The 288,358-nt window shown below is 36.4% G+C and overlaps 2 protein-coding genes and 1 pseudogene across 2 annotated transcripts in view; 2 read left to right on the top strand and 1 right to left on the bottom strand.

Moving 5' to 3' along the window:
- Positions 1 to 220: 220 nt before the first annotated feature.
- LOC150099284 (cGMP-dependent protein kinase 1-like) lies at positions 221 to 149,237 on the bottom strand. Its single transcript, XM_090404514.1, has 18 exons — positions 148,755 to 149,237; positions 121,021 to 121,208; positions 113,911 to 114,077; positions 112,218 to 112,331; positions 112,003 to 112,108; positions 101,357 to 101,420; positions 59,223 to 59,300; positions 58,845 to 58,939; positions 40,932 to 41,000; positions 40,557 to 40,631; positions 37,326 to 37,479; positions 36,947 to 37,086; positions 26,519 to 26,608; positions 26,233 to 26,374; positions 24,670 to 24,833; positions 22,110 to 22,295; positions 12,151 to 12,217; positions 221 to 884 (listed from the first exon to the last, which is right to left on the bottom strand). Exons 1-18 carry the CDS (start codon positions 148,980 to 148,982, stop codon positions 789 to 791), a joined length of 2,223 nt encoding a protein of 740 aa, XP_090260640.1. The 5' UTR covers positions 148,983 to 149,237; the 3' UTR covers positions 221 to 788.
- An 8,408-nt stretch (positions 149,238 to 157,645) lies between these two features.
- Positions 157,646 to 157,763, top strand: LOC150099285 (U2 spliceosomal RNA; annotated as a pseudogene).
- A 109,927-nt stretch (positions 157,764 to 267,690) lies between these two features.
- Positions 267,691 to 288,358, top strand: part of LOC150099286 (uncharacterized) — a 623,534-nt gene continuing 602,866 nt past the window's right edge. The window contains exon 1 of the mRNA XM_090404213.1: positions 267,691 to 267,819. The gene's annotated coding sequence lies outside the window, so the exon portion shown is untranslated. The remainder of the gene's footprint in view (positions 267,820 to 288,358) is intronic.

The following is a 288,358-nucleotide window of genomic DNA, read 5'->3' on the forward strand; positions in this document are numbered from 1 at the left end:
AAACAAGGACTGGCTAATTTACATTTTACGAAGATGAATTATTAGTTAATTTACGAAGATAAATTATTTAGTTTATCCCACAAATAAAACTAGAAATTCTCCCCATAAAAAAAAAAAAAATAAACATGTTTTCTTTACTGAAATTGACTTCTGAACTAGATAATTAATTTCTGGGTACTTTACAGAAAATGCAGTTTTTTTCACTTCAGTAATATTCTAATTTGACGCAATGATATTTTTATTTATTGAAGCTTAACAACTATTATATCGTTTTATACATATAAAGCAGCTGTCAACAGTAAAAATACAGTTCTCAATAAATACATGAAATATTTTGGCATTGATGATAATTCCTGTAATTATTTCTTTGATTCTAATATTAAATATGCTGACGCACAGCATCATGACATACTCATTTCTAATTGGTTAACATGGTTTTTAAAACAATGAGGTCATTTCTCATGAATTTTTCGTACGAGTGGAGGTTCTTCATTACGCCACCAGGATTTCCAATGTCGATTCACGGTTCCGCTGGCAAATATCACATTGGGCAAAGATCACAGTAGCGGCCATTATAACAATATCAGGAAATGTTTATTTACGAAAAAATATATTATCATCTCTAATGGCGTCATTAAATATTTTTAAAATCCTTTTCGTGTATTCTTCCATAATGGATGCTCCAGAAACTCTATGGACGTTTTGATGAAGATAGTTAATTATGAAAAAAGCACCACCAAAAAGTACTTTGTTTTGTTATTGATCACAGTGTATAAATGCTGATAAGTTCAGAAATCTTTTTCCCAACCAGATGTTTCGTCTGGAGGTATTTCATGGTTCCTTGGATAAATATCAAAATTTGAGGTATCTGTGGGTCCATTAACCTAAAAACAGAAATAAAATCATATTGAAAATAAAATCATATAATATAAAATAAATTCGTATAATAGAAAATAAATTCATATAACATAAAATAAATAAAATAATAAATCATTAATATTTAATTATTTAAAATAATTTTAATAAAAATTCGGAATTATTACTTTTTTATTTTAACGGTCATTTTTATTTTAATCATATTTTATAACGATTTTTTTATCTAGCATTTATCAGAATTTTATCTTTTTACCAGAATTGAAAAGAGTTTCGCTTTGGCAAGGATGGACGTGTTCACTTCTTTCTGCTAGATATCTTCATTCTTTTAGATTTTTACTATTCTGCCATCGAAGGTATTTCGTGATTCTTGCACTGCACTGGCCCCAACCCAGCTTGAACTCCTACTGTCTCTCTCTCTCTCTGCACAAAATGTATACGAGGTGATTGGCCGTAGGCTCCACACGCTAAGAAGACCAGTGGTGGATATTTGGTTTATAAGGAGGTAGGTAATTCGAGCTGAGCCAAGTAAAGTCACGGCATCACTCTCCCACCCCCATAACGCTACAACACTTTTTTGATTTCTCTTCCATCATTTGCTACTAGTAGACTTCTCCGACCTACAGGACTGTGCCGGCGGGTCCCCGGACCTGGGAGATTTCATTCACGACTAATCTCGCTATTAACATCATGAGTGAGATTGATCCAGACACCATCATAGAGTCGCTCGACAAACGGATGGCACTCTGTTTTTTTTAAAAAGTTTCACCTCGAGTGGCCCATCCTTCTCAATTTATACTGTATGTCTGGAGATGATGATGAGGAGAAACTAGATTTGGTAAGTCACCACTCTCCCCCCCCCCACAGCAGAGAAACCTACGTTCGTAAAAAGCGCAAAACTACAGATACAGAGTCACCCGTAGACATCGCAATGGAAGACAACGGTCCCATCTCTGATTCCGCTGCCTCTCCCAAGGAGAAGGTGCACCCGATCGTTCTCCATGAGAAACCAAGATGGACATCTTTAAGGTTCACCATGACTAAACTTCAAATACAATAGACTTCAGCAAAGAATGTGGACGATGGCGTTCAGATCCAGCCCGCCACCGTGATGGATTATAGAAAACGTACCAAAACATTAGACTCCAGTGGTACGCAATACCACACCTTCTCCCTCGGCTCGCAGAAGAATCTGAACGTAGACCTCCGAGGTGTTTCAGAGAACATAACTACAGATATGAAATAACTGCTGATCTCTGCTACTAGGACCTGCCATCTATTAAGGTCAGCCAAATGATTAGCGCTAATAATAGCTCGATATCACTAGTCTTAGTGGAGATCCATAATGCTTACAAAAGCATTTATGAGTTAAAATCAGTCTGTGAGCTTCAAGTTACCCCAGAATCTCTGAAAAAAAGGCCTCAACTGGGAAATACCAGAGGTGCCAGAGGTTTGGTCACGCTCAGAAGTTATATAGACCGGAGTACAGGTGCCTGAAATGCGGTGAGAGCCACCCCACTAACACCTGCACCAAGCCAAAAACCACCCCGGCTAGGTGTGTTAACTGCGGTCTCACCCTGCCAACTATAGAGGATGCACTCATCACCCAAAGAATAAACATGCTGAGCCAAAGAAACAATCTACCTTTATCTAGAATGAGATCTCCAGATGCTCCAACTCCATAGCCCTCCATTATTCAATAGAGAGCTACAGATGCTCATCTTCCACTGTGACTGAGACTTCCAAGAGATTAAATTCTCATCAACAGTCAAGGACAGATGCTAACGTGGCCCGCTCAAAGAAGACAACACAGGAACAGAATCAGCCAGCAGCACATTCAAATATTACATCTATCATCATTGCCTATCTGGCAAATATGTTACAAGAATTCAGCAAAACTGACCTCAGTTTTGCTGAAAAAAAGATTCCTACACGAAACACAATCCACCCTCATTTGCACTCCTCGATGAACAGAATTAAATTCACTCCAGACTCTCTGCAGATTATCGCGGGGAAGAACGCGAAAGCTACAAAGTTCTTCCTAAAACCGTCTAGACACCCCAATGAACTGGTTCAGCAAGCTGTAAACTACAACAAAACGGATCTATCCAAACACAAAAGACCAAAAGTCATATTAATTTCTAGTGATGATTCATAATCTCCATGCCCTTTAAAATAAATTTCTTCCGTCACTGTATCCCTATTAGATAGCAGGGAATATGAAAAGCATTAGCTTCACTCTTGAAGTCAGTAGCGTTATGAATTATGATTTTAATCTACAGATCTAGAGAATCGTACAGAAATTATCGTTGATTTTAAGCCTTCCTTATATCCTTATAAGGACTGGCTTAAAGGGGCGAAGCAAGAATGCTTTTCATCTTCCCCGTTATCTGTAGAGGACAGTGTAGGGATAAGGTGTTATTGAGCTATTAAAGCTCTGATCGTGGCAGGAGGGTAACAGCAATAGCCAAGCGTCAGTTAGAACTTCATTGGCTACAGCATTACCATCCATTACCCTCCAAGGGTATTAATCACTGCATCTCACGGTCGATTAACCTGCTCTGTCATTCCAGATTTTAAGCCTCTTTTCTTAACTACTTTATGATTTAAAGTGATTATGTTCTGCGTGTGGTGTCTATTGTGATAATATTAAAAATCATCTTGGAAAATGTTTACGAACTTTAAGTGTTAGGCTGCACTTTATTTTTTTGGGAGAAACTTTAAAATTTCAGGGCAACAAATGGATATTTTTCCATTTCGTCATAACATTTTCCAAGGGAAGGTGGGTTAACTGGTTTCATGTGGTTTTAATGTAGATGTGATTTCCGTTCAACGTCTTTTGCAAATTTCTATCGATAGCCAAGAATATTACAAGAAATTTAATTATGTTTTCAAGAGTGAGCACAGTCCATCAACTTAAATATATCTACATAATTTTTACTAATTTAAAAAAGTTGGTGGATGCTAGTAGAATAGATTCTCTACAGTTTCAAATGCGTGGCATACTTCGTAAAAGAGGTCAAAAGGTCGAGGCTGATTAGTGATTTTACCAGGAGTCACAGTAAGCGATTCTCCAAGCCAAATTTCAGTTTTTGATATTCATAAAGAACCTTTTCATTCGTGCCTGGATCAGGGGTTTCGAAACCAAAGAAATCGAGACGTTTCCAGTGCAACTGCTTTGGCTAAGCTGAAGCCTCGAAACCCCATCAGTAATAAATCTTTTTAGTGTTTTACACATTGTATAGTACCAATGTGGCACCATCTCCGCACATGGTCCGGCATGGCCAGTGGCCCCAAACAGGATAGGAAATATTCAATAAAGTATTTAATTAGCTTGCCAGATGGGTGATTTGATGCCAATGCCTTCCTCATGGTTCGAACAGTGTTAGTGAAAGAGGAATATTTCAAGATCAATAGGACAAACCCTCCTTGCGCGAGGGGGGGTGGAGAAAAGTCCTGCGTACCTCGTGTGTCCTGTGGCTCCAGAAGTCGTTGATAAACTGCCTGTAAATAACTTTATCTTGTGCGTCCGTGATATTTGTTATGTTGATGTAACAGCATTGGTATTACGATGGTTTTGATAACTGTTGCTTTTCCAGTGAAAGATTCAGTAGCTTAAAAAGGGATGAGTTTATCACGACAGGAATTTCGCTGTTTTTATGTTGGTAACACAGGGCTCTCAAGGAAGAGGATTCGTAATATTGTTACTCGCCAGGTTAATGGTGTCAAACCATACGGAAGATTGGCAGGGCCGAAGTTTTCAAAACTTTTGATATTTGCACGAAAACTGCTGAACACCCTACACTCGTAATATGCTGAAGAAAATGTAAATTGTAAAGGAATCTCGAAGGGTTTTGGCAATACCATCAGCACCACAGTCTTCTCCGTTTCGAGCTTATTAACGCCAGTTTTATTAAACAAAAAAAGTTTTGCACGTACTGGCTATAAATTAGAAACTTTTACTTAATACTGTTGGACTTCCTTTAGCCCGAATTACAGCACGTATGCGGTTTGGCATGGATTTCACAAGGTATTGGATTGCACCTACGTCTACAGCATACCAGGCGTTCACCAGACAGTCCTTTAGTTTGCTCAGATTGATGGAAAAGGATTTTGCTGGGACCTGTTCTTCTAACATACCCAAAACATTCTAAATGGGTTTTAAATCCGAGCTTTGTGTTCGCCATGGAAGACGGTGGAAGTGGCTGTCATGCTCGTTGAAACCACTGTTGAACAAATTTTGCGCGATGGGTAGTAGTAATATGGTTCCATGCTGTATAAAAACTTAACATTCCCGGAATGTTAAAAACGTAACTTTCCGATCTTCCAGCAATATCAATAAACCCATTGCGTACCAACAGAACATGCCCCACACTATGACACCACTTCTAAAATCTTGAGTTGTATCTAAAGGCAACCTGGGTTCATTACTTCATAGGGCTCAGCCAAACTATCTGCCGACCGTCGGTACAGACCAAGGTGTACCGTGAATCGTCGGACCACATGACTTTTTTCCAGTCTTCCAGTGTCCAATCACTGTGTTCCTGACACCACTGTAGACGAACTTTCTGGTTCATCGCAGAAATCAGTAATTTCCGTATAGGCATACGACTGACGATACCGATGCTGTTGAATTCTCTGTACCATGGTTAGGTGAGATATGACTTGGAAACAGTTTTCATTAAATAGTTTTGTACGCAGGAAGTTCTGTTTGTCTGTACATGCCTTTCATATTACGAAGATCTCTTTCCTGACAGATTCACCGGAGTATGAGATTTTCCCTTTTATTACACACCACGGATATCTGACCTTTTAAACTCTGCTGTTTTGAAAATCGTGGTTTCAGCCCAGAAGGGCACTCACAACAAGCCGTTTATAGAACTTCGAAGGATCCTTTTGTTTTTCTCCATTGGGATCAAGAATTAATGATTGCTGATGAGCAGCATTCTAATTCAGGTGACTGGTATGTGTGTGGTGGGGAAGGGTGGGGGAAAGCCTTGACGAATCTCCTCTGCCTACGAGAATGGGTTCAGAAAGGAGCACATCCATGGCAATACATGTTGTTCTATTGTAGATGCTTTTGATTATTTCCCTTACGCAAGAAGCTATATCGACTTTTTCTAGGACATCATGCAGAATCCATGCTTCGCGCTATCGAAAGCTTTTTCTAAATCCGTACGAGTGGGCTTTCTTTGCTCGTCACGAGGCGAATAAGATCTCTTTTCAGAAATTGGTTAACCTACACGTTACACGAGAACTAGTAAGCACATTTCCCAAGCCCAATTTCAGATAATTACGCATCACTTTTGTGAATAGCTTGTAATCCACATTCGTCAAGGAAATGGACCTCCAGCTATCAATATTAATCAGGTCTCACTCCTTTTCGGGGATAAAAATCGTGGACCTACTAAGAAAGAGTCAACACGCACTTGTCCAGTTGACAAAAATCTATTAAAAATCGAGACAGGAATAGGTAAGATGAAATTCCAGACAGAACGATGAAACTCAAAAGCTAGCCTATCCAGGCCAGTAGTTTTTCTGAGCTTTACTTCTTTGTAAACTGTAACTTCTTCCGATGTTATGGGTCTGTATTGAAGTGCGCTTAGGTGTTCAGGCATACTTGTTAAGTTCGAGGCGTTATAAGTTGCCTGTTATCCCAGAGTCATCGGAATAGGCTCTAAATTATCATATCATATATCAATTATAATATATCGTATCATATATGATCGTATATGTAATACTGTATTGCGTGAATTCGAGTTTATAAGTTTTATGTAAATTTCAAAAAGTTGTGAAAAGATTATTTTAAATAAATAAAGACATATTAGTCATGTTTATATATCCGAATAGCAAATAAATTCTTCTTTTTCTTAAAACTATTATTGTATATAAAATTGTTCTCATCATTTTTCATGGTACAAATATTATTAGATGCTGGAACTCTACAGTATATATTTACTTTCTCTATTAATGTATAATATAATATAAAATAAATAATGATAAATCAGCTAACATCGTTTTGTTCCTGTATACGGAGTATATAATATATATATATATATATACATATATATATTTCAAAAAATAGATTTAATGACTCCAAGACCGAGATAACATATAAAGATTTTAATGATAAATACTACTAGTTTCGGCATATAGCAGCCTTCTTCAGGTATTTATAAAGGAAAGGAATACTAATAAACATTGAATTATTTAAATAAACAAACTGGAAATTACAGGTATAAATTGCCTCACATAATCGATACATAAATGAGGCAATTTATACCTGTAATTTCCAGTTTGTTTATTTAAATAATTCAATGTTTATTAGTATTCCTTTCCTTTATAAATACCTGAAGAAGGCTGCTATATGCCGAAACTAGTAGTATTTATCATTAAAATCTTTATATGTTATCTCGGTCTTGGAGTCATTAAATCTATTTTTTGAAATGTATAACAACCGAGTAAAAACTAATCGCCACATATATATATGTATATAGACATTTATATATATATATATATATATAGACAGACAGTTACTGTATATATATATATATATATATATACAGTAACTGTCTATCACTTTTAAGACTAATATATAATCCTTTGGAATTACTATATACTGTATATAGTAATTCCAAAGGTACAAATTATACTGTATATAATTTGTATTATATTATACTGTATATAGTAATTGAGCTGAGGAAACAGCCAGAAAAGAAATCGCACGGTACGAGATCAGGACTGTATGGAGGGTATGGTAGGATATCTGTGTTGTTCTTCTGCAAAACGTCCACTACACAACCAGCAATATGTGGCCTTGCATTATCGTGGTGCAATAAGAAGCCATTCTTCAGCAATGGACGCTTCCTTTTGACGTGCTTGATGATAATCGCTGCTGTGTTGATCATTGTCTCTGTGATGGACGTTGAAGGTCTTCCCTCACGTTCAAGATCTTCCACATTTTGCCTTCCTTCCTTAAAAGTTTTATGCCAGCGAAAAACACTTGCCCTCGACATTGCTTCATCGTGGAAAGCTTCGCGTATCATGTTAAAAGTGTCCGATGCCGATTTTTGCAAACGCACACAAAATTTAATCGCATAACGCTGTTCCAAGGACGCTTCCATTTCGAAGACTGGTCGCACCTCGTAGGCGCGTCGATGAGCAGTTGCGTTTAGTCACGTGACACTCTGGCACATCAGCCCGTATACGCCATCTATCAACCTCTTTTGTTAATACATACAGCAACGTTTCTTTATTCCACAGAAATTAATATTCTGATGAGTGGTTTCGCCACAGTAAAATTAGGTCTCATTACTTCTTGAACAGCCCACGTATATATAATAGAAATATGATTACCACATAATTATATGAAGTAATTATATATTTGTAAAAATAAGATTACTGCATTATATGAAGTTTATAGAAACTTGCAACAAAATTATAGTCCTTATAAGGACTGGCTTAAAGGGGCGAAGCAAGAATGCTTTTCATTTTCCCCGTTATCTGTAGAGGACAGTGTAGGGATAAGGTGTTATTGAGCTATTAAAGCTCTGATCATTGCAGGAGGGTAACAGCAATAGCCGAGCCTCAGTTAGAACTTCATTGGCTACAGCATTGCCATCCATTACCCTCCAAGGGTATTGGATTGAATGAATCAATCCATACCAACTTCTTGCAACAAAATCTTATAGTCCTTATAAGGACTGGCTTAAAGGGGCGAAGCAAGAATGCTTTTCATTTTCCCCGTAATCTGTAGAGGACAGTGTATGGATAAGGTGTTATTGAGCAGTTAAAGCTCTGATCGTGGCAGGAAGATAACAGCAATAGCCGAGCCTCAGTTAGAACTTCATTGGCTACAGCATTGCCATTCATTACCCTCCACGGATATTAGATTGAAAGAATCAATCACCGCATCTCACGGTCGATTGATTGCAACAAAATGCACAACGCTGTGATTATTAATTTTATTACATTCAAACATAATATAGGTGTTGTAATATATTTGAAGGTTCTTAAATAAAATTTAAGAAAACTCAAAGAACTTTTAAAAATTTATAAATAAAATTAAAGTTAAAAATTATTTGTATAAAATATTTTTAAAAATAAACATATTTAAAAATGTTTGCTATAAATTACTGCTATAAATTTATAGCAGTCATTTTCATTCGATGAATATGTATCTGCAGCTAAAATATTGATGTCCGTGAATATATTTCTTTAACACATTAGACTAACCAATATTTTTTTTTTTTCATTGCACTCAGATCATAATGATTTCTGAACAAACTGCGTGCGTGCGTGTGTGTGTGATTTAACTTCATAATTCAAGAAATCGACTGCAGAACCAAGTTGTTTCAGACAATAATATATGTCAGGGTTAAATGGTATAAACTGATGGCCACACTCTCTTTGGAGAGTAAAATGAGTTAAGGATTTTTCTTTCTTTATAACACTCGCTTACAAAAAGAGTCGAAAATTTATTTTGTTTAATATCTTTTAAAAGGACGTAATTTTGAAACACAAAATGTACAGGAAAACCTTCTGAAGGAGTTAACAGAGAGCCATTTTAAGCCAAATAACTCCTTTTAGATACTTTCTCGGAACCCTGGGATACCAGTCATTGATGAAGTCAGATTTCTTTTGTCAATCACTTTGGATCATTGCAGATGATTTCACACTTTGGACTTCACCAATGCAAGAGTGTCCAAGACTGTTTTATTTCCAATCATTCTTATTTCTCTTTGCTCTGACAGATAACCCTATCCATAGTTTGCTAATGACAGTACATTCCTTTCTGCCGACTCATTTAACAAATCTTGCTATGCTCCAATGTCCAACCCATCAAAATCTTCTACAACGTGTCTTAAACGCAAACCTTCATGCTATTCTTCAGTGGATTATGGATAATCTTGAATTCTAAGAAAACCCAGTTCTGCCTTTTATCACTCCAAATAACACAAATCACCGACGGGATCAGATTTCTCTTTTTGAGATGAAATTTATCTGTGGCCTTTCTAGGCATAAAATCATTACATCAGTAATCTCCTCGTCCTCAATAACTATTGCCATCATTTTTGATGAACATACTTTCCATCCATCCATTTACTAACTCTGTACAAATCTCAAATCAAACAACCTTAAAATACTGTTCTCGTGTTTGTGGCAGTGCTCCAAAATCTCCCTCAAAATTCTTGTTGTGGTTCAGAATGGAGCAGTTTGGCTGATTAATGACTGCTCAGTGACTCGCTTCAACCACTGCCTCTTTTTACAGACTGCTAAATAACCACACTTGCGTTTTTTCATCCCCCATCTTTCATTCTATTAAGATCTGTTCCAAAACAATTTTTACCACGGAACCCTGGGCTTCTTTCTGCGAATGAAACTGAATCCTAAGCTTTGTGGCTGATGCACTGTAGTTTTTATTTCTTGCATAGTTAAAGGATCGCTGTGCAGCACTCAATGAGTGAATGAGTGTTGCATGCTTGGAATTTATCCCGACCGCAAATATAAAAATGGAAGGAAAACAACGAAGTCAGAAAATTAACTTTTTTATAAATACAGATTAATGCAAAAGTACAAAATTCCAAGTACAAAAGAGGTGTTGGTAAATTTAGATAAAAGTCATGGCTAACAGCTTTCGCATGAAAGCATACACCATGGCTACCATATTGGTGACATGAAGCCAGTTACTTGCTTTTGGTTTCAATCTTATACGAAAGTAGAAATTTTTTTTTTTTTTTTTTTTTTGTAAAATCTGATTTTATTTATCCGAAAAACAGGAGCCGAAACTAACCCCAGGAATATACGTAGTTAAAAGACGTAATTATACTGACCTCATTGGTAATTCACCCAACAAAATGCCCAACTCAATCCGACTCCTTCAAAATCAGATTTCGATGTGTTCATGATTTGCTTCCAAGCATTTTTAGCTTTAGTGAACCGAGAAAAAGGAAGATGGCAATTGCGATGAAAACCAATTGGGATAACCACATGGATTTTAAATGTTTCCATACCGATGAGAGTCATTACAGTGCGCATTCAGTGCAAATGTGTGGATCAGAAAACCGAAAATAGCAATCTAAAAAAATGAGAAGTAGAAGTCAGCGAGATCATCTTGCTTGGGATTCTTATAACGCCAGAGACAACCGTGTGAGATTGTTGTTACATGGGGGAAAATCAGCATTGAACTGTAGTCTAAATCTCCTAGAGGACAACATTTTAATAATATACTTAAAAGAGTGGCGTAGTTAAAGTTATCTGATATTCTGGTGTGTGAAAAATCTGCGTAGGAGCACAAGAAGAGTAAAATCTCCAAGGAAGATGAATTCACACACACACATGCGCGATGAAAATGATGAATCTATTTCTTTTCTTGACCTTTCATTCTTGTGGTTGTTTATGATGAGTTACCATCAGGAGAAACATGAAATATTCAGTAACGGATTCTTCACTAGGCCACACACACATGAAGCATTTTACCCAACTCCTGCGCCGAACGTAGCCTCAGCAGTTTCTCTTCCCCCACGATACCATTCATTGGACTTCCTCACATACTTATCAGAATAATTGTAGCAAGAAGATTCGCTAACTGACCTGAAGTCTCGCAAAGGTTTATCATTGGATTCTCAATATACTATAATTATTTGCAACGAAATTTTGTTTCCTATATTAGATACGACAAATAAAATGTCATGAAACAATGATTACATAGGAGATACATTGTAAGCCAAGGCATGTCCGAAATATGGCTGCTCATTGAGTGAAGTATTTTTAAAGCGTCATTTTTTTCTGAGCTCCATGATCGTTTTTGCGAATGGTGAAAGAAGCGTGTTTTTTTGCTACAGTGTGGCATTCAAATATTGGATTTTAAACATGGAAGAATGATCTGCATTCATCTTTTGGGCAACTTCTCAAAGAACATCAAGATTCTCTTCACGTATGATAAAAGCAGGTCATCATCAAATCGAAGAGGCTGTTCTAATGTCCATCATCATCACATTCCATCTGCTCTCACCAAACAGGAAAGTCTGGAGAAACCACTGATATCTCCTCGGTTTTCTTTACTTTAAAAGTTTCCCATGTGCTAAATATTTAAAATTTTACATTTATTTTATTTAATATTTCAATAATAATATTTTATATTTAATATTTAATATTTTATTTATTTATATTTATTTATTTTTTATTTATATTTTTAATGAACGAACGAAACAAACAAAAAAAAGAATACTAGTGACATGCAACTAAAAATATATGATATATTATAAATATTCATACCTTTGGAATAATAGGTGGCGTTAGAGTTCTTGCTCGTAAGCCATCCCAGTCAAAAGACTGAAACCATCTTTGGAGAGGAATTTTTAAAAAAAAGAAATGATTAGTAACATTACATAAAAACTGTATCGTTGAATTTGTGATAAATAATACATATAATAAATAAGAATTACTGTTTTACTTTATTAATAAAATAAATAAAATTTATCATTTTATTTATTTTTATTATTATTATTTTATTTTATTTTATTTTTCTCCCGGAAACTCGGGTTTTTCGTCCCGTAAACTCAAGAAAATCGACCGCAGAACCCACATTATTTTCAAACATTAAAAATATTGTGTTATGGTCAGGGACCACGAGATGGCGGCACTTGTTACCCGTCTCTTCACTGTGTGCCGCTCAATTAGTGATAGTCTTGGGCAAGCTATCTCTGATTGTGCATCAGTGGAGATTGAGCTTCCCCTCAGTCCCCAAAAGATAAATAGGGATAAACGACCTCGCCTACTCCCTATACGGGATAAACGGCATTAGAAGTTTTTAAATTATTTTTTAAATTATTTTATATTATTATATATATTATTTTGGATTTTATTTTCTTTATTTTAAGATAAAAATTGCAAACGCATTTTTGTGATGCAGAGGCATTCCTGAATGAATACAGGAATACAGATCAGGATCGAAATTGAGAAGCAAATTAAGTGCGAGGATAGTTTTTCTTTCTTTTAACTTCGAAATTAATATACATGTGTGTATATAACACACACACATTTAAGTTTTTATATATGTGTGTATATACACTTTTATATATGTGTATAACACACATATATAAAAGTACACTATTAATGCATTGATGAATAAAAAACATTCATGAATTTCATAATTTATTAATTAGCATAGAAAATAAATTACGTATTTTATATAGAATATGAAATAAAGTTTAATATTAAATTTATTTCTTTTCAAATACTTAAAATAATTCTTATAATAAATATTATAAAGTAAATTTTAAAAGCACATTTTTTTATTGATATAACTAATATTTATATTAAGGTTCTGTTAGTAAACCAAGCAGCAGCGGCTTAGTGATTATGGAGGACGATGTGAGTCCTTTTTAGGACTTCCAGGGTAACAAATGCAATGCTGTAGCCAATGAAGTTTTAACTGAGGCTCGACTATTGCCGTTACCCAGCCATGACTAGAGCTTTTTAGCTCAATAACACTCCATCCACACAGATTATCTTCATTCAGATGACGGGATAAAGAGTCAAGGACTCAGTCCATCGCCCAGTTCTTATAAGAACTAAGCAGCAGCAACCGCCATTACGCACCAGCCGAACTTCGTTTCTTGACCTGCTGCTTTTCTTAAAAAAGCAGCAGGTCAAGAAACGAAGTTCGGCTGGTGCGTAATGGCGGTTGCCAAGTGTTTATATTAGTGATTTAAATAGTTGTTATGATTTTCTGAAGAAAAATTTATTTTGTAAAATATTTGCTACTGATGCTGGTAGATCGATTTGATCTACGGGATATTTATATATAGAGGTAAGCGTTCTTCATTTTGTGAAACATTTGCTACCTATGCTGGTAGATCGATTTGATCTACGGGATATTTACATTGGGCTCTAGGACCCATTTCTCAAACTTTATTCTAATAGAGTTGTTGCCTTCTATCAGTCATGACAAAACCTCTCAATGAAAGCATATTCGAAGAAGTTTACAGAGAATTCCTAAGATTAGGAAAACTATTGAGCGACAACTGGCCAGGGAAAGTAAAGCTGTTAGATACATTCCCCCCTACAGCAGTCACAGAAGATAGGATGGATGATTTTAATGAAGGAAGCATGTTGACTGAACCAGAATCAAGTCACTTCACGAATATATAGAATGCTGCATCTCTGGATAATACTCCGCAGTTTTTGGAAACCAACACAGAATTCCAAACAGTCAAAAAGAAAAGGAAAATCTCCTCTACTGCAGATACACCCAAAACAGCGGAGATACAACCAGATAATGTAATTAAAGAAAGGGTACCCCCAGTCGTCCTAAGGGACAAGGAGCACTGGACGTCCGTTGCATCCACACTGAAATCTTCAGATATCACCTTCATTAAAGCCACAAACACAGAAGAAGGGATTCGCATACAACCTAAAACATCATCAGACTACAGAAAAATGACCAAACTTCTAGAAAACAACAATTTGCCATACCACACTTTTGCACTCAACAGTGAAAAAAATTTAAAAGTAGTGTTAAGGGGAGTAACTGAAACATTACAAATAGAAGACCTCACTGCAGACCTCCAACTTAAGGGATTTAGCCCAATTAAAGTCAGCCGAATGCGGAGAGCTGATAAAACACCCTATCCCCTAATTCTAGTGGAAATAAGTAAAGATCAAAAACATATATACAATCTCCAAACCATCTGTGATCTAGTCATAAAAGTTGAGGCATTGAAACATAAATCAACTACAACCCAGTGCCATAGATGCCAGAAGATTGGGCACGCACAACGATGCTGCAAGGCTGAATTTCGTTGCGTGAAATGTGTTGGCAAACATGCATCAAATGAATGCTATAAACCTCGTACACTTCCAGCAAAGTGTGCAAACTGCGGAGGACCACACCCGGCAAACTATAGGGGCTGTATAGCATTTCCCCAAAACCAAAAATTACAACTGAAAACCTCTTCAAGAACAAGCGTCTTCCCATCAAACTATAGTCTCCAGAACGGATGGAAGATCGTATGCTGAAGTTACAAGAAGACCCAAAACCAAAGCAGTCACAGCAAACCAACAAACCTATCCTACTGAACATAACAAGTCACTTAGGTGAAATGCTTGCTGAACTCCAACAAACCAACCCAACTCAAGAAGCCAAAGATATCATCTTAAGGCATACACAATCACTCTTTAAGGAAATTCTTAATGGATAAGTCTAAAAGGAAACCGAAATCGTTACAAATTGTTTCATGGAATGCAAATGGTTTATCTATCAAATTACAGGAGCTGCAGGAGTTTGCAGCAGAAACTCAAGCAGACATCATCCTCATAAATGAAACACATCTTCGTCCAAGTGACAAAATCAAAATCAATGGTTATAGCACTTACCGTACAGACAGATGCTTTGCTAGAGGTGGAGGCACTGCCATCTTTGTGAAAAGAAACATAAAACATAATTTAATAGCAGAACCCCAAACAGAACACATGGAAACTACAGGAATAGAAATATATATGGAAAACACAAGCAGCATTACGATATATGCAGCCTACAACCCCCCAAATAAAAACCTCCTTGAATCTGACTTAGAGGTGATACTAAATACAGGCAGAGCAGTGATTATAGCCGGAGATCTTAATGCCAAACACTCAATCTGGAACAGCAGAAACTCAAATATTAATGGAAGAATACTCAACTCTTACACCACTTTAAGAAATATAACAGTAATAGGACCCACTGAACCCACACATTATGGAGCTACCGGTCGTCCTGATGTACTAGATATAGCTATATTAAAAAACATAGCGCACAGCTATCAGATACAAGCAATCAACGATTTAAGTTCTGATCATACCCCATCATATTACAACTAGGCACCATACAAGATATAACAGAAAACACCACCACATTTATAAATTGGAAACAACTTCCCTCAGCCTTCCAGGAAAACCTTGGTCCAATACCGCAATAACATCTGCTGAAGATGTAGAAAAAGCAGTGAAGACTCTTGAAAAACAACTGCTGACAGCTATAACACAGGTAACAAATATAACCAAATGTACACCATCAAATAAACTTCCACAGGATATAAAACGTCTTATCCAAGAGAAAAACAGATTAAGAAGACAATATCAGAGAACAATGGACCCAGCGGATAAACAAGCAGTGAATAGAGCAACCAACCAGGTTCGATATGACCTAAAGAACCATCGTAACCAACTCTGGAATAACAAAATTCTCCAATTAAACACAGAGGATCAATCAATATGGAAAATGATGAAATCACTCCGTTCAAAGCGTTTTACATTTCCTCCAATCCAAGGTGAATCTAATGTTGTCTACAACAACGAGGAAAAAGCTGAAGCATTTGCTGACAGTTTAGAAAAACAATGCAGCCCCAATTATATCAATACAGATATAAATTTCATAAGTAAAATTCACACCCAAGCGCGTAAAATAACTCAAAATGCCTCATTCCAATCCAATAACAAATCCGTGTCACCAACGGAAGTATATGAGATTTTAAGAAAACTAAATAACAAAAAGGCTCCAAGTCCAGATGGAATAAGAAACAAGGTACTCAAGTTAGTTCCTCGCAAAGGGGTTATGCATCTAGTAGCCATCATTAATGCCATCCTCCGGCTAAATTATTTTCCACAACGATGGAAAATTGCCGACGTTTTCCTAATTCCCAAACCTGGGAAAAATACACAGTTTCCTAAAAATTACAGACCAATCAGCCTTCTTTCATGCATAGGTAAGATAGCCGAACGTGCTATTCTCACACGGTTTCAAGAGGCAACAGATATCAATCATATAATTCAAGATGAACAATTCGGCTTTAGGAAATATCACTCCACAACGCTACAAATTTACAGAGTTATCGAACATATAATCCAAGGGTATGAATGGCACCAACACACTGGCGCAGTTTTTCTAGACATCACTCAGGCATTTGATAGAGTATGGCATCATGGACTAATTTTTAAACTACACGAAGCTGGTATTCCATTGCCACTAGTGCTACTTATCAAATCATATCTACACAACAGAAAATTTAAAATAAAACTCAACGGTATCAGATCAACAGAGAGGAGAATCACGGCCGGAGTACCTCAAGGCTCTCTACTATCTCCCCTACTCTTCTCCATATACATGGCAGATCTCCCCAAACTGTCTCCAGCTATCACCGCTCTGTATGCCGACGATACAATCATTATAGCCAGATCCCTCCGTCCACACCTGGCCACAATCAAGATGCAGAGAGCAGTCAACGAATTGGAGGATTGGTACACCAAGTGGCGTATCGCAATTAATCCAAACAAAAGCTCTGCAGTACTTTTCACCAGACGTAAAGCAGAACCGAATACAAGCATACAATGTTTGGTAAAATCATCCCTTGGCGCAATTCTACCAAATATCTGGGAATTCATCTTGATAGACGTCTAAACTTCAAGTCACATATGGATAGTGTTGCCACTAAGGCAAGTCAGACTATAGCACAGCTATATCCACTTTTGAACAGGAACAGCTTCCTAAGCATAAGCAACAAAATTCTCCTTTTCAAATCGGTAATCGGACCGCAACCAACTTATGCCTCTCCAATCTGGGGTCACACGACTAAAAGCAACATCAACAGACTTCAGATAATACAGAATAAATGCCTAAGAATGGCATTTAATGCCCCATGGTTCATCAGAAACATCCAATTACATCAAGAAGCCAATCTTCCAGATATTAAGACCTACATGACAAGCATTGCAGAGAAATTCTTTACAATCACGGATAATCACCCAAATCAGCTAGTTCGACAGGCAGCGGACTACAATCCCTCAGATCGTTTCAAACATAAAAAACCGAAATCCTCCATCGCAAGAGAAAGCTGATACAGCCTCAATGCTCACAATGAGCGGGTAAATTACCCACAATAATCTCATCACCCACAATCTAAAATCCAGATGAAGGATAAAGAGTCAAGGACTCAGTCCATCAACCAATTAAGTTCAAAGTTCAAAGTTCAAGCAGCAGGTCAATTAGGGCTTCTAATATTTCTTTATTGGCTAATAAATTATGTATTTTATATAGAATATGAAACAAAGTTTAATATTAAATTTATTTCTTTTTAAATACTTGAAATAATTCTTATAATAAATATTATAAAGTAAATTTTAAAAGCACACTTTTTTATTGATATAACTAATATTTATATTAAGGTTCTGTTAGTAAACCAAGCAGTAGGTCAATTAGGGCTTCTACTATTTCTTTATTGGAAAATCAATGCAGCCCATCTTATGCAAATTTAAATGTCAATCTTATTTACAAAGTTCATCGTAAAGTTAGAAATGCACTAAGTCAGCCTAAGGATGATTCAGAAACCATCACCCCCCACATCACCAACAGAAATAATAAATATCATTTCCCATCTGAAGAATAAAAAGGCCCCCGGCCCTGACGGCATTACCATTAGAACAATAAAGCTACTCCCACGGAAAGCCATAATTCATCTAGTTAATATTACCAATTCCATTTTAAGATTCCAGTACTTTCCCACAGATTGGAAAATCACGGAAATTATACATCTGAAAAAGCCTGGCAATAACCCACAACTACCCCAAATCTACAGGCCCATCAGTCTTCTTTCCTGTCTTGGCAAAGTAATAGAAAAGGTCATCCTATCAAGACTACAATCAGCAGTGGACCAACAGAAATTAATCCCAAATGAGCAATTTGGGTTTCGCAAAGCTCACAACACAAAGTGCAACAAATTCACCGACTAACAGAACATATCACTCATGGTTTTAACTGGTACCTTCACACTGCTGCTGTGTTTTTGGATGTTGCCAAGGCCTTTGATAAGGTCTGGCATCAACGCCTTATCTTCAAACTAATTGAAAACAATATCCCAATTAAACTAATGAAACTCATATATTCATATATCAATGAAAGATACATGCAAGTAAAACTCAACGGAATTGTTTCTTCAAGGTGCAAAATTCTGGCGGGAGTACCCTCAAGGTTTTCTTCTGGCCCCAATACTTTTCACAACTTACATAGCAGATATTCCTCTCAATCCAAGAACAACTACCACGGCCCTTTATGCCGACGACACCGCTATTCTAGCTAGATCACTCAGCCCTCGCCTAGCAATAACTAGACTCCAAGGAAGTATCAATGAGCTAGCAAACTGGTTCACCAACTGGAGGATTCAAGTGAACCCCCTCAAAAGCTCAGCCATAATGTTTTTGAGAAGAAAAATCTGCAACAAAGAAGACATCCTGCTCTCTGGTCAAAAGATCCCATGGCAATCGGAGACCAAATATCTTGGGGTATTAATGGATAAGAAACCTTTTTCAACAAACATCAATCTCATTTGCTCCAAATCTTCCAAAGTCATAGCTCAGCTCTGCCCATTGATCAACTGTAAGAGCAAATTGAACCTACATAATGAATTGCTTCTTTACTGGATGGTAATACGTCCAGTCATTACCTACGCCTCACCAGCATGGAGTCATTTCAAGATCAAACACTTCAAAATTACAGAGAATCCAAAACAAATGCCTTAGGATGATCCTGGATGCACCGTGGTTCGTCAGAAATTCACAGATTCACCGAGAAACCGGCACTCCATACATCTCCTCCATTCTTCGTGATCTTGCAGAAAAATTCTTCGTGAAGTCAAGTTCACATTCAAACTCACTAATAGTACAAGCTGTCAATTACAACGAGACTGATTACTACAAACACAAAAGACCGAAGGCTATTCTTCTCTCAACCGATCATAGCTAACACAACTGTCCTCAGAGGGCGAGCTTAATTGCTCACAAATCTCCCATTCCCAAACAACTCTCATTACAGATAAAGGAGAATATGAAAAGCAATAGTGCTTCACCCATCATGTCAGTAATGTTATTGGTATATTGGTATTGAAGCAGCAGGTGGTTACATCATGGAGTGTGATTGTGAGAGTGGAATTCGATTATTTGTTCAGGTAGTCGAGGTAGTGTTTTTGACTTGTGAATTCGACGTCATGGAAGTACTCAGTGAATTCGGAGATGCAATTTGATTGATGATTGATATATAGAGGTAAGACTTTGATTTAGTTGCAATTTAGGAATTGTAGTGATTTCTGAAAAGAAAATACGTCGTTGGATTTTAACGGTAGCTATCGCAGAAAAGCTAACTTGTGGAAAACTTTTCCAGTTGCATTCGATACAAAGGAGTGCATTTTGATTGAGATTCACTCAGCGAAAAGTAAGGTTTCGCTATTAATTCTCAGTTTTAGTAATTGACCAACTCCGAATCAAAACCTACTAGACCAACTAAAATACATAAACACGATATACCTCTCGGTCTAATCGTTGATGGAAGATCATCACCAACCTACCTTTTGGCAAAGCATCTTGCAAACTGATCAAATAATAAAATACGATCAACAGAAGCCTTTATCAAGAATAGTCAACTTTTGTAAATAAACTCCAAGCCATTAAGATTGCACCAACAGACATCATGCTAGCCAGTCTAGATGCTATATCCCTTTTTACCAATGTACCAGCAGAAGAGGTAATAAACATCATCCAAGATCTCTTTTCTCTAGACATCACACAGATGTTTAGACACTGCCTTCAATCTAATTTCTTCAAGGTTAACAACACCATATACCAACAACTAGAAGGCCTAGCAATGGTAAGCTCACTATCACCATCTTGTGCAGACCTTTTCATGGAAAAACTTGAAAAAGAAATACTCTCCACAATCTTCTCTAGGCCATCTACATGGTGGAGAAATGTTGACGATATCTTCATTATATGGCAAGACAGCTTAGAAAACCTAAAATCGTTTGTGGATAAAATCAACTCAATACATTACAAGATAAAATTCACTCTGAAAGTGGAAAACAACAACCAAGTGCATTTTTTAGACATCTTGATAAAGAAAAACAATCAAATAGTGTCAATTTCTCTATTTACAGAAAGCCCACAGATAATGGATGATATCTTCATTATACTTCAAATCATCACAAGACACACAATCTGACCATTATCCACATGTTGAAATATAGGGCCAGAAAGTTTATATCAGAAGAGGAGGATACACAGACTGAACTCTCACTAATAGCCAACACATTATCACAAAATGGATATCCTCAAAGGATCATCAAAAAATATCTATACGGTGACACCCCAGATAAGAAGAATCACACTCCCAGCACATATCTACTGTAGTGATCCCTTTCATCAAGTCAATTTCTTATCAAATAGCCAGAATACTAAGAGCCTACAACATCAGAGTGGTCTTCAAACCAACCACCAGCATCAGACAAGTTTTAGGGTTCCCAAAAGATAAGGTGCCTTTCTACAAATATCCAGGAGTATATTACATTCCTTGCTCCTGTGGTCTTGCCTACATCGGACAAACTTCACGGAGTTTAGAAATCAGACAAAAAGAACATGTTGGTGAAGTAAACCACAACAGAAGTATCTCTTCCGGCTTAGCACATCATTTCTGTACAACTAACCACACGATAGAGTGACAAAACAGCTCCATGCCATATCTGGATGACGACTACAGACATCATTTATTCAAGGAAGCCACAATAGTGTTAATAACCGGTGGAAACCTCAATAGAAATCAGGGTGCAATCTTAAACAGTTCGTGGAAAAACCTGATCCTCTCTCTAAATCAATGTGAACTACAGCTAGCCAGTAATCACATTACATGTTTACAACAAACACGCATGCGTGATAATGAATAAGAACAATAAGTCCTCTCTGTCACGCGAACGTGTAACATTAGCTACTATAGTTGGTTTACAACAATTTTTATGTTCCTTTCAATTTGCATTTACTAGTTTTTATGTCTCTATAAACGCCTTGAAATAGCTAGACAGTTTGCTGCCGAAACTGGTAGGCTCTAATGTAAGTTTGTTTTGTAAATGGTCAGTAATAAATAAGTTCGTATTTTAAACTTAATTCATCCTCAATGATACAAAGCTGGAAGCTAGTTTGAACCAAGATAAAAACGTTTATAAGCATCCAACTATTCAAGGCGAGATCAGCGCGCCAGAATAAGGAATCGGTTGAAGAAAGAGTTCTTTAAGTGGGCGATTAGAATCGAACCTATAACGGTCTTTCGTTGGATTGCCTAGCGCAATGGACGCATGCACCCTCTCCAGAGGAGTACACAGGAACGTTACTAAATTTGTTAAAATTAAAAAATATATATATTAATAAACAAATATTCAACCTACTTGTGTTTTTTAATATCTATTATGCCTCCTTTTTGATATCCTAAACGTTCGGCAGGATTTTCTCGACACAGGCGTTTGATCAAAGCTAGAGCTGTTTTATTTATGTTGCGAGGAAAATCAATCATATCAATTCCTTTCAGAATTATGTTGTAGGTTTTCATCGGATCAGCTGCAGAAAATGGAGGCCTAAGAAGAAAAAATTAATATTAATGTACGCATTAATAATAACTCAATAATAAATTAACAATAAAGTAGAGCCATTCTTTAATTAAATATTAATTTCAGAAAATTAAAAAAGCATATGCATTTGTTAAAAACTTATAAGCATAATGTATTTATTAAGAATATATTAAAGATTAATTAATATTTCATTAATTATAACACATTTAGATGATTTAATATTAATAAATTGTAGGACGTTTGCAAAATATTGTAAATAAATGTGGTTTATGATATATAAAAAAAAGAGAATAAAGTAATATTAAATGCAAAAACGAGAATAAACTGGAAGGTTCTTTAGTGGATTTTTATTATTTATTATTAAATCATTAATAGTAATATAAATTATTAATAATAATTAATTTTAATGATGTTGGAAATGTAGTAAACAGACGTTATGAGGCGCTACATGCAGCAGATTTATTTATTTCAGTTTTTTTGTTGGAAACGTTGCGTAGAAGGAATAAATAAAATAAACTTTACAATAAATAAATAAATAAACTTTTATTACGAAATATAGGGAGAATTTAGTGATTTAACTATGGTTCAAGACATTGTTTTCCTATGATAAAAATGTGCATCATTAACAGAGCGTAACACAATAAATATTTTTATTGTGTTACTAGTGTTGTAAATAGTTAACACTTGATCCATTGTCCAAATAATTACTCTAGTTAGATGATCAAGAAAATAAACATTCATTAAAAATAAAATTGAAATTTTTATTTCAATTTTATTAATTGAAATAAAAGTTTCAATAATTGAAATTTTTATTGAAATAATTGAAATTTATGTCAATAATTGAAATTCAAAATAAAATGTGAATTGAACTTAGATACGAATTCCTCATGGTGACATTAAGAAGAATTACAAATAATTAAAAGATTTTCACAAATTTAGCTATTCATGCTTGCATTGCGAAGATTGAAACTGAACAATGGTGACCAATAACAAGAAATAGTTAATCTAGACGTATTCTGGACAATCTTTCAAAAGAGATATCTCACAACCTGATGGAGTTCAAGGTCATGACGCTTTACAAAAAGTTCTAAAGTTTTGTGCTAGATGGTATGTTGTCTTCAGCCTACAACACTCATTAGGTAGTATTAGTGATAAGTTGACCATGATTGAATACGAATAGTCTCGTCTAGCAACCTCTCCCACTTGGTATTCAGCCGTTTTTGGTTAAATACAACTTTATATTTATTTAACATATAGCAATTGTTGATAGATTTTGATTTTTGGATAATCAGGATCGGTTTGAAAGAGCAAGTCTCATCTGTTCACTGAAGTTAACCAAGCTTGAGCCCAATTAGAACTTGGGAGGTTGACCACCTGGGAACCCTGAATGTTACTGGCATGGAAATTTCTGTTGAGCTTGTATTGCTCAGTGGAAGTATCGCGTGCGTCCACAGCGCTAGGCTGGCCGAAGAAAGTGCGTTCTAAGTTTGATTCCAGTCACCAGAGGAGTTTTATTTCTAAGCCTTTCTTCGACTGGTTCCCGTCGAAGAAAGTCTTAGAAATTTTTTTTCGTGTCGTCCCGTAAACTCAAGAAAATCAACCATAGAAACCACACTATTTCAGACACCAAATATATTGTAAGGATTAGGGATCACGAGATGGTAGCACTTGTAAGCCGCCTCTCTCTCTTTTATTTTTATTTATTCATATGGAGTTTCCTTCTTTTTCTCCCCCGTCCCTAGTGGGGAGAGTTGAGCCCCCTCAAGGGGGGATTAAATATTTATGGCTGTAGATCCGTGTGTGTTCACGAGGCCGGTTTACCTGCTTGCGGGATGAAAAACCCCAGATAAACTGGGGGGGGGGGAGAACCCTGCTGTCCACGCCCAAGACCGGCTAACTTGGCTATGGCTGAGGAAGATCCTTAAGCTCCTCACGTCGTGGACGGGAATCGAACCTAGGACACTCCTTCCCCAGGCATATGGTTGCGAAGCGCAAAGCCACTAGGCTAACCGCGCGGACTCTCTCTCATTGAATGGCGTTTATAATTGGTGATGGTCATGGACCAGCTATCTCTGATTGGCCATCGGCGACGACTAAACTGTCCCTCAGTTTCCAAAAGTTGGATAAAACTAAAACATCTTGTCTACTTCCTGTTGGGGAATAAAAGGCGTTAGCAAATTTATTTCTTTAATCGAAAACACTGCCTTAAACGATACACAAAACTTTTTCAAACCACTTCAGATCAATAATATGCAGGGTCATATGCTGAGTTATGAAAATGATTTTCACTTCTAAATGAAAAAAAAAATCCGTGTTTTAATGATTATAGAAAGAGTAATGAACTCGAATTAAAACAAAATAGTTGCATTGCAATACTTACGTTCCAGTGAATAACTCATACATCATGACTCCTATAGACCAAAAATCCACTGCTCTGTCATGACCTTTGTTGAGTATAATTTCAGGCGCAACATACTCAGGGGTGCCACAGAAAGTCCATGTCTTCTTACCGTTCACCAGTACCTTCGAAAAACCGAAGTCCACCTGGAGGGGGAGGGGAGAGGGTAACAGAACGGTCTTGAAAATTTCGCAACTCGACTTTATAATAACTAGTTTAATAGCTATTTTGCCTTAAATTTAAGTTAAACTATTTTCTTCATATTTGTTGTATTGGAAACAATTATGTAGAAAATTCAAATTGAGAAATTTAAAAACTCCAGTATTTTTTTCGATGACCATAAGTGTTCCTTGTCAGCCGATATTTATATTGATTTATATGCAGTTTACAAATTTTATCTTTATGCACCTTCTCTACACTATTACGTAAATTTTATTATTCTGCACACATTAACATTAACACATTAGCAAATGTAAAGAAGTACTCCATACAGAAGTCGGCAGGAGATGTAGCATTTGCTTTTCATGGGTTGAAATTTATTTATTTTTCTCAAAATTAGGCACACGATCAGATGGATACAGTAGTGTGTTGTATGCAGCACGTTAATGATATCTTTCTTGGATGTTGTATTTATTATTGTTGTTGTTATTCCGATGGGATGTTTGTTGAAACAGTCTTCATGTTAACTATTTGATACATTGTTGATATATAATAAATGTTTTCTCATGAAAATATTTAGCTAGTCCTAACGAAAGACGAGATAATATTTATAGAAGGTGAATACATTCTGTGTGAAGTGTGACCATTTTCAACAGTTCTGTAGTTTAGTATGTTCCTGGGTGTAGGAGAGAGAGAGAGAGAGAGAGAGAGAGAGAGAGAGAGCGAGAGAGAGAGAGAGAGAGAGAGAGAGGCTACAAAACTCTACCACCACAAAGATGGTAGCATTTTCCAGTCTGGATTCTCCCTAATTTTCCCAGCCATTCACAATTTGCATGATTTCTTCATTGGCACAATGAAGTGTCTAATTTTGTCTTATTTGTTCATTTATTTAAAAGTTAAAAAAAAATCACATTTGATGTCCACAGACGCTGTTTGGTCACTCCCATACCTTACATGGTTTTGGGAGTCAAGACTTCTGCTAGAATAAGTGGAAGGGTCGCAGATGCTCTTTCCAGACAGAGTTAGTAGGACAATTACAAACATTCATGCCCTTGGCAGGATTCAAACGCGCAGCCTCTTGGCTGGAGAGCGGATACGCTAACCACTCGGCCAATGGCGGTTTTAAAACTTAGAGACTCATATATCCCATCTAGACAACACATCATTTGCATAATTTCCTTTCAAACACTTGGATTCAACACAGAAGATAGGGTTTCTATATTTCTGGACAATGGGATAATAAATTATAGCATGGATATGTTATAAAAATAATTTAAAAATAGTCGAAATATAATAATATAATGCCTATCAGGGTCTCTCATTTTTAGTATGAGGTGGAAGTAATCTGTCAAAAATAAATAAAGGCACATTAGTCTAAATACTAACTAGTTTAACGTAGCCACAGTTGTCCAGGAGAAGATTTTCTGGCTTTAAATCTCTGTAGACAATGTTCCGCCCATGAAGATACTCCAACGCTTCGATCACGCAAGCAGTGTAGAATCTTGTGGTAGGGTCGTCAAATGTTCCCCTAAAAGGAATAGAACATTACAGGTTTAACAAAAAAAAAAGAATGAGAGTACTTATAAAATAAGGCACAGTTTTAAGTGGAGATGGAGAGGAAAAAACAAAGAAAGGAAAAGAACACCTAGATAGTATGAGAACTACAACTTACCTATCTCTTAAAATACTCCAAACCTCTCCACCAAGACATGCTTCCATCATCATATAAACATATTTCTGGTCCTTAAACGTCTTATATAACCTAAATAAAAATACAAAGAAATCAATATAGTAAATGTGGATAGATCACCTCATGGGTTAATGCAGTGTTTCTCAAAGTGTGGTATGCGTAACCCCTGGGGGTACGCGAAAGGTCTTCAGGGGGTTGTGGCAATTTTCGGCTACGCATCATTAACGCATGGAATCAATATATTTCTCAACAAATAGTGCAATTAGAGACAACTGGAATAGAAACGGCACTAACTAATGAATCACATCTCCCCTCCAACAGAAACTACTGTATAGACTTAAGCATAACCACACGCTGCCGGTGCAACATATGGTTTTGCTTGACATCACCCCCTCATGAACGTGTTAAAACTAAGAAATATATAGTGAATGTGTTTCAGATATTATGGAATTCGATTGAGGGGAATTAGCATTTCAACTCAACTGTTGAAATGCTTATTTGTCTTTGGTTCGCGCGATCTTTTGTTAATACCTCACCAATCATATGCACTTCTTCATAGCTGTTCTACATATCTCAAATCTTGTAAATTACTGGTAATTTTTGCTTGAAATAATGGGAAAGAAGATGAAGCTATTTGGACAGATGACTTTCACGATGCACATAAGAAAACTGTTCTCGATGCCAAAAGTAGTGATAGCGAGTAGGAGCTTCTTCGCAAGTCGCACCATTTTCAGTTTTTTTCTGAAAACTTGAGTTTCCGAAAATCCCCGCATATATCTCGCACCACGAATTTTTAGCTTTAATTTTGGGAAAAATGAGCGAGTTATATTCGTGTAAATATGGATCAAATTTCAAATTTGATCCATATTTCTTTCAAATTCTTAAGTATGGATCATTGGTTAAAGATTGGATTTATAAAACCCACAAAAGAGAGCAATATAGCAAATACAAGTAGCTGTAAGCAACAAGAAAACGTTGATACTGCATCTGGATCAAATGAAATTGATAAGGGTGTGTCGTCTGATATCTTTAGAGAATCAACTAGGAAGAAGATGAAAAAAAATCTTCGTAGGAACGATATGAGTTACTTGAAATGTGGATCTTCATGGACGGGAAATGAAGAGGAACCTATTTCAAATTCAATTAAAAATAAATCACAGTTTTTGTTTACATGAACATATAAATTCAAATAAAACAGACATTTACAATGAAATATACTTTATTATTTATTTGTTATTTGATAAGGGGGTACTTGGTAATAATGAAAATTTAAGAAGGGTACGCGGATATCTGAAGTTTGAGAAACACTGGGTTAATGTATCCCAAGTCGAAATCTTTATTTTGACCATATAAGTAAATGATATTTTTACGCCGAAGTAGGGGCGGTACCCGGCTTTTTAAATTATAAGTATATCAGGCTTTGGGAGGAATACAGAAGACAACTGCTGCCATCTCGTGATCCCAAACTCTAGCAGTTATACACGAGTACTTATACCTGAAAATAATACCAGTTCTACGATCGACGTTTTGAGTTAAAAACACAAGTTTCTTGAAATAAAAATAAAATTCCATTTCCCGTCCAGAAATAAACATATAATATATGCATTATGCAAATCTATATTATTTAATTACGTATTTTGTGCTTTTTATTTGCTTTCACCTTTATAACCATTCTTCTATAATATAATCATGAAGCATGGTGAATAAATAAATGAAACTTATGCATTTTATATATTGCTTATTGTAAGGGTTCTTGGACTCCTTGGAGGTGTCACGTAATAATAATATAATTTTCTCCTAAAATGTAATTTTTTTTCTCACAAATAGAAAAACTTCAATATAATATAATCCAAAAAACGAATTTCAATTTATTTTTAAAAGTTTGTTTTTTTCTGCCGCTAGATGACAGTTTAATTGACAGTATGCGAAATGTAACTTTCAATAAGTCAAGTTTGTTGCCTAGGCAACGTTCTCTTATTTACTTGAATGACGTATATTGCAGGACGACACAAATGCAATAAAATATAAATTCCAGTTGATGCCTTTTGAAAAACTAGTTTTCACTTGGCATGCAAACAAGAAGATTTTATGCCACATATATGAAACAAAAACAAGTAGAAATGGATATAACAATCTCATTTACGTTCGCATAAGAAAATTTAAAGTCGAAGATGAGATTTTTATGATGTAGTTGAAAAATGAAAAGGTAGTGATAAGAGCCGTCAATACGGAATTATTTTATTGACGTTTGTTTAGGCAAGTTTATATAACTTGGTTGTAATCGAAAAACTATAGCTAAATAATGGTACAAAGTATGTGTAAGACATTTGGAGGGTATATTTTAATAATTTATCTTGATTAAATCATAAAAGTTTAATATTTATATAACAAAATATTTTAATGAATTACATTACTGTAATATTTTAATCAATTACTATAATTATTTAAATATCATTTTATCAAAATCATCATTTAAAATCTTTATTAATTTTTTATTATTGTTTGAAAATAAATATTAAGAAATATGTTATAAACAGAGATGTTTATAACACAAAGGTGCTTAAGAATTTCACTTTAAAAAGTGAAATTCATAAGCACCTTTTTTATTTTTGAAGTTATTTATTTTAAATAATTTTAAAGTATAATTTAATCTAGAAAATATATTATAGAAAATATATTATAAATGGGGTGAGTAGAGTATGAAAAAAAAGTCCTTTTTAGGACTTCCAGGGTAACAAATGGCAATGCTGTAGTCAATGAAGTTTTAACTGAGGCTCGACTATTGCCGTTACCCAGCCATGACTAGAGCTTCTTAGCTCAATAGCACCCCATCCACACAGATTTACTTCATTCGATGACCGGATAAAGATTCAAGGACTCAGTCCATCTCCCAGTTCTTATAAGAACTATTAATCTAGAAAAGCCGTTAGCTGATTTAAAAATAAAAAAAAAATTCCGAGGAATAAGCAGAATTTGCATGCTAGTGATAAGTAGAATTACTAGATGTTATATGTTTCGTTTTGCTAAGTTACATCGCCTAGGGAATGGAAAAAAATCAGTTTATTTATTATTTATATACCTTTATCGAAGAAAGGCAATGCAAGAGAGTGCGAAAATTACGGAACTATGGCAGTGATTTCTCATGCAAGTAAAGTCTTACTTAAGATCATTCAGAAAAGACTGAAACCATTCATGAAGAGAGAAATGGCAGATGAACAGGCAGGATTTCGAAAAGGCCAATGTGAGATGTGAAATCGCCAATGTGAGATGGATAATAAAAAGAACACAGAAATATCAAAAGAATGTCTACCTTTGTTTCCTCGACTATAGCAAGGCTTTTGACTCTGTAGGTCATGTGAAACTGTGGAATGTGTTAAGAACAATCGGAGTACCAGAGCGTTTCATTATCCTTGTAAGGAATCTTTATTATGAACAAGAAGCTACTGTCCGAACAGATCTTGGAGAAACTGAGTATTTCACGATAGGTAAAGGGGTGCTACAAGGATGTATTTTATCTTTATACCTGTTTAACTTTACAGCGAATACATTTTAAGAATGGCAGGGCAGGAGGAGTCTTCAGTTGGAATTAAAATTGTTGGAAGAAATATTAATAATTTGAGGTATGCAAGTGATACCACCTTGCTAGCAGAATGCAAAGAAGATTTGGAAGAACTTATTATGAAAGTTAAAGAAGAAAGTTCTAAATATGGACTTAAACTTAACCTCAAAAAGACAAAAGTTATGGCAACCTGTGAAGTTAATGATTTTGAAGTAGATGGAGAGAAAATGGAAGCAGTTAACAATTTTGTGTTCCTAGGATCCCGAATTGATAAAGATGGTTATTGTACCGAAGAAGACTATTACTCGGGAAAAAAAACAATGACAAATTTAAGCAAGATCTTTATCTTTAAAGATATTAGCCTCACAACAAAAATCAGAATCAATGGTATTCCCTGTGGTGCTGTATGGATATGAAAGTTTTACCCTGAGAAAGAGTGAAAGAAGGAAGATAGATGCATATGAATTATGGGTTTGGAGACGCTTACTAAGAATACCACGGACTGCTAAGCAAACCAATAAATCAGTGATAGACAGAATAAAGTCAAATTGCTCCCTTGAAGCTATGATCATCAAGCATAAATTGTCATACTTCGGACATATTATGCGAGCAAATGACAGTTTGGAGAAGATCATGATGCTTGCTAAAGATGAGGGAAGCAGGAAGAGGAAGACCGAGAATTAGATGGGTGGATGGAGTTAAAGAAGCAACTGGAATGCGCCTGGAAATTCTGAACGATATGGCCAGGGACAGATTTGAATGGAGAGCGTGTGTTCATAGAATCACCAGGAGTCGAAAACGACTCGATGATGATTCTCCACACACACACACACACACACACACACAACGTTACATGGCATATTTTACAAGTACAATTCCATTACATGTTTATAATACAGTTCTATGTATTATGTGTTGGGGTATGTGGACCGTACAGGACATTATGATTGTACCTATGATACGTTTACATTATTACTAACTTCCTATCAACATTTTCCTTCGAATAAGTCTTAAGATGCAAGAACTATATTCTTCTCAAATCTCATATTTCGTCTTCCAAGGCGCTTCTAACTGCATCAGTCCATCTGGATCTTGGTCTCTCTGAGTCTTTTTCCTGGCATCGTGGATATTTCCCCCATCAGATGGGACAAAAATAAAAAGCAAAGCCACTACATAGATTCCGGTTTAAATCACAGAGACTGTTCCTAGAGGCGGCTCGTGTGGTATAGAAGCCATCAAACTGTAGCAGAAATTATAGTCCCTATCCGCCAGCCTGCAACAATCAGAGAGGGCGCCAGTGTCGTCTTTCATTACATCATTGTCCTTGCTCTAGTGCTCATTTTAATTTTGTCATTACTGACTGTGTATCTTCAATATTCCTTTGATAATCATAGCTTGAGCTGACGAAACGTCCATTTGAAATATTTCGTTTATTCAATAAACGAATATAACTACAGTATTTCATTCCTGTTTCCATAGTTTTAACACAAAAACTTCTGCATGAAATTATCTCAAATAGTCAATATGACGTCATTTTAACATTTAACATTTCTGGCTAGATGGGTGAAGCAAAATTGCTTTTCATATTCCCCTTTGTCTTGTAATGAAAGAACTTTGAATGGAGTGTTAGTGAGCTATATGCTCGCCCAGTGAGGGCAGTGAAGTTAGTCGTGTTCAGCTGAAATTAAGATAGGCTTTGCTCTTTTATATTTGTTAATTTCTGCTTCATTATATTCCGAGGCTTCCTTGATTAACGGGTTTGGATGGTTACTTGTCTTGGTAAAGAACTTCTCAGCTAGATTTATGAGAAAGGAAGAGATATAAGGGATATTAACTTCTCTATGGATCTGGGTGTTTCTTATGAACCAGGGGGCATCCAGAATCATCCTCAGGCACTTATTCTATAATCTCTGAAGTTTTAGAATGTTAGAATTTGTGGCTCCAAGCTGGGGATGCATAAGTGATAACCGGTCTAATTACCATCTTGTAAATTGTTAATTTTGTTTGCATGTCCAGTTTACGTTGTCTGTTAATTAAAGGATAGAGCTGTGCTAATACGTTGGATGTTTTTGAGGAAATGTAACTAATATGTTTGCTGAATAGGAGTTTACTATCAAGAATCACTCCAAGATATTTAACTTCAGTCTGCCATGGAATCTTTACTCCCAATAAATAAATATCCTCCATGGTATGGATTTTCTTTCTAGTACACAATATTGCTGAGCTTTTCTGGGGGTTAACTTGGATCCTCCAGTCTGCCATCCACTTTTCTAAAGTGTGTATGCTATTTTGTAGTCTTTTAGTCGCCAGTTTCGGGCTCAGTGATCTTTCCCTCAGTGCAGTATCATCTGCATATAATGCAGTTAATGTTGTTCTTGGGTTCAGAGTGATGTCCGCTACATAGATCGAGAACAGGAGAGGTGCCAGAAGAGATCCCTGAGGTACGCCTGCTGAGATACTGCGCCTGGTCGAAATCGTTTCGCCGACCCTGACCTGCATATATCTGTCTTTCAGGTAAGAATGTATTATTTTTATTAACTTGACTGGCAAGTTAAATTTTATCAGTTTGTAGAGAAGGCCTTGATGCCATACTTTATCAAACACCTTCTCTGCGTCGATGAAGATGGCAGCTATGTTGAGTTTCCAGTTAAAGCCTTTAGTAATGATTTCTACCAGCCGGTGCACTTGTTGAGCTGTACTATGGGCCTTACGGAAGCCGAACTGTTCATTAGGCAAAATTCCTAACTTATCTGTTTCTGCTTGAAGTCTTGAGAGGATCACTTTCTCTGTCACCTTTCCGAGGCCGGACAATACGCTTATGGGTCTGTAGCTTTCTGGAAGGTGAGGATTTTTTCCTGGCTTCTTCAGTGGCATGATGGTGGCTGTTTTCCATGAAGTAGGGAAATGCTGGAATCTAAAGATGGCATTTGTAATGTTGACGAGATGGACTATGGCCTTTCTTGGAAGTAGTTTTACTATTCTGTTGGTTATGCCATCCGGTCCTGGAGCTTTTTTACTGTTTAGATGGGAGATGATATTTATCATTTCTGCTGGATTTGTAGGAGTGATATGTTCGGAGTTAACAGTGTTCTGACTTAAGGTTGTCCTAACATGACGATGAATCTTGTACATAAGGTTGATATTTAGATTTGTATGAGATGGATTGCACTGAGATTCTAGGTTATCTACTAGTGCTTCGGCTTTCTCTTCATCTTTGTGAACTGTCCTTTTCTTGGTTTGAATAGGGAGTATGAGTTGCATTTTGATGCGGATTGCTCTTAAGAATTTCCATACAGAATGATCTTCAGTATTGATGTTGGCCAATTTGGTTTCCCATTGATGGTTTCTGTGTTTTTGAAGAGATTTTCGGACCTGCCTGTTTAGATTGTTCAATACTTTTTTATCTTGTGGGGGCTCTGGTACAGTGGTATCTCTTTCTGACTCTATTTTTTGCTCTGATAAGCTCCATGATTTCTTCAGGGATACGGTTGGTTGGGTGGAAGACAGTGGATTGTCTGACTGATTCTATTGCTTTCTGAATTTGTATGGTTAAGTTATTTATTGCTGTGTGAATCTCTTCCATTTTACTGATATTGGGCACCGGACCAATATGATAGGGAAGAACCTTGGCTAACTTGTCCCATGGTATGAATGTGTGCAGAGGAGAGAATTGATCTGATGAACCTAGATTAAGCACTAGGACTGTGGTCAGAAGATAATTCGTTAACTGATTCCAATTTGAATTGGTATCTTAAATTTTTAAAGATGACAATGTCTAGTACATCCGAGTTACATGAAGGGCTGAAGTGGGTGGGCTCGGTAGGGTCAGCCACAACAACAGAGTTTAGCATTGCAAAGTTGAAAAGTGTGTGGCCTTTAGTGTTAGTTGATGAGCTGTACCAAGCGGTGTGTTTTGAGTTGAGATCTCTTACTATTATTATGGAATCTTTCGGACCAAGTATGGAGTCCATATCTGTTGTCAGCAGAGGAATGCTTGGAGGGTTATAAGCAGCATAGATCTTGAGACTAACAGTATTGAAGGTATCTACCTCCACACCAGTCACCTCTAGGTTTACTGTTTTGGGATTGTCTATTGTATTATGATTCAAATAACTCTTAATATATATGGCTGTGCCTCCACCTCTTGTGCCAATTCTGTCGTTTCTGTACATAGTGTACCGATGGATTTTTGGGTTATTAGCTGGTATTAGGTGTGTTTCACCAATTAAGATGATATCAACACTGAGACGGGTTGCACATTTTTGAAGTTCCAAAACCTTGTTCATCAATCCATTTGCATTCCATGCGATTATCTTAAGAGCTTTTGGTTTGAATTTATTACTCATGACAGATGGCTGTTATAATGTTTTGAGTGCCTTTCAGGAATCTCTTTCTGGAAGATGTTGAGGGGCATGTCTTGCTGAATTTCTGCAGCGTAGTGGCAAGTGACGCTGTTAATACGGATGTTATGTTGGAGCTTTCTAGCTCCCACATTCCTTCCTGTGAGGTTAAAGGCGAGGTGTTTTGGACTGGAGGACGATTTGTTTGGTTGCTTAAAACGTTTTTACGTGGAGGAGCAAGATTGACTTTTGTTGATTCTCGATTTTTTGGATTGGAAAGGCATCCCTTGTAGTTGGCGGGATGAGGTCCTCTGCAGTTTGCACAGCATGCGTGGTGTGGTGCATGTGATGGTCTGGTGTCCCTCGCCGCAGTTCAAGCACCTGAAGACTGCCTTACATAATTTTTGGGCATGACCAAACCTTTGGCATCTATGACACTGACTAGCAGATGCTCTTTTCCTAAGAGGCTCAGTTGCAATCTTGAGTCCGCATACTACAGTCAATTTATAGATCTGCTTTTGTGTGTTGCTTATTTCCACCAGCACCAAAGGCATTGGTCTTTTATCAGATCTGAGCATTCTCTCACTTTTACTGGGGACAGGCCCTGTCTGGAGAGATCAGTGTTCACATCTCCAGGAGTGATACATTCGGCTATCCCACGTAGAACTACCTTCAGGTTCTTTTCGCTGGGTAAAGTGAAGGTGTGATATGGGAAGTTAGCATTGTTCATAAATCTGGTCATCTGTCTGTAATCCGAGACAGTAATGGGTTGTATTTTAACTCCCTCATCTGAGTTTTTAGCCTATGAGAATGAGATGTTTTGTTCTCTGAGGGCTGATGAGACAGGGATCCATTTTTCCTTATCCCTTAATATGACTGGTGGTATCTTTTCTTTATGACTATTCCCTGTTTTGGGTTCTTCCACATTGGTGGAGATTTTCCTCTTCTTTTTCACCAATTGGAACTCTGTAGCTGTTTCCAAGTTATGATAATTACTGTCTTGGGATGTAGCATCTTCCACACTTGGGGAGTGTGCTAAATCTGATTGCGTCTGAGTTGTGGGCTCTTCACTCATGTCAACCATATTATCGTCTGTGACTCCTGTGGGGGGAATGTGTCAAAGAGCTTGACTTTTCCTGGCCAATTATCACTCAGCAGATTTCCTAGTCTGAGGAATTCCATGTATACTTCCTCGAATTTGGCCTCATTCAGAAGTTTTGCCATGAAAATAATTTAGAAATGTGTTAAGTCAAGGATGGAGAAAGAGTAGAGATTGCTCAGGTGTTCCGAGCAGGTAAGGATAATCCTGTGGACTTTTGAGGGTCCACTAGCAAATCCAGTAGACACACTAAGGTATCTACCAGCAATAAGATGTCACGATATAAAATACAACAATGGCGATACTAGCGGTAGTAGGCCTAGCGTATCGCCCTTGTAAATTCAATTGACTTACCTGGATGAACCAGTATGGAAAATAAAGTGCCTGTTTATGGCAGCAAGCAATTAACTGATATTACAAATGAATAAGCATAAATCTCTAAAAACATATATCAGTCAAATTCACAATTCACCATCAAAAATACACGACACGAAACACTAACATACACGACACGAAACACTAACACGCGAGCCGCCATCTTCGAGGCTAAGTGGGTACCTCGATAGCCCTAAGAAAGTTTTATGGGACGAAGATATTCACATGGATGCGACAGAAGCCCGATGGCTCAGAATCACGTCATTTCCACTTTTATTATATAACATATCAAGTGCATTTTAAAATGGTGTAGGAAATAATTCTTGTAATTAATTGTGATCACTAAAATAACTAGAAATATTTTTTCCATTTCATTCAAAAATAATAAATTACAAAATGTTTTATTATTTTAAATGTTTTATTTTAAAAATAAATGTTGATAAACAGTAGTTTCCTTTTATATAGAAGTCTGACCATAGTTTTATATTGATTAAAGACTTAATATAAAAGAAAATGCTAAGCAGCTTACTCAATATTACCTAATATTTGACTGAGATTTGTGAATAAATGGAACGTAGGCTTCCACATCATTCGTTATTTTATAACTGGCTTAACGGTATGTAACATAATATCAAGAATGAATGTGGCAGTGATTCATTGCAGAGGATATTTATGTAATTCTGCTGATTCAATGCCAGTATTGTGTGAAAACAGAATTTGACAAGAATTATTCATTCACTTCACAGCTTACATAATCGTTTGCGTAATAAAGCAAGCTCTATCAAATAGGTTGAAGTGTTTCTCGTTGTTTTTTGTTAATCATCTCTCGCCTCTTAACTTCGTGTTAGGTCAGAGCCAAGAAATCTTCCTTTTTTTTTCTTCACTAGAATTATAAAGTCTTTTCAAGAACTTAAAAGTACAGTTTTCATATATTATAATACGAAACTTTGGGATTTATTTCCCTTTTATGATGTTGATTATATCAAACGTATTAATTACGTACCAAAAGATAGAGATAGATGGCAGCACTCACCTACCTGCAAATAAAAGAATGTCTGCATGACATCATTATATTTCTTTCACTTAGCACGTGCTCTTGTTGTTGGGTTTCGACGATGTGTTGTTTTTGAAGACATTTCAGAGCAAAGGCTTTTCTTTTGTCAAATACGTATTGAACCTTTAATAAAGAAAATAAAATAAAAAAAACAGAAATTTGATTTAGTATTCATTTTAATTACAGTCTGTTTCACTGCTTCATATAATTGGCATATTAGTATTGAACATGCTGAAATTACATTTTTAAATAGTTAATTGATAGAAATAGTTAAAAATAGAATAGCTTATTTAAGAAAATAAGGTGTCACAAATGAAAAAAATAAATAAATAATTCGGACTAAAATTGCTCCACATTCTTACCAGTTCTACTCTTCCAAATCCTCCGATGCCTAACGTAGCAACGATATCTAAGTCATCTAAAGTTATGTCAGCAAATTCGGGATCTTCATCACCACTCTCTTCTTCTTCTTCTGCTTCTTCCTCTTCTTCGAACGTCGGCGTTCCTGTCAAGGATCTAATAATAATTAGGAAATAGAATTACATTTTTTTAAAAAAATTCCAACGTCTTGTGATGCATTGTAATGAGCTCTGAGCAAAATTTGGTAACTTACAAACTAAAATATATTAATTAAAGCAAATAGCATTAAACTAGAAAATGTTAACTTAATTGCAGTATTAATGCTCTTGGTACCTTGGTACCACTTGTACCGAACAGAGGGAGGTTTCGTTTGTTTACCACCATACCATTTTATGGTGGTAAAGCGCATAGTTCAATCTTTCACAAGATTGAACTATGCGCAACCAACGAGAAGTACAGGAACCGAAATCGATCACGTGACCAGAGTCTCAACAATGACGCTATTATGAAACTCCATGGTATGGCCACTTTGTTTTCCATCAATGCAACTTCAAGATTCTGTTTTGCGTAACATATACCTAACTACACTGTGTCCTTTTCCGGTATAATATGAACATTTTGCTTTGTTATTAACATGGACTGATTTCAATCCGGATGATACTGGTCATAATTCAATCTTGTGAAATCGGGTGAAATCACACACACACACACACACACACACACACACACACACACACACACACACACACACACACACACACACACACACACACACACACACACACACACACACACACACACACACACACTGTCCAACGCTTTCCTTCCAGTTCATATATATTAATCTGGAGTGAATGCTTCTATTTCTTGCATGCCAAGCATGAGACAAAGTCAGATAATAACTGCAATGTTTATTTTTCTTTTCGGATTTTTTTTAAAAAATTTATTTATTCAAGGGTTCAAAAAAGCATCATCATCCATCTATCACTGACGAACAACCAGGGCATTCATTCCCTTTAACACATCAGACTTTGGGACATACATTGCTTGAGTCTAGACTCCCGCAGGTTTTACTAAATTGCACTGTACAGATATAATCAGTTTCAATTCAAGAGAGAGCTAAAAATCAACTTTGTCTTTTGACGGAACTGATAAAATGGAGATCAAACCCACGGTTTTTACTCCCTTAATTAAATACGATAAATTAGTTGGTTGGAATAGTCGATGGTGGGTAGTAAGATTTGTATTTTAGATCTAGTTCATGAGGTCTGCTTTAGGACTTTTGTATTTTACCGAGTCATGTTCATCATAATCTACTGCGAGTCGTATTAACAGATTAGGATCGGTAACATGATGTCAAGTGAAGTTGTGAGTTCGGAAATAAATGACAAATCCGCAAACGTGGAGTTTAAGACTATCAGCAAAGGCTTCAGATTTGTCTTCATCATGATACACCCCTCTCGCCATGTACTGGTAGGAAATAATTTTGGATCCCACAGAGAGAGATTGGAAAAATGTCTATAAATATTGGTCATCTGGTTACAGGGATCAAAGCTTGCTTACCCATTGATGTTCAGGGAAATCTTTAAGGGCGTATCGAGCCAAATTAGGAGCTCTGTTGAGTTCTTGATGAGCTAGAGTTTTATGGTAGTGATTTTGTTTTTATTTTGTTAGTATTTTGTTTTTAGCACAGATATGGTTTAGAATCGCCTCCGATAGCTGATTGGGTTTTTCGTGAGCTATCACAAACCGGACAGTATTTCCTTTTCGAAGTGCATCACTACAGGGTCGATTTTATCTTTCGAAAATACAACCAGAACAGGGCCAATAAAATCGAAAAGTGCCGCAGGAAGCTTTGCCCAATTGGCAATGGATGGACTAGCAGAAGTGCCGTTTGAGTCTACACTAAATTGGAGTCAAGCTGTGTGATGATCTGAACTAAGTTCATCAATCGCTTTTATTGACAAGGTATTCCTGCAAAGTTTCCCGTTATCTGGATCACTGGATGGCACTCCATAAGTCTTTAAAGGTGGAGACTTTAATTTTGATTACTCCCTGTGTTAATATTCTTATTAAATTAATAATTTAACTGATAGGTTAAACAGTCTAAATAATTTTAATTATTTGTCACTTTAACAGACGTGTTTCAGTAGTTGGCAAAGTAAGAAAAAAAATGATATCTCTCATTATTACTTCTGTATGTTACTAACGCCAAACTATTTATTCAAAGCAGGCCTAAGTGAGTGCACATAATACAAAGAATTTGAATTATACACATTGGAGTCAAGAGTCAATAATTTGCCATTCCGATAATCTATATCTATACATAATGATATTCAAAAACAATTACATACTTTTAATATAGCTTAAGAACTTAAGCTACATCTATTGAAATATATAGTAGGTGTCTTTTCTATATGTTAAAATAGAATTGAAAACTAAAGTATTTAAAGGTATTTCTGTCTAATAACTCAAGAACTTAAAACTTCCTATAAATAAATTTAACTAATTATAAATAAAATCCCTTCTGTGACCAAATAATGAATTCAATTAGCTTTTGCTAATAGTACGTTTTCTCTTTGATAACTGAGTTTCTTTATAGAATATTAAAACGTGTCAAATTACTTCAGTAAACAAGCAATACAGAACTGTTAGTCATCATTATACACACAGTAAGATGAAGCTTTACTCAGTAATGAACTGAACTAAATATTGAACCTTGTTCTGTTAATTAGAAACGCCTATGGAGCTCTAAATTCTCATTGTGGAAGAACTTAGTTACTAAACCTACCTACAGATAGATCAATATTTGTCTCTTTGTAATAATTTCAGCAAGAGATCGTTTTATGTTCGAAATAGTTTCGAAAACGTACATTTTAAAAGTTTTAACATAGCATAACCTGCGCGTTTGAGTTCGATATTAAAAAGCACGTAAACTTGTAACAAAGATCGTCTGCCTTTCGACAATCGAAAATTCAACAGCATTAGGAGTTAATGTTTTGTCAACTTAATGTTATTGGATGAATATTTTTATTATTCTTTCATTTCGTTCTTCTACATATTAATAAATTATCACAGCGATTTCAGTTATTTTAGATTATAAATAGGAAGTTAAATCTACCCGACCATTTATAATTTCAAAGCTATTTTAAAACCATTAATTATTCTTAATAACTTTCATCAAGCACATGATTATATATATATATATATATAAAACAAAGTTTATTCTTCACCTTTGAAATCTCATTACATCATCGTATTCTTTATCTTGTAATTCCTGTAGATCTCCGATAAGGTGATTAAAAGATCTAAAATAGAAGACATCATTATGAAAACTCAGAATAAATTATATTAATATTTAAAATCAGTATTAATATTTAAATAATTTATTTATTAATTTTAATTCACTTATCATATTTATATCCCATATTCAAAGTATATGGATTAGTTTTAGTTTCAGCTGAATAAATATAAATGGAAGACTTCAAATGTTACAGTGAACGCTGTAATAGTAATCAATTTTTTTAAGGTTATAATTAATAGTTTAGTCACTAAATGCATATTATAATTCCGTTATAAATTTTATAGTCTAATAAATAGAAACATACTCTCTAGCCAGCGTAAGACATTCTACTCCTGGATGTAATGCTATGACATTTGCTGTTCTTTTTTCTTCCCTGCAAACAGAAATTTATTTTTACTATATATATATATATATATATATTATGTACAGGGTGATCAGAATTAAATTATTCCTGTTTAAGGCCTTTTCACTCTGGCTTACGCGAAATGTTCTCGAAGAACCTCTTATATGGATCGACCAATGTGTGCAGGGGCTCCCATCCCATCCTGCATGAAAATGATTGAATTCATGCACAGGGGCTGCTGTAGTTGTGGCACAGCAAAATTGTTTATCATTTCGCGATATCTGTCGGCAGTAACTGAGCAGGTCGCAGAATCCGAATGGCGAAAATCTTCTAAGAATGGGCCAATATAAAATGCGACTGTAAACCTGCCTCCAGGCAGTAACTTCGGGTGAATGCAAAGGAATTTGTTGGATTGGAAGCGAGTTTTGCGACGTTGCCCACACCCAGCCTCCGTTCACGTGAAAGTGAGCCTCATCTCCGGACAACATCATCCACTGACACGCAGCATCCAAATCCACTCGAGCAAGGAATGGTAAAACAAATGTCAGTCGACTTTCAATGTCTTGCGAGTGCAACTCCTGTGTTGGGGTTACCTTGAACAGGTCAAAATGAAGAATCTTTCGAATTATCTTGATAGTTGTGTAAGGCACATATATATATATATATATATATATATGTCTTCCTGAAGTGCACATACAACGATCCCGTTTCTTCAAAACGCTTCATCATTCGTTGCAGAGCACATGGAGATAGTGGACACCCCCCCTCCCAGAGTGCAGCAATAGCATTGCAATTGTTTAGGTAGTACAGCTTCACGAGCAAAGCACGTTGGGGCAAGGTTAGAGCCATCACTGTGCACAGTAGTAACAATCACAATGAATGACAAAATCTCATTTCCATCTTTTTCAACCTCCTGGCACTTGTCGAGATGCATGATATGAAAATTCCTCGCATTTGGTGTTTACAACGCTCCTTGTGGGGAATATTGGAACTAGTTTTTTTTTTTCTTAAATATCTAGCCAGCCTGGGCGGGTTCGAATCCCGCCATGGATGTTCGTGATTGTCTGTGAAAATATTACTGGTGTTGGTCGGCGGTAGATGGCGTTGGTGTAGATGATGGTAGTTGCGGTTCATTGTAGTTGGTGGATTGAGTGGATGGATGGAGAGGGAGAGTTGTGAAGTAGCTGCCTTCCCTCGATGAGTTCTTGGACTCCCTGGAGGTGCCACGTAATAATAATAATAATAATAATAATAATAATAATAATAATATCTCTTCAGCATAACGAACAATGTATTCCTGTATGACGCTCAACAAGGCCTTAAACAAGATACTTTAAAAATGAAATTTAAAATTATATATATATGTATGAATATAAACACAATGATCAGGGTCGTATACTCCAGGTGTGCTAGATGTGAGGTGCACACCCACGGTATAGAAATATCACTGTTATTACATCTTTGCATTCATTCCTGTTAAAGATTTCCCTAGTTGTTTGCTGGCTTCGCGTGATTTCTAAAATTAAACACATTATACTAATGCTTCATGAAGAGAACACTTTTCGATACGTAAACATTGCATCACATTTCGTGTTAATAGCCCTGGTGTGCGGTCACGAATACGCTCAGCTTTGAGACCGTTGAACAGATGGATATATGGCGCAGTGAGTCAAATTCCTAGCATTCCAGCGTACCACCCAGCAGGCGAGAAAATTAATGTGCAATTTTCGATAAATTAATAACTTTTTAGCCCACATTTACAATGGGGAAACAGTATTGTAGTCAAAAGAGGTAACCCTGGTCTTCCTCTTCCAAATTTTACACCTTTGAGTAATTCAAATAGACCAACCAAATAGTGCATTTTCCTTCGTTATTGTATTCTAATATACAATACCTTAAAAGAAATATATTGACTTCCACTCTACGCAGACTTGGTTTCAATTAACTGATAATTTATAGTATTCAAAGTTATCCTACAATTAATTGTATTCGACTAATTAAGATGAGCACTGATGTGCTGTAAACTCTTAAAAATTTCATACATCGAAAAAAATGCAATCATATGGTCAAAATGACTTTGCCGGCGAATGTATTCCGGTAAGCTCTCTGATCAAAATTTCAAACGAAACTTAATAGTTTCTATATTCAGCTCTGAAATAATGCTGGATTTAATATTTATTCTGACCTTTATTTAAGAATTACTTTAAAATAAAGTATTTTATCTCTTTATTTTAGTAAATGTTAAAACACCATTTATTTTTTATAATGATATTTATTAATATTAGATGAAGTAAACTTCAGTAACTAATCCAATCCAATGGGTCGATAGGATGATGATAATAATCTTTTTTTCTGTATACGTTAGTAACGAAGAAGTGATTTTTCGAGTCTGGACTATTCTATTCTTTAGCGAGATAGTGAAGTGAATCTGAAGATTGTACCAGCACCCGCCCGGTTAAGAGGTGAGCTTTTCGCTTTTCACGCAAGTTTCTCGGACCCTTTCCTGTGCCCGTCAGTTTTCTTCCGCTTCCCGAAGGAGATCTCAACTGTCGGTCTACAGTTGGTGAAAGAAAGGGACAAGGCAGGTCCTTACCCCCCCCCCCCTCAAAACCTACTAGACATAATTATGAACGAAATAGACACCGACGCCATGACAGAAACACCAGACAAAGGACTAGCGCTAAGCCTACTTAAAACATTTGAAGTGGAAAAGGACAAGACAGGTCCTGAATCCCCCCTCACCTCCCTCAAAACCTACTAGACGTAATTATGAACGAAATAGACACCGACGCCACGATAGAAACACCACGTTAAGCCTACTTAAAAAATCTGAAGTGGAATGGCCAGGCTATTTGAACCTGTACTCCACAAGGGACGATGAGAAAGCGAGAATACTGCCAACACAGACGAAAAACTGGATTTGGTGGTATCCAATCCCCCCCCCCCAAGACCAAGAAGAGACCCACACGCGGAAAAAACGCAAAACACATAAGACAGAACCACCCACGGATGAAGGTACGGAGGAAACGGACACAACTCTGACTCCCCTGTCTCCACTAAAGAGAATCTTCCCCCAATTATCTTAAGAGAAAAGAACAGGTGGATGGAACTAAGGGCCACCCACGACTAGTCTACAAATAGCGTACACAACAGCAAAGAATTTAGACGATTGCATAAAAGTCCAATCTGCCACTATAGTGGATTACCGAAGACTCACAAATGAGCTAGACAATAAAGGTGTACAATACCACACCTTCACCCTCGGCTCGAAGAGGAGCCTGAAGGTGGTCCTCCATGGAGTATCAGAGCACATACATGCAGAAGACAGCCGCCGATCTCTGCTACCAAGACCTACCACCCATCAAGGTCAGCAGAATGACCAGAGCAGACAAAGGTCCGATGCCACTCGTCTTAATAGAGATCCACCAGGCATACAAAAACATATACGACCTAATATCAATTTGCGGGCTAAAAATCAGCCCAGAACCACTAAGAAAAAGGCCTCATCAGGACAGTGCCACGGGTGCCAAAAGTATGGTCATGCCCAGAGATTATGTAAAGCTGAATACATGTGCTTAAAATGCGGTGAGAGCCATCCCACAAACACCTGCACCAAGACAAAATCTACCCCGGCTAAATGTGCAAACTGCGGGCCCTCATCCAGCAAACTACAAAGGATGTATGCAACACCCAAAAAACAGATGATCTGCCTCCTCTACTAGTCTACAAAAACCAGTAGCAGTAGCCCCAGCTCCTCAACCCACCAGATGTCGACAAAACACAATAGAGAACCAACTGCCGCAACCAGAAGCCCCGATCGAAGCAAACGGCACACGAAGACATACGCAGACGTAGTCCGCTCAACAAAGGACACACAGGAACAATTCCATCCAAATTTAGCAGCCGTCATTACAAACTCCCTCGCAAATATGCTGCAGGACTTTAGTAAATCTAACCCCACGTCGTCGGACTCCAGAAAAAGATTTCTACAAGAAACCCAATCCATCCTAGCAGCTCTTATAAATGCATAAAAACAAAATCACCCCAGATTCCGTACAGATCATCGCGTGGAACGCGAACGGACTTAGAAACAAGGTTCTGGAACTCCAAGAATTCGCAGTGAGATACAACCTAGACATCATCCTCATAAACGAATCTCATTTAAGACCAGCAGACAACCCCAAACTCAGAAGATACCTCCTCCACAGAAACGACAGACTAAACTACAGAGGAGGTGGCACCGCCATTTTCATGAAAAATCACATCGATCACCACCTTATAGCCAGAAATCTAGGGTTCACAGGAACAGTAGCACCCACAACCTCAGCTGGGAAACTAGCATTTTATGCAGCTTACAACCCTCCATCGAGGAATCTGATACATTCAGATCTGGATGCCATCCTGGTGATTAAAGAGCAAGTCATCATTGCCGGTGACCTAAACGCAAAACACCCTGCACGGAACAGCAAAACCACCAACAGAAACGGCTACACCCTCTTCAGCTACTTCAGTTCAATCTAGGCAGTGGTGGCAGGCCCCCACCGAACCAACACATCATAGTACGTACTGCACAGCCGACATACCTGACATTGCTATCCTACAAAATATTAAGCTACAGTATAGCCAAAACATCATCTAATGGACAGGAATAACATAACAAGCATAGGAACATGGAATGTAAGAACTCTTCACCAGGAAGGAGCATTGGAAATATTACTGCATGAATTAGACAACTACCGATGGGAAGTGATTGGACTCTGCGAAACCAGATGGACCGGAAAAGGAGAATTCCACCATGGACAGTACAAAATCTTAAATTCAGGCACTGAGGACAACAAACACCAAGAAGGAGTAGCACTTATATTAAAACCAAAGGCTCAAACTGTCTGTTGTCCTATAATCCTATCTCACCTAGGATAATTAAAGCAAGATTTAAAACATCAATCGGATCACTAACTATTATTCAAGTATACTCACCAACTTCGACATCATCAGTAGAAGACATTGAGGAGTTCTATATAGATTTGCAACAAGTAGTACAGCAGATATCAAGTCAAGATCTTCTAATTGTGATGGGGGACTTAAACGAAAAAGTAGGCAAAGACTGGGATACCTGGCCAAGAGTAATCGAAACGTTCGGGTATGGAGAAAGCAATGAACGTGGCGAAAGACTGCTAAACTTCTGCTCAAATAATAGACTAACAATAACCAACACTCTCTTTAAACATCCAAAACCCCAAAGAAAATGGACATGGAAATCACCAGACAGACAAACCAAGAATATGATAGACTAGATTATTGTGAACTAAAATGGAAATCAACTATCCTAAACTGCAGATCCTTCTCTGCAGATTGTGGATTAGACCATAAGCTAGTATTAGCAAACCTGAGAAAAAAGTAAAAATCTGGAAGCATTTTCGGAGTCAAAAGGAGTCTGAATGTAAAAAAAATACAAGACAACAATATTCTAAGAAAATATCAACTAGAACTAGACAAAAAGCTGAAGGAACTACCCAAACAGAATATAAACATCGAAAAACATTGGCGCAAATTAAAGGAAATAATATTAAATTCGGTAGAAAAAACAATAGGTTACACAGAAGGAGAAAGTAAAAAGGATTGGACCTCGAATGAAGTAAAAAGGTTAAGCGATCAAAGGAAAAGCATGAAACTAAAACAGAAATATAACAGAAATAAATATAATAGCTTAACCAGAGAAATTAGGAAACTAGTTAAAAGAGACAAGAATAACGGGTTAGAAGAAAAATGCCAAATGGCAGAAAAGCTATCAAAAGAAAATAACCTTCATGGATTATGTAAACAAGTAGGCTAAATTAATAAGACAACAAAAATGATAATGATCAAAAACAAAGAGGGACAACTAATTGGAAGTAAAACAAAAAAGAATGGCCAGATGGGAAGAATGCTTCAAAGATTTATATAATAAAAACAGCTCCCAGGATATTACGATTCCAGCCACTCAAATGGAAGAAAAAACAAATATCTTTACCAAGGGAATAATAGCACACAGCATCGAAAAACTCAAAACTAGGAAAGCACCTGGCATCGACCAAATACATGCAGAATTCTTAAAAGCAGGAAAGGAACAACTTTTGGAACCATTAAAAACATTATTTGAATGGATCTACGAAAACGAAGCAGTGCCTACTGATTGGACCAAATCAGGATCTACATAACTCCCATATACAAAAAAAGAGATAAAACGAATGCAAGAATTACAGAGGCATTAGCCTCCTCAGTATTCCAAGTAAGGTTTTTACGAAAATACTCCAAAAACAAATTAAGCCATATACAGAACTGGCACTAGGAGAAGAACAAGCCGGTTTCAGACCAGGGCAAAGCACAATTGATCAACTATTCACCTTAAGACAGCTAATAGAAAAGACACTAGAGTACAACGAAAGTTGCTACATAAATTTCATAGACTTTCGTCAGGCATTTGATTCAATCCATAGAAGAGAACTATGGAAGAATTTGGAATTCCCAACAAAACCATAAGAATACTAAAGAATCTGTATGAGAAATCTGAAAGTGCAGTAGGAATGGAGGACACCTTAACCAACTGGTTCCACACAAAGAGCGGAGTAAGACAGGGATGCAATCTGTCACCAGACCTGTTCAATCTTACACTGGAAGAAGCAACCAATAAGGCCTTAAACAATGAAGATTCCGGAATCAAAATATATGGGAAAAATGTGACAAATTTAAAATTTGCAGACGACATTGCATTACTTGCAAGCACAGAAGAAAATCTACACCGAATTTCTGATAAAATAAAGGAGGAGTGTATAAAATCTGGATTAAACATAAGTATGGACAAAACAAAAATTATGCAAATAGGAAAAAGAAGCACCAATCTGAAAATTGAAATTGATAGTAAGAATCTAGAACAGGTAGAAAACTTCACCTACCTTGGAGGAGTTATTGAGTACGATGGTGAAATTATAAAAGATATAAACAGACGAATCAGTCAAGCATCCTAAACTTTTGGACGACTTAATAAAATATGGAAGTTGAGAGACATCAAACAAGTAACAAAAGTAAGAATCTATGAAACAATGGTCCTCCCAATACTCTCTATGGAAGTGAATGCTGGAATCTCAAAAAGACTGAAGAGAAAAAATTATTACTTACTGAAATGGGTTGGCTAAGAAGATTACTTGGAGTATCTCTGCTGGATCGATTAAGAAACGAAGACATAAGGAAACGACTAAAACAAGAAATAACAATAATAGACAAAATCAAAGAAAGAAGACTGCGATGGTTTGACCATGTAAACAGAAAGATTACCATCTAAAGCCATGAATAGAACGATGGAAGGTAAAAGATCCAAAGGACTGCCCTAAATTAGATAAGAGAGATACTAAAAGAGGACTGAAAACCAAATCACAACAAGCGACACCAAACTGGACAGAATTGTTCGGACTCTCCCGGGACAGACAGAAGTGGAAAGAGTTCATTCGTCCTCATCATCATCCACATAGATGATGGAAGAGAGAAGAAGAATAGCCTAGACTCTTTAACTCTTTAAACGAGCTGACATCCGATCACAACCCAATCCTGCTCCAACTGGGAAAGCAAGAACAACTACTTGCCTCCCCCCCCCACTCCTTCATCTCATGGAAAAAACTATCAGTAGTACTACCAGACCATATTGGACCTGTCTTTCACATCAGCTCCATAAAAGAAATTGAAAATGCTGTCAAAAGTCTGATCTTAGCTTTTACCTAGCAGCGCTGTGTTTATCACAGTGCTGCTAGCATCTTTCGCTGAGTGCTACAAGATGGATTTTTATTAATTTTTATACAACATAAGAGAATTGTATAGGATTGTTGATGATAAAATTAAATATTACAAGCAAATATAAATAAATTAATAAATATATTTATATATCGAGAAAAATTACGGGTGCTGCAATTCCGCAGTGCGTATGCACGAGCCAGCCCTGGTTATAAAGATTCTAAATACTCTAAAACTATAAAAATCTACCCCAGTATACTATAAAACACTAATTTTCTAAGTTAGAAGCACAATAAAAGGTAAAACTCACCAATTTTACACGAGCGCTAATGAGAGTAATAAGTTGATACTTTGATGGTAGACAATTTATTTAAAATTCTTTGGAATAGGTTGACTATTGGCTTATATCCAAGCTGTTAGATGAATGGCAGCTGACTGTAATAGTATGTAAAAGATGGACAGGTGTAAGACACATTTTGTATACAACTAGGACGTTACCATCAGGAATACGAAGCCTTTTTTTGTCATGGTTATTAAAGATTCTTTTGATGTATTTTTGATGAAAAGCCAGAGTAGGCATAGGGCATATTGTTCATGATATGGCTGGAGATGATTTGCCATGTCTACATCATTCTTTTCTTGTTTCCAAGAAAAGAATGATGATAGGAGGCAGGTTTATCTTTACCTGTGTTAGTGGTGTCATCTGAATGAGAGAGGGGATCAGAGCCATGCGGAATTAATTTCTTACATAAACTCCATATACATAACAAATTCTTTACATAAAGAAGTTATTAGTTTCGTAACCATAACCATAACATCACTCGTCGGGCGAGTGATGTTATGGTTATGGTTACGAAATCAGATTCCCCGTTGTCTGATAGGGACGAATTGAAGATGAAAGATTTATGAGCTGTGAGCTCGCCCTGGGGGGAGGGGAGGGGCACGGAGATTACTCGTCGTTGCTAGTATTTAGGATGGCATTTGGCCTCTTGTGTTTGAAGAGGTCAGTTTTGTCGTAGCTTGCAGCCTGTTTCGCTAGATGGTTGGGGTGTGTAGAGATCTTTGAGAAGAATTTTGCCGCTGTATTTGTAGGAAGCAGTAGATGTAAGGGATGCTTGTATCTTTATGCAGTTGGACGTTTCTTACAAACCATGGTGCTTCTAGGATTATGAGCAAACACTTGTTTTGAACTCTCTGTAGCTTGAGGATGTTGGTGTTGGATGTGTGGCTCCAGGCTTGAGATGCATATGTAGCTATGGGGCGGATCGTCAGCTGGTAGAGGAATACGTTGATTCTGGTATTTAGCTTGCTGTTCGTGTTTATTAGAGGGTAAAGTTGTGCGATGGCTTTAGATGCCTTAGCGCATGAGGTTTTCATGTGTCGGTTAAAGGTTAATCTTTTGTCGAGTATTATCCCTTTTGTATTATATCTTTTGGTGAAAAGTATCGCAATGCTCTTTTGGGGATTCACTTGTAATCTCCATTTGGAGAACCATTGTTCTAGTTTTAGTAGATTTTCTTGCAGTTTTTTTTGGTGACGAGATGTGACTGTAGAAATCTGGCTAGTACTGCTGTGTCATCCACATAAAGTGCTAAGATGGATGACATTAGGTTGTGAGGGGTGTCTGCCATATATATCGAGAATAAGATCAGTGCCAGTAGGGAACCTTGGGGAACTCCCGCTGAGATCCGTCGCTGACTTGAAACTGTTCCGTTTATTTTTATTTGTATGTGTCTGTCCTGGAGGTAAGATTTAATTAGGTTGACTATTCTTGATGGTATGCCTGCTGAGATGAGTTTGTGTAGTAATCCAAAGTGCCATATCTTATCGAAAGCTTTTTCTATGTCGAGGAAGACTGCTTCAGTGTGCTGGTGCCAATTGCAGCCGGTGGTGATGTACTCAATTAGCTTATGAATTTGTTGAGTAGTACTGTGATGTTGTCGAAAGTCAAACTGTTCCTTTGGAAGGATATTTAGGACTTCATAGATTTCCGCTAGTGAGGTGTTTGCAGGTTTGTTGTTGCAGGTGTCGGTGAGTTTTAGTGCATATCCAAGTTCTTGTATGCAGGGCTACACTTTTTTCTAGGCTTTTTTGCTATCTCTTCAGCTTTTTCTGCGTCCGTTTGTACTAGCTCCCTGTCTGACTTGAGTGGGGTAAGAGATTTGTTTATGTCATATTGTTCGTAGCAATATGACAGTGTCATATTGCTACGCGGGCAATATGACGCGCGTCATATTGCAAACGTATGCACGTCATAGTGAGATGCCAGCTATTAGCGTAATGCGGCACTGTCCTTCGCACAGTTCCACTGTTGTTTATATGTAGTTTGCGCTAGTAGTAGAGTGTTCGTAGTGCTTATCGTGTTTACTCCGTCTCTTTAAATATTTGGACATTACAATTAAAGACATAACATTTGTTATAGTTTTTATTTTAGAACATTATTAGGGTTATGATAATGGCTTTTATTTGTAACTAATTTTGAATTATACTAAACTATATAATTTTATAATATGTTAGTTTAATATATGAACTTTAAAAAAAATTTTAAAAAATTGGAAAGGTATTTACGAGTAAATTTGTTGGGACCTGGTCCTCATCTTACAAAAAAAGAATTTAACGGACGGCGGTCTCACAAAGGTTGAAAACACTGCAACAGTTGACTCTCATTGCTATTGATGCATTAAAAAAACCCGTGAATATTTGGCATGTGTGCAAGAGATTCATTGGTTACATTTCTAGAAAATTCGCACTCTATTTTTAATTTTATTAATAAATATTAATAATAAAATCAATTTCATAAAGAAATTTAATTTCTTTTCAAGTAAAATGTTATTAAATCGTTAATAACATAACACACCCATAAATATTTATAATATATACCATATAACTAGATTAATATAGTTGTATTTTGTATCATTCAAGATCCTGCTAAAATGTACTTTCAATTTTAAAACGGGAACTTCAAGATGGCGGCTCGCGTGGTAGTGTTTAGTGTCGTGTATTATTGATGGTGAATTGTGAATTTGACGGTTATGATTTAGTGATTTATGCGTATTCATCAGTAATTTCAGTTAATTGCTTACTGCCATAAACAGGCACTTTATTTATTTTCCATCCAGGTAAGTCAATTGAAGTTATAAGGGCGATACGCTAGGCCTACTGCCGTTAGTATCGCCATTGCTGTATTTTATATCGCGACATCTTATTGCTGGTAGACACCTTAGGGTGTCTACGGGATTTGCTAGTGGACCCTCAAAAGTCCACAGGATTACTTTTACCTGCTCGGAACACCAGAGCAATCTCTACTCTTTCTCCATCCTTGACTTAACACATTTCCAAATATTGTCATGGCAAAACTTCTGAATGAGGCCAAATTCGAAGAAGTTTACTTTGAATTCCTCAGACTGGGAAAGCTGCTGAGTGAAAATTGGCCAGGAAAAGTCAAGCTCTTTGACACATTCCCCCCCACAGCTGTCACAGAGGATAATATGGTTGACATGATTGAAGAGCCCACAACTCAGACGCAATCAGATTTAGCACACTCCCCAAGTGTGGAAGATGCTACATCCCAAGACAGTAATTATCATTCCTTGGAAACTGATACAGAGTTCCAACTGGTGAAAAAGAAGAGGAAAATCTCTACCAGTGTGGAAGAACCCAAAACAACAGGGATAGAAGTACTCAATGGTCCTAAAGAAAAGATACCACCAGTCATATTAAGGGATAAAGAAAAATGGATCCCTTTCACATCAGCCCTAAGAGAACAAAATATCTCATTCTCATGGGCTAAAAATACAGATGAAGGAGTTAAAATACAACCCTCTACTGTCTCGGATTACAGACAGATGACCAGATTTATGGACATTGCTAGCGTCCCATACCACACCTTCACTTTACCTAGCGAAAAGAACCTGAAAGTTGTTCTACGTGGGATAGCTGAAGGTATCACTCCTGAAGAAGTGTCCACTGATCTCTCCAGACAGGGCCTGTCCCCAGTTAAAGTGAGCAGAATGCTCAGAGCAGACAAAAGACCAATGCCTTTGGTGCTGGTAGAAATAAACAACACACAAAAGCAGATCTATGAACTGACTGTAGTATGCGGTCTCAAAATTACAACTGAGCCTCTAAGGAAAAGAGCATCTGCAGGTCAGTGTCATAGATGCCAAAGATTTGGACATGCTCAAAAATTATGTAAGGCAGCCTACAGGTGCTTGAAGTGCGGCGAGGGACACCAGACCATCTCTTGCACCAAACCTCGCACAACTCCAGCATGCTGTGCAAACTGCAGAGGACCTCACCCCGCCAACTATAAGGGATGCCTTTCCAATCCAAAAAACCGAGGAACAATAAAAGTCAATCTTTCTCCGCCACGTAACAATGTTTCAAGCATCCAAACAAATGGTCTTCCAGTCCAAAACACCTTGCCTTCTACCTCACAAGAAGGAACAACCAGGGACAAAACATATGCTGAAGCTGCAAGAACTAAGCCTCCTACATCTCCCGAGCTAGAATGCTCCAACATAACATCTGTCTTAACAGCCTCACTTGCCACTATGCTGCAAGAATTCAGCAAGATATGCCCATCAACATCTTCCAGAAAAAGATTCCTGCAAAGCACTCAAAACATTATAACAGCCATCTGTCATGAATAATAAATTCAAACCAAAAGCTCTTAAGATAATAGCATGGAACGCTAATGGACTAATGAACAAGATATTGGAACTAAAAGAATTTTCAACTCGTCTCAGTGCAGATATCATCTTGATTGGTGAAACACACCTAAGACCAGCTAATAACCCAAAAATCCGTGGATATACTATGTACAGAAACGACAGAATTGGCACAAGAGGCGGAGGCACAGCCATATATATTAAGAGTTATTTAAATCATAACACAATAGACAAGCCCAAAACAGTAAACCTGGAGGTGACTGGTGTGGAGGTGCATACCTTCAATGCCGGGAGTCTCAAGATCTATGCTGCTTATAACCCTCCAAGCATTCCTCTGCTGACAACAGATCTGGACTCCATACTTAGTCCAAATGACTCCATAATAATAGCAGGAGATTTCAACTCAAAACACACATCTTGGTACAGCTCATCTACTAATATCAAAGGTCACACACTTTTCAACTATGCAATGCTCAACTCTATTGTAGAGACCGGCCCTACTGAGCCCACCCATTTCAGCCCTTCGGGTGGCTCGGATGTGCTGGACATTGTCATCTTTAAAAATTTAAGATACCAATACAAATTGGAATCAGTCAACGAATTATCTTCTGACCACAGTCCAATAGTGCTTAATCTAGGTTCATCAGATCAATTCTCTCCTCTGCACACATTCATACCATGGGACAAGTTAGCCAAGGTTCTTCCTGATCATATTGGTCCGGTACCCAATATCAGTAAAAAGGAAGAGATTGACACAGCAATAAATAACTTAACTATACAAATTCAGAAAGCAATTGAATCAGTCAGGCAATCCACTGCCTTCAACCCAACTAACCGAATCCCTGAAGAAATCATGGATCTAATCAGAGCAAAAAATAGAGCCAGGAAGAGATACCACAATACCAGAGCCCCACAGGATAAAAAAGTATTGAACAATCTAAACAGGCAGGTCCGAGAAGCTCTTCAAAAACACAGAAACCAACAATGGGAAACCAAATTGACCAACATTAACATTGATGATCATTCTGTATGGAAATTCTTAAAAGCAATCCGCACCAAAAAACAACTCATACCCCCTATCCAAACCAAGAAAGGAACAGTTCACAAAGATGAAGAGAAAGCCGAGGCAATAGTAGATAATCTAGAATCTCAGTGCAACCCATCGTATACTAATTTAAATATCAACCTTATATACAAGATTCATCGTCATGTTAGGTCAACCTTAAGACAGAACAATGTCAACTCAGAACTTATCACTCCTACTAATCCAACAGAAATGATAAATATCATCTCCCATCTAAACAATAAAAAAGCCCCAGGACCGGATGGCATAACTAATAGAATAATAAAACTACTTCCAAGAAAGGCCATAGTCCATCTCGTCAACATTACAAATGCCATCTTTAGATTCCAGCATTTCCCTTCTACATGGAAAACAGCCACAATCATGCCACTGAAGAAGCCAGGAAAAAATGCTCACCTACCTGAAAGCTACAGACCCATAAGCCTATTATCCTGCCTCGGAAAGATAACAGAGAAAGTGATCCTCTCAAGATTCCAAGCAGAAACAGATAAGTTAGGAATTTTGCCTAATGAACAGTTCGGCTTCCGTAGGGCCCATAGTACATCCCAACAAGTGCACCGGCTGGTAGAAATTATTACTAAAGGTTTCAACTGGAAACTCAATACAGTTGCCATTTTCATCGACGCAGAGAAGGCGTTTGATAAAGTATGGCATCAAGGTCTTCTCTACAAACTGATAAAATTTAATTTTCCAGTCAGGCTAATAAAGGTAATACATTCTTACCTGAAAGACAGATACATGCAGGTCAGGGTAGGCGAAACGGTTTCGACCAGACGCAGGATCTCGGCAGGCGTACCTCAAGGATCTCTTCTGGCACCTCTACTGTTTTCAATATATGTAGCAGACATCCCTCTGAACCCAAGAACAACATTCACTGCATTATATGCAGATGATACTGCACTGATGGCAAGATCACTGAGCCCAAAACTGGCAACTAAAAGATTACAAAATAGCATACACACCTTAGAAAAATGGATGGCAGACTGGAGGATCCAAGTTAACCCCCAGAAAAGCTCAGCCATACTGTTTACTAGAAAGAAAATTCACACCATGGAGGATATTTATTTATTGGGAGTAAAGATTCCATGGTAGACTGAAGTTAAATATCTTGGAGTGATTCTTGATAGTAAACTCCTATTCAGCAAACATATTAGTTACATTACCTCTAAGACATCCAACGTCTTAGCACAGCTCTTCCCTATGATCAACAGAAAAAGTAAACTGGATATGCAAACAAAATTAACAATCTACAAGATGGCAATTAGACCGGTTATCACTTACGCATCCCCAGCTTGGAGCCACACCGCAAATTCAAACATTCTAAAACTTCAGAGATTACAGAATAAGAGCCTGAGGATGATTCTGGATGCCCCCTGGTACATAAGAAACACCCAGATCCATAGAGAAGTTAATATCCCTTATATCTCTTCCCTTCTCAAAAATCTAGCTGAGAAGTTCTTTACCAAGACAAGTAACCACCCAAACCCTTTAATCAAGGAAGCCTCGGAATATAATGAAGAAGAAATCAACAAATATAAAAGACCAAAGTCTATCTTAAGTTCAGCTGAACACAACTAACTTCACTGCCCTCAATGGGCGAGCATAAAGCTCACAAACATTCCATTTAAAGTCCTACCATTAAAAGACAAAGGGGAATATGAAAAGCAATTTTGCTTCACCCATCTAGCCAGAAATGTTAATGTAATGTTAATCTTTTGTATCATGGTATATCATGGTATGGATTGATTCATTCAATGCAATACCCTTGGAGGGTAATGGATAGCAATGCTGTAGCTAATGAAGCTCTAACTGAGGCTCGGCTATTGCTGATACCCTCCTGCCATGATCAGAGCTTTAATAATAGCTCAATAACCTTATCCCTACACTGTCCGCTACAGATAACGGGGAATATGAAAAGCATTCTTGCTTCGCCCCTTTAAGCCAGTCCTTATAAGGACTAAGGACTTTTGTATCATGATTTTTGAGTCCTTTTTAGGACTTCCAGGGTAACAAATGGTAATGCTGTAGCTAATGAAGTTTTAACTGAGGCTCGGCTATTGCCGTTACCCAGCCATGAAAGAGCTTTTTAGCTAACCAACCCTCCATCCACACGGATTTACTTCATTCAGATGACGGGATAAGGAGTCAAGGACTCGGTCCATCGCCCAGTTCTTTTAAGAACTCTTTTGTATCATGAGGAAGCCTGAACAATCGACCGTGAAATGCGGTGATTAATACCCTTGGAGGGTAATGGATGGCAATGCAATGCTAACTGAGGCTCGGCTATTGCTGTTACCTTCTTACCATGATCAGAGCTTTAATAGCTCAATAACACCTTATCCCTACACTGTCCTCTACAGATAACGGGGAAGATGAAAAGCATTCTTGTTTCGCCCCTTTAAGCCAGTCCTTATAAGGACTTTTGTATCATAGCTAGAGCTGGCAGTGAAGTTTTACGACCGGATGCCCTTCCTGACATCAACCCTCACCTATTGAGGCTAGCTTGCCTCCTTCGGCATAAGACGAAATGACTTAGCAACATAGGAAAGACTCACTCCTAGACCTCGAATACTCTAATAGCATCACGGGGAAGGAGCAAGGAGAGGAGAAAGAAGATGAGGTACCAGTCTACAGAATAATATAACAGATGTATATTACATAGTAAGGCATGGTCTAGCATTGGTACCTCGGGTTTGCCATGCCCGTACTCACTAAAGTGAACCCAGGTTACGGCAGATGATGGAAAAGTTTCGAGAGAAACAACGGGAGCTACATCTGGCATTTATTGATCTGGAGAAAGCGTATGTTAGAGTGCCAAGGCAAGAAGTCTGGAGGTATCTGAGGGAGAAGAAGGTTCCGGAGAAATATGTCAGGTTGGTGCGGGAGATGTACAGAAATGTGAAGACAAGTCTTCGGACCTGTCTGGGACAGTCAGAAAGTTTTCAAGTAACAGTTGGCTTGCATCAGGGGTCAGCAGTAAGTCCGTTTCTGTTTAACATTGTGATGGAGGTGGTGACGGAGGAGGTGAGAGAAGATGCGCCTTGGACAATGTTATATGCAGATGACATCTTGCTTTGTGCAGATTCAAGAGAAGAAGCGGAAACTAAACTGGAAAGATGGAGAAAAGTAATGGAAGAGAGAGGGATGAGACTGAGCAGAAGTAAGAGAGAGTATATGTGTTGCACAGTGGGCGGTAGCCAGGAGACAGATCTGGAGCTGGAAGGAAATGTCATCAGGAAGGTGAGGGACTTTAGATACTTAGGTTCAACAGTTGAAGAATATGGAGGAGCTGAGAAGGAAGTGGGATGCAGGATACAAGCGGGTTGGAGGGAGATGGCTGGAGTGTTATGCGATAAGAGGGTGCAGATCAATCTGAAAGGCAAAATCGATAGGACAGTAGTGAGGCCAGCTATGGCTTATGCTATAGAAACTGTGGCCTTGAGGAAAAATAACATCAGCAGGATGGAAGTAGTAGAGATGAGAATGCTTAGGTGGATGTGCGGTGTGACCAGAAAGGATCGTCTGAGAAATGACCATGTCAGGGGAACAGTGAAAGTTACGAACTTAGGAGCGAAAATACTGGAGGCAAGGTTGAGATGGTTTGGTCATGTGATGAATAGGGAGGACGAATATGTGGGAAGAAGGGTCATTCAGATGGATGTGCAAGGAAGGAGGAAGCGTTGGCGGCCGAAGAAGAAATGGAGGGAGCTGGTAGAAGAGGACTTGAGGATGAAGAACTTGGATGTGGTGACAGCCCAAGACAGGAGGATGTGGAGGAGACTCATCATCAACAGTGACCCCACTTGAGTGGGAGAAGCTTCAGAAGAAGTTGTCTTTTGTACTCTAAGACTGGAGCTAGGTGAGTGAGAGAATCGACCGTGAGATGTGGTGATTGTTTCATTCAATCCAATATCCTTCGAGGGTAATGGATGGCAATGCTGTAGCCAATGAAGTTCTAACTGAGGCTCGGCTATTGCTGTTATCCTCTTGCAATGATCAGAACTTTAATAGCTCAATAACACCTTATCCCTACACTGTCCTCTACAGATAACGGGGAAGTTGAAAAGCATTCTTGCTTCGCCCCTTTAAGCCAGTCCTTATAAGGACTTTTGTACTCTAATTATATGTTCCCTACAAGTTTCGTAAGTGATTCTAATAATTGAAACCTACTGAAATGAGCTAAACACCTATTTTTTGTTAAAATATAATGACCCGTGAGTTTCTTTTTTAAATTGAAGTATCATTATTTCACAAAACTTATGCTTGTGTAGTTAGTAATACAAAGTTCAATAACCAGGAGTGTTCTAGTCAATGACAATTCACATATTCCTTATCTTCAGATAAAAATAACAATCTCACCTTAATAAGGATTGTTCTCCGAAATAATCTCCTCTTTGGAGTATCCTTATCAATTCCTCCTGTGCTGAACCAGGAATCTTTTGCGTCACTTTCACCTGTAGAGATTAAACTCAATAGTGTGTAAAGAAAGCAAAAAAAGATTATCAAAGCTTTTTTTACTATATTTTAATTCATTTGGAAACCATGCAAGCTTCAAAACTATCACAGGAAGTTAATTCATTCTACTGCTTTTCTTTAAAATAATTAAAATAAATAAAATTTAAATCAAAAGCTGTTTAAGCAAAAAAATAAATAAAACTCTAAATATTTCTAAGTAAAATGTTTCACATGAAAGGCATAACACATTCTTATATGAACTATTTATTGAATTTTACTCACCTTACCATTGCTAATAATATAGAACGTATCTCCAGTTGCTCCTTGACGAATTATGTATTCTCCAGCAGCATAAAAGTCCTAGAAAGATGAAGATATCAATAGTAAGATCTTGATTAACATGACACAATATAACATAAAAGAAATATCGCCTGGATGTTTTAATATTTAAACATAAAACATACATGTTCATTTATGTGTTGAAAAAGGAGCCTTGCAACTTTTTATAAAAAAACTTAAAAAAGGCTTGAATAATTTCTTAATAAAATATATAAGAAGTTAGAAAACTTTCTTGTCTTTCAGAAAACATGAAAAAAAGGCAAATATTTGAGTAATTGTTTTAAAAAAAATTATGTTATTACTATACACCAATTTCTTTTTATTAGTAAATTTAATATAACTTATCTGAGAGCAGAGCACGTAGTGATAGATTTGTTGGATCTGTACATTCTCTAAAGGTAGTGCCATCTAGTTTATTTTACAAGAAACGATTTCTGTAGTGTGTTAGCTCTCGGCTTTTTGGCTTAGATAGATCATATAGTGTATAGTTTCTGTTCTTAACCGTTAATTAATATCGGTACGAGTCCCATCGGGTTTCACGATATTTAACGGGAATTTGCAGAACTTCCTAAACCCCAGACTGGGGAAATATCAAACACTTGGTGGTGGGAATAGTTAGGTTCCCCCATCTGATCATGCCCTCCATTCTGCCGCGTGTGCGTACCCTCGGAATTGAGGTTGACGCCACAATACCGGCAAGGGCGATGGCGAAAGCTATCATAGACTGCGTCGGCGCACAGAACATTTTTGGATTTACCCCTTATGGGGGAGGAAGATACCAGGTAGTGACCAAAAATATCGAGACCAGAGAAAAGCTTCTCAAAGGGTTTGACTGTGGCAAAGTAAAAGTATCTCCCTTCATGGTTGGGAGCATCCTGAGAACCCTTAAGATACCACGATTTCCCCTAGAATAGGCAGAGAACAACGATATAATTCACAGCGTTTTCTCTAAGTGGGGAGTTGTACGGGAAATCCAGGTTCACAATGACTCAGACAATCCTGAGTGGAAGTCAGGGGAGGTAACCATCTCTCTTGAAATGAGGACCGAAGTTCCTAACTTTGTCCTCATAGGATCTGCCGGGTAATGGTAAATTACCCAGGCGTCAAAAAGCAGTGCTTTAGATGTGGTGCCTTCAATCATCTTGGGGCAGATTGCCCTCGCATAAAATGCAAGAACTGCCTAAAAATTGGCCACAACCAAGAAAAATGTGAGGCAGCTTGCCTGAAATGTGGGGTCACTGACCACAAAGTCGACACCTGCCCATCCAGAACGCTCGCAGAGAGGATGGGTGGTGCAGTCACATCAGCAACAAAACCAACTAATGAAAAGGTCACAACACAGGAAGAGTTTCCGCCTCTTGAGGCCACTCCTGATCATGCCGCCATGTCTAAGACAACGAAAAGGTCCCGTAAGGGAGGGAAACCAACCAGAATTGCAGAGACCAGCAATACGATCCCAACAGAAGAGACTGACAATGCAGAAACCATCATGGTAACTCCCACGGACGAAAGCGAAGCTACCACTGCCAATATAGACATCGCCAGTTCAGATACAGTAGAAGAAGCTGAAGTAGAGACGGAGACGAGCACCAAAACTTCCAAACGGCCATTAAGTCCGCAGGAAGAAGAGTTGACAAATCTCAAAACAGCAAAATTATCTGAAACCGAACACCCAGACGTCCCTCATGCAAAAGCAGGAGAGACTCTAAAACATCTCCTTAGAGGTATGCCCGGGGTGGCAGAAAAGTTTAAAGAGGCAATAGATAAAGTAGGAGAACCTGAACTCCTCCTCACAGGGAAATATGGACCCGACATCGTCAGTGCAAAATGGGGTGACCTCTTCATTGATGACATCAGCAAAATCACCCCTGAGCAAGTAGAGGTAGCCCTGGATATAGACGAGGAGGAAGCTTCGGCGTTCTACATTGCTCTCTGCAAACTAGACATGGCCAAGGGAAGTGAGGTGGCCAAAAGAATCATAACAGCCCACAACAAAAGAAAGGAACAGTAACCACCTTGTGGATTTCTGTACTCAGCTTCACTGGTTTTTAGCTCCCACAGGTTGGGGAGGACCTGAGAACCCGAGCGGCAAAGGCTTACAGCGAGGCGGTGCAGTTCCTTGTGAGCTGCATCACTCGGGCCAGATCCTTCCTCCACCTCTAAGTTTAGCTTTCAATTTCTGCTTTTCTCTGTACGTTTTTTTTTGTTTGTCTTGTTACATGTTTCCTTTTTAGGATTTTTCCTTTTTGTAAAGTGGAAAATCAACGACCGTTTTAGAAACGCTCCTGGGGGGCAAACAGCTAAAACAGGTCAACTGAGGCCTCTTTAACCTACCCTACCACTATGCACTCTATGTTTATTTCCTCTCCTACTATCTGCTGACTCTCAGTCTATCTTACTCTACAGGCCGATGATGAAGATTTGTTGAACTCACAAATTATTTATTTATTATTTAACAGACCCTTGAAATCGAAGTGGAAGCTGATCTACGACCTCGATGTTTGGCCAAAGCCCTCATCGAAAGCATCGGCGCTGAGCAGATTTTTTGGTTTACTCCCTTTGGTGGTGGCCGCTTCCAAGTAGTAGTAAGGAGTGAGCAAACAAGAGACAAACTACTTGCAGGATTCGAATGTAATGGAAAAACAATAGTTCCATTTTTGGTAGGGAGTATTACCAAACTACTTAGAATCCCCAGATTCCCTTTAGAATATATTGAAACGGATGTAAAGATCATCCACGAAATATTCGGGAAATGGGGCGTTATATACAAGGTGGAAGTCCTAAATGACGCAGAAAACCCCAAATGGAAGTCGGGTGAAGTCCACATCTCCCTCGAGATGAAAACGCCCGTTCCCAACTTCATTATTATTGGATCCGCCAGAGTAATGATAAATTACCCTGGTGTAAAAAACAATGTTTTAGATGTGGTGCTTTCACTCACCTTGGGGCGGACTGTCCTAGAGTGAAATGTAAAAACTGCCTCAAAGCAGGCCACAACCAAGAAAACTGTGAGTCAGCTTGCCTGAAATGTGGGGTCATTGACCACAAAGTGGACACATGCCCATCCAGAACCCTTGCTGAGAGGATGGGTGGTGCAATCACGCCAGCAACTCCACCAAGCAATGGAAATGACACAGCACAGGAAGCTTCTCCTCCTTTCGAGGCTGCTCCTGATATAACAGAAATCCATACCTCCACGTCTAAGAAAAACCGAAAGGGGAAAAAAACTTACACGAGCAGTAAAATCCAACAAGAAGGAACAGTCGCTATTGAAACCATCAATACCAATATAGATACTAATACAGGTGATATAGATAGGGAAGAAGGAAAGATGGAGGTGAACACCAACACCTCCAAACTGCCATTAAGCCAACAGGAAGAAGAGTTGGTAACGCCCAAAACCGCAAAAGTATCTGAGACCGCCCACCCAGAAGTCCCTCACGCGAAAGCAGGGGAGACTCTCAGCCATCTCATCAGAGGTATCCCAGGGATGGCGGAAAAATTCAAAGAAGCGATAAAAAAAATAGGAGAACCTGAACTCCTCCTGACAGGAGAACATGGACCTGACATCGTCAGTGCAAAATGGGGTGACCTCTTCATTCATGACATCAGCAAAATCACCCCTGAGCAAGTAGAGGTAGCACTGGATATAGACGAGGAGGCAGCTTCGGCGTTCTACATTGCTCTCTGAAAACTAGACATGGCCAAGGGAAGTGAGGTGGCCAAAAGAATAATAACTGCCCACAACAAAAGAAAGGAACAGTAACCACCTTGTGGATTTCTGTACTCAGCTTCACTGGTTTTTAGCTCCCACAGGTTGGGGAGGACCTGAGAACCCGAGCGGCAAAGGCTTACAGCGAGGCGGTGCAGTTCCTTGTGAGCTGCATCACTCGGGCCAGATCCTTCCTCCACCTCTAAGTTTAACTTTCAATTTTTGCTTTTCTGTGTACTTTTTTTGTTTTTGTTTTGTTACATGTTTCCTTTTTAGGATTTTTCCTTTTTGTAAAGTGAAAAATCAACGACCGTTTTAGAAACGCCCCTGGGCGGCAAACAGCTAAAACAGGTCAACTGAGGCCTCTTTAACCTACCCTACCACTATGCATTCTATCTTTATTTCCTCTCCTACTATCTGCTGACTCTCAGCCTATCTTACTCTACAGGCCGATGATGAAGATTTGTTGAACTCACAAATTATTTATTTATTTATTATTAACAGAAGGTAGATCCTGTAAATTAAGATCAGCAACTATATCTTCTGTATCAATATCTTCACAGATCAATATCTTTACAGGCGCCACGGAGGACCACTTTTAAATTTTTTTCCCGAGCTGATCGAAAAGGTGTGATATTGTACCTCTATTGTCCATTTCTTTTGTTAGTCGCCTGTAGTCTATCACCGTTGTAGGATATATCTTTATTCCTTCGTCCACATTTTTGGCCTTTACATAGCCAATGTGTAGGTTGGACATTGTTGATCTTAAAGCCGCCCATCTCTGCTTCTCTCGTAATATAATCGGAGGCACCTTTTCTTTGGGAGAAGCAGTGGTGTCCGAAACTTGATCGTGTTGTTCCATTATGTTGTCTTTGAGTGGTTCATTTGTTGTTCTCCGATTTTGACGTGTTTTTACGAAAAGCTGAAGCAGTGACGTTAGCCGGTTCTTACTGGTCTTCCATAATCTCGGCGTCAACGTCTGTGACACTTGCATGCCGTTAGCTCGTAGAGATACATAACATATATAAAAATATCTACAACTTGAAAACAATCTGCGGGCTCATTGTCACACCAGAGCCACTCCGATAAAGAGCATCTTCTGATCAGTGCCATAGGTGTCAAAAGTTTGGCCATGCCCAGAAATTATGTAAAGCTGAATTTAAATGTTTGAAATGCGGGGCAAGCCACCCAACCAATATCTGCACAAAGCCAAAAACAACCCCCGCTAAATGTGCCAACTCCGGTAGCCACCATCCTGCAAACTACAAGGGATGCATTCATGACCCAAAAAATAGACGGACGTAATCAGCCAAACAGTCCTCTTCCTCTAGTACAAGAAAACCAGAGGACCCTGCACCACAGCCAGAGGCTCAGCGTCCACAGTCAGAGACCTTCAAAGATAGAGTGAACCAAAAGCAAACAAGAAGTTATGCTGACGTGGCCCGTACAAACAAATCAGCACATACAAACTTAACAGCTGTTATTACAGCCTCTCTAGCAAACATGCTACAAGGCTTCAGCTTGTCAAACCCTTCAGCAACTTCCACTAAAAGATTTCTACGTGAAACACAGGCCATTCTCACAGCACTAATTAATGAGTAGAAACAAACTTATTCCACCCTCTCTGCAGATCATTGCATGGAATGCGAATGGCCTAAGAAACAAAATTCTGGAGCTTCAAAACTTCACTAACAGATATCAACCAGATGTTGTATTAATTAGCGAATCTCATCTAATACCCCCAGATAACCCTAAAATAAGGGGCTACCGCCTATACGGAAATCACAGATTGGGCCTATAGTGGTGGACAAATAGGTGGCACCCATATTCATTAAAAACTACATCAAGCACAGTTCTATGAACAACCCTCCAACCACTAATCTTGAAATCACAGGTGTGGAGGTGTTCACCAGCTCGGCTTGCAGACTGAAACTCTACTCTGCTTACAACCCACCCCTAAAAACTCTATTACACTCTGACCTAAATGCAAAATTATGCGTCAGAGACCCCACCATTATAGCCGGAGAACTGAACTCCAAGCACCCTACATGGAATTGCCACCAACAATAACGCTTCATCCTTTCCAACTTCATAGGATCACACAATGCTGTTGTGGCAGGCACCACCGAACCAACTCATCTTAGTACTTTTGGAACTGCGGACATCCTGGATATAGCTATCCTGCGGGATATTAATCTTCAATACAGCCTCAGATCATTAAATAAGTTGTCATCTGATCACAACCCAATACTACTTCAGATGGGAAGACGAGAATACCTGTCTCCTCCCTCTCACTCCTATACATCATGGGAAAGATTGTCGTAAGTGCTCAGGGATAGTATTGGCTCTGTTCCACACATTCGTACAAAAGAAGACATGGAATCTGCAGTTACTAACCTCTCCCAACTAATTAACTCCGCCACAACCGTAGCCACCTTCTACAAATCTATCCACAAGCCTGATCGTCTGCCTGAAGACATTATGAACTTGATCAGGGAAAAAAATAGAGCCAGGAAAATATTTCGTAACACTCGTGCGCCGCAAGATAAAACAAATCTAAACAGACTCAAGGCACACAGAGACCATCTATGGGATGAAACGTTAGCCTCTATCTCACCTACTGATCACTCTGTCTTAAAATTACTAACAAACATCAAAAACAAAGACAAATCTCTTCCCCAATACTCTATTACCATGGCCTTGTACACACTGCTGCGGACAAGGCGGAGGACATGGCAAGAAATTTGGAAGAGCAGTGCAAACCTGCGTATGGAAATCTAGACTTCAATCACATATACAAAATTCACAGACAGGTCAGACACTCACTCAAACTTCCTGATACCAGTACTGACCACATTGCACCCACATCACCTGGTGAAATATATAATATTATTAAAAACTTAAAGAACAAAAAAGCTCCTGGACCAGACGGCTTCTCAAACAGGGTGATCAAGCTGTTGCCTCGAAAAGCTATAGTGCACCTGACCAGTATAATAAATGCAATCTTAAGATTTCACTATTTTCCTTCCACCTGGAAACTGGCTGATGTAATCCCTGTACATAAGCCAGGCAAAGACCCACACTTACCGCAGAATTATCGTCCAATCAGTCTCATCTCCAACCTGGATAAGGTTGCGGAGAAGGTCATCCTCTCACGTCTCCAAACCTCAGTAAATGACCTAAACATCCTCCCTAAAGAACAGTTCGGTTTTCGGCAACACCATGGTACCGCCCAGCAAATCCACAGAATTGTGGAATACATCACCACCAGCTATAACTGGCGCCAGTACCCAGGAGTTGTTTTTCTAGACCTAAGCATTTGACAAAATTTGGCATTTCGGATTCCTACACAAATTTATCTCAGCCGGTACGTGACTAAAACGGTTCATCTAATCCGTTCATACCTTCAGAATAGATCAATACAAGTCAAAATCGACGGTTCTACATCGTCCCAGCGCCATATCTTTGCTGGAGTGCCGCAGGGATTCCTACTAGCTCCATTGCTGTTTTCTATATACATGTCGGACATCTCGCACAATCAGATGTCTTCCAACTTGGCCCTGTATGCGGATGATACAGCAATACTAACCAGATCTTTCCGATCCCATTTCATTACCAGAAAGCTTCAAGAAAATCTTCTAAAGTTGGAGGGTTGGTTCTCCAAATGGAGATTGGAAGTCAAACCCCAAAAAAAGCTCAGCCGTTCTTTTCTCAAAAAAGCCAATGTCTCCTGCAGGAGATGTGTTACTATTCAATACTAAAATTCCATGGCAGACAGAAACAAAATACGTGGGTGTAATTCTCGACAGAAAGCTATCTTTCAACCAACACATCAAGTCTGCTTGCGCAAAGGCATCTAAAGCCATAGCTCGGATCTATCCGATAATTAACAGAAATAGCAAGCTCAGCAACAGAATGAAATTGCAACTATACCAGATGACGATTCGTCCTATAATCACCTATGCCTCTCCAGCCTGGAGCCACACCTCTAATACCACCATTATCAAGATACAACGAGTGCAGAACAAGTGCTTGGGAATGATTCTGAACGCCCCATGATATGTTAGAAACAATAAACTTCATAGAGATACAAATATTCCCTACATTTTCTCTTTCCTACAATCCTTAGCATCTAAGTTCTTCCTAAAGACGTCCACACATCCCAACGATTTGGTTCAACAAGCTGCAGCATACGAGCCAACGGACATATTCAAATATAGAAGACCAAAAGCTATATTAACCTCCTGTAACGATGCATAATCTCCATGTCCAATCAGGGTGAGCAAACTGCTCATAAATTTTACCCTCATCGTAACCGCAAGAGATAGAGGGGAATATGAAAAGCATCTTGCTTCACCCCTAAAGACGTAAATATCAATTGTCAAAAACGTAGAGATAGATTAAAGTAATCTTAATAAGTTAGTCATTGTTTGCTAATGTTGTGAAGGACGTTGAAAAATAAAATACTTATTTATATTTATGTAGTTTTATTACAGAACATCATAGTAACAAACACTGCACGACGCATGCGCTGTTGCCGTATCTACTAGCGAGTTTTAAATAAATTATAATACCGGGATATATTCACGTAAAATATAATTTTATTAGTATAATTTTCGCCTAAGTATCAAAATCATCTCTAGTATATGTTAAAAGCTAATTGAACAATAACTGATATTTTCAAAAGACGCTACCTAAGAGTGAGTTTTTCAGACTGTGCTCCGCGAAGCCCCTAGATGGCATTATTGCATGCTAGTAACTAGCATGCATATGCTTCATATTTTTCATTGAATTTCTCCTCTGTATTATATCATTATCACCTGGATAAAGTGCCAACGTGGTTGTTCAACAACGAAGCTTCATCACCTACTGTCACTAATTTTGTCTAATGGACATTGATACAATGACACAAAAACCCTATCTCTACAACTTATATTTTATTCATAAAATGTAAATTACTTCTACATAAAAATTACAAATAATATTATTAGTGTTAAAATTTAGACTAATACATTAAAATTTTAAAATTAACTCATAAAAATTTGATAGAACATGATACACCTTAAAATATATAAAATAATGCTATTACTAGTGAGCAAATGTTTGCTCACTAGTAATAGAGGAGGTCTGTGAAAAGAAAAAAAAAAGTCCTTTTTAGGACTTCCAGGATAACAAATGGCAATGCTATAGCCAATGAAGTTTTAACTGAGCCTCGGCTATTGCCGTTACCCAGCCATGACTAGAGCTTTTTAGCTCAACAACACTCCATCCACACAGATTATCTTCATTCAGATGACGGGATAAAGAGTCAAGGACTCAGTCCATCGCCCAGTTCTTTTAAGAACTAGTAATAGAGTATCCACGATTACCCACAAACAAAATCGTCTCCCAGAAGAAATCATGGATTTAATAAGGGAAAAAAACAGACAAAGAAAAAGATATCACAACACTCGTGCTCCCCAGGACAAAACAGCCCTCAACAGATTAAACAAATCTGTCCGAGAAGCTCTCCAAAACCACAGGAACCAACAATGGGACAACAAGCTAACCTCCATCTCCACAGCAGATCATTCTATATGGAAATTCCTAAACAACCTCAGGATCAAGCGCAAATCCCCCCCCCCCTCTGCAAGCAGAACAGCACCTTGCATACACAGATGCTGACAAAGCCGAAACCATAGCAAGAAACCTAGAGAAACAATGCAGTCCTGCATATGAGAACCTAAACATCAGCCACGTATACAAGATCCATCGTAAAGTCAGGTTCACAGTAAATCGTCCCGATGTCAATCCAAGTCCTATAATGCCTACCTCACCTACCGAAATAATCGGCATCATCAACCATCTCAAGATCAAAAAAGCCCCAGCTCCCGATGGCATCACTAACCTAGTCATCAAGGCACTACCACGCAAAGCCATAGCACATCTGGCAAACATCATAAACTCCATCCTCAAATGGCAGCACTTCCCCCAGTCATGGAAAATAGCTGACATCATCCCAATTCACAAACCACGCAAAGACCCACACCTACGTGAAAATTACCGTCCCATCAGCCTGCTATCCAATTTAGGGAAAATAGCTGAGAAAATCATCCTCATCAGACTCCAAGTTCATGTCAACCAATTAAATATCATTCAAGAAGAACAATTCGGCTTCCGTCAAAATCACAGCACCACCCATCAAATCCATAGACTGGTAGAATACATCACCACAGGATTCAATTGGAATCAACACACTGGAGCTGTCTTCCTAGACATCTCAAAGGCCTTCGATAACATCTGGCACCAAGGCCTCCTCTACAAACTTATCATCGCTAACCTTCCACTAAACATGATACACCTGATCAAATCATACCTCTCCAACAATAGGATGCAAGTCAAAATCAATGAAACAGTCTCAACCCCACAGAAAATCCTCGCTGGAGTTTCTCAAGAATCACTGTTAGCCCCGATCCTGTTCAACATCTACATGGCAGACATCCCTCAAATTCCTCTCACATCCACCATCGCCCTTTATGCTGATGACACGGCTATTCTAGACAGATCTCGTCAACCACTTCTCGTCACCAAAAAACTACAAGACACCATCCTGAATCTAGAAAAAATGGTTTAAAGACTGGCGACTACAATTAAACCCCCAGAAAAGTACAACGATACTCTTCACAAGAAGATGAGCATCCCCCAAAGGAGACATAACCCTGTTCAACTCTAAAATTCCCTGGAAAACTGAAGCAAAATACCTAGGAATACTTCTCGATAAGCGATTATGCTTCAACAGCCCCATCAAGAGCATATGCACCAAAGCTTCAAAAGTTATCGCCCAGCTATACCCCTTGATCAACAGACACAGCAAAATAAGCTCAATCCGTCTGTATCCGTCCCGCAGTCATATACGCCTCCCCAACCTGGAGCCATACCTCCAAGACAAACATCCTCAAGCTACAAAGACTACAGAAGAAATGCCTGCGAATGACTCTGGAAGCCCCGTGGTTCATCAGGAACGCCCAGATCCACCGGGACATAAATATTTCCTACATCTCTCCACTTCTACGCTCCCTAGCAGAAAAATTCTTTATGAAGACATCTATCCATCCAAACCAACTGATACAACAAGCCGGAAACTATGACGGTAATGACTACTGGAAACATAAAAGACCGAAAGCCATCCTAACACCCAACGACGAATAACCACTTCTGCCCACTCAGGGCGAGCTAAAATAGCTCACAAATCTCTCCCATCACTGCTCCCGAAACAGACAACAGGGAATATGAAAAGCGTCAAGCTTCACCCTCTGCGCCATATATGTCCTGCGTCCTGCGTTCTACTAGTAATAGCGAGATCTTAGTCCTTTTTAGGACTTCCAGGGTAACAAATGGCAATGCTGTAGCTCATGAAGTTTTAACTGAGGCTCGGCTATTGTCGTTACCCAGCTATGACTAGAGCTTTTTAGCTCAACAACACTCCATCCACACAGTTTTTCTTCATTCAGATGACGGGATAAAGAGTCAAGGACTCACTCCATCGCCCAGTTCTTTTAAGAACTTAAGAACTAGTAATAGCATTATTATTAGTGAGCAATAATGCTATAAATATATATAATAGCAATAAATAGTAAGATGAGGGTATGAAGATTGAAACAAAGTCCTTTTTAGGACTTCCAGGGTAACAAATGGCAATGCTGTATCCAATGAAGTTTTAACGGAGGCTCGGCTATTGCCATTACTCAGCCATGAGTGGAGCTTTTTAGCTCAATAACACTCCAATCCACACAGATTTTCTTCATTCAGATGACGGGATAAAGAGTCAAGGACTCAGTCCATCGCCCAGTTCTTTTAAGAACTTTATTGATAGGTTTTCCTCAGAAAAATTGGGATTAAAGTTGAGTATTGGGATTGGGATTAAATTGAGTAAGAATAAATTGAAATTGGGATTAAATTGAGTAAGAATCAAAGAAATAGTCTTCGTTGCATTTATGCAATACTGTGGTAAGCCATGTCAGAAATTGCCTTATGGTTTCTCAAATTACTGTTGAACTAGAAACAAATGCTCCACCTCTCGATATAAAACTAACTACTGTAGCTGTCCTGAAAAGTTAAAAGTCTATTTAGAAATGTCCTGAAAAGTTAAAAGTCTATTTAGAAATAAAACAACACGATTGTATGCCTCCACGCTACTATAAACTTCAGAAATAAAGCATTATTCCAAATCATGGAACCAATGGTCGTTAGCATATTAATATTGACGATGAGTTAGGTTAAGAACTCCAGTTTCTTATTAATACCTTCCGATAAATCGTATATGTCAAATGACTCATCCAAAGATTCCTCTCCGATCGAGAGACAGTACTGTATATATATGTTAAAGATACCAAGAAATTTTACACTTGGTTTTAATAATTTTCCCCAGTAAGCAAAACAACGTTTTGCACTTGAAATATATTCACGTCTGAACTACTTGTATGTGAATATATTTCACGCGCAAAACGTTGTTTTGCTTAGTTGGAAAATGATTAAAACCAAGTATAAAATTTCTTGGTATCTTTAAAATATATATATATATATATTATTTTTTCATGTAAAGCACCCGATGAAGTCTTTTAGGAAGTATTGAATTAGAAGACGAACTATTGAATGTCACTCACAATTACCAGTAAAAGGACTAAATTTTCATGTAAAGTACCCGATGAAGTCTTTTTGGAAGTCGAAGTATTGAATGTCACTCAAAATTATCAGTAAAAGGACTAAATACATATAAAAAAATACGTATTTGTGTAAGTCATTGAATAAACAATAACAACAATTCGCACAAACACATTCCCAAACCTAATACATAAAACAGAAAAACATTACAAAAATTAGCTTATCTTAGAGTGCTAGAAGACAACTACGAAATGTATCTTACTCCCTTATAGTCCTTATAAGGACTGGCTTAAAGGGGCGAAGCAAGAATGCTTTTCATATTCCCTGTTATCTGTAGAGGACATGTTGGGATAAGGTGTTATTGAGCTATTAAAGCTCTGATCATGGCAAGAGGGTAACAGCAATAGCCCAGCCTCAGTTAGAACTTCATTGGCTACAGCATTGCCATCCATTACCCTCCAAGGGTATTGGATTGAATGAATTAATCAATCACCGACTATGTAAGTAAAGGTAAAATCTCAAAAATACGGACGATCTCTAGGCCACTCCATAATGGGCGAAAGACCGTCCTAATCTCAGCGTTGGTTCCACTCAGTGACGGGCTCCCCGACCACTGAGCAGAACCGCTCAAATTCCGAGGTAAATAATTCACCGACAAAGCCCCTCAGCGGGCCGTGCCGGAGAACACCTTACCCGGAGACTCAAAGTGCTCCCTTAAGGCAAAAACCTCAAGAGAGCGAACTCAAAAACTCATCGCCCAAGGGGTAACAGCAACAGCCGAACCTCAGTTAAACTTCATTGGTACAGCATTGCATTGCCATCCATTACCTCCCAGGGCATTAATGAATCAATCACCGACTATGTAAGTAAAGGTGAAATCTCAAAAATACGGACGATCTCTAGGCCACTCCATAGTGGGCGAAAGACCGTCCTAATCTCAGCGTTGGTTCCACTCAGTGACGGGCTCCCCGACCACTGAGCAGAACCGCTCATATTCCGAGGAAAATAATTCACCGGCAAGTACCCCTAAGCGGGCCGTGCCGGAGAACACTTGCCCCGGAGACTCAAAGTGCTCCCTTAGGGCAAAACCTAAGAGAGCGAACTCATTAACCCAGGATAACAGCAACAGCCGAACCTCAGTTAAACTTCATTGGTTCAGCATTGCTATCCGTTACCCTATATGGGCATCTCATATAAAATCTAAAATCAATCACCGCATCTCACGGTCGATTGATTCCTATTGTATTATATATATATATCCTGTATATTTATTAACAAGGAAATTTTATTTTAGATATTTTATAAAATTCTAAAAATGGTGTATAAATAAAATTCATTATAAATAACGAATTTTAAAAATATTTATTTATCTAAAAATAATTATAATCATATATTAATATTATATAGCTTATTATAAATAATAAATAAAAATATCTTTTATTCATTATTAATTTATAATGATGGGGGTAGTGACTAGAAAAATCCATGTATGGAAAATAGTATATCAAAGGTACATTTAACTCACCCATATATATTATTAAACGCTAACTTCAAATACTCAGCAAAGCAAAGGTATAGCGGGGTTGAGTAAAGATAGTAGAAAACAGCTTCATCAGATGTCCTACAAAGTAATTCGTCATAGTGGGAGAGATGGGTGACCCGATCGCTGTTACCTTCTATTTACTTAAATATTTTGTTGCTCTGAAGTAGAAAGAAGAGGTCAACAAAGTCTGAGAGAAAATCTGAGAAACTTCGGAGAATATTTAAATATTTAAAAAGTATTTTAAAAAGCCACCTTTGGTAGGGCATTTGGTAAAAGCTACGGATCGTTTACTGCAAATACAGTACTTCGATCGAGTAAGACATGAATATTTGTAAAATCCATCTATAAATGACCGTATAGCTTCTGAGTAGGTCTTAAATCATTGAATATTAGTATAAAAAAGGAGAATATCACAGAAATCGAGCAACCAAGCTGTAAAGGAAGTAAGGTATTTCGAAGGATATAGTCAGGTGATTCAGATTTTGAAAAATCCTACCAAACTTCGGTAAGAAGGCTTCCCTTTTTTTGTTTTTCTTTTTTTTTTTATTTGCCCTGGCGTCATAACAAACGATGAACAAAATCCAGGAGGATATAATTCCTACATGCGCGCTAGATTTTACCAGTTATAATTACATAGGGCCTAGTCATAGGCAGTCCTCCAAGCTAAGTGCAGGTAAAACTATTTTTATTTTTTGATGTTCGTGAAAGAAGTTCTGCGTCAGTTCCCAAATCCGGAGTTTCAGGAAAGAAATGTGAAGTAAAATGAATCGTTCAAAGAAGAATTATTTCCATTTATAAATATATATATAATTTAGTATGGTGTATTTATTCATTTTGATTTTATGATATAATTTTTAAACATTTTTTCAATTCTTCGAATGATTTTTATTTATTAATTAAAAGTACACAACATTTCAGAAATTATTTTGTATAGTTAGCGCTTAACTAGAGGACGAGTTGCCTTCTTGATGTCTAACAGCTTTAATAATATAATAATAATAATAATAATAATAATAATAATAATAATAATAATAATAATAATAATAATAATAAATAACTTAATATTGAACAGTAAATAAGAGCAACGTAGCCGAGGTGAATTTAAGAAAAATATACACCAAAATTATATTAATTTTTCTTGATTTTTGATGACCTTGAGCAACAAAGTTGAATCCCCTTTTGTAACCAAGGAGATCAAAGTCTAAAAGACAAACTAAATTGGAAGCTGTTTTAAATAATCCTTTTAAATAGGTTTGTTATGTTGTTATGCTTAGCGCAATATTGAGACGTTTTTTTATTATTTCGTCAAAAATTCTGAACACAGGGTGAAAGGTAAGAAGGCTTCCTTTTATTATTTGTCTGGTAAATAATAAACCGTGAACAAAATCAGGTGACATAATGTTTATATATGCTGCAGTATTGCGCATGCGCACTAGATAGTAACTTCCTTAATATCGTGGAATGCGGCAAATTTTATTTTAATAATCGAATGGCTTATGACTAGAGTAAAATTACACATTACAGAGGAATGAAGATCAGAAATATAAAATCAAAATTCTATTTTATATAGAAAGAAATTGTAAGCCAAATGAGTATTAAAAATTTAATTTATTTTTTAAATTATTTTAAATTTTAATATATACTTTAAATAAATTCATATATTTTTCTAAATATATAAAATTACTTTAAATGGAAACTTGCAATGTTTTTTTACTTATTTTGGAATATATATATATATATATATATATATATATATATATATATATATATATATATATATATATATATATATATATATATATATATATATATATATATATATATATATATATATATATATATATATATATATATATATATATATATATATATATATATATATATATATATATATATATATTGGAATATATATATATATATATATGTAAAAATATGTAGAAAGTTTTTTACCTTGGGTATAATATATATATATGTAGAAATATGTAGAAAGTTTTTTACCTTGGGTATAATATACGTTAAAGATACCAACTATTTCAAATATAAACCTGGCTGGTTTTTGCTTACTTGGGAAATGAATTAAAATCAGGTTTATATTTAAATTAGTTTGGTATCTTTAACATATATATATATATATATATATATATATATACACGTTAATTAATAAATAATGAAAAATAACTCAACTACTTATTTCTGTATGTATTTGTATTTCTTTCTCTCCATAGTTAATTAATTAAAAGAAGTTATAATTTAAGAATATACACGTGGTTGAATTCTTTCCAATTAAGCAGAGATCAGCATGAATACTGCGCAGAAGCAATGTCGCAGGCGTACAAAATACGAGATTGATACAAAACAACGTCAGACTACAGATATAGATTTGGCTAATGTCAGAAATCGATACTTTTAATCGAGTTTTTAAGTGATCTGTGTAATGTTAGCACAATTAGGCGTATAAGTTCAGTTTGTTGTGTTGAAAGGAATACTTTCCAGAGGCATCGGAATGTCAGACATTTTATGTAAGGATTCAGAATTTTGGTCCATGTACTTGGAATTGATATATTAGTCATGCATCCATGTTCCATGTGGTCGTCTTGAGAAATTATATTCCAGATAAGTTTTCAGATCCTGAGGAAGAGTTGGATGATTACATCCGGGGCATTCCCTTACTGCCTTTCCATGGTTGTTATCGTCTGCTGATGTAAGATGAAGTGCGTGGTAGTGTTTTTCATCAGTGATTAGGATGTATCTTGGGGCAAAAAAGCGAACGTCAAAATGCTCATTGCAGAAGATGCCTTCTACTTTCTGTAGAAATTTTAGGTCCATTATCAAGACGTGAATATGCATATATAGTTTTTAGCCAACTACTTTAATTGCTATTTCTGTGTAGGTCACTAATTTATCTTGAACTCTTGTTAACAGTGCGTAAAATAAACATCGTGCTATTCTCTGATACCTCTTCAATAGTCTCAAGTAACAGTTCATCTATACTTTTAAATAACTGGTAGTCTAATCCTCAAGATGAGAATATAATATTAACACATTAGATTTATAAAGCATTTAATATAAAAAGAACACAAACTTAAATAATAAAAAAATGATTAAAGTTTTTGCAGATAAATTAATTTTTGTCTGCAAAATTATTTAATTTTTTTAAAAAAAACGAGTAAATTTCCTTACACCAATAAGAAAATTGTATTTATTAATTATTTAAAAGCAAGTAAAAAAAAGCGTGAAATGAAGGAAGGATAGGAATTGATCGACCGTGAGATGCGGTGATTAATACCCTTGGAGGGTTATGGATGGCAATGCTGTAGCCAATGAATTTCTAACTGAGGCTCGGCTATTGCAGTTACCCTCCTGCCATGATCAGAGCTTTAATAGCTCATAATCTTATCCTTACACTGTCCTCTACAGATAACGGGGAGGATGAAAAGCATTCTTGCTCCGCCCCTTTAAGCCACAGTCCTTATAAGGAGCGTGAAATGAAGAGGAATTAGAAGAATGATTGAGATTGTTTTGGAGATCAGACACGTACTATCTTAGACTGTGCCTGATTGAATTTTATGCAAGGTTTTTCGGGAAACTTACATTGCGCTGGCGCTAACACAGTTTAATTCCTACTGCACCCCCCCCCTCTGCATGAAACATGCAAGAGGTCTGATGGCCGTGTAGGTTCCACCCGCAACGAGAACCAGTGGTGGATTTATGGTATTTTAGGGAGGTAGGTTTTCACTCTGTGACCAAGTGAGTTCTTGACATTCCTTTCCCCTTTTGGCAGGAAATTACAAACTTGTTTTACTTAGCTAGTAGACTTCCGCGTGAGTCTACAGGATCTGATACTGGGCTATCAGTCTACAGGATTGCCTAAACAGGCATAACTGAACAAGAGATATATCTACCAAGGCGCTCTTTATCCCAGTATAGACATTTCGGACAATATTGTTCAAGCCTTTAGCAAAGATCAGTTGCTTGACCTGTTCAAGAAGATATTAAAAAGGTTTGATACAGAATTCCCGGGATTTATAAACATATACGCCCAGGCCAATGATCAAGAAGAAAAGGATGAGGATACAGAGGGCGAATTCATAACGGTCCCATCGCCCAAGAATCCTCGACAGATCGACTCCCAAGGTGCACAGGCAACCAAAAGACGGAGGACATCTGAAGATCTTATGGAAGAAGATTTAACAGCAAAGTTTCAGAAGACATAAAGGAAAAGGTCTCACCAGTGATTCTCCGAGACAAAGAAATGTGGGCATCAGTTTAAAGGACCCTTGGTGAATAAAACATCAACTTCTCCAGAGACAGGAACGCAGATGAGGGAGTTAAGATTCATCCCGCCACTATCTCAGATTATCGCAAAATGGCAAAAATGCAACAATTCCAAATTGCCCTTCCACACCTTCGCACTAGCAAGCGAGAAAAATCTTAAAGAGGTCCTCAGAGGGGATGCCGAGGGAATCACAACAGATGAGGTCACTGCCGACCTCATCAGTCAAGGACTTACCCCAATCAAAGTTAGCAGAATGCTGAGATCTGACAAAAGTCCAATGCCTTTAGTACTAGTAGAAATCAGCAACACAGAAAAGAATATACGAAGTGACAGATATCTGAAGGCTCAAAATTACAAGCCTCTAAGGAAAAAAGGCATCGGCAGGCCAATGCCATAGATTTCAATTTGGGTATGCCCAAAAGTTTCACAGAGCAGCCTACGGATGCTTAAAATGTGGTGAAGGACACCAGACCAGCTCCTGAACCAAGCCAAGGAGTACACCTGCCTGTTATTGTAGAGGACCTCTTCAAAAGCAACGAAACCTCAATTGGGAAACCAAATTGACTAATCTAAACCCAGAGGACAACTCGATCTGAAAATTCTTGAGATCTCTTCGCACCAAAAGGCAACTCATATCTCCATTACAGACCAAGAAGGGAGTAGTCCACACTGACAAAGAAAAGCAGAAGCTCTAATAGACAATTTGGAAACACAATAACCCCTCTGATGAAAATTTAAACATCAACAAAATTCCTCAAAATTCCAAAAAACCTCATTTACAAAATTCACCGCCGTGTCAAGCAAGTCTTAAAACAACAAAAGGACAATTCAGAACCTATCACACCTACTTCTCCAGCAGAAATATCAAATATTACAGCCCATCTGAACAACAAAAAGGCTCCAGGTCCAGATGGCATCACCAATAGAATAATCAAATTATTACCCATAAAAGCTATTATTCATTTAGTCAACATAATCAACGCAACTCTCAGATTTCACTTTCCCACAACCTGGAAGACTGCCGACATCATCTCTATCATAAAGATTGGAAAGAACCCTCCAACTCCCAGAAAGCTACAGACCTATCAGTCTTGGCAAGGTCGTTGAAAAAGGCTACAATTAGAACCTCCATACAGCTGCAGTCTTCACAGGTGTTGCAAACGCTTTTGAGAAGGTGTGGCATCAGGGTCTGCTATATAAACTTATAGAATTCAACCTACCAATTAAGTTAACAAAAATAATAGATGCATACCTCAAAGACAGATTTATGCAAGTAAAAATAAATAAAATCGCATCAACTAGACGGAAAATCCTGTCTGGTGTGCGTCAGGGCCCCTCTCTTAGCCCTCCCCCCCTTTATTTTCAATTTATATAGCTGACATTCCCCAAAACCCTAGTATAACCATCACTGCATTATATGCAGATGACACCGCTCTAGCAGCAAGATCATTCAGCCCCCGACTGGCAATCAGTAGACTCCAAAGCATATTCATATACCAGAAAAGTGGCTGATGGAATGGAGAATTCAAGTAAACCCCCCAAAAAGTACAGCTATAATGTTTTCTAAAAAGAAGGTCCAGAGCAAGAAAGACATACACCTATTAGGGGTTAAGATTCCATGGCAGACCGAAGTTAAATACGTAGGCGTGAATCTTGACAAAAAACTTCAATTCAGCAATCACATAAAACACATTATCTCGAAGACATCTTAAGCAACAATCGCGCAACTCCACCCCATGATCAACAGCGGAAGCTAGCTGGATGTGCCTAACAAACTACTCATATACAAGATGGTAATACGCCCAGTCATCACTTACGCATCTCCTGCTTAGAGCCATACCTCGAATACAAATATTCAAAAGCTACAAAGAATACTGAAAAAAAATGCCTGAGGATGATTCTGGATGCTCCATGGTTCATAAGAAACTCCCAGATTTACAGAGAAGTCAACGTTCTTTATATTTCCTCCCTCCTCCACGATCTAGCAGAAAAGTTCTTCATCAAGGCAAGTAATCATCCAAACCCATTGATCAAACAAGCGTCGGACTACAATGAAGCGGAATACTACAAATATAAAAGACCCAAATCAATCTTACGCTCAGCTGAACACAGCTAATCTCAATGCCCTCACGGTCGAGCCTAGAGCTCAAATAACACTCCAATCAAAAAACTGCCCTCACAGACAAAGGGGAATATGAAAAGCATTAGTGCTTAACCATCAAACCAGCAATGTTCTGCGTTTCTGTGTGAAATGAAACTCGAATGTCTCGCATCGGCATATTGCTAACAAGTAATTCCCCGAACATGTGCGATAGCGTTTTGAAAATCTGTATCGGTATGCGACTTTTTTTTTTTTTTGCAACATGTCTAGTCGAATTCAATAGTTGTAACACATAAAATGGAAGCCCATATTCCTACTACTTGGATCTAATCATTTTTTTTTTAAATATTTTTTAAAATAAATCGCATTTCACTTTTTTCTTCTTTTTATTTGAATCCTATTGTGCTTCAGTTAAGGTAGATAAAGCAACCAGAACACCGTCCTCAGAAGACCAAATATGAAATTTTGTGAAAGTGCTTTAGACCTTCAATAAGCACGGAGATTCATTTGCCACCTAATGATAATTACGAACACGACGCAGTGGATTAATATTATCATTAATCTTAATATTTAATAATTTAATATTATTAAATATAATAATAGTATTATATAAGAAAGATTATAAGAAATGTAATATATGATACCAATAGTGAGATAAGAATTTCTTTTATTTATTTGTATTTTGCCCAATCGGAAACACCTGTCTAAAGCATATATATATATATATATTTATGAAAAAATTGAATGACTAGAACCGAGATTTAATTAAAAAGGTTTCAATATAAACACACTACTAGTTTCGGCCTGTAACAGCCTTCTTCAGGTGACATTATAAAAGAGAAAACACTAAACATTGAGGGTTAAAAGACTATGAACAACATAGACAGTCTTTATACATAATTAGCATGAAAACGTTGTAGTTGTATAGTTGTATTTGAAGCTGTTCTTTCATTTGTTGCATTGTTGGCAGAGTGCGTGCTTGCTGCATCACGTGAACGCCAGTACATGATTACAGCTGAATGACTATCTGGGAGGTGGTAGCTCAAGTTGTTATTTAGATGAACAGGATTGAAGATGATTTCTCTCGATTCCACAGTTTTTCTCTCTATTTCGTCACTGCAACGGAAGATGTTTGTAGATTTTTCCCAGCAGACTTTGTGACTTTGGTTATCATCATTAGGATTAGCCGAGAAAAGGATATGACTTGATAATGCACTTGCTCGCTGTCTCTTGTAAGTAATGTCTCTCATGTGTTCTTCCATACGCATTTCGACAGATTTGTCTGTCTGCCCGAAATAAGGAATATCGCAGTCACATAATATTTTATATACGCCAGGGTATTTGAGTTGATGATGACAAGGTTTTGGGTGACTAATTAAGGAACGGATCTTTGGAAGTGGAGTGAACAAGGTTCTGATATTGTATTTTTTTAGAACTTTTGCTAATTTATGTGAAACAGTACTTATGTAAGGAATAGATATATTGCTTTTGAATCTATTTGTTTCTTCTGAGTGATGTCTAGGAAGATTAAGAAGGAATTTGTTAATGATTTTCTTGGAATATCCATTAACTTCGAAAGAAGTTTTCAGATGGTTTATTTCTGTAAGCAGTTCATTTGGATCATCAAGAAGAGAACGGGCTCTATGTCCCAAGGTGAAAATTATTCCAAGCTTATGAAGAGGGAAATGATGGGACTGACTATGCAGATATCTGTTGGTATGTGTGGGTTTTCTATATATCGATATTTTTAGTTTATCAGCAGAAGAGCGAGTCAGTTTGACATCAAGAAAAGGCAAGGAATTATCCGTTTCAAGCTCAGCAGTAAACTTAATACTTTGATGTCGGCTATTGAGATGTTCGAGGAAAACCATAAGGGATTCATGTCCATGGCTCCAAACAATGAAGACATCATCCACATAACATTTCCAAACTTTAGGTTTTAAAATAAAGGAAGAGATAGCCTTGGTTTCAAAATCTTCTAAGTAAATATTTGCAAGAACCGGAGATAAAGGATTACCCATAGCCAGTCCATGATTTTGTTTGTATATATTATCTTGAAATTTGAAGTAACCGGACCTGATGCAATGTGTAAGCAAGGCTAACATTTTTTTGGATAACTTGTCCTTGAGTAATGTTAGGACTTCATCTGTTGGGACATTAGTGAACAAAGAAGTTATGTCCAAGCTAGCCATGATGTCATTTTCATCAACTGTAATATCCTTGATGTATGTAACAAATTCTGTAGTGTTCTTGATAAAGGATGGTGATTTCCCTGAAAAACGTTTGAGGTATTTGGCAAGGTATTTTGAAAGATTGTATGATTGATTTGAAAGATTATTAAAAACAACAACTGAATTATCCCGAAACGTCCGTTTATCTCTACGCTCTCTCCATCCGTTAATTCCTCGCATACATGGTGTTCCTAAAATCCATAAAGAGAACACCCCATTACCCCCAATAGTAGAAGGTATCGATTCTCCTACATACAATCTTTCAAAATACCTTGCCTAATACCTCAAACGTTTTACCACATTTTACCTCAAACGTAAAATGTGGTGAGACCCACAACACAAATACCTGCGCCAAGCCAAAACCACCCCGGCTAAGTGCGCTAATTGCGGCCGCCCTCACCCTGGTAACTACACTCTCTATAGTTAGCATCTCAAAAACAGGCAGACTGAGCCAAACAGTCAATCTACCTCATTATCTAAAAAGAACTCCAGGAACTCAAGCTCATCAGTCTCCCACCAGTTCGAACAGGGTGACAGGTGCTCACCCACTATGAACTGAGCTCCCCTAAGAAGATGAACCTTCAACATCAAACAAGGATATATACCGACGTGGCCCGCTCCAAAAACGCAATTCATGACCAGAATCTGCCTAATCCACATTCAAATATAACAACTGTCATCACTCCTCTGTTGCAAATATGCTACAGGATTTCAGTAACTCAAACCCATCACTAAGTACTACAAAAAGGTTTTTACAACAAACCCAGTCCATTTTATCTCTGATGTATAAGAAAAACCTTAGCCCATATTCTCTAAGGATTATTGCTTGGAACGCAAACGGTCTCAAAAACAAAATACTAGAAATACAAGAATTCAATGATAGATATAATCCGGATATATTATTAATTAATGAAACTCACCTGAGACCTGCTGACAACCCCTAAATCAGAGGATATCAGCTTTATAGGAATGATAGACTCGAATATAGAGGTGGTGGTACAGCCATCCTCATCAAAAATTACATCAACCATCATTCTGTAGCCAACCGTACAACCACTAATCTCGAAATCACAGGTATTAATGTCATCACTAACTCCGCCGGAAACCTAAAATTCTACGCTTCTTACAACCCACCATCAAAAACATTGCTGACCTTAGATCTGGATGCCATCCTCGGAGTTCAAGTGACGGTCATTATCGCCGGAGACTTAAACGCAAAACATCATGCCTGGAGCAGTAGGTCTAGAAATAGGAATGGCCGCATCCTCTTTAACTACTTAAGTTCCATTTGCGCAGCTGTGGCTGGGCCCTCAGTACCAACTCATCACAGTGCGATTGGTTCCTCCGACGTCTTGGATATAGTTGTCCTCCAGAATGTTAAATTACAGTACACCCTTGGAATCACTAAACGAATTATCCTCAGACCACAACCCTATCGTGCTCCAACTAGGTAAAGAAGGGACTTCCCTCTTCATACCTTGGGAAAAATTATCCCAAATGCACCCAAACTGCATTGGCCCTGTTCCTCGTATTAATTCCAAGGAAGTAGTCGAAACTGGAGTCAATAAACTTACTCCTCAAATTAACGCAGCCTTATCATCTATCACCTCAAATTCAACTGCTTCTAAGCTTAAATAAACGACTACCAGAACACATCATGAAATTAATCAGGGAAACAAATAAGGCAAGAAAACGATACCATAATACCAGGGCACACCAAGACAAAATGTTTCTCAACAACTGAATAGTGCAGTGAGAGATGCATTTAAAGCTCACAGAAACAAATTGTGGGAAGACAAATTAACCTCCATATCACCCGGTCATCAAACCATCTGGAAGTTGCTGAAAAATATCAAAAACAAAAATAAATCTCTTCCCCCTCTCAAATTTGATCTGGGCATGGTTCAAACAGATGCAGAAAAAGCCGAAACTATAGTTAAAAAATTTAGAAAAAAAAACAGTGCAACCCTTCATTACGATAATCTAAATTCACCGCCAAGTCAGATACGTGCTAAAACGGTCTAATACCTGTACCAGCAAACTCACACCTACTTTTGCAGCTGAAATTTATGACATTATCCAGAATTTAAAGAATAAAAAAAGCTCCTGGGCCTGATGGCATATCCAATAAAGTTATTAAACTACTTCCCCGAAAGGCCAATGTACATATTACAACAATAATAAATGCCATGTTCAGATTCGAGCACTTTTCCTCTGCATGGAATTTGGCAGACGTGGTTCCTATTTATAAGCCTGGCAAGAATCCAGGCTCAAGGCAGCAGCCTCAAAGTTATCGTCCCATAAGTTTGATTTCTAATTTGGGCAAAATTGTAGAAAAAGTCATTCTTTCCAGAATTCAAGTCTCTGTAAACAAGTTAAATATCCTTCCTAAAGAACAGTTTGGCTTTCGACAGTTTCACAGCACCACTCAACAAATCCATAGACTAATTTAGTTCATTACCACAAGCTACAATTAGCACCAATACACCGGAGTAGTTTTTCTTGACTTAGAAAATGCTTTTGACAAACTATGGCACTTTGGACTACTATACAAGCTGATTTTAGACGGCATTCCATTGGATCTAGTCCACCTTATAAGGTCATTTCTCAATGGCAGACGAATACAAGTCAAACTAAATGATGTATTATCTACCCAGCGACGAATCTTGGCAGGAGTGCCTCAAGGGTGCCCTCTGCCCTCCTGGCACCGATACTTTTCTCGATTTACATGACGGACATACCGCACAATCCATTGTCATCTATCTTTGCTCTCTACGCTGACGACACAGCTATACTAACCAGATCTATTAAACCGCATCTTGTCACCAAGAAACTTCAAGAAAACCTGCTGAAACTAGCGCACTGGTTCTCCAATTGGAGATTGCAAGTAAACCCTCAAAAGGGTATCGCTATGCTCTTCACTAAAAACTCAATATTTCCTAAAGAAGACATCTTCCTATTTAATATCAAAATTCCCTGGAAACAGAAGTCAAATATCTCAGTGTACTGCCGGACAGAAAACTAACCTTCAGCCCGCATACAAAAGTCTCATGTGCAAAGGCATCAAAAGTCGTAGCACAGCTTTACCCTCTTATCAATAGGAACAGTAAACTGGATACCAAAATCAAATTGCTCCTCTATCAGTTGATGATTCGTCCCACTATTACTTATGCATCCCCAGCCTGGAGTCACACTTCAAGCACAAATATCCTCAAACTGCAGAGAGTACAAAACAAATGCCTACGCATGATTTTGTGTATGCATTTGTGAGCCATGGTATATCAGAGATGTTCAACTTCATCGGGACGCAAATATCCATTATATCTACTCTTTCCTGCAATCTTCAGCAGTAAAGTTCTTCTCAAAATCGTCTTCACATCCACATGAACTAGTACAACAATCAGCAAACTATGATGAATCGGATTTCTCCAAATATAAGAGACCTAAGGCCATCCTAACGAGAATCTTTAACTCGCACCCACCTGGGCAGAGCACTTAGCTCATAAACGTTCCCCTACACAGTAACCTTATCAGATATCAGGGATTATAAAAGCATTTTTGCTTCACCCTTATACACAGTAACGTTTTTGCGTTTGCATATGATTATGTACTCGATTACTAATATGTGGGGTACGCGAACAGGAGTGTAAAAGTTAGACCAGCAGTGTGGACTCTGTTGACCTTTGGAAACAATTAATAGTTCGTTTGAGGGCGAGATCTACATATTCATCTTCACAACCTCCGATTTTCAACATTTATCTCTTTTGTTAACAGTGTATTGAAGTTTGTGAAGCAATTAGATATTCCTATGATGTTTGCAACATAGTGTATATTGAGACGTTTTAATAATGGTTTAACTTATTTATATGAACACTTGGAGTTTATTATTGACACTGTAGTTTAACTGTTTCTTCTTTTATTCTAGAATTCCACTAAACTAATCAGAAAAGTTAAAAGGATACTCTATAAATTATTCTTTCTCTTAAAAATCCCATTTGGTTTTGGAAATTCTCGTTATCTTTAAAAGACTAACACACAAGTGAGACCATGGACACAAAAGTCGTTTGGGAATCTTCGAAATTGGTCTGTTATTAATCTCGTGATGGAGCCTCCTCTCTTAGTACTCCAGAGAAAACTAAAACCTTTGAGTGAGACAAGTTAACAAAGAAACGTAATGGGATTCGTTGTTTTTCCCTCATGGATTGCGCGTTTTACATTTCAATTCGTGGTGGTTACATTGTTCAATGTAATCTCTTAGTTTTTGTCGTCTTTTCTTCAATATCTTACCTCTATCCTCCATCCTCCTTCAATTACTTTCTCTATCTCTCTAAGTTGCAGTGAGTGTGTGAAGGCTTCTGTAATAGCAGCTGAAAGGAGCTTGTCCTTTCGTGAAAAAATACTTTTCAAAGAAAGGGTACAGTGATGGTTTGAATAAAAAGATTTGGTTTGAAATAATAGAAAAATCCTAGCGTTTTTTTTCCTCTCAAAGACGCTGAAAACAAATTTAGTCAAAGGGAAGTTGGGTTATACAAACATTGTACGGTTTTTCGTCTCCAAATCAAGGTTTCACATGCAAGCTTATCAAAAATAAATAAATAAATAAATGCAACACGCGGGTGAAAACATCAATATCAGAAAATATAATAGACCCATTGGGGAACGAAATAACTGCTAAAATGCTGAGACTAGATTTAGGGGATTACATTCAAATTGGGCCTTAAATTTAGGGAGTGAACAAATTAAAATCCTGGATTTGGAGTGTTAAAGAGATCATATAACCTAAAAGTGGCAGGGAATAAAACTACACACGCATATAGAATATCTAATATTCCCAGTATGATTTACAAACTAACTAGCGACTGGACTACGTATCAAAATTATCCAAGCTTGCCATTTTTATCACTATTCGGTACAATTGAAAAATCCGGACTGCACAGTAAAGTGTAAGGGACGTCGAGTGCACCCTAAACGACTGTGATATGAGTTTTCTGACTCCATAGAGAAACGTGTATAATAATAAGCTTCTATATTAGTCACCGATCGCTGGAACATCAGGGAGCAGCTATGGGTGACGGTATTAAAAGTTCAAAGGGAACTTGGGAAATTGCATCAATGGACACAAGCATACATATCACTGTGGGACTTGAACTCACACATTGTAGAATGCAAGCGTAAACGCTCTCAATTCAAACTAATGAAGTGGACAAATTGGGTGGATTTTAAGTGCCTAATCACGGCTCGACTGTTTCAGATAGTGAGAAATAACAGAATGTTCTGAAAATAACTGAAAGTGACAGGAATTCTAAGTTAGAAACTTCTAATTCTAAGTTAGAAAATTTACAATTAGAAGATGGCATCAGAGATCTACCTGATGCAACTGTAGCTGAACAGCAGCTAATTATATGATAAAGCTCGCTAACATTTCGATCCCCAATCTTGAATAATCAAAGGAGAAACATGGCGATAATAGCTCAAGCAGAGACTCAAAGAAAATAATAAATTTTAAAAAAATATAAGTTTTTGATTTATATTTAACCCTGTGAAGAAGAAATGATTTTTTTTTGTTCATTTCAAAGCTCAGAAAAAGCAAGCACAGAACCCACAATATTCATACAGTAATCCTAGTTAAGATTTCAGACGCTAGATGGCATCATCCTTATTTTCGACACCTGTCGTTTAAACTTGATGAAATGGCAAAAAGTACAGCCATCGGATTTGCAAAACAGGTCTAAAAATTGTTGACTACTTACTCCCTCTGTAGGAATATGCGATTTTATATATTAACGAACTTTCTTATATTTGGTTTGGTTTGAATCAGAGTGGAACCAAATAAACACGAAAGTTAAATAATACATGATTATTTTTATTTATTTATTTATGAATTATTATTATTTTATTTATTATTATTATTTTATTTATTTATTTATTTATTATTATTATTATTTTATTTATTATTATTATTTTATTTATTTATTTATTTATTATTATTATTATTATTTTATTTATTTATTAATTATTATCATTTTGAACTACACACACGACATAAGCCATCTTCCCTTAAAAAGTAAAATCTTCCAGTACGTAGACGACACGGCAATAGTATCCATTCACAACAACGCAAATATCGTTTACACAAATATGCAACATGACATCAATCAAATCACTAACTGGTTAACCAAAAATGGCATATATATAAACCCTGGGAAAACAAAGCTAATAATATTCAAAAAAACCCAAACCCTGCCCATAGAAACTAAATATCTCACTATCCAACATTCATCCTCCTATACACAAAGCGCAGAACCTAAAATCACAACCATCACACAGGTGAAAACAACAGGCTATCTCGGACTTCACTTCGATGCTGATCAAAGTTGGAATAGCCATATAAACTACCTACATACCAAGCTTAGGATAATAGCAAGTAAACTATACAGATTAAAAGACATTGTCCTGATGCACATAAAAATACTAATCTATAAAGCATTGTGTGAAAACATTTTAAGATATGCAATCACATCATACGCATTCTGTGCAGACTACAGACTTAACAGGCTACAATGGTTGTAAGATAAAATGGTAAAACTGATATTCTGGGAACAAACCACACTTATGCAAGAAGCACGGACACAACACAAAATATTTAAGGTGAAACACTTATGTCACTACACAGTCAGTTAAAACATTACTACAGCCCAACCTATAGAGTAACCAGAACAACATACCACATAACAAGACTACAGTCAACAAACTACATAACATATGAGTACAACAATCACTACAGCAAAGCCACCCGAATCTTCTACGTACTTGATATGATAAACAAACTGCCGTTCAAGGACAGAAACCTAGGGACATACAGAGAGCTGAAACAGGCGCTATATAAATATTATAGCGAGAATGAAAATTAGAGAAATTCCTGTTTCTTTCTCTCTCTTCCTCACACACACACACACACACACACACACACACACACACACACACACACACACACACACACACACACACACACACACACACACACACACACACACACACACACACACCTATGACAAACCACTCTCAAAAAACACCACTACAAGGCGACAAACGAACACATGAGCAAATCCTACTTGCAAAAAAAAAAGTTAAACTGTGTAATAGCAGTTGAAGCCTTCCAAGCACGTACCAACAAACTGTAAAATCAACCCCTGACTTGCGACCAGTATAGAAACATAACCACGAAACCACCACCATCTACAAGGTGTCCCAAAATTCACGCAAGATTTAAATTTAGCGCCATTTGTGCGGTAAAGTGTTGCCAACGAGAAAAAAAAGACAGCGTGACAGCTGACAGTTCAGGGTTATTAAAAATCACCCCACACAGCGAAGAGAGTTTTCGTTGAATGGATTATGGAACAACAACAAGTGGATGCTTATTTTTCGAACAAAATCATCTTCAGCGATGAGGCTCATTTTCATCTTGATGGCTTCGTTAATCGACAAAATTGTCGCATTTGGGGTTCAGAAAATCCACGAGTGATTGTTGAGAAACAAATGCATCCACAACGTGTCACTGTTTGGTGCGGATTTTGGTCTGGAGACATCATCGGTCCATTCTTCTTCGAAAATGCGGCTGGTAAGGCAATAACAGTTAATGGTGCTCGCTATCGCGACATGATAATCCAGTTTTTTGTCCCTAAATTGCAAGATATGGATGTAGACGACATGTGGTTTCAACAAGACGGTGCCACATGCCATACAGCCCGAGAAACAATTCAATTACTGCATGAGTCATTTCCTGGTCGTGTAATTTCCCGTTTTTGTGATCAGAATTGGCCGCCCAGATCATGTGACTTAACGGCGTTGGACTTATTTCTTTGGTTTTTTGAAGTCTAAGGTTTATGCCAACAAGCCCACGACCACCCACGCCTTGAAGGAGGAAATTGAGCGCTGTATCAACGAAATTCAGCCACATTTATGCAAAACGGTCATGGAAAATTTCGACAAAAGAGTGCATATGTGTCAGCAAATCCATGGAGGCCATTTACCCGATATGCTATTTCATGCATAACCCTATACTGTATACTTTATGAATCAATAAGAAATTACAATTTTTAATTAAAAACCTGTGTTTTCTATCAAAATTACTTCTTGCGTGAATTTTGGGACGCCCTGTATTATCTTCCTCAGATAAGCTCTGCAAAGCTTCGAGGAAGAAATCAGAAAAGCCTTCCAAAATGCCTCCCAAATTATTATTATTATATTAGTTATTAAAAAAAAATCTGTATAATCATCACTGTTAATATTAGAACATGTGTTGTAAATGCATAATACAGAGGCAAAGAGCGTTATTAAAATTATTAATTGAAATCCAATGTAGAAACATATATTGTAAAATTATATTCAAGATAACTATTGTACATATATGTGTAAATATTCTAGCAACGAATAAAAATATTATTTATTTAAAAAAAACTAAGATGATGAAACTGGTATATTATACAGGTTCCTCCTGATGCGATTGCTTATTATTATTATTATTACATAACGCCTCCAGAGAGTCCAAAGAGTCATTGAGGGAGGGCACCTACTCTAAAACTCGCTGGCTCCACCAACCGCAATTACCTTCATCAACACCCACCACCATCACTAGTATTTTCACAGACAATCACATAAATACATCTTAGCTTACTGAAAGTTATTAAAATTAAAGTTTAATAAACTTTAATTTTAATGGAATCATTTAAGGCATCACATTTTAAAATAAAAACTATTGTTTCAATTTTTTGATTAATTTAGCTACACTTATAAAAATGTTTTTGCAGGATAAAAACCCAAGTCTATGGCAAGAAAAAAACCCTAAGTATGAATGAGTGCTAGAAAAATTGTGAAATTTAACACTGATCCCTCGTGCCAGGAAAAACGGTTGTAGAGTTCTTCAGAATTCCTAACAAATGGACAAAGTGTTCCTTAACGTAAGTATTATCCTTATAATTATGCCTTATCAATACCTTCAAGGTGTCCGAGGACTCATCGCAAGAGGTTGCTCCACATAACCCAATGTCTGCACTTCTTTCTATATACAACTATTGGTAGTATTTGTGGCAGAAATTGCGTGTGTTCTCTGGCAGATTTGCGTGTATGCAAGATGTAAAACTAACAGCATAATAGACTAACTCGCTTTCAAATGAAAATAAGTTAGCCGATATTAATATTTCAATTATCAGTGCCCATAAACAGATCCCTCTGTCGAAAATCGAATTCAGGTCTTTTCCAGTCAATTATGCCTAATTTCCCTTTTCTTTTTACGTGGCTGATGAAATAAATTGCGCAATCTTTAAAATACTATGCCCCTGCTGTAATTTTGGATACTTGGGTATGGTTTACGGTACCGTCGACAGGGTGTAGCATGCAGGCAGCCTGCCTCGCGGCGACGCTTAATAAGGGCTATATTATTAGGCAGAGTATTACGGCAACAAGATATTTTACATCTGGTGTAGATGCAATAGATTTATTATTAAGAATTAAACATTCTCTTAAAAATAATACGAGAAAAGTGGTCCTCACCAAATTTTATCATATATATATATATATATATATAAACTGATTAAAAATTATTTGCGAACAGCAATGACCCAAAAAAGATTGGTTGGTCTAGAAACTATATTGATTATTATTTAAATTTAGAAGAGCTTATAAACAGTTTTATTGCGCGATATCCCCGTAGAGCAAACATTTAATTAATATTATTATGTAATCGTTTTGCATTAATGTTTCTCTTGTAATAAAAACAAAATAGCAATTGGAGATTTTCTTATGTTTTTGTCTTATAATCCATCAGGAGCGATATTTAATTGTTTGCCTCAGGGCTCAATCTAATCTGGCAACGGCCCTGAAGGTTTTGAATAACAATCTGCGCTTTAAAATAAGTAATTAAAATCTTAACTAGAAACAGATATAAGGATACTGCAATGTGTAATAAATACATCATACTAAACATACTATCCTTAGATATTTATATGTCTACTATTATTCATAAAAAACGACAACGAATACGTAAATATCAAACAAGATACTTTCCTTAGTAGACATAAGGGCCTAAAATATTTAGTTCCGAAAGCAAATAAAGAAGGAATACACAAACATTATACTTATTTAGCGCCAAAAATATTCAACACACTACCTTTAACAATAAGAAATGAAACTAACCCAAACAAATACAAAACTCTAATCAAAGAGTATTTATTTTCCCATAGAAATGAGGAAGCTCTGTTCAAAATAATTGTATAAATTATTGGTCTTTAGCATATTTGTATTCAAAGATCCAGTCTCATGTGCAAAACGTAAAATTTAAATGCTATTTAACTGCTTTGTTTTATTTTGTTCCTAATTAATTGTTATGCACCTTTCTCTGTATGATGAAATTTTATTTGATCTGCGATTTTATTATGTAATTATATTATAATAATGTGTAATATGTATATTATATGAATATACATATGTGTATATAATGAAAATGCATTACATAAATTTTTGTAACTTTATGCATATCGTAACCTGGATGAGCTGTTGTTCTTAGGTTACACATATGATTGTTCAACATATTGTACTATTATAGGAAGCTTATAAATAAAATCGGTAATAATAATAGATAATAAAATTTAAACTACACAGTATGCTCGTTAAGTAATGAGGTAAGAATTATTTTACTGTTATGGAATATTCTTATTATACACACTGTGTATATTTAATCATTTACTCCGAATATCGATCACTCAAATAGTGAAAGTTTGTATCTTTTACCAAGCAATTATTCAGGATAATATTAATTTATTAATAGTATATTAACGCAAAAGAACTTTTATTATGAAAAATAAAATTTAATAAACTTTAAGTTTATTTAGTGGAGTCCTTATTATTTTTATAAGGACTGGCTTAAAGGGGCGAAGCAAGAATGCTTTTCATATTCCCCGTTATCTGTAGCGGACAGTGTAGGGATAAGGTTATTGCGCTATTATTAAAGCTCTGATCATGGCAGGAGGTAACAGCAATAGCCGAGCCTCAGTTAGAGCTTCATTAGCTACAGCATTGCTATCCATTACCCTCCAAGGGTATCCAATACCCTTGGAGGGTAATGGATAGCAATTACCCTCCAAGGGTATTGGATAATACTCCAAGCAACTTAAAGGGCAACTTAAAGGGCAACTTAAACTCCAAGGGTATCCAATACCCTTGGAGTTTAAGGAATCGTATTTTTCAATAAAACTATTCTTAAATTTTTTTGATTAATTTAGCTACACTTATAGAAAATGTTTCCAAACTTTAAAAATAAGTAAATAATTAAAATATGTTAAGAATTATTTAGTTTGCCATATGATTTTATAAAAATAGTATTATTTATTTTAATTATATTAAAATATATTTCCCGGTTTTCAAGATATAAAATATATTTCTCAACTGCAGATAAGACTTTGCAGTTGAGATTAACTTGAAAATGAATTACAAAAATAAATGTTGAGGAGTGAGTAACGAAACAAACTTGCGAACCATAAATTTTTAGCGAAGGATGTTATCTTTTCTCAAAAAAATAAGATACATATAAGTGAGGAAGAATGCAAGCTTCTTTTAACTGCTTGAAAAACGGACAGTTAACGGTTAATGTTTGAAACTAAAATCTGTGAAATCTTTCATCGTAAGATCACAAATTATTAGGTTGAACAAATCGAAAGTAATGAAAAACTTCATTTTTTTTTATGTTGCTCCCATCCATGAAAGGCTATTTCGGGATTCGGCGACCATTGGTTGAAGAGTTGGTACCCTAACCCACTCGGCCAACCAGGCCGCCAAATTATGATTCCAACTTACTTCCACAAAAATTATAAACTAAGTCGCTTTTTCTTTTTTGGTAATGAAAAGACTGAAAAGGACCAATTTTCAGCTGGTTGTCGAGTTAGTCGATCTCTGACAAGGACAAGTAGTTTAATTCTCTTGGAAACGCGATTTTTTTAACCCTCAAAAATCGACTGTAGAACTCACATCACTGCAGAAAGCAATATGAGTGTTGGGGGCACCAGGTGGCAGCACTATCGGTGAAAGCTAAAGGATGTAGACTGGCTACTTAGCCTAGCTTTCTTCGAAAAAAAAAGATGAGATAGGGCTAAAAAAGCTCTTAAATTTATGTATAGATTGAACCATAATACCTCAAGGACTGATCACTGGGGTACACCGCTGGTCACATCAAACAATGCAGATTCAAGCTGATATCTGCCTGTCGGCAGATAATATAATATACCGGTTCCTTCTGTCTGTCGGCAAAAGAAATCAGTGGCGCCACCTGTTGTATATTTTTGTTGTCGAAAGAGGCAACCTTCATTAGTGTTGTGTCAACTGTTTGTGATATTTGTTTCATTAGAAGCAGAGTTATAGCGCCAAGAGTGACAGTGTGTTTTGACGAACCGTCGGTCGACACGATATTCATGCCGTGCGCGACAAATTCTCGCGATCAATCGCTTCAAAACTTCGAGATAAAACTCACCATTGACCGATTGACCAGGCGGAACAAATTCTTTGTGGATAATGCCCTAGGAATCGTAGAAACAAATCAGCATTGTCTTTACTTTTGACTTCTCCAAGCGACTTTAATTCGGATGCCGCTCTTCTGGTGGTCTCCACTCAGCACTCTGGCGCTTTGTTTCGGACTCATACTTTGGGACTCACCAGTAACGATCGTTTCAAGGAAGTTTGAGTCCTTACGAGTGCAGTGTTCAATTCGATACATTATTTGGTCGTCGGTCAACTTGTGGGGAACAAATCGGGAATTCAATTTACGAAGGCCCAAATTCTCGGTCAAAATGTTGTGCACAGTTGATTTTGTAATCCCCAATTCATCTTCAATCAATCTCACGGACCATTTCGGGTTTTCTTTGATAAAATCACGCACTTTTTGGATGTTAACGAAACTTGAGTACAGGATAAGCATTCATCCCCGCATGCTTTTTTGAAGCATTTGATGCGTTTGGATAAAATGTTTACCAAGTTTAACACAAAAGTCAATCGCAGCTCTCTGTTTGAAACTCATTTTCCGACCGTTCGTCAAATCACACTGTCACTCTTGGCACTATAACTCGGCTTCGAATGAAACAAATGTCATAAACAGTTGACACCACACTAATGAAGGCTGTCGCTTTCGACAACAAAAAAGATACACCAGGTGGCGCAACTAATTTCTTCTATTTTCGAAAAGTTCGGTTTCTTTTTGGACAGAGGATGTAAAACGTTAAGATTTTAGAAGGCAAATTCAAGGGTGAAAATTTCTTCGCATTTGATGTTCAAAAATCTGCATACTTGTACTTTTTTAAAACATTACGTTACCAAAAATATTAGTAATCCCTATCAGTGGCTTATTCTAGCGAAAATCTCAACTAACTACACTTGTTATGTAATGTTGATTAAGGATATATAACGAGTGCATGTGTATTAACATAACCTGCGATGATGTAAAAAACAACCTTGCGAAGTACGTTTAGATGCATGAATTGAAACACTTCTATCCATTCTCTCATTGTATTTTGCTGCTGTACATGATTTGCTATAGTTTATCTACATGTACATTTCCTAAAAGGAAACTATTCATTTGTTTCCATATGACAGATGTCCATTTTGTTCATTGAAATAACCACGTAAAAATATCTCTCTCTTTTAAGTATATATTAGGTTACCGAGCTTGTCTAAATATCGCGTCAGTAGAAATTTCAGTATGTTACAGGGAGTGATTGTTACAACGAATCCGGGTAATTACCACTTACCCACGTGCATAGTCGTTTTCCTGTACAGTTGAAAAGAACTGTTTCAGATGAAGTAATGTTAACGAGCAGTGTACAGTTGCGATAAATGCCCCATTAAGGTTTGTATTTATTGCAACACAGCAACGATACTATCGAGAATATTGAAATAATAAACGTACGTGAGATCACATCGCATCACAAAAATGAATGGTATTAAGTTCAGCTTCGATAGCAAACTGTATTTAATTCTTTCCATAGCAAGCTATCAATAATTATAATTTTTGAAATTCTATTTTATTAGAACATTTCTATTACTGTTGATTAGACCAATGTTACATTAATTTGTGAGTTCAACAAATCTTCAACATCGGCCTGTGGAGTAAGATAGGCTGAGAGTCAGCAGATAGTAGGAGACGAAATAAAGATAGAGCGCATAGTGGTAGAGTAGGTGAAAGAGGCCTCAGTTGACCTGTTTTAGCTGTTTGCCCCCCAGGGGCGTTTCTAAAACGGTCGTTGATTTTTCACTTTACAAAAAAAGGAAAAATCCTAAAAAGGAAACATGTAACAAAACAAACAAAAACAGTACAGAGAAAAGCAAAAATTGAAAGGTAAACTTAGAGGTGGAGGAAGGATCTGACCCGAGTGATGCAGCTCACAAGGAACTGCACCGCCTCGCTGTAAGCCTTCGCCGCTCGGGTTCTCAGGACCTCCCCCACCTGTGATAGCTGAAACCGGTGAAGCTGCGTACAGAAACCCCACAAGGTAGGTGGTTACTGTGTCTTTCTTTTGTTGTGGGCAGTTATTATTCTTTTGGCCACCTCACTTCCCTTGGCCATGTCTAGTTTGCAGAGAGCTATGAAGAACGCCGAAGCTGCCTCCTCGTCTAAATCCTGGGATACCTCTACCTGCTCAGGGGTGACTTTGCTGATGTCATCAACGAAGATGTCACTCCATTTTGCGCTGACGATGTCAGATCCATGTTCCCCTGTGAGGAGGAGTTCAGGTTCTCCTATTTTTTTCATCGCTTCTTTGAATTTTTCCGCCATCCTTGGGATACCTCTGATGAGATGGCTTAGAGTCTCCCCTGATTTCGCGTGAGGGACTTCTGGGTGGACGGTCTCAGATACTTTTGCTGTTTTGGGCGTTACCAACTCTTCTTCCTGTGGGCTTAATGGCCGTTTGGAGGTGTTGGTGTTCACCTCCATCTTTCCTTCTTCCCTATCTATATCTGTATTAGTATCTATATTGGTATTGATGGTTTCAATAACGACTGTTTCTTCTTGTTGGATTTTACTGCTCGTGGAAGTTTTTTTCCCCTTACGGTTTTTCTTAGACGTGGAGGTATGGTTTTCTGTTATATCAGGAGCAGCCTCGAAAGGAGAAGAGGCTTCCTGTGCTGTGTCATTTCCATTGCTTGGTGGAGTTGCTGGCGTGATTGCACCACCCATCCTCTCAGCAAGGGTTCTGGATGGGCATGTGTCCACTTTGTGGTCAATGACCCCACATTTCAGGCAAGCTGACTCACAGTTTTCTTGGTTGTGGCCTGCTTTGAGGCAGTTTTTACATTTCACTCTAGGACAGTCTGCCTCAAGGTGAGTGAAGGCACCACATCTAAAACATTGTTTTTTTACACCAGGGTAGTTTATCATTACTCTGGGGGATCCAATAATAATGAAGTTGGGAACGGGCGTTTTCATCTCGAGGGAGATGTGGACTTCACCCGACTTCCATTTGGGGTTTTCTGCGTCATTTAGGACTTCCACCTTGTGTACAACGCCCCATTTCCCGAATATTTCGTGGATGATCTTTACATCGGTTTCAATATATTCTAAAGGGAATCTGGGGATTCTAAGTAGTTTGGTAATGCTCACTACCAAAAATTGAACTATTGTTTTTCCATTACACTCGAATCCTGCAAGTAGTTTGTCTCTTGTTTGCTCACTCCTTACTACTACTACTTGGAAGCGGCCACCACCAAAGGTAGTAAAACCAAAAATCTGCTCAGCGCCGATGCTTTCGATGAGGGCTTTGGCCAAATATCGTGGTCGTAGGTCAGCTTCAACTTCGATTCCAAGGGTCCGCGTACGCGGCAAAGATATGGCTAGTGAGGGGGGGGGCTAAGCTATTCCCACCACCGAGTGTGTTATTCTTGCCCCAGTCCGGGGCTTATTTTGTATCTGCTGCTGTAGTTTATTATCAAGTGCCTCTATGAGACGCTTTGTTGATAATAACTGGGCTAACATAGACTACAATTTGCGCTTAGCTAAACAATTTGCTAATCACCTATGAGTAAAGTACTCAAAAACGAACGCTAACCACACTACAGAAATGATCCTGTGAAATGATAATAATAAAAATAAATAATTTGTGAGTTCAACAAATCTTCATCATCGGCCTGTAGAGTAAGATAGGCTGAGAGTCAGCAGATAGTAGGAGAGGAAATAAAGATAGAGCGCATAGTGGTAGAGTAGGTGAAAGAGGCCTCAGTTGACCTGTTTTAGCTGTTTGCCCCCCAGGGGCGTTTCTAAAACGGTCGTTGATTTTTCACTTTACAAAAAGGAAAAAATCCTAAAAAGGAAACATGTAACAAAACAAACAAAAACAGTACAGAGAAAAGCAAAAATTGAAAGGTAAACTTAGAGGTGGAGGAAGGATCTGGCCCGAGTGATGCAGCTCACAAGGAACTGCACCGCCTCGCTGTAAGCCTTCGCCGCTCGGGTTCTCAGGACCTCCCCCACCTGTGATAGCTGAAACCGGTGAAGCTGTGTACAGAAACCCCACAAGGTGGTTACTGTGTCTTTCTTTTGTTGTGGGCAGTTATTATTCTTTTGGCCACCTCACTTCCCTTGGCCATGTCTAGTTTGCAGAGAGCTATGAAGAACGCCGAAGTTGCCTCCTCGTCTAAATCCTGGGCTACCTCTACCTGCTCAGGGGTGACTTTGCTGATGTCATCAACGAAGATGTCACCCCATTTTGCGCTGACGATGTCAGATCCATGTTCCCCTGTGAGGAGGAGTTCAGGTTCTCCTATTTTTTTCATTGCTGCTTTGAATTTTTCTGCCATCCCTGGGATGCCTCTGATGAGATGGCTGAGGGTCTCCCCTGCTTTCGCGTGAGGGACTTCTGGGTGGGCGGTCTCAGATACTTTTGCTGTTTTGGGCGTTACCAACTCTTCTTCCTGTGGGCTTAATGGCCGTTTGGAGGTGTTGGTGTTCACCTCCATCTTTCCTTCTTCCCTCTCTATATCTGTATTAGTATCTATATTGGTATTGATGGTTTCAATAGCGACTGTTTCTTCTTGTTGGATTTTACTGCTCGTGGAAGTTTTTTTCCCCTTACGGTTTTTCTTAGACGTGGAGGTATGGATTTCTGTTATATCAGGAGCAGCCTCGAAAGGAGAAGAGGCTTCCTGTGCTGTGTCATTTCCATTGCTTGGTGGAGTTGCTGGCGTGATTGCACCACCCATCCTCTCAGCAAGGGTTCTGGATGGGCATGTGTCCACTTTGTGGTCAATGACCCCACATTTCAGGCAAGCTGACTCACAGTTTTCTTGGTTATGGCCTGCTTTGAGGCAGTTTTTACATTTCACTCTAGGACAGTCCGCCCCAAGGTGAGTGAAGGCACCACATCTAAAACATTGTTTTTTTACACCAGGGTAGTTTATCATTACTCTGGCGGATCCAATAATAATGAAGTTGGGAACGGACGTTTTCATCTCGAGGGAGATGTGGACTTCACCCGACTTCCATTTGGGGTTTTCTGCGTCATTTAGGACTTCCACCTTGTGTACAACGCCCCATTTCCCGAATATTTCGTGGATGATCTTTACATCGGTTTCAATATATTCTAAAGGGAATCTGGGGATTCGAAGTAGTTTGGTAATGCTCACTACCAAAAATGGAACTATTGTTTTTCCATTACACTCGAATCCTGCAAGTAGTTTGTCTCTTGTTTGCTCACTCCTTACTACTACTTGGAAGCGGCCACCACCAAAGGGAGTAAACCCAAAAATCTGCTCAGCGCCGACGCTTTCGATGAGGGCTTTGGCCAAACATCGAGGTCGTAGGTCAGCTTCAACTTCGATTCCAAGGGTCCGCGTACGCGGCAAAGCCATGGCTGGTGAGGGCTAATTCCCACCACCGAGTGTGTTATTCCTGCCCCAGTCCGGGGTTTATTCTGTATCTGCTGCTGTAGTTTATTATCAAGTGCCTCTATGAGACCCTTTGTCGATAATAACTGGGCTAATATATACTACAATTTGCGCTTAGCTAAACAATTTGCTAATCACCTATGAGAAAAGTTCACAAAAATGAACGCTAACCACACTACAGAAATGATCCTGTGAAGATCATACTTCACAGGATCATTTCTGTTACACTAGATGTTACCAATGTTACACTAGAACAATACTTCTATTACTCTTGAATTTTATCCTTATAAGGACTGGCTTAAAGGGGTGAAGCAAGAAGGCTTTTCATATTCCCCGTTATCTGTAGAGGACAGTGTAGGGATAAGGTGTTATTGAGCAATTAAAGCTCTGATAATGGCAGGAGGGTAACAGCAATAGCCGTGCCTCAGTTAGAACTTCATTGGCTACAGCATTGCCATCCATTACCCTCCAAGGGTATTGAATCAATCACCGCATCTCACGGTCGATTGTTCTTGAATTCATCTGCATAGCAAACTATATTTAATTAATTAATATAATTTTATAGGTGTATTAAAAGAATTACTTTTATTTTTTAAAATTTTAAGATTATAGAAATTTTTTTAAAATTACAAAGATTTATTTAAGGTTACATATGATTTTATATAATTAAATTTTATAATAATTTACTTTAAGAGTTTGTGAAATCTCGATATTGATTGATTAATGTTTTCTCTATACAAAAATGGTTCCAATTACCATTCGTAATCTCTTATCAGATTACGAATTAATAATTACGTTGATTTTAAAGTCTATATTGATTGAATAAAAATTCAAGTTTAATATTTAAAGTGAAAATGTCAAATAAATGTTCTAACCAAAACATTTATTTGACATTTCATATAGCTGCGATAATGACATACTGCTGGTCAGTGGGGTTACATGAAAATTCATCAAAAAGGCAATTCATCGAGCAAATCAGTCCCATGAACAGTTATCGGACAAGAAAGACAATAAGAAACCATATTGTTCTATAATTATTCCCTATTAAAGTATCATTGCTATCTCACTCTGCACGTTCACTATTTGTTCTAAATGGATCACTTTTATCATAACATTTTCTAAAAGTTAAATTTTTCGGTGAATTGTTTTTTCGATGAATTGTCTTTCGATGAATTGCCATTTCGATGAACTCTCCGGATACCGGTCAGTGGTCATTTCGTGAAAAGTTATCATGAAAACAACATGCTGTACCGCTCTTACTGAAATTGCTGTTTAATCCCATTCATAACAGATCATCGCTTATGGTATGTCTATTTTCGGGTCATTCAGTTTTACTCTTTGCATTGGTTCATCCTGCCCTAATTATTGTTCGATAAATCATTCTCTACAATCGATAGATTTTCCATTTTTACTCAATGTAAAGTGCTTTGTGAAACAACTTTTATAATAATAATAATAATAATAATAAAATTGCGATATTATGCTTTCCTATCGTAATACCGAATGCTCTTAAAAAGTATAAGCTCTATTTTTAGAATATTAGGAGATATTTTAACCATTTAAGGTGTTATAAAAATCAAATCAGTGCTATTTTTGTATTCTTTTTTTCCTACACACACACACACACGCACACACTTAGATACAGAAGGAATACTTACCACTTCTAAGACGTCTGCCATTTTAGCTAGCAATTCATTGGACAATGTTTGTAATAAAGGCACACTAGAAGAAGAAATGTAAGAAAGAATAAATGTATCTTATATTTCATATTAAAGCATTCTAAAACATACTTATATCGAGTAGAGGAAAGGTTAAAAACGATCTTATAGTTAAGTAAGGAAACATGATTTTTTTTTTGTTTCATTTTTCGGAAACAGAATGTTGAGATACGTTGCATTGTCACTTATTTGCAAACGTACAATGAATAAAATAATAAAAAAAAACATCAACAGTACGAGACTTCTTCAAACACACACACACACACACACACATACATATATATATCGAAAAAAAAAATAATAAAATTAAATTAAAAAAAAATCCGATTGAATGTATACTGAGTAGGCAGTTTATTAGTATACTATACAAAGGGAATACTCAAAACAATCTCAGCATCGGTCGGAGAACAATAACTGCGTGGGTTCTCCTACCGATTTGCCTGTATGACATGACATTTATTTACTCCGGGTGATGGACTTTATGAAGTTTCGGAATTGTTCCACAGTTATCCGAAACATTGACACAATACATTTCAGTTATTTCATCAGATCTGCTGTCGGACGATTCTTTCCATTGCAAAATTCTCCATGGAATTGAAATCTGGTGACCGTAGGATCCAATCCATTGAAGAAAAGCGAGAACATGTTATAGCCATTCATGGATGATATGGACTGTTAATGATGACGAGTTATCTTGTCTGAAGTGTCCATCACACACACAGGAATGAATGAGTTAGTAACTTAAATTGGTTCTAAACGCTGTTCAAGTAGGCTGGATCTTTCACTCCTGGCTCAGTTGGTGTCAAAGAGCGAAGAAATGCCACAGAATCATACAGCAGATGATCACTCATCCACCAAACATGAAGCATCCATGACTTCGTCTTGTTATTTTTGTCACCATATTCTTTTTTTTTTCCTGTATAAAACAAGATTCCTCACTCCTTGGACCTTTCTCTTATCTTTTAATGTATTCATCGTTGCTATTCTATCAACCAACTTAGCCGCAATTACTTGATTTTGTTATACAGGAGTTATAGCTGTTGAACTCATTTGGGTGTTAGTGGTTGACGAATAGTGCATTCAGATACATTCCATGATTATATGGCACGATGATGGACGTCACTGTCGGCTTTTACGATCCTAATGATTCTTTGTCTATCTGTCGTTTAAATCGATGGGTTATTTTCGACAACATACAGGACGTCTACTCGAAATTTTCTGTTTATCACACCATTTACACACTACATAATTCACCATCCATACTACACCGTCTACCGATCACTAATAACATTTTAACTGCGTGTGTTCTGCGACCGATTTCCCTGTATGACATGAAATTTATTTAAATTGAAATTATATTTTTCAATAACTTCTGAATTAAATTTTATGTAGGTAGAGAAGAAGTTCATTGACGCTTCCAAATTCTGATCACGGATACATTATTTTACTCTGAACTCTTGCGACTTTTTTCACCCCTGGAAGTTCCAAAAACTTTGAAAGGCTACTATAGGCTGCTGCTTGAAACTCTTAAAGGATATTCAATTAAGATAATTTTAATTACGAAGAAAATTAGGAATTAATTTATAAATTAATAAATACAATATCACATCACGAAATTCACCTCGTCTATAAATAATAAAGAGCAATATATTAAAATGTTTAAGTGGTTAACCAGTTAAATATTTATAAATAATTTTGCTGTTTAATTGTTTTCTTACACATGGTCTTATTTTGTATCCTACAATGAATCTCACATGATCTTTATTTTGTATACTACAGTGAATAGATCATAAAAGCAGACTGGATAATTAACATTTGGGCTATTAATGGAAATAAACAACACACTTCAAAAGGTTTGACAAACGAGGTGAATTTCCTGATGTGATATTGTATTTATTAATTATTTTCCATACTCATTAAAAGTCCGATAAAATCGCAGAAAGAATGGAATTACACTACTTGGAAGACAAAATATGCTAGAGGGCGCCATTAACGTATTTTAATTTCGGCACGTGACCAACAACGTACGATGAAATGATTATATATACGTATTAATAGAAAAACTTGGTGTTAATTGAATTGGAAATAATGTTTTCTAATATCTAATTGTAAATATCTAAGAATGCCTCTAGTCAACGATAATCCCAGACAGATTAAGGGATTATGTCATGACCTGAGGCCATTGCAAACGCTAAGGTTGACACTGCTAGGGGGTTTCCCGTCTAAATGCACCGATCGACGAGGGTGATGGGTGCAGAATATCAGGGTATCCAGGGGTTTACGACGTAAGAAAAACGAAGGTCATCGGAACCATATAAATAGGAGTTTATATGGCGAGAGAGTTCTATTCTAGCGAGAGAGTTCAGACTCATGAAGGTATCAAGGTTATCATAAGCTGAGGAGTTTAGAGAAAGTACGATGTTCGTTAACGGCAGCTGAGCTTCAGTAGAAAATCGTGGGTGACGAATCGTTGTCCTATTCGGAGACCTGTGTTTAAGAAGGAAAGGCCAGAAGGACGATGCAACTAAAGAACGTCGAATTAGGAGGAATCAGATGCCAAACTTCCAAGCCGTAGGAATCAAATTGTCCGCTGATACTAAGGAAGAAGTCTTGAAAATTACGAAAAGGATGTCCTGGTCCAGGGATGAGGTATAACGGGAATAAGAAGAGATAATCGTTTGTTTAATTTGATGGAATTAATAAAAAATTAGAGTTGCAGGACTTGAAGCCTTGAGCTAACTATTGACTCAATTTACTCTATGTAAGAGAAAGTCTAGCTGAATTGTATTGTGAATCTACTTGTGTTTATTGTTGTGGCAATTCCTTACACCTGAATGAGTTTTTATATGTTGACGATCGGGTTATATGGAAAGTTAAGAAAGGGGGGTAAAATTCTAGACACGTAGTTCTGCTAAGATTCAGATGGTTGTGGGAAATGAAGTTGTTAGATATAGCGTACATAGTAGAATTAAGTGAAATTAATTTGCGTCATTTGCGTATTTGTTGTTTAGTGATGAATAAATTGTTTTCTTGTCAAAATAACTTGCCTGATCTCTAAATCCAATGCACTACTCATAAAATCGAACTTATGTTTGTTTCTTGAAGTAGATATTGCCACGACTGCAGAGTAAGAAATATGTGTCATTTGGTATAGAGATAAGTCAGAAAGGAAGGAGCTGTGTGTCCTACTGGGTGTTCTGTTCTTCGGAGGGGAGATACTCCTCTTATCCTAAAATTTTGGTGGCTGAGCTGACTATCAAACAAACTTACATCGGTAAATCAGACAAAGAGATTGGCTCCATCCCGAGCACTTTCTTTGTTGTTCACGTCTTGCACACGAGTCTTACTATTTGCAGCCACAAGATAGAGGTAGCGTAACTGACGATAAATCAGAAGTATAGTAAAAGTTAAGAAGATAAGTTTCAAATGAGATGACATAGAAATTTACAACGGCTCAGCCGAACAAGATTTAAAATAAGATAATAAATAAGATGACCACGAGATATTAACACTATAGCTTTGTGTGGGAGAGTTTGATGATTATGTTTGTGATGCAGTCTGGACCTTGGGCTTTTTTTGTTGTTGAGATGTTTGATGATGTTAATTAATTCTGCTGGAGAAGAAGGGTTCATCAGTTTTCGCAGTTGTTTTTGGATTGTCTTAAAGTGCATCTGACATGTTGGTGAACCTTGTCGACGAGATTGATATTTATATTTTCATATGCTGGACCGCACTGCTTTTCCAGATTGCTGACGAGGCCTTCTCTGTATCTGCATATACGATACCGTCCTTGGCCTGCATAGTTTTCAAATATTTCGAAATTGAGTGATCTTCAGAACTAAGAGATGGAAGATTATTTTCCCATTCTTGATTTCTGTGGTTTCTGGGAGCTTTTCTAACTCGACTGTTCAATTTATTAAGAAGTTTCCAATCTTGTGGAGCACGTGAGTTGCGGTACCTGGCTTTGTTCTTTTTTTCTGATTAGTTTCATAATATCATCCGGGAGACAGTTGGGTTTACAAGGTAGTTGAAGTCTTGGTGACTGCTGATAATGTTTTTTAATTTGATTTGTGAGGTTGGCTATTGCTTCGTCTATCTCCTTTTTTTTTGTATGGTGGACACTGGACCAATGTGTCTGGGGAATAATTTGGATAATTTTTCCTAAACCATGAAGGAATAAGGAGGGGAGAATTTTTCCTGCGTACCTAATTTAAGTAAGATAGGGTTGTGGTCTGACGACAGCTCATTAATCGTTTGCAGCTGATACTGATATTTCGTAGGACAGCAATATCTATAACATCCTGACTGCCAAAAGGACCATGATGCGAAGGTTCTGTAGGACCCGCTGCTACAATATAATTGAACCTTATGTTCAGTATACGATCGTTTTTATTGGTCGTTTTGCTGTTCCATGCTGAATGTTTGGCATCTAAATCCCTTGCAATGATGGTGGAATTTGTGGTACCTAAGATGACGTCTAACTCCGCCATCAGTAAAGTTTTACTCGGTGAGTTGTAGGCTGCATACATTTTGAGTTTTCTGGCTTTGTTGGTGTAAACTTCAATGCTTGTTATCTCTACATTTTTGGTTTGGAAGGTAATGACATTATGTTTAAGATAGTTTTTGATATAGATGGCAGTACCGCCACCTCTGGAATCAAGTCTATCATTTTGATACATAGTGTATCCTCTTATGATAAGTCCCACTGATTAGAATAACATCTGGGTTGTGTCTGAGTGCGAATTCTTGCAGTTCAAGGATTTTTTTGATCAGGCTGTTGGTATTCCAAGCGGCGATCAGGAGTGAGTTTGGTAGAATTTTGTTTCTATTTATTGCTTAGTGCAGTTAGAATGGAGTGGGTCGCTTGCAGAAATCTTTTTGTAGAAATCAAGGATGGGCTGGATTTGCTACAATCTTGTAGCACTATAGGTAGTGAAGGGGTTAAAACCACACTTAGGATGGAATTTATTTGTTCACGGCGTGTCGATTTCTCGGAATGCACTGCATCGGCTTAATTTTTGTTCAGTGGTAGCTTTCATTCCTGATTTGTAGAGTTTATTGGAGTTGGAGGACGATCAGTATGATTGGAAAGGGTGGACGAATGGGAGAGAAGCTGTGTATTGCTTCCCATCCATCGATTTTTTTGGATATAATTACATCCTTTGTAGTTGGCAGGATGAGGTCCACCGCAATTGGGACAGGAATTAGTTGGGTGATTTCCAGCACATTTCAAACATATATAGTTGGTCCTACACAGCTTTTCTCTTTCTATGGGGATTCGGAAGTAATTCTGAGACCGCAGATTGACTTTATTTTTCTAAGTTTGTTTTTGAATGTTGTTCATTTCCACCAACACTAGCGGCATTGACTTTTTGTCCGATCTGTACATCCGATTCACCTTAAAGGGAGTCAAACCACTCTTGCGATCTCTTCTGAGGTGAAACCTTCAGAGACTCCTCTAAGTATAACTTTTAAGTTTCTTTTAAGAAACTTAAAAAACTAATACTACCACAAATGTGTGGTAGTATTAGTTTGTATTGTCCATACGTTTGGTTAACTGACGGTAATCGACACCTGTGTTAAGCTGAATTTTTCTGCCTTCAACTGTATTTTTTTCCCACGAGTAGGCAACAGGTTGATCTTTAATGATTTGTGTGACCGAAGTCCACTTGTCTTTGTCGTGTAAAACGACTGAGCGAATCCAACTGATGAAGCTCCTTAGATGAGGAGACCATTAAGTTTATATTTTCATCCTTTGTATCAGCATCGTCAGCTTCCGGGTCACTTGCCAATGAATATAGATTTCAATATCCAGGCCACTCGGCCTCAAACTTCTTCAACAACTTTTTTAAAAAGATCAAGCACTTGATGTCGGTCTAAATTTTTCATTAATCTTACCTGTTCATCAACTACTGATGTTTAAAAACACAAAAGTAAAAATCGATCGCTTTCGACCAATCACTACGTAGTATTTTTTTTTTTTTTTTGCTAGATGGGTAAAGCAAAAAGCTTTTCATATTCCCCGTTATCTCTAGAAGAAAATGTATGGAATGGGTAATATAGATCTATAAGCTCTGATCATGGCAGAAGAGTAACAGCAATACCGAGCCTCATTAAAACTTCATTGGCTACGGTATTGTCATCCATTACCCTCCCTGGGTACCCATTTTAGTCGCACGACATGCATGGGCTACAGTGGGGCAGGTATGTAAGTAAAGCCCTCTCTCAAAATTAAGACAATTCCTCGGACCACTCCCTACGAGTGACCGAAAGACCATCCAACTCAGCGATGGTTCCACTCAGTGACGGGCTCCCGCCACTGAGAAGAACCGCTCATATTCCAGGGAAAAGCATCCAGACAAGGCCCCTCACGGGTTAAGCTGGAGAACACCCTCCCCACAGACTCAAAATGCTCTCTCAGGGAAACCCTCTGAAATCTAAGAGATTTTGGGGGATTTTCTAAAACTCTGTCCCATTTTAGTCGCCTCTTACGACATGCATGGGCTGGTATGTAAGATGTAAGTAAAGTCCTTTCTAAAAATTAAGATGATCTCTGGACCACTCCTCACGAGTGGCCGAAAGATCGTCCAAATCAGCGTTGGTTCCACTCAGTGACGCCCCCCCCGCCACCGAGCAGAACCGCTCATAATCCAGGGAAAAGCATCCACCGACAAGGCCCTTCACGGGCTACGCTGGAGAACACCCTCCCCAGAGACTCAAAATTTTCTCCAAGGGCAACCCCCCCACCCCTCACCAGGAGCAAAATTCCGGAAGAAACCTAAGAGAGCGAAACTCTGCGTCCCATTTTAGTTGCCTCTTACGACATTCATGGGCTACAGTGGAGGCTGGTATGTAAATCTAAAAATTAAGATGATCCCCGGATCACTCCCTAAGTAGCCGAAAGACCGTCCAACTCAGCGATGGTTCCACTCAGTGACGCCCCCCCACCACCACCACTGAGAAGAACCAAAATTCCGGAAGAAATCTAAGAGAGCGAAACTCTCGAAACTTTGTGTCCCATTTTAGTCGCCTCTTACGACATGCATGGCTATAGTGGCGCTATTCTTATCCCAGCCACGGCACGGGGTATATTCTACGTAGAATTTTTTTTTTTTTTGGAGAGAGTCCTTGACTGTTTATCCCTTCATCTGATTGAAGAAAATCTGTGGATGGGATGTTATTGAGCTGAAGGCTCTGGCCATGGTTGGCAATAGCCGAAAACTTCATTGGCTACAGCATTGCCATTCGCTCACCCTTACGTAGTAATTCTTCTCATACATAATTTATAAATAATAATATTACAGTATAAAAAAAGTGTTTGATTTATAACAAAAGTTTTAATCAAGTTCTAAGAAAATTTGCATACCATGCTAAAATTCGACACATTATAAAAGTTTAAATAAAGTGTTATTTTTAATTTTCTATTTGCAACATAAAAAGGGAAGAAGAGAGGGGAGAGCCAGTAAACGACGTTTTGCTGGAAAAGCACGCACGATCTTTTAAGGAGGAAATTGCAGTGTCCCGTAGGGCTTCATATTTTCATGGACTCGCCACAAGAGAAAAGGAATGTAAACACCACGAAAACTTCTATCAAAACCGTGAGTGAAGACAATTGGGATGTTTGTTTGCACGTGACTTGAGAAAGACTTGCTGCACACGGCCCGACATACGCTTAAGGCTTCTCAGCTCATTTTACGCGAGCAGACAATAAAAAAAAAAAAAAATTCAAGTGAGTGCTTGCGTCACAAACTAGAATCTTTCAGAAGCCATAGACAAACCATCAAACGCTGATCACAGGACGGAAATAAACAGACCGATGAAAGAAAATCTTTGCGGTCTAAAAACTGCAATGACTACAACAATCATTTTCGTAAAAAAAAACAGTGCTTTTTCGTCATATTATTCTGTTAAGCACATCCAACAGGGGAAAAAAATAAAAAAAAGCAGTCCAAAAATACACGTAACTAAAAAATCTCCCACTGTTGAATGACTTTGCGCACGCTCTAAAAATAATCTAAAGAACATAATTATTAAAAATTAATTTTCTTGAAATAATTTTGCCATTTGATCAAATTATACGATGTCGTTAGCCAGATTTATAATAAGCTAAATAAAACCAATACTATTTCTTCGAATGGCCGCTAGATAGAGATGGAAAGAAAAACACTGTTTATAACTTTACACACGATCCAAAAATAATCTCAACGAAATAATTTAAAAAAAAAAATTAAACAATTTTCTTGAAATAGTTTTGCTATGTAATCGTATTATACGATAAGTGATAATAAGTAGACTTAAAGTTATCGAGATTTATAATAATCTAAATTAAAAGAACTATTTCTTCAAATGACCGCTAGATGGAGAGGTCTGTCAAAATGTTGTAATAGCTTTCAAGTAAAGTTTTTTTTGTCATTTCATTACAATATGCATTTAGAACTAGGCACGTTTATGATGGTATATTTATATTTAGTTACATTTGTTATATATTAAAAATGCTTAAATTTCTAATGTAAAATATTTTAAAATTTGTTGTATTTTTTAAAATATTTTAGTTGGTTAGAATGATTCAGATTCGTATCCATGATGGTGCATTCGGACTTATTATAAAAGAAACTTTTATTTTCTGATGAACCATCCCGTGATAACCAGAAAAATTGATTTAGATTGTTTATAAGCGGTGGTGCACACATTTTACAGTTTAAGTTAAGGTCACGAATTCTGGTGATGTAAATATGAAAGTATTTTTTATATGAGTTATTTATTTATTGTTGTTGTTGGTTGTCAGATATTTTTTATTATTATTCTGTACCTTTAATGGTGGTTTTCATGGTCGGTGACGTCAGAAAGTTCATGACAAATCAGGAGTGTGATGGGAAACTTGTCTGCATGGCCTTAACTGCGTCGGCGATAACTTTAAATAAATCAACTCAACTCAGCAAATTACATTAATTCTTCTTATTTGATATTTTTATTAACATTATGGAAAACCATAGCCTTCCCATTGGGAAAATTAGAGGCATTTTAGGTTCTGTCCTATATAGAACTATATGTCTCCCTCTCTTTGTATATTAATAACACGGTCTTGTTTGATTGGCTATGATACTTGTGACGTCATAGTTTTACGTTCTCATGGTAACGACAACAGACTGCACTTAATGAAATATTGTCATAAACGAAACTAAATAATGGCGATGATTTTCTTTCTTGACTACTTGTATAAGAAACTATAACACATTTTAGGAATGTTAGTCAAGTGAGTAATATTTATTATCCTACTAGTTTCACCGATTTTTGCTATCGGCATCTTCAGGGATACAATTGGTAAGCGATATGAAGGTAACAGACTAGGTTTTAACTGACAGTTCTAATTCATACAAAATCAGTACTGTGCGAGACAATGCGCGTGTCTCGGGAACATGATTTATTTGTTACGAGATAATGTATGTAATTGGCGTGAAAGTTCATTTTTTTGATGTTTAGTGATCTAATTAAAGTTTTCCAAATTTCCGGTAGGATTAGACCAGTGATGGCGAACCTTTTTACCCAGGTGTGTCAAACATCTTTTTTTTTTTTAAATATTGACGTTGTTGATGTGCCACTTGCATACATGCATTATAAATTTAACTACTTAATCATAGATGGTGACTTATACATATCATATTAGGCTATTTATTTAATAGAACATTGATATACAATCTATGAATTCATATTATACAATTAATTTAATAAACTGAAATTATTGAAATTAGTTTTTTCATCAGAATACCAATATTTTTCAACATCAAAGGTGTGTCACCTGAAACTCTCAAGTGTGTCAGTGCTGACACGTGTGTCATAGGTTCACCATCACTGGTTAGACCTTGATTCTTATTTAGGTTTCCTGTTGAACGGAGCGACTATAGCAGCCTCCTTGAAGGTTCTAGAATGGTAGTTCTCTTCTATATAGGGCATATGACTCTGATCCCACTCAATAAGATGGTTGGTAGAGGCAAAGTGGGAAGAAAGGCCTGAGATATCTTGTCTGTAGTTTCTAACATAGCCTATGTGTTCCTTCTGTTTCGTTTCGAAGCTTCTAGAGGTCATTCTACAAGTACTCTGGAGTATATAATATACCTTGTTCCTGTGGTGTTAGTTACATTGGTCAGACCTCTAGAAGCTTCGAAACAAGACAGAAGGAACACATAGGCTATGTTAGAAACTACAGACAAGATATCTCAGGCCTTTCTTCCCACTTTGCCTCTACCAACCATCTTATTGAGTGGGATAAGAGTCATATGACCTATATAGAAGAGAACTACCATTCCAGAACCTTCAAGGAGGCTGCTATGGTCGCCCGTTCAACAGGAAACCTAAATAAGAATCAAAGTGTTATAGTTTCTTAAATAATGGCGATTTTTTTAAACAGTTTCTCTCTAATAATAATGTAGCATTTGCTTTTCTACCAGGCTTAATGTATAACTGATTAAATTATAGATTGAATACATTAAATTATTATAAATATTATATAATAAGTAACCTATATAACATAATAGGTTAAAATCATATGAAAACATACAGATAAATACTTTGTGATTTTATTGGCTTACCTTCGGAAAAAGTTGATATTTTCTTCCTGTCTTTGCAATCCACTCCTCATCATGATGGCTTGAAATATCCGTCTATCCAGGACCCAAACTTTTGCAGGTGTCACCGCTAAAGTATATTTAAGAAATGACTTCGAGTTATTTTCTTTCCGTGGAAATATTACTTACAAAATCTTAAGAATTCAAATTAAGGAAAAATGATAAGAATTCGTTTATACCTTTAACACTTGCTGTTCTTGTGCAGTTATAAAGAATTGCCAATTCTCCAAAAGCCTTACCAGGTCCCATTCTACCTAGAACTTTGCCGTCTTTGAGCACTTCTAGTTCCCCTTCTGCGAAGCAGAAAGAAAGATTTAATCACATATTAACAGTATTGGTTTAAATTTGCTTCTATCCGTAATTATTTATGGATTATTGCCAAAAAAAAAAAAAAAAAGATGGGAACTCACACTTTATTGTCATTCATAAGTTATGCATGAAGTGGACAGAACCAAAATGTTATAGCCAGGGGCGGCTCGTGCATAGGCACTGCGGAACTGCAGCATCCCCAATTTTTCTCGATATATAAATATATTTATTCATTCATTTATATTTGCTTGTAATATTTAATTTTATCATCAACAATCCTATACAATTCTCTTATTTTGTATAAAACATAATAAAAATCCATCTTGTAGCACTTAGGAGGGCGAAGGACGCTAGCAGCACCGTGTTTACCACAGTGCCACATTGCTACGCACACAAGCACATGCACGTCATAGTGAGATGCGAGCTATTAGCCTAATGCGGCACTGTCCGTCGCGCAGTTCCACTGTTGTTTGTATGCAGTTTGCGCCAGTAGTAGAGTGTTCGTAGTGCTTATCGTGTTTACTCCGTCTCTTTAAATATTTGGACATTACAATTAAAGACATAACATTTGTTATAGTTTTATTTTAGAACATTATTGGGGTTATGATAATGGATTATTTTTTTAAGTAATTTTATTATTAATCGATAATAAACAATATTTTTTCATGTTTAATTTTTTTTCTAAATTTTTACCATAATTTCGATATTTTATCCAAACACGTATACACTGTACTTACAGTGTGTATGAATATTTCGAAAGTTGCAGCACCCCCGATTTCAAGCCACGATCTGCCACTGGTTATAGGTGTTCCTATAAGAACCAAAATGTTATTTTAGTTTTGTTCAGAGCAAATGGCAACTATGAAAATATCGTATCAAGTAGGCTGTCATCTTAGACCATTTCAAGTCTTAGAATATGCTACACCACTATCAACCATAAAGTCTCTGGACTGACTAATGGTCCTGAAACACTCCACTTTACTATGTGCCTGCTACTTATTAGTGTGTATTGATCCAGAGAATCTTCATTTTACTCCGAGCTATTGGTTTTCCCAATTTTACTCTCTGACCCCCTTACGTTATTTTTTGCACGCTATTCCAAGAGACCTACTTCATTTTAAGTCTCTCAAGTAGAATATGGGTCCTTACCGATATTCTACTTCAGATGCATTCATCTGAACCTGAAATTCATTTGAATACTTGCTAATAATCGACTACACGTTATATATATATATAAGACCAGACAGTGGTTGGTTCATTATCAGTTGTATTTGTACATTTCGGCTCATACAATCTATTGCGATCATGAGATTAATTAAATTAATAAACCCTAAAGCTAAATCAGAAGCGAAGTCCACAGTGAAAAAAAAAAAAACGTATTTGAAACCGCAGTGTATTACATTTACAAAGTGTACTTTGCCAACTTATTGGTTCTGAAGTTAGTAATTTTATTCGACAGAAAAGCACTTTAATCTACGTATCAAATTCACTGAAAAGCCTTTTATGTAACTTAACTTTCCCCATTTTCTGTAACAACAATGAACTAATGGTAGCTCATCTTACCTGCAGAGACAAAAAGATGGCTGCCAACATCTCCTTCTGTTATAACTAAGGCATCTTTCTCGAAATCTTGGACGTACATGCAGTCAACTATTTCGCGTACCTGAGAAGACACCAAATTCTTAAGGAAGTCATTATCCATAATGGCATCCCTGATGAGCTGCTTAGATCTGAAAAGAAATAATTATGATGCAGTTATAACGGCAATTAACCTTGATTCAGATATTTAAGGGGTTTAGTATTTCCTGATAATTAAATGTTACTGGTAGTAGTTATAGTTCACGGCATTTATTTTGGAATAATAAGACTCGGGTAAAGAAAAGGATAATCAGTTAAGAATTAATGATGAAAACGTCCATCAAATTCAAAAATAGAAAACAATGCAAATAATTCCAAAGATGTTTACCGATGACTTGGTTCCAATTTCTCATAAGATGAAAATATTTATTACAGAAAATAAAGAAATCTTTTCCAAAGAAACAAAATCGGTCTACCACATTTTCTTGGTAGTGATAACAATATTGTCTTAAACTCTAGGTATATAAAATCATCTTTCAAATGCTATTCGAAACCAGTTTTCTAACATACGTAGCATACCTAAAAGTATCTCTAAATTTCTTTTTGGACATAGGCTGTATATTTGACAGTTCTCTGCACTTCTCCCGCACTCTCTCATTTTCCCTTATGTACAGAGCATGGTTCACTTTGTAACCCTTCGGTCCAAAAGATCTAGGTTCAAATTTTGTGAGTTTAAAATCAGCTAACGCCTTTTATTCCCTTATAGGGAGTAGTCGAAGCTTTTCCAATGTCTGTCTAATTCGCACTTCGATGCAAGCAAAGAAAGCTCGTTCTCTCTTTCAGCATTTCAGAAAAAATATATTTGCAAAATCTACATTAGAGTTTAGGATTACGAGACGGCGGTAGTTGTCGGCCATCTCTCCCCCGAAATCTCTAAAAATTATTGCAGGCGTGAGCTCAGTTTTTGATAGTTAAAGATGGAGACCAACTGTTTCTCCTAATTCCAAACATTACGGAGGTTTAAAAGAGTTTCGTTTACTTTCTTTTTGAAGAACTACAAAGAGATTACAGGAGTTACTTGATAACTATCTTTCACTGTTGAGGAAGCACAAAAATACTTTCAATTTAATTACATTTTCATTGTGGTAACTAGTTATTTTTGTGTCTCGCAATATTTGGGTCCTAAGCGACATCAATTATACACATCCTCCAACTAAATATTCTTATTTTTATTATTTTTCATCTAATAAAAACATAAATATAACACTTGTCTTCGTATTTCTCTTCCCACCCCCCCTTACAAACTGTTGAGCCCCTGACTTGCTATATCTCGAGTGAATTCTTCACGTCTTACTGCATCCAAGTCACTTCACTAAGCATTATTGCAGAATTTCTGCTTTCTACACCAGTCAATATAATTGGAGAGGATCATCTGAAGTTTCGGTTTCGTTCTTGCATTCGGTTGGTGTCTAGGATACGACGCCTTTTTATAGAAAAGAAAACCACCGATCTTTCTACACTTGTGAAAAAGGGTCCAACTTATATGACACCATAAAGCTCTCGCCATATTCTGAGTCTAAATACCCACAACATGATTTTTTTTATTTGTTCGGATTGATTCATTCAATCCAATACCCTTGGAGGGTAATGGATCGCAATGCTGTAGCCAATGAAGTTCTAACTGAGGCTCGGCTATTGCTGTTACCTTCCTGCCATGATCAGAGCTTTAATTGCTCAATAACACCTTATCCCTACACTGTCCTCTACAGATAACGGGGAAGATGAAAAGCATTCTTGCTTCGCCCCTTTAAGCCAGTCCTTATAAGGATTTTATTTGTTCAGGTAGGAGAGTATTTCTTTCATTTTTTGGTCTGCTTCAGTTTAGGAGTGCCCCTGTTTAAATGTCATTGGCATATCACAGGATCATTTCTGTAGTATGGTTAGCAAGTTCGCGTGTTCTTCGTGAAACAAACAAACTTAGCATCTGTTCATAACCGTTGATATCGGTACGAGTCCCACCGGGCCTCATGATATATTTAACGGAGATTTACAGATCTTCCTAAACCTCGGACCGGGGCAATAATAAACACTTGGTGGTGGGAATAGCTAGGCCCCCCTCGCCAGTTATGGCCAATGTTTTGCCGCGCAACCGGACTCTCGGCATCGAGACTGACGCTGATCTAAGACTCCGACTTTTGGCTAAAGCCCTGATGATTGACTGCGTCGGTGCGGACCAGATATTTGGATTCACTCCTTTCGGTAGTGGCAGATACCAAGTTGTAGCTAGGAGCGCCGAGACTAGGGACAAGTTGCTCAAAGGCTTTCAATGTAACGGAAAGGAAATTTTTCCGTTCATGGTGGGGAGCATTATCAAACTGCTCAAATTCCCCAGATTCCCCTTGTTCATGGTGGGGAGCATTATCAAACTGTTCAAAATCCCCAGATTCCCCTTGGAATATATACAATGTGATGAAAAAGTAATCCACGAAGTGTTTAGGAAATGGGGTGTTGTTCGAAACACACAAATCTTAAACGATGCAGACAACCCCCAATGGAAGTCGGGGGAAGTAAACATCTCGCTCGAGATGAAAACAGCGGTTCCAAACTTCGTCAGCATCGGATCCGCTAGGGTAATGGTAAACTACCCTAGCGTTAAGAAGCAATGCTTCCGATGTGGATCCTTCGACCATCTAGGAGCGAACTGCCCAAAACTGACATGCAAAAACTGCCTAACGACAAGTCATTCACTAGACAAATGTCTCATGGCCTGCCTCAAATGTGGTTCCAAGGACCACAAAGTTAACACCTGCCCATCAAGAACGCATGCAGAAAGAATGGGAGGTGCTATTATACCAGTCACAGTCACCTCAGTAGAGAAGCCTACAGATACTACAGAACAAGAGTCGGGAAACACGGATTTTCCAACTATAAACGAGGCATACGGCAAAATAACGACTATAGAAGAAAAGGCAGCCGCCACAGAAACCATAGCCTGCACACCCAAGAAAGAGAAGAAGCGAGAAAGAGCCAATAAACAAGCTTTGTCACATGATGAAATCACTGCAGAAGGAAAAGTAAATAAAACAGAAAACATGGAGGCAAGCAGCGCCCCCTTCAAAAGACCTCTGAGTCCAGAGGAAAAAGAGATGAAAAAAATAAAACCAGCAGAAACAGAAGAATTGGAGACTCCTCATGCAAAAGCAGGGGAGACTCTAAAGCATCTAGTTAAAGGTATCCCTGGGGTGGCAGAAAAATTTCAAGATGCAATAGTGAGAATAGGGGAACCTGAGCTCCTCCTCACTGGGAAATATAGTCCAAACGTAGTGCAAAATGGGGTGACTTATTTGTTGAAGACATCAACCAAATCACCCCCTGAGCAAGTACAGCTAGCCATGGACATAGACGAGGAGGTGGCATCGGCGTTCTTCATAGCTCTCTCCAAATTAGACATGGCCAAGGGAAGTGAGGTGGCTAAAAGAATAATGACTGCCCACAAAAAGCGACAGTCACAATAACCATTCCATGGTTTCCCGTCCACAACAATAGTTCTCTAGTTCCAACAGGTAGGGGAGAGCCTGAGAACCTGAGCGGCGAAGGCGTACAACGAGGCGGTGCAGCTTCTTGAGAGCTGCATCACTTAGGCCAGACCCTTTTCTCCCCACCTTTCTTTTTTTTTTTTTTTTTGGTTTCAGTTCTTTCTATAGTTTTATTTTCTCTGTACTTCATGTTTTTGTTTTTATCCATGTTTCCTTTTTAGGATTTTTCCTTTTCTTCTAAAGTGAAAAATCAACGACCGTTTTAGAATCTCCCCTGGAGGGCAAACAGCTAAAACAGGTCAACTGAGGCCTCTTTTACCTACTCTACCACTACGCACTCTATCTTTATTTCCTCTCCTACTATCTGCTGACTCTCAGCCTATCTTACTCTACAGGCCGATGATGAAGATTTGTTGAACTCAAAAATTATTATGTCGAAGAAATTTTCCTTTAAAAATAATCTTTTTTTTTTCAATTACTAAATACTAAATAAAGGTTTGGTTGATTAATTAAAATTACATGAACATTTCCGCTGTAAAAAATCAAGTCCTAAAGCTCATTGGTATTTGCTCTAAAAGCTCTCTTAAAACTGCTAACAAGTGGTTTTTGGAACCAGCGACTGTAAAATTAGTTTGAAAAAAAAATTATTAAATAGTTTAATTGAAATCCGATGTAGAAAATGAACCACATATGCAGCTGAATTTTGTAAAAATTATAAGTTGGAATAATGTCACTCAAGATGATTATTGTATATGTGGAAATATTTCAGAAATCAATAAAAAAAGTATTATTATCATTATTATTATTATTATATGAGACGTTGCAAGATACTTCGATTTTGCGAAGAGGCTATCACTCTCATGCAGCCGATGTACGGAACTTTTTATACACAACTTTAAGTATTGTTCTGTTTTATTTATTTATGATTTTTATACCGTACAAAAGAGTAGAAGCGAGTATTTGCAAAACTAACCATATTTAGGCATTATTTTTCCAATATGGTGACGGTAGCTTGACTCAAACATTTAAAAACGTCTTGTGTATTAATCAGAAATCGCTAAACAGTAACTATACTAATTTTTTAGCTTCTATGATTTATATCCCTATTTTTAAGTGTCAGGAGCCGCCATAGCTCAATATCTCCAGCCAAATTGCTATTTGGCTGGAGACCATTGAAATAAACGACGAATTATTCAGAATATTTCCATTATGTACACCTAGGCGGAGATAAGTTGCACTAACTGCCTCCTGACGGTCAGTCCGGAAACTTTAACTATAATTAGATTAACGCAATGTCATGTCATAGATTATTTTCATTTTATTTATCTCTTTATTATTCGCTAGAGATGAAATCACTAATAACTTCCTGTTATCTAAAGTTTTCGATATATACTGTCTTATGTAAAATGAATAAAGAAAAATTAGTTTATTATTGTTCGCTGTTTAACAAATCGAGCAGTTCGTTTAACTGTTTGCCTTTTCACTGTGTAAACGATTACAATGATCATAGTATTATTTTAGAGAAATAATAGAATTTTCAGAGAATAACTAAAAATAAAATCTTTAAAATTTAATAAACTTTAAGTAAATTAGTAAATATACAACTTTTATATTCATTTTTTTAAAATAATTATATAATAAAAAATAAACTGAGAATATAGGTACACACTATTTTATTTCTTGTATATTAAAAGATGGCATGGCTGACGAGCTGAAATGATCAGAGCATTAATAGCTTAATTTGGGATTTAATTTGAGATCTGAGATCTAATATTTACACGAGAACCTATTCCGACGAAGCTGAGGAGACAGGCGACTTCGGAGTGTGGAACACTGACAACATGCCTGAACACCTCAGAACTCTTCAAAAGAGACCAATCACTTCGGAAGAGGTTACTCGAGCCTATAAACAGCTTAAGCTACGGAAAACCCCTGGCCTGGATGGGCTAGGCGTTGAGCTCTATCGCTCAGCCTGGAACTTCATCTTGCCTATCCTGGTCTCACTATTCAACAGCTTCCTATTCACTGGTGACGTGCCTGCTGACTTCGTTAGCGGGTACACAATTTTCATCCCCAAGAAAGGGAGAGACCTAAATAGCATGGGTAGCTGGAGGCCCATTTCCTTGACTAACACAGACTACAAATTATTCGCAAGAGTGATTTGTAACCGTCTGAAGTTGGGCATTGGGAATGTGCTAACCAGCACTCAAGTATACGGAGTTCCGGGAAGATCGATGGCACTCAACCTCTTCCTGATAAGAGACCTTCTTCGCTTTGTGACGAACAAGGAACTCCCACTTGCACTCGTATCAGTAGACTTAGATAAAGCGTTCGATAGTGCAAAGCACTACTTCCTGCACTATATCCTAGAGAAAGTCGGAGTGGCGGCCTGCGTAAGGGAAGCAATCAAAAGCATGTACGGTAAAACAACAACGCACATTGCGATTAATGGGTTTCTTTCAGAACCCATTCCCATACGCAGAGGGGTTCGGCAAGGCTGCCCCCTTAGCCCCCTTCTTTTCTCTTTAGTACTAGAGCCTCTTCTAAAAAAAATTGATGAGACGCGCGCAGTAAGAGGAATACCGCTACCCTTAGGCTCCAAACAGAGCAAAACTGTCGCATATGCCGATGACATTGTCGGAACCCTTAGGGATTCCGAATCGATTTACATCTTCTTCGGCATACTGCGAGAGTTCAGCGTGCTCAGTGGTCTTCACACCAACCCAGAAAAAACAAGAATCAAAATTTATGGGAAATTCGACCCTGCCAGTCTTCCGTATGGTCTGAAACCCACAACCGACCCATTAACAATACTAGGAATTCCCTTCCTAGATACCCCAGTGTTGCAAACACAACACTTAATAGAAATGTGTTGCGAAAAACTAAAACCCTTCAGTCCCAACTACCTATCATTCGAAGGTAGAGCAACAGTTATCAAAACAGTCCTAAAACCGATGTTACTGCACACCATTAACCTCACAAACATAACAGACACACAAGACAACGCCATTCACAAACATATCACTAATTTTTTCTGGAACAACAGGAAACACGAGGTGCGCAGGGCATTTCTCCATCTTCCCCCCACACAAGGGGGATTCGCCCTGCCAATCCTCAAATACTGCCACCTAACCAACGCTGCTCAGACCATACGGAAAGCACTGGCATCAAATCACCCTTCCGGCAATCTGATGAAATACTTCTTAGGATTTTTCCTACCCTACTTCGGGATCACTGGCCACGCCGGACCATGTGCAGAGACGGTGCCTGAGTGGTATTACACAATATGTAAACTTTTTAAAAAATTGGCAACGGATGGAGTTCGAGTGCTTCAGCTCAGCCCAAACAAGCTGTACTGGAAAATTTTTGACAGCTTTGACTGGGAAAAACCCGATCTGGGCACAAACTATATAGTATAAGATTCCACGAACTGAAATTATTGAAAGCGATTGTTGTGGCATAAGATTCCACAAACTATAAAGCAATTTAAACTTTTAAAGGGAAAATAAATACCAGTGGTATATATAAGGGATATTTAAACAAAGCTAAAGTAGTTAACCTGAAATCTTTCTCATGGGTTTCGATCTCCGACACGATCACGTGATCCCTGGAATGAGCGCTCTCCCCAGACACGCCTTGTTTCTTGGATAGCGAGCCCTGTCCAGCCATGGAGTGATGCTCATGGATAGTGGATAAGATATCGGCCACCCCATCGCCAGATTTGGCAGCTGTGACTTGCAACACTGACTGAAAAAAAATTAACATCCAAATTAAACATTCGCTAAATAAAAAAAAAATGTGCATTTAAGTAATTTTATTTTATTTATCCGGTAGATATGCACAATGATTCAAGTAATTCATTATCTTAGGGCATATGGTAATATATTAGTCAAGCTCATCAAATGAGGAGATAGACTACAAAAATAAAAAGTGAAACTTTCGGTAACGAGAAAAATTTAAATCTTGCATAAATAAAATGTTATTCACACACCTTTTTGTTTCTTAAATCAGTTACATATAACAATATGTAACTCGCTTATCCCTACACCGTGGTGGGGACGAGAATCAATCGACCGTGAGATGCGGAGTGAGGCGGGGGAGAGAAGGAATCAATCGACCGTGAGATGCGGTGATTGATTCATTAATGCCCTTGGGGGTGATGGATAGCAACGCAAAGCTGTACCAATGAAGTTTAACTGAGGTTCGGCTGTTGCTCTTACCCACTTGGGCGATGAGTTTTTGAGTTCGCTCTCTTAGGGTTTTTGCCTTAAGGGAGCACTTTGAGTCTCCGGGGAAGGTGTTCTCCGGCACGGCCCGCTGAGGGGCTTTGTCGGTGAATTATTTACCTCGGAATTTGAGCGGTTCTGCTCAGTGGTCGGGGAGCCCGTCACTGAGTGGAACCAACGCTGAGATTAGGACGGTCTTTCGCCCACTATGGAGTGGCCTAGAGATCGTCCGTATTTTTGAGATTTCACCTTTACTTACATAGTCGGTGATTGATTTTATTATGAGATGCCCATATATAGGGTAACGGATGGCAATGCTGAACCAATGAAGTTTAACTGAGGTTCGGCTGTTGCTGTTATCCTGGGTAAATGAGTTCGCTCTCTTAGGTTTTGACCTAAGGGAGCACTTTGAGTCTCCGGGGAAAGTGTTTCCGGCACGGCCCGCTGAGGGGTACTTGCCGGTGAATTATTTTCCTCGGAATATGAGCGGTTCTGCTCGGTACTCGAGTTTCACTGAGTAGAACCAACGCTGAGATTTGGACGGTCTTTCGCCCACGAATGAGTGGCCTAGAGATCGTCCGATATTTTTGAGATATCACCTTTACTTACACATACGGTGATTGATTCATTCAATCCAATACCCTTGGAGGGTAATGGATGGCAATGCTGTAGCTAATGAAGTTCTAACTGAGGCTCGGCTATTGCTGTTACCCTCCTGCCATGATCAGAGCTTTAATAGCTCAATAACACCTTATCCCTACACTGCCCTCTACAGATAACGGGGAAGATGAAAAGCATTCTTGCTTCGCCCCTTTAAGCCAGTCCTTATAAGGACTATATAAGGATCCCTACACCGTCCTCTACAGATAACGGGAAATATGAAAATATGAAAAGCATTCCTGCTTCGCCCCTTTAAGCCAGTCCTTACTTATAAGGACTATAAGGGTGATGATACCGAAAGTCCTTTTTAGGACTTCCCGGGTAACAAATGGTAATGCTGTAGCCAATGAAGTTTTAACTGAGGCTTGGCTATGGCTATTGCCGTTACCCAGCCATGAGTGGAGCTTTTTAGCTCAATAACACTCCATCCACACAGATTTTCTTCATTCAGATGACGGGATAAAGAGTCAAGGACTCAGTCCATCGCCTAGTTCTTTTAAGAACTTAAGAACTAGTAATAGCATTATTATTAGTGAGCAATATGCTATAAATATATAAATATCATATTTATATTTATAGCATTATTGCTATAAATATAAATATGATATTTATAAGGGACGAAGCATTCTTGCTTCGTCCCTTTAAGCCAGTCCTTATAAGGACTATAATATAATGTTTTCGTGGTGGTTGATGTATTCAGATCCAATCAAAAAGATTGGATCGACCGTGAGATGCGGTAATTAATAATGATTAATAACACCCTTGGAGGGTAATGGATGGCAATGCTGTAGCCAATGAAGTTTTAACTGAGGCTTGACTATTGCTGTTATTCTCCAGCCATGATCATAGCCTTAATAGCTCAATAACACCTTATCCCTACACTGTCCTTTACAGATAACGGGGAAAATGAAAAGCATTCTTGCTTCGCCCCTTTAAGCCAGTCCTTACCTTATATATATATATATATATATATATATATATATAAGTACGTTCTCGTGGCATAACACTGTGTTATGCTATGTAATAAGACTGTTAGTATGTTAGTTTCCATATATATTATGTTTATTAAATATTTTATTGTAGTGACATGGATGAGAGGACAGATGTACAGTTGACCCTTGAACAATGTGAGGTTTAGGGTCGCCGACCCTCCCCGCACAATCGAATATCCGCGTATAACTTTTGGCTCTCAAAAAACTCAACTACTAAAAGCTACCGGAAGCCCTACCGATATCATAAACAGTCGATTAACACACATATTTTGTATATTATATGTATTTTATACTGTATTCTTACAATAAAGTAAGCTAGAGAAAAAAAAATCTTATTAAGAAAATCATAAGGAAGAAAGAAAAAAACATTTACAGTACTGTACTGTATATTTATTGACACCGTAAGTTTACTTTTGTTTACAAGATGAATTGTCTGTCATTACGGTAAGTTTTGATAATTTTTAACTTTTTATAATAGATCTGTGTATATTTTATGGTAGTAAATGATGAAATAAACTAGTGTCTACATACATTTTATGCATTCACGACATACTTAACTTTTTCGATATTTCTAGGCTACGCAGTTCGTCTGCGAATTTTGACGCAAATTGTCGCAAATCTCCAAAAAAAGTTTCCAATATATTTATTGAAAAAAAATCCGGTCATTGGAATACGCGCAATGAACAGACAGCATACACTGGCTTAAGTGTATGCTGTCTGTTCATTGAGTTTCGTCTGCCATAAATCTAAATCAGCCATCCTTCACTGGAAAGCCCTTACAAAGATTCTTGGCGTTATAGAAGGGATTCGAACCCAGATCACAGACTAACTATAGTAGCTCTGATATACAGTTGTTTGCTAAAGATGCAACTTTAGAAACAGTGATAAAGAATGTTATAATTATCCTTTCAGAATGATCTCGATCGGTTGGTAGACAAACTGGATTTGTGTGGCGCAAACAATAGAGAATGCAGAAGATCACAATATTCAGACATTATCAATGGAAATGGTTTAAAATCGTAAAGGACAATACAAAGAACTAAAGTCCTAATTGATTCTTTTGTTGACTAAAGAGAAATTAACAAATATCAAGTGGATCTTAAAATGAATTGTGGTCCAGATTTTGATAAATTCCCGATCATATTTGTGGAGGTGTCAGGAACATTTCATAGCTGTTACTGATTACAAAAACAGTTTCTCCGAGGAGGTCAAACAAGGTCTGCCAGTTCTGACTTGCTGTAATTACAATTGTTATTGTTTGCCTACTATGACTGCTTGGGTTCAAATGTAGGGTATAAAACTAGCGAAATTTTAGCATCTAAATAAATAAATGTTATTCTTTTTCTTTGTGTGTTATGAATCAAAATTGAAAATATTGCAGATGAATAACTGCCAACATTTAAGCTTTATTCGTGAGAGAAATATAAATATTTATAGCAGATTTTTTTTCAGAGAAAGTAGTCAGTGAATAGAATAAGTCTTCGCGGCCAATACATTGACAGTGAACCCATCTCTCTCTCGAATTTAAAGGAAATATAAAACTATGAAATACAACGGATTTCCATAATGAGTACTGGCATTTTTTTATATATGGACATACGAAAGGCCACAGTACTTATAGTACATTAGTGCCGTTTGTTTGAACAGCTGAAGGTTGTATTATTTGGGGAGGGAGGAGACGATTCCAAACAACAGAAGTAGATGAAATGAAAGAGAAGACCATGAAGTTGATTCGGTGAACTTCAAGATGGACTGTAAAAGGATGTTGATTAGCAGTGGCCCTTGTTTTAATGATTTTGGAGGAGAGTGGAGGAATAATAGTGGCCAATTCAGCAGAACACTATTCATGAAAGTATTATCTGTAGAAGAGACAAGGCAGAAACTGAATATCTGGGAGGGATCATTAATTAGCTAGATTGCCCTCTTCTGGATAGAATCGAGCAGTCTTAGAGAGGATTTTGGTGCACCACCCCAAATATGGGAACAGTAGTCCATGGGTGGTCGGGGTTTGGGTTCTGTATAGCGTTAGCTGCTGCGAAAGTGTGAATTAGCCTTGGTGAAAAAGTACACCAAGTTTTTTTGGCAGCTGCGGAAGCTATAGCTGAAATATGGTTGTGCTAGGAAAGGTCAGAGGTGTAGGTCATTCTGAGTAGAGAAATCTGATCGTGTTTGGATATCAAAACTGTATCACTTATATACTCCATTAATAAATCCAGAGTAACCTGCTCTTTGTAGAGTTTCACGTTATCATAATAATTTAAAATGAAAGAGCTTACACTTGACGAGAATGGATGATGTTTACTGGTTGGTTGCGGTCCTTTTTTCTGGGGCTGTGCAAGAGTAAATTGTGTAGAGTGGGAGTGAATAGGGGAAGTGGATAACAAAGGAAAAAGATTAGATTATGAAATCGGATATAAAGATCTTTCGGTATCTTTTTCGTTATATCAAACCAACGCAGTAAGGGGAAGGGAGATAAAGACATCATACGAGGGTGTGCTGAAAAGTTGTGATAATCACCATGAAGGAATTGAGATGTCTGAGACATGTCTTCTTATATATCCTAAAAGGAAAAGAACATAAAGATTATTACAATTTGTTGAAACATGGGGGGGGTAAAGGGTCTTAAGATGTTCTTTGTTGTGGTTATATCATTTGCTTTAATATCAATTTTGTTCTAGGCGTTTATCAGAACTTTCCACATAACCCCCCTCGCATGATGATGTGCAGTATTTTGATTCCAAACCTGGATTGTTTTGAAACCCTAAACAAAAAGATGTTTGACCCATCTCTAATAACACGTGTGCTTTCTGTTTGCATTTTCTCTCTCTCTCTCTCTCTCTCTCTCTTTGTTCTTAAAGCACGATTTGAAGAAACGATAGTAAGTTTTTAAGACATTTTTGCAGCCTCTAATAGCTCGGTCGGTTTCACCTGCACCCTTTGAATGGAAGGGTGGGGAGAGATAATAAACGAATATGAGTTTGTTTTCTCCTACAAAGGAAGCTGTTTTTTTTTTTTTTTCTTCTGCTGGAAAGTCGTTCAGTCTAACCAATGGCCAATAGAATATACGCAATTTTTACACACACAAAAGTCGTGTACTTATGCATATGACTTAACGACCTTATCCTAAAATTATGGTACGACAGCCAAGCCTGGAAGACTGTGAGTCTTAAAGCCGGTGATTATTATTATATTCATCGAGGGAGAACCTGTTCCTTCCTCGCCAAACAAATCCTTTATCTCCACTTTTCCTCCATTTTCATCAAAAAAAAAAAAAGACTGCGGGTTTGAATCCTGCCGTGGGCATGGATGTTTTTGATTGTCTGTGAAAATACTAGTGGTGGCGGTGGGCGGTAGATGGCGTTGGTGCAGATGAAGGTAGTTTCGATTCGTTGTAGTGGGCGGAGACAGTTGTAGAGTAGGTGCCCTCCCTCGATGAGTCATTGGACTCCCTGTTGGTGTCCCGTAATAATAATGAAAGTGCTAATTCAGATGCACACAATGTTTAAAAGATTTTCTTATTGAATTTAAAATTATGACCTTAATTAGTCCCAAAAGGAGAAGACTTTCTGACTAATCAGATTGATAGAATGCAACCTGATTTTATCGCATTTTAGTGCAGTATTTTTGAACTCAACGTAGTTTTTAGAATGGCTTGATAGTATGTTTACGTGTTTTGTTTTGTTTTTCCTGAAATATATTTAATACTTCGGCTCCAATTACAACAAGCAAGCTTTTCACTCAGATTCTCAAAAATAAACAAAATAAAAACCTAAAATATTTTCGCTAGATGTTCATTAACTTAATAAATCACATGATCATCATTTTTATTGCCTTTATTATAGTATAATAACATTCCTCCTCCTATGCTCATCCGTCTATGACGGATTGAGTCCCCTCCTAATGAGGGGTTTACTTGCGTATTAATGCAGCCGGTTCACCACTCCTCTGCTGCATCCCCTAGGAGGTATATTTCCGACTGTATCCGTGTATGTTTACGGGACCGGTTTGCCTGCTTGCGGGATGAAAAACCCCCGAATAAACTAGGGGAAAAAACCCTGCTGTCCACGCCCAAGACCGGCTAACTTGGCTATGGCAGATCCTTAAACTCCTTGCGTTGTCGATGGGAATCGAACCCAGGACACTCCTTCCCCAGGCATGTGGTTGCGAAGCGCACAGCCACTAGGCTAACCGCGAGGACATAATAACATTATATTATATTACTGACCACCTTTCACATACAACGTCTTGAGGAGTGGTTTAAAAGATAACCAAATACTGAAGAACCAGAAGATAATATTAGGATGAAAAGGCCTTTTATAGTCAATATCTTGAAATTTAACAAGTCAATGTGCTCTAACAAGAACGCCCTGAACTATAAATTCACTACTGAGCGCTTCATGCTTCAGAGCAAAGTCACTGTCATTCAAAAAACGAGTCAAGTCTGAGCATATTTTGTGCAGAATTAAAAAGAAAAGGGATATAAAATATACGAATTTTTCTTCTGCAACTTTCACTTCGCAAAACGGGGAAGAAACTAAAATCACTAATCTAACATCAAAGCCTCAATATGGCATGAGTGACAGACATATATGTAGCATATAACATATGTTCAAAACAACAACTTACAACATTACTGACCTAAGGGGTGAAGCAAATGCTTTTCATATTCCCCGCTATCTTAAGGGAAGATGTGAGTAGGGAAAACTTTATGAGCTAACTGCTCGTCCTGAGTGGGCTTAAAGATTAGTCCTCGGTATCGTAGTTCAGGATGGCTTTTGGTCTTTTATGTTTGAAATAATCTGCAGCCAGTTGGTTAGGGTGCACAGATGTTTTTGAGAGGAATTTGATTGCTATAGTCTACATAAAAGTGTAAATATAGGGGACATTTGTGTCCCGATGAAGTTGCGTAGTTCGTACGAACCATGGGGCGTTCAGGATCATTCTGAGACATTTATTTTGCACACGTTGTAACTTAAGAATATTAGTGTTAACGGTACAGCTCCAGGCCGGAGAAGCGTAGGTGAGTATAGGACGAACCATCAATTTATATATGAGTAGTTTGATTTTCTAGTACTCAGCTTACTGTTCCTGTTAATTAGTGCATAGATCTGGGCTATGGTTTTTGATGTTTTTACACAGAGAGTCTTGATATGGGAGCTGAAAGTCAGTTTTCTGTCTAATAGTACGCCCAGATATTTGATCTCAGTTAGCCATGGAATTTTTGTGTTAAATAGGAGGATGTCTCCTTTAGGAAGCATTAATCTACTGGAGAATAGCACGGCTACGCTCTTCTGAGGATTCACTTGGAGCCACCATTTGGCGAACTATTGTTCGATTAGCAATAGGTTTTCTTGTAGTTTCTTGATGGCTAGGTGCTGCTTTAAAGATCTGGCTAATATCGCTGTATCATCCGCGTATAGAGCTTTGATTAATGACAATGGGTTGTGCGGATATCACGCATGTATATGGAAAACAAGTATCGGTGCCAGTAAATATTCGAAAAAAGTCGTTGTCAATATCTAGAATATAACAATTTTAATATTCAAAAATATCTAGAATAGCTATATATAAAATGTTATTTCAAGTTATAAAATGGTGTATAAATATATTCTTAAAAAAATAAACAATGAAAAAAAAATTATTTCAAAATATTTTATTTTTCTTTACGTTGATCTTTTCTAAACATTCAAAATTTATATTCTAAATTTACGTTGATAACTATTCTAAATATTCAAAAATATCTAGAATAGCTATATATAAAATGTTATTTCAAGTTATAAAATGGTGTATAAATATATTCTTAAAAAAAATAAACAATGAAAAAAAAATGATTTCAAAATATTTTATTTTTCTTTTTGTTGATCTTTGATTTTATTTTTCATAACTTATATTAATAAAAATTTAAATAAACTATATTTATCTGCCTTTCCCTTCCTTACAGTTAATAAGCATTACGACATTACAGAATATAATAGCCCATATTTTGTGTAAATTTATTTATTTACCTTCAGAAAAGAAAAGGGAAATAAAATATACGAATTTTTCTTCTGCAACTTTCAATAGTTTCAATATCTTGTATTTACTTGTGTCATTTTATTTATTTATTTATTTAATTTTACTTCTAAATAGTTTCTTTTAATTAGTCGGTTTTCGTCGCCAGGTGGGAGATCATTCGTGGGTTGGATATGCGTCGCATAACTTACACATTTCAATAGTTTCGGTATTGAAGAAATAAAATTGCATGCCATCACATTTTAGAAAGAATAAAGAAATCACTCATTTTGGGAAATTACTTTAAGCCATTTTATTTTTTATTTTAATTAAATATTTAAATGAACCTTGTTAATTAAAAATATCGATATAATTGCGATTTTCGATTATGTTATTTTTTTTTAAACTAATATCACTTTTAAAAGATTTCAGAATAGTCCGCAAACAACAAAAGGGAACAAAATACAGCACAGTTGTGTAAAATAACCTCACAAAAAAATCTTGAAAGATGTCTTTAGACATATTTCGAGTCTAGTATGTCATATCGTTTATTGACATACTTAATAATAATTAAGTATGTCTTATTGTTAAGTTATACTTAATAATAACAAAACAGTAAAATAGAATTATAATTCTAATTAGAATTAATCAGAATTTAATTAGAATTTTTAAATATAATTATAATTTTAATGAGAAAGGTGAATTGCGCACACGAACAGTACAAAGCACAGGCCAGAAGGGTAATGAGTGTGGTAAGAACCATGCAGGCTAAAGAGAATCCCAAACAGTTTTTTCGATATGCTACAAGTAAAAGAAAAAACGTACACGGCAAAATATGATTCTAAGGAATGCCGATGGTAGGGAGGTAACTGAATCAGATGAAATAGTAGAATTACTAAGCGAATAGTTTGCAAGAGTATATCGTCCGGACGGTGATATTGCAGGATGAGAGAACGAATGGGTGACACAGGAATTGTGAATAGTATATTACATAACCTTAATGTAAATACATCTGTGGGATTGGATCGTAAACCAGCTCGAGTCTTACGTGAAGCAGCAAAGGAATTGTCAGTTCCCTTGACCATTTTGTTTAATTTAAGTCTCGGGTTTGGGTTAGTCCCGAGGGGGTGGAAAGAGGGGAAAATAATTCCATTGCATAAAATAAGTTTCAAGACTGCTGTTGCAAATTACCGACCGATCAGCATATCAGGAATTGTTGTCAAGGTCTTGGAGAAAATAGTCAAGAGGAAAATACAAGATTGGATAGATGAAAATGGGATACTGTATGGGGGACAGCATGGTTTTGTGAAGGGTAGATGATCATGCCTCACTAACGTGCTCACGTTTTATAATACAGCGACAGCTTTTGACAGGATACCACGTGGAATTCTAATCAGTAAACTGCAGCACATGAGGATGGATATAGGGTTGGTGAGATGGATAGAAGGGTGGTTGATGGAGAGATATCAGAGAGTAGTTTATTTAGGAGTGGAGTCCAAAAGGCCTGTGACTAGTGTTGTACCACAGGGTTCTGTTCTTGGACCACAGCTATTTAATTTGTTCATCAATATGGGAAAGGATCTGAGAGGAACTGTTCATTTATTTGCTGATGATGCCAAGTTGGGTAGAGCAATAGTGAATGCACATGATGTCAAAATTTTGCAGGATGATTTGGATAGATTGGCAGTCTGGGCTAATGAGAATGGATGCCAGTTTAATGTAGCAAAGTGTAAGGGTATGCATTTTGGGGTGAAAACATTAGCAGCAGTATATCACATTGATGGAACTGTACTCCAGGAGGTTGACGAAGCCAGAGATTTGGGTGTGTTGGTGGATAGGGAGTTCAAGTTTAGGGAGCACATAGCAAAAGTGGCTAAATCAGCTCATCAGATCACTTGGTTACTGAAGAATACTTTGACGAGCAGAGATAAGCAAGTTATTGTTCCTCTTTATCGAGCCTTGATAAGACTCCATCTTGATTCCTGGGCCCTGGGTTTCTTCTTGATGGGGAGGAGGTAGAGAGGATCCAGAGGTGAGTGACCAAGATGATATCTGGTCTATGGAATGAACCTTACGAGAACAGGTTGAAGATACGTGAGTTACAGAAATTGGTTGATAGGCGGAAAAGGGGTGATATGATTGAGACATTCAAATTACTGAAGGGTTTCTATAAGATTAATTCAGAGGATATTTTTGGGAACAGGACTGGTGGTAGGAGGGCTAGGGGCCATCCATGGAAACTGAGCAAGAGTATAGTTAGCAAGAGTGTTAGAATTAGGTTTTTTACTTGGAGAGTGGTGAATGAGTGGAATAAGCTGCAAGAGTCTGTTGTGGGTGCATGACTGTAAATGAGTACAAAGCAAAGTATGATAGATACTGTGCGAATGCCGAATAGTTGTTCTTGATATGATCGAGGGCCTCCCTCGATGAGTCTAAGGACTTCTTGGAGTTGCCTGTAATAATAATAATAATAATTTTTAAATTTTTTTAATATCAGTATCTTCATTATTGTTATATACTTTACTGACTGTTTTATTACATAATCTGCATTCTTTGATTATAAGGATTACACGTAGATGAGTGAGGCGAGTTAATCCCACCTACTTCGAAGCTTGGGTTAGCTTTTATGAAGAGAGTGGGATTTAGCCTTCACTATTTATGTTGTTGTTACTGTTTATGTATGGGATGTAGGCATTGGATGCTGGTGATTTGTGATGTGTATATTAGTGTTAATGGTATATTTTCCAGAGTTGGTGTTTTAACGTTCTGTAGTTATCTATTTTCTTGGTAGGTTGTTGAGCTGCATGGGTATCTGATGTGATCTCACAAAAGAACCGTATGAGTTGTTGAAGGATGTAGGGATGGGGAGAGTTGTTGTAGGTCGTGCTATACGATATGTGTTTCTGTTGTTTCGACAGGTGATGTTGAAGTAATTCCTTGTTAATGTTATGTAGTGTTTCAGGTTTTTAATGCTCAGAATTCTGTGTGTCGCCGTGTGCTTATCGGATATTGGTTGTTGCGTGTAAGTGTCCAAATCACTGTTGACAGAATTTTGCTATGTAATATTTCTAATTTTGAATTCTAATTTCACAGAGAGCCTGTGTAGCTCAGTGGATGTGGCGTTTACACACCACGGCGCTTGGCCGCACGAAGGAAGACTTGGTTTCGAGTCTAGTCGGCGACTAGAGGAAATTTTTCTAAGCCTTTTTTCGACCGGTTCCTGAGTTAGTCGATCTCTGGCATGGGCAAGCGGGTTTTTCCTCCCGGAAACTCAAGAAAATCGACCGTAGAACCCACATTATTTCAGACATTAAATATGTTGTGTTAGGGTTAGGGACCATGAGATGGCGGCACATTTGAGCCGTCTCTGTTCGCTGCGTACCGCTTAATTAGTGATAGCCTTGGGCCATCTATCTCTGATTGGTATCAGTGGAGATTGAACTGCCCACTCAGTCTCCAAAAGTTAGATAGGGCTAAATGGCCTCGCCTACTCCCCGTATACGGGAATAAAAAGGCGTTAGATGATTTTTTTTTTTTATTTCTAATTTTGTTAGGTGGCTGTTTGATGTGTTTGCATAGACTGTTATACCGTATATGAGTAGGTATTCGTAATAATAATAATAATAATAATTCGAATCTATTGTTTTCTCTTAGCTGTTATTCTGTTATTCTCTCTATCTATTATTATTCTCTTTTCTTTCTATTATTATTATATTCTATTGTTTTATAACATTTAAAAATTTTTTCAATATAATAATTATAATAATTTTAAAATAAAAATATAGTTATTTTAAACTATTTTGCATATTTTTAAAAGATTTTAATTTGATGAGTACTTTGAGCTCATAATTTATTCTAGCAGCACAAAAGAATTGGATCTGCTGTTAATTTTGTGTTGCACATGAAAAACCGACTTTGTACTATTTTAATCACAGTTAATTACCATGCAATTTCGCTTATTAACAACTACATACTTCAATAGAAAAACTTCGTTTACTAACGGGGGGGAATGAAATTCTACCAAATTTGAAAGAAACCGAATTTAAAATACTCGCTGCATAGGGGAACAAATTAAAAAAAAAAACGTATTTGTTGTTCATCTAGTGGCATACAGCACTAATTTAAGTCTTTTTTTTAAGAATAAAAAAAAAAGAAAGGAATAAATTACTGTTTTTTACAGAAAGGAATAAAAAGAATAAATGTTAGCAAAACAAGTGTTTGATGCCAAGAAACTTAAAGCATGAGGGGATTTATGTGACTTAATGCAGTTATCAGTTTCTTAGAATAGTGAAATACGAGAATTGACAGTATTGGAGAAATAACAAATAAAATATTATTTTGATAAAAAATTGTAGACAGCAAGCTTGTACTAGTGCAAACTAAATAATGTAATATAATCATAATGATATTTTTTGGTTGCTATTGACATCTCCGTGTCAGAACCTGTTTTAAGTTTTTTTCATCTGAGGATGAGTTAACCAGTCTGATGCAGAGGTTGTAACATTTACATCTCGCGAAACTGACAAACTGGGCTATAAGAATGTTAATAGACATACTACATTAGGCTACTATCCTTAAATACTGATCAGCAACTGACTGGTATGAAAACCAATACCAATTATACAACATCAATACATGGTCGATTAATTTCCAATAACAGTAATACATAAATAAAGTGTCTTTATTTATTTCATTACGGGAAAGCGATTTATTTGTTAAGTTGATATACTATCGGATACTCTAGATGTTAACTTAAGTATAAGATAAATATATATTTTATATTATTTTTGCATATCATAAAAACCTACTTATATCATTTATGGTATGGAGGATATTATTTTCTACGTTGAAAACATGAAATTTATGAATTTTTTTATGAAATTGCCAGTTGTAGAAACAGTGAATTGTACTGTCCTAAAGCGAAAGCGATGTACTCAGCAGTCGGTTCCATGTTTATTTTAGCCTTTTCTCAGTCAGCTCTCTGATTTAACATCCGCCATTTGCTCACTTCCTTATCACTAGAATGAAATGAGGAGACTTGTTGGTTCTGACTCCATCTAACAATAGATCAAGTACTGTATCTAAAAACTGGAATATACATCTGTGTACACACACACACACACACACTGAGTTGCTATGCCCGAGTTGCTGCTGTTGGAAAACCTTGACGAAATACAAGTAAGAAATACGAAACTTTCTGCCACTGATATTCAGCTGGGAAATGGCCAAGGAAAATATTATAGGATGCAGTCTATTAGCATCTCTCTTTCCCGAACCTTGACATTTCGTTATTGTATAAAGTGAAGAGAAAAAGTGTAATGAGATATAATTGTTCTACTTATAGCTCTATATTTATCATTAGGAAGATGCTAACTTCATTTGTAACTAAAAGAGCTTTCAAGTCCTCCTCTTTTTAACCGGCTTATCTCTTGTGGAAATTTTGTAAAGTATGTGATAGAGTTTTTTTTTTCCGAATGTAAAGAGCACTGTAACTCGATTTCACAAGAAATATATATTTTTTGTTACAGGATCGTGTTGAAAAAAAAAAAATTAACTCACCTCAATCAGAGGTTTCCGACCCTTTTTTTTTTAGCTGAAGCTATTACAAAATTATATCATTATTATTATAAATTAATTAAAAAAAAACAAATTTTTAACTAAAATGCAATAATTAAAATTTAAATATTTGCATCAGCAAGTCTAGCACCGGTTTTCATACCAAAAGTATTCGCATATACTTACCTAATTTTAATGGCCTCGAACAGCCAAGTTGTATTTGGAAAATGGTTGGAGAGGAATCAAATCGACCGTGAGATGCGGTGATTGATTCATTCAATCCAATACCCTTGGAGGGTAATGGATGGCAATGCTGTAGCCAATGAAGATCTAACTGAGGCTCGGCTATTGTTGTTACCCTCCTGCCATGATCAGAGCTTTAATTGCTCAATAACACCTTATCCCTATACTGTCCTCTACAGATAACGGGGAATATGAAAAGCATTCTTGCTTCGCCCCTTTAAGCCAGTCCTTATAAGGACTATAAGTTGTATTTGTCATATGATACTCTTGGAGGGTAATGGATGGCAATGCTTTAGCCAATGAAGTTCTAACTGAGACTCGGCTATTGCTGTTACCCTCCTGCCATGATCAGAGCTTTAATAGCTCAATAACACCTTATCCCTACACTGTCCTGTACAGATAACGGGAAAGATGAAAGCATTCTTGCTTCGCCCCTTTAAGCCAGTCCTTATAAGTATAAGGACTAAGTTGTATTTGTGGATTTCGACCATCGTTATCCTTCCATATTTTATATGGAAGGATAACGATGGCCGAAATCGGTCATCATATTACCCTTGGAGGGTAATGGATGACAATGCTGTAGCCAGTGAAGTTCTAACTGAGGCTTGGCTATTGCTGTTACCCTTCTGTCATGATTAGAGCTTTAATTGCTCAATAACACCTTATCCCTACACTGTCCTCTACAGATAACGGGGAAGATGAAAAGCATTCTTGCTTCTCCCCTTTAAGCCAGTCCTTATAAGGACTGTAAGGAAGTTGTATTTGTATTAAGCCGTCAATAGCATGTCGTCGATTGTAATCAGTCATACTAGACAAATGTTTTGAGCGTAATACTAAAGAATACGATTCATTGCGATTTCTATGTTGATTTATATTTTCAGAAATTTTAAGTTTTTTTCTACCGAAACAAATCCGAAAAACATAAGTCAATTGAATACAATTATATATATATATATATATATATATATATATATATATATATATATATATATATATATATATATATATATATATATATATATATATATATATATATATATATAGTCTAGATCAAATGTATTCCCCGTGTGGTGGCCGAGATAAGAATAGCTCCACTGCAGCCCATGCATGTCGTACCAGGCGACTAAAATGGGTATCCAGAGAGGCTAATGAATGGCAATGCTGTAGCCAATAAATTTCTAACTGAGGCTCAGCTATTGCTGTTATCCGCCTGCCATGATCAGAGCTCATAGCTCAATAACACCTTATCCCTACACTGTCCTCTACAGATGATGGGGAATATGAAAAGCATTCTTGCTTCGCCCATCTAGCCAAAAAAAAGAGCCAAATTCATGAAATAAAAATGTGGTACACAACAGTTATTTTCCACTTATGTCCATGAATATATTAATAAATACCTCTGTTGTAACGAATGTTAATTTATAACGGTTTTACATTCTCAACCATAAATCTATTATTACAAATGTCAAACCTTGCTACAAGTGTAATCTTGTAGCAAGGTTTCTGATTTCAAGAAGGCTAGATCGTCATAAGAAAGATAACTTCGATTCCAGTCACTTTTTTCTACTAGGCTTTTTTCTTATCCTGTTTCTGAGTAACTCAGTGTTTGGCAAAGACAATTAAGATTTTTTCCCTTCTAGACATTCAGGTTTCCAATCTCATTATTCAGAAAAATTAGCTGTAAAATTGAAGCTATTTCAAAAAAGTAATTCTGTTAGTTTAGGAACACTGAATGGTTGGACTTGTCTTCTGTACTTCGCTCCACAAAAAAAGATTAAAAAAAAATTCTCTGATTTTCAATCCCCAAAGAGTATGCAGAACTCCTTCAGACCTAACCACCTTTTGAAAACAAGGCTTTTGGGAAGTAAAAAGAGAGATTACGTATGAGTGGATTTTTGAGATGCGAGGTTAAACCATGAGTTTCTGGGAGTGAAATCCAAAAACTTGCAGGTGTCAGCAATAAATTAACTCGGAAACTAGCCAAAGACGGGTCCAGAAAATAGTTCCTTTACTAAGTGATTGGATCGAACTTTTAGGATTCTTTTGGAATGCCTAGCGTTATGGGGACTACACAAGATTCTTTCGCTGCAATGGCGTCAGAATCTTCATTAGCTATGAACTTAATTATCGGTATTGAACACGAATAAAGATTGACTATCCAGCTTTTGGGAATAAAAAGGATTAGAGGATTTATTTAATTATTTTTATACTGAATTTGTTCTCATAATTATGATTTAAATTGCATTATTTTAATAGAAAATATCGGTACTCGTTGCAGCTGCATTACATTGATACTGCATACTGGATTAAAGTCCCAATACACTGTGTTAAAAAAAAAGGACCAAAAGACATTAATCAGGCTGCAGCTGGATTACATACGCACTGTACATAATCCCATTAAGCATATGTTCATTAGAGTTAAGCCAAAACACACCTCTTTATGATCCACAGATTATTTCCTTGCTTAGTCTACATGATTGTCATTTTTCTCCTTTTAATATCTTACAAGAACTAGGTTTTTTAATCCTGAACAGGGATCCCCATTGTTGTATTTATTGCCAACTTGATTCGATCAACATCGCACGGTGACCTGCATCTCCAAAGTACGCCGCAGGCAGTTAGCTGTTACTAGCTATAATCAGAGGCAAGTAATAACTAAAAGAATATGTACGTACACCTTTCTAAAAACCCAGAGCTATGAGAAGTTGATTTTACATCTTGACAACATTTATCAACCTTACTTATTAGAATTTTAATTAACTGTCCCATTGTAGTAAGGTTGCAACAAAAACACAGCAGGTGTCGCCACGGTGCACAAGGTCAAATGACAAAACTTCGTCAGCTAATTGTATTTTGCATGTTGTTAGTTGGCTAAGGATTTAGTCTTTGGCAAGTGGAAAGACGATATACAATACAGAACGCAATGATAAATCTTTACTAGATCAATGATTATGATTAGAAATTTCAACCATAGAAAAAATCAAAAGTAAGTTACGCAGAATTTGTATACTTAAAAATATTAATATTATTAATTAACATTTTAATTAATATTTTATTTTACAATGGAACGAATTAACAGTAACAATTTTTCTTTATAGATATTTAAATAACCATAACGTATAATTTTTTTGGTGTTGTTAGTTAATGAAAAATATTTACATTTTATTAAAAAAATAATTAAAAATTTCTTATATATAGTTTTTTTTACATTCTTTTCCCATGGTTTATTTAATGAAATAACAGAATTAATGAAATATTCTATATTAATATACTCGTTAAATTAAAATGCTATAAGAAATAGCAGATAATGGCACAACTAACTTGAATTTTCATTTGTTCTATCTTGTCACATATTCTCAGCTGTTACTATTTATTCGTCCGATGATTATTTGCACTAAGGTGATGACAGTTTCATGCTAGTTATGCTAGATAATTCTATCATAACTGTCAGTAGAAGGATTCTGGAGGGATAAGTCTAAAAACTTTTGGATGCTTCTAGACAATAACTGTTTAAGGAATACACATTCTCTAGAATTATCTATTATCTAAATATGATTTAAATAATCATAAAAATAAAGAAGTAAAGTATGCCTGAAATCAGTATTTCATTCTTGGAGGATATTCAAGATGAATATGATATTCATTATCCCCCCCTTCAACAAATATTTTTATGGTGATGTTTGATCCCTATCTATACTTTCAATCTATTCAATTATCAATTATTTTATATTATTTTATATTAATAATAATGTATAATTAATTTATTGTAATTTAAATAACAATAAAATTTCTTAAAAGTAAATCTGCATACTCTTTTTATTACTCAAAGTGAGTAGGCGAGGCTGTTTAGCCCTAACGAACTTTTGAAGACTCGTGGGTAGCTAGCCTCTACCCATAACCAATCACAGAATAGCTGACCATAAACTATTAAGAACTTTAACTGGCACCCAGAGAGGAGAGTATGGCAGACAGCTGCTGCCATCTCGTTGCCCATAACCCCAAAACTATATATTATTGTCTGAAATAGTCCGCCTCCTACGGTCAATTTTCATGTGCTTACGGGATGAAAAATCCAAATTTCTAGGGAAAAAAAAACTTCTTGCCGGTTCCAGAAATCAATTAACTCTGCAACCAGTCTGGCTTAGAAAAAGTTCCTCTAATCGACGAGTAGAATCGAACTTAGAACGGTCGTTCTTCGGGAAGCCTAGTGCAATGTATTATATATATCATTTCCACACAGCTTATAAGGCTTGTAAAAATTACAAATGAAATAAATAAATAAAATTTTAGTAAATACAATAAAATCATATTATTGTGTGTGTGTGTGTGTGTGTATATATATATATATATATATATATATATATATATATATTTATTTATTTATTTATTTTATATTATATTATTTTATATTAATAATAATGTATAATTAATTATAAATTATAATTAATTTATTGTAATTTAAATAACAATAAAATAACAATATATATATATATATATATATATATATATATATATATATATATATATATATATATATATATATATATATATATATATATATATATATATATATATATATATATATATATATGTGGAGGTTCATTTACTCGGTTGTTAAACATATTTTTTAAAAGAATTGAATGACATGAATCAAGGGCTCACTTTAGTGAGTACGGGCATGGCAAACCCGAGGTACTAGATGCTGGACCATACCTTACTTCATGTAATATACATCTGTTATCTTATTCTGTAGACTGGTCCCTCCTCTTCTTTCTTTGCTTCTTTCTCCTCTCCTTGCTCCTTCCCCCTGATGCTATTAGAGTATTCGAGGGCTAGGGGTGAGTCTTTCCTATCTTGCTAAGTCATTTCGTCTTATGCAGCCACCGAAGGAGGCAAGCTAGCCTCAATAGGTGCCGGTCCCAAGCCCGAATGAATGCGAGGGTTGATGTCAGGAACGGCATCCGGTCGGGAAACTTCACTGCCAGCTCTAGCTATGATATGAGTCAAAGAGAAAATGATATAAGGGCTAGGGCGTACCCCTTAAGCGACGTGCAGCCACATCCCTGCGAGAAGTGGACGAGGGCTACCGCATCAAGGGTGGGTGCAGTTAAAGAAGCGAGCCCAGCAGGTGAAGAGGATGTTGCAGGTGGGAACACTGAATGTTGGCAGCATGACTGGAAGGGGAAGAGGAAGAGGAAGTTGAAGGAACATGATGAGGAAGAGGAAGTTGGAATTTTATGTGTGCAGGAGACAAGGTGGAAGGGGAGGAAAGGCAAAGGAACAGGGAGATAGATATAAATTGTTCTACTCTGGAGTGAATAACGACGGAAGAAATGGTGTAGGAATTGTGGTGTGTGGTAGAATGAAGGGCGAAGTACTGGACGTGGGTAGAAGGAAAGGAACGACAGGATCATGCGAATGAAATTGTCTTGGAAAAGAGCGGGTGGTCGTATTATGTGTATATGCCCCGCAAGTTGACTGTACAGCAGAGGAGAAAGATGAGTTCTGGAACGTGTTAGATGAAGAAACGAGGGAACTGGAAGAAAACGAGATGGTGATTGTCGGAGGAGACTTGAACGGACACATAGGGAGACAGAATAGAGACTGTGAAAGGGTGCATGGTGGCCACGGAGTGGGAATGATGAAACAGGAAGGAGAGAGGGTTGTTGCAGTAGCGTTTGATCTGGCAATTGTGAACTCGTTTTTCTACAAGAGGGAAGAACATTTGAAAACATTTAGGAGTGGTAACAACAGTTCACAAATTGACTACATTTTGACTAGAAGAAAACATCTTAAGGTTGTGACAAATTGTAAAGTAATTCCAACAGATCACGTGGCACAGAAACACCGGCTGCTGTGCGCAGACTATAAAATAAGATCGAAGATAAGAACCTCTGGAAGCCATGGGATGAAGACAATTAAGTGGTTCCGCTTAAAAGAAGAGAGTGTGAGGAACCGTTTTAGGGAGGATGTTAGAGAGGATTTCGGATGGACTGGAAAGTGTACAAGATTGGTGGAAACATAATTCAAAAATAATCCTGAGCTGTGCTTGGAATCGAGGTGCTTGGTGAGACATCTGTAAAGATTAGGGAGAAGAAGGAGGGTTGGTGGTGGAATAATAATGTACAAGTGGCAGTGACAGCTAAGAGGAAGGCAAAGAAGAAGTGGGATGAGTCAAGAGTGGAAGAGGACAGAGAGGTGTACAGAGAGAGAAAGCAAGAAGCCAACAGATTTGTGGCACAGGCGAAGGCCATGGCATATCAAGATCTGTATGATTAATTAGAAACAACGGAAGGGCAGATAAAAATTTACCAACTAGCGAAATGTAGAAATAAAGCAGCAAAGGACATCTTACATGTGAAGCAGATCAAAGACACTGAAGGAAGAGTATTATGGGGGGATGTGGACATAAGAAACAGATGGAGAATATACTTTGAGGGACTTTTGAATGAGGAAAATGCAAGGACTCACAGAGAAGATGGGCAGCCTTCTGAGGCGATGGTGCAGAACATCAGCAGAGTGGAAGTGACGGAGGCCATGAAGAGGATGAGGAATGGAAAATCGGTGGAACCAGACAGGATTCCAGCAATTTCACGAACAGGTCCCACTGCTGTGGGACCTGTTCGTGAAAGTTTGCCAACAGGAAAATATACCCGAGGAATGGAGGGAGAGTACTCTTGTCCCCATCTTCAAGGGTAAAGAGGATGCACACGACTGTAAAAATTACAGAGGAATAAAGGTGATGTCCCACACAATGAAAATCCTAGAAAGGAGGGTTCTTGATGGAAGATTGAGGAAGGACGCGGAGATTGCAAAGGAAAAATTTGGCTTCATGCCTGGTAGATCAACAACAGATTCTATCGTTGGGTTACGGCAGATGATGGAAAAGTTTCGAGAGAAACAACGGGAGCTACATCTGGCATTTGTTGATCTGGAGAAAGCACACGATAGAGCGCCAAGGCAAGAAGTCCAGAGGTGTCTGAGGGAGAAGTAAGTCCCGGAGAAATATGTCAGGTTAGTGCGGGAGATGTAAAGAAATGTGAAGACAAGTGGTCGGACCTGTCTGGGACAGACAGAAAGTTTTCAAGTAACAGTTGGCTTGCATCAAGGGTCAGCATTAAGTCCGTTTCTGTTTAACATTGTGATGGAGGAGGTGAGAGAAGATGCGCCTTGGACAATGTTGTATGCGGATGACATCTTGCTGTGTGCAGATTCAAGAGAAGAAGCGGAAACTAAACTGGAAAGATGGAGAAAAGTACTGGAAGAGAGAGATATGAGACTGAGCAGAAGTAAGACAGAGTATATGTGTTGCACAGTGGGCGGCGGACAGGAAACAGATCTGTAGCTGGAAGGAAATGTCACCTGGAAGGTGAGGGACTTTAGATACTTAGGTTCAACAGTGGAAGAAGATGGGGGAGCTGAGAAGGAAGTGGGATGCAGGATACAAGCGGGTTGGAGGGAGATGACTGGAGTGTTATGCGATAAGAGGGTGCCGATCAATCTGAAAGGCAAAATCTATAGGACAGTAGTGAGGCCAGCTATGGCGTATGCTATAGAAACTGTGGCCCTGAGGAAAAATAACATCAGCAGGATGGAAGTAGCAGAGATGAGAATGCTTAGGTGGATGTGCGGTGTGACCAGAAAGGATCGTCTGAGAAATGACTATGTCAGGGGAACAGTGAAAGTTACGAAATTAGGAGCTAAAATACATCAGGCAAGGTTGAGATGGTTTGGTCATGTGATGAGGAGGGAGGACGAATATGTGGGAAGAAGGGTCGTCCAGATGGATGTGCAAGGAAGGAGGAAGCGTAGGCGGCCAAAGAAGAGATGGAGGGAGCTGGCAGAAGAGGACTTGAAGATGAAGAACTTGGATGTGGTGACAGCCCAAGAGAGGAGGATGTGGAGGAGACTCATCATCAACAGTGACCCCACTTAAGTGGGAGAAGCTGCAGAAGAAGAAGAAACCAAGAGAAAATGAAAAAAGATTTAATAGTATAACACGACTAGTTTCGGCTTTTTACAGCCTTCTTCAGGCGTTTTTATACAAAAAGGAAACATCGAACTTTGAAGATAAAAACTGTGAACAGCACCGGAAAGTCACTATACATATTTAACGTGAAAACGTTGTAGTTAACGTTTTAACGTATTCAAACAGCTTTGAATACGTTAACTACAACGTTTTCACGTTAAATATGTATAGTGACTTTCCGGTGCTGTTCACAGTTTTTATCTTCAATGTTTAGTGTTTCTTTTTTTGTATAAAAACACCTGAAGAAGTCTGTAAAAAGCCAAAACTAGTTGTGTTATACTATTAAATCTTTTTCCTTTTCTCTCTGTTTATGTCATTCAATTCTTTAAAAAAAATATATATATAAAGTTTTATTTTTATTTATTTATTTTTTTAATCCAGAAGGAACAAGTTTCCCATCAAGTGAGAGCCAATACTATCACCCTACCTTGCAGAAGTACATACATTATTATACTAAACGAACAAATTCCTAATAATGCAAGACAACGAACTAAATATTAATTATTTATATACTTAGAGAATGGATCGTTTGTACTTCCACGTAATTAAATGCGTCATTTTGGCCTATTTCTAATCTCTCATTAACTAACTCCTTTTCTTCCAGTGAATGGCTCCGATTACAACAAAACAAAACATCGAAATATATGAACTCGCGTTCAAGCAACATAATCTGTAGTGCCGATATAAATAGCTAAACAGCCAATCCTGTTATTGCTTGTTTAGCAACTTCTATTCGGTTATGTGCGCAATCGCAATACAAATTCTTACGGTTCCATTGTCAACATATGAATCAGTTTCAGGTACACGTTACATTTCATATCTAACATCTTGTATTAGCGTATCTGATTGGATCAGCTGTGTAGATAATAAAAGACAGAGCTCATTTCTTTTATAGGCAAAAACGAAATGCCTTTGGGTTGCTAATTATAATCACTTTAAATGTCTTTTCATTAATTAGACCCGATTATGCTAAAGTAGAATACACCATGAATCTAAATAAAACCCGACAGCAAATTCACTGCTGTTAAACATATGCACACTAAATACAATCTTTACACAGAATTGATTTTTCTGTGTACTCATCTGTAACGCTGCCAAAAAAAAAAAAGAAAAAAGAAAAAAGAAAATTGCACGTGGCAGATGTGAGCGTGCTTGAAGTGAAAATAGCATCAGGAGACAAAAGAATGCTTTAACTTTTCCCTCCAGTGTCGTTGGCGATTTTCTTACAGTACACAAAGTGAATTATATCACCGTGCTGTCACGGACATGAGATTGTAGTCTGAAGTGACTGCAATTACAAAATACCTATCTTAATTCGTACAGCATTCAAAGCCAAATGATTTCAAAAAAAAAAAAAAAACGGAAAGAAACAATCTAATGCTTGCTTTTTCAGTTTAATTCATTAAAGTCTTGAACTTCTCTGCACGCCATCTTATATAATAGCTAAATTGACATTATATAATATTATAGATTTCTTTGGTGAAAAACATTCTCTACTGTTTTAATATTTATCAGATCAGTAATTATTTATATTGGCTATAAAATATGCATGGATCTGTAATGTTCTCCATCTTAATATATAATTTATTTAATTTTACTTAACTGATTTATTTATTTATATTTATTTTTTGTAAACACCTCTTAAATTTATTTATATTTTTAACAATTCGTATTTATTTATTTTTAGCCCGTCTAAAAATTTATTTTACTTTTGTAACGACATTCAATTTTTCTTTTATTTTCCGTTCTTAATGAATTTCAGATTCCCTATTATTTTAATGTTCTACTTTATTAATAAATAAAAGGTGATGTTCAAAAATTATTACATTCATTATTTTATTATCCCTAGCATCCTTAAATTGTTACTGTTTTGATTTTTACTAATTAATAAATAAAATATGTTTACTGAATATTATTTGATGTAATATATTTATTAATTAACGTGGCTATGACAATTTTTATTTTATTTTATTATTTTTTATTTTCAATTCTTAATTATTTGATAATATTTATAAATATAAATATATTTATAAAGATTATCAAATAATAGAAATAAATATATTAATAAATTAATATTTATAAATGTTATCAAATAATATTAATAAATATATTAATAAATTAATATTTATAAATGTTATCAAATAATATTAATAAATTAATATTTATAAATATTATCAAACGATATTAATAAATTTATTAATATATTTATAAATATTATTAAATGATATTAATATACCGTATATACGATGAGCATTGTCATTTCTAAAAAGGAAAAAAAAACAGTGCTTCATTTCCGACAATAGATACTATTATTTAGATTTATATTTAAAGAGTTTTGGTTAGATTTGTTATTTATATGCGAAATATGTTGGGTCTTTTAACTTTTGAGCCAATCTTTGATAGTTTTTTTTTAATTTCTCGCAGTATTAAAACAGTGTTTATTTAAGTGACTCTTTAAGACGAAAAAGTCATTACAGATGAGTATTGATTGAATAAGGCATGAATATCCGACCAAAGTTGAAATTTTCCTGGACAGTCTGGCAAGCTATCATAAAGTGATTTTTTGATGATTTCTACGTGTTTTAGATTGTGGAACTATTTTTAGTTTTTAAAATCACTCATCGCAAAATACCAATAATATTAATTAAATCATTAACACTACCAACCTGACTTCCCCGTGTTGCTAAGCAACTTTAATTTTTCCCAGACTTTACTACTTGATTTCGTGTTGCCATGGTAACTACTTATAGCGTAATGCGCCAGAAAGAACTCGGTGTGCTAAGAAAATCACGGATCTGGAATATGCTATTTTTATAAGCATTTGAACAAGAAAGAAAACTGCAGGTCACAAAAATTATGACCTATTATTTATAAATTAAAGTACCGTTGTTGGGATTATTCATTTTTTTTATTACTCAAATATTATTAAACATTATGAGTGTTAAATAAGTCAGTTGTTTTCTTCAGTTTTTCTGTTTTTGTAGGATGATTAGGAAAAATAAAAGTTTGCTACAGGAATAAACTTCCACCACCGTATGAGACGGGCTAATACGCATTTAACTGAAAAGCCCTTATAATGTTTTTTCGTGACCTACAAGATTTGAACACAGATTTTTCTAACTAAAATCATCCTGGATGCCCAGTTAGATATGGAGGTGCTTTGAAAACATAATTATACATTTTACTGTATAATAAAATTAGAATTTAACACTTTTGATGACTTGCCAAAAGATTTCTATTGGTTTACTATGGCACACGTCCACCAGCAATGTGTGGGAGAAAGTCTATCAAGCCCATGATGGGGAAAATTATTCACGTATTGCCAGTGAATACTAAAATAAAAATTGGAAAGAAAACAGAAGATAAATATAAAGGTCAAAGTATGACATTTAACCCAAAACGCTCAAATATGCAGGTATAAAAGTTTTACAGTGGCTCTACACTGCATAACGGCCTTCTAGCAGGATCGAATTCCAGATTATTGGAGTAGAGCTCTCGTGTTACTCGTCTATAAAAAAAGGAAAATAAAACTGATTGAGAATTACAGAACAATTTCTCTAGTGAATGTTCTAAGATTTATGTTTGAGAAGAGGCCAAGAAAAATTATGGATGGAAACTTGGAGAAGAACAAGTTGAGTTCAGACGAAATAAGGCTCTCGGAATGAGATCTTCATTTTCCGACAAGCTGAGAAATTATAGGAAGATAAGATGCATTTTCTAGAACTGGAAACTCAATGGAAAAGCTGTTCGAAATGCTAGAATTATATGGCGTAAATGAAATATTATACAGAAAAATGCACATAACCTATACATAAGTTGTAAGTAAGGTATTAGAATAAAAGAAGGAAGATTGTTTGATGAAAATCGTCTTAAAAGGATGTACTTAATCTCATCCCAACTCATATTCATTATCATATCACACTATGAAAGAAAGTTGCTTAAATCTGACATTTAAACGTGAAATATTTAACAAATCCCTTTACTTTATATACATTATGTTGTCTTCCTAAATAAATCTAGTACAAAAAAGTCTTTAGGAGCCTTTGGCTGGGCAAGATATAAAGCAGTTGATCAACGATTAAAACACCACAGATATAAGTTCTTAGGAAAATTATAAGAAAGAAATGGTGTTGGTATTAATTACATGGAACCTCCTGTGTGGTGGCCGGGATAAGACTAGCCCTCAACAATGTAGCTAATGCATGTCTACGAGGCGACTAAAATGGGTATCCAAGGAGGGTAATGGATGGCAATGCTGTAGCCAATGAAGTTCTAACTGAGACTCGGCTATTGCTGTTACCCTCCTGTCATGATCAGAGCTTTGTATAGCTCAATAACACCTTATCCTTACACTGTCCTCTACAGATAACGGGGAATATGAAAAGCATTCTTGCTTCGCCCTTTTAAGGACTTTATTTATTAATTACATAAAATCATATTCATATATTAGAAATGAAATTGATAATTAGCATTCAAGAATGAATAATAGCAATTATATAACAAAATAAAAAATGATTAGATAAATATTAACAAAAAATCAAATAATACTGAAAATATTATACACCATAAAGTTTTTAGAGTGAGTGATCCTCGTTAAATTTATTTATTTATTATTATCTTTTTATTTTTATATATGTGTGTGTATATATATTTATTTGTTTATTATTTTTTTATTTCTAATCTATATATATTAAAAAGGATAATAACATAAGCTTAACTTTAAAAAAATTTGAACGAAGTTTTGGAATTAATATTATAGTTCAGGCATAGTGTATTATTATTTTCTATTTACATTAGAGTAATCACCTATCATAATTGTGCGAATCAATCTTCTATTTTACTTTCTTTCTTTCTTTTCTTTTTTTTTTTTTTTAAATAAAATACTTTATTGAAGAAGTATTATTAAAATGTCAATAACTTGCTTCGGTTTAATTTCTCATGAAAGTATTCTTACACCAAATAAGTCTGTTTTAATATTAAAAATGTTTAAAAAATTATTAAAATAGTTTAATATTGATTTTAATTGATTAAAATTAAAAAATGATTAAGATATTTTATAGCTTGTTAAGCATATCAATAAGTAGCTGATGCCTATCGAAGCAAGAAAGGTAAAGAAATCTATCTAAGAAAAAGAAACTTGCTGAATACTGACATCATCATTAACTTCGTAGCTTTGACAAATTTGGTGATAAAAGTAATGATATTCTTTGAATATATTTAACCTATTAATGATAATAACCATTTAATTCAGCTGTAATCCAAACAAATAATATTATACTTATATGAAATCAACGCGAATTTCAGTTTATCTTTGCTTCTTTATTTAAATAAATACAGTGAACATTATCTTTCAAGGGTTCATGTGAATGAAAGTATAGCTGGCTAAACTTTCATTCACATGAATGAAAGTTTAGCCAGCTAAACTTTCATTGATATTAAACCACGTGACTGAAAAGTAAGTAACATATTATTGCGTCACGTTGTGTAATGGGTATTTTCAACTCTCGTAATGAAATCACAGTTTAATACTTTTCATGATATTTGAATGCTAATGAAGGAAATAAACTTAGCGGAAGTGATAGATCACATGACTTACTTTGAGTTTGTGAATCTCTCTGCTAAGTTTCAACACTTCGTCTTCCTTTTGCTTTAGCCTTAGTCGCACCTCGTGTAACTCCTCTTCCAGTCTTTCGGCATGCTCTTCCTTCATCTTCATTTCTTCTTTCAGAAGATAAATTTCTTCTTCCATCTCGCGAGATTCGCTCGTTGTGTTTGAGGTAGTCACCGAACCCAGAGAGGCCACGGAACTCCCCGCGTTGCCCATGTCGCCTCTTTTACGCCAATTGACGTTGAACACTCGCCTTGCACCTTTCACCAGCCAACTAGTTCTGGGAGGAGTGGGCTTTAGGATCACCACCGCTGATTTTGATCGCCGATTTCCATCTTTGCCGTCAGCGCGTGCACCCGAATCGTCCTTCCCATGGTTTCGCGACTCGCTGCTAAGTTCCGGAGCAGAATGACATTCGTCGGGAGACCTGCCGCTCACCGAACATAAAAATTTTGTGGTCTCGTTAGCCTCCTGTTCACTTTTCGCGCTGCCCGCCGTCATGTGTCGCCCCCTGGCGGAAGCGTCCAGAAAAGGCATCGTGGAGGTTATCTTCTCTCCTCTTAATCTTCCGAGGGCTGTTTTCGATGTGCAGGTGCGGAAAGCACGTTACAGGATGCCGTACCGACACCAGTTGCTTGTTTTCGTGAACTGATTCTGCGAACACCTGTAAAGAAACAAAATGCCAAAAGAGAATCACAAAAACACACACCTTTCCGTTTTCACCCACGAAATAATTACCCATAGTTAACGTTAATAAGAAGCGGAAATTGTCGTATACATAACGTGTATTGTTTCCTGAAATTCTGCGTTATTTGAATAACGATAATCACCACTTAATATTTATAGCACTACTTCAGCGCCAACTAGCGATAAAAATATCTTTTTACTGTTCATTTCTTGAGCCTTCAGCTACGACAAATCTTATCGTTTGTATCATTTTCGTATGTTAATTACTATCCATGTCACTTCACTACTTGAACGCCACCTAATTTTCTGAAATTCTTTACCTTTTCTTTTTTTTTTTTTTTTTTAGTCGACATAATTTTAATACGCTCTATATATGTGAAGAGTATGTGTAGAATATAAGTGAACTATTTAAGAATACCATATGAAAATTAAAATAACAAATTCGTAGCTAATATTTCACTAATGGAAAATAAAAAATGAATACCAGTATTCATCAAGATCCAACAATCGCTTTATTTATATTAGGATTATTATCATATGTGTAAATGCTTTTTATGCCAATCAGTTCAACACTTCAACAATGGGAATTATGAATACTAAGCAATTAATCTGAAGTTATTAGCCTCTATATTGAACTAGCTTAGTGGTGAAGGTATTCCATGATCAAAATTTATTCATATATACTTAGATAAACAATTAAAAAAGAATATAATTTCTTAGAAAGTTTAAAGTAAAATTTGATATATTTTCTAAATAATCCAAAATATTTTAATAATAGTATAAAACACCTTTTTATTATTTGTATATAAGGAATATATGAAATCTGCATTTGAGGTGGATTTTTGTGGATTTGGGAAGTATTATCCATGTCACAGAAATGTTTTTTTCTGAAATTCTTTTTCTTTCCTTTTTTTTTTATTTTATTTTCAACCGATGTAATTTTAAAATATAATTCTAATAGGCTCTATTCACACACACACACACACATTATATATATATATATATATATATATATATATATATATATATATATATATATATATATATATATATATATATATATATATATATATATATATATATATATATATATATATAATGTGTGTGTGTGTGAAGAGTATATATATATATATATATAATGTGTGTGTGTGTGAAGAGTATGTGTATATATATATATATGTGTGTGTGTGTGTGAAGAGTATGTGGATGTGGAGGATGTAAGTGAACTATTTAAAATATAATTTTAATACGCTCTCTCTATATATAGAGAGAGCGTATTAAAATTATATTCATTAAATTAAATATATATATATATATAGAGAGAGAGCGTATTAAAATTATATTCATTAAATATAGAGCGTGTAGGACAGTGATGGCGAACCTATGACACACGTGTCAGCACTGACACACTTGAGGGTTTCAGGTGACACACCTTGGATGTTGAAAAATATTGGTATTCTGATGAAAAAACTGCGATAAATCATGTAAGATCGCTCTCAGTTTAGGCGAAGGTAGGTTTTGGCTTTGAGAATAAACTCAAAATATTTCAACGCGATTTAGAAAGTAACAATTTTAAGTATTTCCCAAGAGTGAAATTTTTTTTTAACCAAATTTATTTTAGCCCCAAAAATCGTGAACAACATATCAACCAATCTATCGAAGTTCTAAAGTCAGAAACTGAGCAGTTTTCTTCTAGATTTGAGCAATTTCGAATGTTGGAACAAACAATCCAATTCATAAAGTATCCTGATGAAACAGAATTCATGGATCTTAAATTAGATGGCTTTGAGTAGTTGGATTTAAAAGATCTAGAAATGCAACTAGCCGACCTTCCAGTGTAATCCTATCTGGAAAAGAAAGTTTATTGCTCTTAGAAATGAATTAAAAGAACTTGAGCGGTAACGTCTGCATCACAACGCGTGTGAAAATTCAGACTGTGAAATTCTAAGCGTGTGGAATAGCCTTCCCGGAAACTTTCATCTCTTAAAATCTTTGCTAAAGCTCTTCTAACAATTTTCTCTTCTACATACTCTTGTGAAACTCTATTTTCTCCCTTAAATAATATCAAATCGAAAGGGAAACATAGATTGAGCAATGATTTGAGCGCTGCCTGTGTAGCATTAAAATGTATAGCCCTTCTATAAAGCAACTTTCTAACAGTACTCGGCAACCGAAAGGTCATTCAATATGTAAGTTTGTAATTTCACTTTATTAAATTAATTGTATAATACGAATTCATAGATTGTATATCTATGTCCTATTAAATAAATAGCCTAATATGACATGTACAGGGTGTTCGGGATAAATTTGACATATTTATAATTAATTATATTTTTCCGTAAGTTACATGTATTAACACACACTTCTCTTCATTTAAAAGTTTGGACCCTTCTTCATTCATATACAAGATGTCAGAAAGGATGGATAGCTGGAACCCACCTGAATCATGGAAGAGAATAACTTGTATCATGATGATTCGTGCCCGCCATCAAAATAATATTACGACTGCTGCCCAATGCTCCCTGAATACAGTAAAAACAATCAGGCATGAACTAGAGACTTGCAATGGTGACTACGAGGATGTAGCAAGAAGAAAGATCCCTAGCAGACGATCTGATTGCGTTCGTACAGCAGAATTCCTCGCAAATCTGCAGGAACAGGTGTTGAAGAACCCTGGCATTGGAATTCGGGCTTTGTTCGTGGAGTTGCTAACTGTAGTCAAGCCCTGGATAACAAGGGTAGCCAATGGTAGGCCGTATGTATGGCAGCAGGATTCGGCCCCTTGCCACACCTCTGGGAAAAGTCAAAAATGGTTGTCTGAAAATTTCTACGACTTCACCAGTCCAAATGTTTGGCCTCCAAACTCCCCAGACCTTAACCCCATGGATTATTTTGTATGGGGCGCAGTTGAAAAAGACACCAATCGCACTTCCAGTAATACAAAAGCCCAGTTAATGGATAAAATTAAAACAGTTTTTGCGGCCCTTCCCAGGGAGACTGTAGCATCAGCTTGTTCGAGGTTCCGAAGCAGAATTGAAGCTGTGATCGATGCTAATGGTGGTTATTTTGAGTAAATCTTGTTGATAGTATTGTAATTAACTCTGCCTGTAATGTTTTTTTGTCAATTCATTAAATTTAATAGATACAAAGAAAATTTTCTTTTTCCTTACGAAACTGTCAAATTTATCCCGAACACCCTGTATAAGTCACCATCTATGATTAAGTAGTTTAAATTTATAATGCATGTATGCAAGTGACACATCAACAACGTCAATATTTAAAAAAAAAAAAAAAAGATGTTTGACACACCTGGGTAAAAAGGTTCGCTATCACTGGTGTAGGATAAAAGTGAACTATTTAATGAATACCATATGAAAATTTATATTAACGAACACGTAACTAATATTTCAGTAATATTAAAACAGTGAAAGTGGGGGGGATGAATACCAGTATTCATCAAGATCCAACAGTTGCTTTAATTATATTAGGATTATTATCACATGTGTAAATGCTTTTTATACCAATCAGTTCAACACTTCAACAATGGGAATTATGAATACTAAGCAATTAATCTGAAGTTATTAGCCTCTATATTGAAGTAACTCAGTCGTGAAGATATTCCATGCGCAAATTTTATTTATTTATAGATAAACAATTAAGAAAAAGATATAATTTTTTAGAAAAATTTAAAGTGAATAATAAATTTTGATATATTTTCTAAATAATCCAAAATATTTTAATAACAGGATAAAACACCTCTTTATTATTTGTATATAAGCAATATATGAAATCTGCATTTGACAGGGATTTTCGCGGGGATTGATCAATCGACCGTGAGATGCGGTGATTGATTGATTCATTCAATCCAATACCCTTGGAGGGTAATGGATGGTAATGCTGTAGCAATGAAGTTCTAACTGAGGCTCGGATATTGCTGTTACCCTCGTGCCATGATGATATGATCAGAGCTTCAATAGCTCAATCACACCTTATCCCTATCCAATACCCTTGGAGGGTATTGGATTGAATGAATCAATAACTGAGGCTCGGATATTGCTGTTACCCTCCTGCCATGACATGATATGATCAGAGCTTCAATAGCTCAATCACACCTTATTGCTATCCAATACCCTCCAAGGGTATTGGATAGCAATGCTGTAGCTAATGAAGCTCTAACTGACGCTCGGCTATTGCTGTTACCCTCCTGCCATGATCAGAGCTTTCATAATATAATAGCTCAATAACCTTGTCCCTACACTGTCCGCTACAGATAACGGGGAATATGAAAAGCATTCTTGCTTCGCCCCTTTAAGCCAGTCCTTATAAGGACTATAAGGATTTTCGCGGATTTAGGAAGTGGTCCTATGGTCCTATGTCATAATAATATGAGATAATGTCATAATCATAGTAATAACTATGTCATATAGTGGAAGTCAGGGGAGGTAACCATCTCTCTTGAAATGAGAACCGAAGTTCCTAATTTTGTTCTCATATCCTGCCCGGGTAATGGTAAATTATCCAGGCGTCAAAAAGCAATGCTTTAGATGTGGTGCCTTCAATCATCTTGGGGCAGACTGCCCTCGCATAAAATGCAAGAACTGCCTAAAAATTGGCCACAACCAAGAAAAATGTGAGGCAGCTTGTTTGAAATGTGGGGTCACTGACCACAAAGTCGACACCTGCCCATCCAGAACCCTCGCAGAGAGAATGGGTGGTGCAATCACATCAGCAACAAAACCAAGTAATGAAAAGGTCACAACACAGGAAGAGTTTCCGCCTCTTGAGGCCACTCCTGATCATGCCGCTATGTCTAAGACAACGAAAAGTTCCCGTAAGGGAGGGGAAACCTACCAGAATTGCAGAGACCAGCAATACGATCCCAACAGAAGAGACTGACAATGCAGAAACCATCATGGTAACTCCCACGGACGAAAGCGAAGCTACCACTGCCAATATAGACATCGCCAGTTCAGATACAGTAGAAGAAGCTGAAGTGGAGATGGAGACGAACACCAAAACTTCCAAACGGCCATTAAGTCCGCAGGAAGAAGAGCTGACAAATCTCAAAACAGCAAAAGTATCTGAAACCGAACACCTAGAAGTCCCTCATGCAAAAGCAGGGGAGACTCTAAAACATCTCCTTAGAGGTATGCCTGGGGTGGCAGAAGAGTTTAAAGAGGCAATAGATAAAGTAAGAGAACCTGAACTCCTCCTCACAGGGAAATATGGACCCGACATCGTCAGTGCAAAATGGGTTGACCTCTTCGTTGCAAAATCACCCCTGAGCAAGTAGAGGTAGCCCTGGATATAGACGAGGAGGCAGCGTCAGCGTTCTACATAGCTCTCTGCAAACTAGACATGGCCAAGGAAAGTGAGGTGGCCACAAGAATCATAACAGCCCACAACAAAAGAAAGGAACAGTAACCACCCTGTGGATTTCTGTACTCAGCTTCACTCGTTTTTAGCTCCCACAGGTGGGGGAGGACCTGAGAACCCGAGCGGCGAAGGCTTACAGCGAGGCAGTGCGGTTCCTTGTGAGTTGCATCACTCGGGTCAGATCCTTCCTCCACCTCTAAGTTTACCTTTCCATTCCTTCTCCAGATTTATTCTTTCTTTGTTTTGTTACATGTTTCCTTTTTAGGATTTTTCCTTTTTTTTAAGTGAAAAATCAACGAAAAACCTCAGTTGACCTGTTTTAGCTGTTTGCCCCCTGGGGGGGCAAACAGCTAAAACAGGTCAACTGAGGTCTCTTTTACCTTCTCTACCACTATGCACTCTATCTTTATTTCCTCTCCTACTATCTGCTGACTCTCAGCCTATCTTACTCTACAGGCCGATGATGAAGATTGTTGAACTCACAAAAATATATATATATAATGTAAGGAAGTGATCCTATATTATAATGTACCAATAGCTGATATTGTCGGAATCCTTCGGGATTTCGATTCCATTAATGTTTTCTTTAGCATACTGCGACAGTTTCGTGCGCTCAGTGGTCTTCACACTAATCCCGAAAAAACAATAATCAAAATTTATGGAAATTTTGGCCATGTCAGTCTTCCGTATGGTTTGAAACTCACACCCGGCCCCTTAACAATTCTAGGCATTCCCTTCCTCGCAGCCCCTTTAAAGCGAAAAACTCACCCCTTTCAATCCCAACTACCTTTCATTTGAAGGTAGAGCGACTGTTATTAAGACAATCCTGAAACCAATGCTGCTACACACCATCAACTTAACAAACATCACAGACAAACAAGACAACGCCATCTACAGACATATCACAAACTTCTTCTGGAACAACAGGAAACACGAGGTATGCAGGGCCTTTCTTCATCTTCCCCCACACACAAGGGGGGAGGGTTCGCCCTGCCAATCCAGAAATACTGCCACTTAACCAAGACAGCTCAAACCATACGGAAAGCATTCGCATCGAATCACCCTTCTAGCAACCTCATTAGATACTTTATAGCAGTGGTCGCCAAAGGGGTCGATATGACATTGTTAGGAGTCGATAGAAAAATATAAGACATCATTGTATGGGTAATATTTAATTCGGTTAACTTGGATTACCTCCATGGCAAAAGACATGGAGGTAATGACAACGCAATTAAGAGTGAATCGTGGGATCAGTACCTTACAGGTCCATGAATAGGACCTGTAAGATGGAGTAAGGTCTGAAAATAGTTACTGAGGCCAATCAAGTAGGCCAAAATGACGTATTTACCAATAAACGGATGTTGGTGGTTCCTGCCGGCCGGCGCACTGGGAGCGAGATTGCAACACGTGCGTGGTTCTTATTTACTGATACTTACAAGTATTCGATTCCAGTCTCATTTTTGCGCCTCGACATACAAGTGAGCGTTAATGTTTTAAATTCATCAACATACATATTATAATTCAATCGTTATTCATTCACGAACTAAACTTCTCTATGTTGAAGAGTTGAGCAGCGCTGGTAATAATACCAGTGATATTAATACCAGTAGTTTATTAATATCACTAGTAATACCAGTGATATTACTAGTGATAGTAATAGTAGTAGTAATATAATAATATATACTATATTATACATACAGTAAACACTGTAACTATAAAATAAACAATCTAAAAACTCACATAAACGTCTTTTTTTTTGCTTGTTCTATTATAATTACGTAATAGTAAAATAGAGGGGGGTCGATAAAAAGTCAAGAAACTCTTGAAGGGGTCGACAGGCAAATAACTTTGGCGACCGCTGCTTTATAGGATATTTCCTACCGTACTTTGGGACCACTGGCCACGCCGGACCATGTGGGGAAACGGTGCCGGAGTGGTACTATACAATCAGCAAGCTATTTAAAAAACTGGCAACGGATGGAGTCCGAGTACTTCAGCTTAGCCCAAACAAGCTGTACTGGAAAATATTCGACACATTTGGCTGGGAAAAACCCGATCTGGGCACGAACGAAGAGGTGCTCTTTACGAACATAAAAAACAACTGGGGACAACCCTTTCACCGGGAGAATTGCCTACGGTAGACTCCCGGTGAAACTTGTCAAATCCGTCTACAGCTCGCGACCATGTACTCCCGTCTGCGTCGCGGTAGAAACCGTAGGGCACCTCTTCTATCACTGCCCGCCAGTACAGCGTGTTTGGCGTAAACTGACCGAGGTGCTTGCGATCCCGGTGCTCACACACGCTAAAGTAGTCTTGCTACAGTTCTCGCCCCCGATAACCAAAAAAAGGAAACACCTGATTTTCCTAATAAATGTGATTAAACATCACATCTGGAAAAAACTCCTTCTCACTGAGGAGGACCGCATTATCTCCGTATTAGGAACTGTCTCTCCTCCGTTTCCTGGAGCAGGAAAGGTACCGGCTGGGCGAAGACCGGTTGCTGAGGAGATGGTGCTGCCCACCAACCATCTGCAAGATCACACAGGGGGGAATACAGGTGTGCGTGCACCTATAACCATTTCGTGTTGTAGGTGTGGGGGGCGCTTTCGTACCCTCCCCCAAACCAACATCTATGTTATCGATTTCTATCCAGCTTTCCATTCCCAGTTTAAGGCTTCTGTCCCTAGGTCGGGGTTAGGTTGTTTCAAAGAACCAAAGGTAAAAACGGCAAGATACTCCAAGAATACTCTAAGAATGTAAGAACTGTTTCGCAAAACTATTGAATAATTCACCAATGAACTATGTTATTCACTACAGATGCTTCTCGGCCTTTTGGCTAAGATCAAAGTGTAGTATCTGTTCTTACAAAGTTTACCAAGCTAAGTGAAACTGTAGTATCTGTTCTTAGAAGTTAATATCGGTTACGGATCCCACCCGGCTTTCGCGATATTAACGGACCAGCGACAGATAGAGCAAACCCCTGACTGGGGCAATATCAAAACACTCGGTAGTGGCGAGAATAGTGTAGGTCCCCCTCAACAGCTATGGCCAATGTTTTGCCACGTACCCGGACCCTCCGCATTGAAACTGACGCCGACCTACGACTCCGACTTTTGGCTAAAGCCCTCATCGACAGCGTCGGTGCGGACCAGATGTTTGGTTTCGCTCCCTTTGGTGGTGGTGGCAGATTCCATAAGGAGCGCGGAGACCAGAGACAAACTGCTTGAAGGATTCCAATGCAACGGAAAGAAATAGTTCCATTCATGGTGGGGAGCATTATCAAATACTGAAAATCCCCAGATTCCCTTCGGAATACATAGAAAACGACGAGAAAATCATCCACGAGGTATTCGGGAAATGGGGTGTTACTACGCAACGTATAAGTTCTCAATGATGCAGATAACCCACAATGGAAGTCGGGCGAAGTCAACATCTCGCTCGAGATGAAAACGGCCGTCCCGAACTTTGTCGTCATTGGATCCGCCAGGGTAATGGTAAACTACCCTGGCGTAAAAAAGCAATGTTTCGGGTGTGGCGCCTTCACTCATCTTGGGGTGGACTGCCCTCGAGTGAAGTGTAAAAACTGCCTCAAAGCAGGCCACAACCAGGACAAGTGTGAGGCAGCTTGCCCGAAATGCGTTGCCATAGATCACAAAGTGGACACCTGCCCATCCAGAACCCTAGCAGAGAGGATGGAAGGTGCTATCACGTCAGCAACTCCACCAAGTAATGGAAATGACACAGCACAGGAAGCTTTTCCACCTTTTGAGGCCACTCCTGATGCTACAGAAAGCCATACCGCCATATCTAAATCAAAAAAAAAATCCCGCAAGGGGAAAAAAAACGACCTTCACTGCAGAAACGAGCAATAAAGTCCCAACAGAAGAAACAACCAATGTTGAAACCATCATGGCAACTCCAGCCGAAGGAAAAGAAACTACCAATGCTAATATAGATAAGCAAGAAGAAGATGAAGTAGAGGAGATGGAGACGAACACCAACACTTCCAAATGGCCATTAAGCATCACAGTATGCCTACCAAGAATTCCCCCATGCGAAAGCAGGGCAGACTCTAAAGTTTCTCTTGAAACTTTAGAGTCTGCCTCCTCTATGAGGGCGACCTCCTCATAGAGGATATAAGTGAAGTCACTCCAGAGGAGATACAGGGAGTTCTGGATATAGATGCTCAGGTGGAGGCGGCATTTTTCAGTACTCTCTGCCTACTAGACCTAGCCCGGGGAAGTAAAGTGGCTGAACAAATTTTAACAGCCTACAACAAACGAAAGTAGGAAGACCTAAACCTCACCCTACTCATTGCCTCCTTTGCTTAGATTCACCAGGTTATTTCAGTTCACGAAAGAGGGGGTGGGGCTCAGAACCCGAGCGATGAAGGCTTACATCGAGGCGGTGCAGCTCCCTGTGAGCTGCAACACTCGGGGTAGGCTCCTCCCCTTCCTCTAAGTCCCTTTGCTCCTATTCCAACCATAAGAACCGTTTTAGAAGCACCCCTGGGGGGGGGGGGGGTAAACATCTAAAACAGGTCAGCTGAGGCCTCCTTTTATCTACTCTACCACTGTGCACTCTATCTTTGTTTCCTCTCCTACTATCTGCTGAATCTCAGCACCTATCTTACTCCACAGGCCGATGATGAGATTTGTTGAACTCACGAATTATTATTACTACGTAGGAAGTGGTCCTATGGTCCTATATCACTACATTGCTCCTGTTTTTTATCCCTTGGTTCGCTAATAATTTATTTCATTTTTCGATGTCCTGCATCACTTCATTCCTTTGACCTAGAGACAAACCATGCCTAACACCATGACAAGGTACCAATTGTGACTATTTTCATGTCCTTGCGATATATGGATATGTCTCACACGGATGTGATAGGATTTTTTTTCTCTCGGAAACTACGGTTTTTCATCCCACAGACCCTGCAAACCATGCAGAAGACGGGCACCCACAATAAGCCGTTTATAGAACTCCAAATGATCCTTTGGTTTTCCCATTGTGAGCAACCCTATTGACGATTACTGACCGGCAACATTCTTAAATAGTCGCCTAGAACACATGACCAAGTATTTTGCAAAGTTATTTTGTTAGATGCATGATTTTCAAGTTCATCTGCTATTTGATAGTCATTCAAAACAGTTCGTACAATAATAATCCTTTTTCTGGCAATATACAAATCGGAGTTCTCGTCCCAAAACCCTCTGTCTGATACCTTTGAATTTCTCTTTGGTATAAAATTATTTTATAACTCAAGTAGAGAATTTTTAAATCTAATTGTATCTTTCATAAATGACTTCCCATTTTTTTAGGACTATTTTAATCTGCATTAACTTCATGCCACATTTTTACATAAAGACTAAAAGTACATTCAGCCAGTTTACTACACTTGTGAATAATAACTTAAAAAGATAGTCAAATATGCCACTAAAATTAATCTGAATTGAGATACTGAGATGACAAAAATTAAGAGAAGATTCTGAATATATCTAATAGATTCAAATCAAACAGATGGAATACTTTAACAGAACAAATCTACTAGAAGGTATACATTTTGTGAAGATGAGTTATCCAATCTCATACGGAGATAGGAGTATTTTTCTCTCCTGGAAACTCGGGGATTTTTACCCCCCCAAAACAAGCAAAGTTATTAGATGAACGTAAGCAATCAACTTGTTACAACCGTGTTTTTTTTTTAATTTAATTTATTTATTATTAACCCAATCGCTTGCGTAGTTGTGATGTGGATCTTCCTATAGGGAAGTATTTTAGAATCATAGATGTACGATTCATTAGTAATTGCCTTTAAAGTTCAGAATCAAATTTCTCTTTTAGAAACCTATAAAACAATCCACATAACAACAGTTTGTATTACAGATGCTGAATTTATGCGATCAACCAGGAACTAAATGAGATTTGTATCATTATGTAAAATCATTATGAAAATCTCAGCAGATTTTCATAACGATTTTTAAAATATTAAACATATGCTGTGTTTCTCATCCGAAGAATACAGTCATGTTCTAAGAAAATGGTTCAGTGACGTCATTCTAGATGTATACCCACGTATGTGACTGCTTCAAGACACCAACTCTCTCTCTTTACTTGAGATGACATCCAAATGTGATGCCTTTCACCCCTAATTTCTAGTTCTCAAGTTAAAACACCGAGTTTTACAGTTGCCTTCTATTCATTTAATCTTTACATAAATTGTAAAGATTAAACTGTTCATTCCAGGAGTCAAATGTGAATCCTGTGGAGAAATGTCTATCAAATTCAAAGTACATAACGAACAGGTGAAATTATGTAAGTATTATATAACTATGTGATTTTCATGGATAAATTCGTCGAATACTCTTTTGGAAAACGCTACTGGAGGGTAAAAACTTCGAGTTTCTGACAAAATATCATAATACAGTCAGAGGTATGGCGATATTTGTCCATTTTCCTCCTGTAAATGAGGTGTTTATTGTAACAAATCAGACTACGTCAACCAGAAAACATATTCAAGTTAGTAACACAATATACCAATGTTACGGCTTTAGATATCCTCCAACCAATCCCAGTCCACTTCTGAAACAGATCCATGCGTTCGACTTTAACCACGGAATAGAAACTGTTTTGATGGAGAAAATATCTGCGTTGGATGATCGTTGTTAAAGTGGGAAGTCCATTTACTAGAGCGCCATCTATAATCGCGCTTGGGCTACTTAAAGTTTGAAATACTCAAGTGTCAGTAATTTTTTCGACGTAGTGTATATAATTTGTCATGCAATCAATCAGATCGCAAAAAAGCACAAACGAGTCCATCGAATAATATGCTTTTTCTTTGGCAAAAGAGCCTGTTTTGTAAAACACAGAATTGAAATTCTCGGAGCGACACATCTATATTATGCATTAGCTCTCTCTCTCTCTCTCTCTCCTATAAGTGGAGAAAAGATCTCTTTATGAACAGAGTTTTTGCTCAAAGTGATTTATCCTTGCAGTGCATGTAAGCTACAGTCAAGTTGTTTACTTTAGTTCGCAGCATAACGTTTTAGTCTACTTTTAAAGCAGTGGAGGTTTTCTGAGATTCTGTAGTTCGAAATAAAAATAAAATCGTTAGAATAGCACAGGACGAGGAAGTAAAAACAAACAATCATTGGCAGAAAGAGTTTCAAAATATCCATCTTCACCCACCCTTCAGTTTTTCTTTTATTTTCATTTCTTACTCGGAGATGAGAGAATGTTGGAGCCGTATTTATTTTGTCTCCTTTTTTGTAACACGAAAATTGTGACGACTCTTTCTCAGGTAATGAGTTTAATGACGCGATAGTTGAAGAGTACAGTGCTAAGATTTATTATGATGTGTTCATCGAGTTTATGAAAACACGCCTGGCGGGCAAAGCAACAATCAATTTTTATTTTTTTATAACATAACAAGCAATATCTGTGGGCGTCTTGAAATAAATAATTTATCTGTTAAGTTAAATTCCGGAGAGTATCGTTGCCAGTCGATTAAGTGTGTGTGTCCTTTAGCTAGTTGGCCTATTTTTCATGGGATGAAACTCCCCTGATTTCGGAGAAAAAAAAACAAAAAAACTTTGCCACCTAGTATAATATAAGACAGATTTCTCTGCTGTTGTTTTTAATATATTTTTCCATCGTCGTTATTAATGAAACCTTTCAAAGCATATCGTAAATAAAACTTCTAAAATAAGAAAAATTTACTGTTTGGATAAGTTAGAAACTTTTGTGAATGTATAGCTTATTGATTATTACAGTACAGTAGCGAACAAATTAATCCAAATACTCACATTTGGAAGAAAAATTTTAAATTTGCAAGAAAATAAATACAAAAATTAAACTTCAACTTTACCTAATAATTTATACGTGCTTCTCTGTTCCTAATAAGTTCTTTAATTCGCTTAGGCATGAACCCTAACCAATGTAGAACAGATTTTTCTTATTTATGAATCTCGAAACCATACTTTTATAATGGATTCTATTAAGTTATCCTTTGCATCACAATTTACTTTTCTGAGTCTCTTTTTCACTATGGCCCCAAAATTTTTTTTTGGGTTAATATGAGGAGAGTTAGCTGAGCACTGAAACAATTGGATGTTGTGATTTTTGAGGAACTCTTTCACTTTTTTTTGAAGGGTGGCTTGGAGCGATATTCTGTTGGAAGACGAGTTCGTTGTCTTTCTGGATCTGTGGGACCGCTAATTTCTCTAATATTTTAAAGTATTGGTCACTTTTCATCATACTATCAACAGGCACAAGTGATCCTGGACCGTTATGTGCAAAACAACCCCATAAAATCTTTTTAGCTAGGGTGTTTAGGAGCTTGTTGAAGGTGGGCGGGAGAAGTCTTCTCACTCGCTGATTTGCTAACATAGGGTACTCGCAATCCTCGAACAAAGAAATGGCTCTCATCTGAGAATATGATCTTCTTCACTTTACATTCCAATCTTTGTACAAGTTAGTCCACTGCAGTCATTTTTTATGTATAACCTCCGTTAACAGTTTTTTTGGGGGGGCGGGGAGTCCACGCTGCTTCCAACAATCTTGGACGAACTGACACGCCAGAAACATTAATCCCGCTAGCTTCCAAGTCTCTATTTAAGTCTACAGCGGACAATCTTGGATTCATTTTGCTTTTCCTAACTAGTAAGTGATCTTAGGTAAAAGTAGTTTTTCTTTTTCGCCCACATTTTCCTTTTCTGCCAGGAGAAAAAGTACCTGTTTCCACAAACCTCTTTAAAACTGTATTAAGATTACCCAAACCAACACTTCACTCATTGGAAATTTGTCTTTGAGTCATGGATGTGTGCTCAGAAAGAGTACAGGTTTTTAAATGCTTTCTTGGAGATGTATCCATTTTATAGCTAAGTAGTAATAGGGTCACTTCTCACAAGATCATGATCAAGATAAGATAAGGAATCGTGACGTGATTGGTTGTTGATCTGATGACGTCATTGTGGGAGTGACATCATGAGATTGGAATGTTAGGAATTTCCCTGTGGGCATATGTGTCAATGGCTTCAGTTCTTGTGTTTTGGTTCGCATATGGAATTATGGGTGATGGTAGAGATAAGGATTCGTGTTCTGATTGGTGGTGCAGTTCTGACAAGATCAAGATCAAAATAAGATAAGGAATCGTGAAGTAGGGTGTGTTGTTATGATATGTAGATAAGTGACATCATTTGTTAGTTGTAAAAAAAGTGACGTCTTTGTTAGTTGTAAATAAGTGACGTTATTGTTTTGAATGGAAAGGATGATATTAGTGGATAAGGAATCATGTCGTGATTGGTGGAACACTTCTGACAAGATCAAGATCAAGATAAGATAAGGAATCGTGACGTGAATGTTTGTTGTTATTGAGTTTAGAATGTTTGGAATTTTGCTGGGCCCTCATCTGTCGGGGACATCACGTGGTGTGTTTGGTGATAAGAATCGTGACGTTATGTGTTTGGAAATTTCTGGAGAACATATGTCCAAACCAAAATACCATGATATCACATGGTATTTTGGTTTGGCTATGGAATTGTGGGCGAAGTTTTTGAGATAAGCTTTCTTGGAATTTTCCCAGGGTGACACACGTCCATCATTGTCGTCATGTTTTCTTTGGTTGTCTAAGGATGGATGTACAAATTTCCAATATATTATGGGGTATTTCCTTCTTTCCTGTTAAAGGTGGGAATTCTTAGAGTAGAGTAGAGTCATGATGGCGGCAGTGTTTAGGTTTTCTGAATCATTTAATTATATATACTAATGTCACTCAAACATACCTTTTTTTTCTTTTATAGATGACTGTACTAATTTTCCAATACAATTTTGGGGTATTTCTTTCCTGTTAAAGGGTGGGAATTCTTAGAGTAGAGCAGGGTCGTGATGGCGGCAGTGTTTCGAGCTTTTCTGAATAATTACTTATACTGGTGTCCCTCACACACACACACACACACACACACACACACACACACACACACACACACACACACACACACACACACACACACACACACACACACACACACACACACACACACACACACACACACACACACACACACACACACACACACACACACACACACACACACACACACACAATCTTAGGCATGAAAAGTCGCTAATGTATCCATGTTGATATTCTAATATGTACCCTATGATTATTCTTATGAAACAAAAAAAAACTGTTCAGTATTAGAATTACGCTCTCCGAAACATACGAGCTTTGATTATTGAAATTACAATTATCAATTGTTATGTTTAAATTAAAAAAATTAACTTACATTTCTTTCAGAATGGGAACATCTTGGTACTGTGCTTTTCTGAATAATTTAATTATATGGTAGTGTTTCTATGGTATTTTAAAATAAATAAATTAAAATAAACGACAGTTAAATAGATTACAAAACCTATTCTATGTATTCTAGAAATTCTAATGATAATTTAAATTTACTTACAGCTTTCCAGAATAGTTCTTCTAAACACGAATATTCCAAAAAAGAAAAAAAATTCCAAAATAGTTGAATTTTATATCCGCACCACAACACAAACACAAAAACCACAAAGAACGAAATTTCTGTAAATACTGTAACCTGAAATAGTTGAGTACTTCGTCCTTTAGATTACAGACCGTAGATGCTATGTTATCATCATGAGCAATATTCCCCAGTGAGCGGTTTTCATCAAAGGGTCTTTCATGAAGATGACATGAGTCACATCCGTAAATTGCGGTATTGTTCAAAAGGTAGCATTTTCTCAACTTTGCATATTTCTCAAATACTTACATATGACTAAGTGACATCGCATTCACATGTTTGCGATGACACATATCCTAAAATTATTCTTTCTTCGTGACCATCGGAATTTATTCGTGTAGTAAATTAATGCTTATATTTAATTTCTAAAACCAATATTGACTATTAATTTTACCTGCGATTCCTTGTGCTCATAACCTATTTCTGTAACGGAAATTTATTTATTTTTTCTTTAGCATTAGTAAATTTAAGTAACGAATATTTGCGAGAAACAAGGTTTTTGAACTAGGCCTTGTGTTTTTCTTTTAGAAATTTCTTTTGCCAGCACAACAAATAAATAGTTATTTCTTATTATTTCAAATGAATATTAGCTCTGTAATATACACTTCGTTATCACCTTTTATTTGACTGTAATATTATTAACAAATGGGTCTGTAAAATAGCCAAATTCTTACAGTATTGTAACTTTTCAGGTGAAATCTTCTCCACTAAAATTCTGGCTATTAATTTAATACCCTGTTATTCCTTTTGCTTCAGATTTGATAGTTGCTTGAAATATTTGAGGGCTTGCATGAACAAATAAGACTTTTAATTCCATGAATCAAAAAAAATTCTCTGGTTATTTTGTGGAATGAAATTTCACAAGGAAAACAATGTTATTTTCCTTCTTAAATTTGTATAACACATCAACGACACCCAATTGTTCATTTAAATTTATACATTTTATTTAAATAAAGTATTATTTACAAATTGTATTTACTAAATCTAACAATAGAGAAAATAAATAAATTGAAAAATACATCAAAGGTTCTTCCCATGCTTGTGGAATTGCCATCGTATGGTTTTTGACAATGTGACTCTCATCTGAAAGTTAATTTTTCATTTGGTGTTCGTTGGGAATTTATTACTGTAGTAAAATTAAGGGTTGTGTATTTATTTCTTTGAAACCAATACATATACTTCATGAGAATTATTAAAAGCACAGAATCTTTCGTTATGTTTCGAAAAGAATTTAAAAGTACACGTTATGTTTTCACGTTTTGGGCATCCAATTTCATTTAAATCAAGAACAGGCCACCCTATTAACCTCGTTAATGTTTTTGATTTTTCTCTTCCTTTGGCAAGTAATATATGATATTTGCATGTTGATTCTATCATCCAATTTCTTAGTTTGTCCAAGAATAGTGAACCAATTTCCCACTTCAGCTGATGGTTATATTTTGTTAACCAAGAATTCTGTTTTTTAACTCTTTCAGGTAATTCTTTCCAACTACAAGGTGATTTTGTCAATGCATATCTTACACCAATTCCATCAGAAATACAAATTTCTTTAGGAAATAAAATTGAACTCTTATTCAAAAGAAATTGTATATCAATTATAGCAATGATAACTGAAAATTCCTATTGTTAACCCACTGTCGATTTTTCATTATTGTTTTCCTTCATTCTTCTTCTTCTTCTTCTTAGATTACTTCATGTGGCACCACAAATAAATAGTTATTTATTATTATTATTTCACTGATTATTAGCTCTGATCATATACTTTATGGAAACTTTCGTTTACAAAATTCTAAACAATTAGAACTTTTCACAATGAAACTTTCAAAGAATTTGTAGCTCACCCATTATTTTTACATTACCAAACACAAAACACCACAACACAAAACAGCAGCTGCAGTGAATGAACGATTACCTTAAGTCCAAAGTCGCTCGACTCTTGGGTATTTTCTTATAGTACTGTTTACACTTACCATGCCCTACTCTGACCGTTCCTTCAAAAATGAACCTTTTCACAGATGACTGAATGACGTGTTTTCGCATGTTGCTGGTTATACTGTTGGTGTATTTTTATCTTACGTTGTGTGGGGGAAATTTGTATATGTGTTATTTGGAGAGTACAAACATTTTTCTATACCAAACTTTAAGATTTAAAGTCACGTTTTGGGTTAATTAGGTGCTCTCTCTCTCTCTCTCTCTCTCTCTCTCTCTCTCTCTCTCTCTCTCTCTCTCTGTAAAACAACAAAATTCTAACAGTTCAGATTTTCGATTATGTGAACGAATTGTTTTCAAATAACTCAAATAATGTCAATCAACAGGTAGCATTAGACAATTTCTAAAATAATCAAGACATGGATATTAATTTTCAACACATTTCCCCCTATCCTGGCATTAATTTCACAGTTGTGATTTTTTTTAAAATAATTAAACAGAATTGCATTAAGATATGAAGTTGTGGATTTAAATATCAAGTTCTAATCAGAATAACTGAGTAAAAAATTCAGTGTGGAAAAACACAACAACAAAACACACATATTTGTTCACTTAATTTACAAATGCATGTTTTATTTTGCTGAAATACTATTTACAAGTATATTCACTGAGAAAAATTCGAAACATATAATTACCTAAAAATATTTCACAATATTTAGTTTAGACTCTTAACATTTTCCAAAGAGTTCAATGAATAAAATTTTTGTTACTCACTGTTTCTTGGTTACATTACATCAAAATAGCTGGTCATGCAAAAGAATTTTAAAACAGATACCATGGTAACCACACTTCCATACATTTGATATTGTGTCAGTCTGGAAATGACACCATGCCTCCCTAAACATTCTGTGTATTCTTTTGTCAGGCAAATATACACAAACGGTTTTTGTAAAATGTTCGTAAATGTCCCAAAATAAAGAATCATTATCGAATTGGATAAAATCTTGAGAGTCTAATTTTACCATTGATGAATTTAAATGATTAGCGATAATTTTCCCCATGATACAGACAGATGGTAATTCAGTTTCCAAAAATAGTAAATGATTATCAATGTCATACATTTTTGGTGAAAATCTTTCAGCTTCTTCACAACTAATAGAAAAAACTTTACTTCCATCAGCTCCTGTATCATCAAGTATTAGTTCCCCATCTTGGCATTTAAGAATATAACACTCACCGAGGTCCATTTCATAGTCAACTCTTCTTTGCAAGTAGTCAAGGATATCAGACCACTTCCTGCATAAGTTTTCCCAAGTGGTCCTGGATAAATACATCACAATGTATGTGTCTTCTAAAATAATAATCTTTTTACATCCTTTTAGAGCTAGGTGAAGAGTTTTGTCTCGTGCTATTTTCCTGAAGAAAGAAATTTCAATGACTTTTGTGGCTCACCCATTATTTTACTTTACTTTCCTGGATATCAATCACCACAACACAATACAATAGCTGCATGGTATGAACGAATTGCCTTAACTGTATAGACACTTGACTCATTTGTTTTTCCTTATAGTAGTGTTTACCTGACCCTTAACCCTGACCATTCCTTCCAAAATGAAACTTTCACACAGATCACGTACATGTTTCTACATGCTGTTGGATATGATGTTGATGTGAGATTATCTTACTTTGAGACATCATAGGGCAAATCTTATCTCTCTGGCTTGAAGGTATTCTATATTATTTGTCCTTATTATGTTAAGTATTTTATCCTCAAAAGTGTTTTTGATGTTAGACCATGTGACTATTTCTCTCACTCATATGTCCAAAAATGTTGGGATGGGAAAAAAAAGCATTAGGTGGTGGAAGTGAAAAAGTCGTCAACAGGGTACAGATGTCTTCCCTGCAATGCTCCCGCACCCAACCCCATCACTCCATATTCTTCCCCCCTATTGTCCAGAAGATGTCTGCTCAGCCTCGTGGAGATGAGCAAGCTCATCATTTTTGGATATCTTTTAGTGATGTCACCTCCAACTGATAACTTTTTAGGAAAAAAATAAAAAAAAACGCGTTTTTTTATTTTTTTACCTCAGTTATTCTGATTAGAACTTGATATTTAAATCCACAACTTTATATCTTAATGCAATTCTGTTTAATTATTTTTAAAAAAAATCACAACTGTGAAATTAATGCCAGGATGGGGGAAAATGTGTTGAAAATTAATTTCCATGTCTTGATTATTTTAGAAATTGTCTAATGCTACCTGTTGACATTATTTGAGTTATCTGAATGCACAAAGTAAGATAAAAACACACCAACAGTATAACCAGCAGCATGTGAAAACATGTCGTTGAGTCATCTGCGCAAAAGGTTCATTTTTGAAGGAATGGTCAGGGTAGGGCATGGTAAGTGTAAACAGTACTATAAGAAAATACCAAAGAGTCAAGCGACTTTGGACTTAAGGTAATCGTTCATCCACTGCAGCTGCTGTTTTGTGTTGTGGTGTTTTGTGTTTGGTAATGTAAAAATAATGGGTGAGCCACAAATTCTTTGAAAGTTTCTTTGTGAAAAGTTCTAATTGTTTAGAATTTTGTAAACGAAAGTTACCATAAAGTATACGATCAGAGCTAATAATCAGTGAAATAATAATAATAAATAACTATTTATTTGTGGTGCCATATGAAGTAATCTAAGAAAAAGAAGATAGGGACGCCTGTTCTTGATTTAAATGAAATTGGATGCCCAAAACGTGAAATCATAACACGTGTACTTTTAAATGCTTTTCAAAACATAACGAAAGATGCTGTGCTTTTAATAATTATCAGAAGTATATGTATTGGTTTCAAAGAAATAAATATACCACCCTTAATTTTACTACAGTAATAAATTCCCAACGAACACCAAATGAAAAATTAACTTTCAGATGAGAGTCACATTGTCAAAAACCATATGATGGCAATTCCACAAGCATGGAAGAACCTTTGATGTATTTTTCAATTTATTTATTTTCTCTATTGTTAGATTCAGTAAATACAATTTGTAAATAATATTTTATTCAAATAAAATATGTAAATTTAAATGAACAGTTGGGTGTCGTTGATGTGTTATACAAATTTAAGAAGGAAAATAACATTTTTTTTTCCTTGTGAAATTTCATGCCACAAAATAACCAGAGAATGTTTTTTTTTAATTCATGGAATTAAAAGTCTTATTTGTTCATGCAAGCCCTCAAATATTTCAAGCAACTATCAAATCTGAAGCAAAAGGAATAACAGGGTATTAAATTAATAGCCAGAATTTTAGTGGAGAAGATTTCACCTGAAAAGTTACAATACTGTAAGAATTTGGCTATTTTACAGACCCATTTGTTAATAATATTACAGTCAAATAAAAGGTGATAACGAAGTGTATATTACAGAGCTAATATTCATTTGAAATAATAAGAAATAACTATTTATTTGTTGTGCTGGCAAAAGAAATTTCTAAAAGAAAAACACAAGGCCTAGTTCAAAAACCTTGTTTCTCGCAAATATTCGTTACTTAAATTTACTAATGCTAAAGAAAAAATAAATAAATTTCCGTTACAGAAATAGGTTATGAGCACAAGGAATCGCAGGTAAAATTAATAGTCAATATTGGTTTTAGAAATTAAATATAAGCATTAATTTACTACACGAATAAATTCCGATGGTCACGAAGTAAGAATAATTTTAGGATATGTGTCATCGCAAACATGTGAATGCGATGTCACTTAGTCATATGTAAGTATTTGAGAAATATGCAAAGTTGAGAAAATGCTACCTTTTGAACAATACCGCAATTTACGGATGTGACTCATGTCATCTTCATGAAAGACCCTTTGATGAAAACCGCTCACCGGGGGATATTGCTCACGACGATAACATAGCATCTACGGTCTGTAATCTAAAGGACGAAGTACACAACTATTTCAGGTTACAGTATTTACAGAAATTTCGTTCTTTGTGGTTTTTGTGTTTGTGTTGTGGTGCGGATATAAAATTCAACTATTTTGGAATTTTTTTTTTCTTTTTTGGAATATTCGTGTTTAGAAGAACCATTCTTAAAAGCAGTAATTAAATTAAATTATCATTAGAATTTCTAGAATACATAGAATAGGTTTTGTAATCCATTTAACTGTCGTTTATTTTAATTTATTTATTTTAAAATATCATAGAAACACTACCATATAATTAAATTATTCAGAAAAGCATAGTACCAAGATGTTCCCATTCTGGAAAGAAATGTAAGTTAATTTTTTTTTAACTTAAGCATAACAATTGATAATTGTAATTTCCATAATCAAAGCTCGTATGTTTGGGAAAGCATAATTCTAATACTGTATAGTATTTTTTTTTACATAAGAATAATCATAGGGTACATATTAGAGTATCAAAATGGATACATTAGCGACTTCTCATGCCTAAAGTGTGTGTGTGTGTGTGTGTGTGTGTGTGTGTGTGTGTGTGTGTGTGTGTGTGTGTGTGTGTGTGTGTGTGTGTGTGTGTGTGTGTGTGTGTGTGTGTGTGTGTGTGAGGAACATCAGTATAATTAATTATTCAGAAAAGCTCGAAACACTGCCGCCATCACGACTCTACTCTACTCTAAGAATTCCCACCCTTTAACAGGAAAGAAATATCCCAAAAATGTATTGGAAAATTAGTACAGTCATCTATAGAAGAAAAAAAAATGTATGTTCGAGTGCCATTAGTATATATAATTAAATTATTCAGAAAACTTAAAAACTGCCGCCATCATGACTCTACTCTAAGAATTCCCACCTTTAACAGGAAAGAAAGAAATACCCCATAATGTATTGGAAATTAGTACATCCATCCTTAGACAACCAAACAAAACATGACGACAATGAAGGATGTGTGTCACCCTGGGAAAATTCCAAGATATCTTATCTCAAAAACATCGCCCACAATTCCATAGCCAAACCAAAATACCATGTGATATCACAGAGAAACATATGTATCCCAGAAATTTCCAAACACATAATATCACGATTCTTATCTCTAAAAATCACAGACGAGGGCTACACGAAATTCCAAACATTCTAAACACAATAACAACAAACATCACGTCACGATTCCTTATCTTATCTTGAACTTGTCAGAAGTGTTCCACCAATCACGACACGATTCCTTATCCACTAATATATCTCCCATTTCCTTTCAAAACAATAACGTCACTTATTTACAACTAACAAATGATGTCACTTATCTACATCTCATAACAACAAACATTCATGTCACGATTCCGTATCTTTTCTTGATCTTTATCTTGTCAGAACTGCGCCACCAATCACAACGCGAATCCTTATCTCTACCTCACCCATAATTCCATATGCGAAACAACAGACAAGAACTGAAGCCATTGACACATATGCCCACAGGGAAATTCCTAAATTCCAATCTCATGGCGTCACGCCCACAATGACGTCATCAGATCAACACCCAATCACGTCACGATTCCTTATCTTATCTTATCTTGATCTTTTCAGAAGTGACCCTACTACTACTTATCTGCACAAAATGAATAAAACCCTATAAGTGTCAACTTGTTTACACTATTGAAATCGCACAACACTATCGATAAACATCGTAGAGACAGTTATAACACACAGCACTTGCATATTGTTTTTATTTTATGAATGAAAGTAAGAATGACAGTAAAAGTGGACTGCTCCTTATTGTAGAACCTCTTGTAAAGTTTATTTGACGCAATCGAGACAGGAGTTAGAAAAGTCAAAAATCCCTCTTTGGCTTTATATATTAAATCAACTTTTATGAATATAAAGCACCACAGAGATTTTCACATCACTTGTCATAACGTGACAGTGAAATTAAATGTCAGTTCTTAAAAGAACTGGGCGATAGACTGAGTCCTTGACTGTTTATCCTGTCATCTGAATGAAAAAAAATCTGTGTGGATGGGGTGTTATTGAGCTAAAAAGCTCTAATCATGGCTGGGTAACGGTAATAGCCGAGCACCAGTTAAAACTTCATTGGCTACAGCATTGCCATTTGTTACCCTGGAAGTCCTAAAAAGGACTAAGATCTTCCTAATCCAAATTAAATGTCAGAAAACTGTTTTTTCATCAAATACATGAAACTGCTTAAAATAAAAAAGGTGTACTATTATATATATATATATATATATATATATATATATATATATATATATATACTTGAAATGTGAAGGTATTTTTCAACTTTTTTCTTTTTTCTTTTTTAATTTCTTTTCTTACTTTATTATTGAAATAATGTAATTAATAATTAATTAATTTTTTCTATTTATATGAATTTTCAAAATATCATTACACTTTCAGACAATTATTTATTTAATTTTTATTGTTCAGCAATACTTAGCCAAGCCTACTTATCCTTAGCTAAGATAATCACACAAAGATAACGCCCCTTTGTCTTCGAAAAGGTAGTACAAGAAATCTTGATCGCTCGATATGTCATTATCATCCAAAAGTTCATGGAATGTACAGAGCAGCAGGTTTGGGAGATACTATGTTAAAAGCCAGCATATGCCCAATATCAACAATGCAATGAACAGCGCAGACTCACTAAATATTTTGATCCTACTTAAGATTTAGACACGACATATTGGCTCTGAATAGAAATCTCTGAATTAAGTTCTTTTAATTTTTTTTTTATCAACAATTATTTGTATATATATTTACATTAACAGAATGTTTTGCATTCCCTTTTCTCTGAATCTCCTGAAGTCTTCTGCCTAGACATATGGTTTGCTTGTCTTAAAAATAAAGTCTCTCATTAGGGGGACCGGTTTGTCATTCCTCTAATTTAATAATAGTTTTTACTTTTCAAAACATTTTTCACTGTATGTGTTATAAAAAAGGTTTTGTAAAAATGTCTGGAGGGAGAGATTAGTTTCGTAAAAAAAGCTTGTTTGTTCTCATATTATAAAAAATGTTTTTTAAGCTAACATGAGCCTAATGAATTTTATAAAAATTCATAACAATGTGACGTCATTTCCTATATAATGGAAATGACGTCATATACCATTTACTAGTAACCAAACCAAAGAGAATGGCTTATGTTTAATGGATCAAAATATACTTAATATATAATAGTATACCATTTACTAGTAACCAAACCAAAGAGAATGGCTTATGTTTAATGGATCAAAATATACTTAATATATAATAGTATTTTTTATTTTCTGCTATTTTATCTCAAAAACTAAATTGCACATATAATATATATTATAAAATTTGGAAATATTTTATTTAAAATTTTATTTATTAGTGTATCTTAAATTTTTTAATACACCTAATATTTTATAACATCAATTGTATTTATTAATTGGTATAAAAATGAAAGAGAAAATAAAAATGAAAGGAAATATATATATATATATATTTTTTTTTTCTTTACTTTCCTATGATATGATATAATATAATATGGCTGTGGAGAATCGACCGTGAGATGAGGTCATTAATAATATATATATATATATATATATATATATATATATATATATATATATATATATATATATATATATATATATATATATATATATATATATATATATATATATATATATATATATATACTTGGAGGGTAATGGATGGCAATGCAGTAGCCAATGAAGTCCTAACTGAGGCTCTGCTACTGCTGTTACCCTCCTACCATGATCAGAGCTTTAATAGCTCAATAACACCTTATCCCTACACTGTCCTCTACAAATATAACGGGGAAGATGAAAAGCATTCTTGCTTCGCCCCTTTAAGCCAGTCCTTATATAAGGACTATAAAAGGAAATAGTTATCACGCTGGTAACGTAAATGACTTGTATTGCGTGTTACAATAACGTGTGGAAACCATGATGTCATAAATTGCATTAGTTGCAGCCATTTTCCAGCATATGGTAATCTGGTGTCACCTTGGTTCAAAGCCTGCCAAATAAAGAGAATTTTATCCTACATGATAAGTAGTGTGATTCATGAAATGGTCCTGATTTAATATACGCAATGGTTGATTTAATATACGCACTGGTCATAAAAAGTAGCTCTGTTACAAATGTAGGATATTTTATAACGTGTGTAAAAGTTTACTTGGCATAACTGACAAGGTAGATGTTTACACAGGAGATAGTTACGTCTCTACCGACAAAGGCCATTCCATCACGGCTCTCTCTCTGGAACTAACTCAATTTTCGTCTCTGGAGGACATTGACCCGAAAGAATGTGACTCACAAATGTCAACATTCTGTTTTCGTAAGCCATGCATGGTAAAAACAAATCACAACGTGAATATTATGTCAAAATATGCCCACAAGAAATAAGAAATTAAATTTTTCATGCAAAAATAAGAAATTGATGAATAAGTCGGACAGTAGTTTTTACATAAAATAAAGATAAATAGTCTATTTAACATTACTAAACTTTATTATTATTTTTTTTTTTAAACACGCTATTCATACAATAAAGAGCTTCTGTGAGTTTCAAACGTGCGTCTTATGGAACTATTTACTTGGCATTGGCAACCTTAAACCAGCGTTGCTATCTTTAGCGAATGTCTATTTTGGGTTTCCCTTCAGATGCTATCCATATGCTACTGAATGCTAGATGAGGTCACGTGTTCTTTATATTATTATCACACCTTGCAGCACAGTACTCTCTTAGCTTAATAAAATGTTTCTATAAGTTCCACTTAACACCCCCCGAAACATTCTATGACATTGTACAGAACATGGAATCCTAAACTTACTGAGCGTCAGGCAAAATAGTACTTGAGTTATTGTGCAACAATTCCCCTAAAACATACTCGTGGAAACCAGGTCAGGGAAAAAAAAAGAAAAAAGAAAGAAGTAATTTTCACATGGAAATGGGATTGACAGATAATAATTCTTGACTTGATACAGCCGTGATTTTTTTTTTATGTACATAGACATAGTGCATATTTATTTTCATTTATAACATAATTATTTTTCTCATCTGATGACATCATTTTATCCTTGAAAATGGTTCGATATAAATCAAAATTGATATAACATGGCAAATCTTCCTAACAATCCTAGATCCTAAATTTCCTTTAAAGTTATCCAAAAATGGAATTATTCTATATCATTTCGAAATATTCGGCTTAATTTCCCCTTGCAAACTATCTGATTTAAACCAAACTTGAAATGTCTGGACAAATTTTTGTCATAATTCCAGTCCAATTTGAATTGGGATGTACAGAAGAACAATGCAATATATGCTTACTCCAGGAGTGAAATGAACTTGAAAAAAAAATCGTACAGAAACCAATTAAAATATTTACACGCCCGTGACAGTTGGCACAATTCCAACATATTGACAACCAAGTATGTACGAGGCGCCATGAAAACCTTTAGTAACGAAATGGATTCTAAGCAGAATTTGTCCTGCATTCCTCATGTCTTATAAACTTATTCAGACAATTAAGCGTATGTTTAAGATTTATTATTTTTTAAAGCTTCCGGTGTAAACTGCGAACCCATAATAAATTCCTTTTTTTTTTTCACTTTTCTCTTTCGTTTAACATGCAGAAGTTAACAAAAGTCGAAAAATGTTCTTATATTGCATTTCTCTTAATATTTGAAAATCGCCATCATTAGGAAATATAATTAAGCTTTCCTGGTGACGAGAGTATCTGTCATGTGACAAAAATTGAAGCGCACATGGACATAGTTATCTTTATCTGTGTTATATAGTTGAGACGGAAGCGTTGTCATGCACATAAACAAAGATATCATAAATATAAAGTCAATCAAAATTTTTTTCAGATGTAATAATTATATTTAAATTTTTATTTTTATTTTTGATTTATTATTTAAATAGTTTAAAATATCTTATAAAATTATTAAAGTAAAAAATACACCTTTAAGATTTTAACATCATAATATTATAACATTAACTCCTTCTTGAAGTATAATGGTTATGCGGGTGGATTGGCTGGTGCGTAACGGCGGTTGCCAAGTGTTATATTTATTATATTTATATGTTATATTTATATATGTGATCAGTGATTTAAATAGTTGTTATGAATAATTCGGAGTGTTGATTCAGATTTTTGATATAAACGGAAAGCGAAGGTAATCAAGTAGCTGATGATTGTGTTGTTAATTAATGATTGCGGTCTCGCGATAGTCCTTTAGTGTGTTATATTTTGTGTTTATACGCTATATGGAAATCCTTGAGATCCAGCTCAGGTAAGCATATATTTGAATATTTCAAACATGACCAGTTTAAGTCCCGATGACTTTATCCAATCGTTAGATAAGAAGCTAGCGCTCGACCTCCTCAAAAAACTGTTCAAGAAATTTGAGGTAGAGTGGCCAGGGTTTCTAAACCTATATTCAGCGACAGACGACATCACAGAAGGGGACAACTCAACACCAGGAGAAGAAGGGAAGACGAACCTGATAATCTCTGCTCCCACTCCAAAACATGATACAGAAACCCATGCACGGAAAAAACGTAAAACAGCGGAGACTCAGATAAACGAGGGGGACGGAAGAAGATAACTACAACACTGACCTCGCCACACCAGCAACGAAAAAGTTCCTCCAATTGTTCTACGGGAAAAAGAACATTGGACGGCCCTCAGGCCTCTTATGCAAAACAACCAAATTGCCTATTGATGGGCAAAAAACGTAGATGACGGAATTAAAATCCAGCCTGCCACAGTAGGCGACTACAGACTCATCACAAAAACCATGGATGAGTCAAAATTAAATATCATACTTACTCACTGAAGTCGGAGAAAAACCTAAAAGTTGTACTCAGGGGAGTAACAGAAAACATCTGCACAGATGAAATTACTGAAGACCTCTGCCTTCACGATCTCCCACCTGTCAAGGTGGGAGATCGTGAAGGTTAGCAGAATGCTACGGGCTGACAAGAGTCCAATGCCCCTCGTACTCGTTGAGATACCCAAAACACACAAGACATATACAACATAACAACGATCTGTGGTCTGAAAATCACAACAGAATCACTAAAGAAAAGAGCCTCGTCGGGCCATTGCTACAGATGTCAGAAGTACGGACACGCACAGAAACTCTGCAGAGCAGACTACAAATGCCTCAAATGTGAGCAAAACCACCCCCACAGCAACCTACTCAAAACCCAGGACCTCACCAGCGAACTGCGGGGACCCCCACCCGGCAAACTACAGAGGCTGCAGTCACTACCCTACGAATAAACCAGACAACAAAAGGAAACAGATCTCTGAACCCTGCCGACAGGCACCTGAGTTGACTGCTCCCCAGTTGCCTGACACGCAACAAAAGACAACAAAATACCAGCTCTCACAAGTGGAAAATACCAACAATCTGGAAAGCCACCGTTGAAGCAGGACATATGCCGAAGTAGCCCGCTCATCCAAATATATCCAGCAGGACCAAATTCTTCCAAACACGACAACAGTCATCACAGCCTCATTGGCAAACATGCTTCAAGACTTCAGTAAGTCAAACCCTTCACCAAACTCCACAAAAAGATTTCTAAAAGAAACTCAAACCATATTATCAATGCTTGTTAATGAATAAAACTAGATTACTCCCAGACTCACTACAGATCGCCGCTTGGAACGCCAATGGCCTAAAAAACAAGACACTGGAGCTTCAAGAATTCTCTCACAGATACAACCCTGACCGAATCCTAATTAATGAAACTCATCTGCGACCTGGAGACAACCCAAAACTGAGAGGCTACATACTACATAGATATGACTTACTGGCCTACAGAGGTGGTGGTACAGCCATATTTATCAGGAACTGCATCAGGCACAATGGAATACTCACCCCTCTAACCTCCAACCTAGAACTCACCAGTGTCGAAGTCCACACAAATTCAACTGGAAGACTTAAAATCTACGCCGCCTACAACTCCCCTGCGAAGACCCTGCTATTTTCTGACTTGGATGCTGTACTAGGCACAAATGAATCCATCATCGTCGCTGGGGACTGAAACTCCAAACATCCCTCCTGGAACAACAGAACCACAAATTAAAATGGTCGTATCCTCTTCAGCTACACTGGATTAAACAACGCTGTCGTAACAGGACCCACTGAACCAACCCACCACAGCCCAACTGGCACAGCCGACATCCTAGACATCGCCATCCTACACAACATCAAATACCAGCACAGCATTCAAGCACTAAATGAATTATCATCAGACCACAACCCAATCCTACTTCACTTAGGGAACAAAGACCAGTCACCCCCCCCCAAACCTCCATTATCTGGGAAAAACTTAAGAAAGTGCTACCAGAACACATTGGTCCGGTTCCCCATATAAAAGCCAAGGAAGAAATAGACACGGCAATAAAGAGCCTCACCAATCAAATGAATAAAGCCATAACAGCAGCCACAGTATCCAAGATTACCCACAAACAAAATCGTCTCCCGGAAGAAATCATGGACTTAATAAAGGAAAAAAAACAGACAAAGAAAAAGATATCACAACACTCGTGCTCCCTAGGACAAACCAGCCCTCAACAGATTAAACAAATCTGTCTGAGAAGCTCTTCAGAACCACAGGAACCGACAAAGGGACAACAAGCTCCCCTCCATCTCCACAGCAGATCATTCTATATGGAAATTCCTAAACAACCTCAGGATCAAGCGCAAATCCCCCCCCCGCTCTCTGCAAGCAGAACAGCATCTTGCATACACAGATGCTGACAAAGCTGAAGCCATAGCAAGAAACCTAGAGAAACAATGCAGTCCTGCATATGATAACCTAAACATCAGCCATGTATACAAGATCCATCGTAAAGTCAGGTTCACAGTAAATCGTCCCGACGTCAATCCAAGCCCTATAATGCCTACCTCACCTACTGAAATAACCGGCATCATCAACCTCAAGATCAAAAAAGCCCCAGGTCCTGATGGCATCACTAACCAAGTCATCAAGGCACTACCACGCAAAGCCATAGCACATCTGGCAAACATCATAAACTCCATCCTCAAATGGCAGCACTTCCCCCAGTCATGGAAAATAGCTGACATCATCCCAGTTCACAAACCAGGCAAAGACCTACACCTACCTGAAAATTACCGTCCCATCAGCCTGCTATCCAATTTAGGGAAAATAGCTGAGAAAATCATCCTCATCAGACTCCAAGATCATGTCAACCAATTAAATATCATTCTGCAAGAACAATTTGGCTTTCATCAAAATCACAGCACCACCCATGAGATCCATAGAGTCGTAGAATACATCACCACAGGATTTAATTGGAATCAACACACTGGAGCCATCTTCCTAGACATCTCAAAGGCCTTCGATAAGATCTGGCACCAAGGCCTCCCTACAAACTTATCATCGCTAACCTTCACACTAAACATGATACACCTGATCAAATCATACCTCTCCAACAGGAGGATACAAGTCAAAATCAATGAAATAGTCTCAACCCAACCGAAAATTCTCGCTGGAGTTCCTCAAGGATCACTGATAGCCCCGATCCTGTTCAACATCTATATGGCAGACATCCCTCAAAATCCTCTCACATCCACCATCGTCGTTTATGCAGATGACACGGCTATTCTAGCCAGATCTCGTCAACCATATCTCGTTACCAAAAAAACAAGATACCATCCTGAATCTAGAAAAATGGTTTAAAGACTGGTGACTACAATTAAACCCTCAGAAAAGCAAAACGATACTCTTCACAAGAAGATGAACATCCCCCAAAGGAGACATCACCCTGCTAAACTCCAAAATTCCCTGGAAAACTGAAGCAAAATACCTCGGAATAATTCTAGATAAGCGATTATGCTTCAACAGCCACATCAAGAGCACATGCACCAAAGCTTCAAAGTTATTGTCCAGCTATACCCCTTGATTAACAGACACAGCAAACTAAGCTCAAGAAAAAAAAATTCTACTGTACAAGACAGTGATCTGTCCCGTAGTTATATAGGCCTCCCCAGCCTGGAGCCGTACCTCCAAGACAAACATCCTCAAGCTACAAACATTACAGAACAAGTGCCTGCGAATGATTCTGGACGCCCCGTGGTTCATCAGTAACGCCCAGATCCACCGGGACATAAATATCCCCTACACCCCTCCACTACTACGCTCCCTAGCAGAATAATTCTTTATGAAGACATCTACGCATCCAAACCAACTAATTCAGCAAGCAAGCCGGAAACTATGACGGTAATGACCACTGGAAACATAAAAGACCGAAAGCCATCCTAACACCCAACGACGAATAACCACTTCTGCCCATTCAGGGCTAGCTAAAATAGCTCAAAAATCTCTCCCACCACTGCTCCCGAAACAGACAACAGGGAATATGAAAAGCGTCAAGCTTCACCCTCTGCGCCATACATGTCCTGCATCCTGCATCCTCATTTTTGAAAGTTTGCCAGTGATCCTAAATTTTTTTGAATGAGATTGCCAGTGATCCTGAATTTGAAATAGTCTGCGAGTGATCCTAAACGCACCCTGTTTCGCAAGAAATGTGCAACTCCATCGGGACACAGATGTCCCCTATATTTGCAGATTATAGCAACAAAGTTCTTTTCAAAAGCATCTGTACACCCCAACAAATTGGTTCAACTAGCTGCAAATTACGACGCAACAGATTACTTCAAACATAAAAGACCAAAAGCCATCTTAAACTCCAACTCTGATGTCTAATCTTCAAGCCGGCTCAGGGCGAGCAATTGGCTCATAAATTTTTCCACTCACCGTTTCCCTATTAGATAGCAGGGATTATGTAAAGCATTTTGCTTCACCATTTATGTCAGAAATGTTAATCGTTAATCATTTTTGAAAGATTCAGACTTTCGCTTGAACTTTTGATGAGATTAGACGTGTCACTTTAGATTGAGCCTGATTTCATTCTATATAAAATTTTTCGGCAATCTCACATTGCGCTGGCGCTAACACAGTTGATTCCTACTGTCTCCTCCTCTGCATCAAACATGCAAGTGGTCTGATGGCCGTGTAGGTCCCACCCGCAACGAGGACCAGTGGTGGATTTATGGTATTTTAGGGAGGTAGATTTTCACTCTGTGGCCAAGTGAGTTCTTGACACTCCTTTCCCCTTTTAGTAGGGCATTACAAACCTTTTACTTAGCTAGTAGACTTCCGCGTGAGTCTACAGGATCTGATAGGGGCTATCAGTCTACAGGATTGCCTAAACAGGCATAACTGAACAAGAGATATATCTACCAAGGCGCTCTTTATCTCAGTATGGACATCTCGGACGATATTGTTCAAGTGAGTTTCCTCTGAGGATATAGAGGGCAAATTCACAAAGATCCCATCCCCCAAGAACCCTAGACAGATTAACTCCCAGGGTGCAAAGGCAACCAAAAGATGAAGGACGTCTGAAGATCTCATGGAAGAAGATTTAACATCACAAGTTTCAAAAGACAAAAAGGAAAAGGTCTCATCCTCTGAGACAAAGAAAAGTGGATATCAGTTTCAAGGATCCTTGGTGAACCAACTTCTCCAGGGCCAGAAACACAAATGAGGGAGTTAACATTCATCCTGCTACAGTCTCAGATTATCGTAAAATGACAAAAATGCTCGACAATTCCAAATTGCCCACATCTTCGCACTAGCAAGCGAGAAAAATCTTAAAGTTGTCCTCAGAGAGGTTGTCGAGAGCATCTCAACAGATGAGGTCACTGCCGACCTCATCAGTCAAGGACTTACCCCAATCAAACTCAGCAGAATGCTGAGATCTGACAAAAGGCCAATGTCTTTAGTTCTAGTAGAAATCTGCAACACTCAGAAAAGAATATACGAAGTGACAGATATCTGCAGGCTCAAAATTACAAATGAGCCTCTAAGGAAAAGGCAGCGGCAGGCCAATGCCATAGATTCCAAAAGTTTCGGCATGCCCAAAATTTGTGCAGAGCAGCGTACTGATGTCTAAAATGTGGTGAAGGACACCAGACAAGCTCCTACACCAAGCCAAGAACTACACCTGCCTGTTGTGCTAATTGTAGAGGACCTCACCACGCAAATTACGAGGGGTGCCTTTTCCACCCAACAAATCGTGGGTCAGAAAACGTGAACCCTGCTTCCCCATGTAATGACGCGATAAGCAGCCACGCAGATTGCCCTCCTGTTCGAAATACCTCAGTTTCAGCAGCACAGGAAGGCACCCAACCTTCCTCCATAACCAAAACATACGCAGAGGTGGCTCGAACTCAGATTCCTTCATCTCATGAGCAAACAAGCTCCAACTTAACATCAGTTCTAACTGCTTCTCTTGCCACCATGCTGCAGGAATTCAGCAAAGCAACTCCTCACCATCTTCCAGAAAGAGATTCTATCTAGAAGCCCAATCCTTACTGACAGCTCTATACATTGTGTAAAAAATTCAAACCAAACTCACTCATGATAATAGCATGGAATGCTAATGGTCTGTTAAATAAAATCCTTGAACTGCAAGAGTTCACTCACAGATACAATCCTGATATAGTCTTAGTTAATGAAACACAGCTGTATATATCAAAACTTATTTAAGCCATAACATCCTGTCCAACCCACGAACCAAGAACCTCGAGGTAACAGGTATTGAAGTTCATACTAACAATACCGGCAGCATCAGAATCTTCGCCTCATGAAACCCACCGAGCATTCCACTGTAGGCATACGATTTGGATTCCATTTTCGGCTCTACTGACTCCATTATTATGGCTGGAAATTTCAATGCCAAACACACATTGTGGAGCTGAACCAGCTTGGTTCAGCTCCACAATCAACAATAAAGGTCGTACACTAAACAATTACTCAACCCAAAACTCAATAGTCATAGCCGGACCTACAGAGCCCACTCATTACAGCCCAGCTGGAAGCTCAGATATACTTGACATAGTCATCCTCAGAAACGTTAGATACCAGTATCAGCTGGAATCACTAAATGAACTGTCTTCTGACCACAACCGCACCCTGGTTAACCTCGGTACCCTCGAGCAACTCACTCCTCTGCACTCATTTATACCTTGGGACAAACTCTCTAGAAATCTCCCAGAGCACATCGGTCCAGCTCCTGTTATTCACAATAAAGAGGAGATAGACTTTGCTCTAAACAACCTAACCAGTCAAATCAAAAAAGCAATAAATTCAGTTACCCAAACTACAGTCTTTCACCCGATCAGTCGAATCCCCGAGAAAATCATGGACATAATAGGAGCAAAAAAACAAAGCTCGAAAAAGATACCACAACACAAGATCCCCACAAGTTAAAATAATACTGAAGAGATTAAATCGGCAAGTCCGTGAAGCTCTTCATAAGCACCGTAACCTCGAAATACCAAGCCCACACTGACAAAGAAAAAGCGGAAGCTCTAATAGACAACTTGGAAACACAATGTAACCCCTCTCATGAAAATTTAAACATCAACCTTATCTACAAAATTCACCGCCGTGTCAGGCAAGTCTTAAGACAACAAAAGGATAATTCAGAACCTATCACACCTAATTCTCCAGCAGAAATAACAAATATTACAGCCCATCTGAACAACAAAAAGGCTCCAGGTCCAGATGGCATCACCAACAGAATAATAAAATTACTACTCAGAAAAGCTATAATTCATTTAGTCAACAATAATCAACGCTACTCTCAGATTTCAGCATTTTTCCACAACCCGGAAGACTGCCGACATCATCCCTATTAAAAAAGATTGGAAAGAACCCCAAACTCCCAGAAAGCTACAGACTTATCAGCCTTCTACCCTATCTTGGTAAGGTCGCTGAAAAAGTTATTCTCACAAGGCTTCAATCTGAAACGGACCAGTTAGGAATCATTCCAAAAGGGCAATTTGCATTCCGTAAAGACAATAACACTGTACAACAGATAGACTGGTTGAGCAAATCACAAAAGGCTACAATTGGAACCTCCATACAGCTGCAGTCTTCGTTGATGTTGCGAAGGCTTTTCACAAGGTGTGGCATCAGAGCCTGCATTATAAACTCATAGAATTCAACCTACCAATCAAGCTAATAAAAATAAGCGATGCATACCTCAAGGACAGATTTATGCAAGTCAAAAAAATAAATGAAATTCCATCAACTAGACGCAAAATCCTGGCTGGTGTGCCTCATGGCTCTATCTTCCCCCCCTCCTTTTATTTTCAATTTACATAGCTGACATTCCCCCAAACCCTAGTACAACCATCACTGCATTATATGCAGATGACACCGTTCTACTAGCAAGATCTGTCATCCCCCCTGGAAATCGATAGACTCCAAAACAGTATTCATATACTAGAAAAATGGCTGATGGACTGAAGGATTCAAGTAAACCCCCAAAAAAAGTTTAGCTATAATATGTTTTCCATTAAGAAGGTCCAGAGCAAGAAGGACAAACACCTATTAGGAGTCGAGATTCCATGTCGAACTGAAGTTAAATACCTCGGCCTGCTGCTTGACAAAAAACTTCAATTCAGCAATCACATAAAACACATTGGGTCGAAGACATCTAAAGTACTCGCGCAACTCTACCACATGATCAACAGCAGACGCAAGCTGGATGTACGTAACAAACTACTTATATATAAGATTTTAATAGGCCCAGTCATCACTTACGCGTCTCCTGCTTAGAGCCATACCTCGAATACAAATATTCAAAAACTGCATAGGATACAGAAAAAATGCCTGAGGATGAATCTGGATGCACCATGGTTCATATGAAACACCCAGATACATAGGGAAGTCAACATTCCCTACATCACATCCCTCCTTCATGATCTAGCAGAAAAGGTCTTCATCAAGACAAGTAATCATCCAAACTCGCTGATCAAGTAACCTTCGGACTACAGTGAAGCCGAATACTGAAAATATAAAAGCCCGAAATCAATCTTATGCCCAGCCGAATGTAGCTAATCTCAAAGCCCTGACAGGGCGAGCTTAAAGCTCACTAACACTCCACTCAAAGAATCTCCCTCACAGACAAAGAGGAATATGAAAAGGATTAAAGCTTCACCCATCAAACCAGCAATGTTCTGTGTCATTTTTGAAAAAGGTTCAACTTTTGTTGATTCATACGTAGTTGTGATTTTAAGCTTATCGATGTATGAGTATACAATTTGATCGGCACTAGTAAATCTTGCTTGCTTTATTTTGTTTAAATTTAAATGTCAAAAACAGCGGAAGACCTATCATTAACAAATCTTGATTTACTAATCAAACCAATAAGGACATACGGATCACCGGCCTGGAGCCATATATCACCTTCCAACATCAAGAAACTTTAAGCCATCCAAAATAAATGGCTACGCATGACATTTGATGCTCCTTGGTTTGTTAGAAATTCACTACTTCATCGAGAAACCAACAAGAAAGTAAGATATTCTTACTTTCCTTCAATATGCTGCCTTAAAATACTTTTCATAAGCAGCTACCCATCGAAATCAATAAGATTCGATACAGATTATAATGAACATGATCCTGTGAAACACAAACGTCCTAAATGCTACTGAATCAGACCTAACCACTGTCCTCATTGCCCGCAGAGGGAGCTATATGCTCAATAAATGCTCCATTTGATGAACCTACACACGATAAAGGGCGAAAACCAAAGGCTTGATCTTCATCATATCAGTTTACAAATGTATCCTCCGATTAGGAAACAGTGAATGCCTGTGTCGAAGAATAGAGCTTTAGTTTGCTCACATAGTATGTATAATCCTTGTGATAATCTCCGATTATATATATATATATATATATAATCGGAGATTATCACAAGGATTATACATACTATGTGAACAAATAAAAGTGGCGGGGGTCTCACGTTGGCGGCAAAATCTTTAACTGCAAAATATGTGACTTTACATGCCTTAGGCGGAATTCGACTCCGCAGCTCATTGGTTGGCGGGGGGGGGGGGGGAGGACACGCTAAATCATTCGACCAACCAGACTGGCAACCACTTTCAGGGCATTTCTGTTTCTGGTCACGAAACGTTGTTCAATTTGCCAGTGTGGTTGACCAAGTAGTTAGCGCACCCGATCTGCTTTTCGGCCAAACCAGTCCTTGACTAGTTTATCGAAACTCAAGTGGATATTAAAAATAAATAAATAAAATATAATAATAAAACGTAATTGGAAATTTCTAAGGTGACGGTGTTTCTTCAAGTTATGAGTTAACAGTTATGAGAAGTAGACTAGGCGACATGGTACAACCTCATGGACTTCACGGACACAGTCCAGTTAGACTTACTTTTTGTGTGGTAAGGAAAGATACAAACAGACAAAAAGAAGAAGCCTAATTACAGGCATAATTAATAGACTGGACTCGTAAGCATTAGTTGCTTAAGTTGTAACTCCCGTCAACCCAATTTGTCTTTTAAAGGACTAAGAATATTGATATAAAGAGATAAGCAAAGCTTTCTTGGTGATTTTAAAACAGAACTCGTGCATCATTAACCATTGAGATTTATTGTTTTATATTAAGTATCAAAATTACCTTGGAACATCATGAATAAGCTGTATAACTACCTACATCTAAAAAAAAAAAGGCCTTGACACTAATTCATAATTTCCGTGTTACAATACTATTACTAATTATAAATACAATGTTGAATCATTTGAATCCCAACAGAAAACATTGAAAATAGAATTTTATTATTGATGATAATATTCCATATAAAATTGATCTCCAAAGTGAGAACAAAAGACCATCTGCTTGGGAAGATCTAGATGCAAATTCCATCGCATCACGAGAGAAGCCTTTAAAGGTTTTAAATGGAAGATAAGTTAGTTATTCTCATGCGGAAGTTGAAGATTTCTCCTCCCTCATTTATTACAAACTCGATCTACCGCGTCGTAAAATATCGTCCATTTCGTTTCTTAAAAGTACGACTGTCATATCTGTGTATAAATCGTACTCCAACCTTTGGTAAAAGCCATCCTCAGTGGCTCTAACAAGCACATAAACACGCCCAAAGTATTCTTGGATTTCGTAACCAAAACTCCAGGATAATGTGCTTAACCCTATAAGTATTCTTTGTCTGTAAATTGCGTGTGTTCTACTGACCGGATTGATTGCCTAGTTTCAGGAGGACGTAAAACCGCGTTCGTTTCCGAGAGGAAAATCCTTCGCCTCCGTATGAGATCGGTTAACTCATCTTCACTTGAAGAGCCCCGATTAGGGTTGTATGTTGTCTTGAACAAGCTTTGTCCCCTTAATTTGGTCTTCACAGCTCCAGAAAACAATCTTCAAAAATGAAATAAAAAAGATATAAAAATAAAAACGTCTTATTTATGATAATACCATCTACGAAAGCCTGTATACCTCATACTACATTTTTTTTGCTAAGGGCAGATCTATTCTAGAAATCACACATTCGACCTTTTTTTATATTATTATTATTATTTCAAGTCACTTTTAAGTCTCCAATAAGGTGGATGGCAGTGTCACACCGGTTGGTGAAAATCATTTACTACCCAGACGTCCACTAACATTGATGCTCACAAGTGGATTGGAACGTAGGGCCTGCTGCCAAGTGCAGACGATATCCACTTAGCCAACCGGGCTGGCAAAAATGTAGATATTGTGAAAGAAAACACGTTGCGATGACTATAAAAGTAATAAATAGAAGTGTATAATATCAACATTGATTAGAATGGGTAATCTACATCGCTTCACTGGAAACTATGCATCATGGGTAATAATTCCGGGGACAATTAAGAAGCGACAAACGAAACGGTAAAATAGATAATTGTCAAGTGCCTATTTTATGCGCAGACCCACACCGTACTATACTAGCATTCGAAACCACATCCAACGGATATAGGGTGGTTAATCCGTAATCCCTGTACTGTCCTAAATCGGCACTGTCCTAAATCTAAGTTTCATCTAATAAAGAAAGGTATCTATAGCCTTTATACAGGGTGTCCCAAAATTCACGCAAGAAGTAATTTTGATAGAAAACACAGGTTTTTAATTAAAAATTGTAATTTATTATTGATTCATAAAGTATACGGTATAGGGTTATGCATGGAATAGCATATCGGGTAAATGGCCTCCACGGCTTTGCTGGCACATACGCACTCTTTTGTCGAAATTTTCCATGACCGTTTTGCATAAATGTGGCTGAATTTCGTTGATTCAGCGCTCAATTTCCTCATTCAAGGCGTGGGTGGTCGTGGGCTTGTTGGCATAAACCTTAGACTTCAAAAAAACCCCAAGAAAAAAGTCCAACGGCGTTAAGTCACATGATCTGGGAGGCCAATTCTGATCACCAAAACGGGAAATTACACGACCAGGAAATGACTCATGCAGTAATTGAATTGTTTCTCGGGCTGTATGGCATGTGGCACCGTCTTGTTGAAACCACACGTCGTCCACATCCATATCTTGCAATTTAGGCACAAAAAAACTGGATTATCATGTCGCGATAGCGAGCACCATTAACTGTTATTGCCGTACCAGCCGCATTTTCGAAGAAGAATGGACCGATGATGCCTCCAGTCCAAAATCCGCACCAAACAGTGACACGTGGATGCATTTGTTTGTCAACAATCACTCGTGGATTTTCTGAACCCCAAATGCGACAATTTTGTCGATTAACGAAGCCATCAAGAAGAAAATGAGCCTCGTCGCTGAAGATGATTTTGTTCGAAAAATAAGCATCCACTTGTTGTTGTTCCATAATCCATTCAACGAACTCTCTTCGCTGTGTGTGGTCAGTAGGCTTCGGTTCTTGAGTCAATTGAACTTTGTAAGCATAAAGATGCAAATCTTTCGTGAGAATACGCTATAGAGAGCTTCTCGAAATGCCCAATTCAAGACCACGGTGCCGAATTGATGTTCCTGGACTCTCAGCAACACTCTCACAAACTGCTTCGATGTTTTCTGTTGAACGACTTGTTGAAGGACGGCCAGAGTGTATAAGATCACTAATTGATCCAGTTTCCATGAATTTTTTAATTAATCTTTTCACAGTTGATGAAGTTAAATCACTATTCCGACCATATTTTGTACGAAAATTGCGAACTGTAGCTGCCAAACTTCATTATTTTTAAAATATTGCTCATCAATGAAAATGCGTTGTTCTTTCGTGTAGCGCTCCATTTTTAATAACCCTGAACTGTCAGCTGTCACGCTGTCTTTTTTTTCTCGTTGGCAACACTTTACCGCACAAATGGCGCTAAATTTAAATCTTGCATGAATATTGGGACACGCTATATTAGCACTTGCGGTCACACCGTCATCTGAAAAATGATATTCATAATAGATCTTAAAGGAAATGACGATATCTTAAATTATAAGAAAAATTATTCATGCACTGTTAGTTGTGAAAAGTAATTGTGAAAAATAATGTTTTAGAAATTTTAGATTGTCTACTTGCTGATGTCATGCGTGGTATTTTTTCTTTCTTTTTTTTTTTTTTAAAAAGAAAATATACCACAATTTTTTTTTTTTTTTTTTTTTTTTTTTTTTTTTTTTTTAAAAGAAAAATACCACGCATCGAAGTCGCCAGAGAAAGATCGAGAGAGTTCTAACTGGAAAAGCAGTATTGTGTTAGAAATGGCTGATAGTATAAATAAATATGTTGTTATACTGTAATTTTCGTTAACCTTTATTAAATTAATCTGGATAAAAATAAAAGTATTTATACTAGCAAGAAAATTTCAAAAACAAAAGAAACTCCTTAAATTATACATGACACGCATGACATCAGCAAGTAGACACAGAAATTCTCTGTAATTTCTATTATAATGAACTATTCAATATTTTGAATGGTGTATTTTAATTTTAGATAAATCACGCTCTTTTTTGAAACCACTCCGTAAATTCACGCCTTTATGAATTAGTTTTTTACTAGACTTTTACACATTCAATGAGAAACTATACAAAGTAAAAACTTTTCTTCTAATTTTTTTATTTTTTATTTTGATAAAAGTTGAACAAATCTTAAGTGCGCACTCATTTAATTATGGCATCTTTTCTTTCCATTAAGTCCGTGAAATGAATGTAAATAATGAATCTATTCATGCCTCACTTTTCATTATGTTTTTTCGTAAAATAAAATTTAGAAATGTTTGTTTCGAAGTTTTATTTTACTTATTTTCATTTAACATTTCTGTATATTCTTTGTAATTCTTTGAATTAAACCTTTGTAGTCTTGCTCACCTCTTATTTATTACTTATTTTCAAGATCGATATTATTTATTTTTTTATTCTTATCGAAACTGTAGAAACACACGGCGTTCTTTTATCCTTCCCTAATTCTACGATTCCTACTATTGCAACATAGAACATGCTGTTTACAGTTACTAGTCATAATAGTATATTAGTCGTTGCACATATGCATGCGTGTGCGTGTGTCAAACGCAAGCTGGGTGCAATATAAACATTTTTTTTAAAGTGATACTATTCTGCTAAAAAACACTGCACCACAATTTACGAGGTTTGCTAGTTATTTTTTAAAATTATATACATATGATTTTTAATTCCTAATAAATTACATATAACAGACACGCAGACGACAATTGGGAAATACTAACGCATAAACTAGCGGTGGTCACCTGCTATTATTCTGCAAAATCAACTATTACTGATTATGGAGAAAAATGTAGGCAGATGTAATGCGTGCAAACTCATATATTCTGCCTAAAATTTTGAAAGTTAAAAGAAAATAAGAATACAATTACTTGTTAAATATAATTTAAATTTATTTTTCATATTTAAAATTTAAAATATTTAAAAAGTTTATGAATAAATTAATTTTTAATGTAACTACCATCTAATTTTTCTTTTACTTCTGATATGTAAAAAATGCATGTATCAGGCCAATTCATTCAATCCAACACAATTGGAGGGTAATGGATGGCAATGTTGTAGCCAATGAAGTTTAACTAAGGCTCGGCTGTTGCTGTTACCCCCTGGGGCGCAGAGATTCGAGAGTTTTGAGTTCGCTCTTTGCCTTAAGGGAGCAATTTGAGTCTCCGGAGAAAGTGTTCTCCGGCACGGCCCGCCGAGGGGCTTTGTCGGTGAATGATTTCCTTCGGAATATGATCGGTTCTGCTTACACATCGCCAATGAAGTTCTAACTGAGGCTCGGCTATTGCTGTTACCCTCCTGCATTATGATCAGAGCTTTATAGCTGAATAACACCTTATCCTTACACTGTCCTTTACATACAACGGGGAATATGAAAAGCAATCTTGCTTCGCCCCTTTAAGCCAGTCCTTATAATGATAAGGTCAATTCAGATAAAGAAAGAGGTGGTCTTTCTTGAATAGGAAAACTAAACGGTATGGATTTTGTGTTAGCTGTCAGTAAAATGCAGTTCGACATGAATATTTTATTTTAAACATTGTTCATTTAAAGTAGTTTAAGCATATACATTAGTTATCCTTCTTTAATTTATTCTTTATGGCATGAGTGAAATAGGATATGAAACGAAATTTAAATTTTATTTATAAAATCCACAAGTAGGTTTAAAATAATAATCTGGTTTCAAAAACATCTAACACTCACTTACCTCCCACAAGATGCGGTTCGCAACTTTTACACCATTTTAATAAAAATTGTATTCATTCAGTGAAGTACCAGGTGCAAACGAAAGAACTTTTGCAACTCCTGTTTCGCAAGTGGCATTCTATTGTCTTTTCAATCGTACTCCCAGTTGCTACCTGTGCAGGTTGTGAAGTCACCGTGATCAGCGAAATCCAACAAATATAGTATCAGATTAGTGCATCATTTTCCACGCTGTTAATTCATATAACTATTTCATCGAACCTTGGAAAAAGGCCTTTGCATATTATGCAAGTAACGTTGCGCTAAAAAGTAAAGTAAAGTTGCGCTACCTTTTTTTTTAAAAAAATAAATGTATACTTTTTGTAGATGCACGCTGTCAAGCATCTAACAATTAACATTCCCACCAATAACTTGAGTCTGTTACGTAGTCTTCTCGCGCCATCTAGCGACTATAAAATTTAGATTTTTAATGCATTTAACATTAAATAACCTATTTTCACTTTCAAAAAGCTATTTTAAATTTTAAAAGCGTTTTAACGCCAACAAATTTACTTATTTTGACTTTTGTTTTGTTTTATTTTATTTTATTTTATTTCTAATTTAGTCTTTTGGCAATTAAAGCCAGATAGTGAAGTGCGCCTGCGCAAGTATTACTAGCTGCCTTTGAAGTCATGAATATTCCAGACGCGTTAATTACCATAAATGAAAGTATAATTCCCATAAAATATGAACACGATATTTAAATGTCGATATTATAGACGAATTTTGAAATATTTACAAATCCTAGATACATTCAGGTATTGTACTTAATTAATTAATATATTTATAAATATTCATCGAGAAATGTAAAAAAAAAAAAAAAAATGAAGCTGAGTTGCATTCACAGAACTCACATCATCTAATAAGCACGTAAATGCAATTTGTCAACGCTTCACTAGGAAACTGAAAATATGAGACAGGTGTGTACCATTTATTAATGGCTTGCAGACGTGTAAAATATTACTGAAATCCCAGAATAGGACAATGACATGTAAAGCAGGAAAACGATAGAAATGATGTTAATAGTATATGTTTTATAATTCAGAAATATATATTTCTATATATATTTTAAAAACTGAAAGAGTTTAAAATGACTACAGAAAAAATAGTTTACATTTTCTGTGTGTGTGTGGTGTTGTTGAAAGTTTTTTTATGTTATTTATTTATTTTTTTCACTTGGTTAGACTATAATAAATTTAGTTTAATCCTTTATCCAAGTGTGAGCAAACAAAGTTTGCGCCTGAGAGTATCTTCAGGACTGGGGTCAGGTAGTACAGGGCCTGGCTCCCACTGAAGAGACCTCAATAAAGGTCGAAACTAGTCTGGGTAGTAGCCAATCCCTTAATGCGTAACATTATACATATCCACAAGGAGATATGTTTTGCACTATGGGAGATACTGAGATAGGAGTGCTGTTAGCTTGCTCCACCTTTGCAACGAGTTTACCGGTGTTGTACTACCTGACCGCAGTCCTGAAGATACTTTCAGGCGCAAACTTTGTTTGCTCACACTTGGATAAAGGATTAAACTAAATTTATTATTGTGGTGTTGTTATTTTTTAAAATAATTAATTAAAATTGGGTATACATTTCAGCTATTCTTTCTATTCAATGTTTAAACAATAAGAGAAATTAAGATTCATGTACATTGATGACGTCATCCTAATTAAAAGCTTGCAAAAAAAAAAAAAGAAAGAAAGAACGAACCCTTACAATAGGGTTTCCTTTTGTGCCCAATTATATGGCCATCATGCACACTGCTCAATGCATTCACTGTAGCATTAAATGCATAATTAGTAAATTTTATTCCACTTTTGTGTGCTTCGCGTATTATTATTAGAAAAATCGAAGTCGCCAGAGAAAGATCGAGAGAGTTCTAACTGGAAAAGCAGTATTGTATTAGAGATGACTGATAGTATAAATAAATATGTTGTTATACTGTAATTTTCGTTAACCTTTATTAAATTAATCTGGATAAAAATAAAAGTATTTACTAGCAAGAAAATTTCAAAAACAAAAGAAACTCCTTAAATTATACAGACACAATATCTTTATTATATATATATGTTTTATTTAATTAGAAATCGAAATTAATAATCTAATTGCACATATTTTGGATAATTTTTATTATTTTTCTAGTTTTCATAATACACCTTTTCATTTATTGAAGTTATTGAAATTGAAAGTCTGCGGGATGCTATGTGTGTTTGTTTGCCAAAAGTAAAATGTTAAAACTATAATGTTTACTTTCATGCGTTGAAAAAATTCATGTCGAGAGCAGCATTGTAAGGCCTCAGATCAACTCAGCCAATCAGAGCTAAGTTATTGCTTAATATATCATGTTAAAATTAAAATGCTTTGTTCCTTTATGTAGCCTTGCTAATACTTGATTTGATTAAATCTAAAATAAAAAATTAATATGTGTAGTTTTCTTTTTCCCTTCGGTAAAAGGCTCAGTCTTAACCCCACAACTCAGGAAAATCAACTGTTGAACTCGACCATAAACAAGATTAGGCGCGCGATAGTTGCCCTTGTGGGGTGCATTTATTTATACTAATTGTTCTACAAAAATATACTGATCATGCATTCTGAATTATGTATATTCAGAATGCATGATCCTTTCATTAGAGCTCTAAAAATAGATAATCACAAGCCGGGAAAACCATATGATTACTTAAAGAAACGTGTATAATAATCTCGTGTTATTTACGCTATGTTGTGCGCATTCTCTTCAACTTGCAGTGAACTATTTGCCGACTGGTTCCTATATTTGTCATATCCCAATTCAAGAACAGATACTACATCTTTATTACTACATCATATTAAGAAAAAAAAATGATTATGTAAAGGATTTGATTAAATAAACTAAACACTTTAATTATAATTGATTAGTAAAATATTAATATTAAACTTAAACAATACACTTTGAAAAACAAAAGAAACCTTAGATATAAAAAAATGTGAACTAGTTTTAGTGGTTCTGCAACCCCGTGTGGTGGCCAGGCTAAGAATATAGCTTCGCTGTAAACCCATGAATGTCGTAAGAGGTGACTAAAATGTACGCAGTTTCGCTCTCTCAGATTTCTTCTGGAATTTTGCTCCCGGTGAAGTAGGGGGGGGGGGAAGCTTAGATTTCGGGGGTTTGCCTGAGAGAGCATTTTGAGTCTCTGGGGAGGGTGTTCTCCATGAGGCGCCTTGTCGGTGAATGCTTTTCCCTGGGATATGAGCGTTTCTGCTCAGTGGTGGGGGAGCTCATCACTGAGTGGAACCAACGCCAAAATAACTTTAAAACCGCATGAAAAAGATACGTATAAAACGAGACCCGAGTGTATATCATATCACACACACACACACACACACACACACACACACACACACACACACACACACACACACACACACACACACACACACACACACACACACATATATATATATATATAATTTCCTCTAGTGTCGGCGACTAGAGGAAATTTTTCTAAGCCTTTTTTCGACCGGTTCCCGAGTTAGTCGATCTCTGGCATGGGCAAGCGGGTTTTTCGTCCCGTAAACCCAAGAAAATCGACCGTAGAACCCACATTATTTCAGACATTAAATATATTGTGTTAGGGTTAGGGACCACGAGATGGCGGCACATTTGAGCCGTCTCTCTTCACTGCGTACCGCTTAATTAGTGATAGCCTTGGGCCATCTATCTCTGATTGGTACCTGTGGAGATTGAACTGCCCACTCAGTCTCCAAAAGTTAGATAAGGCTAAATGGCCTCGCCTACTCCCCGTATACGGGAATAAAAAAAAAGGCGTTAGCTGATTTTTTTTTATTGACAAAATTTACTTTTATGTTAAAGATACCAAGCAATTTTATAAGCTAGGTATTTTAATTCTTTTTCCCAAGTAAACAAACAAACAAGTAAGTCAAGTTACAAACAGACAAGTAAGTCAAGTTACTACGAAACTTGACTTACTTGTCTGTTTGCTTACTTGGGAAAAAGGATTAGAAAACGTAGCTTATAAAATTGCTTGGTGTCTTTAACATAATATATACCCATAATATAATATAAAAATAAATATTGCATAACAAAGATAATTTGGAGATATGCTTTTAACTATATAACAATTAGTATAAATATAGATTTATTTTACATATTTATCCGTCTTGCTTTAGCCGCCACAAAATTTTTAATAATATCTTTAATGTCTGATGAATCCATAATATTATTTTCAATTGATATAATTGATAAATCCGTTAGACGCTCTCCAGACATTGTTGACCGCAAATAAATTTTTATTAGTTTCAGTTTTGAACAACTTCTTTCCCCTGAAATTTCCTACGGATATTGGTAATGTTAAATAAATACGCATCACAATCGCAGTATTCGGAAACGTGTCGGCTAATTTATTTTCGTATATATAATTTAAAACATCCTGAGGAGCCGACTCTTTTGTAATAAAACATTGCAAAGTTTTTAATTCCTCAAATAAATATAAAATCAATATCTTGATTGTCGCTCAGTTTTAAGTGCAAATCTTTAGTGTTTCATTAAATCTTCATCGCTCCAATCTTTTAATTTGCTAATGTCTCTTATAACTTTAAAGTCCTCGCGCTGTTGTTTGAAGAGTGAATCTTTCCGTGACTGAAGTTATTGTCGTGTCTAAAATCGCGAAGAAAAAATTTATTTTTTAGGATCATGCGTTGTCTCATGTGATGCTTCGTAACCAAACATTTTTGTTTTTGTTATTTTGCGAATGTCTGGAATAACAGGATCAATATTAAGATCGTTTGCTACTCCTTTTACAGTTCTAATAATATTTTCAAAATATCAGTCTGTTCGGCCAGTATTTAATTCTTGTATAACATATCAAGATTTTCTGTAATTTTTCCTATATCAAATGTCGGATTCTGCATTATTTTGCTTGCAACATTTACGAGACTTAAGATTTCGTACCAAACATGAACAGAGCAAATAAATTTTAACGAATAAATCTTTGAAATTAAGTTGTCTGCCTGAGCTTTCTAGAACTATATCTTTAGTTTCATCTTCTGTAATATCAAAAAGAGACTGGCAAATTTCCTTGATATTATTTTTAAGTGGCTTTATTGCTTCTACTCTACTTTCCCACCTAGTGGCAGAAAGTGGTTTCAAATTTAAAACACGAATATGTTTTTTTTTAATATAGCCCAACGCTTCACAGATATTGAAAAATAATTATATAATTCCTGTATTACCCCCAAAAAATGTACAGTTTCACAGGATAACTTGACATACTTCTCTGTTTGCTTACTTGGGAAAAAGGATTAAAACCTAGTTTATAAAATTGCTTGGTATCTTTAATATATAAATTTAATATATAAAAATATATATAAATTATATAAATATATATAATTTAATTTTATTTGTTTATCAAAAATTGTCCAAAGTCACATAAACACAGAATACACAATACACTCAATACGTTTCACATTCCAAATTGAAATGACGCTGAAAAGAATGTAAGAAGTGCATATTTGGATAGACGCTATTTCGTCTATCCAAATTCGAAGCTGAATTTTAAAAAAACGAACATCGTAATATACACCTATGTTTCTGAGTAAATATTTTTGGATAGATCAGTGTTTCTGAAACTTCAGATATCCGTGTACCCTTTCTTTAATTTTCATTATTACCAAGTACCTTTTCAAAATACCCTTATCAAAATAATAATAATAATAAATAAATAAATATTTTAAAATAGATTTCATTGTAAATGTTTGTTTTATTTGAATTTAGATGTACATTTAAACACAAATATATGATTTATTTTTAATGGAACAAAATTTATAAAGATACTAATCATTTTTACTTAATATAAATAATTTATCATCAATGAGAGGAGTGAAATTGTTTATTTCTATATCTGCAATATTGTTCTCTTTTGCGCGTTTTATAAATCCAGTCTTTAACCAATGATCCATACTTAACAATATGAAAGCTAAACAAATACCGTATTTACTCGACTATAACTCGCACTTTTTTTACCAAAATTAAAGCTAAAAAATCGTGCTGCGAGACATAGGCGGGGATTTTCGGAAACTAATGTTTTCAGGGAAAAAAAATGAAAATGGGTATCACTTACCAAAAAGCTTCTTTTCTCCAGCTCTTCTACTGTCCTCAAGAGCGGTTTCCTTGTGTGCAATCAAAGTTATCTACCAAAATAGAGTCATCTTCTTTCCCATTATATCAAGCAAAAATTATCAGTAATTTAAGACTTGAGATACGTAATGAACACTCCTTGACAAATTACTAATGAGAAGTGAAAGATGTGCGCAATTGTAGGCCAGTAGAGAAAAAGCCACTATTAAGAAGAGCATATGATTGGTGCGGTATTAACAAAAGATCGCGCGACCCAAACAAAACAAGCTGACAATCGAATTGAAATGTTAATTCTCTTAAACCTATTTCCATAATATCTGAAATGCATTCACTATATATTTCTTAGTTTTAACACGTTCATAGCGTCATGACGGGGGTAGTGTCAAGCAAAACCATATGTTGCACCTGCAACATGTGGTTTGCTTGAGTGTATATAGCAGTTTCTGTTGGAGGAAAGATGTGATTATTAGTTAGTGTTTATATATTCCCAGTTGTCTGTAATTGCACTATTTGTTGAGAAATATATTACACAGTCTGCAAATGTCTGTGAACCTTATTCAGTGACATGATAAAACTAATTGGCTTTCGTGTTTCTGCAGTATAATGGTTGTTGGGGATGGCGTATTTTACTGCAGGGAGCGAGATATCACTCAAATGTGAAATTCGGGGCGATAGACTCCATTTCAGTAGGAGAATTCATGCATAATATAATTTAACATATATATTTAGACTATAAAAGTTTCTGAAATTCACATCGTATGATACTTTATGGGTTGTTTCCTTAAGTATCTAATAAGTGGGTTCTAAAATGTTTAGTTTTAGTATGTATGACTGTAACTTTTTTATTAATAAAATATAATAAGCACATATTTAACTGTCAATGGGAAGTGGCGCCTTTTTTTATTTGCTAAACTAAACGCTGTATTTTTCTAAAATATCATGTTGCCGTAATACGCTGAACGAGCGCACTTATTGAGCAGCACCGTTAGGCAGGCAGCCTCTATGCTACATCCTGTCGACGGTATGAATTCACGGTCTGTCTTAAACTAACAATTTCCACTAAAAATATAATAAACAATCGAGAATATTTATACAATTTTCGCTGAGTCGATGCTTACTCTGTGAAATAAAATCTGTGGTAATTCTGATAACGTTTCACTTCAAACAAATTATAAAAAAATTGGTGATGTCTAAAAATATTGTTAGATTATTAAGAATTCATAATAATTTGACTGATTTAAAATTTCATTTTATTGCATTAACTATAATTTGTAACTGTATAATTTATATAGTACGATATAATTCAAGAATATGAAAATTTATATATATATTTTTTTATTATTTCCCGTGGTGAAATGGCGCCCCCTATCTTCAAGCGCCGTTGTGCGATGCACAATCGGACGGCGCGGTCCTGGTTATGATGAACTTGAAAGACCTATTCTGGAGTCAAAAGAAATCACCCTCGATTCTACCCACATGAATAACAAACCTTAGCTGTAATTTGCCAGATTCCCATAGCTCTGCTGTTCGGTGTTGGCGGCGTTCCCGCGAGATCACAGGCACGCATATTAATGTAGCTAAAACTGAAACGCCGGCTTCAATTTAAACTTGACTACAGTTTGTGCAAAAAAAATTTTTTTTTTGCACACACACACACACACACACACACACACACACACACACACACACACACACACACACACACACACACACACACACACACACACACACACACACACACACACACACACACACACACACACACACACACACACACACACACATTTATAGCCATAATCGACTTCATAGTTGCTTTCAAACAACTATCCACCCTTAGTCATCGCTAGTCCAAAGTACACCCACTAGTACTTTTGTCTGTTAACTGTGTGTGTTCTCTAGCCGATTGATCTGTATGCTGGATGAAAACCCCAAAGTTTCCTTGAGAAAAAAAATCACCCCTTCCGTATGAAATTGGTAACTCACTTGCAATCGATTGAACCCATATAGAGATTCTTCTCGTCAGACCGAGAATCGAACTCGGCTTTTTCTAATAAAAAGGCACTGTTCCGTTGTTCTTCATTTCAGCTACTTCCTTGCAATCACTTCTTAGACGTGTGGAATATAAAAGTAATGACAAGATGGAATAAATGAATAGAAAAAACTTCCAAATATGAAGTTTTGTTAAGTGCATTCAATAGAAGATAAAAATATTTGAAGCCTTTATAAACGAAGAATAAAACACATCACAGACGAGTTATTGGGTAAGTAAACTAAATTTGACATGAAAATATTGGAAAAAAATATTGGGAAATTAAAAACAAACAAAAAGGATGTAACAGAAGACAAAGGAAAGATATATAATAGTAAAAGGAAACTGAATTTTGAATTATCAGTAATAACTATATACTATCATGGTCAACGCATTTTAGCGGCTGTAACTGCGTGGTTTGTGGACATGAACGTCACGACACTCGACTGTCTCCCACAGATCCTTGATCTCAACCCTGGCGAACATCTGTGAGATGCACTGGAGTGTCGAATGAGGACAAGGGACGTCCGTCCAACAACAGTCCATGACCTGATGACATGCCTACAGGAAGAATAGTCCAAAATTCCCATCGATTGCTTTCCAACTCGTGCTCTTGTGGAAAGTATGTCCCGTACGATTGCTATAGTCCTCGCAGCGAAGAGAGGATCTTACATCTTATTAGGGGGAGCGCCATGAATGTTTGTTCCACAAACTACGGTGTTCGTTGACTTCTTTCCAAGTAGTGTATGAATTCTGAAGTAACTATCTCCACAACTTCTACTTGTTTCCTTTAACTGTTAGCGAGGGTTCAGGACTCAGGTCATTATACTCTCAATAATCACACGATACAGCATTTAGTTTTCCTTGTGAGGGACACTTGTATCGTGTGGTTATTACTGTAATCAATTCATGGTGCAGATAGTTACTAATGCCTGTCCTATTTGAAATGTTATTTCGACTTCACATTGGCCGGATTTATCCATTGTAGATCCAAGATACTCGAAGGCGCTCATTGATTTTATGGTTCCCACCTCAAGATCTGTTGTACTGCCACCTCCAACTACTACTAGGTACTTGGTTTTTAACAGAATAACTTTTAGACTCTAATGTTTGTATGTATCCGACATTTTTTTCATCTAGCATTCTTCATCCATTGTTAAGCAAAAAGAAAAGCATGTTCTCCTGTGGGTAAACACCCATTCCATGGAATTGCGAGGATTTTGTGTTAAAAAATGTTGGTGACGTACAGCATTGCTGTTGAGCCTCTCTCACTAGTAATTTTCCAGATCTAGATCACTAACTCATCCTCTGCATCCTTTTTTCATCTACACTTGCTCTCTTAAATGCCTGCCATATTCTCTTCATTGGGACAGTACTGTAAGCTTTTTCCAGATCGACAAAAATCAAATGGAATTCTTGTGACATGAATATGCTTCCATGTCTCGAAAGAGCGCCTATATTGGATGTTGATATTACCTCACTACATTGAAAATATAATTCTGTTTAATTTAATAATAATTTGTGAGTTCAACAAATCTTCATCATTGGCCTGTGGAGTAAGATAGGCTGAGAGTCAGCAGATAGTGGGAGAGGAAATAAAGATAGAGTGCGTAGTGGTAGAGTAGGTAAAAGAGGCCTCAGTTGACCTGTTTTAGCTGTTTGCCCCCCCAGGGGCGATTCTAAAACGATCGTTGATTTTTCATTTTAAAAAAAAGGAAAAATCCGAAAAAGGAAACATGTAACAAAAACAAAAACATGAAGTACAGAGAAAACAAAACTATAGATAGGACTGGAAACCAAAATAAAAAGGTGGGGGGGACTCGCTTTTTATGGGCAGTCATTATTGTTTTAGCCACCTTACTTCCCTTGGCCATGTCTAATTTGGAGAGAGCAATGAAGAACGCCGATGCCGCCTCCTCGTCTATGTCCATGGCTACCTGTACTTGCTCAGGGGTGATTTGGCTGATGTCTTCAACAAATAAGTCACCCCATTTTGCTCAGGTTCCCCTATTCTCACCATTGCATCTTGAAATTTTTCTGCCACCCCAGGGATACCTTTAACTAGATGCTTTAGAGTCTCCCCTGCTTTTGTATGAGGAGTCTCTAATTCTTCTGTTTCTGCTGGTTTTATTTTTTTCATCTCCTTTTCCTCTGGACTGAGTGGTCTTTTGAAGGGGGCGCTGTTTGCCTCCATGTTTTATGTTTCATTTACTTTTCCTTCTGCAGTGATTTCATCATGTGAGGCAGCTTGTTTATTGGCTGTTTCTCGCTTCTTCTCTTTCTTGGGTGTGCAGGCAATGGTTTCTGTGGCGGCTGCCTTTTCTTCTACGGCCGTTATTTTGCCGTATGCCTCATTTATAGTTGGAAAATCCGTGATTCCCGACTCTTGTTATGTAGTAGCTGTAGGCTTCTCTACTGAGGTGACTGTGACTGGTATAATAGCACCTCCCATTCTTTCTGCATGCGTTCTTGATGGGCAGGTGTTAACTTCGTGGTCCTTGGAACCGCATTTGATGCAAGCCATGAGACATTTGTCCAGTGAATGACTTGTTGTTAGGCAGTTTTTGCATGCCAGTTTTGGGCAGTTCGCTCCTAGATGGTCGAAGGATCCACATCGGAAGCATTGCTTCTTTATATATATATATATATATATAAAAAAAAAAAAAAAATCAGCTAACGCCTTTTTATTCCCGTATATACGGGAGTAGGCGAGGCCATTTAGCCCTATCTAACTTTTGGAGACTGAGTGGGCAGTTCAATCTCCACTGGTACCCAATCAGAGACAGATGGCCCAAGGCTATCACTAATTAAGCGGTACGCAGTGAAGAGAGACGGCTCAAATGTGCCGCCATCTCGTGGTCTCTAACCCTAACATAATATATTTAATGTCTGAAATAATGTGGGTTCTACGGTCGATTTTCTTGAGTTTACAGGACGAAAAACCCGAGTTTCCGGGAGGAAAAACCTGCTTGCCCGTGCCAGAGATCGACTAACTCGGGAACCGGTCGAAAAAAGGCTTAGAAAAATTTCCTCTAGTCGCCGACTAGACTCGAAACCAAGACTTCCTTCGTGCGGCCTAGCGCGGTGGTGTGCAAACGCCACATCCACTGAGCTACACAGGCTCTTATATATATATATATATATATATATCTTATATATATATATATATATATATATATATATATATATATATATATATATATATATATATATATATATATATATATATATATATATATATATATATATATATATATATATATATACTCCAAGAGGAATCTGGGGATTTTAAGCATTTTGATAATGCTCCCCACCATGAACGGAATAATTTCCTTTCCATTACATTGAAAGCCTTTGAGCAATTTGTCCCTAGTCTCAGCGCTCCTAACTACAACTTGGTATCTGCCACCACCGAAGGGAGCGAATCCAAAAATCTGGTCCACACCGACGCAGTCAATGAGGGCTTTAGCCAAAGGTCGGGGTCTTAAATCGGCGTCAGTTTCGCTGCTGAGAGTCCGCGTACGCGGCAAAACATTGGCCATAGCTGGCGAGGAGGGACCTAACTATCCCCACCACCAAGTGTTTATTATTGCCCCGGTCCGAGGTTTATTCTATCTGTGCTGGTCAGTTAATATCACGAACATCTGGTGGAGTCCGTGTTCGATGTTAACTTTGCAACACAGATACTACGTTTTGCTCTTAGCCTGGTAAGCTTGTAAGAACAGATAATGTTTGAGTACCACTCTCTGTTCTAACTGTTGTTAGACATCTTCCATGCCCAGGGCAAATCTTTACCAAGGAACATGGAAGACATACTCATTTATAAAGTACAGTTATCGAAGCTTCCGCCTCCGCTTCTCTAACTGTACCCTATTACCCTTTGTGAATTACCATTTTGGATCTATTAAATTCCCATTTGTCTGTTCTGTCCTTGCCCTCTCTGGCCACTGTTTGAGTCGAGAGGGTCTATAGACTTTCCAGGCTTGGGAATCCTGTTGAAACTTATGGTCTGAAGAAAAAGACTGATAGGACAGTTGAAGATAAAAACAACTGAGCTTGAAGTGGGTGGATTTCTATATTTTATACTCTTTAAGTATTATTCGGTTGGGGTTCTTCCCAGCAAAGGTGCCAGTCCCTTCCCTGGGTTCTGTTCACCCTTTCGTTCCGAAAGAAGTTAGACTTGGAACGGCCAGGTGAGACAGGAAGTTAGTATCTAGATGTAGTACTTATATAACTATATAAACTTTGATTTATTTTTCTGGTTAGTTATACGATACCTCCTGGTTAGTATTAAATTTGGCAGTTCCTTCTGCGTAAGGTTAGTAAGAAAGTTAGTAAAAAAAAAAAAAATATATATATATATATATATATATATATATATTTTTTTTTTTAATATATAGAGATACTTAAAATTTAGAGGAGGTATTTTCTTGTTTAGAGCACTTGGCAACTTATCACAGTTCTTGCATCCCAGAGACCACTTTTGGTGGCCACCTGAAGTTGGTCTTTCCTGCTGTGATGTAGGGTCCTGTTCTAAGTTTTCCATACTCTAACTTGCCTGAAAATTAAAATTTCCTTGCCTTGGATCATGGTCCCCATCCTGTAGCTATACCGCTTTGGTGTTAAGTTACTCATCATCTTTCCTCTTGGATTTTATTTGATATTCATAATCCTCCCACATATATGGGATTACCCTTAAGGTGCTGTCGTCCAGTAACTTGACCATGTTACTGTACAGCTCCTTTCCTTCTTCTTCTGTAAATTGCAGTATGGGATAAAAATCACTTTGGGTTGCCTCAGTGATATCATTCGGTTTCCCCATACCATACCAACCTTTCCAGAGCCAAAATTTTTGTTAAGAAAAAGAATTGGTTCTTCTCTATCTTTTTCTATTACTTTTTTAACTTTCATGGTGGTTGTTCGTTTCCCATGAAAAGGTTCTACCATTAATGGACCTAGGTAACGGATGGAGGTTTCCTCATGGTCTATGAATTGCTTAATTTTTTCTTTTTTTTTACTGTTTTGTTTCTTGACTTTTGGTGTGGGAGGTTTTGAGATATTTTCATTTTCTCCTTCTTCTTCAATTTCCGTTTCCTCGTCATAAGGTTCTTCTATTTTATTTGATTCTCCTTTCTCCTCATCTTTTTCAATTTCTTTTTCTCCTTCTTTATCCTTTTTATTATTTTGTTTATTTTTTGGGCAGTCAGTGCTGAGGTGGTTAGTGGCACCACACCTTGTGCACTGTCGCACAACCCCTGAATAGTTCATCAAGAGTTTCCATCCAGCTATCGTTAGGATGTTACGGACTGCTTTCTCCATTAAAATGGAAATTGTCATTTCTCCATTTTGAATGTGAGGAAACTCTTGATGATATTTCCTTCGTATGCTTATTTCACTGCCATATTTACTGAGACTCTCCTTGATCCAACTGTCCTCTAGTTCTATAGGAACTCGTTGGAGTCGGATGATCTTCCGAGGGAGTCCGACTGTGTTTGGTACGATGATCTCACTGTTGTAGGGGAATCCCTCGATTAGTAAGTCTCTGGCCTTTGGACTGACAGTGACCTGGAACCTGTTACCCGGGAAGTGAGTAATCCAGGTGATGTCCTTGTCATTGCCTATGAATTTAATAATCTCTTTCAGGAGATCTCTATCCTCTACCTCTTCTAAAGTTAGGAGGAGCCATCCGGGAGGACCGAAAAACCTAATCAGGTACTGGGGGGGGGGGGGAACGCGTAGTGTTGGGACAGGGGTGTGCACTATTCTTATATTCTTATTTACCTATCTCCCTAGTTACAAGTTTTATACAAACTGTGATCATGTAGGTTTCAGATTGGGATGCACCTCTGAAAGAAAACTTGTGTTTGTCCTTACCCCAGTCCGGGGTTTAAAGTCCTTTAGGACTTGTGTTAGTTCTGTAATATACAGATACAACACAGTATCTATATCTGACCAGTTTAGATATCCAGTGTCTAAAGACCCATATAGATATCAAGCCAGTCAGAACAGATACTACAATCTTGTTTAGCCGGATGGCCGAGTTTTATCTATTATTATGGAAATAACAGATACTACTTTTTGCCCGTAGCCAGGAGCTCTCGTTTAGGTCTTAGCCAAAAGGCCGAGAAGCGATATTGTAAGAACAGATACTACATACTACACCTTCATTTTAGTATGTAGCTCTCTTAATACGTCCTAGCGCAAAGGCCGATAAACAATGGAATTTACCCATAACACCATAACATAAATGTCATCCTCAAATGTGTACATCATCCAATGTACCCTGAATACGTTTTCTTAAAACGTTTTATATACTTCTATCTATAAAAAACAAAATGGTGTATGAATACATTTTAATGATCATCTGAAATAAAAAAAAATATTAATTTCTTAATAAAACAATAAAAAATATTATAATTATAAAAGTATATTATTCTTATTTATTGTTATATCTTAACTGATAAAGTATATTAAAAGTATACGAACATCTTGTTTTTATTTCGCTTTGCTGTTTGTATTTTACAAGCCATATTTCGTAGGATAATTAATTCTGCAACCACTTGTCTTAGCAAGTTTTCGATCTTTGTAGACCCTTGTTATTTTCGGCATGACCACATCATAAAATTTCAACGTATTATTTATTGAAAAAAAAATATCCACAAGAGATTATTTAAATTCTGAAATGAAAAACAGATCGTTATATTGTAATCCGTTAAAATAGCACCTTCGTTGTGTGAATTGTTATCAGATGTTAACCAGGTTTATGATGTTATACTTCCATGATCAGAATTAGATAATTAGCCAGCATTTCTGCAAGTACACGTCAATATTAGAAATGAACCAAGTAGATTGCCACTAAGGTATCAGAGTGATCAGTGTTAACAAACAGAAAACTACCATGTAATGCGTATGAATAAATCATTTGTTGTAACTGAAAACTTTAGAAGCTGCTTATTATTATTATTATTATTATTATTATTATTATTATTATTATTATTAAACTCAGTATAGCTCAGTGGAAGTGGCGCTTGCGTCCTCTGCGCTTGGTCGCTTGAAGTCAGACTTAAGTTCAAGTCTAGTCTCCGACTGGAGGAACTTTTTCTAAGCCTATCTTCGGCCGATTCCCGAGTTAGTCGATCTCTGGCACGGGCAAGCGGGTTTTTCATCCCGTAAACTCAAGAAAATCGACAGTAATACCCACATTATGTCAGACATTAACATATCTTGTTAGGGTTAGGTACCAAGAGATTGCAGAACTTGTTTGCCAGCCTCTTCATCGGTGGCTGCTATAATTCGTGATTCAAGCTATCTCTGATTGGCTATCGGTGGAGATTGAACTGCCCACTCAGTCGCCAAAAGCTAGATAGGGTATAAAGATCTCGCCTACTCCCTATAAGGGCATAAAAGGCGTTAGCTGATTTATTATTATTATTATTACTGGAGCATTATATATATATATATATATATATATATATATATAGAGAGAGAGAGAGAGAGAGAGAGAGAGAGAGCAGGCTAAATGCTTGCCTACAGAATGTTGTGTCTACTGCAGTCTACCTAAAGTGAAATGGTGAACGGTTTTTATGATCAGAAACGAATTTTCCTACAAAACATTTGTTGCTAGTTAACCAGTCATATGGTACGCATCTCAGTAGGCTACTGACAGTAGCGCAGTGCAGACTATTATTTCGTCTCTGTGTCGTGTTGTGTAATAATTTCTTGTGGGTATAAAATAGAAATGGAATCAAAAATTAAAAAAGTTATCCGGTGCACAAAATCGTAAGCGTCATGCTGCGAAAGAAGCAGATGTTAAGAAACAAACTGGGGCTCTTAATAAGTTGTTAAAATATTAAAATATTCTCATGCAGATTGTAACCAACTCGATACATCAGAAATCAGAGTTGAAGAACCGTGCACATCATCTAGTTTGAATGAAAGTACTCTTGCAACTGTTGAACAAGATAACAAGACGCAGGATTTAAGTGAAAAACAGTTAGGAGAAGATTTAGTTGTAGATGACCTCGAAACTAACACATTGTTAGTCTCTGTAAATTTAGAAGATCCAGGTGAATGGGGAAATATTGATAAAAAATTACGAGTGGTTTTAATTGAAATGGGGCCTGTTCAAAAGAAAAATATAATATATCCCAGAGATACATATGGTCGTAAATTTGGCGACAGGTATTATAATAGAAAAATGGAAAACGGGGTGCTCGTGACAAGAACATGGCTCATTTATTCCGAAATTTTAAATTCTGTTTTTTGCTTTTGTTGTAAACTTTTCGCACCTACTGAATCAAGTAGTCTTGTAGAAGGTTATAACGATTGGAGAAATGTAAATACAACTTTGCATAGACGTGAGACTAGTTTAACTCACATGAAAAATTTCTTAAAATGGAAGGAACGCGACAAAAATTTAAAAAACAAAACTACTATTGATTGCCAGACTCAAAGCATGTATGAAATGGAAAAGAAACATTGGACGAGTGTTTTAGAACGCTTGATTGAAATTATAAAATTCCTTGGTAGCCAAAATTTAGCTTTTCGCGGATCGCCTGATAAATTATATGAAAGGAATAACGGCAATTTTTTAAAATTAGTCGAACTGTTTGCGAAGTTTGATCCCGTTATGGAAAATCATGTTGAAAGGGCCCTACAACGAAACAATAGAGTACACTATTTGAGTAAAGACAGTCAAAACGAAATATTGGAAACTTTAAGTAACGCAATCAGGGATACAATTTTATTATCAATTCGAAAATCTAAATATTATTCCATAATTTTAGACTGCACACCTGATGCAAGTAAAACAGAACAAATGACCATTATTATTCGCTTTGTTTCCTGTGACAATGGAATTGTCAAGATCAGGGAAAACGTTTTATGTTTTGCAGATATATCAGATTCCACAGGACGTGGTTTATGTGCAACAATAATGGAACAACTGGAAAAATGGAACATTCGCATTGAAGACATGCAAGCAAACCTTTTTTGCATAGGTCAAGGGTATGACAATGGGGCAAATATGAAAGGGAAAAAATATGGGCTCCAAAATTTGCTTTTAAACAAAAATCCTCGAGCCTTTTACGTGCCATGTGCTGCTCATACTCTAAATTTGACCATTAAGGATGCAGCCAAAGTGAATGCAGATACAATTAGTTTCTTTGCAATTATTCAAGAAATATACAATTTCTTTTCATTCTCTTGGGCAATCTTTTTAAAGTTCGTAAAAAAATTAACATTGAACAGCTATCAGAAACGCGATGGGAATCTGCCCTCTACGATATCAATTACGAGAAATTTACGATGCACTTTTTGAAATTTAAATAATGAAAATTTGAATAAACTCAACATGAAGCACAAACATTATGTGAAATAAAGGACTACAAATTTATTCGCTCTCTTATAACTGGGCATGATTTATTTAACAGAATAAGCCCTGTGAGTAAAATGCTTCAAGACAAAAATATGAACATTGCACTTGCTTTAGAATCTATCGAAAACTTAAAAATATTCTTACAAGAATATCGATCGGATACAAATTTTAAAGAAGTTCTAAAACGGCAAAAGAACTGAGTAAAGAGGTAGATGGAGAACAAGAATTTAAAACTGGTACGGAAGGTCTACGACGAAAGAAGACACGACAATTTGACTACGAGCATCATGACGAAACGCCACAATCGCCAGAAGATAACTTTAGAGTGAATGTGTGTTATGCACTTCTAGACGTTGCAATGTGTTCATTAATAGAACGTTTTGAACAACTAAAAACATATTATGATAATTTCAATTTCTTGTATAGATTACTACAAATTAATAACAAAGATTTACGGAAGCATTGTGACGATTTAGAGATTCTCTTGAAGGACGGTGACAATAAATATGTAAATGCAATAGAACTATATGACGAGTTATGTGCTTTCCGGGATATTTTTCGGAAGGATAATTTAAATATTCAAAACCCTTTCAATATTCTTAATTTTATTGTGACCAATAATTTATCTTTCCCTAACTTTTCAATTGCTTTAAGAATACTATTAACCTTACCTGTTAGTGTAGCGAGCGGTGAACGTTTCTTTTCCAAGTTGAAATTGATTAAAACCTACTTAAGAACAAGCATGTCACAAAAAAGGCTTGGCAGTTTGGCGTTAATAGCTATTGAAAATGATGTATGTGCGGAATTAGATGTTAAGACCATTATTTCTAATTTTTTGAATATAAAATCAAAAACCCTAAAATTTTAATTTAAAAAAAAGTTACTAAGATTTACCATCTTGTAAAATGAAAGATTTTTTAAACTTTAGGTCAAATAAATTTTAACTTTAATTAAAATTCATTTTAATTTTGTTTGCGATTGGGTCGGTGAGAAGGCTTTAATCCCTGCATCATTATATTCAACGATTAAAGTGAAGTGGCTTTATCAAAATTTGCTTTAACTTTTGAGAATTTTTTGAATATTTGAGTTTTTTACGATTATCCTGCTTAGTCAACACCCCCGGTTCGTTATATTTAGCGAACCAACGTGTGGCTGTTCTGTCAAAGTTTATTTAAGAAATTTCAAATAATTTAAATTTTTATTACCGTAAAACAACCACACACGCCCGGATCGTTACGGGGGCGCTTAGATAGACGTTGTATGCGGGCGTCAAAGACCCTAGCGCCGGCTCTGTATATAGTTATGTGTAAGAGCTGAGGAAAAGTTGTTTACTAGTTTTGTATATAAGAGTTGCTTACTGCGCTAACACCTTTAAAGATAGTATCTAAGAGTGCCGCTAGGTTTAGAGAAGTTTCCGCGGCCCCGAAAGGAGAAGCAAAGTATCAAAGAGGTCTGCTAGTTTTAGAGACAAGTTTTCGCGCCCGGCAAAATACGAACAAAAGATTGCACGGAGGAGAACAAAGAGCGGGTTAAACTTAAAAGAAGATAAAAGAGTCATGCCGAATTCTTTGAGGTTTACTATCCTTAATGCAAGGTCGGGAGATCGCAAAATAAAAGGGACTGAGCCAAGCATAAGGGGCTTCCCGGTTCCAGTCGCCGCCAGAAAGAGGAGCTTCCAGGCCAGAGAGAGGGCTTCCAGACATTTCCGAAGAAGGAAAGGCTTCCAGACGCCAGAAAGAGGGATCCCGTTTGGGAGTTGGCGGCAATTTCAGTTTCTTGGAGGCAGCAGTTCGAGCTATTGGAGACGGCAGACGTCCAGGCATTTTCGGCGAGCCAAACCAGAAGTGGCGGAAACAGAAGTTCCCAAAGTAGGATCCAGAGGAGAATTTTCCCGTATGCTGAATCCTCTTTATGTGCTATTCGAGTACCGCAGATTGTAGTCCAAAAGCCCGCTAATATCCCAAGTGATACGCTGAAGCAAAATACTCCTGAGGAAGTTCAAGATCGGAGATGAAAGAATTGCCTTAGAACGTTTGGTGCAAGACTTTTGACTGAATGTGCGATACAGAGCCTTTGTAAGTTCCATTCTTTTGTACAATTCCTCTTACAGTGCGTTATAGAAAGACTTTTAAGAATTTGGTTAATAGTAGTAAGAAGTGTCATTAAGAGAATCGATTGGCATGTTGGAAGTTGATATAAAAATTGTAAAGAAAGCAGAGAGTTAGCTAACCTCTTTCCAAGTAAACTAGAAGTATAATAAGTTGAATTTTTTAAACGGAGAGCAAATAAGATTGTGAGTTAAAGAAGATAATTAGTGTTAAAGTAAAAATGTTCTAATTTATGCTAAAGATTTTATAAATGGATAGCGAAAGCAATCTCCTATTGTTTAATTCATGTATAATTTGTAAATAAATGTGTTTTAATTATTTGGTAAAGGAGTGCTGCCTGATCTTTCATTTTACAAATGCACTGTTCTTAAATAAAATGGACTTGTATATATATAGGTTAGATATAAACTTGAACTCAATCCAGATTGTAAACTTATTTTCATATCTATCATGATACAATCTTCCTACACATTTAATCAAATCCATCGATTATTTCAAGACTGAAAATCATGCTGACTGAAAAATTATGAATCAAAATGCAATAATTTACTCAGAGACTTGTTTAAAAGTGTCATAATTTTTTTACAGATTCTTTTTCCAAGCTAGTGTGTTGCTTTCAAATGAAAGCGAGTTTAGTCGCTCTCATATGGAGGTGGGCGGTTTTTTTTCCCTTTCTCTGAAATTAGGGTTTTTCATCCAACAAAACAGGTAAATCAGCCCGAAGAACTCACGCAGAAAATAGACATAATAGAATGCTTTCATAGCCTGCCATTCAAAACAGTCCAATCCACGATCGTATAAATGTAAAGAATATTACCGTTTTTATTATTCAGGATGCCTTATTTGAATTTTTCGTTTATCTACAGTAAGAAGAGGTTTTCGCTTTTTACAGCGAAACTACACCATCTGTTTTGAATGATGTTGTTTTCAACGAACAGGTTATGGGTTGAATCTCACACTGGATATGGATGTTTTGGAAATAATTTTAGTGGAAGATCAATTTCATCACGATGTTTCGGACCATCACTCTGCTTAGTACAGATCCTAAATGATTCAAAAAAAGTCCCATGTTTGTTCTCAGCAATTTTTTGGGGGGAGGGAAGAGATTATCTAGCCCTCACCCTTTTTTAGGTTTCATATAAAAATTACTTTGAAAGGTTTTTTTTGAGAGCGGATTCTGAATTTTATGTCTCTTGGCAAAAATATCAGTTCTCGAAAAGACTGGTAGTGAATTTCAAATTTGAGATTATTTACGACTAAGATCTTGAAAGACTGGTGACTGTAAAATGCACTTGCAAGAATGCTCTAGTTAACAAATGTCCCATTATAATTCCGTGTTCAGACTGCAATAATACATAGACTTTCTCTCCTCGCTTGCATTTACCAATGTGGCACTTAACAATTTACCTAGTCAAGAACGAAAGAGACGATCATTCACAGCTGAATATAGCAGGTCCCCAGTTCTTCCATGTGTTCTGTATTCGAGACCTGCTTACGCGATTAATATGTCCAAAACGACAAATGCACTTAGACCGAAAACTCCAAGTCCTGTGTTCGAACCCGGCCAGGTTCAGGATGACAGGAATATCAGTTGTGTCTTCTGAACCAAAGATCAGTTACAGATAGGAATAAAGTTTTCTTCAGGAACCATAGGTTTTCCCATATAAGAAAAAAAATCTGTAAACACGATTGACGGACGTAATGCACACTCTGATCATTACCTTATTTGCCTCAATATTAATTTAAACAACTGAGAAATTAATTTCACGAACCCGGGTTCGAATTATGAATTTGGTTGAACTTTAGAGTGGGGTTATTACATTATAGATTGCCAACCATTGGTGGGTGGAATCTTAAAAACAATCTTAAAAAAATTAAAGTGTCCTTAAAATTAAATTCTTTTTATTATCTTTACGTTAATAATTAATAATATTTGAGTTTTTGTATTTTAATCATATGCATTTTAAGCAACTGATTTTTTTTCTCATATACTTTTAAATAAATTCTGGATTTTATGATTTCAAATAACCTATCGTTCTTAATTTAAATAACTTTATTCAATAAAATGAAGTAAAACAAAAATCTATATTTTATAAGCGAATCGTTTGAGACAGTTCGCATACGTATTCGATAAGTATTGCTGATATTCTTAGTTTTTATCTTACACCTGATGAGCGCTGTGGCTTCGAAACAACAAAGTGTGGCTATAAGAAAACTGTTGTGATTGGTCCATTTTATGCTTGTAACTGGGAATAACAGAACACCAGGGTAAACTAAATTTTCAACCACACAATACTAAACGAATCATATATTTAAATAATAATTTCTGGTTTGTCATTCTCAGGGTTATTTTTTTTTTAATTGTTAACACGCATTTATACACAAACATACTGTATAATAACACTGGCATATTCAACAGCGCATGCGTATTTTAACGAGCCTGTCTTTCAGCCACAATAATGCCACTTCCTTCTGTCTTAAACTTACATCAATTCACACTTCCCCTTTACTGTTTTTTCATTTCTCCCCTCTGATACATCCTGGTTCAGCAAAATGCGATAAACTGCTGTTGTGTATGTTGTTTATGCTCTGAAGTAACTTATAACTTTCAATTCAATTTTCATTCCATTCCATCTCCTGTTAGACAAATTTATCGCGTTACAAATGACCAATCCATTCTCTTAACCATCTCAATACACCCTCTGTCCAAAAAGAAACTGAACTTTTCGAAAATAGAAGAAACTAGTGGCGTCACCTGTTGTATCTTTTTTGTTATCGAAAGCGACAACCTTCATTAGTGTTGTGTCAACTGTTTATGACATTTGTTTCGTTAGAAGCCGAGTTATAGTGACAAGAGTGACAGTGTGTTTTGACGAACGGTCGGAAAATGAGTTTCAAACAGAGAGCTGCGATTGACTTTTCTGTTAAACTTGGTAAAAGGTTGACCGAAACGCATCAAATGCTTCAAAAAACATAAGGTGATGAATGCTTATCCCGTACTTAAGTTTACGAGTGGTTTAAGCGATTTCAAAGTGGTCGTGAGACGCTTGAGGACGACGAAAAGCCGGCTCGTCCAAAAACTGGACTGAGTTAATCATCCAAAAAGTGCGTGAATTCATCACAGAAAACCCGAAATCGTCCGTGAGATTGATTGAAGATGAATTGGGGATTCCAAATTCAACTGTGCACAAACATTTTGACTCAGCATTTGGGCCTCGTAAATTAAAATCGCGATTTTTTTGAATTCGCGATTTGCACTATTTTATCGTTCGAACATCGTGAGACAGTTTTTGAGCAAACACCAAGTTTATGTGTTGGATTACTCGCCGTATTCACCTGACTTAGCACCCTGTGACCTCTTTCTCTTCCCCCGACTTCATTTGCCGATGAAAGGAAAGCGATACGACACCATTGAAAACCCCCAAGCGGCAGTAACCACGATCCTCAACAGTGTCCCAAAAAACCGATATAAAAAAAAAAAACTCATTTAACGAATTAATTGACCCTGCCAAACGTTCTACTAAAGCTGACAGAAAATATATTGATTGAAATAAATGATTTGAATAATTATTAATTGGCCTGTGTTTTATTTTCTATCAAAAGTTAGGTTTCTTTTTGGACAGCGGGTGTATAATCCCCTTCACAGACTTGGACAGTACTATTTTCTGAACACCCTGGATTTTCTTGATATCCATGAAGAACCCTTGAGGAGTAGAGCGAGGAGTTATAATCCAATATTAGTTCACTAGGAGGTGACTGAAGTGAGGTTACGAAATCAATATTTTGTCATCTCTTACCCTTTTCACATCAAAACAGACTGGTTCGCATTAATCTGGATAAGCCGATAGTGTGGTTGGTCGATATAGGTTAGATTTCTTTACGGTGATCATACGAACTTTGACCTTAGGTTTTATATATGTTAGCCTTCTTTTTGGTATTTAATAGTAATTCCAGAAATTACAACCGGAAACTCGGGATTTCAACCGGAAACTCGGGTTTTTCGTTCCCTAAAACAGTCAAACCGGCTCCGTAAATACACGCGTTTACAGACATAGGACAAACCGGGAGGCATAGAGCTAACCACGTTATCCTAAAATCGGTTTCAAATCGTAATAGGCCATGCCTAATACGGACGTAACAGGCCACTAGGCCTAATATAAGGAGGAGACGGAGGAGGAGATTTTTGCAGCTCCTGAATTCAAATTCTGAAAATACAACTTGTAAAGCAGGTTTTCTACATTTTTCCTGGTCGCTAATTTTTAGGTCCCACCTAACGTAATCTGAAATTGGGTCCCCGACCCCTTAGACTACTCTAAAGTAACGCTCTGCATTTAGCCCACTTCCTGTGGAAGCACGATACATACCATTGTTAATAACTGACTTGAATGTTTTTTCTCAGGTCGGTCTCGGTGCTTTTAGGATGAAAACTCTTAACTCAAAAACGAGGCGTTGTTGAATTAGAGAAGCTCAGCTTAAAAGGCGGAAAATAAAAAGATTATAGAAGGAGGAAAATCTTGGAGTAAAAGTGCCCAAACCTTTTCAATTCGCTGTACTCTTTGTAACTCACTGAGCTACTAAAATATTTTAAGTATTATATATGAGATTATTTAAATTAAGGGATATTACATCCCATGAAGCCTTTGGCTCTTCATATAATTAGTAATTTATTAGGACACTTTCTTGGCAATTCTCATTGAAGGGATGTAAGTTCTGTTCGCTACAAACTTGGTATTAACCAGGTCTACCTACTCACTGATGAGACCTCAATAAAGGTTGAAACCGGTCTGGGTAGTGACCTTCTCTCATAATGTAGAACAGTAATACAGCTCCTAGGAGCTAAGTTCACATTATGGGTAAATACCAAGAATAGTGATCAGAGCTTGCTCCACCTTTGCTATGAGTTGCCTCAGCTTGCACTACCTTAAGGGTCAGTTGCTGCTATCTAGGTATTTGCTTACGCTTGGAATCGCCGAACTGTATATAGTTTCTATATTCGGCGTTAAGTTAAGGGATATAATATCCCTTAACTTAAATAAGTTCATGTCGCCGAATTGAACCCTTTGGCTCTTCAAATAATTAGTAATTATATATGAGATTTTATGAAGTATCTGTATAAACACACACTAAAGAATCAACATATATTTTGAAGTGAATGCGCAGTGTTGAGATAGTGGAAAGGTACATTCCAGTATGGCCTAGGAGGAAAGTAACATTTATAAAGATGACAAAGGTTTTTCCTCTCATTTCGTCACGAATTCTCCCAATGGCGAGAATTGAAATCGAACCCATGGGTAAAGCAAACAGTATCTTTTAAATTCTTTCCGGCTTCTAAAGTGACCGAACTCTCACCACCACGAAACAATAGATGATTTTCACCAACCAATGTGACACCACACTGTGTTTCATGAAGATTTGACAAGACAGTAATTCTCGCTAGACGAAACCTAAAATTAACAACTACAGTTCATTATTAAAATTAACTTTAAAAGTCTAATCTTTTCATGCAGGATTTTTGTTGTTGTGGTGGTTGTTATTTCGCTATTTTAATAATGCTTTGCTTATTGAAGTTGCGGAGCTATCCTCCACCAACAAACTGGACCATAAAATCTACACAAGTCTCTATAATATCAGATCATAAATTTTCAGACCATAAATATAAAAATATTTATGATCTGAAAGAGACAGAAATATTTCCAGATGATCCGCTGTTGTTTAATTGAATGTGCTTGATATTACAAACAACTACGTCACAATTGACAATTGACAATTATGTCTTTAGGGGTGAAGCAAGATGCTTTTCATATTCCCCGCTATCTGTTGTGGTTACAGTGAGGATAAAATTTATGAGCAAATTGCTCGCCCTGAATGGGCATGGAGATTATGCATCACTAAAGGAGCTAATATAGCTTTTGGTCTTCTATGTGTGAATATGTCCGTTGCCTCGTATGCTTAAGCTTGCGAACCAAATCGTTGGGATGTGTGGACGTCTTTAGGAAAAACTTGGATGCTAAGGATTGTAGAAATGAGAAAATATAGGGAATATTTGCATCTCTATGAAGTTGATTGTTTCTAACATACCACGGGGCATTCAGTATCATTCTCAAGCACTTGTTCTGCACTCGTTGTATTTTGATAATGTTAGCATTAGAGGTGTGGCTCCAGGCCGGAGAGGCATAGGTGATTATAGGACGAATCGTCATCTGGTATAGTTGCAATTTGATTCTGTTGCTGAGTTTGCTATTTCTATTAATTAGCGGATAGATCTGAGCTATGGCTTTAGATGCCTTTGCGCACGCAGAATTGATGTGTTGGTTGAAAGTTAGCTTTTTGTCGAGAATTACACCCAGGTATTTTGTTTCTGTCTGCTGCCACGCAATTTTAGTATTGAATAGTAACACATCTCCTGCAGGATACATTGGCCTCTTTGAGAAAAGAACGGCTGAGCTTTTCTGGGGGTTGACTTCCAATCTCCACTTAGAGAACCAACCCTCCAGCTTTAGAATGTTTTCTTGAAGCTTTTTGGTAATGAAATGGAGTCGGAGAGATCTGGTTAGTATTGCTGTATCGTCCGCATGTAAGGACAAAATGGAAGACATCGGATTGTGCGGGATGTCCGACATGTATACAAAAAACAGTAATGGAGCCAGCAGGGGTCCCTGCGGCACTCCAGCAAAGATATGACACTGGGATGATATAAAACCGTTGATTTTGACTTGAATTGATATATTCTGAAGATATGAATGGATTAGATGAACCATTTTTAGTGAGGTACCGGCTGAGATAGTGTTTGAAATGCAAGATTTTGTCAAATGCTTTGGATAGGTCTAGGAAAACAGCTCCTGTGCACTGGCGCAGTTATAGCTGGTGGTGATGTATTCCACAATTCTGTGGATTTGCTGGGTAGTACTATGGTGTTGCTGAAAACCAAACTGTTCTTTAGGGAGGATGTTTAGGTCATTTACTGAGGTTTGGAGTCGTAAGAGAATGACCTTCTCCGCAACTTTACCCAGATTGGAAATGAGACTGATTGGACGATAATTTTGCGGTAGGTGTGGGTCTTTGCCTGGCTTATTTATAGCAATTACATCAGCCAGTTTCCAGGTGGAAGGAAAATAGTGAAATCTTAAGATTGCATTTATTATACTGGTCAGTGCACTACAGCTTTTCGAGGCAGCAGCTTGATCACCCTGTTTGAGATGCCATCTGGTCCAGGAGCTTTATTGTTCTTAAGTTTTTTAATAATATCATATAATTCAACAGGTGATGCGGATGCAATATGGTCAGCGCTGGTATCTGGGAGATTTAAAGCTTGTCTGACCTGTCTGTGGATTTTGTACAAGTGATTGAAGTCTAAGTTGTTATAAGAAGGTTTACACTGCTCCTCTACATTCTTTAGTATAGCTTCTGCCTTATCTACATCTGTGTGAACTAAGCCCTGGGTTGAGATTATGGAGGGGGGATCTGTTTTTATTTCTGATGCTTCTCAGTAACTCCCAGATAAAGTGATCAATAGGTGAGATAGAGAATAACTTTTTATCCCAAACTTGGTTTCTATGTGTTTTAAGTGCATCTCTTACTGCTCCATTCAATCTGTCACTGTCTTGTCCTGAGGAGCGCGAGTGTTACGAAATCTCTTCCTAGCTCTGCTCTTCTCTCTGATCAGGTCCATAATATCCTCAGGCAAACGACCAGGCTTGGGAACAGGTTTGTGGAAGGATGCAACCGTTATAGCGGACTTAAGTGCTTCAGACAATCTCTCCAACGATATGCCTGAATGAGAGGGAGGAGACAGGCATTCTTGTTCTCCCAATTACAATAGAATTGGTTTGTGATTCGATGATAGCTCGTTTAATGAATTAAGGTTGTACTGAAGTTTAATGTCTTGAAGGATAGATATATCCAGGATGTCAACGGTGCCAAATGTACTGAGATGAGTTGGTTCGTTAGGTCCAGCCACAACAGCATAGTTTCATCCTGTGTAGTTGGAAAGGATGCGGCCATTGTTATTGGTAGATTTACTGTTTCAGACAGGATGTTTTGCATTGAAGTCTTCAGCGATGACGACCGGTCCTTTTACTCCAAGGATGGCATCCAGATCTGAGGTCAACAATGTCTTTAATGGAGGGTTGTAAGCAGAAAAAAATTTAAGGTTTCCAATTGAGTTTGTGAGGACATTAATTCCTGTGATTTCGAGGTTAGTGGTTGTAGGGTTGGTTATTGAATGATGACTGATATAGTTTTCGATAAGGGTGGCTGTACCTCCACCTCTATACCCAAGTCTGTCGTTTCTGTAAATCTGATATCCTCAGATTTTTAGGGTATCAGCAGGCCTCAGGTGAGTTTTATTGATTAGAAATATATCTGGGTTGTATCTATCATTGAATTCCTGGATTTCTAGCAGTTTATTTTTGACAGCGTTGGCATTCCAAGCAATAATCCTAAGCGAATCTGTGGCGATTTTTTTCCTATGCATCAGAGAGTGCAGATAATATGGATTGGGTTTGCTGTAAGAATCTTTTTGTAACACTTAGTGATGGATTTGAGTTGCTGAAATCCTGCAGCATGTTTGCAAGAGAAGAGGTGATAACAGCTGATAGATTTGGATGTGGATTAGCCAGGTTTGGGGTTGTACTATCTGTTTGGAGCGGGCCACATCAGCATATGTTCTCGCTTGATGTTGAAGATTCATTTCCTTAAGGGGCTCAGTTAATGATGGGCGAGCATCTGTTGTCGTGACTCACTCTTAGAGGACTGAGGAGCCTGAACTTCAGGAACTCTCCCACTAGATGACGAGATAGATTGATTATTTGGATCGTTTCATCTGTTTTTGTGGTGATGTATACACCCTCTATAATTAGCAGGGTGAGGACCCCCAAAATTAGCGTACTTGGCCCGGGTGGATTTTGGCTTGGCGTAGGTATTCTCGCCACATTTTAGGCATCTGAACTGAGCTTTGCATAGCTTCTGGGCATGGCCAAATTTTTGGTATCTGTGGCACTGCCCAGAAGATGCTGTCTTTCTCAATGGATCTGGGGTGATTTTAAGTCCACAGATTTATTTTAGATTGTATGTCTTTGTAAATATTATGAATTTCTACTAGAGGGGAAAAATGGGCTCGCGTATCAGTCTAGCGTTTTGATTATATTTTTGGATTTCTGTATGATATATAGAGGTAAGCGTTCTTCATTTTGTGAAATATCAAGGTAAGACTTTGATTTGATATTCCACAAAATTTCTGCTGGCAGGTCTTTAGACCTGCGGGATTTCTACTAGCACTCATACGCAATTAAATCGATATGAGCGTGCCTGATTTAGACGTATTCACTGATTTGCTCGATAAAGAGCCGGCTCTTATACTCATTAATAAACTCCAAAAGAAGTTCAAGCTGACATGGCCTATTAGCATGATCGACCCCAACACGATTATCGAGTCACTCGATAAAAGGCTAGCACTCACTTTTATTTAAAATCTTCTCAAGAAATTTGAACGGGATTGGCCCCGCTACTTAAACCTATATTCTTACCTGAAGTCCACGTTGAGGAAAATGAAGACTCTCCTCAAATGGAGGAAAAACTCAATCTAGTTGTCTCTACCTCTAATCCTTCTGATCAAGGAGAGATCCACGCTCATAAGAAGCGAAAAACTCTCGCTGCTGAGCCAACAAATGATGTTGGTATGGATGAAGACGCTACCATATCAGATCCTTCTGCCTCCCCCAATGAAAAGGTGCCACCGATTAAGGAAAAAGCAGAGATGGACAACACTAAGAACCATCATGGCTAACTTACAAATAAGTTACAGATCAGCTAAAAATGTAGTTGAGGGCATAAAATTCAGCCCGCCACAGTGGCTGATTATAGAAATCTTACAAAGGAACTGGACACAAGAGGAACTCAATATCACACTTGCCTCCGAAAAAAAATCTTAAAGTAGTCCTACGAGGAGCAGGGTGACCACTGAGCAAAACATTTCGCACTAACTTATGCAGGAAAAAGGTACTAAATCTGAAAAACGTACTAGATTTTTATGTAACATTTTATATAAATAATGTAACATTAAATTTTCACTTATTTAATACACTATTTACATATATACAGGGGTTACAACTCACAAGAAAAACACTGGAAGTATTTATTCGTTAGTTTTAACAGATTGTGCTAAATTTATTAACTCTTCAGAAATAGTAAAACCTGTAGCTGATGAATGTTTCAATTTTTCTTTTGTCAAAAGGAGTCCATTCATCAAGGGAGTTTGTAGTTGATTTCTTATTTTATTTTTATTTATTGTCACTCTGCTGAAAATATTCTTTCAGAGCTGTTGATGAATGAGGGAAGCACAGCTTTAATTAATGTTGTTAAACTAGGAAACATTTTTTCTCCTACCCATTTTTATATCAAAAACTTTATACCAAAACACCATCAATTGTTGACCTTTTCGCAATGCTTCTACAGTCTTCGATAGTTGCCATTCTCTATCGAGGTATTCATCATATTTTCTTCAATAACATTAGGAAAATTTACAGCAAGTGGCATTCTACTGTAAAAACAATTCAGCATTGCTAAACTTTTTAATACAGGATTTTGAAATTTATTCGTTTGAAAACTTGGCTAAAGAACTCAACATAGAAGGACAAAGATTTCACCTTGAAGTGTCTTATGTCTCTTTCTCGAACTTACACAGTTCTTCTAATGAATTTGGTAGTTTCTTACATACTGCACACAAATTAAAGCTGTGATAATACTGTATGCATCTGGCGACATATAAATGTTCATTTAATGATTTTAGGCAAGCCTGAATGCCAAAATGTTGTCCCATCATAACTGAAGCATTATCAACAGCAAAGCCTAATACATTTGCAAGAAGTACCTTCATCTTGTTTACTAATTCTATTAGTGCTTCAAACCAAGCTGAACTTGTTTCGTCACTAACATCAATGATATTTAAAAACGAATCCTCTGCTGATTTTGTGGAATCATCAGCGTAACGAACCACAACTGCTACAGATTTAATAATTAAAATGAAAAGCCAAAAGGCTAGTTTTCTGGCAATTTAATAGTTATTAAATGGATAAAAATCCTATTTTATTTTATAGCCAGTAAGTGAAACTCAAGATCGAGAACTACGATCTAAGAGTTTCAATGCCGAAAAGCTATCGGCGAAGGCAATTCGAAGCAAAGGTGGAGCAAGCTCCCTCACTATTCTTGATATTCTCTCATAATGTAAAACACAGCTCCTAGGAGATGTATTATTGTTTTACATTACGAGGAGAGGTCACTACCCAGACCGGTTTCAACCCTTTTTGAGGTCTCATCAGTGAGTAGGTAGACCTAGGAAAATACCAAAGCTTAGTGAAAAGAACTTACATACCTTCACTATATGAATGCCATAAAGGTGTGCTTGTATTTTGTAATTAAAATGAAAAGCCAAAAGGCTAGTTTTCTGGCAATTTAATAGTTATTAAATGGATAAAAATCCTATTTTATTTTATTTCTATTTTAAATCCTTTTGGCTTTTCATTTTAATTATTAATTATTAATTGCTACAGATTTATTTGCTGTAATGTCAGTTTTTTTCTCATAGAATTTTTCTTATAGAATTTTTGCTTATATAATTGCCTCATCAATAATTAAAGAAAAATAAGTATTTTGAAGTTTTTTTGAGATTTCATTGAGTGAATTTACAGCCAAAATATTTTTATAAGACAATTACATTTATTTAGTGCCTCCACAATGTATTTGCTTAGGAATTTCACTATCGGGGGCAATTGTTTGCAATAAAGTTGGAAGAGTATCCATAAGCCTCAAAGGCAAATTATGTTCTTCAATATATGCATATAATCTTAATTCTGCCTCTTGAATTTGTTTTTCCGACTGGTATTTGGAAATGGATTTAAACACTGACATATACCTGGTGTGATTGTCAGTGTTTAAATCCAGAGGCACCATGGAGCATGCTGTTTGCCGATGACATTGTTCTATGCGAATCATCCCGAGAGAAGCTTGAAAATACCCTGGAAGAGTGGAGAAAGGCATTGGAGGAGAGAGACATGAGAATTTACCGAGTGAAGACTGAATATATGTCAACGGGGAGTGACGAGGATATGGTCATACGACTTCAGGGTGAAAGGCTAATTTCAGGGAAGAAATTCAAGTACCTTGGGTCGGTTGTCGAGAGGAATGGTGACCTGGATGAGGAAATACACCGAATAACATGCAGTTGGATGAATTGGAGGAAGATGAGCGGGGTCCTGTGCGACAAGAGAGTGAGTTGTAAGAGGAAAGGAAAGCTCTATAAGATGGTGGTGAGGCCGGCGATGCTCCATAGTGCGGAGACGTGGCCTATAACCAAGGCACAGGAGAGGAAGATGGAGGTAGCGGAGATGCGGATGTTGAGATGGTGAGTGGTGTGACAAAGAAGGACAGGATAAGGAATGACTACATCAGAGGGACGGTTAAGGTGGGACCAATTGGCAAGAAGATACAAGAAAGTAGGCTCAGGTGGTTTGGACATGTAGAGAGGAAGGGTGAGGAGTATGTTGGTAAACGAGTGGAGTATATGGAGTTGGAGGGAAGGAGGAAAAGAGGCAGGCCCAAGCTCAGGTGGAGGGATAAGATGACAGAGGATCTTAGGGAGAAAGGATGGAGTCCGAAGGATGCCCTGGACCGGAGAACTTGGAAGAGGAAGGTTAAAGATTGGTGCTCCGACCCCGTTTAACATGGGATAAGGCAGAGTGAAAGAAGAAGAAGATATACCTGGTGTGATTGTTTTAGATTCTACATTATGTTCGTGTTTTGGAGTGTTTGCATGAGGAATCATTAGACTTTTGCTACCATTAATGCTTATATCACAAAATTTACAACAAGCAGTGCGTCCTTTACTTTTACCTGAACTGATCCAGGATTTAAGAATGGGGTCCTCCAACCATTCTTCTTTGAATTTTTGCTTATATGATTTTTTCATATTTTTAGATAAACCATGTAAACCTGAATCATAACCAGCATCACTTTCTCTTTTATCTGAATTACCTGTGTCAGAAGTGGTTTCTTGTGAGTGGGAAGGGCTGGCATTGAGTTCTTCACTTTCAATGGCTCGTTTATGCTTTCCTAACTGACGCACTGCAATTTTCTCCCTGAGATTTAGAATCAAAATTAAATTTAGAAAGTTTTTCTTGCCACTTGTCCATGTTTAAAGGGAAAATCTAAATAATATTTTTGATGAAGAACTGAAAAAGTTTTTTTTTAATAAAATAATAAAAACAGTAGACTTCATAAACCCACTGTACTGAACAGACATCTACGAATACTTCAAATCAAATTGCGACTGCGAGCAATGAATTGAAATTCGTACAAACATCGATTGTATCTCACTGGTGAAGTTTGAAAAATTTTAAACTTCTGACAGTTTAAATATCCCGACAATTCTATTGTGTGCTCTATATAGCGATGAAAAAGCAGAAGCTTTCATTGATCCCCTGGAGTTACGATGCAGCTCTAATTACACGCATGTGGACTTATTCATTGAAAAAATTCACCGGCAGTGCTGGTGAATTTTTTCATCTGTTTTATGATCATGCTTGTGTCGCTGAATGTGGCATATGGGGAGAAGAGAAAAATATTATTAAACTCGTATTTCTAACTTTCATATTGTTGTTATTATTATTATTCGGAAGAAAAAAAAGTACTAGATCTGTTGGTGAACGTACTAGAACACTAAAAAAGAACAATAAAAAATAATACAACTATGTCATCTCCATCAAGCTTTATTTTCAAATAAAAGTACTCTAATAAATAAAAAGGTGTTTTGCTAAATTGATAGCTGTTTTTAATACTTTATCTTTTAAATAGAATTAATTAAAAATTTTAATAAATTTTATAAATTAATTAAAATTCATATATTTATTTTTATTTTAAAGAAAGAAACCCCCGATGAAGTCTTAAGGACACAAGGACGTATTTCTAGAAAAGAGATCTTTCATGCTGTTCATTTCTGGTGCAATGTGATGCTAGTTAAGTACTAATCTCGCCAGTAATTTATATCCTGCGTAATACTCTTTATAATGCACGTTATCAATGAGACGAAGAGTGGAAGCTACAAACTTGGATTTTAATTTGCATTTTAATAAACTTCCTAAAAAAGAAATATTAATTACTTCGAAATTACAGATTTACGCAGTAATTAATATTCACACTTTTTTCTAGCCGAAAACAAGACTCTATCACAAAAAAAAAAAAAAAAAAAAAATATATATATATATATATATATATATATATATATATATATATATATATATATATATATATATATATATATATATAGTACACAGAGATTAATTAATAATTAACCTCTAGAAACTATATTTTTATTTATTTATTTTTTGTCAAAGCCATGACGTCAAAAGAAAGTTGTTTTTTTATACTAGATGGAGCCACTTTATAGTGTTCAACTGTGTAATCTGTTCATATATACAAGCCAAAACTTATATATATTTATGCATGTAAAAACAAAATCGTACAAACAGGGAATTTATTTTAGGCACGGATTTGGATACATTTTATTGAGATTTCGAGGTAGGAGCAATAATGGAAATTTGTAACTTTTTTATAAAAAAAAAAGCAAGAAAAAAACACACATTTACAGTGCAAATTTATGGAGAAAAATGCTGACAGTTCGTGACTGGTTCCACAAATTGGACAAAACAGTAATCTTATGTCAATTATAAACATGCAAATTGTCATGTCTTGTGAAATTATACAAAGCTATAGTGTTGTGTTTGGAGTGATCAGTTAAATTTAAATATAGTCCCAAAATGAGTCATCGAATGATTTCATTTCACTCAGAAATATATTTAGCATGGCAAAAAAATATTAATGGAAATACGTACTAATAAGACAATATTGCAAATCGCTAACAACTAAAATTATAAAATAAATAAGTAAATAAACATTTACAATATTCGAACTATTGTGTGAGTGTGGTCTGAAAAGATCTCGGCCTCGACCATAGATGGCAACACTATCGGCAAGGTTTTTTTTTTTTTCTAAGTTGGTACATCTGTCATAAGCATCCACGTTAAATTGCAAATCATTCTATCAAGTAGTTTGTTTTATACAGTTGTCTGAAGCAAAAGTGTCATCTGTATCCCTTGAAATGCATAAAATTGACTATCGTGTTATAAAATTGTTTGTAAAAGAAGAATTAACGCCAAAAGAAATTCATTCGAAGTTCAAAAAAGGTTGTGGACACTCTTCCCGTTCGTTTTCGACAATTAAGAAATGGGCTGCGGAGTTTAAACGTGGCCGTACCAGCCTTGAAGATGATCCACGTGAAGGACGTCCAAAAAGTGTAACAACATCAGAAATATTTGATCAAATGCACGATATTTTATTGGATGACCGGCGAGTCAAAGTGTGAGAAATTGCTGAGACTATAGGCATTTCAAAAGAACGTGTAGGATATATTTCGCATGAAGAATTGCATATGAAAAAGCTTTGCGCAAGATGGGTGCCCCGCTTGCTCACAACAGATCAAAAACGCATTCGCATGAAAATCTCCGAAAACAGTGCTTGGAGCGTTTTAACAAGAATAGAACTTTGTGCATCGATTTATTACTATGGATGAGACTTGGATTCACCATTACACACCAGAATCCAAACAGCAGTCAAAACAGTGGACAGAAGCCGGTTCTTCAGCGCTAAAGAAGACAAAGTCGGTTCCATCAGCAGGAAAGATCATGGCATCGGCATTTTGGGATGCTAAAGGCATTTTGTTTATTAATTATCTTGAAAAGGTAAAACAATAACCGGGAATATTATTCCAATCTTTTAACCAGACTAGACGAAAAAATTCGCGAGAAAAGACCCGGTCTGCAGAAGAAAAAAAAAATCATCTTTCATCCGGACAATGCACCTCCCACAAAGGTGTTTTGGCAATGGGAAAATTAAGGGATCTGCACTATGAATTGTTGGAACATCCACCCTATTCCCCAGATTTGGTTCCTTCTGACTTCTATCTCTTCCCAAAACTAAAACTCTTCCTCGCTGGTCTGCGTTTTTCGTCGAATCAAGAGTTGATAGCCTTGCATATCTTACTGAGAACCACTACGCGGATGGGATAATGGCGCTGGAGCATCGCTAGAATAAATGTATTAGTCTTAAGGGAGATTATGTTGAAAAATAAAAATAATTTTGAAATTATAAATTAATTTTTTCATTGTTAGGCCAAGAACATTTCAGACCACCCTCGTATTTTATGTGAGATTGCATTAAGTAGATGGTTTTGAAAATAAGCTGCACTCTAAATTTAAGTTTATCCCCATTTATATATATATAAAAATATATACTTACTTATTTTTTCATGAATGTAAATATGTCTATTTTGACACAATAGTTTTTTTTTTGTCACTTTTAAAACATCAATTTACACTGCAGCAAGATAAGTTGTAATAAGGTGCCAAGTTCGAGTACCATTTCGTTACTAAGACTTTAGATAAGTAAAACTCTGGAGAAAGTAGAAATTAATCTGTAAAGATAAAATTTCTGAGTGCCTGCAGCCGACGCTGAGCTTAGGATAAAAAATAATATTGAATCAGTGTTTTATTAATTCAAATTTTATATTGAATCAGTGTTTTATTAATTAATTCAAATTTTATAAATAAACCGACGGAATGCGGTAAACATAGATTTCAAACAATCTAAACAATATCAACAAGAAATTACATCCAGATAGACAAGTACTGCGATTTTTGCCTGCTTATTCAATACCAAGTACCTGGGATTCTGTTTGGTGTCTTAATATCACTTCCAATTTAAGTGATTATATTTCAAAAATATTAAATAAATAATAGTAAATCAAAACTTTAAAATTAAATGTCATAGTATTATTAATATAATTTCATTTTTTTCAGGAGATTTTATTACAACATGGTAAAGTGCCTCCTTTTAAACATCTTTAGGTCAGAGATATAGCTAGAATGGCGCCGTCTCGCCTGAGTTTCTTGTGGCATTGGTTAAATGACCCTACTGTCGAAGGAGACGGGGAGGCATAATTTCAATCTGAGCTTTGGCAAAACTAAAGTGTCATTTTTGGTCATTGATCCAATATATTATTCACGAAGAGAAGTATACAAAAAAAAAAAAAAATGCTGCATGGATGACTTGCTAGAATTTTTTATTTTTTTTATTTTTTTTGCGTTGTTATTTTATTTAAAACAGATCAAGTTTTAGGGATACGGAAAAAAACTGTTAAATATTGTAATTGTTAAATGCGTAAAGTACAAACTTTTATGTTGTTTTTTATTTTATCAGTAGTTTTAAATTTGCTATTTTATCAGCAGTTTTAAACTTTAGAATAAGAAATTATATTACTTATACTGTCAACAATACAAACTTAGTTTCTTGTTGTCCACGAAATGCTTATTTGTTGTGTTGCTAATTTTCAATCGATGAAAGCCAATTAATTACAAAATATATTTTTATAACGGCTCCACAAATTAAATTCGACACATAATGAATAATTTCATGATGAAATCAATATTATTCCCTCTAGATGGCGCCACGGTTCATCCGAAATAGAAACAGCTTGTCGTTGAAAGCCCTCCGAAACGCTGGTGCAGCCATAATTAACTCCGATCGTATAAGGTCAGGGATTGCACTCAGTAGACCTCATGTTTCGTTAGTGGGGTGGTGTGTGTTGGCATGTGGTGTAAGAGGATATCTTTCGTCTGTATGACAGCAGACTAAATCAGAGCTAACGGCATCTAGCGATGCGGCAGTGCCACTAAACGCATTGCGTCGCGTGCTACGAGGGCGGGCACTTGACTCCCCCCCCCCTGCCATGTGACAGCGTAGAGCTGGTCCACGAGTGTGCGATGTTAGCATACAATCCGTAGACTGACCCCCGTGTACCTCCTGATCTGAGATCCTTTCTCACTGGACTACATGTCCGGCTTCTTTTCCGTCACCCTCGTCGGAGGGCCGCCCTGGGGATTCCGCATACAGGGCGGCAAGGACACCGGCCAGCCTCTTCACGTGTCTCGGGTGAGTATTGCATACTTCACTTCTACCTTAGGTAACCATAGAGACACACGCGGACGGGAACTTGGTGTATGGGTTACCGCTGACGGCATCGCCGTGTGGCGTCATATCTGCCTTCAGGATTATCATGTACCTGTAAACGATAAATTGCACTAGACTTCGGCACAGTGTGCAGGTAAGATTATATTTTGTGTATGCAAGTGCCAGTGCTCATTATATGCCTACATAGACACCCAGATGGATACTCTTAACCTGTGCTAAGATCTGTACCCTTTGACCTTTCAAGAAATCCTTTAATTTGAAAATATGACATTACGAAGGATAAAAACATCGTCAGTAGTATAATTACCATATTTGTCATGTGGTTGTTTATAAGTGAATATGCTAATAGAGATATTCTTGACGACTTGAGGGTGTATACCAAATACTATATTAATAGAACCAGGGAAAAAATAAAATAAAAAGAAAGAAAAAATATATATATGTGGATATTTGAGCACCTCACTTCATTATATAAACGTCTTGGAACCTAGAAACTGTTTTTACAATTAGGAATTATCATTGATAAAGTTTCTGTATTATTATGATTATTTTTTATTTTGATCTAAGATTACCAGTTTTAAATTTATATCAATTATTAGTTTATTTTTACAAGCATTTAGTACTAAATTAAAAGCTGTTCGAAAGAAAAATGTCCATTGTTTAAAGTGGGTATAATTTTCTTCACAAATATTAGATTAGAATTAGTCCTACAATATTTATTTACATTCGAAGAATTATATTATTAGATTATAATTATCAGAATTAGGAATTTGTTTAATATTTTAAATAAATATAATTTACAATAGTTTTGCTTCATTAATAAATTTTATAGATTTAAAAACTGTTCTCCAAAAATTTTTTTTGTTTGCAATTTCTCAATTTTCTTCTTATTCTTTTTTGTTACTTTTAACATCTGTTTACTTTGTTGATTAACGAACCTAACAGAGAACTTCATCCGTTGTTCGTTGCTGAAGTAACGTCATTTCCTTTAACACAACCAAAAGACAATTGCAAATTAGTGAAGGGAAATAATAAACAATTATTTAATAATTTTTTTCGTCAAAATTACTATAATAAATATATAAATGAAATGCATAACATTTATTGATTAAAATATCAGTGCATTAATAATAAATAATCATGCATTTATTAATGTGAACAATACTTTCGATTCAATTAATTGTTTTTTCCTAAATTGATAATAAGATGGCTTATTGATATATGATAGTACCGCACTGTGTTTTTGTATTTTTAATATAATATATTAAAACAACTATATTAGTATTTATATAAAAAGGCGGGAAGTTTAATTCAGAAATCTATCAAGCCATTAACTATTTTAAATGACTTTTTAATTTTATAAACGAAGCAAAATAGCTTTGTTTCATTTTTAATTTGCAAATTCTTTACTAATAAAACATTATTTTGTGGTTTTATTATTGTGTTATTTTGAGTGCGTTTGATTTTAAAAAATAACGCCAAATTTAGAAAATTAAATATAAATTCCTTTTAATTGCTTTAGTCAGTCTATCACTAGAACTTTTTTTTTTAATTTTACGTTCATGATTGCTCATCCATAACGCTCGGATGGATCATAGAGTATTCGTTGAAATTACATTCTTTCTTTCTTCTTCACTCGATAAGTCACATACCAAACTAATCATGAAACTTGTGGGAATCCAATTTACTACCTCAGTATTGGTATATGTTTTTCTTATTCGGGAAACGATGAAGGCTTTAGACAGCGTATTTAATGTCCACTGAAATAAAATAAACACAATTAAGAATGAAGTCTATGTTTTCTGCAAATTATATTATGTTTAAATAAATGACGATTTGTTTCTAGGTGGTGTTGTCCTACTCAAACTCAGCCAGCAGTTTTTCTTTCTTTATTTATTTTTTATTTTATTTTATTATTTTATTTTATTTTTTTCTGAAGAACGATTATGCCGACCTGTCCACAGGTCAAGTTTCGTTGCCGTTACTGGGATTCCTACGCGCGTTTCTCTTCAGGCATCTCCATCCCTGTCTACATAGCAATCCTCTCACCTCCCCCTCTTAAAATGTGGGGAACGGGGGGGAGATGAGGATTACCTGCGTTCCACATATGCAACGATGTGGGAAAAGGTTACACTTGGGTGTTATCACGTGGGGATGAGGGGAGGAATTCAAACGTGGTCACTGAGCCGTTTTTTCCGATGCCCGCTTTCATTCATTATTTCAGGGTAAAATTCCATCAACAAATGTCGTTTAGATTCAAGGGATAGAAAAGGACCGAAGTAAATGGAAAGTGCAAAATAATTTTTTTTTAAAAATAAAGAAACAAATAAAATGAAAATTTAGAGTGGGGGAAGTAGTGTAACACTGTACCTAATGGTTGAATTCATGTTTATTTTGATTCCTGCTTGCCTTTATTTTTATTTTATTTTTATGTGTATGTGTGTGTCGGCAACTCTATGAACACGCCACTATCCTCTTTCATCTACTTCCTGGTATATCAGTACTCAACGTGGTCAAATAATTGGACCATACACTGATTAGCTTAATAATAAGCGAAAGGAAATGTTAGTTGCGCTACCGGAAATGACTCTCTCTCACACACAAAACCCCATCTGTGCTTCATATTTTTACAAAGTTTATAAAAGAATTTGCTAAGCCACTTCTACTAATTCTTAAAAAACATCTTTTTCTAGCCTGTTTTTATCATATTTTGTTTTTATTTCTTCTTACCAGGAAATAAAGAAATAAATACAATATTTCTATTAACCTACTGTATGTTGAAAGGAAGTTATCTGCATTTAAAATTCCACTAACCCAAACTTCTTTCGTTTGCATAAAATATTCAGCTGACCAGTTAGTTTTCGTCTGACAAAGATGGATTTTCATTGGAATTTTTCGGTCATGTTTTTTCCTCTGTTTATTGGAAAGTTTCCAAGCTATTCAAAATGTACATGGTTGCACGCGACGTCACTCATCTTAGTTAATAAAGATTTAAAGATTTGCTATATCGTTTTAAAAACTTAGGGATAGAATTTATTCTCTTTTATTCTATAGTAATATAGGTGTTTATACTTTTATTTCTTATATTCATCAAATATATTAACAAACTGAATTAAATTAACTAAAATAAAAATATTATTTAGAGTTTTAGTATTTATTATATCAATTATTGCTAATTCAATTATATTTGCAGTTCTCGGGCAAATAAATAATTATTTATACTCCGCCCTGTAGAAAAGTTTAAGAGATAGGAAGTAATATTAAAATGTACATTAAATACAGTTTATTGAAACAAACGCCACCTGTGTTGAAAAATGATATCAACATGAATTTTTTTTTTTAAATATTACTTTATATCAGTTGATCAAAATCCTGTTTTGTTGTGTATTTGCATATTTTGTGTAATTAATTATTAAACCTCAGAGCGGCGTAGCCAAACCTGAAATTTTTAATAGACAAGAACTGGAAAAATTATTATTATTTTTTAAATGAAAATAGATTATTTCAAAGCTAAATTGCTGATTTTATGTCGATTCTCTCCAGGAAAGGTTGTTTACAGTTTATATTTCTGTAGTATTATTAAAACAAATTAAAGAAAAATTGTTTAACTTTAACCTGAATAGTAACAGATAGTTTATATGAGGTTGTGATGTTACACCAGATTCTATTATATTACAAGCATCCGTGCCACAGTGTAAAGGCAGAAAACCCTACTTTCTCGAGTCAAAGATTGATAGCTGAATAAACTCTAGAAAAACTTCCTCTAGTGTGCGTCGTGAATCCAACTTATAACAGTCTTTCTTTGGACGGCCTAGCGCTATGGCTGCTCGAAGCGACATAAAGAGAACCAAAGGTTCTGTACATTAAAAAGGTGTTAATGCATTCCGTGTAAACTACATTAAAAGACTGAATTACTTATTTTGTCTGCCTGGCTAGTCAAGTGGTTAATGCTTCCACTCACAAATCTACCTGGTTCTGAGTTTGAATTCCACCGCAGGCATGTGAATGCCTTTAGGTGGCTGATAATTCTTATCATCCTGTGTAAGATTTTCCCCTTGCTTATTGTGTGAAGCGACTTTAAAGAGTTTCGTGTCTGTCTCTCGAGCAAGGTCGCTGGATTAGGTAACTCTTAGCTTAAGTTACCAAGTGCACGAGACCTTTTTATCCTTTCCTGAGGTGGAGATTATATGGAAAAAATGACAATAATATACACTATTATTAACAATAAGAAACAATTATATATTTCTCAATTTCAAACAATACATGAATTATTGGCTTTTTTTTTATAATTTATGACGTAATTGAGTCAAGAAAGGTACTCCTGTAGTTGATATTATAAATATCTTAGGCTAGGGTTTACGCATTTTAAGGAGAGCTAATTTGTGTGGTTCTCTTTCATCTCCTAGATATTTATCCTCGCGTTGTTTTCACCAGATTGCATTTCCTGCTAAAAGATTGTAGGTGCTTTTTCCTGTAAAATTTTGAAATATGCTTCCATAGCATATGAAGATAGTTTTTTTTTTTTTAATCGTAGAATATATTACTTTTCGCTTTTTTTTCCCTTCAAGGTCGTGTCCGTATTTCTACTCACAGTACCAGATGCTTGAAGGGAGGGGATAACTTCCCGTCATGTTGTAATTTTTCCGTATTTCTTTGTCGTTGGTGTTTATAATTGCTCTGTGGTTTGTGATTTGAGGTATTAATGTATTTCTTTTTTTTTATTATTACAATATTTCTTTCTCGTTTACTTTCGTGAAGATCTATTAGTATAGTTTTATAGTAATACGGTATGTATAATAATGTATTTATAATATTAAGGTAAAACTGAAGGCAAACCATCCTTTTGATGGATGGTTTGTAATTAGTTTTTTAATAGACTTCTCCCCCCTCTTATTTGCGTTTTTTTTTTCAATATTTTTTATTTATACTTCCCCGCCTCCTTGAAACATCAAGGATAAACTGGTTTTTTAAACTTTTTTTTTAAAAAATATTTCTGATAACATTTACTTATATTTTTTCCCTCTCTTAGATTTGTAGTAGCAATATAATATTTATTTTATTTTTTTTATTTTTTAGACTTTTTCCCTTCATTTATTTGGAAGTTCATGGCCTTGGAATAAGCATTTGTGTTCCTTTTTTCCCCATGGAATTTGAATTGCTTGTATTACTCTATATTTCTAATCGGTTAAGCAAGAATCTCTCTCTCTATATATATACAGCAGAACCTAGCCCACTTGACGCCGGGGATCCTTGTCTCGCCCCACAGTTGAAAAGCAACAAATGGATATCTTTGACTGGCATCCATTAATGATTGTTCCCTGGTTTATATTCTAATGTGTAGTGATACGCAGTTTTTCTATATTCAGTGTTGCAAACTTCATATTACTGAAGTAGGGGGGGGGTTCAGTTTACTTTGTTGAAGGAGTGGCTTATGTGTACTTTGCACATTTTGCTCTAAAATTAGGCCCTTCTAGAAATTAGGGTCTAAATAATTGGATCCAGAGGCTTTACATTTCGTCATGCATTGTACTTTACAGTTCATTTATTATTATTATTATTATTATTATTATTATTATTATTATTATTATTATTATTATTATTATTATTATTATTATTATTTTAAATCTGGCTTATTTGCAAGGTTTATTCTTTCAGTCGGTTTACAGTTTTCAGGTTTACATTGTCCATATTTTCTCTGAGGGATTGATTCTTTCTTTCATACAATATTTTACTGAAGTCCCTAGAATCTTTTCTGTGTTTTATGGTCATCATCATCATCATCATCATGCTTGTTAAGGATTTAGTTGCCTGTTCCGGTCATAGAAGTCATCGTTAAATCTCTTAAGAGGACGTCCTGATTTTCTTTTTCCTTATGGTTTGTGATTTAAGGCTTGTTTTGGTAATAATAATAATAATAATAATAATAATAATAATAATAATAATAATTATTATTATTATTATTATTATTATTATTATTATTATTATTATTATTATTATTATTGTTAAGAGAGACCTCCAGGGAGTCTGAGACTCATCGAGGGAGGCCACATACTACACATACCAGCTATCAAACTGGACGAGAGGACATCAGCTTCCAAGGATGTCCTCTCCTCCTTTCCCCACCCTCCATAAATTGAAAAATTCCATCAACTGAAATCCTGTATGACCCATTTAGAAGTTTGTAAGTTCTCAATCATATCACCCCTCTTTCGTCGTGTTTGCTAGTGTCTGCAGTCTACAAATTGTCAAATCTGTCTTCATCATCAGTATTCCATAATCCTGATATTATTTTTAACACTCTCCTTTGTACGCTCTCCAATATATAAGATTCACAACGGAAACCAGGAGACCAGACCTTCGCACAATAGTCCAAGTGAGGTCTTATCAAGGCCTTGTAAAGAGGCAAAATAACATCCTTATCTTTACATATGAACGTTCGTTTCAGCATTGCAATTATATTTTGAGTTGTATTTGCAATGTTTGCCACATGGCCCCTAAATTTCAACTTCCTATCTATTAACACTCCAAGATCCCTAGCCTCATCAGTTTCTTGTAGCCTAATCCCACCAATATAATACGACATTGGATATCTAATCATGCCGAAGTGAATGACTTTACATTAACTGACATTGAACTGACACCCATTTTCTCAAGCCCCCCCCCCACAATTCCAACCTATTCAAATCATTCTGCAAGTACTGCATATCAGTCACATTCAGCATGTAACCTTTTCTGAATGGAACATTCATAAACGTAGTCACTTCCCAAGCGAGTACCGCATGATCACTGTCACCAGCTGGAGGCAGAATAGTTACGTCTTTAACTGAAAAGTCCTCTGACACTATAATCAAATCTAACACTCTTTGACCTCGAGTTTCTTCTGTCACATGCTTCTTGAGGAAGTTGTCCCGCAACAGCTCAATAAATGCATTTTCATTCTTCTCATGAGATTCTACTGCTACCCAATCAATATTTGGATAATTAAACGTCTCCCATTATGACTAAAATCTTTTCGCTCTCACCTTGTCTATTTGGTGATGCATTTCTTCATCACCAGCAACCGATCCACCAAGTCTGTACCAACACCCCACTATGTAATTTGTCTTGTTAGATTCCACCTCACACCAGATGGCTTCAAACTCACTGCCACTTGAAATATTGTTAGTAGTATTACTACATTCATAGGTCTCAACTCGAACTGGATTTAAGTCATCCAATATCATTAGCAGCACGCCCCCTCCTCTCCTATACACTCTATCCTTCCTAAAAAATACTGTACCCATGACACTCGATACCAGTTAGTAGGTCTGATTCTGATAGCGAGGTCTCACTAATTCCTACAATCTGAGGTCGCAACATTGACTAAGGCAACAAACTCTATCAATTTGTTTCTTATACTCATAGCATTCTTCTACAGACATAATAATCTATCTGCATGTTCTTTTGTATACGTTTGTTTGCAGTCTGCCTAACACAGTTGGGCAACTTGCAGATCTCTATTCTTCTGTAGTGTAGACATCTGTGCACACATCTGATGGGTCCAAACCAGATGAACGCAAAAATCGTTCTCTCCTCCTCAACATTTCCATGACAAAGCCCATTCCCATCATTAACAGTTATATAACAATATTTCTGTTTTCATTCTTTGAACGTGTTCCATCCATTTATGTTTATATTTTAATTTTTTCGATTACTGATTCCTTGTTTAATTCTTTCATAATTTCTTCATTTCATTTGTGATCGAATAGAGTCTATTCAATAGAGTATACTTTCAGTTTTTCTCATAAACTTCATTTCAGCTGTTATTAATCTTTGTTTGTCTTCCATTCGTTTTCATATGTAATAATTACAAATTCTGAAGTTATCTTCAGAATTTGTAATTATTATTTGGTCGTCGCAAATAGGAGAGTATTTAAGTTTACTGTAGGAGAAAGTTTAATTCCTCGATGTAAATTTTTATTCCATTTTATTATTATTTCATATAGGTAAATATTAAAAAGAGTTGCTGAGAGGGGACATCCCTGTCGGACCCCTTGGTTTATCTCTCTCGTATATGATAGCTCGTGATTTAATCTTATTTGTATTTGATTATTTTCATATATACTTGTGATAGCTTTTAGGATATTATTTGGTATTTGTCTTTCTTTTAATATGTTAAATTAAATGCTTCTTTTAACTTTGTCAAATGCTTTTTCAAAGACAATAAATGCAATATGTGTTTCTAAATTGTATTCTCTTCTTTTCTCTATTATTACATTTATGCTGGGTCTGTCCATGATCATCCTTTTCTAAATCCATTCCGTACTTCTAAAATAAAGCTTTCAGAATTTTATTAGTTTGTTATTCAAACTTTGGCTATATATTTGATAACAGGAATTTAGAATACTTATACCTCTATAATTTATAGGGTCATCTCTACTACCTTTTTTTAAAGATAGCGATCACTTTTACTTTTTTTCCATTCTATTGGTGACTTGTTGACTAGAGTTTATTTAAGAATAATCAGAGTCTTTCTTTAAACCTTATTCCAGCATGTTTATGTGTTTTATGGTCTTATCATTTCTACAAAAAGTTCATTTCTATTGCTACTTTGTCGCGGTCATTTATTTATTTTTCTTATATCGCATGAAAAAAATCACAGTAGTGCTATACACCTTCTGTCTTAAAAGAAACCGAACTTTTCGAAAATATAAGAAACTAGTTGCGCCACCTGTTGTATATTTTTGTTGTTGAAAGCGGCAACCTTCATTAGTGTTGTGTCAACTGTTTATGACATTTGCTTCATTACAAGCCGAGTTATAGTGCCAGAAGTGACTGTGTTTTGACGAACGGTTGGCCGTCACGATATTCATGCGGTACGCGACGAATTCTCGCTATCAATCGCTTCAAAACTTCGAGATGAAACTAACCATTGACCGTTTGACCAGGGGGAACGAATTCTTTATGGAAAATGCCCTTGGAATCGTAGAAACAAATCAGCATTGTCTTTACTTTTGACTTCTCCAAGCGACTTTTTTTTCGGATGCCCTTCTTCTGGTGGTCTCCACTCAGCCCTCTGGCGCTTTGTTTCGGGCTCGTATTTAAAACACCACGTTTCGTCACCAGTAACGATCGTTTCAAGGATGTTTAAGTCCTTACAAGCGGTTTTAATGAGGTCTTTGCATTGTTCAATTGGATACGTTTTTTTGGTCGTCGGTCAACTTGTGGGGAACAAATTGCGAATTCAATTTACGAAGGCCCCAACTCTCAAGCAAAATGTTGTGCACAGTTGATTTTGGAATCTTCAATTCATCTTCAATGAATCTCACGGACGATTTAGGGTTTTCTTTGATGAATTCACGCAATTTTTGGATGTTAACTTCGCTCAGTCCAGTTTTTGAACGGCCCGGCGTTTCGTCGTCCTCAAGCGTCTCATGACCACTTTGAAATCGCTTAAACCACTCGTAAACATGAGTACGGGATAAGCATTCATCACCGTATGGTTTTTTTAAGCATTTGATGCGTTTCGGTCAACCTTTTACCAAGTTTAACACAAAAGTCAATCGCAGCTCTCTGTTTGAAACTCATTTTCCGACTGTTCGTCAAAACACACTGTTTTGACGAACTCTTGACACTATAACTCGGCTTCTAATGAAACAAATGTCATAAACAGTTGACATAACACTAATGAAGGTTGTCGCTTTCGACAACAAAAACATACGACAGGTGACGCCATTAGTTTCTTGTATTTTCGAAAAGTTCGTTTCTTTTTGGACAGAGGGTGTAAGTTTGCGATTCACATGCAAAAAGTTGCAGAAACTACAGCACAAAAATATAGTATGATAATGAGAAAGAAGGAACCTGTTGATGTTTTTATTTAACAGCTGGAGCTTGTAATCCTCGGAGAAAACAGCATATATTCCCAAGGAGAGAGAGAGAGAGAGAGAGAGAGAGAGAGATGTAGATGAAATGGGATATGATAATGATTTAACAAGTTTGAAACTTCGCTATGGTGTATGAATGTTGAGCAACAGTTTCTCGTCTTTTTGCATGCTTAGAAAAAAATGGAGGGATGATGATGGGGGCCAGTACGGCGGAGCGATGCCGTTAAAAATATCAATGAGAAAATCAGTGGAGTGATTCTGCGCGAGTCATCTGTTAACTGGGATTACCCTCTTCTGAGTAGCATCAAGTATTTTAGATTTTTCTTAGATGTGTTAGTATTACTTAGGAACAGAGGTATAAGTCACTCCTAGAAGAGGAATCGCATCTTTCCTGAAGATCTGAGTATTATTGAAGAACTCATTTGGTTTCATAAGTGAAACGAAATGAGATCTTCAGAGGTCTTCGGTTTATGAATGATTTTCAAGCTTGTAATGTTTCAACACTACAAGTTTATCAACTGAAACGTGGAATGACTGCAATGGGCTCTAAAAAGAGAATACCATCTACAATGACACCTAGATGAACAACATAAGTGACGACCACAGAAGTGCGACCTAGTTGTCGGAAGATCAATGATGGTAACTTCGTAAGTAAAATTAAGACCCGATCAAATAAGTTGAAATGTCAACAACGACCACTACTCTCTCCAGAACTTTCCAGCACTCCGTGTCCGAAGGTGAGTTGGATATTTGCCATGGAACAAGAATGGGAGATGCAAGCTGGCGAGCAGTACTTAAATGGTGGGTCTTTAGTGGTGAAGAATCTGATTATGACCTTCTCCATTATTTTTGAGGGAAGTGTTATTTGTTTATCTTCTTTCTTTTAGTTTCTTTTTTCCTATAGAAAGCTTCAGAGTTTTCAGTTCCTACAAGTACGTAGTACTTTAATTTTCCTCTGTATTCGTTTTAACTGATTTGCTCAGTTTGGTTTAATCCCCAAAGCCAATTTCTCATTTGTGATTTGTAGTATTTATATTGCCATTATCATGGCGTAGTGATTGATACTGTTGGGTCCAGGTCTATCTTGTTTACTGCTGTTATTTTGCTGACTACTGTATCCAATCTTATCAGTGTGGTTAATTCTTCCCTTGCCTCGTAGTTGCTGATTTTCTTATGATATGATAATTGACCGTAGCCATTATGTAATTTATAACGTTTGCATCTCTCAAGTACCTTTTCTTCGTGGGTTCCATGGCCATGGTCACTACACTTTCTCTTTTCGTTATTCTGTGAGTTTGCGTGTTAGCTATTGATTGAATTTACTTACCATTGCTAGGTTCGCAGTTTTCTCCAGATTTTGTGATAAGATATCTTTTTTAAGAATTGTTCTTCTTATCATTCATCTTTGAATTCTTCGTTATCTACTTGTGAGAAGAGGTAATGACGAATTCAAAGAATAACAGCAATATATATTAAATACAATATGCAATGCTTTGAAAAAGCCAACGGACACCATAGTTGGAGGAACAAAGAGCCATGGCGTCCCCTTAATATGTAGGACCTCCTTTCGCTTCGATGACTACAGTAATCCTATAGGACACACTTTCCACAAGCTGACGATAGCGATCGATGGGATTTGGGGCCATTCTTCCTGTAGGCGTGTAATGAGACTGTTGTGGGGGCGGACGTCCGTTGACCTCATCGGACGCTCCAGTTCATCCCATAGAGGTTCAATATGGGTCGAGATCAGAGGTCTCTGGAAACCAGTCAAGTGTTGTGACGTTCATAATCACAAACCACGCAATTACAGCAGCAGCAGCCTTATGACGCGGTGCATTGTCTTGCCGAAAGAGTAATGGTCAGTTCCGTAGAGACGTCACAAAGTAGGAAGCATTGCATTGTCCAGAATGTTCAAATACTTCTCAGAGTTCAATGTTCGTGCCACTCCAAAGAGGTCCGAAGCCAAATCAGGAAAAACGGGACCGTAGCATCACACTGCCACCTCCAAATTTCATAGTTGAGGTTGGGCACTCTGGTAAGAGATGTTCACCGGTCAACCCCGATCCCCACACCCGTGCATCTGCTCGGTAGAGGGTGCAGCATGAGTCGTCGCTCCTTAATACAGGTTTTCAAGCTTTCACTTCCCACTGTACACTGTCTTTTCATCACTAAAGATGACTGCATGTTGGTTTGGGTAATGTGGATATTGCATATTGCATCTTGAGGTCCTACCATGGAAACGCTTGTTCTGAGCCTCGGTTGTAAATGTTTTTTTGTGCAGATTCGTGTTTTAGTCGATGCCCGCAACTCCACATTCGACATGTCAGCTGACAATATGTTATCCTTCGTAGCATCCCACGGTCACGTTAGGGGAGTGAGGTAGTACACTTCGGGTAGCATTTGCAGTCAATTCCCAGCGCTTCCATCTCGGTATGGGATCACCGATTTTTGACCTGGGATGACCCAATTTGTCAACAATCTACCGAACATATAGGCTTGCAACATGGAATCCTATCGCAACGCCTCTTTCAAACTCCGTCAGTTCCCTTCTCGCAGCAATTTCACGCGGACACAGTTGCTCTGACGTGAGAGCATCTTATTCTTCCAATTTATATCACCTACAAACACGTGACTCGTTACATGGCACGATGCAGCTTGCCCATGGGAGGGTGTCCGTTAACTTCTTTCAAAGCAGTGTATTACATATATATTGCTTGCCGCCTCCTCCAAATATATTACTTCACATTACCCAACAATATATATATATATATATATATATATATATATATATATATATATATATATATATATATATATATATATATATGTCTCAAAGTCTCCGAGAAAAAAAAAAACCTTTGTAAGCAATCCGTCATCAGTACAATCGGTGTAATATTATATACATATTTTTTATTGTGTTTCTGATATTGTTACTTTTTCCCAATGTGGCGTTTGCATACCACGGCGCTTGACCGCACGAAGGAAGACTTCTTGGTTTCGAATCTAGTCGGCGACTAGAGGAAATTTTTCTAAGCTTTTTTCGACCGGTTCCCGAGTTAGTCGATCTCTGGCACGGGCAAGCAGGTTTTTTCCTCTCGGAAACTCGGGTTTTTCTTCCCTTAAACTCAAGAAAATCGATCGTAGAACCCACATTATTTCAGACATTAAATACGACTGTTAGGGACCACGATGTGGCGGCACTTGTTGAGCCGTCTCTCTTCACTGCGTGCTGCTTAATTAGTGATAGCGTTGGGCCATCTGTCTCTGATTGGGTACCAGTGGAGATTGAACTGCCCACTCAGTCTCCAAAAGTTAGGGCTAAAACGGCCTCGCCTACTCCCTATATACGGGAATAAAAGGCGTTAGCTGATTTTTTTTTTTTTGATATTATACATTATGTTATTACGTAGCCATAGCCAAATTAGCCGGCCTTTGGCGTGGGTTTTTCCCCCCCAGTTTAGCTGGATTTTTTCATCCCGCAAGCATCAAACCGGTCCCGTGAACACACATGGACTGCAGTCATGAATACCTCCAATAGTGGTGCAGCAGAGGAGTGGCGTGCCGGCTGCATTATTTCGCCATGACTCCTCATTTGGAGACCCAACCCGTCTGAATCAGATGGAAGGAAGAGATAGATGCTATTATGAGAAAGTAATTTTCTCATAATAACATCTCCGTCAGTTCCCTTCTCGCAGCCATTTTACGCGGACACAGTTGCTCTTACTTGAGATCATCACATTCCCCCAATTTTTCAAAATATGAGAAAGTAATTTTCTGACTCCTGAAAATATATGTTATATATTACGCTAGATGTATATTGCGCTACACTATTCTACGTTGCTTTATCATCTGCCTTTTCTGTTTACAAATTTCTGTAGTCATCAAATAAGTTATTATATTATATTATATTGTTGCACTAATCTTTCCAAACTCCGCTAATAGTAATATTAGATATAGATTACATATTAGATATATATATAGATTACATATTAGATATATATAGGCCCCAAAATATACCCCAAAGGTGACATTAATCTCAACAAATAACATATAGAACCTTATATATATAGAACCTTATATCCTTATATATAAGGATAAGGACTGGCCTAAAGGGGCGAAGCAAGAATGCTTTTCATATTCCCCGCTATCTGTAGAGGACAGTGTAGGGATAAAGTGTTATTGAGCAATTAAATTAAAGCTCTGATCATGGCAGGAGGGTAACAACAATAGCCGAGCCTCAGTTAGATCTTCATTGGCTATAGCATTGCCATCCATTACCCTCCAAGGGTATTGGATTGAATGAATCAATCACCGCATCTCACCACGCTACATAAGTTCTACAATATCAAAAAATAACTTTGGTGTATTAATTCTAAAAATGAAATTTGTTGATTTTTCTTAAATATAAAACAATATTTATCAAAAATTATTATTATTTGAGGAATTTTTATTATAGATTAAATCTTATTTTTATGGTATATATAAAAATGTATAAATACTCTAAATCATATAGGAAATAATGGCACTTATGAGTTAATAATTACTTCATTTATTTACATTTTTCATCTGTGATTACGTAAGTAACCAAACGCAAACGTACAGTAAAGTGAAATTGCTTGCTTGTTCTTCCAGCGCCACCACTAAACAACGGTATGACAGTTATGAGTTAAATGATCACAAAATTTTATTAGAATTGAAAATATTTAAACAAAAAATTAAATTGTAAGAGATATCATTAATATTTAAAATAAGAGTAAAACTTAATTAATTATTTTAATTACTCGTGTTTACATATTAATGTATTGCGAAAGTTTATCCCGATATTAATATCCTGCAGATATGCTAACCATCTTGATAGTTATGATTACAGACTAATCAGAATATCTGTGGTTGAAAGTTTTTTACGTTTACTGAGATAGATAATTTATAACCTTAAGAAAAGTAACTTTTTTTTTTTGTTTGTTTATAGTAGTGTTTAGTACATATGAAATGTGCAATGCTTATGAGCTTGGAAATATTTGAAATAAGACAATAACGCAAAATTCCTGTCAAATGACATTTTTGACTTGAACAAATAAAGGAACCTCGAGAAAAAATTGTATATAGTTTTGTAATGAAAAAAATTAATCACTGCCAGTACAGCGATCCTCCAAGAAAATTATATACCTAAAGAAGTTCAGACGCACTCACTAAAAAAAAAAAATATTATCTGCGGATGAAGGAAGAGATTTTAATTATGGTGGCAGAAAATAAACTAATCAAAAACAAACAGGAACATAAAAAGAAAGTGGAGAATGTACTAAATCAGAAAGAAGCCTGGATGAAACAATGTCCAGAGATTGAAGTATACATATTCGTATATATACAGGGTGGCCATAAATTAACTTTTCCTCTTTGGAGGTGTCTGTAGCTAAAACTAATACACGGAATGAGACCAAATTTTATATTGAGACTTTCAAAGGCATGGGGAGATGAATTCCGCGAAAAAGAGATTTAGTACCAAAAGTTGCCGATAGGGGAAATTGTGGCTGGCGGAGCCGAAAGCAGTCAAATATTTGCAGTAAACGCAGGTAAAAAGGATTATGCAAATTTTACTGTGCGTACGTGACAGCAGCGCCACCGATTCTACTTAAAAAGGGATTGGAAACGTCCAGGCAGTTATTCGAATGACTGACGAATTGTGCTCAATATGCGTCCTACCTTGCCTCAGAGTGCTTTACTTGTTAAGTTCTTTTACCTTAAACAGTGCAATGCCGTAGCGGCCCTTCGGGAATTTAGAAGGCTTCATAACCTGTGTACAGGTCCTATGTCAGCTGCAACACTGAGAGCTATGATTAAGAAGTTGGAAGAAACTGGATCACTAGGAGTTAGACCTGGCAGAGGACGGAAAGCAGTGCAAGAAGAGACAGACGTTGCTACTCCGGTGTTCGACGACAAAGGGACCAGTACCGGTCCAAGCGCTCGTGCCCTAGCTCGCAAACTTGATATGACTTATGGTACAGTCTGGAAAATCTTACGGAAAATGCTTCACTTCTATCCGTATAAGTTCCGTCGTGTGCAAGCACTGACTACCGCAGGTTATGATAAGCGCTTGACCTTCGCTCTAACGTTTCTTGCCCGAATGGAGGTCGACAATGACTGGCTTTGGAGAATATTGTGGGGTGATGAGGCTGATTTTTATCTGAATGGGTCGGTCAACACTCGCAACTGCAGAATTTGGGCATCTGAACATCCCCAAACGATCCAGCAAGTACCACTGCATTCTCCAAAAGCAACCGTGTGGCATGGCTTCACAGCTGATTTCATAATAGGACCATACTTTTTTGAGCATATTACCCCTACAGGTCCTGTAACCTACTCCATTACTGGAGAGATTTATCAACGAATGCTGGAAAATTTTGTCATTCCTGCATTGCAGCAAAGACAATGCTTGGACTCCCTAATTTTTATGCAGGATGGTGCACTGCCACAGATTGAACGTTCAGTACAGCCTTTTACGCCAGGATTTCAGTAATGAGAGGGTTATCAGTCAGTTCTTTCCGACGGCATGGCTGCCTCGATCCCCGGACACCACTCCATGTGACTTTTGGCTGTGGGGGTATTTGAAATCCATTGTGTATGTTGGTGGCGTTCCCGACTTGCATGTCTTGAAAGAGAACATAAAACGGGCTGTTATGAACATCCAATCCGACTCCTTACTCTCAGCTGTAGAGCATGTCGCACATCAGATGCAATTTGCTGTACACAAGAAAGGTCAGCACATTGAAAATCGTGTGTGTGGTCCAGGGAAACCTGATTCTGATGAATGAAGCATTATTTCCTGTAAGTTCAATTACTACATTAATTTCTGTGTCTCTCGCAAGTTGTTGTTTTAGTTAAATTATTATTATTATTATCATTGTAACGCGCCATATATCCAACTGGAATGAGCGCTGTCGCTCATTCCAGTCGTCGAATAAGCGGCTGTCGCTTAGACCGTCAAAATGTTATTATTTCATTTCATCTGCCTTTAATGTAAGTATCCGCTTGTTTTCGGCTCCACCAGCGCCAAAATTTTCCCTATCGGCGAATTTTGGTACTAAATCTTTTTTTTCGCGGAAATCATCTCCCCATGCCTTCAAAAGTCTCAATATAAAATTTCGTTTCATTCTGTTTAGTGGTTTTAGCTACAGATGCCTCCAAAGAGGGAAAGTTATTTTATGGCCATCATGTATATATATGTAGCAAGTATTTTACCCCTTGCCTTTAATACAAAGCATCATACATCTCCTCCAGGAGATGTGCTTTGCATTATGGGTAAATATTAAGATTAGTGATCAGAGCTTATTCTACTTTTACAATGAGTTACCTTGGTCTTGCACTACGTGCAGGGTCAGCTAGACTTGCATTACATGCAGGTGCAAACTTAACTTTTTTGTCTTATTTATATATATATATATATTTTTTTTTTGAAAAGCAATATTATATGATACTCGGGGGGGGGGGGGGGGAGTTTGGACGCCTACGACTCCTCCACTGGGGATGTTCCGGACTGGTAGGCCGGTTCTCCTTGAATTCAGATGACTCGAATTTTGAAGACTCGACACTCAGGGTAGCCCCTGAGTTTCAAAACGTTTCAAATAACTTGACAAAAAACGTTACAAAAAAAGACTTATCATTTTATATTATAGAGGAGATTACGAAAGGTGTTTTAGAATTATTAAGTTTTTTTTTCTATTTTAAAAAATAAAAACAAATTCAAAATGTCTGATAATGTTCAAATAATATTTATTAATATTAAATATGCTTAGTAAAGTTAAAAAATAAATGCCAAAATTCCATTATAGGAACTAAAAACAAAATACTATACAACAAACCTGATGGACGTGAAAATTATTATTATTATTACTATTAATGGATTGTTTCATAGACTTAATAAACGCTACGTTAGATAAAACAGAATAGAATTAGTTATTTTTATTAAACTAACGAAAGCATTTGACATACTAACGCCCAAAACCTTGTCAACGAAACTAACCCATATCGGAATCGGAGGTCGTCTACTCCAGTGGTTTAAAGCATACATGAAAAACAGACAGCACATCACACGTATAGGCTAAACGCACAGCAAAGAGTTACCGGTAACTTATGGAGTACCACAAGGAGTTGTTCCTTCTCCCATTCTGTTCAACATATACACACACGACATAAGCCAACTCTCCCTAAAAAGTAAAATCTTCCAGTATGCAGACGACACGGCCACAGTATCCATTCACAACAATGCAAATATCGCTTACACAAATATGCAACACGACATCAATCAAATCACTAACTGGCTAACTGAAATATATATTTTAACTCTGAAAAAACAAAGCTAATGATATTCAAAAACCCCATATATATATATATATATATATATATATATAAAGTTTGATACATCAGAAGCCATTGCTAAACTATCGTATGACAATAATTATCACACTTTGCTCTGCCATATGGACTGATGCAGATGAAGTATTTGTTTACGCTACTTGATTTAAAGATAAGAACCATGGATAATGTAGAAAATTATCAAAAGAAGAACTAATAACCAAAACTCATCTACTTATACAACAACCATCGACGTCAGCCCTGATAAAATAAAAGAAAGGAACAGTAAATACATTGAACTCCCCAATTAAAAATAAACTTGTGTCCAAATGATAAACTTATTTCTTGTAACTCACAAAGAAACGTGTCAAGAAATATTTAAAGAAATATACTCTTGAGAAAGCAGTGTGACCTAGTACGTAATAACGTGTTGGACTTCTATTGGCCGAGTAACCCCTTGAATCCGAATCGGCATTGACTCCATCAGCATGGGCCTGTTTCCTACTAATTGTGCAGTGTGGTTGGCTGGAAGCAGGTCCGGTGATCCTAATATTTGTGCTCACGAGTGTATATCCCCAGTATGTTTGTTCATATATGTTTATATTCCTTATAGGAAGTTTAGAAATACCCCCATAACCTTTGATTTGTTTCTTTTCGTATTATTAGACTCATGACATCATTATTATCATCATCATCATCTTCGAAATGATTCTGATGATAACTAGACTTCCTGTCCTTTCCAGAGAGCTAAAGGATGTCAAAATTTCTTTGACTTAGTCTTAATAAACTTGTAGTTAGTATATTAGTACGCTAAGATATAAATAATTGTATTTTGTAACAGTGATGTTGAAACAGACCTCGGCTGTCATTTGTTACGTCAACAATGGGACCAGCTAGTATTAAAGAGTAAAATAAAGGTTAAACAATGGCCTTTATATAATGAAGGATGCCCTAAAGAGTCTGACACATTTCCGGTATCCCAATATTTTCCTTTTGTTAGAATGACCTGAATAATTATCCTAAACACACCTTTGAAACTAACCCACAAAGTAGGTGATGGTAATGATGATATAAATTAGACACACTTCCGTTGAAACTGATATTTTAATTCTATTCTTTGTGTGGAATAAAAACAACAGGGTTCAAGCATGCGCAGTAGAAGCAGATAAAACAACATAAAAAAATCTATTAAACTATTTTTTTTTTTGGTAATTTCTCCTTCACTACTTCGAAGGCCATTCTTATACTAAACAAAATTTAATCTCGCATACAGTCTCTAGCATTGCAGTACAGTTCATTCAAGAACGTATTCTTGGCACGTGGTGTACCTCTGACAGTTGATCTGTAAAAACGAAGACACACTGGATCAAACACCTTGACCTATATTCCAGCGTTTCGCGGGGACTTAATTGTCAAGGCTGTTGGGGACACGAAACAAATAATTAAGTTTTGTTTATCATTTGATTCACTAACCACCAGAGTGCGCATACGTCAATTTTAATAACTCAGATATATATTTTAGAGTAGCAAAAATAGCAGAGCGTATTATTAAGATTTTTTCCTCTTTGTAGACTTACGTCCATCTCCGATATAATCGATGATGTCATGTTTTTAAACTAACAAATGGTTACAAATAAAAATAAATCATACTGATATCATTCAAAATAATGTCACATCTGTTTCAATGTACTGTTTCCATATTTTTTCAATCTTTTAATTACCGGAAGATTTGTTTTCGAATGCTCTTCCAGGTCAACCTGATGACCTTGGGTCACAAAACAGGATTCAAATCGGATAATCCCAAACATCCATGCCCCTGGGGAAGTTTGAACCCGCAACCTTTTGGCTGGAGAGTGATTACGCTAACCAACCAGCTAACCAAGCTACTAGATGAGCCATTGATCAATGTAATTGTTTTTTCCTGTACAGAATCATATATTTGTTTAGGGATCTCTCAGAAAATCCAACTAAATTTGAAAAGCAATTGCTGAGTAGTATTGCGATTTGTATGGAAGGTAGCAGTTATGTAGAATGAACGTAATGCTTGGAGTGAGTTGAAAACATAATTTCTTGGATGCTGAGGATAAGACGTTTGTAATATGTTTATGCCAAGAACTACTGGTTGCAGAAGATCCCAAGAAGATAAAAGGTCGCGTTTAGAGATTTGGATGTTGTCAAAAAGATGCATAAAACATGACTGAGTTTTTTTTTTAATTATTTTTTTAAGCATTGAAATTAACAAGGGTTGAAATAATTAATACTGTGGGAATTCTGTTTATTTGTACAGCGCCGAGTTTGCCAAACGAGTAAGATAAATTCAATGGACTGTCATCAGATAAATAGTTCGTTGTTTAGTTGAAATGATTTTAATACGAAGCTTGTATATTCCACTGCTAGTTTATGTGCTTTGATGGAAATAAAACCCAAATTTCCTAGAGGGAACCCTACCCATCCGCATGAGACTGACTAACTCTCATAATACTCGCAAAATCCTTGTTTCACTTGCAAATGAGCTGCGAAAGCTTATTAATTGGAATTGAAGTCAATTGAATAAGTTGATCTACACAAGGAAGAAAGTAAGTCATTTTTCAATATCGAAGACCTATGTGGTCTTCCATCATTATCTGCAGATTTCTTGGATAAAGGACCATACCTATCACACATAATACGCATTCAAAGGGGAAATACGTCAACTCCTTTTGCACACAGACCATATTTTGGTACTTACTTCATTCGACTTGGTAACAAACAGATCAAATGCCTTAAAGATATCATCAACGATCACTTGAGCTTCTCCAATCTTTTTTTTTTTTTTCCCGCAGCATTTGTCCGAAGGTAGTTAATTTAAGCAAGAGGATCCTGTGTTGAGCGAGTTATTTATTTTTTCATAAGGTGGCAACTTACACCATTAATACCGTCGCAGATAGACTCATCTGTGTCCATCAGTATTTAGTTCGGTTTGAACTGTTGGTTTGAACGGTTTGAAGATTATCTAAATCTTAGCCGAAATATTTATCCTATCGACTGTGAATCCTATAGGTTTGCATGCTATGGTTGGAATCAGGTGAAAAAATAAATTTAATTTCATATATTACCGTGCTATATTCATCCTATTTTTGAGTAATACAAATTCTCTTCTTCTCTATAATAGTCCAGATTGAAAATTTTAACTTAAATAATAATATTTTTAATAATAATAGTTAATAATAGTTACTATAGATGGTAATTTATAGTTTACAATTGAATAAGATTATATTTTTAACAGCATTTATAGTATAACAATATGTTATGTTTTACAATATTTGCTTTTAATGTATTTTAGCACTGTAACTACAGCACTTCGATGTAATAAATAATTTTTTTTCTTTCTGTTGATCTCGGTTGAGATGTAATGTCTCAGCTTGCATCCTCGAAGCTTTTTAATAAGCTTATCTGAGGATGACACCGGTTAGATATTTTTTATTGATTTGATTACTGGGTTAGAAGTAGGAAGATGTTTGAACCTCTCAAACATCAGTTTGAGAGGTTCAAATGAATGATCTGAAAGGTCTGATCAAAGTGAAATTGCCGATATATTCTGGTGTTATTACATCTGTCTTGATTGTTCACATTCAATTTTGTTGTGGTCTTCTTTTTGAACTAATTAGAAGACTTTTTTTTTTTCACTGTGGCAATCTTTCTATGTCTTCTGAGCTTTTGATTTGTGTCGGCTTTGAAGTTTGTGACTTCCTCAAGCATATCTTGGCATCTCTGATCCACAAAAATTGGTATTTTTTTTCTGCTTTTGCTTTTCTTGCTTGGTACAACAGATTCCGGTTGAATTTTGTTAAATGTTCGGATAGGAAGATTGGTGTATTGTCTTGCAATGCATTCTACTCCTTGGCAACTGTTTTTTTCTGTCTGCTGGCTTTTATGAGATTGTCTCTTGTGGACTTGCTTGTAAGACAAATTATGACTGGTGCAGGTCGTGGCAAGCCTTGTTTTTTGCTCTTCCTAGGAATCCGATTTACGGTCTGAATGTCGTTAAGCTGTAGGGGGATATCAATTGCATGGCCTAATTTTAAAACTACTTCTCTGAGGTTTTCTGTAGGTGCAGATTCAGGAAGCCCGTTTATGACAAGATCTTCTTTCTGTTGTTGCTGATATAAACGTTCATATTGTAGTTTTAGTGAATGAAGTTCTTGGCGGAGTTCGGATGTCTCTTTCATCAAAGTGTGTTGTTACCTGTCAGTTAGTGCGTTAATGCTGATTTTAATGTATTTTACCGTTTGCAATACTTCTGTCACTACTAAATTATTATGTTTGACTAAATCTTCATAATCGCTAGATTTTTTTGTTATTTGTTCATTCTGTTTGTCAAAGAGTTCTTGCATAAGATCTACTAAGATGGCTTTTATAGTCTCTAGACCGTTTTCTATTAGTATTTTTAAGGAGTTCAAATTATAGAACTCACCTGTATTTTTCTGTATTTTTGGTTCATCGTCTGATTTTGGCTCTGGTATAATCGGCTGCATCATAGGTTGCCTTAGCTGCATTTCTTTGTTCTCCCTGCAGAGTAGGCACTTCCATTCCTCGCATGTTGCATTGGATTTCTGTTGCCAGGTTGTTTCTGAAAGGCCGGCACATGTAAAGTGTGGAGTCCTACTGCATTTCCTACAGGTTATTATTTCCGTTAGACGATAAATCCTTCAGGCATTCGATGCACTTCATGACTCACCTTTCTTCCTTTGTGCAACTGTAGTGTGATTGTAAAGATGGCGATTTCGTTTGTTCTTCGCCTAACTTGACTACACTCTGTTCACTTTTCAGCACTTGAAAATTTGGTTTCTTCTTAGCCGATTTCGGTGAATTTTATATCACTGTCTTCGGCGTGAGAAGTAGTTACTTGGGAACAAATTGTAATTAAAAACAGGAATTGGAACCACTTTAAAATTATATAAAAGGGGAGCAGCGATAACACCGTGCGTCCATTCGTATGTATGTATGTATGTTTTTGTTTTTTAATAATGATAAAATTTTTATTGATTGCTAAAATATGTACACATATAATAAACATCTTGAGTGACATTGCAACTTATAATTTTACAGAATTCAGCACTAAGTGCTGCATTTTCTACATTGGATTTCAATTAAAATTTTTAATGATACATTTTTGCCTTTATATTATGTATTTACAACACATGTTCTTCTAATATTAACAATAAAGATTATACAGAATTTTTGAATATATATTTTTATTAATATATATAATAATAATAATTATTATTCATAATTAATTAATAAATAATAAAACAAGCAATAATAAATTAACGATTAATTATTTAATAATAAATTAACAACGCCTAGTTTGTTAATTTATAAATAAATTTGTTAATTTATTATTAATAAATTAATAATAAATTAACAATTAATTAATTAATAATAAATTAACAATTAATTAATTAATTAATTAATTAATTAATTAATTATGAAATTAATTAATTAATTAATTAATTATAAAATTAATTAATTAATTAATTATAAAATTATTAATTAATTAATTATAAAATTATTGATTAATTAATTATAAAATTATTAATTAATTAATTATAAAATTATTAATTAATTAATTAATTAATTAATTAATTATTATTATTATTATTATTATGAGCCTGTGTAGCTCAGTGGATGTGGCGTTTGCATACCACGGCGCTTGGCCGCACGAAGGAAGACTTGGTTTCGAGTCTAGTCGGCGACTAGAGGAAATTTTTCTAAGCCTTTTTTCGACCGGTTCCCGAGTTAGTCGATCTCTGGCATGGGCAAGCGGGTTTTTCGTCCTTTAAACTCAAGAAAATCTACTGTAGAACCCACATTTTTACAGACATTAAATATATTGTGTTAGGGTTAGGGACCACGAGATGGTGGCACATTTGTGCTGTCTCTCTTCATCACTACGTGCCTCTTAATTAGTGATAGCCTTGGGCCATCTATCTCTGATTGGTACCAGTGGAGATTGAACTGCCCACTCGGTCTCCAAAAGTTAGATAGGGCAAAATGGCCTCGCCTACTCCCCGTATACGGGAATAAAAAGGCGTTAGCTGATTTTATTATTATTATTATTATTATAATCCGTAGCTCACCCCTTTGCTCGGAAAGACCTGGCTTCGATTCCCATCCGCGACTTGAGAAACCTTTATCGTCACCTAGGGTCGTAAACATCTGAAAAGGAAAACCACCATCAATGATAATTAATAATTAAAGAGCCAAAATTTAGTTCGGCGATGCAAAATTATAATAATAAAATCCTCACAAAAATGCACATTTCATAATTTCAGTGAAAATATCCAGTAACCAAGCATGCGTACAAGACACTATATATTTTTGTTTTTCCTTGTAAAGCATGCTTGTAATGTGAATTAATATATCTTTAATATTATGTCTATTTCTTTTAAATTATGCATAAAAATTCGGATTAATACCTAATAGGAATATAATTATAACATATGGAAGAGTTTTCTCCCTATTACTGGTGGAGAGTGGTTGTTTTAAGCCTTCATTAACTGCAGTTGGTGTTTATCTTGTTAGAACTTTCAAAGAATCTGAAATGATTTAATTACACCATCTGAAGAGTACGTTCATTTAGTTTCCCATCCAGCTGAACACATTTTCCGTTAATGTTCTGTCGTTTCGCAAACTGGCTGCATCTGTTCTTTGCAAATTCTATTTTTAGCTTCGCAATTTGCATTTCTGTTGCGAACATGATTAACTTATTAATTAGAAAAGTAATTTTCCAATTATTTCCGATATTTGTGCAGGTGCAGAGTTTCTTAATTGTGTATTCATTTGGTTACTATTTAAAAATGAAATATGCTGTCAGAAAATGATGGGTTGGATTTTTAAAGATTAAACCTTTTTAAAATTTAATTTCAAATTTAATTATATTTTTTATATATAATATAATGAAAAGTTATGAATTATATAAAATATTTTAACTAAAAATTTTATTTTATTTAATTTTCTAATTTAATTTTTTAAATGTTTATAAATGCACCTTTTATTTTTTAATATAACTTTTATATAGGTTCTACGGACTACATGAAATAGTTACATCAATTCCGGAGGAGGAAGGTGATTGAGGGGTCAATCGACCGTGAGATGCGGTGATTGATTTTATATGAGATGCCCATACATATAGGGTAACGGATGGCAATGCTGAACCAATGAAGTTTAACTGAGGTTCGGCTGTTGCTGTTATCCTGGGTTAATGAGTTCGCTCTCTTAGGGTTTGCCCTAAGGGAGCACTTTGAGTCTCCGGGGAAAGTGTTCTCCCGCACGGCCCGCTGAGGGGTACTTGCAGGTGAATTATTTTCCTCGGAATGTTAGCGGTTCTGCTCGGTACTCGAGTTTCACCGAGTAGAACCAACGCTGAGATTTGGACGGTCTTTCGCCCACGAATGAGTGGCCTAGAGATCGTCCGATATTTTTGAGATATCACCTTTACTTACACATTACGGTGATTGATTTTATATGAGATGCCCATATAGGGTAACGGATGGCAATGCTGAACCAATGAAGTTTAACTGAGGTTCGGCTGTTGCCGTTATCCTGGGTTAATGAGTTCGCTCTCTTAGGTTTTGCCCTAAGGGAGCACTTTGAGTCTCCGGGGAAAGTGTTCTCCCGCACGGCCCGCTGAGGGGTACTTGCAGGTGAATTATTTTCCTCGGAATGTGAGCGGTTCTGCTCGGTACTCGAGTTTCACCGAGTAGAACCAACGCTGAGATTTGGACGGTCTTTCGCCCACGAATGAGTGGCCTAGAGATCGTCCGATATTTTTGAGATATCACCTTTACTTACACATTACGGTGATTGATTTTATATGAGATGCCCATATAGGGTAACGGATGGCAATGCTGAACCAATGAAGTTTAACTGAGGTTCGGCTGTTGCCGTTATCCTGGGTTAATGAGTTCGCTCTCTTAGGTTTTGCCCTAAGGGAGCACTTTGAGTCTCCGGGGAAAGTGTTCTCCCGCACGGCCCGCTGAGGGGTACTTGCAGGTGAATTATTTTCCTCGGAATGTGAGCGGTTCTGCTCGGTACTCGAGTTTCACCGAGTAGAACCAACGCTGAGATTTGGACGGTCTTTCGCCCACGAATGAGTGGCCTAGAGATCGTCCGATATTTTTGAGATATCACCTTTACTTACACATTACGGTGATTGATTTTATATGAGATGCCCATATAGGGTAACGGATGGCAATGCTGAACCAATGAAGTTTAACTGAGGTTCGGCTGTTGCCGTTATCCTGGGTTAATGAGTTCGCTCTCTTAGGTTTTGCCCTAAGGGAGCACTTTGAGTCTCCGGGGAAAGTGTTCTCCCGCACGGCCCGCTGAGGGGTACTTGCAGGTGAATTATTTTCCTCGGAATGTGAGCGGTTCTGCTCGGTACTCGAGTTTCACCGAGTAGAACCAACGCTGAGATTTGGACGGTCTTTCGCCCACGAATGAGTGGCCTAGAGATCGTCCGATATTTTTGAGATATCACCTTTACTTACACATACGGTGATTGATTCATTCAATCCAATACCCTTGGAGGGTAATGGATGGCAATGCTGTGCCAATGAAATGAAGTTTTAACTGAGGATTGGCTATTGCTGTTACCCTCCTGCCATGATCAGAGCGTTCATAGCTCATTAACACCTTATCCCTACACTGTCCTCTACAGATAACGGGGAAGATGAAAAGCATTCTTGCTTCGCCCCTTTAAGCCAATCCTTATAAGGACTAAAATAGTTACATGGGGAATCACGACTGTCTATACCCTTGGAGGGTAATGGATGGCAATGCTGTAGCTAATGAAGTTCTAACTGAGGCTCGGCCATTGCTGTTACCCTTCTGCCATGATCAGAGCTTTAATTGTTCAATAACACCTAATCCCTACACTGTCCTCTACAGATAATGGGGAAGATGAAAGCATTCTTGCTTCGCCCCTTTAAGCCAGTCCTTATAAGGATAAGGAAATAGTTACATTATTATATTGTTATATAAATGATGTATTCTGTTGGGTGGTTAGTGTTCATTTTTGTGAACTTTTCTCATAGGTGATTAGCAAATTGTTTAGCTAAGCGCAAACAAATTGTAGTATATGTTAGCCCAGTTATTATCGACAAAGGGTCTCATAGAGGCACTTGATAATAAACTACAGCAGCAGATACAGAATAAACCCCGGACTGGGGCAAGAATAACACACTCGGTGGTGGGAATAGCTTAGCCCCCTCACCAGCCATGGCTTTGCCACGTACGCGGACCCTTGGAATCGAAGTTGAAGCTGACCTACGACCTCGATGTTTGGCCAAAGCCCTCATCGAAAGCGTCGGCGCTGAGCATATTTTTGGTTTTACTCCCTTTGGTGGTGGCCGCTTCCAAGTAGTAGTAAGGAGTGAACAAACAAGAGACAAACTACTTGTAATGGAAATGTAATATAGTGTAATGGAAAAACAATAGTTCCATTTTTGTTAGGGAGCATTACCAAACTACTTAGAATCCCCAGATTCCCTTTAGAATATATTGAAACCGATGTAAAGATCATCCACGAAATATTCGGGGAATGGGGCGTTGTACACAAGGTGGAAGTCCTAAATGACGCAGAAAACCCCAAATGGAAGTCGGGTGAAGTCCACATCTCCCTCGAGATGAAAACGCCCGTTCCCAACTTCATTATTATTGGATCCGCCAGAGTAATGATAAACTACCCTGGTGTGAAAAACAATGCTTTAGATGTGGTGCCTTCACTCACCTTGGGGCGGACTGTCCTAGAGTGAAATGTAAAAACTGCCTCAAAGCAGGCCACAACCAAGAAAACTGTGAGTCAGCATGCCTGAAATGTGGGGTCATTGACCACAAAGTGGACACATGCCCATCCAGAACCCTTGCTGAGAGGATGGGTGGTGCAATCACGTCAGCAACTCCACCAAGCAATGACACAGCACAGGAAGCTTCTTCTCCTTTCGAGGCTGCTCCTGATATAACAGAAATCCATACCTCCACGTCTAAGAAAAACCGTAAGGGGGAAAAAACTTCCACAAGCAGTAAAATCCAACAAGAAGAAACAGTCGTTACTGAAACCATCAATACCAATATAGATACTAATACAGATGATATAGATAGGGAAGAAGGAAAGATGGAGGTGAACACCAACACCTCCAAACGGCCATTAAGCCCACAAGAAGAAGAGTTGGTAATGCCCAAAACAGCAAAAGTATCTGAGACCGCCCACCCAGAAGTCCCTCACGCGAAAGCAGGGGAGACTCTCAGCCATCTCATCAGAGGCATCCCAGGGATGGCAGAAAAATTCAAAGCAGCAATGAAAAAAATAGGAGAACCTGAACTCCTCCTCACAGGGGAACATGGATCTGACATCGTCAGCGCAAAATGGGGTGACATTTTCGTTGATGACATCAGCAAAATCACCCCTGAGCAAGTAGAGGTAGCCCAGGATTTAGACGAGGAGGCAGCTTCGGCGTTCTTCATAGCTCTCTGCAAACTAGACATGGCCAAGGGAAGTGAGGTGGCCAAAAGAATAATAACTGCCCACAACAAAAGAAAGACACAGTAACCACCTTGTGGGGTTTCTGTACGCAGCTTCACCGGTTTCAGCTATCACAGGTGGGGGAGGACCTGAGAACCCGAGCGGCGAAGGCTTACAGCGAGGCGGTGCAGTTCCTTGTGAGCTGCATCACTCGGGCCAGATCCTTCCTCCACCTCTAAGTTTATCTTTCAATTTTTGCTTTTCTGTGCACTTTTTTGTTTTTGTTTTGTTACATGTTTCCTTTTTAGGATTTTTCCTTTTTTGTAAAGTGAAAAATCAACGACCGTTTTAGAAACGCCCCTGGGGGGGGGGAACAGCTAAAACAGGTCAACTGAGGCCTCTTTAACCTACTCTACCACTATGCACTCTATCTTTATTTTCCTCTCCTTCTATCTGCTGACTCTCAGCCTATCTTACTCTACAGGCCGATGATGAAGATTTGTTGAACTCACAAATTATTATTATATTATTGTTCTGGATTTTTTCCCCGTGAACACAACCTATCCTCGCAGGATGCGATTTTCACCGTGATTCGTAATCAGGGGCATCTACCTGTCGTAAGGACAGGATGAGTTGAAGAAGATTCTCAATAACACACGCTTCATAACTGCAGTCCTGGAAACTTACCAATTATTAGGACGGTTTGACTAGACAGTATGCATACCATTGTTCCCTACAAAAATAGGAGTTAATCTAAATACGTTTTGGGTATCGTGTAATTTAAAAATTGTGGTGTATAAATTTTAAACTAATCTAGAAACCTGAAATTGTAACAATTCAACTTGAATTATGTAACCACACGCATACAGTGGATGACAAGAAAAGTAATTATAGATTTTTTTAGATTTTTCGTATCTTAGTAGAATGATTGCTTTCTAGTGTGTAGGCTCGTGCACGCTCTTATCTACATAGAAAAATCACGTGACATTTACGATACTCAGTGCGTCAATTACCAAGACATTGTAGTCTAATTCTAATGCCCTTTCCTTCCTGTGTGTTTAGGTCATATATGAAGTAATAGTTTGCAACAATATTATCAGAAATTAGTATGATTTATATCGTAGATCGCAGGGGCGAATTCTCCATGCTTGTTGCGCAAGCTCATTAATTGAGAAAGAAGTCATATTTCTTTGTTAATAAATGCATGCATTTATAAGCATTCCATTTAGGCTTTTATTTTTGTAGACAGAAGACGTCTTAAGCTTGCGCGGCAATAATTGAGCTTTGCGTTGTGTATCGAAGGCCGATGCTTGCTCGTCTAGTGAAAGCTACCTTGGCTCGCTCGGTTGTAGGAGCTTCCAGGTCCTCGCAGCAGCACTGTGATTTCATGCGCGCGCACAGCCATTTCACGTCGTCTCACTCTGTTGCTTAAACACAGGCCATACGCAGTCAAGGTAACTCTAGCCAGTGAGCTTCAGTCAGCCTTTACAAGGGTGCGTGTTGCTTGGGAAAATTAAGTTACAACCAACTTTTTACGACGATGTTATTGACCAGTACATAAAGAAGAACCGTAGGGTTGAATTTGTATTCAAGTAACTAAATTGAAAAAGATAGAATATCATTTGATTAAATGTACATAAATTTCTAAATATATAGTTTTAAATGGTCAGTAATTCATTATTCCGCTAATCAGACTTCAATCACACCACTCACTCCCTGAATGATAACAAGAGCAAGCGTGAATTTCAAGACCAGCATTCGCCCCTGGTAGATCGATATCCATGTTCTAAAGCAGTGTTTCTCAAAGCGGAGTAGGCAAAAGGTCTTCAGGGGGGGTACGTGGCAATTTTCGGCAATGCATCTTTAACGCATGGAATCATTATTTAAAAAAAAAATATTTTAAACGTATATATTTCTCAATAAAATATATATTATGCATGAATTCTCCTAGTGGATTTATAAAACGCACAAGCGAGAGCAATAGAGCAAATACAAGTAGCTGTAAGCAACAAGAAAACGTTGATATTGCATCTGGATCAAATGAAATCGATAAGGGTGTGTCGTCTGACATCTCTTGAAAACCAACTAGGAAGAAGATGAAAAATCTTCGTAAGTATGATATGAATTACTTGAAGTGTAATTTTCATGGACGGGAAATGAAGAGGAATCGATTCCAAATTTTGTTCTATTACCTTCCTGATTTTATTATCATAATTTCAATATTTACCAGCAGATGGCGCATGATTTCATTTATTAAGCCATGAATATAGACTGAGATTTAAACTAAATATCAAGATGAACTTCAAGAAGAATACTATGCTGGGATGATAGATTTTTGTAGCCCCTTGTATACGGAAACCGCAAATGAGGTGGTATCCCTACCCGATCCCTGACCTTCCGTCTATTCCGATCTATGATAATGAGTTTTTCTTATCATTGTTTGACCAACTCGTTCTTTGTTTTGTTCTTAGATTAAATAGAGATCTCGAAAGGGTCAGCATAATCTCTACCCTGACCTTCGTGATAACTTCCGGGTGCACCACCACTGATTTTTATCTTTGTATCAAACAATACATCAAGGAAACGAACTTTTTATCTCTCTGGATTGTTGTCATAATTGAAGGTTACTCTGTGTGTGTGTGTGTGTGTGTGTTGTGTGGGTCTTGTCTTTCTCACGTTGTAAAGATACAGAATTCTTCCATCGTATTTGGGCTTTGGGAATTTTTTTTATAGTTTTGTCTTCTGGATATATAAACAGTCTGATGACTTAGAAAATACAGTGATTATAAAAAAAAAAGACATTTAAAATTACTAAAAATTATTTTTTTAAATGTCCTTTTATTTAATACAGGAATGATTGCAATATGAAATAATATATTTATATAATAACATAAAGGAAGTGCCAAAAACTTTCGTCAGTGTTTACGTATTTCGTTAATACTATTCTATAGTTCTGTATTTAACAAAAACAATTACAGTTCAATTTTTATAATGGTGGCATGTTTTTATATTATCTTCATTGAAAACTTAAAAAACTAGATTTCAATAATTAAATGGGAAAAAAAACGAGTAGATTTCAATAATTAAATTGAAAGAAGAAAAAAAACGAGTGTATTCCAATAATTAAATTCAAAGGCAAACAAAACTAATAGAAAACTTTCTCTAAATCCAGAGTAATTTAATAATAAGGTGAAACACCTTTTGGCAACTCGTATAGGTAAATATGACTTCTCCATTCGTTCCACAATGGGGGTAGACGGAGATGGGTGATTGATTCATTCATCCAATACCCTTGGAGGGTAATGGATGGCAATGCTGTAGCCAATGAAGTTTTAACTGAGGCTCGGCTATTGCTATTACCCTCCTGCCATGATCAGAGCTTTAATAGCTCAATAACACCTTATTCCTACACTGTCCTCTACAGATAACGGGGAAGATGAAAAGCATTCTTGCTTCGCCCCTTTAAGCCAGTCCTTATAAGGACTATATAATGGGGGTAGACTGAATCAATCGACTGTGAAATGCGGTGATTGATTCATTCAATCCAATACCCTTGGAGGGTAATGGATGGCAATTCTGTAGCCAATAAAGTTCTAACTGAGGCTCAGCTATTGCTGTTACCCTCCTGCCATGATCAGAGCGTTAATTAATAGCTCAATAACACCTTATCCCTACACTGTCCTCTACAGATAACGGGGAATATGAAAAGCATTCCTGCTTCGCCCCTTTAAGCCAGTCCTTATAAGGACTGTTCTAGAATGATTAAATTGAGGAGATAAGAGACTGAAAAAGTCCTTTTTAGGACTTCCAGGGTAACAAATGGCAATGCTGAACCAAGGAAGTTAACTGAGGTTCGGCTGTTGCTGTTATCCTGGGTGATGAGTTTTTGAGTTCGCACCCTTAGGGTTTTTGCCTTAAGGGAGCACTTTGAGTCTCCGGGGAAGGTGTTCTCCGGCACGGCCCGCTGAGAGGTTCTTGTCGGTGAATTATTTTCCTCGGAATTTGAGTGGTCCTGCTCAGTCGGGGTGCTAGGACGGGGAGCCCGTCACTGAGCGGGAATTTGAGCGGTTCTGCTCAGTCGGGGAGCCCGTTACTGAGTGGAACCAACGCTGAGATATGGACGGTCTTTCGCCCACTATGGAGTGGCCTAGAGATCGTCCGATTTTTTGAGATTTTACCCTTTACTTACTAACCAGAGTAAAAAATGGCAATGCTGTAGCCAATGAAGTTTTAACTGAGGCTCGGCTATTGCCGTTACCCAGCCATGACATGACTAGAGCTTTTTAGCTCAATAACACTCCATCCACACAGATTATCTTCATTCAGATAAAGAGTCAGATAAAGGGATAAAGAGTCAAGGACTCAGTCCATCCCCCAGTTCTTTTAAGAACTTAAATTATTAAATTGAAATCTACTAGTGTATCGCTAAATGAATTCATTGTTGAAATATCCCTGTTTCAATAATAGGCTCACGTGGATGATTTAATTATTGAAATTTACTACGACTGCACTTATTTTTGAAATATCTTTGATTCAATAGACTCACCTGACTGATTTTATTATTCAATTTCAACAATTCTTATTAAGTCATTTAATTGTTATAAATATTGAAAGTTTGCGATCAAATCTCTAAAAAGAATTCAAATATTTTAGATAAAAGTTACAAAGACGTAAGAAAGAGCAATGGTTCTCGAAATATGAAACAATACGTTTGGATTAAACTATTTTGTGTGGGTGTCAGAATAACCCAGGCGTTTATACATATTTACAGACAGTGATGAATAATATATAAACTAATCGAATTGCCAAGAGTGAGCAGCGTGTGTTGATATTTGATACTACGAATTCCTAGAGTTGGTTTCAAACTCCCTCCACCCACCTCCTCTAGTGTCATGCTCCCATCCGCTATGAATATGGATGTCAAGTTATACGTTACACCTGCCGTACCGTATCAGGCGTCCACACACACCATTCCGCCTCTTTCCGCGCTTGCTTATAACGATTGTCGGAAGTTTCGCAAACAACGGTATTACAATACTCGTTTTATATGACAAACAGGCCGCTAACATAAGTAGTTTTCAGATGTTGTTAGAGAAGATTAATAAAACATATTTGCGGTGACGATGCTGGATTCCATGGCAGTATTACTTGGGAAAATGATGTTGCCATACAAAAAAAGAGTATCTCTGCTCTTTTTTTTTTTTTTTTTTAATAATTTGTTTCTTTAAACTCTACAGTTTTCCTAACTGCCTCTAAATTTCCATGTATGTCTTTTTTCCTGTGCTTTGATTGGATATTTTAAGATGAAAATGACCTCACATTTTTTTATTTTTATGAATTTTATTTTTAAGAATGTTATAAATTTTTAAATTAAATAATCTTTTAGAAATAATAACGGAACTTATATTTTAATTAGGATTTCTTAATTATTTTAATAAATAAAAAGTTTAATGTTATTATATTATAGACATATGAGATACACTTTTCATTATTTTGGATCATGGTATTACAATTAAATCATCAAAAAAAAGTTCGAATGTGATGTAAAATGAAATATTTCACATATCTTGTGATATTTGGAAAATTAGCTTCTATTTTGAAATATATATATTAAATATTATATATCTTGTGATATTTGGAAAATTAGCTTCTATTTTGAAATATATATATTAAATATTATATATATATATATTAAATATTATAAATAAATATAATTAGGGATGTATTGGGAAAATTACCTTCTTTTTAGAAATATAAACATGAAAGTAAATAAATTATTTTGAAATATATATATTAAATATTATAAATAAATATATATTAAATATAAACGTGAAAGTAAATAAATATATATTAAATATAAACGTGAAAGTAAATAAATATATATTAAATATGAAATAAATAATTATTAAAATTATCTGTTTATCCGTTTTATTTATCTTTTTTTTATTTTCGTTTCTTGGTGGAGAGGGAGTGGATTTCTTAATTCTCAACAGTTTCGCCTTCTTTTAACAGTCGCTGAAATTTAATGGATGATGTTTGCTAAAACCAATCACATTAAAATCACCGATTCTACTTTCCTTGTGGGTTAAAGAAAAGAGGTTACCTGTCCCTGAGAATCTCCGAGTTACAAGCACCAAACATAGCTGTATTATCATCTATCAGTGAGTTACCATGGAGATGCCCTTTTCAAGCACTTCTTTGCTTTCAGATCTATTTTCCGAACTATTCTTGAAAGTTCTTATTCGATTTCTTTCTTGTATTTTTGCCTTCGGGTTGAGTGTTGTTCACTAACCAAAAAAAAAAAAAAAAAAAACATGCTCAAATATTGATTATTCATATCAAATAATTTAATCTCTTTTACAAAAAGCCTAAGGTGTTTATTGAAGTGTCAGGCGCCATCTGGTGTTGAAAGTATTTTTATAAAAGAAATTCAGAATATGTAATTTTTTTTTTTTCTTTTTGGGCAAAGTCAGCGTAAGTTTGGATTTTTTTTTTGCTTTATCACGACTTAATTTTGTTATTTCACTGCTTGATTGCTTTAAGATAATATTCTAATTTAAGTTTTGCCCTTAAGCGAAGTTTTTTTTTTTTAGACAAAGGCAAAGTTTATGCCACGATTTTAATAGTTCAATTTTGCTTTTCATCTATTTAAGAGTCAAATATTCTTTACTGCGCCTGCGCCGATTCATTTCGGATATTATTGAATGCAATGTATTTAATTGAAGTCTAACTTTCTAAGAAGAAGTTAAGTTTTTCAGAACATCATAAGACTTAAAAAGATAGTTTTTGTAAGTAAATGTAAATTTGGGTCTTTGCCAAAATCTGTTAATGAAGAGCTGGATGTTAGTTGATAATAGCCAGATGGCATAAGGAGTCAACTAAATATACTTCCGTGTGTTTGGATAATCGTAGGAAACTGCACAAATATGGAAAGGATGCGATAATTAGCTAAAAGAATCTTATATCAGAATGGCGTCTATGATATGGACTCTAGTTACACATTTAAATCTATTAATTTGATTTGATTTTTTCCCCCCGTTGGTGCAAGTGTGCTGGTATCGAAATTGGCAGTTAATTAATGTAAAGAGAGTTTTCATAGCGTTTATATTCGTTAGTGTCTCTTTTGACCACTGGATGGCGCCGTGAGAGTCATTTTCTGTTGCTTTTTGTTAAAAACTTTAAATACTAGAGGTTGTTATCCTAGCACAGTTCTTGGACTCTCTGGAGGAGGAGGAAGCTACTAAGGTACAAGATAAGAAATGTTGTCATTTATTTTAAGAGAACATAAATTGGGGTGAAAACATGTCTTCAGGAACGTAGAGTTCGGAGAACTGCCGCTGTGGAAGGATAATAAATACCATCAAACAGAGTTGTATATTCTTATTTACAATTTACATGGGTTCCGCTTATTTTCTTAGACATACTTTTTTTTTTTTTTTTTTTTTTTTTGGAGGGGAAGGATGCTGAGAAGATCGAATAATATATTCATTACGTATTTTGCAACATGGAGATAGAATATTTTATTATTAGCATTAAACTTTAACTCATAACATGCATTTTGAATTTTAATTAATATTATAATTCAAATATATATGTGCATATATAAACAGATTTCATTTTTTTTATTATGTAAGTAATTTGTAAAGTCTATACTTCCCGCATTCATCAGTGCCTGAAATACTGAATTTTTCTTCCTTCGATTTCCAAGATGTATTAAGAAATCTTAACAATCTTTCGTTTTTTGTTTTGTTTTGTTTGTTTATTTCGATTGTATCATTACTATGCAATTTCAGTTTTTGTTTTTTTTGCAAATAATCTACATGATACTCACATTAATTATAACGATCTATTTCTACTGTTGAAAATAAGTCAGTTTATATTCTGTCCGATTATTTTTTGAGATGATGGATTTCTTTATTATTACGTCACATGCATTGCAATTGCTTGGACGTATCCATGGTAACACTCACGTGTTTGTTATGTAATACAGCTAATCTGTAATATTTCACAGTCTTGCACGTGCTTAATTGTTGCAAATTTCAGATGTTTATTTGTTGAAATTACTGTACACAGCTGTATTTGTTTCATTGTTGTAATCAACCATATCTAGTTCTGTTCTTGTGTAGATTTTTATTATAAAATAATAATGCAAAAATAAATAAATTCAACAATTAGCATTTTACCATAATCATGGCAGTATACTGCGAAGATTATTACGTCTTTTCTGTGACAACTGTTAATTTAAGCCATCTATATTTGCTAGATGATAAAATGCTCACATTTATAGTAACTGAGAAACCGGGTTACATAAATCAAACACTTCTCGCTTGGCCACGTGCTCCTATCAAAGCCCACACTCTCTAACCAGCTATCTCTCAGAATTCTTTTCCAGCATCCCTAACAACTCTCTCCCCGTTTCTCAAGGATGTTGGCATAGTCCAACATTTCGTGCACTCCGTTCTCATCTAAAGAGGCGCTACTCTTATTCTCTCACTGTAACGTTACGTTCACTGCCAAGGCTTACAGCTGTCGGCGAAAGTCGTTTGGGGCGACAGGTAAGTGAACAGCAAATACTGTGATTCGTCCAGATCGAAAAGTAAACATGTACCACGTGACATGTCTTCTTCACCCCCTCTGCTTTTTTTTTCGTTAAGTGTCACCAAAACGAATTTGACGATGACTTGCAGTATACTAAGCATAAAAAAAAAAAAAAAAAAAAACGTTGTCACATGACTCCGGCCCGTTTTTTTTTTTTTTTTTTTTTTTTTTTTTTTTAAAGCGGGAGAACCGTACCCAGTTCTATTTATCCCCCACCCCTGTTTCTTCTCGGAAATGTGTTTCCGGGTAGAGGGACTATTTATATCAAAGTCGGGAAATGTGTGTTGAGACAACGAACACCAGTCTTGCTACGAACAGCATTTTACGGAAGAAAAAAAGGACTAACGTGCTTCAAATCGCATTGATCTTTTGGGTTGCTGTCTGCTGGGTGAGCGGATACCTGCCATGACGTCACGCATCGCTAATAACCATCAAGATAGTTCCATCACATTCTTTCTTTCATCCCCACGCCATTGGCAAAAACTTCAAGACATCAATCTCTTTAGATCTTTATATAGTTCAAGATGGGTTTAAAATTATTTTATTTTTCTCTGAAATATTAATGCAAATTATATTTTATTTAGAAATTTAAGTTAAAATTTTAAAATATTAAAATACTTTTAAAAAATTTTAAAAATGTATCATACACCTTTAATTATATAATATCTGATTATTACAATTAAATTATAACAACCTAACATTAACTTAAAGTGGTCGTAAGAAGTGGGGATTGATTCATTCAATCCAATACCCTTGGAGGGTAATGGATGGCAATGCTGTAGCCAATGAAGTTCCAACTGAGGCTCGGCTACTGCTCTTACCCTCCTGCCATGATCAGAGCTTTAATAGCTCAATAACACCTTATCCCTACACTGCCCGATACAGATAACGGGGAAGATGAAAAGCATTCTTGCTTCGCCCCTTTAAGCCAGTCCTTATAAGGACTATAAGGATAAGGACATTAACTTAAATGATAACTTGCAGTTTCATTGTTTAATCTACACTTGTTCTATTCTAGGAGGAAAATGCTATAGTTGTTTCAAATAGCAATGTTTAGTATAAAAGCTTTTTTCCCTAAAGGTCGTTAATACGTTACCGAGCATGACGATTATTATTTTCTTAAAACTAGATAAGTATATTGCAGTATACATTACTTCAATCCACAGTGGGTGGAGTTCAACTTTTTATCACGGTGGGGAGAACGTCTATTATAATATATTACATACAGATTGTGACAGGAGAGAAAGCAGTGATCGAAAAATTCCAAATATTTACTTAAATGTACATAATATGTGCACATAATTAAAAAAAAAAATCGACTTGTACTACTGTTCAAGTTGGTGAAGGAAGTATTCGGAAAAATAGAACTTTCTTTTTCCCTTTACGATACGATGTACTGAGGTTTCTGAAGCCCACACGCATAGCTATATTTGGGTTCCCTTCGTTCTCCACCGAAATTAGCGTCAGAGGTTGAATCACCTTTACTGAGAGGAGCAGGAACGATATGGCACCAGGCACACTTGGTCGTCTGGGAGGTCTTTCAATGCTCGTCATCACTCATAATCAAACGGAAGTGATATCACCGGAAGTGACGCAACTGCTTTAAGTCGTAGTTCAAATACATACAGTCCATAATGTTGGTCTTTCTTCCGCGTTTATTTCCATATTTAGCAAATGTTTTGATGTGAGGCAATAAAGACATGTCCAGTGGCTCCGCCCATACTTCACTCCCCCCCCCCACTCTACGTCATGTTTGATGACAACGTTCTGTCAACTCTAATTGCATTCTCGGTCACTGAGAACCATTTACTACTTTAATAATCCTAAAAAAAGGGGGTAAACGACCTCTTCTCCCCCTTTTTTTTTTTCGTTCACTTGAGGGCCGTCTACTTAATGAGGTTCTGCTTATGTGCATTCCGCTCCACAGTCTACGTTCAGTCTCATAAAACCAAATTGGAGTGTCAAGATTATTCTTCTAGTTGGTCCTGAAAGAGGGTTGCCCTCTTTACAATATATGGTGCGGGCTTTCTTGGTCTCTGCCTTACAAGGAATAAGTGACGTGTGTCCCAGTGTGTGGATGGACGATATGATGTTGACCATAGTCACGAAACCTGGCGGCGAAATTTATAACTATATTCTAGTATTGTCAACAAAACGCTAAAACAATTTTTATTTCTTAGATTTCTCTATAGAAATAAAATATATCACCGATACCTTCTTTCTTTTAATCGTAGATGTAAGAACAATATGATTCATCGCTCAACAAAGTGAACTCGACTCTGTAATTCTAAAAATTGTTTTTCTAACTTACATTTGAAACATTCATATAATAAAGTAATAATAATAAGAATTAATAATGGCCAAATCTCGATACATCCCCATTTATAAATAAGGTCCCTTCTGCTTTCAACGATCTATGGAAATTTATATATACATAAGTTTTATCTCTACAGTGCAGTCGGAAGGATGGCACGTACCCTCTGAATAGAGCAAACCTCGTTTGGAATGTTGTTGTCACATTTTTTTTTCTTTTAATTTTTTGAATGACATTTTTGAAATGAAGATAAAGTTAGCCGGAGGTGGAAAGATTTCCCTTCCCAATACCCGCAATTTTTCATTCTACAAACACATAAACGGGAGAATGAAGAACACGGGAATACACAATGAAGATAGCTACAGTATCTCGATGGATAATAGCTCACAAACAAGTCACTGTATACAGACGACAGCTGACAGATTGGGGACCTGGATGTAGGCGCTGAAATATCGGCAACCTAATTAGAATGCATTGGCTGCGAACCTGGAACTAAGAGCCACGCACTTAGAACTAATCATTCTACCAGCAAGAGCCATCAACCGTCTATATGTGTGCGTGTTTGTGATAATAGAGAAAAAGACAGTGAGAAACTACTTTGTTGATGTCTCGCTTTTTTTCTTTAACCATAATTTATTATTTTAATTATTGAAACAGATTAAACTTTAATAATAAAAAAATATGTGCGAATCATCTACAGACGGCATATAATAATAGTGATATCTTCAGGTGAATGATAAATTATCAGGAAATTTAACCTTCATTACTCTATATTAAAAAAAAAAAAAAAACAGCAACTCGCCTTCAGAAAATGACAAACATTTGACAGTGATTTGCTAACTACAGTTCGGTTTTTTTATTACTATTATTATTATTCAAATAAGCTTGCATTCACACACATATGTACAGGAAAACAAAAATAAATATGATTTTGTGGCTATGAGCATCACTCCAATAACTCCCCCCTCCCTTCTTAATCATTACCGGAAACATCTTTCATGTGTATCTGTTTCCTTAATCTCCCTGCCGGAAACAGAAACATTCAGGATGCTACCGTCTGTGATTTGTCGCTCTACTGAGATGAATAGGTATGCTGGCTTCTTCCTCAATTAGTTTAATAAAAGATTGTATCTTTTTTTATGTTTCCGAATGATGATTAGGAGGGAACGTATATCACGTGTGTCCTGTTATGTTAATATATGAAAGCTTATTAAAACTCGTAGATCGTATTTATTATTATTTTTTTTAATTAATGATAATTTAGCTCTGGTTCCTAACAACAAAATAAACTTAGTGAGAAAGATTTTTTTTTTTTTTTTTTTTTGGTACATGGAGTAGACAGAATTGACTGAAACCGCGTTCTCACCTTGAATCTTCTTCCATAAATTTCTAGAACGTTTTCTTGCCTTCATGATCCACCTCCACCCACATTGTCAACGTTTTGCAGCTATTTCACGAAGCCATCAGTAAAAACGGAACGTTTTATGCGCGGAACTCAATATTAGCCGTTGCACTATCTTCAAGTTTCGGGGATAGATGAAAATAAGTGTCTTGGTTTCTGTCTTGGATTATCCAAGACTAAAACTAAGGCAATGAACTTGTACAATCTCTAGTGAGCTTATGTAAGACCGGATATTATTTTGTTAACGACTGATTGCTTATTTAGATTACACTAAAACAAAATACTATGAAGTGAGTGTATTGTGTGTAACTGACTATCAGAACGAAAACCCTAGGGTTTTTCATCTTAAAGAAAGAAAGAAAAACTGTGTCCCAGTTTGCATCTTTCACAAGTACAGCTAGGTGTGTCGCAACACCCACACAGTTTTCCCAATTAACCATTTTTATTTCGCAAATATTAATCTTCTTCTGCAGCTTCTCCCACTTAAGTGGGGTCACTGTTGATAATGAGTCTCCTCCACACCTTCCTGTCTTGGGCTGTCACCACATCCAAGTTCTTCATCCTCAAATCCTCTTCTACCAGCTCCCTCCATCTCTTCTTTGGCCGCCCACGCTTCCGCCTTCCTTGCATATCCATCTGCATGACCCTTCTTCCCACATATTCGTCCTCCCTCCTCATCACATGACCAAACCATCTCAACCTTGCCTCCTGTATTTTCGCTCCTAAGTTCGTAATGACTATGTCAGGGGAACTTCCACTGTTCCCCTGACATAGTCATTTCGAAGACGATCCTTTCTGGTCACACCGCACATCCACCTAAGCATTCTCATCTCTGCTACTTCCATCCTGCTGATGTTATTTTTCCTCAGGGCCACAGTTTCTATAGCATATGTCATAGCTGGCCTCACTACTGCCCTATAGATTTTGCCTTTCGGATTGATCGGCACCCTCTTATCGCATAACACTCCAACCATCTCCCTCCAGTTTCTCCAACCCGCTTGTATCCTGCATCCCACTTCCTTCTCAGCTCCTCCATCTTCCACTGTTGAACCTAAGTATCTAAAGTCTCTCACCTTCCTGATGACATTTCCTTCCAGCTCCAGATCTGTCTCCAGTCCGCCGCCCACTGTGCAACACAAATACTCTGTCTTACTTCTGCTCAGTCTCATACCTCTCTCTTCCAGTACTTTTCTCCATCTTTCCAGTTTAGTTCCTGCTTCTTCTCTTGAATCTGCACAGAGCAAGATGTCATCTGCATACAACATTGTCCAAGGCGCATCTTCTCTCACCTCCTCCGTCACCACCTCCATCACAATATTAAACAGAAACGGACTTAATGCTGACCCTTGATGCAAGCCAACTGTTACTTGAAAACTTTCTGTCTGTCCCAGACAGGTCCGAACACTTGTCTTCACATTTCTGTACATTTCCCGCAACAACCTGACATATTTCTCCCTCAGACACCTCCAGACTTCTTGCCTTGGCACTCTATCGTATGCTTTCTCCAGATCAATAAATGCCAGATGTAGCTCCCTTTGTTTCTCTCGATACTTTTCCATCATCTGCCGTAACCCAAAGATAGCATCTGTTGTTGATCTACCAGTCATGAAGCCAAATTGTTCCTTTGCAATCTCCACCTCCTTCCTCAATCTACCATCAAGAACCCTTTCTAGGATTTTCATTGTGTGGGACATCAACTTTATTCCTCTGTAATTTTTACAGTCTTGTGCATCCCCCTTTACCCTTGTAGATGGGGACAAGAGTACTCTTGTCAAATATTAATCTCTAGAACATTATTTGCACGCCATTTCATCCTCACTGATATCGTCTCTTCATACACAGCCATTTTTATTGTTATAATTTAGAAACCCTCTAGTGATAGAATTATGAAACTTCACACCAAAGTGTAGGAAAGTGAACTAAATGAATATAGATTATTTCAGTGTACATGTGTTTATTTAATTTATTTTAATTCAATATTTTGTATATGTTACTTTTTTAACTTTTTTTTTTCAAATAAATAGAAAAGAAAGCCCACTATGATTTTAACTTTTATTAGAATTAATTATTGGCATTAGAAATTAGAAACTGGACAAACCAAACAAAATTTTAAAATAGAAAAGAAAATACCAAAAGATAATCGGGGATTTTTTATTTTTGGTAAGTTTACAATTTACATAGCAGAGTCTATCAAATAGTTTGTAGATTTTTTTTTTTCTGCTTTTAGTTAGCCCACGACTAGGTAATATATTTTTTTAATGTAAATATTATTCAAAAATTGAAAACTTGATCAATTGTTATGAAATGATGGAAAAATATATGCAGAAATGTTACTCCCCACTTAAGTATTTCAAATATTTTACTAAAAAACGTATGACTTATGATATCAGAATAGAACTTACTTCCATATCTCCATTTGAATACAAAAAAAAGCCTCTAATGTTTTATAGACCGAAGGATTGATAGCCTGAAATGAAATAGAAAGAAAATAATTAACAGCAAAGTAATAACAAAATTTGACATTAACTAGCAGCTAAATCGATAATCGCCATGAAATGCTAACTAATAGGATTCAGACATTAATATCGCTTCGTTTTTTTTTCTTTGTTTTTTTAAGATTTCGTGTTTTATTAATGTAATTGGCTAATAATAATCTGTATTTCAGATTTTTAATTTGTATCATAATTGAAATTATTATTATTATTATTATTATTATATACAAATACATCAAACAGCCACCTAACAAAATTAGAAACACTACACAGGAAAATCGTGTCAACAGTGATCTGGACACCTTCCCCCAACAACCAATATCCGACAAGCACATGGCGATACACAGAATTCTGAGCATTAAAAACCTGAAACACTACATGACATTAACAAGGAATTACTTCAACATCATCTATCGAAACAACAGAGACACATATCGTATAACACGACCTACAACAACTCTCTACGTCCCCACACCCTTCAACAACTCATACGGTTCTTTTGTGAGATCACATCAGATACCCACGCAACTCAACAACCTACCAAGAAAGTTAAAACACGTAGATAACTGCAGAACATTAAAAAACGAACTCTGGAAAATATACCAACAAAGTTAAGAAACCATTAACACTAATATACACATCACGAATCACCAGCATTCAATGCCTACATCCCATACATAAACAGTAGCAACAACACAAATAGTGAAGACTAAATCCCACTCTCTTCATAAAAGCTAACCCAAGCTTCGAAGTAGGTGGAATTAACTTGCCTCACTCGTCTACAAGTAATCCTTATAAGCAAACGCAGAAATTTGTATGTATAATCACTCTTTCTAAAACTTAAAAAAAAATAAAAAATTGTACAAAAAATTCTGTATAATCTTTATTGTTAATATTAGAAGAACATGTGTTGTAAATACATAATATAAAGGCAAAAAAGTATTATAAAAAAATTTAATTGAAATCGAATGTAGGAAGTGCAGCACTTAGTGCTGAACTTTGTAAAATAATAAGACGCAATGTCACACAAGATGTTTATCGTATGTATAAATATTTTAGCAATCAATAAAATATATATTTAAAATATATAAAAAAAAATTCATCGCGGGAGATCCATTTATTCACACAGTAGCCATCATTCACACAATTCCTATCACGATTCTCCTTAAGTCCATTGACAGACGAAGTATTCACAACTACCTCTGACAACCCATTCACCACCTTCCAAGCAAAAATTCTAGATCTCACACCCTGCTAACTACGCTCTTACACAGTTTCCATTGATGATTCCTTGATGTCTCCCTTCTTGCCATGTACAGTGTCAATGCTATAAAACCCCTTTAATAACTTATACAAGATGTCTCCTATTTTTCGTATATCAGCTAATTTTTGAAGCCTAGAGACCGTCAATCTATTCTCACAGGGAGCATTCCACGATCTTTGTCACTCTTCTCTGAATCTACTCCACCACCTCTTCATCTCAACAGAATGTGCGAGTCCAGATCCGCGCACAGTAGAGCAGATATGGCCTTATATAGAAGAACAATAATCTCCTTGCTTGTTAGTATGCATTGACTACCTTTGCCCTCTAAACTTCAACTCCTTGTCCACAATTACTCCCAAAGCCTCATCAGTTTCCTGCAGTTTAGTTCTATAGCATGTGACCTCTTCCCAAAGCTTTTATATGTAAAAGCGATTTGAAATAGATATTTGATCTAATTTAATTGAGAGAGAAAGAGACTAAAGTCCAATTAAAAGTTTAAAGTACAGTCTTATAATTACTGAAGTCTAGTATAAATTTTAAATTAATTTTGTAGTTTAATTTTATAAGCTATCTTATTATTTAATTTAACGAATTAAAGAATAATAAGCGGTAATCATTCTTGATTGTTGAAAATAAAATATTGAACCTTTAAATGACTTCAATCATACACAATTCAAATATGAGTTGTGAATTATATTTACAAAAATAATTACAAAAAATAAGTATATTCTACAATTCTTATAATAACTATTAATAGAATATAAAATTGAAAATTAAAACCAAGTTGTTATGCAAAGAATGACAAAAAATAATAAAAATACTTAGTCATAAATAATATATAATAATAATAATAAACCAATAATATATATTGAATTGTTTGAAAATAATTTTAGAACTTTTTTTTTTTTTAATTTTAGCGAGATAAGAGTAAGAGGTTATTCACACCTGCCCTCTAGAGGTGACCAAACGAACATTAAAAAATCATTTCCTTCATTAACTGTCTGTATTGTGTTGAAAGTGGTAGTCATAGCAACCAACGTTTGTCTTCGCGTGCTTATAACTTCCATTATGAAATGTAATTAGGCTTTTAGTGAAGTTTCGATAAAGTAGGTGGAGCTAAAAAAAAATAAATCAGTTGTAACCAGAAAATGAAATATAAGTATTTAAACAATTGAAATTATTGCAACACTTGACATTAATAAAAACTGAACTGTAAATACTTATCTGAGCTATGCGCTGCATACGGATCCAGTATTCAAATAATACTCAGAACAATGCATCCAGATACCTGTAGCAATGCCGTAGAATATGTATTGGAATATTATTTACTGCCTGCATGATCTTAAAAATATACGATTTCATGAGGTCAACTGTTAATAATTCAGAAATTAATTAGCCTCTTAGGCTTATAATGGGATATCTTTGTATTCATTTGTGCAGAGCTTTTATGTTTTCTACACTAAAATAATGCCTGTACCTTTTTCTCTGGTCCGGTAGAATGTAGGCTATGAGTTCATTAAGAAACTATGTGATTTCTTTCATGGTGTGTCTTATCTTAGGTGCTTTTTTGTCGGTTGTCATGGTAACCAAAAAAAAAAAAAAGAAAGAAAAGAAAATATAAAGCAAATGAAACTGAATGTTATAGCTGACCGATAAACCTTTGTATTCATGGAAGAATTATATTGTCTGTGGCATAAGTTGTACTTGATTTTTTTTTCTTCGTTGCTACGGTAACTGTAATTATATGAATGTTTGATGTTCGGGGAAAAAAAAAACGGACAGTGCAATGAATATATCTGAACTAAACGAGCCCTCTGGTGGAAGGTTTTATAACTAAATTTTCAGTTTTAAAAAAAAAAGTTCTGGTATGCAAAATACGGGATTTCTCATATAGCAATATTGTTCTTTGCTTTTATTTTAAAGAAATCAGAACAATAAAATTTCAGGATTTTGTTTACTTATTTATAATTAAGAGGATTATATATATATAAAAAAATATAATTCGCTTTTGCATTTCATTTGGGTGAATCCACCCCGTAAGGTTGTAAACCTATAGTTCATCAGTATTATTACCATGGGTGGCATGTTTAATCTAAACTGTGCATCTTTCTGACGTTTGCACTCGGTTATAAAGGATTTGGCAGATCCATTTCGACAAATTATCTTTATCCTCATCAGCAGAGGTCTGCATTATGTAACCGGAGAACTCTGTCCCTTTCTATGTTAGCCGCATTCATTATTCAAAGACGGCATATTCCCGGAGGCAAAAAAGGGTTCTTCACAGACAGCATGGAGTCCTTTTGAGACGTAGCTCACGTTCTACTAACCAGCCACTCAATATTTTTTTACGTGTTCTCCAGTGCAATTGTCCACATTGGAGATTTAGTCAGTGCTTGGTTTCCACGGTGATCGTGACTGTACTCGAGTAATATTATACAACGTGTGAATGGGTGTGTGTGTGTGGGGGGGGGGGGGTACACCTATAAACCATTGTCGCAACTAGCCTGACCTATATATGACTCAACTCCTAACCTCATACATCTATCAGGACCGTATCTAGTAACAAAAACTCCGTGTAACCTCCCACTGTCATCTCTCCATCTCATTCTTAAAACCCAGCTGTTGGTATCCATCCTGTTTAAGATTAAAGTCTGTACATTAAGTGTAGCAATTATTTATCAGACGCATCTATTATTTGAGAGGTGATGAAAGTAGTCAGTTAACGAGGAGGAGTTTGCATGTGCATGTATGACGTCATTTCCGTTGCTGTATAGTCTTTCCTTGACCAGAGGTCAGCAGAACCAACAGAGCAATTATATTTAAAGCGATGTTTACTTTAATATATCTGCGCCTGAGCAGGAGTACTAAGTTGTTGATAACATACTGGAACCTTGAAAGCAACCCATACACTTGCCTTAATGGTCTTGTAGTGTTGTTGCTTAAAATTTTTTATTAAATTTGCATTTTTTTTTCCGAACGAGTTTTTGGTTCACTGAACTCTTTAGCATGTATTACATAAATTTCAATTTTCCAACGTTAAGAGTTTATTTTTCCTTCAAAACCATTTTATATTTTAGTTACGTAAAAATAATTATATAAAAAATAAATTAAAAATATTAATAATAACCTCTTACCCATCCCACAGTACTAATGTATAATAGGTTTACAATCCTTTTCGTGGATGGGAGTCGTATAAAGTGTGATAAAAATGTATTTATTAACATTTTATTTGTTATATTGTAGTGTTACAAACCTTTCAAAATAAAGAAATGAAAATACAAATCCTTAACGGGGTTGATAATTTTGCCGGTAGGTGGCAACACTGCACCAGTTCGTACGGCATTCCAAACATAGAATCTCCCCTCTGTTTACCTGCACACCAAGAAAGCAACGAAATCTTGTTAGTTTTTTGTATTCTCCCAGATTGTCTAGGAGAATACAAAATTTGTATACTGGCGGATAAACTGCTGGCGCGCGCATTTCAAACATTGATGGACAGATATCAATGGCAGTTTATAGATTCCTCTTTTATGTTTATATATATTTTACACTGTTCATAATACTACTATGTGTCTACTATGAAAACGTAGTAAGACATTGACTTTTCGATATAATCCTCATTATGCGTGTGTGTGCGTACACCGTAGACCTTGATTTTGCAGTTCATTTTTCCTTTGTGAATCTCCGGTTCAGATAATTAATTATGGACGTATCTCTAACCTCATTATTCCCAACCCTTCCTTTTAGCCAATTTGCTTGTTGCTCAGGAAATGAACAAATGACTTCTGACCTTTTAATTGATAATTTACCCACCCGTGGGTCCTGTGTATTCATTAATTTCCGTCCACACAACAGACTACAGAGTTCAAGAAATATCTCATTAACAGGTCAACAAACCACCCGCAGACATATTGGTATATATAATGACCTACATGCAGACGTGAAACCTCTCTAAAAATTGAAAATGAGTTCTGTCTAGATAGATATAAAATGTATATTTACCATAATGCGTTTTCAGGGGCGCCCCACCCAGTGATCTTCGAGATATGAATGCCTGTGTCTCGGGATTGTCTTATTCTAAGTCGAAGTTAATGACAGATTGCAAATGTTAATTTCAGACATATAACACATTGGTTCCTTATAAGGACTGGCTTAAAGGGGCGAAGCAAGAATGCTTTTCATATTCCCCGTTATCTGTATCTGTAGAGGACAGTGTGGGGATAAGGTGTTATTGAGCAATTAAAGCTCTGAACATGGCAAGAGGGTAACAGCAATACCGAGCCTCAGTTAGAACTTCATTAGAACTACAGCATTGCCATCCATTACCCTCCAAGGGTATTGGATTGAATGAATCAATCACCGCATCTCACGGTCGATTGTTCTTCAATACATTGGTTCCTTATAGTCCTTATAAGGACTGGCTTAAAGGGGCGAAGCAAGAATGCTTTTCATCTTCCCCGTTATCTGTAGAGGACAGTGTAGGGATAAGGTGTTATTGAGCTATTAAAGCTCTGATCATGGCAGGAGGGTAACAGCAATAGCCGAGCCTCAGTTAAAGCTTCATTAGCTACAGCATTGCTATCCATTACCCTCCAAGGGTATTGGATTGAATGAATCAATCACCGCATCTCACGGTCGATTGTTCTTCAATACATTGGTTCGTTTTTTTTTTGCAACTTTATTTTCAAATATATAAAATAATAAAAGGTAGATTAGCTATCTATCGATTTTTTTTAAAAAAGGGCATTAAAATGGCTATTTTTCCTTACAAATCACAAAAATAAATAAGACAATATTATTTTATTTTTATAATTATATGATTTCTAGAAAGTATAGTAAATATCACAATTAATGTTGCTCACTGGATACATCAAAAATCGTAAAGGCAACTCAACACCAATATTCATTTTAAAGATATATTCGGCATGGCAAATATTTGGGATGACGTCATGAATGGCAGGTGGATTCTGTCTTATTTCTCAGATCAGTCACGTGAAGTATTTTTGAGAAATCCGCTAACAAACACTAACTACCTGTTTTGCTCGTTACTGCTAAAGGATGACGTCACGGCCAAATCAATGACGTCATAGCAATTATATTACAAACTGGATATCGCGTTAAACATCAGAAAAATCGAATCGTTTAGGACTTGTATTTTTTATTTATTCTTCTGAGCATTATTGAAGTTACATCTCTCTATATGCATATTTTTTTAAATTAATTGTATAATGTAATTATGTTTCCAAAGTAAATGTACGTTCTGCTTACATATATCAGTCGCTATTTCAGGCATCATAAGCGTCATTGTTCTTAGTAAAAATCATCCAAAGAACAATAAATGCTAGATATTAATATATCTTTTAATAAATACCTGAGGAAGAAGGGGTAGAGTCTTCTTTGGCATAGCTGCATTGTTTTGCGTGGGTTCTCTGAATACTGGACAAAATTTATCTAATATTTTTTGTAACTATTATTATGATTTTTTTTTTTAAATATGAATCACGAAAGGATATACACTTAATAATTACGTTACTATTAAGTACCGTAAATGAGCTGTAGATAATCCTAAATAGTTATAATAATAACAATTAAAATAAAATAATTGCTTCCTGTTACTTCTTATGGAAATACATGCCGTAGAAGATTTATTTATTTTTAAGCATTCTTAAATATTACTTTAAATATACCTAGAAATAAGGCTAAAAATAATTTAAAAAACCAATATAAATAAGTAATAAACTTATTTACTAGTTATTTATGTTTTTTTAATATTTTTTTAAATAAATATATTTTTTCTATTTTATTATCTTTAGGCGTTACACGCTCTTTTACCACACCCATCTTGAAGTAAAGAGAGAGAAATATTGTGTCCACATTCGTTATTTTTATTAATATCCATAGACGTTTTAAACTTCTTCATTATAAATCGATGATTGTAATGGATGTTATCTCCTTTTCTACCACACTTTTTTTTTTTTTTTGCGATCCTCTGTGCGCATTTAGTTTGATATTTCTTGGTCTATTTTTGTATTTCCGGTACAGTTATTCTTGCAAAATTAATATTTTGTATTTCCGGTACAGTTATTCTTGCAAATTTAATATTTTTGTATTTCCGGTAGAGTTATTCTTGCAAATTTAATATTAGACCACGTTGAATAGTTTTCATTGAACAACTAAAATTGTAAATATTATATTCTTTATTTGATTTTGGAATTTTAGATTTGCTAACGATTATATTTGGAATTGTAGATTTACTAACAAATATATATATATATATATTTATTTATATATTTATTTTGATATATATTTATTTTGATAAGTAAATAAATAAATATATTATATATATTATTATATATATATATTATATTATAAATATAAATATTTATTTTGATAAGTATCGACTTAACTACTTATATTTCAATATATTAAAACTATTAAGGTGTTGGTAAAGTTACCAAATTTAATAAGAACATTGTTTATTCTTAAAACGGAATAAAGAAAGCAAATGCTTCATTTTAATGATTGCAAGCTTGGTCGTAACAAAATACCTTCCGGCATTTCCCCATAAAAAAACAAAAATATTCCTTCCGGTTGCTCCAACAAGTGACTGAGGTTATAAAAATAAACACAGACTTCCCAATAGCACTTCGCCTGTGCGTATATTTACTAGGCACATTCAAACTCCATTGGTTAGAAGAGTGAGTTAATTATAATTGTTGATTGGGTTGTAATTTATGACCTTGACAGTTTACTGTGTCAATTGTACAAGTTAAGGTTGCGCATTGAGTAGTTAATTATGGAGGTGTGTTCACACAAATAGCACGCTTGAGTTTATTACAGAAGGTGATATAAGCAGCAATGTTTTCTAAAGGAGTCTTCTTAAAGGCAGAAATGAGGTACGGTTTTTTTAAATCCTCCTTTTATTAGGTTTTATGAGACAAAAAAAAAAAAAGAGAAAGTAATCTATTCATATAATTTCGCCGATCACATATCGAAAATAGAATTTATGAATTAAAGAAAAATAAAATGGAAAGAAATTTTAATTCCTGTATCTCCCATTATTATGGACTTACAATATTACTTTTTTTTTCTTTTTTGATCTTGAAGATGAGAAAGTATTTTTGGGCAATCAAAAGAAAGTTCTACGATCCCTTACTAGCAGGAAATTCCAATTCCAAAGAAAGGGTAGGAAACATTGCCCCATGTCTTTCCGGGAAAAAAAAAAAGAAAAAAAAAAAAGACAACTAGTTAATAAGCCAGACGCTTTCTTTATTATTAAGGTCACATATCACTTAAGTCGTGTGGTGTCTGGCCATAATGCAAGCGTTAACAAGTTAATGATGTCATAAATATTACAAAGTTGTAGGTTAATAAGCTAGTGATATGCTCACAGTGTATAGAATATTTTAGCAAGAAGATCGTCAAATGTATATGCAACTCATATATTTATCTTAATGCAGTACCATGCTAAAAATATTATCTAACTTCGCAATAATCATATATACAAATATTAAAATTTTATTTATAATAATGAATCAAATGAAATAAAAGTATTCCTTATCAAGTTCGCAGCTGAATGAAGGTTTTCCTTTTGTTTTTATATTTAAACCCTAAGAAAAAGCCCATAGAATCTAAATTTCGTTGTCTGATATACATTGGTACCACAAACAAATTCTGTGCCGAATTAGATTCAAACTGTGCTTATTGAAATATTGAATCAAAGGATGCAGAAATCTAATCAATGATAATATTTCCTTTTAAGATTATACTGCCACCTAGTGGAACGTTCGATTTTTTGCTTTATTGTGACAAGTATTGTTCACACCTGTTGCGTACTTGAATGATGACGTCAATCCTTTGATTCAATATTTCGATAAGCACAGTTTGAATCTAATTCGGCACAGAATTTGTTTGTGGTACCAATGTATATCAGACAGAGAAATTTATTAGATTCTATGGGCTTTTTCGCAGGGTTTAAATATAAAAACAAAAGGACAACCTTCATTAAGCTGCGAACTTGACAAGGAATACTTTTATTTCATTTGATTCATTATTTTTTTCTTAATTTAATTTTTGTTGATTAAATCACGTATCCTAGAGAGACAAAGAAAACCTAGTATTGCTTAGAAACATTAAAATAATAAAAAGTCTATTTGCAAGTATAAAAAATTAACGAAAAAATTCTAAACTTGTTTAAAATTTAAAGACTCTTTTTAAATTAGTCAGGTAGAATATAGAAACCATTTTGTAAAATTTATATTTGAACAACTAATTTTAAACGTAGCCTTGATGATCTAATGGAGGATGATTGGATGCGGTGATTGATTCATTCAATCCAATACCTTTGGAGGGTAATGGATGGCAATGCTGTAGCCAATGAAGTTCTAACTGAGGCTCAGCTATTGCTGTTACCCTCCTGCCATGATCAGAGCTTTAATAGCTCAATAACACCTTATCCCTACACTGTCCTCTACAGATAACGGGGAATATGAAAAGCATTCTTGCTTCGCCCCTTTAAGCCAGTCCTTATAAGGATAAGGATGATCTAATGGGGTTTGGAGAGATCGACCGTGAGATGCGGTGATTAATACCCTTGGAGGGTAATGAATGGCAATGCTGTAGCCAATGAAGTCCTAACTGAGGCTCGGCTATTGCTGTTACCCTCCTGATCAGAGCTTTAATAGCTCAATAACACCTTATCCCTACACTTCCTCTACAGATAACGGGGAAGATGAAAAGCATTCTTGTTTCGCCCCTTTAAGCCAGTCCTTATCCTTATAAGGATAAGGAAGATCTTATGAGTGTGCTCTTTAATTACAATTTCGAGCCATTCCTGTTTTATTTTTTGCACTTAATTATTACAGAATTGTTTTAAATACAATTTTAAACACATACAAATTAGTTGCGAGTGATAATTACATTCAAAACTATTGGCAAAGTTTTAAGCCTATAGCAACCGGAAGTCAAAAAGCTGTATTTTAAAGGGTTTTTTTTTATATATATATAACTACTGTATATCCGTTATTGAAGTGAAATCTCATTTAATGTAGATGTGAAACTTCCTAATTTATTTATTTATTGAAAATGATATTTCAAAAACTATGTCTGCGTCAAAATCAGTGGTAATTAAAAGGGCCACCATATTAAAAAAAAAAAAAAAAACTCTCTCACTTCCGGTGTGTCATAGTGACAAATGAAGACAAGTGACGCGTCTTCAAAGCATCCTGTTGTTCTTATTTTTCCCCTCGCGTCTTCCACTTTAATCTCGAGTCCATGAGAGAGGGAATGGTGGAGGAGTAGAGGTTAAGTTAAGTGAATATTAACCGCCCTCTCAAGTACTGCGTGATAAACACGGTCAGTTCGGGTAAATGGGAATAGGGTTGTAAGTCCCGTTATAAAAAAAAAAAAAAAAGAAAAGAAAAAAAAAGAAATTATCACAGAGTAAACTAGGATACCGTTTCAAGCCTGCAGTGTTCACTACCTCGTGCACATCGTCAACATTCGCTCCGTATTCTGCTGATGTACACTTGAAGAACCCCTGCGTGGCTTGTAATCATGCGTGACGTATTTTCACCCGCTACTTGCCATTAGTCAAGGTCGATTGCGGTGTTCTATAAACTTCGTACGATATATTAAAGCAATTGTTTTACTATTTCCACTTGGAGGCGCTGCTCTTAGTGTAAACTTTACTCCGAGGATAGGGGAAGTTCGTTCTTTTTATCCCAGAGTTGGTCATCCTTTATAAAACAACAAAGTTCCGCTCTGCCTTTTTTAAAAAAAATATTTAAAAAAAAAAAAACCGGACAAGATTTTGAATAGCTGACTGTGAAAACGGATAGAATTTCCTAAGCGTGCGCCAGGCACAGGGATCCACAGACGTTACTGTACTCTCTCCCTTGAGTGACCTCATCGGTGACCATCGAAGGAGAGGGGGTGGAGCGAGAGGCCAGACGCAACTTAGATTGAGCTCCATCTTCTCAACCACTAGCTCTGTTCGTGTGAAGTGGATTTAACAATTAGTTACAGAGGTGAGCACAGAAGACCCACGAGGATGTCCAAGTGTTGTGGAAGCGGAGTATTTCGTAGGAAAAAACGGGAGGTAGGAGAAAAAAATTACTATTTAAGGAAGAATGACTTTTCTTGTTCTGAATGTGTGTGTGTCGTGAAAGAGAAAGCTTGTCTTTCACGGCGCATGCGTTCTTTCTTGGAGTTTTTTAAAAAAATCTTACACCTGATTCAGCTTTCGATCTGAAAATCATGTAACCGGATTCATCACGCATTTCATACAATAGTAAGAAATTTATTTATGAGCTGCAAACAGTGTTACGAGGATCCACTTTTCTACCTAATGACGTAGTTTCGTTTTTTTAAAACCGTAAACTTGTTGGAGTATAATCTCACTGTTTCATTCGAAAATAATAATAATGTGTTATTTGAGGTGCAATTTTATATTAATTTTTAATATTTATATTAAATCTTTCAATATTTGTATTTTAAAAATGTATACAGTATGCAATATATATAATAATAATAATGATATAACTACTTGACATGATATTTCGGCCGTAGTTAAATAGGGGATTTTTGTCTGGTTAAGATTCTTGCCGCCTAGTGTCTGAGAAGAACAGCTGTCAGGCCAGTGAAACCTGTAAGCATGTCTTTTAAAATGTCATGCTCTTTATTTCGAAAGATATGTAAACCAAGGCTTATACAGCTCATATGCCAAAGGTTATCAAAAAAAGTATGAATCGGGCTAAAAAAAAATGGATATACTGTATAATAAATATCCTTTATATTAAAAATAATTTCATTGAAGGGTAATTTTATATTTATAATATTTTTATAAAATATTATTTAAAAAGTAATAATTAATGATATTTCTTTTTAAAATTATACTGTCACCTAGTGGAACATTCGATTTGTTACTTTATCGTGACGAGTATTGTTCACACCTGTTAAATATTTGAATGATATAAATTCAAATATGCAACAGGTGTGTTCATAAATATTATATTTATTATATTATTGTTAGAAAATTATTATAATTTTAATACATTAAAAATTCAATTGTTTCATTTTAATATTTATATTAAATTATTTAATAGTTCTATTTTAGTATTTATATTTCTGATGTTTATATATTTATTACATTTCAAATCCTGTATTATTTTTAAAATTACATAGTCATATGACATAGAAATGAAAGAATGGTATGATTACAAATAATTGTACTGCAATCTTTTAATTCACGGTGTTTAAAGTATCTCATCAACATTTTACGGTAGTGATAGAAATATGAGAGAGCAAATGAGGGGGAAAAAATAATTTTTCCAGAAGATTTATACAAGTTCTTTACAGTTCCTTTTACGTTTTAGAAAAATCGAGATAATTATTTTTTATTTTATCACACTAATCTAGTTTTGGTTTGTAGTTTTTATATAACTTTCGAAACAAAGTAATCTAAAAGCAGATAGTGCATTACAAAAAAAAAAAAAAAAAAAAAAAAAAAAAAAACCGCCATTCAGAAAATAACTGTGGCAAAAGGGATTTAATTCAGTGTATATTCTGCAAAATTTGCCTAAAATAAGCAAATAGAATATACATAAAACGCTTTCCCTAACTTTTAATTATAAACTTTTTTATTTACATATTTTATTATGCATTATAAATCCATGTTTTTTTTTTTAATTCTTATATTTTACATTATTTTGATATTTTGACATTATTCTTAAACCAAAAAAAAAAAGTAAATATATTATATTATAAATTCATGTTTCTACATCGTGTTGTAAAAGTTCCGGACGTGACATCCGTCTACACACTCCTGATTTTATTTTCGGTAAACTTCATCAAACATTCATGTTGGAAATTAAATGGTTTCTATAAGAAACCATTTAATTTCCAACATGAATTATATTGGTTTCTATAAGATCTTGTTACTTTGTAAGCAAATTAGTAGTGTGTTTAGATAAATATTATTTTATTATTAAAATTTTAAAAATAATAATGTAACTTATATTTTATTTGAATTATATATATAAATATTAGAAATAGATTAAAATATTTTCTAAAATTTGATAAAAATTCCATATACCTTTAAATATTTCATATCATTATATATTGTAGTAAAATGTTATTATGAGAATTAATGTTTATCATGTCGTAGGTACATGTTGATTATCGAATTAAGCAAAATACATTTCAAATCATATTATTGAATTGCATCTCGATTTTTCAGTTCATAATATGCAGATTTATTGAAATGTTATTTTTTAAATTTCCAGCTTCCCTTTCCTTTTTTTGTTTTGTTTTGTTTTGTTTGCTTTTACGACGGCTTAAGTATTTTAAGCACAGTGCTGGCCGTAGCAACGCCTATGAGACAGCATGCAGACGTTGTGGCCTGGTTTTTCCCTTACGTTCTCTGTTCTGCATCGGCGAGCTACCAGCAGACCACGAACCCAAAGTCCACGTGCGTTCGTAAAAGAAGTTTGAAGTTAGGATTTTCATCACCCTTACAGCGGGAAGGGATATTCACATATGGTTTTGCCTTCCCCCACCCGTCCCTCGTATTACTCTCCATTTCAGAGAAAAATCTAGTGACATGTGCACTGGCTGTTTGAACTTCTTTTACGATTCGTGTTTGAATGCAATTATTTTTGTAGATTTTTTTTTTTTAAAAAAAAACAATTCTCAAAACTGTCAGTTTTGACATTTTACGGTCCCAAGGAAAAAAACCTTATCCTAGAAATTGAATTCCATGAAATTCATCACTGGAAACTAGCGTATCCAGTATTGGTCATGTATGAATGTGTACAATGATTACTTCCTGCATGACAGAAGAGGAGAATGCTCGATAAAAACAAAACAAAATGGAGATCTTATTCAAAACTGTTATTTCTTGTAGCAGATGGAATGTGGAAAAAGCAGTTTTGGAATATCGGTACTCATAATTATGTCAATGAGATTGGTTCACAGTTCATGGGACACATGTTATCCTTCCTGAATAGCATAAAAATGTTACATG

Source organism: Typopeltis vanoorti, chromosome 14, assembly GCF_054136105.1.
Source record: "Typopeltis vanoorti isolate ZY-2024b chromosome 14, IOZ_Tvanoo_1.0, whole genome shotgun sequence".
Lineage (NCBI taxonomy): Eukaryota > Metazoa > Arthropoda > Arachnida > Uropygi > Thelyphonidae > Typopeltis > Typopeltis vanoorti.

What these genes read in the sequence shown, in the direction of transcription:
- LOC150099284 (XM_090404514.1), bottom strand. Translation starts at nt 148,982, where the DNA reads ATGGGCAACGCGGGGAGTTCCGTGGCCTCTCTGGGTTCGGTGACTACC. An exon ending in ACCCATGAGAAAGATTTCAG is followed by an intron (nt 114,078 to 121,020) that starts GTTAACTACTTT and finishes ATTTCTTTTCAG; the next exon opens with ATCTAAGCAGCTCATCAGGG. An exon ending in AGACATTCTTTTATTTGCAG is followed by an intron (nt 26,609 to 36,946) that starts GTAGGTGAGTGC and finishes ATTTTTATTTAG; the next exon opens with GTTATATAAGACGTTTAAGG.